The 247,862-nt window shown below is 40.9% G+C and overlaps 14 protein-coding genes across 31 annotated transcripts; 7 read left to right on the top strand and 7 right to left on the bottom strand.

The window, feature by feature from the left end:
• Positions 1 to 3,136: 3,136 nt before the first annotated feature.
• Positions 3,137 to 74,132, bottom strand: LOC115048340 (homeobox protein orthopedia B-like). Of its 6 annotated transcripts, none has more exons than XM_029509726.1 (8): positions 52,841 to 52,868; positions 9,300 to 9,415; positions 9,070 to 9,157; positions 8,423 to 8,580; positions 7,324 to 7,534; positions 6,069 to 6,223; positions 4,418 to 4,538; positions 3,137 to 3,852 (listed from the first exon to the last, which is right to left on the bottom strand). In XM_029509726.1, exons 2-8 carry the CDS (start codon positions 9,378 to 9,380, stop codon positions 3,698 to 3,700), a joined length of 969 nt encoding a protein of 322 aa, XP_029365586.1. In that variant the 5' UTR covers positions 9,381 to 9,415; positions 52,841 to 52,868; the 3' UTR covers positions 3,137 to 3,697. The 6 variants fall into 6 exon arrangements, with proteins under 6 accessions (XP_029365586.1, XP_029365585.1, XP_029365591.1 ...); XM_029509725.1 differs by lacking the exon at positions 52,841 to 52,868 and adding an exon at positions 23,362 to 23,378; XM_029509731.1 differs by lacking the exons at positions 3,137 to 3,852; positions 4,418 to 4,538; positions 6,069 to 6,223 and adding exons at positions 23,362 to 23,762; positions 73,065 to 73,209; positions 74,088 to 74,132 and having other exon boundaries at positions 7,377 to 7,534; positions 52,841 to 52,973.
• On the top strand, positions 73,154 to 80,092 carry LOC115048338 (secretory carrier-associated membrane protein 1-like). Of its 4 annotated transcripts, XM_029509721.1 has the most exons (10): positions 73,154 to 73,369; positions 74,535 to 74,615; positions 74,843 to 74,953; positions 75,140 to 75,151; positions 75,476 to 75,587; positions 76,358 to 76,486; positions 76,773 to 76,932; positions 77,256 to 77,357; positions 77,441 to 77,558; positions 77,724 to 80,092. In XM_029509721.1, the coding sequence occupies exons 1-10, from the start codon at positions 73,313 to 73,315 to the stop codon at positions 77,883 to 77,885; spliced, it is 1,044 nt and encodes a 347-aa protein (XP_029365581.1). In that variant the 5' UTR covers positions 73,154 to 73,312; the 3' UTR covers positions 77,886 to 80,092. The 4 variants fall into 4 exon arrangements, with proteins under 4 accessions (XP_029365581.1, XP_029365582.1, XP_029365583.1 ...); XM_029509722.1 differs by lacking the exon at positions 75,140 to 75,151; XM_029509723.1 differs by lacking the exon at positions 74,535 to 74,615.
• A 1,021-nt stretch (positions 80,093 to 81,113) lies between these two features.
• On the bottom strand, positions 81,114 to 91,664 carry LOC115048341 (LHFPL tetraspan subfamily member 2a protein-like). Its single transcript, XM_029509732.1, has 3 exons — positions 91,529 to 91,664; positions 82,830 to 83,535; positions 81,114 to 82,343 (listed from the first exon to the last, which is right to left on the bottom strand). Exons 2-3 carry the CDS (start codon positions 83,233 to 83,235, stop codon positions 82,087 to 82,089), a joined length of 663 nt encoding a protein of 220 aa, XP_029365592.1. The 5' UTR covers positions 83,236 to 83,535; positions 91,529 to 91,664; the 3' UTR covers positions 81,114 to 82,086.
• Positions 91,665 to 101,291: 9,627 nt separating this feature from the next.
• Positions 101,292 to 103,677, top strand: LOC115048423 (betaine--homocysteine S-methyltransferase 1-like). Its single transcript, XM_029509871.1, has 8 exons — positions 101,292 to 101,309; positions 101,641 to 101,773; positions 101,888 to 102,000; positions 102,095 to 102,286; positions 102,655 to 102,802; positions 102,899 to 103,081; positions 103,165 to 103,393; positions 103,488 to 103,677. The coding sequence occupies exons 1-8, from the start codon at positions 101,292 to 101,294 to the stop codon at positions 103,675 to 103,677; spliced, it is 1,206 nt and encodes a 401-aa protein (XP_029365731.1).
• A 510-nt stretch (positions 103,678 to 104,187) lies between these two features.
• Positions 104,188 to 107,950, top strand: LOC115048422 (betaine--homocysteine S-methyltransferase 1-like). The gene is made up of 8 exons (XM_029509870.1): positions 104,188 to 104,259; positions 105,222 to 105,354; positions 105,481 to 105,593; positions 105,837 to 106,028; positions 106,119 to 106,266; positions 106,754 to 106,936; positions 107,115 to 107,343; positions 107,469 to 107,950. Exons 1-8 carry the CDS (start codon positions 104,242 to 104,244, stop codon positions 107,644 to 107,646), a joined length of 1,194 nt encoding a protein of 397 aa, XP_029365730.1. The 5' UTR covers positions 104,188 to 104,241; the 3' UTR covers positions 107,647 to 107,950.
• Positions 107,951 to 108,813: 863 nt separating this feature from the next.
• Positions 108,814 to 112,338, top strand: kgd4 (alpha-ketoglutarate dehydrogenase subunit 4). Of its 2 annotated transcripts, XM_029511532.1 has the most exons (6): positions 108,814 to 109,830; positions 109,991 to 110,079; positions 110,161 to 110,358; positions 111,073 to 111,136; positions 111,385 to 111,578; positions 111,722 to 112,338. In XM_029511532.1, exons 3-6 carry the CDS (start codon positions 110,305 to 110,307, stop codon positions 111,737 to 111,739), a joined length of 330 nt encoding a protein of 109 aa, XP_029367392.1. In that variant the 5' UTR covers positions 108,814 to 109,830; positions 109,991 to 110,079; positions 110,161 to 110,304; the 3' UTR covers positions 111,740 to 112,338. The 2 variants fall into 2 exon arrangements, with proteins under 2 accessions (XP_029367392.1, XP_029367391.1); XM_029511531.1 differs by having other exon boundaries at positions 108,814 to 110,079.
• A 61-nt stretch (positions 112,339 to 112,399) lies between these two features.
• Positions 112,400 to 115,241, bottom strand: pdxp (pyridoxal (pyridoxine, vitamin B6) phosphatase). Its single transcript, XM_029511530.1, has 2 exons — positions 114,519 to 115,241; positions 112,400 to 113,578 (listed from the first exon to the last, which is right to left on the bottom strand). Exons 1-2 carry the CDS (start codon positions 115,114 to 115,116, stop codon positions 113,232 to 113,234), a joined length of 945 nt encoding a protein of 314 aa, XP_029367390.1. The 5' UTR covers positions 115,117 to 115,241; the 3' UTR covers positions 112,400 to 113,231.
• A 278-nt stretch (positions 115,242 to 115,519) lies between these two features.
• Positions 115,520 to 121,391, bottom strand: LOC115049011 (UDP-glucuronosyltransferase 3A1-like). Its single transcript, XM_029510929.1, has 10 exons — positions 120,761 to 121,391; positions 120,486 to 120,587; positions 120,246 to 120,366; positions 119,876 to 120,039; positions 119,589 to 119,753; positions 119,053 to 119,261; positions 118,787 to 118,932; positions 118,544 to 118,629; positions 118,164 to 118,383; positions 115,520 to 118,057 (listed from the first exon to the last, which is right to left on the bottom strand). The coding sequence occupies exons 1-10, from the start codon at positions 120,840 to 120,842 to the stop codon at positions 117,790 to 117,792; spliced, it is 1,563 nt and encodes a 520-aa protein (XP_029366789.1). The 5' UTR covers positions 120,843 to 121,391; the 3' UTR covers positions 115,520 to 117,789.
• A 670-nt stretch (positions 121,392 to 122,061) lies between these two features.
• spef2 (sperm flagellar 2) lies at positions 122,062 to 136,121 on the bottom strand. Of its 3 annotated transcripts, none has more exons than XM_029510638.1 (39): positions 135,955 to 136,121; positions 135,505 to 135,607; positions 135,158 to 135,410; positions 134,806 to 134,976; positions 134,377 to 134,514; positions 133,789 to 133,865; positions 133,440 to 133,653; positions 133,050 to 133,238; positions 132,155 to 132,342; positions 131,254 to 131,425; positions 130,836 to 131,055; positions 130,607 to 130,680; positions 130,381 to 130,447; positions 130,180 to 130,214; positions 129,923 to 130,026; positions 129,630 to 129,850; positions 129,414 to 129,486; positions 129,164 to 129,318; positions 128,767 to 128,970; positions 128,410 to 128,525; positions 128,110 to 128,237; positions 127,701 to 127,839; positions 127,462 to 127,599; positions 127,017 to 127,162; positions 126,823 to 126,891; positions 126,597 to 126,678; positions 126,345 to 126,404; positions 126,129 to 126,258; positions 125,906 to 126,031; positions 125,551 to 125,689; positions 125,188 to 125,260; positions 124,871 to 125,027; positions 124,664 to 124,770; positions 124,175 to 124,357; positions 123,810 to 123,902; positions 123,350 to 123,520; positions 122,872 to 123,090; positions 122,476 to 122,598; positions 122,062 to 122,236 (listed from the first exon to the last, which is right to left on the bottom strand). In XM_029510638.1, the coding sequence occupies exons 1-39, from the start codon at positions 136,010 to 136,012 to the stop codon at positions 122,171 to 122,173; spliced, it is 5,181 nt and encodes a 1,726-aa protein (XP_029366498.1). In that variant the 5' UTR covers positions 136,013 to 136,121; the 3' UTR covers positions 122,062 to 122,170. The 3 variants fall into 3 exon arrangements, with proteins under 3 accessions (XP_029366498.1, XP_029366499.1, XP_029366497.1); XM_029510639.1 differs by having other exon boundaries at positions 129,414 to 129,480; positions 134,377 to 134,517; XM_029510637.1 differs by having other exon boundaries at positions 134,377 to 134,517.
• A 355-nt stretch (positions 136,122 to 136,476) lies between these two features.
• Positions 136,477 to 155,277, bottom strand: lifra (LIF receptor subunit alpha a). Its single transcript, XM_029511348.1, has 18 exons — positions 154,864 to 155,277; positions 146,883 to 147,094; positions 146,472 to 146,608; positions 146,028 to 146,181; positions 145,530 to 145,805; positions 145,185 to 145,311; positions 144,184 to 144,320; positions 143,831 to 143,973; positions 143,499 to 143,652; positions 143,257 to 143,321; positions 142,343 to 142,580; positions 141,916 to 142,101; positions 141,642 to 141,743; positions 141,371 to 141,517; positions 141,019 to 141,156; positions 140,705 to 140,798; positions 140,419 to 140,485; positions 136,477 to 140,269 (listed from the first exon to the last, which is right to left on the bottom strand). The coding sequence occupies exons 2-18, from the start codon at positions 146,986 to 146,988 to the stop codon at positions 139,598 to 139,600; spliced, it is 2,943 nt and encodes a 980-aa protein (XP_029367208.1). The 5' UTR covers positions 146,989 to 147,094; positions 154,864 to 155,277; the 3' UTR covers positions 136,477 to 139,597.
• A 94-nt stretch (positions 155,278 to 155,371) lies between these two features.
• On the top strand, positions 155,372 to 164,881 carry cep78 (centrosomal protein 78). The gene is made up of 17 exons (XM_029510334.1): positions 155,372 to 155,464; positions 155,965 to 156,175; positions 156,804 to 157,072; positions 157,182 to 157,357; positions 157,551 to 157,623; positions 157,707 to 157,810; positions 157,964 to 158,138; positions 158,269 to 158,382; positions 158,676 to 158,740; positions 158,858 to 158,960; positions 159,796 to 159,913; positions 160,177 to 160,219; positions 160,343 to 160,492; positions 160,627 to 160,704; positions 161,370 to 161,551; positions 162,651 to 162,810; positions 163,323 to 164,881. Exons 3-17 carry the CDS (start codon positions 156,811 to 156,813, stop codon positions 163,884 to 163,886), a joined length of 2,367 nt encoding a protein of 788 aa, XP_029366194.1. The 5' UTR covers positions 155,372 to 155,464; positions 155,965 to 156,175; positions 156,804 to 156,810; the 3' UTR covers positions 163,887 to 164,881.
• Positions 164,882 to 167,293: 2,412 nt separating this feature from the next.
• cdo1 (cysteine dioxygenase, type I) lies at positions 167,294 to 171,851 on the bottom strand. Its single transcript, XM_029510708.1, has 5 exons — positions 171,606 to 171,851; positions 170,528 to 170,605; positions 169,787 to 169,944; positions 169,103 to 169,272; positions 167,294 to 168,262 (listed from the first exon to the last, which is right to left on the bottom strand). Exons 1-5 carry the CDS (start codon positions 171,773 to 171,775, stop codon positions 168,233 to 168,235), a joined length of 606 nt encoding a protein of 201 aa, XP_029366568.1. The 5' UTR covers positions 171,776 to 171,851; the 3' UTR covers positions 167,294 to 168,232.
• Positions 171,852 to 174,230: 2,379 nt separating this feature from the next.
• ap3s1 (adaptor related protein complex 3 subunit sigma 1) lies at positions 174,231 to 182,984 on the top strand. Of its 7 annotated transcripts, none has more exons than XM_029510401.1 (6): positions 174,231 to 174,514; positions 177,144 to 177,235; positions 177,947 to 178,058; positions 178,178 to 178,249; positions 178,376 to 178,483; positions 182,001 to 182,984. In XM_029510401.1, exons 1-6 carry the CDS (start codon positions 174,446 to 174,448, stop codon positions 182,127 to 182,129), a joined length of 582 nt encoding a protein of 193 aa, XP_029366261.1. In that variant the 5' UTR covers positions 174,231 to 174,445; the 3' UTR covers positions 182,130 to 182,984. The 7 variants fall into 7 exon arrangements, with proteins under 7 accessions (XP_029366261.1, XP_029366263.1, XP_029366264.1 ...); XM_029510403.1 differs by lacking the exon at positions 182,001 to 182,984 and adding an exon at positions 179,866 to 181,292; XM_029510404.1 differs by lacking the exon at positions 178,376 to 178,483.
• A 1,091-nt stretch (positions 182,985 to 184,075) lies between these two features.
• On the top strand, positions 184,076 to 234,830 carry commd10 (COMM domain containing 10). The gene is made up of 7 exons (XM_029510719.1): positions 184,076 to 184,198; positions 185,213 to 185,303; positions 186,343 to 186,453; positions 187,226 to 187,381; positions 189,121 to 189,231; positions 233,948 to 234,007; positions 234,240 to 234,830. Exons 1-7 carry the CDS (start codon positions 184,170 to 184,172, stop codon positions 234,276 to 234,278), a joined length of 597 nt encoding a protein of 198 aa, XP_029366579.1. The 5' UTR covers positions 184,076 to 184,169; the 3' UTR covers positions 234,279 to 234,830.
• The last annotated feature ends 13,032 nt before the right edge of the window (positions 234,831 to 247,862 follow it).

The following is a 247,862-nucleotide window of genomic DNA, read 5'->3' on the forward strand; positions in this document are numbered from 1 at the left end:
TCTGAATGCATTTCCTCGAACACTACTGCTTGTGAACGTTTGACGTCTTCTTGTGCTTCTTTCTAGCATCACTTTATATGTTGCACATTTTATGACAATATTCAACTTTTTCATCAATTATGTGATAACTTTTTTCTTGGTACTTGCCAAACTATTGGTCAGATCTGGGATAAATTACTTCACTTTTTAGCCATTAGTTTGCTTTAATGCCTTTGTGACTGTTTTGATGAGTTGTGATGAACTGTCTCAACTTTTAGCTTGGCTACGTGCGATAAAGATTAAACAAAGGAGTTGGATGCTGGGTATGTTGAGCTGGGCTCAGGATGTTGAGCTACAGCTTGCAAAGAATGATAAAAATGTTAACTACGTTAATCTTTCTGATATTTCTGGTTTTGGTGGACAACTCGTCCTTGTATGGGTCTGTCGGAGGCTCAAAGGTGTAGCTGATAGAGTTTTTCCAAAGTTTCCTCTGCTAACAGTCTGGCCATGGACGCTGTGTCAGCCACTTCTGGTTGCAAGCTAATAAACCACATTAAACATTAACTAACTATGCTGCTTACCTTTCTAATGTGCCATGTTATTGCAAATTTTGGCATAAAACAAACTCCTCAAAAATTTTGCTTCTGGCTGAAGCTAAAACATGCTTTCATTTTTCAATGAGAAAGTAAGTGCTGATATTCCTCCTGCCAGGTTTCCATTTTCACTTTTCATGTGGTAGAACATTTCAAACATTTATAATGTTGACATTTTACTTATGTTAGGGGTCTAAAAGCTAAAGTAAGAGTAAATAATGCATTCAAACTATTCTAAATATGCGACCTCTTTTTATTTTCATGTTTGATTTATGCAAACATAAAAGGCAAATCAATCATGAAACCAAAACTCCGATGCAACAACAATATAACATAATTGCAAGTTGAGGCTCACTTTGATATTAAAAATGGTTTATAATAAGACCGAAAGAAAAAAGTTTTTACATCTTCAGATGCAGCGCACATCTGTCCTGGTAGAACAGGTACATAATTAATCAGGTGCCATTTTGAATAGTCTTGTACAAACAATCATGGAAAACTGTTGGGCAACTCTTCGGGAAGGGAAAGAATTATTTATGAAGTACAATAGAGCAGTTTTTTTCTTTCAGGAAAAATCACTGAGCAGTCCAGTGTGAATAATGTTTTAAATAAAGATCATTTCTTCTTTCTGTGACTAAAGTGTTACTAATAACGTAACCATGCCTCTTTCAGCACAAGGTCACATTTCATCCATAGTGACTTGTGACCCCTCTTGGCCGAACAAGTGACAAACTCATTTCCAGCACACCATCACAGACCTCTATAAATACATTACTGACTATTCAAGACTCTTGTGCACAGTGCTAGAAACAAATGATGAGACTTTCTTCCTTTCGATGGTATCCAAAGTGCATTTCATTGTCTAATGAAGACTGAAAATTGCAACACATCGAGCGAAAAAAGACATCCGCTGGTTAATTGAATCATCACGGTTGAGCAGGTTTGAGATTAATTCCACATAAGGAGAAGATCAAAAGCGAGCCAGTGAGAAGGATGTCGAGGGGAATAAGAGCACTGAGGCTTGTGGGATAATCCCATTAAGAGCTGCATATTCATTCAGACTGAGAATCCACAACTGTACAGTAGCCTACTTACGACACTGGGCCCAAACAGTGATGGAGAGGCTGCTGCTCTCCGTTTTCCAACATTGGGGTGAATTATCTTGGTAAAAAGCCTCTCTGATTAGAGTTTTCAGCAATGATCTTTGACTATGGAAGCTATTTCAGAGTTTGTCTCTGGAACAGATCGGATTACAAAAACAAAAATAAGAGAAATGCATGCGTCATTGCTTAATACTGATTGCCAAGCACATATTTTGAAAACATTGGAATACACAATTTGCATGCACACACATGTACTGCTGATGTCCTCTGTGACGACACTGCTTTATCATTCTGAAGTACTGTGTGTGTGAGTTTTAACGTTTCCAAACCAGCAAAGTCAAATCTCACAGCTGGTGCCTCAACCTCTGGACCGGGACAGCTGCACGTTGGGCTGAGTGGACCAATGCCGATGATATGACAATATTAACGTTCAGGTCATGTGGTTCATCGTTGTTTTTGTAAGCATACTAATTTTTGATAATTGGCATAACCCTCAGAACTGGGCCTACACAGTTTGGCCTTGTTGATGCTGGTGGATGTAAAGGACCACACCTGTCCTCAATGGCTCATGAGTGTCTCTCCTAAATCTCTTGTCACTCCACGAAGCGTAATATTAGAAATGTACACATAGCTGGCCTACAGTAGTCATGTGTTTATAATTTTGTCATTTGTTTAATAAGAGACCATTTTACATTCCAGTACTTCCATTTCGTCGTGATTATTGCAACATCCAAAAATCTGACATCAGATTGAGTCCAGAACCAACAGGCACGTCCATCACTCCTGTTTTGACTTCTTTAAACTGGCTTCACATGTTTAGAATTGATTTTAAGAGCTTTTTGATTGCCTTTAAGGCTTTTTATGGCCTTTCTCTGGGATATTTTTATGTCTTTACAATAATGTAGGAATTGAAGTTTGAGGGTTGTTTTTTTTTTTCATATAAATATTCAAAACAGTATATTCTCACTTCATTTTGGTTTTTACGTATTTCACAATCTTTCAGCACACATCTCTGAGTTGGTTTTGTTGATTCATTTTCATATTGCTCCTTTGTTGTAGAGTACTGTTACTTTGCAACTACAAAAAGAGTTTTTATTTTTGTCATCATTTTACAATCATTATTGTGGTTGATTCATTGTGATGCACGCTTTCCTGCTCTGGGGACCATGAATCTTTAGTATCCAGTAATCCAGATTCAGAGAAGTTTCAGATTGGTGTTATTAACCTGGCTAAAAAGTCAAGATTTAAATCTTATGACCAACTCTAAAATCTCTGCTCCCTCATCACTTGCCCTGATTGGAGCCAACAGTGAAAGGCAGTGCTGTTCCAGGTGAAGGAATGTAAATGTTTAAAAAACCCTACAAAATGAATGCAAGTGACTAGCTAAATAAATAAATGGTTCCGCTTCACAAGGGGACATCATTTATTATATTTAGTGCTAGACTAGAACGACCCTCAGAACTGAACAATGGAACAGTATTGTGGTTTTGAGTCAAACAAATAAAGCAAACACCAAGTGAAAGTCTGTAATTAAATCTGAGTAAACTCATAAACTCAAAACAAAAGCAGTACATAAAAAAATATTGCTTTATCATGCAAGTCATATTTATTTTTAAATTGTCAAGGTCATATAAACGAGAGACAGCGGAGACATTAAACTTTCCACAGAATACTGAATTAATTAAGAGCAGAAGGAGCGTTTGCTAAGAAATGTAACGGATCACAGATTTCAGGACGGACAAAGGAAAATACTTAAGTCCACTAAAGTCCATAAATTTCAGATGAATAAAATAATTCCTTAAATAAATATGCTACAGTCAAAGCTAACACAATAAATGGATTGAATAAAATATCTGGCAAAGACAATACAAAATATCTATTGACACGGTTGGTCAAGTTGGATAAAATTGGATGTTTGCATTAAACTGGCATTTTTACAGAGAAGTAGGTGGCTGTGCGATCTTGTGTGCTTGTTCACTTGCCTGTGTGTGAGTCTGAGTTTATCTGTGTGTGGGTGTGATCTTATTCCACAGTGCAGAAACTATCCAGACTGTTCTCTCTGCTCTTTGGGAGCTCATTTTGTTCCAGCAGTCGGTATTTGAAGGAAACCCGGTTGATATAGTTCCCACTGGAGACCAGCCTCACCACCGAGTTATCACAACCAATCTTCATCTGGGCTGAAGAGCCAAAGAGGAAAAGAAACGTGTTATACTGAAGCACACAACTTTGGTCTGTTTAAAACAAGTCACACATCTTTGCATATTTTTTTCTCTTTAAATCATGTTAAATAAATAAATTAAAACAAAGTAACTCTGACATTGTATAAAAGAAAAATGTAAATATATTGCGCATTCAAATGGTAATAAAAGACGTTTTGATGAAACACTTTTATGTATTGGTTGGTTTGTTTTTGTAAAATTATTGTCATGATTGGAAACCTTATACTGTCCTCGCTATGAAAGGCTTCTGCTGCTGTAGCATTCCAGATTCCAAATGAAATGTTGTCATCAGTTTTAAAATCTTCAACAGTAAAAATTATGAAACGTGCAAAACTATTTCAACATTTCAACATTCAGGATAATGTAGCTTAGCGAATCGCAGAAGAGTATAGTAAGCTTTTTGGACGTAGAATATATATGACAGTCAGTCAGAGTCATTAATGGGGACTACTCTGCTGGAAATCTGCTGTGAGAGTCACAGGAAAATCCACTCTGGAGGTAAACTGGTGGAGCTCAGGCTCACCAAACCCGCTGAGGGAGAAGCAGAGGTCAGCCACAGGGAACATCTGTGAGGTATCCACCCCATTCCCCCCGAGAAGTTCCACATAGTCCCCGAACCCCGAACAGCCCGTCCATGCCTGCTTCTGTAAGACACGAACAGCGAAGTAAGGTGTTGAAAAGAAGTGAAAGGTGGAGCTTCTCATGACTAACACATGCCAAGGATGGTTGTGTGATAAAGAACACTTGAGGTTGGCACTCCACATGTGCCACACAAAAGTTGTGGCAACGTATGATGTCCCTGGTTTTACAAATTTCTGCTGCTTGATTTTTTACCGCCAATTATGCAAGACTTTGGCAAAAAAAAATTTTAAAAAAGGAAAAAGAAGGACTGCAACTTTATGGGAAACGGTAAAACTGTCTGTCTGAAATTGTTATTTGACTTTGGAACACTTACAGCCTTCCTCAACATTAGCACAGAAATGTCAGGTTGTTGTATTTGGCCCAGGAGATACGATACTCAGTCAGCAGTCTGGCGTCACTGATGTCACTCCAGCTGCCAACATCTTCAGGAGCCATGGCTATGTAGCAATACTTAAAATGCTTCCATTAAACTTTTATATTGTTCTGTTCATGTTGCATTGCCATTTCTTATTTTTTGGTTTATATCGCACCAGATTTAAAAGTTTCCATTCTATGAGTTAAACTTAACAGCAACATACTTAATATTTGGATATAAATTATGGCGGCTGTAGTCAACAATGTAAACAGGTTTAATTTTAAAATTGGATTCTTCTAATTTATTTGACTTCTTTGTTTTGAATGTTAATTTTTCTTTAATCTGTGAACGGCTTCTGGTCAGTTTGGAAACAAGGGAGTTCAAAAACAAAGACCATTTGATGTAGATATGGTGAATTTTTCAACCAAGCACACGCACACACAGATCCAGCTGTTTCAGAACACCATTATCATCCATTGGGAGTCGTGTTTCTTGGCAGGTGACTGTAAAATTCATTCTTTGTTTCTGGCTTCTACTAGTTCTTGAGGGAAGACAGTATCTGGCTCTTTTTCTGTCAAATGTTTCACTGTGTTCTGTCTTCCTGTTGTTGCGCAGCAGGTAGGGAACAGACTCCTCAGGACATGTTTTAGGATGAGACAGCTGCTCGCTGAGCACTAAAATGATGCTGTGAGAGCGTGATTAAAGGTTAGTTTGCCAAGTGATGAGCTGAAAGTCATTAAAAAGCTCTATAAAACCAAAAACAGCGGCAGAAGCAGGAATAATCCTCGTTACTGCAAGTCATCTTTTTTTTTTTTTTTTTTACATTGTTTTCACTATCATCATCATCATCATTCATAAATTACAGGATTTATGTTATAGCTCCTTTACATTTTGCTCTGATTTAAGTTTCTTTATGATTTCAGAATGATGTAATGATGGTGATACTGGAACAATAATGTAGAGTTAGGTAGTTTCATGACTTCCTACTTCTTGTGGATTGTCCAGCAGATGTGTGTTGTGTGCAGTGAATCAGACGTCTGGTGTGTCCCCTCAGGTTTACTGCTGTTGGATTTATTCATGCTTTGGTGACCTAAATTCATTTTGGCCTGAAGCTGACGGAACTCGATGGTAAACGTAAACTACTGAATGAAAATAAAATCATGTCTGTGTGTCTTACCTGTGGCCTGAGCTCGTTGCTTTTGGCCTGGCCAAGACTGAGCTCTGTCAGTCGGATCTCCACGGGGTAGATGATGGAGAAGCTGCAGTTCCTGCGCTGGTGTGGTATCACCATGGTGAAGCTGCCCTCAGGACTCTGAGACATGATGTTACAGGCTTTACACACACACACACACACACACACACACACACACACACGAGGGGAGAAGCAGAGGTTTCAAATTAACAGTTCCCCATCATCTGAGAAACTCATTATTGACACCTTATGCTACAAATTGGATATAATCAAGGCTGACTGCGAGGAGGGGACTCAATTAGGGCTGAGCATGAAAATCCAATTCCACTTCTGATGACAAAGATAAGAAAATAATGAAATTTGCATTGATTGTATGGCAGACTATACAGACGCAGGCAAGAGTCGGAACACTTAACTCCTGCAGGCATGTTCATTTTCATGGAAAAGGAGTCTTGCCAATCAAAGCTGAGGTGAGACACTTAGCATAAATATTATGTGGCGTTATTTGTTCTGCAAGTGAAAGATCTGAGTGACTTTTGACTGTTTGTGTGTTTGGTTACTGTTTGGTTTCTTTACGAAGGAACAGAATGAATATAAATAAAGTCTGCTTTCCTCCAATGGAACATTATACTTTTAAAGACTTGAACTGGCCAAGAGAGGTCCACAGGTGTTGACAGAGGGACAGAATTCATTTGCTTAAACATTGTAAGCACATCACATCTTTGCATGCGTGTACATATTAATCCTGTGGGGGGTTTTTTTTTGGTCAGTGTAAACCGCTTGAGTTGAAATCAGAAAGAACAAAAAAGACAACACTATGGACAACATTTGAATAAAACCTTACATCCAGGCTTGAGAAAATCCAAGTGATAATCCTGTGATTGTTACATTATGTTGCCTGACACAGTGTTAACACCGGGTTTGTCAAGCAGCTGGAAAACAGGTGCATCCCTCTTATTCAATCTCTTCCTGTCGCTCTCGGCCTTGATTAATACTCAGCCAAGCGCAAATGTCCAGGACGTACACACATGCATGCACACAAGCAAGTACAACCAGACTATCTCTCATTTCAAAACATAAACAAAAGCGGTTTAGATGCAAGGCCTTGGTTCATGTTTATGACGTCTTTTTTCTTTTCTTAGAATTTAACTTCCTCTTTTTATGGACTTGATTTCTGTTTATTCTCTTTTCAAACATTTAAACCATAAATTGACCTGAAAAGACGTGCTTCAGGACTCACGGAAGGGGTTGTGCAGCTTCTTGACAGCGAGGGTGAAGCTGCTGTCGGGGCTGTGGATGCGGAAGAAGATCATGGCGACATTCTGGGAGGAGCGGCTGGTGGAACCCGGCCCTGGAGAGGAGCAGTAGTCTGTGTAGCGCTCGTGCGGAAGGAGCTTGTGGTCCTGATTGCTGGGGAACTTCTCCCCTTTCAGAACCCACCCGTCAAACATCTGCAGGGGGAAGGCAAAACTTTACTTATATAACACTATTAGATGACATTTTTCTGTACAGCCTGAACGTGACACGCCGCTGGGAGCCTGCGCTGATTAAATGTGTAAATTTTAAGGTGGATTAATATGTGGTTGGTGAGCAAACAGACTCGAAATTGATGACAGTAAGTGTGTTGAATTATTGGTTCAGTTGACTCACATGCCAATCTCAAAAGCTCATGGAGCTTTTCTTTTAAAATTGATTTGAGCATTTGCTCATACACTCACATATTTTACCTTCAAAGGGCAATTAGGGCAGCTTCTTTACGGCTGTCATTTTAAAAAGATTTAGAGAACCATCCACAATGCTGAGTCGTGAATCTTATTTGCTCACCACCATTATCCAGGGAGAATTTGACTCTATAAATATTCAGTTAATCGGGTTTAAACACACAAGCGTGTTAAAAATGACACAGACACATAGTGCTGCGGTTTCGGCTTGATGAGCATCATTCTCCGGATGTGGATGCGTGCAGGTTACACATAGCTGTTCATTTCCAAATACAGAAACATTTAAAACCGCGTGAACATTAAAAAGTCTCTGACTTTCTTCCCTCCATGCCCTTTTACCATCTCAGCCCACTGAAACTGACACCGCAGTGGAAATGACAGGCAGGACTCTTCTTCCCACACTTGCTTTGGGTAATCTGACCAATGCAGACTGCAGCGTTTGGCCTTTAGGCACTTCCTTAACCCTGCTGGGCAACATTTATAAATCAAACTGGAAAAAATGAAATTGTATTCATGGCAAAGGCAAAGCACTGAACTTCCGGCCTTTCTTGCTGTGAGAAGGCTGGCAATGGTATTTTTAGAATGTGTTTTTGTGAGGGAAGGAGGGAGGGGGTCAACCTTGATGAAATCTCCAGCGCCGCAGTCGATGTTGACGTCAGACAGTTCCAGATTGATGACCTCACTGGGCTCAGCGATGATGAAGGCAGCACAGGCCAGCTGTGGCCCAGACGCAACAAAGGTGAAGTAGCCATCGGCTGCCAGCATGTCCAAGCATCCTACAGGGCACAAATACACAGATTCATCATCGCTGTGAAGAGTTTGACAATCACACTCTCAGCCACGTTTTCTTTTCACTACAGCAAAACCTCATTGCTTCAGATGAATCATAAAAACTGAGTCAAGAGCTTTATGATCAAACAAATCTTCCACATTTGTTGAGAAGAGAGCTCATAAAATGGAGCTGGTGAGGAGATTTAAGTCATCAATGGATAAAAATAGAGCTATATACTTTCCTGTCGTCTATATAGATAATATTCACAGTTCTGGTCCCTCAATGGAAAAAAAACAGAGAAATGTAGGCTGTGACCTGTAAAATGTGGGCATGGATTGATTGACTGACTGATTGATTGATTGATTGATTCTGCCTGAACAGAGGAGCTGTACTAAACACACTTTTAATTGTGTAAAGGCTTTACTTGTGGTTTGCCAACAGTGTTGAGCATAATCACATTCTGAGCAAAGCCTTTATTTACTGCAGCACTTACTGAGAGGTCGGCGGGAAATAAAATCCTCTGAGTCTCTTTTCTGGTCCAAACTGAGCAGAGAGTAAAATCCATCTGAAGCGTCGATGTCCTGAATGGAAACATGACAGAAATGAAGACGTCAGGTTCCAGGTTACATCTGGGCAGTTTAACCCGCCTGCCGGAATCAATAACCACCAACAACGCTGTTTTGGTTTTTATTCTGACTGTATCAAAATAAATCGGGGTCTCACCTCGATGTACCGGCTGAGCCCCCTCCTGGAGGACAGAGAGATGAGGAAGAGGAGCAGCTGAGCGCGCAGAGACACCGACATGCTGAAGGCTCGGTGCCGGCTGGAGCGTCCTGAAGCTGAGGGGGGAAATAAGCTCCGAGTCTGAGCTGGCAGCTTTTATAGCAGCCCGGACAGACAGACAGACAGACAGGCAGGCAGGCAGGCAGGCAGGCCAACATCACAGGGTCACTGACAGCCACCGACTCACACAGCGTGTGAAAAGATGCCAGTCAAAGTGCATTTCACCGCCCGTGTGGAAGCCAAAAATAACGAATCCACTTAAAAGTTGCGATGGCAAATTTCACAATACTACTCATGCAGGCTATTTCACTGTGGGATGGTCTACACAATGGTGGGACAACAAGAATGGTGTATAGATAACATTACAAATATTAACACGCTTAATGCCTAAATGAGCATTTGACCAGTTTAGAAAGAAATCAAGGGCCAGTGGTGGCCCTCAGGTTCTCCTTAATCCGCCTCAGAATAACATCTGACTACTGATTCAAATGGATTTGCCAGCTTTGCCTTCTTCAGCCTCTTATCTCATCCTCCTCTCAGCTCTGGGGAAAGTTACATGTATGTGGCATTCATGTACTGCAGACTTGATCAGTTTATTTGCCAACTTAACATTCTGGGGAAAATTTTATTCAATGTCTTTTTAAGAGCCTTCTCAATGTCCCTGTCGTAGAAGTCACACAACTATTTTCCATTTTTCAGATAGCTCGATAACGTGGTGCCAAAACGTATCACCACATTCCATCAGCAACTTCAGCATTCATTTAGAATGGAAAATATATTGCTTAACTATAAAACCCCCCCACCAAGACTGATGTCGAAGGACAAACACTCGACTTAAGCGTTCAGGGTAAATGGCCTGGATCTCCATGCTACAGTCACTATGTCTTACACTGTTGGTGCAGGTGAGCACCACTGGACTGCTCCAGAGAACGGTCGTTAAAATATTGTTGTTCTGCTGTGGAGAGATATTCACAACATGGTCCCTTACTTTAAGTTAATATGTGGAGACCCAACCAGGAACACGGTGGTGTTTAAAAGTAAAGAGCGAAACTTAAGAGGACAGGAGAAAGTGGCAACGAGGAGACAGTGCGACAGAAGAGGGAGGCCTTATATAACTTGGTTTGGAGTGACAGAGCAGATTCATTTGGATGGGACTGATCGGGAGCGTTCATGCTGCCACTGTGAAAGGTCAAGCCCAGACGTGGCTGCGTCCGAGATGATCACACTTCTGATGGAACAGCCCGCATGCTCTCCCATTCATCTGAAATGAGACTCTCTGTGGGAAACTTCAGCTAGCAATTATCTTGAGCTAATGATCGCTGACATTTTCTCATCGTGATGAAGGTCTGTGACGTCATACTCAGAAGTGCAAAAAAAAAACAAAAACAACAACAACAAACAGCAACAAAAATGATGAACACACTGAATAACATTTGGTATAACAAGCCCCTTGGTCTCTTGTCCACGATGCTGATGACCTATTCAAGGTGTATTACTTTCATTTAGAAGCCAGTGGTCAGTGATAATAATTACTTGACTCACAAAGCCCTTTTGATAATGGGATGTCTGAACCTATTTGCTGAATCTCGCTGCTAAAGTGCGTTTTGCTAATGTGAGTGACAGCAGAGGAAAAGGAAAATGTTAGCAAAATCCTAAATCTATATAGTGTGTGTACTGAATGTGTACTTAATGTGTCAGCATGTGTTCCAAGTGCTCGTCCCCTGGCAATTACTCACAAACGCCATGATGTGATACAGAGGATCCTGTAATACTTCAAATCCAATTTATTAAACCAATCGATATATTTTAATGAACAAGTAGCCAAGTTGTCTCATTCTACTGCTCACATGATGAGCAGATATGTCAATTCATTTTCAGACATTATGCCATTTTGCATCTTGTAATGGAATCTAATCCCATCTAAGCCCTCTTCCCCTGTCCCATAAATCCTTGAGCGTTCACTGAAAACGCTGAAGGAGAGAATTAACGTCTTTTCCTGATGAACTTCTGGTGCAAATAATGTCATATGAATCAAGATTCAAAAGAAATCCAACAGTGGCAAGATAAATTCAACCATTTCATAAAGACAACAAGTGTATATAATTAAGGCATATTCAGTAAACTGCTAGAGTTACTGTGTGTCAATGTAACGTGTGATAGTCCTCATGACTAAAATACAGCATGTGCTCCTGAAAGCTGCCTCAGTTTTAACTAGACGAGACTACAACACCATCTGGTGGCAAATGTAGGAAGAGCTGAAAATCTTTTTGGAGTCCATGATGTGTAACCCTCAGTCAGAGGTAAGAGCCATACATGTGATATTCTCAAAAACACAAACAATTCTTTTCATCGAAATGTTCTTAAATATGAATTGAAGGGAGCGTTATTTTGGACAGATTGCCTCAGCTGGTCAGACACGACGGACACCGCTCTATGTGGTCAAAGTTAAATCACAGTGATTGTTGACTGCACACATTAGTGTCCTGACCCTGCCTTATATCCCAGCATGCAGCCTGCCTCTGTGCACCTGCTCCTGGTAAAAGATAGCACATGGAGCTAAGTGTTTTTACTTTGTTGTTCATTGCGTGCTCGCTCCCTTGCACACACACCTTTGTGTGGATCTGTCTGTCAACGCAGCGGGCCAGCCCAGCTCTCCTTACTGCCTGACTGACCCATTCATCTCCTGTGGGGGCTGTAATGAGCCGATCCTCCCCGTTTGGACCGACCTGACAGAGAGAGATTACTTTAAAGCCTGCATGGATTTTCTTGCTTGTCCCCTCCTCCCCATTCTTCTCCCCTGAAAGTGGTTAATTCAAAGTGCATTAATGAGGAGCGATGGATAACACACTCATCTTTTAATTACCTTCCAACCGAGTTCTTTGGGGGAGGTCTGGTGACTCCCATCTGATGCCGGCCGGTTTGTTTGATTTGCTTTTATTGGTTGAAGACTTTCATCGAATGCAGTTTATGGTCAGGACAGATTCTAATGAATAATTTATGGGTCAGTCAGGGATGCCATACATTAAGGTGAGATAGAGCAAGATGCTCAATATAAACTTTTATATAAATCACGATCACACGCATACCTGGGTTAACAAATTATTGACAATGCTACAGGAAAAACCTCGATTGTATTGAAGAATATACATTCAAAATGCATGTTGATTGTGCTGAGCTATAGTACACACCCGAAGAGCCTCTACAGTAAGTTGTGATTGGCCTTTTAAAGCGATAAACACATTTACAGATTGTGCAGGGATGATTGATGATGCCTGCAGATGAAGAGAACAATTCAACGTAATAGTATAATTACAGAGCGCACTGTGGAATAATTGTTCTGAAGCACCAAGAGGCCTCTTTACCTGATGAGACCCAGTCAGACGGACTGACGATCAGACTGAAGGGGCCTGAAATCGAAAAGAGGGCAGTTACTGCAAGGTTAAACATCATCAGGCTACTAATGTGACCTTTCATTGGGAACAAACCTGCTCTGGTATGGCCAATAACAAGCTAATGCTCATCTCTTACATTATCAGGCCCCTTCTGTTTGTCGCTTTTTATCTATATGTCTGTCTGGATCTGTCGTCTGTGACTTTTTGAAGCGCCCGCTGGTCAGTGTTGCTAATCCCGCTGCAATCAGATTTTTATGATTTCACTCAGGCCTCAAGCGTCACTGCAGTGGCGAGCTGCTGGTGTGGACAAGCACTGTGATCCTCTTCATTTGTTGGACCTCTGTAACGTGTAATCTTTTGGTACAAATTCATTTCTAATGAAATTAATCTTGGTTATTTGCACATCTAATGAGGGCAAAGTGAGTCGGTGAGGACAGTTTCTAAAGGAGCTGGGATTACCCCCTGTGTAAATTTGTTAGATTTCCGTGAATGACAGAAATAAGTGAGTTTCCTTTCACTGAGTTCTGTCTGTTCCTATATCTGGTTTAGATTGATAATCTGTATATTGTCCCCTTAACATACTGTCCCCTTAAGTTTACTGTCTGAAGTTCCCTCCAACTCTGATACACGTGCTCGGAGCAGGTGGGTGGGCCTTTGACACTCAGTAAATGTGTTCCTTCATCATTCAGCCACCATGTGGTCTGGTCAGTCTTTTCCAGGCTAATAAACATTGATTAGTTCACATAATCAATGCACTCAATGACAATGATTCAGTGCACTGCATAAATGTATCGACTGCAATCAGCTATAAACAGCAGCCCTCTTTTTCATGCATTTTCAGTGTTGTATTAGCAATATTTTGATAGAACAATAATTGTGCAACTCTCTGTGGTATCAACAGACATATTTCATTAGGTGGTACCGAGATGAGATAAAATCTATTGACCATCTGTCTAATTTCTTAAGATATAAATAAATAAAATAAAAACTAATTTTGCACTGTGATCGTCTGCACAAACACCAGAAGGTGGCAATGGTTAGCTGCTGTTGGCCTTAAATTCTGACAGCTCTGGGTTGCTGCTGCCTTCTCACAGGAGTTGCATTTTCTGCATTTTAGCAAAGATGAATTGAATAAACAAGAAAGTCCAGCGCTTAAAATGCAGTTAAAATCATCCAGATTCAGATCAGGAAATGAAGACCAAAAAAAAAAAACAAAAAAAAACTGTTGGATATAATAACCACAGATACGTGTATACCAGAAAAACAAGCCTGGCCACCTGGTTACTCGTGTCAACCGACATCTAACCTACAAGAGACGGATAGGAAAGTTTTTGGGGAATACCATAACACATATACCTGTTCATAGAGTTTCAACGGTGCTATCTAAGGTCCAAATGAGAGCCGAATGAAAGATCATCTTTCACTGAACACAAGAATTCAAAGAAAAGGTGCAGAAGGAAAATCCCAACATGAAGCATGTAACTTTTCAATCCCTGGTTTCCGAGGCCATGCATGACCAGGTCATGTAATGAATGGTGATAAAGTAGAAAAGCCGGTTTAATCAGGACGGATCACTGTGCAGAGGTGGAGAATGTCAGAGAGAGCAGGCACAGCTGCTTAGTGAGAAATCCAATATTGACTGTCGGGATAAATGTCCTGCATATTCTCTCATCTGTCCCAGGGGCTGTGGTATTATGCCTCTCACGTTAGCACTCCTAATTGAATTAAAAATGGCTTGTTATTGGGAGAAAAATGACTGAGAAAACTATCATGATTATTGCCTCTCAACATTGTTGGCTCCCAGAGCTGAAGAGGTGAAGTAATTGTTGTGGTTTTGAAAAATGTCAAAATCTGCCGATGCAGTCTCTTTTGAAACAGCTTTGATGGATTGTGTTTTGGATCCAACCAATTGAAGACATTGCAGACACATTCGGTGCCTCATTTATCGTGCTATTCTGGCGCTACAAAGCAAGAAATATCACACTGAAGTCAAACAGTCTTGGTATTTATTAAAACTTTCTTGTTTTGTGGTTTTGAAATTGCATGATCTTCTGTGCTTTTGTGTGTATAGTGTATATGTGTATGCGATTGTAGGTAGATGTGCTGTATGCATGCACACATGGCTGTGAATGCATGCGTGAACAGAAATGAAACTGAGAAATCCATCAGACGTCCAATGGGTTTTGGTTTGCATACCACCAGGAGCACCCATTAACAGAAAATAAATGCTTGATGCCATAAAGCTGACAGTGTCTCATTCATACTGACACTCTGGCTGAATTACACATAAAAGCACTGATAACATCATCATTAAATATTGATTTTAAGGATGGTTGAAACGAAAACCCATCCACAAATAGTCACACAGAGGAGGAAATTTGGATGGAAGTCAAAGCAAACTGAAAAAAAAAAAAAGAGAGGGAAAAGATTGCTACAGTGGCCTCTGATGAGGAAAAAAGATGGACAGAGTAGAAGAAAAGAAGAGAGTAAGGGAGGGAGAGGGGGTGAAGTAGAGAGAGGAAAGGGTTGGTGGTTGTGGCGGGGGGTGGGGGGGTTAGAAAGAGATTTAAGGCTGAGGCTCAGAGCAGATGTTAGTGTTGATGATGATGGATGCAGGTTGTTGAGATGCAGAGTTGTTATCATGAGAGGCACTCGCAGCCTCCTCACAGCACACTTTCCCCCCCAGATGTCACTGTTTGTGTGTGTGTGTGTGTGTGTGTGTGTGTGTGTGTGTGCGCGCGCACGTGTGTTACACAGCAGTGAGGGTTAGACACTGAAATGAGCAAGCCGCAGGCCAGAATTAGGTAAACACTAAAAAAATTCCTTCATTGATGTTTGTTTTTTCTAAAGTTGAGGATGCAAATTCTTATAGATCTACCAAACGCAATTAGCACAATAAAGAGAAGCAATGGAACACAAAAGAAGAGTTTAGCAACTAATTGGCCCAGATGAGCTGAATGAACAACTGCCTTTTACACCCTAAAGCAAAGCACGTAGTCAAAAGCATTTTCTTCTAATTGGATTAATCTGGAGATTTTTCACATTTATCTGACACGAAAGAGAGGCCTCTGGAGTGAGCTGTGTGTCACTGGGCTACCATATAGATCCCTGCAATAATCCAAATTCAGCGAACAAAAACACCACACACATTGTCTACACAAGCACACATACATAGGCGGCAGGTGGTGTGTGACTGTGTGTCTGTGTGTATGTTGAGTGGTAACCTGCTCGACACTCTAACCAGATAAAAGGTGCAGGACAGAAACATGTCAGTAATTGATTGCTAATTAGTTCTTTTGTTGTCTTCCATTGTGTCCTGACAGAGCTTTGCCCTGGGCTGTCTATTCATACACACACACAGACACACACTGGCCTTACAGCAAGGAAATAAAGGATGGCCAGTCCACAAGGAGACAGACAGATGTAACCTCCGCAGGCCTCTGTTATTGAAGTCGCTGTAAAAGGCAGATAAAAAAAAACAAGAAAACAAAAACACCTCATGGATATTCTCAGACAGGAAACATTCAAGTCTCGCCACATTTCAAATCAAGACTTTCCTGTAACATTATCCAGCTGCAGCCACCCCTAAACCGCCCCCCCGAGCTGCATTCTGTTTTACAGTATAAGCTGCGGGAGACTACCTATGTGCCATTTCCACTGAGTTGCCATGCCCACATCTCTCTCCCTCTCTCATCAGTGCATGAGAAATTACCTAATGAGGAATGGGTCGCACATTTCCACAAACTCATTAACCCGCGAGCGAGTGAGACTAATTGCAGCGTTTGGGTAATGTGATTTCACATCTGTTACTGCAGCCCAGGACACAGTATAGTCAGCACAGGGCTGGATCTGGTGGGCTGAGCCACGTATAGAGCTAGATTTACTAGAACAACACACTCTGAGGCTGACGCTGCCGCAGCTCCAGCCTGGATGGGTGGAGCAGGCAGTCGGTTTCAGCTATGGTTGGAACATTTGATCAACTGTTGTCATGAAATTACATCGCTTCTGCAGGTTGGGTGGGCCTCTTGCAACCTGATAAACATCGACTTCTGCTTGGCCAGAGCTGGGGTGTGTGATCAGAGGTAAACATACAAGACAAACAATTAAGGCCCTTGAATATTAATTCAAAGTGTTATATATTTTGCAAGAAAAATTGCATTATTATGCTTTTTCTTATTTGTTTCCCACAAATAACCTTTATTTACATCCATAATTTACACTTATTTGGGTTTATACAGTTTTATCGTCATTTTCAAGCTGATAAGAACATATCTAAGTATTTTTCTCCCCATTCAGTGTGTATGGGCTGTAAATATAAACAAGAAAAAAAGTATATTTTCAATTATCTTGAGTTTTACACCGCCTGGTGAGTTATGCTTTCTTCCACTCTGTAAAATAGTGCTTTGGCCTGGTGGCTTTATCAGCCTGTAAATGTAATCACAGTGCGATCCCGTGTTACGCTGCTGTATGGCACACTCCTAAACAGCTTGAAAAATTATGTAAACAATTTTTTCTTTCTGTATGTTAGAAAACTTCAGGCTAGTTCATTCAGGCTAATTAAGTAGAACAGAAACACGGGGTTTGACACACACACAAAATTGTGAAAGTACATAGAGGAATAAATGAATTTTTCAGGGTCTTGACTTGGGTTGGTATTTTCAATAATTCAGTAAATTACTGCAAACAAATTTGTGTTAATAGAAAAGGTGGGAACCAACTGTTTAATACGGAAAAAGTAATATACTTTTGTTAATTATGATTAATCCTTTGTTTAACCCCCCTGCATTGTTACCGAAACTCCAATTATAAGTTTACAGGCAGTGGGACTGCTTATGGTAATGCCATATCTCATCAATTACCATCCCGTGACCGTAAATTGGCCTCAGCGCTGACAACGAGATGAGGTTAACACGCTGATTAATTTGAGCTGCTGTGATTTCAGGCTCAAGTTGACACTTATAATCTTTGACACAGACAGAGAGGTCCGCTCACTTTCATAATGGAAAAATTTTATTTACTTCTTTCGGAGCTGCGTCTGAGTTTATGAGCATTAGCTTCCATTTCACATCAGGATAATTTGAAATTGAAGTAATGCAAACAAGGTGAGTTTTTTTTTTTCATATATATTCTTTTTCCTTTTTTTTATTACAAAGCTGATGGGCGAGTAATGATGAATTTTAAATAAATGTCAAATGATCAAAAGGTGTAAAAGCTAAACTGCTTAATGCTGTTTACCTGCATTTCCTATCTGTTCTGACATGCATGTAATGTTGTAAACACTATACAAGCTGGACCCAAAAATAAATCTGAAGAAAGAAAAAAAAAAAAAAAAAACACACCAGTTTCCCAGAGGATTGTGTTGTACATGGCTATAAAAACACACAACTGAAATTGTACCACATCACCTGATTTGGATGCTGCAGCCTGTTCGTTTCCCAAAACTACAGAATAAACCCACACAGGTGTATGTGGATATTTTTGAAAGGTTGTGTTGTTTTGCAAAGTATATTGCGCGTTTTTAGCCTGAACCTGTGACTCCAGGTCACCACGGAAACGCCACTGCCAACATGTTTGATTATGATTGATTGATTGTTTACTTTTTTTTTTTTTATTTTATTTTATGCTTTGCCCACCATCTCACCTTTTTTTTAAGACTAACTGATAGCTGCCAGACATCTGGCACCAACAGCGGCATTTTTAAAAGTGTAAAACAAAAGAACATTTTATCGATAAGTCATTATGGGTCTGACTGTAGTGGCCTACATGACAGCTCTACAGTAGGTGTAAATGTCAAGCTTCTTAAAAATCACTCCAAACAAGGTCAGTCAGCGTTTGGGTCGTAAGGAAAGAAAAATACAAGCACTGCTCTGCCATGGGCTCACGTATGACACTGTGGTGTTGTATGAGAGACACGTTATTTATTTCCAAAATTAGAACTGAATAATCACGTGGACGCTAAGCACTGAGTCAGCTCTGGATCTCAAACCTGGAGATTATTACTGTAAAGCCAGTTTAATGAAACCACAGTTTGGCTATTTGTGCTATATATATGTACAAATTGCTATTTGGCAACCACCCAGGAGCAAATGGTACTGTGTCTGCTTCTAATGCAGTGTGGGCCTGTGACCCAGATACAGGCTGATAGGAATCTATGTAATTATTGGATTATTGACCTGGTGGCTAAATTCTGGTGGAATTCCACTTGCTTTAATATTTCTGTAACATATATGTGGGATCTTGGCAGCGTTTTCATCTTAGCTGGCATTTCTATCACAACCCCAATTAACTGTTTTATTAAACTTTAGTTTTGCTAAAAATTATCTATGATGTAATTTCTATGACACTATACCAGGGTGACAGCAGCCAACGTTAGCCTAATGCCAGCTATAGAAGCTATAGCCTGGTATATACTGTTGACATAGACTCACACAGACACACACACACACACTGCCCTGTTTAGTTACAGTCCATCCAGTCTGCTCAGTGGGTTGACCGTCATGGTTAAAAGCAATGACCGTCACATCACAGCACTGACATCTTTACCGCTGCTGTCTGCCACCATGGGACCAGTCACCCTTCATAAACCCTTAACCCTGTCACCTCAAACACTGTAGAAATAAATTCAATAGGTCACTGAGCAAAGACCACAAACAAAAGAAGTTTGCGCAGCAAAAATTATAACTGAGAATACAACTGCCAAGCACAGATCTGTAGAACGGACTGGTCAAATGGATAGTCATAATGATCCATGGTGATCCAGATGGCCTGAAATAAAGCCATAGACAGAATTTTTTACACCATGGCTGCTCCAGACACAGCGAAGGATAACAATATATCTGTTAACACAATGAGAATATGAATCACATGAATCGCTCTTGTTTTGACATTCTTGAAAATTACTTTTATTTGTCATTTTTCATTAAATTGGTACAAACCCGTCAATGTGGTGCATTTTGATGTAAGATCAAACATTTAAGAAATGTGTTTAAGTAATAGCACATACAATAAGTTAAAACATGTCACAAAAAATACCAGCGGGTACATAGCAAGAATGTTTTATCTACACAAAACATCCTAAAACATAGAAGGCCTACTGAAAAGATCATTGTATATATATAGATATATTTTGTCCTCTTAGAGTTATGTTCCCGTCTCATGCAGACGAGACTGACTTCGCCTCATATACCAGTTCAATCTGAGTGGGAACCATTTTCTCCTGAAATTATCCAAGCGCTTAAATCCACATGCACAGTGCAAGCCTGAGACGCAGTGCAATAGGCCCACTTACAGTACGGTGTGTGTGTGTGTGTGTGTTTGTGTGTCTGTGTGCTGGTGGGTGCGTGCGTGGTAGGCTGTTACCCAAATGTATACCCAATCTTATAAATAACCGTTTGACATAACACAACTTCACCTGAACACAATAACATGTGTGCGCAAAGACACACGCAATGAAAACGTAAATACGACGATTGTTTGGCTCTGAGTAATTAGGGACTATAATCTAGAGATCATTACAATAGTATTCGTCATCAGCAGTTGATAAAATCCTTTTGAATTAACAAGATAAATAACCCCAAACCCGAGTAAATTTTTTTTTCCTCCGTTTGTCCATCAGTGTTGTCCTTTTGTTTTTGTCATAATGACTAGACGAAGTCACACACAGCCTCCACATTTCAGACATGTCAGGCCTGATTAGCTCGCTCATTCTCTCGTGTTGCTCTAAGTAGCGGGGGAAACAGAAAAAGAGCCGCGGGGTGGGGCTGGGAGAGGGGCTGGGGGGGGGACGGGGCTGCGGTGAAGAGTCACTAAGTGAAACTCATGGACACTGTGTGCTCCAGCGCTTTGCGCCGCAGTGACGCGATGCTTGTCCCTCTCCACATGTCACTGTCCGGGGAGCTACACAGCTGCGGGGAGCCCGATACGTTCGTTGGGCCGGAGAGAGAGGCCGACATTCCCGGGAAAGGTGTCTGGTAGAGGTGGGACTGCAGACCGGAGCCGTTGGATGACAGGCCGTTGGAGAGACCCATGGAGTTTGGTGGCGGGCCCGGGCCCAGGCTGCACTGTGACAGAGACTGCGCCATGCCCGGCTGACGACCCAGGGCCGGCGGCAGCTGCAGCTGGGACACCCCCGGCATCCCCGTGGCCCAGCGAGAGTCGTTGGCGTGGAAGGAGCACAAACTGTTCTCCATGGCGGCCGCGGCAGAGAACTGTGGCAGGCCCGGCGTTGGGAGCAGCGTCCCCGGGGCGCGGAAAACATTGGTGGTCTTCTTCCTCTTCTTCCACTTGGCGCGTCTGTTCTGGAACCAAACCTGCCATCAGAGGGACACGTGTCTGAGCCTGGGCCAGTTTACATTACAGCATCATATGGACTGTGAGGTGGATGCTGGAAACAGGTTCTTACAGCAGCATACAGCCGTGGGAGAACGGACATGGACATCCCAAAATTACGCACATACCTACATATGTACAACAAAATCACTGCATGCAATAGTTAGTACCAGAGCAGCAGAGAAAGCCCATTGCTCTCCAGGCTGTGTGGCCTGATGTGAGTCTGATCACTGATCAACTGAAGTGAATAAATAAAAACAATAGCTACTTCAGCGTCCTGAATGTCAACACATTCTCTGCACCAACTACACAAACGCACATTTGGTCCATTTCTGGTCCCTTTAGTATCAAGCCTTCACTCACTCACACTCAAATAATAATAACAATAATAATTATAATAATAATTATTAATATTATTATTAATAAAATATATTTTTTAGAAAGGCTTAAAAGGAGTTTTGGAAATAAAAATCATTCAGCTACTGTCTACATATTTTTTTTTATGTATTTTGTAAAACGCATGTATAGACATATTTTATATATTTCACTTTAATAAGACACAGTGTGCACATGGAGCTGAACATCACAGGCTTTTATTAGCTGGTGGTGTCAGGCTGCAACGAGCCCAACATCTACAAACACATTGACTGGAAATAGCCCTAAATATTGTGTGGGCTTAATTACAAATAGCCAACATTAGTTACTGTACGGTAACTTCTTGAAAATAAAACATACCCCCGTACCTTCCCCGCACGCGAGAAGCACAAATACAACCCAACACACACATACACACAAACGCACGCGCGTCTCCATTGGGCTTTATAAAGATTTCATCATCCTCGAGCGTGATTAATGCGCGCGCGAGGCCTCGAGTCGATGCCTTCGTATTAAAAGTGAAATCTCGCTCTCATTCCGCTCAGCCATCCGTGAAACGTCGCCCAAACCCATTACACCCGCGAGGAAAGAAAATGCAATTTCTCATTCCATTAAAAAAAGTACAATATATTCTCGGGTCCTATTAAGACGTCGCTGATAGAGCATTTTAAAGGAGAGGCCGCGTGGCGCAGCGCACGCGGACCAACACGCCCACAGAGAGGCTGCACCTGCACGACCCGCAAGAGGCGACCCGCACCGAGCGGCGTGGATCCCGCACCGGATGGGCTAAAGAATCGATTGTTAAGGTGACTAATGATTATTCTGCTTTTATCGCTTTCAGGGGGATAATTTGCATGAAATTCACATCACTGGTTAATAACCCATTCACTGTTATAAATAAGACTGAAACTGGTTGATAATGCGTTTGGTGTATTCCAGCCTGGCTCTGCGTTAGCCGGCAGGAATAAGCTTAGAAATTATTCGGTTGGTACATAAACCAAAATGCAAATCACCAAACGAAATTACCAAATGTCGCCAGTATAGCACGAGATATTCCCATCGCAATAAATTAAAAATGACCAAAGAAGCGTTTTTTTCCTCTCCACAAAAACTAATAATAATAATAATAACAACCACACACACACACACAAATGTAGCACCCGTCAAAAAAGAAACTTTCCACTCTCTCTGATTTTAGCATTTCCGGTGTCACCACAGAAGTATTGTTAGAATAAAAAAAAGGCACCTTCATATTTTGGACTTTAACGAAAACCAGATTCCTGCTCGTCATCAGCAGATTAGACACCTTTGACAGAGACTTTTTAGATTGGCAGTAACTTTAAAAATAAATGATAAACTATCAGGTTCGATCGGATCCAATGATGTCATTTCTACAATTCACTACAAATATGACTGTGCTGAGAAATTGTCTGAAACAGCTGTCATGTGAATGTCAGAACACGACCACATCTGTCCTGTTTTTATGTACACGGTTCACACACGAGTATGAAATATGATCAATCCTAAAAATATATTTTTAATGGATTGGTCTGAGGTAATTTAGACCGCAGCGGTGACGAAAGAAAAAATATATCAGCATTTGCGCTCAAAACTAAATACGGAATCACTAGAACTGATATATTAAAATAAAATTTAACGGTAAATAAAAAAAAATAAATATTACAGCTGACCAAACCAGGCATTACAAACGCGAAGAGGTATTATTAATTCCAAAACCTGCTGTAAATGTGACCTATTGTTTTCTGGCTGCCCTTCAGATGTAGTTCGAGGCTTTTGGACATTTAAATGTCTGAAAACATTAAAAGACCAAATGTGGACAAATCACCACACTCTGCCTCATCAGTCCACCTTTTCACCACCCCAACAACAACAACAACAACATTTACCTGAACTCTGGACTCGGTGAGGCCGATCCTCAGCGCCAGTTCCTCCCTCATGAAGATGTCAGGGTAGTGGGTTTTGGCAAAGCTTCGCTCCAGCTCGTTGAGCTGCGCCGGGGTGAACCGCGTCCGGTGCCGCTTCTGTTTCTGCTGGCTGGCGGGCTGACCGGAGCTCTGCTGCGGTTGCTGCTGCTGCTGCTGCTTCTCCTGCTCCTTCCCGTTCACCGGCATACCGGCAGAGTTGGATCCCACAGTGGCGATGTCTTCTCCCGGCAGAAGAGTGGCTCCCTCTACTGAGTCTGAACCAGGGGCCATGTCTCCCGGATGCCCCTGGTCAGGCACCCCGCCTCCCAGCCGGCACTTGAGAGCCTCTCGGTGTCCGAGTAACTCTGCTGCATCCTTCATCCCTGAGAGGATGATGAGGAGGAGGAGGAGAGAAGCTTGGAGTAAATACACGGCAAATCTTGAGGCGCTGCATTTTTAAAATGTGAGTTGCACGAAATAGCTCGCTAACTTTAAGAGACAAGCAGTGGATTCATAAAAATAAAACACAAAATAAAAACACAACAGTAAAGTCAGTAGCCTGCAGCTCGAGTCATCATTTTACACCGTAATTTACCGTCAGATCATTCTTGATAAATTACAGTAAAGAACTGCTTCCAACAACGATAAACCACTTAGCTGTTAACACAATTAACTACACAGTCTATTTATCACTTCAAAAGGTTAAACAAGAAGTTGAAATCTTACACTGGAGTTTAGGGCCGGAGTTTAGTGATGATAACTCACCGAGCCGAGCATCCAGGAGGTCGGCGTGAGAGAGCATCGCGTACCGCTCCAGGGCGAAAAGCGCTCCAAAAAAATCCTACAACTTTGGGTCAATTTAAAAAGTATATATCGTCTAAATGAACGAAAATTCGCTTTGTGGTTAAAAAAGGAGGTCCCTTGCATTATAATGTCCTTTAGAGCGACGGGGAGGCGCTTATTAGTTGAAAGAACCCGTGAGCTTCCTCAAATAAGAGCCAATCAGAGCGAGAGCTTGAAAATGTCAGCGACGTGACTCCCCCCACCTTTTTTTTTTTTTTTTTTTTTTTACTACACACACACACACACACACACACGCACAGGCTCAAACGTGCACGAAACACTACAATTCAATCCAATCCTCTGCCATTCCGTCCTCTGATTTATTAGCTTTTCATGCTTAAATTATTCCACGTTAAACATCTTAATGTGTTTGTTTAATCTCATATAGACTGTGCCATGACAAGACTCCTTTTTGTAGACAGACATATATGTAAAATACTGGAGAGCAGCTCCTGCAAAGGTTGGTTTTACTTTGGGAGATGAGCTTTCAGTTATTTCAGCCAGAAAATGTAATTCTATTAAATAATTATCCAAATCCAAACCCCCAATTTTCAAATCGCTGGACTGTGTCCAATAGCCTGTTTACAAACATGGCCCGGGCTTCAGAAAGGGAGGATTGATTTCTCAAATCAACCGAAAAAACTATAAATTAAAAACACATTTCAAGCTGATAACTCCTCCTTTTTTTTAATTTTTGAGAATGGCAGAGAGTTTGTGTGTTTTTGTAGCAGACCACAGTGGTGGACTTTAATCATAAAAGAAAAACACAACACACACACACAACAGGAGATGAGGAGCCTAACAACGCTCGGCCTCCTTTCAGCCCCACTTCCCTCCCCGTCCTTGGATCACAAACAAAACGAATATCGCTCCCATTCCCCCATGGCAGGTGATTTGTGGAAACAAATGGAGGAAATAAATAAATAAACGAGTACAGATGGATTTAAGCCCCGTTAGTGATCGGCCGCTTTACTTGCCATCGACTTTTCATCAGCGCAGGGACAATTAAAGGTATTTAGGCCTGTTTGGTTCAAACAAAATCAGACGTGGTGGACCCTAAACGATTCTGCCCCTTTAGCAGCGGTCCATAAGTAGGTCTATTATACAATTAACAGGACAGCCATTGATCTGCGTGCTACTTCTACTTCTCCAGACAGTGCTGGTTAGACGGCTTTTGGCAGATGTCAGGGTGAACCTGCTGAATAGACCTCCGCCTGGGACTCAATAGGTTTCTTTGCAGCCGCACAAAGGAGGCGTCCGAGCGAGGACTCCCCTCTCTCTCTCTCTCTCTCTCTCTCCCTCTCTCCCTCCTCCTGCACCACATGGAGGCAAGCTCATCTTTTATGCTCCTCAAACGCAATCTGCCGGGACGCCAGGGAAGTAGCCTATATGTGGCACAGCGTGAAAACTTAAGGAAATGGTCTGGTTGCATGGTCCACTGAGATGAGGAAAGCTGTGGCCAGCCCCCGAAGTTCGGGATAAGCAATCAGCGGCACCAGCAGCAGAGCCTGGATTCGTTTGATTCAGAGGTGTAGACAAGGAGAGAGGACAGGGGCTGGTCTGTGCTGGGAGCTGTAAGGCCAACCTTGCGTGTGTGAAGGGCTTAAGCCAGGAGAGACGGTTTGTACGCTCTGGAAGCTGTTTGAGTGTCAATTAGTGGAAACATGAATACAATTGGTGTAACATTAATACGAAAATTCAAATGAACTCAGCCCATGAAGGTCATAGATGATTTTCAAAATGTTATTTCAGTAAACGTATGAATAATTTATGATAGCATTACGAATTACAAACTGAGAAAATGTAACAGTGAAATACATTATACTATTGATGGAATATTCTTAAAGAAAAACTACTTAAGTTATTTCCTGGGAACAATTGGATTTTTACGTTTTAAAAAACGTGCAGACTACAATCAAGAAACTCAATAATAGTAATATCACTTCTACTGCTAATAATAATAATAATAATAATATTAATACATGCTATTATTATTATTATTATTATTATTATTATTGCTTAATTCTATTTAATTTTATTTGTTTGGCAACAATATTGTGCAAGTAGTTTTTTTCTTTGTTTGTAGATAAAAAAATATGGACTAAAATGAATAAATAATGACAAGGCAGTGCTTAAACAACAGCAACGATAACAATACATGTAATAATAGTAATAATAATAATTATGATGATAATAAGACTAATTCTTTAAGTGTTGTCCTATTATACCTTGCATACCTTTAGTGCAAAGCTTGATTGAGAAAATATTACAATTGACCTCCTTATTCAGAAACAAAGGGTTGCAGTTATTTTTGCAGTGGTACCGGGGGGCAGATATCCCCTCAGCTGTCCGATCCTCAGGCTCTAACTTATTGCTGTAATAAGAGGAACCCTCATGAAATGGGTCTATGTCTCACTCAGCCTCCCTAACTGGACCACATCAATCTTCCCCAGTAAAAACACACTCACATACAATCCTCCCGGGTTAATGCGGCGCATCTGAGTGCGGAACGGCTGTTTACACGCGAGGAGACACTTTTAATGGAAGCGCACCAAAAACAAATGCAATTTTGTAGAGCAATTTCAAAGATCAAGAATTCCGTGTCCACCCTCTCCGCGCTTTTTTAGCAATCAAACTGCGTTAAATCCATTGCTCATATGGGCCCTTGCAGAATAGGTTAGAATAATACAAGTAACAAAAGGCAGATGCAGGGATGAGATCCTTTACACCACAGCCAAATTGTAACATGGACCAGTAGGCGAACTAGTTGTTTCTTGTGTTCAGGACTATTGCTTCGCCTCGTAGGCATCTGCATTCACACTGTTATAGAAATCTAAAAGGGAAAATCGATTTTTTTTTTCCATCTGCGGGAACGGCTCTCTAACAAATCACACTGTAGTTTTGTGCAGGTGATGTGATGACTGTCGGATAAGGAGCGAGGAGCCGACCAATAAGTGCGTCCCATCCGATGCAGAGAGCCCGCAGACAGGCAAACCCATTAGAAGTTTCCCTCTTCGGCCACCCAGCCCCGCTGCACCACCCGGCGCATCTCATGCCCCAATTAGGCCCGCTGCCCTCTGCCTGGTCCCCGCTACTGCGTGATCTGGTCCACGGGGCGGTAATCACGGCTTCAAATAAAATAATCAGCAAAGAAGAGCGATTTCCTTAATGGAGAAGAAGAGGCGTGTGTCACGGAGAGGGTGATGTGGTGGTGGCCAAGTGTGTGTGTGTGTGTGTGTGTGTGTGGGGTTGGTGGTATTTGTTGGGGTTATTAAAACAGCAATGAAAGTCACAAAGGTGTCATTAACACAACGGCGTTCTGTCTCAACAGCTTTAAAAGTGTCTCGTTACTTGTGCTGTTAAAAGTTGACCCCAGAAACGGCCACCTCATGCCAGTCAAAATGAAGCTAAAAGGCAGGAGTCCTTCAACATGTTTATCGGCTCACCATCCTCCAGGAAAAAAAAAATACATCTATGACTACACATTATCTCTTTGCAGAGCTTGTTATATTGGTTGGACTTGTGTAAATCTTGGATATTTACTGTGACATCAGAGTTTGTTGTTTGTTTCCTTCCACCCAAAAGGCTGAAGTTCACAGAAAACTGAAACACACTTATCCACACTCAACCCCTAAAATTAACCAAACTAATCCTGTTTCTGGTTCATCCTGAGATCAGTAAACTAAAAAAAATGTAGTCTAACTGAAAAACCTGTCACGTTGTATCTGATGTTTCACTGCCCCTCTGTAGGTGATGTAAAAAAAAAAAAAAAGTGTGTGTGTTTGCTCTCCACCAAGAGACCAGAAATATTGACAATTCAGCTGAAAGACTCTTGCTTGACTAAGAGACTTTTACATGTGATTAGTTGCCTAATAGGTCCAATAGGTGACAGCAAACATCACGCAATATTGTTGAAAGTCCAAACATCCAATAGCCAGCAGACCAGCTTGGATGACAAGGGATATAATTCTAAATACACCAGGTTATCTGAAAACAACTGGACGTGCCAGTGTATTTAACCAAAACTACACATTTTGCAGATTCCTCAATATTTAAGTAATTCCTGGTTTTTCTCTTACTATCAACACAACACTGTGGAAAAATATGGGTTTTGGGGGGGTGGGGGGGTGAAATTTCAAACACACGGCGATCTATTTGAAATCAAAGCTGTTTTCCTCCATTTCTAAAAAAATCTGACATTTTGGAAACATAGGAGTTTAAGGCCACCAGCAAAACAAATCTTCTCTGAAATTTGTGTTGACAGTTTATTGGCTGAGAGTATCTACTGAGGTTTGCAGCACAACTCTGGTAAAAGCTTGATTCCACCGGCTCATGAGCCCTCTATGTTTTCATTATTCTTACTACTGGCAGCTGTGTTAAAGCAGCGTTTGTCGGAATGTGCTCTTGCCTCTGTTAATTTAATATCAGGGCATAAATACTCTCAATTTTTTTAATTAATCCTATTTTAACTTAATCAGACTTAAAACGGGAGCTAAATATTTAACTCTCGGGGGTTAGAGTATTAGACATAGGCTGTAATCTATTGTATTTACAGCCTGACCTCAGTCAATTAGGCTTCTCCAGCTGTCTGCAGATCTAATTCCTTCTCCTCCCAGACACCTTGACTTTCCCTCCAGTTCTGCTCCAGCTATTAGAATATGTTCTTTCTTAAGTCCGGTCATTAGTTAGGTCCATTACTGTGGTTCCATCATTAGGAAGCTGTAATGCATCATTGAAGGTAATGAGCGCCTTACATTACAGGTGCCAGAGATCCTTAGACACACTGAGTGAGACCCTTTTCTACACTGCCGTGTGCGAACCACGACACGTTTTCTAGCATACAAATCTGTCAGAGTGGCATTCAAAGTGTTGCGGAAGCTTTTATTTTCTTCAAAACACCATGGATGCTTTATGGGAAGGAAGATGATTTGATGAAAACGTCACATGATTTAATAGCTGGAGATGGCGAGAATAACTTGTAAGCAAGCACATGTAGAATATAACCTCACACTAGCATGCACACACACACACACACACACACACACACACACACACACACACACACACACACACACACACACACACACACACACACACACACACACCTCCTACACACACTTGTGCTCCTAAAATACCAGATAAAGGGGAGGACTTGGGTCAGTAGTGTCTCTGAGTAGCTTGAAATTAGAAACATGTGCTGGTAATTATCAGCCTGCAGCAAAGCCACATCATGCAATTTAATGCCTCAGCAAATTAAAGAATAAATGGGATCAGTCTCTTTGACCTTGCTCACTCTGACTTGCTGAACTTGATCTACCTGATACTTGAGTGAGTGAATGAGTGAGGCTCACTCACTCCGAGGACACTTATGTAGGCACATGCATGCGCACATGCATGCGCACACGCACCCGGGAGGGCTAACATATATGTATATATTTATAGAGAAAGAGATGCCAACATAAACATCTTGAAAATGAGCTATGGCTCATTGTGTGATGATAGGAGCTATGTGAGAACAATGCAGTAAAACCTATGAAATAAAACGAGAACGTGCAACACACACAGACACACAACACACAGCCTCTCTCTTTCTCAGACACACACACACACTTGTTGTATTTCTCTGTTGTCGCCGCCCATCACAACCTCGCAGCTTCCTTGTGTTTGCAGTGCGTTACTCACCCAGCCAGTTCAGCTCGTCTCTCACTTCACAAATCCCACACTTTCCCATCCATCCATCCTCTTTATCATCCTCTCCTCGTCCACCCCCCACCTCACCCCCTCCCTCCTTTCAACCCACCCCCGCCACATTTCTGCTGCTTCTCTGCTAAACACTGCGCACTACCCCTCCCAAGATTAATTGATCATCAATTTAGCTCTAATTTGGACCAAGTCAGCTGGTAAATGGGGCAGTTTTCCCTGATTGTTAGTGAAATGTGTGCAAGTACATTGATAAATTTTGATTATTTATCAATTACAACCAAATGAACTAAATCTATTGAATAAATTCTAGCCTGATTGCCATAATAGAGTTTGAAAATGTGGCTATTGATAATGATTCCGGCTAATAGTCTTTTCCGGCCGTGGTTGCCGGCTTGTCGGAATGACAACACAAAACTCATTTTTCACAGAATCAGCTGAGTGAGTGCGAGGCCGATCTTTCATTAATCAGTCACATTACGGAGCTGATACGCCGTAATACGCGACGCTTTCCTCAGAAAGACTCAAACACTTTGTCATATTTTATGTCAATTACCAGTCATTTCGTTGTGTTCCATCAAGACATCTTGTAATAGTTAACATATGCTAAGGTAAAGCTCCCCCGTCCCGCCCTCCGGGAGCTCTGGCGGATGATGCCATGTCTGTGTTTGGTGGAGACAGGGGGGCTGATGATGAAATGGGCCCTTGCTCTTAATTTCTTATTTTCCTGCGCTCAGGCGCTTATGGGAAGGGTGGAGCAGGGACTTTTTAAATGGACCTGCCACCGTGTTTTCCCAAAGTTAATGGAAAAGCAGCTTGCTGGAAAATAGGAGAGGGAAAAATTGGAATTAGGTTCAGAGGCTTTCACACACACAATAACAAGGGATAACCATGAGCTACGGGCTTGTTTCCACGCTGACATACAAATTATTGCCGTCATTTTCTCTCAGCCTGGCTCTGTCAACTAAAGGTGATCTTTTAGTTTTTTTTTTGTTTTTTTTTATATAAGTGTTGGAACACAGCTGCGTGGTCTTAAAATAAACCAAATGCTCGGTGTAACTGCTCAGTGAGTCAAATTGATTCAGTCTTAAACGTGTCTTCCATTCGCCCTCTGCAGGCTGACCGCCGGGGGGGCTGAAATAACTGCGATATCAGCCTTCCTTTTTAATCAACGATATGAGCCCCTCTGCAACAATCATGGCTGCTGGAAGCAACTTAATGATCAGCATTTAGACCGGGCAGGTAAACCGCCGCGCTATGGAGCCAACACAGGGGCCAACTGCAGGTGAATTAACCCAGTCCAGATCTAATATGCTGGTGTCAGCTCTGGTTAGTGCGTGGCTAAGTGTGGCCTGTATTGGCAGTGGCATAGCATCCACCGTTGTCTCCCTCATATGCCAGCAGGCAGCTATCTATAATCGATGGCCACTTTTAATTGGACAGGCTGTCTGTTAGTGGACAGCGAAGGTTGGGGGGGGGGCAGCCCTGTATTTACCACATGGTTACTGTGGATAAATAGGCTGGAGACATCGGAGCTTTTCTCAATAAAAAGCCAATCAAGGTTTCTGTTGTTGCATGACAGTCAATTATATTTTTGGAAAATCACACAGTGACCTTCAACAATCGATTAGTATTCCAGTTATGAAATCTGTAATATGTGTGTGTGTGTAGATTTGAACTGAATGACCATTTGCCAGTATGTTCACAACACATGAAAAAAAGTATTAAAATGCTGAAAATTAATGAGAATAATTGTTTCCAGTTGTTTCGAGGGCGATAGAAACAAAGACGCTTTTCGTGTCATTTGAGCCTAATTGAAGATTTAAGTGAATGGGCCTATGGTATCCAATAAAAACAAGTCCTCTAAAAATACAGATTTATTATTATTATTTTATTTTATTTTTTTTTTTTTTTGGGGGGGGGGGGGCATTTAAGATATGTAATCAATGTAAGGTTAGACAGAAATATCTCTACTAATATAGTCGGTAAATGAAATCAGCCGCTATTAGCCTCATTCCTATCCAGGCAAGGAGGTCAGGGAAGAGGAGAAATGTGAATTAATTCTCTTTAAGCCGGAACGACCTACTGATGCTGGGTTGAAAGGTTTTTCTTTCAATCCCCACATACTATTCATTATTTCCAAAATGAACTGGCAGAGGTAGGCCGCACTGCCTTGACTAATAGGCCTAATTGACTTTTCCTGTATTTCGCCACTTGAGCTGGGAAAGACTGAGTACGATTAAAAAAAGAAAAAAGAAAAAGAAAATACCAACCTGTGGCTGCAGAAGTTTAAAACCGGGCAGCATGTTACCTGGAGGATCTAAAGGCACCATATGATCAACACAGCCTTAACTTTCCTTTCTTATTTCGCTCTCACGATTGTGGATTGCTACCCCTCCCGAAATACCTAGCCTCTATTACTATTATCATTAATCATTATCATTATGGTTGGACTACTATCCCTTAAAGCAGCGGATTGCCAGCGCTGTGATCAGGCTGGAAGCAGGAGACACAGGGCCACCGGTGGACATGCTGCTTTTGGCGCAGCCTCTAATTGATATTGAGCGAGCTGCTGGTGAGGAGCGCACAGGGCCACTGCTGGCTAATCTATGCTTTAATCAGTGAGTGTAATGAGAGTGGCGGCACGCTCAGAGAGAAAAGAGACTTACAAGCAACGTCTGTCGGGGTCCAGAGGAAAATATTGGGTCTAATTGTCGCGATTAAAGAAAACTAGAAGACACTGAGCCTGCGTGTTTTTTAAAGCGGGAGAAAAGAGGCGGAGGGATTCAGCACCGCATGGCTGCTGTCCGGGGTGCTGAAGTCCGCACAGGTGACTCGAACATGGGCCTAAAACATACCAACTGTGGCTCACCGGTGGAAGTGTGTAATCTTTGCATCTTTTTTTTTCCCAAATCTACAGATCTAAATTATCACAATCGCCTCCAAACCTCACCAGAACCTGATCACGATTCTGGTGAGGTAAGCTCATTAGTGAACAAAGCCGCGGTCGTAACGGAACAATTCGTACCGAGGGGAGAAGGGAGGATGGGAGACAGGAGGAAGGCAGGCCGCAGTCTGAATAGCAAGCGGAACATTAGTAGAGGTGTGTGTGGGAACACTGTCAGGCAATTAACAGGGCATTAGAGATGACGCACACTCGTGCACACATGTAAGCCATGCACACACACACACACACACACAAACACAGACACACAAACACACACATACAAGGCATAGCTCGGCGCGTTACGTGACCCAACACCGAAAGACACTGTTTCAGCTCTTGCAAGCACACGCAAATGAACGGCCAGAATAAATGGAAAATCCAAAATGTAAAAACAGCAGTTGTGCAATGAATCCAACACCGGAAAATCTGAATTATTAACTGTTTGAGGAAGACGTTGTGTCACCACAAGGGTCGATTAAACTGCTAGTGAGTGATATATGTAATGATATATGCCCAACCATTTACGTGGCTAGATCAGAGTAGAAAGTATATTTGAAGCACTGCTTTCACTGGTTCCTTTTTTTTTTTTTAATCAACAGTCAGTGCTGCTTTCGGGTCCCTATTTTTCTGGTCACTAAGCGTTGAGAGAGAAATAGGACACACAGGGAGTGATAGAGGGAGTTAAACAAAACAGCGCAGGGCAGCCAAGCGCCATTTTACACTCATAGTCTGAGCAAAGCTGTCTGACAGTCTGTCTGCCGCTGAGATTAGCCTCATCTATCCAGTGTCAGTAACGGTGGTGTCCAGAAAATCACAATATAAACGGGTCTGACTGAGGTGTGAGCCTCAGAGTGTGAAGGGGGGAGAGTGAGAGAGCGAGAGAGCGAAAGAGAGAGGTCAACTGAATCCATACAAACAGGATGAAATTGACATTTGACTGCAGTGCTGTGGGAATGTGCAAGGAGAGGGATGGAGGGATGAGCCGGGTCTCCATGTGACAGAAACAGAGCACACCTTAGACGAGGTCCACTTCCTGTCCCTGGTGCTAACACTTTCCTTTCCATCAATCACACCTGCATGGATTTATAAAATTTGTAAACAACGCAGACTCTCATAGAGACAGTCCTTCCTCCATATTGTAAAAAAAAAAAATAATAGTCGAGCGTCTCATAACCTTCAACTTCAATGAGATTATTATCACATAACTGAAGTGTGACCTCCCCAAAAACAAAATGAGATATCCACCACTGACAACTTCTAACAAAATGATTGATAGCACAAACGGGAAAGAAACCGTGGCACTTTTAAAAGGTGAGGAGACATCTGGAGTCACTAGCTGACAAAGTGATTACACCTACAACAAAGTGGATCCTGTAAACAGAAGAGATGGTTGCTGTTATTAGAAATAATATTGCGTTTTGAAACTCCTTGGTCTTCTTGTTTAACTGCAATCATTTCCAAAATGAAGTGACTACACTGAAATTTAAAGTGAGGCTACATGCTGTAATTTTTTTTATCTAATAAATACTTAGCAGCCAATTCTTGGTTAAAATCAATGTTTTAACGTGTTATTATAAATCAGAATTCCAAACTTGCTAAATTATGCATATTCTAAATATGTTGTAGCCCATTTACCTGTTGTTGTTATTATTATTTTTTTTTTTTTGTGAGTGTGTTGCTTTTTTGTTTTGTCTTTTTGCATTCTGCCTAAATAAATTGAAAAGCAAACACCGGAGCGTTTTCTCTCCGTGCCTGTGCTCCCCATTTGGAAAATATCCGGCGGGACATGGAGATGGAGATATCAGGAGCAATCATATTTATGAGACTTTCTGACAAATAGACGCAGTTACGCTCCGCCGGCGCACTGCCTGTTTACATAGAGCAGCTCCATCTGAGCGCCGGGCGTTTATGGAGCGTGTACGCGCGCGTATATGGACGGGCATGAGCGTGGTTGTGTGTGTTTTGGGGGGGGGGGGGGGGGGTCGTGGGCGCGCACGCGTGTGTGCATGTTGTCCAAATACGGCCTTGGTGACCTTGGAGAGGGTGACCTCGGATGAAGTGGGACATCCCGGAGGGCCAAAGCGGAGCTCTGTGGAGGGAGACACATCCGGTGAACCTTCCAGCCTGAAGCTGCTGCTTCTGCTGCTGAAGTTTTGAAGGTGACTGCCTGACTCCCCCCCCCATGCATCTGGAAATGCCAACGTCCTGTATGCACTCTGCCTCTCCTGGGCTCCCCCGCGCTCTAACTGCCTGTTATGGCTCATTGAACGACCCGGAGTTATTTCCTATACAAATAAAGTGCCTTTGAAAGAGATTAGAGAAATATGTATGAATTTCAGTTTAATTTATTTGATCATTCCACATTACAAAGCAGCGTAGTGCTCAAATGTGATAACAAGTTTTCAGTTCCTTTCATTATGTAAGAGAAATTAGACCTCGATAGGGTTTCACTGGGGCGCGGTGGGTCCTCGGATGAAATGTAATTTGTGGGGAGAATTTGTTGTATCTGTCACAAATATTCCCAATTAGCTGCGTAATTATTTGAGGGTTTCTGCAATTACGGCTTAAAGCGGTAAATTTGAAGCTGTGGCTGTCCCTAATTGGTGTAGATTTGATATTTTGCATATTTGCATAATGAGGAAATTGGGAGGAAATTGTGTTCATCCATTTGTGAAAAATTCTATGAATTTTATGAATCTGAAAGCCATCCCCTTGCGGTCGGTGACTTTGCCTTGGCTCCCAGAGGAAAGGGGGGGGGGCGCGCGCAGGGCACGGTCACGTCTCCACCAGCGCCCCAGACGCACTCAGGGTGAACGTACAGGGCTGTACAGTATATACTCTGCAAGAGGTGTTGCAGGAAGCTTTCCTCTATGAATTCAATGAAAACATAATCGGATATTTATTGATGATTGATTAAAAAAAACACAACAGTGCAGTGAAATGTATATTAGAATATTCAATTTAGGATGAAAGTGTAATGGCGTTTGTGTTATGCCTCTTTATTTATTTGACATTAACACAAGGCCCACGGCCATCTTTTTCATCAGTTAACAAACAATACAACTGTATGGTTTTATTAAGGAGCCTTTGATTTTGTCATTAGGTTTATACTAGATCCAGATTGGTCTGTGAGACTTAATTATGCATTATCACAGTGTGCTGATTGATATTGAGAAAGCTAAGTGTTCTATGTAATTGGTAATAAAGAAGGTAATTTTAGAAATTTGTCCAATCAGTAATGATTATGAGGCTGCGAGTAGGTAATGATGTTAACCCTAGTTGCCTCTTACACAGTCCACCTCTAGCATATCAAATATTAAATATAATATGCTCTACAGAAAGAGGAAATACCCTGTTCACACACATTAATGCTGAGGGGAAATTCACGGAAATGACAACTTAAAAAATGCCTTGAAGAGGTGAAACCTCAGGTACACCTTTGTGGTGTGACTTAGATACAATATTACATGGAGTACCCACTGGTAATAGTGGTGGTAGAGTGTGTGTCCTCTTCATGTGTAAGGGCTTCAGCCCGCTGAGAGCCGTATATCAGAAAGCTGTAAAAGAGGGACGCTAAGAGCACTGATGAATGTCTGAGAGATAGATGTGTTAAGTGACCTTGGTACATTACACTATCCTTCAAAGCCAGAGCAATGAAGATTAGGACAGTCTTATCTTGCCATGCTAAGTGTGTGTGTGTGTGTGTGTGTGTGTTTTGAATCACATGTTCCGGATTTTGTTACAGGAATGGCATCACATTAATGCGACTTTGTCCAATTTTGTGCACATATTTTACAAATATGCGCAGACATGTTTAAACAATATTTTACGAATTATTTTTCTTTTTTAAAAGGACTGAAAGTCAAGACTATCATTATTTTATATATTTTTTAAACGCACAGTTGAAAATCATCTATAGAATGTGAAAATTAAAAAAGGGAAAAAAAAAAAAAAACCTCGGAGGTCAAGACAACGTGTTGCTTTGCCAACCAACAATCCAAATATATCCGACCTACAGCGATACAAACTTGAGAAAAACATTGAATGTCACTTTTCTAAAGTTGGACTGGTGAAACACATGTTTTGTTTTAGTAATGAGTGAGAAAATTAATTAGCAAAGCTAGCTGCAGATTAATTTTCTTCCCAGTCCACTGAAGCCAATTTATTTTAATGTTCAAGTTTTGCTTTTTCATCTGAATTTCACGATTTAAAACAATGGTTGATTATTGTTGTTGGTGAAAAGTTGACGAGCTACTTCGCCAGCGGTTGCCACCGGAACATCCGAACATTGCTCTCCCAATTAGTTTGTCAACCAAGACCCTGATATTCCAGCAACTGTGGTTTTATTAAGAGAGCAGAAAGGCAACCAAAAACAAACAATCACATTGATTTATAGGAGGGGGATCACACAAAATATTCTTCTTTAATATTCACAGGCAGCTCATAAAATAGGCTGCATAATAATTTCACCATTTCATGGGATATTAGGCCATAATGACCACAGTCCACCCCTCTACACCCTGCAGCCCTACAGGCTACACACACATACAGATATACACCTCAACCCCTGGGCAGACCAGTGTCGGGCTAATTTATAGGTGAAAATGAAAGGCAAGCGTAATGTAATGGCTCCTTACAGCCATGACATATTATGCGCACCATCACTCCATGGGTTCAGAAAGAGGAAGATTTTGAAACAAGAAGGAATTTGGATTAAAGTAGGGAGCGGGCCAAGTGAGAGTGAGAAGCAGAGATAGAGACTAAACACATAGATACAGGGATCGGAGGGCTCACAGCACACATTCTGGTTTTTTTGTTTTGTTTTGTTTTTTTTTTTCCCAGGGAAAAAACAACACCAGCCATGAATGTGTTCCCAATGAATCTACAACTACAAGCCTGAACAAATAGAATCACACGCACACACTGACACACACACACACACACACACACAGCAGCAGCAACAACAGCAGCAGCAGCTGAAACTGGCGTATTCTACTCTTTGAGTTAATGGGAATAAAATACCTCAGTGGATGAGTGCAGATGTGTTTGATACAAATAGTCATTTTCCTATTTGCTGCCTCATTGGGCATGATGAATGATGGAAGTCAGGGAGGCGGTGTGATAAATGGCAGCACCTTGGCTCTACTGCATGGCCTATTGATTCTCCTTCTTTATTACCCCTCCAACCCAGCTGGCTGCTCTGCCCCCCCCTACACACACATAGGCAAGCACACACAGACACAGACACACGCCTGGCTCACAGAGAAACAAATACACAAGTGCAGGTAGCCATGTGCTAAGTTAACACGTGCGCACACGCGCACACACACACACACACACACACACCAAGCATGCAACACATGCACATTTAGAGATACACAGAGCAAAGGAGGTGATGAGAGGCAAAGTCAGGGGAAAAAAAAGGTAAAGTGAAAGTAATAAGAGGCTGGAAGGAGGGTGAAGACACCACGGTAGAAGTGTGTTTCCATATTTATGGTTTAAAGAAAGACATTAGCTGGTCAGCACAGGTGGAAAATTTACATCCAGAGGTTGAAAAAAAAAAAAAAACTAAGGCAAGATAAAATCATAACATATGACGACTCAATTTAAGTGTTCTGTGATGATGATTCCATTATTCTGAAAATGTTTGGTCCATTTATAAACTCCAAGCTGTCAAAGACTGAATCATCTGATGAGGGATTGGCCTGTGTGTGCAACGCCATCAGTCACAAAGACAAAGCGGGGAGGATAAATCAGTTATATGACCATCTACTGAGGTCTTCATTGAGAGGTAATGAGGGTGGTATCCTCCTCTGCACAGCAACATCCACGCAGATTTCATGTACACAATCAGACAAGTCTAGACTACTGTGACTGTCACACACACTGACGTGAAAAGGTCAACAGTTAGAAGAGACATGGGTCAGAGGGAGCAAGGTTTGACATAGCTGAGAGAGACAAAGCCTGTCAAATAGGAATAAAGGCAATGTCTCTATCATCTCGGTTATGAGAAGAGCAGGCTTAGTCTTCCTTTATCTCTCTGAACGAGTGTGAGGGAACAGAGAGATCAAATCCCACTGACCTCTCAGATTTCAATTTACCTGCTGCATCTCCTTGACCTTGAACCACAGAGATAATAATTCACGGTCTTAGGCTGGTGATGAATGGTTTGTGTTCATGTGTGCACGTGTGTGTGTGTGTGTGTGTGTGTGTGTGTGTGTGTGTCCACATCCAATTCACAAAACCAAGAATAAAAAAAATGGAGGTAAAGTCCACACATACAAAGGTGCACACCTGCAACTTAGATATGTGCTGTGTGATCAATGCATTACTGAGGCCTTTATTCAAAAGTTACTTTACACTGATTCTTAATTTTTCTGATCAAACTGAGCAGGCCTCTGGTTAGATATGGTGGTTTATAATGTGTGTGACTTTCCAATGAGCAGCTCATTCAGGCTCATTAGAAGTAACTGTCTTTATTAATGGTTAATGAATCATTTACCTTACAGACCAGTTATGTCACTGATAAGAACAACACATGAAAGCCTTTCTCTGGTGATTATCCTTACTGTTTGGTAATATCATTTAAAATGTCACTTAATTGTGTAGATCAAATAGTGATGAGAAAATGGGTCCTGGGAGTATTTTACTATTGTGTATTAAATAGAATAATTATTATCACGAGTGTTATGCGAGTCACATTTTACGGTTTCGTTTGTTGATGTGGAGCCATTTGGGAATTTATGCACTGTTCGTATACAAACAATTATCTATAAAGGTGCCTCATAACTTTTTCAGTTGTACAAGAGAATCTGGAAAGTCATTATATAACGTTGAAATTAATGCAGCGAAGTAAAAAGTACTGAGTATTTACTTCTATTACTAATTATGGTCAAGTAATAATAAATACAAGGCACCATATAAAAGGATATACTAAAAAAAAAAAATACTAAAGGAAATGAATTTGTTTCACCACTGAATTTAGGAGCTGAACGAAAACCAATTTTTTTTCTTTATTTCTACAAATTTGCTTTCTCTAATTCTTTCTCATAAAAAATCTACAAAATATTATTGAAACGTTATTAACTACTAAGAAGGCCTCTAAACCGTCTGTATTTGATGCCTCATCCATTCTTCATTCTTCATTCTTTTGGCATTTATAAGCATTATATAAACATTTAATAACTGCTTCATAAGTCACTATAATGTGGATGGAAGTAGATAATCGGCTCTATTGATTTACTTCTCACCGATAAATATAAGAGAGTCGTAACAGTATAAGACATGGCTTTTTTTTTTTTTTTTTTTTAAACATACAAAAAACATGACAGAGAAATTCACAGAGCTTAGTGAAGTCAGTCCACTAGAGTTTTATGTTATGCTAATAGTTTGTTTATTTCTCTTGCACAAATGTGTGTATGAGTCGTGGCTGTGTGTGTGTGTGTGTGTGTGTGTGTGTGTGTGCGTATGGGCAGCATGAGCATGCGCGTGTGCAGGCATGATGGCTTCCCCCTCACGCTCCCCGCTTTAAAAGTCCATTTGGACTCCTGCCTACAATCACCTTCTCGTCATCGCTGTGGTAACGGAGCCAGGCCTAATTAGTATGCATTATCAATTAACAAACTTAATAGCCGGCAGATTGATTAGATCCTCAGTTATAGGGGCAGAACTCAGGCGAAACATGGAATGAAAAATAATCATACACACAGGCTTTCATGCTCACTCTCTTTCTTTCACCCACACACACTCACATATACACACACATGGCGGCAGCAGCAGCTCACTAACCTTCTCCTCCTCCTCCTCCTCCTCACTTGTGTAATTACTGTATGCATATGGCGGTGAGTGGATTGGGAATGAGGCAGTGTGAGGTTTTAAATAAACCTTCAGCTTATAATGAGTCAGGCCGCCATGGCTAGTTTAGCTCTGATTGTGCTCCAATTTAATGAATGACAAACCCTCTCCACCGCACGTGTATGCACATATATACACACAAACACACACAAAATATGGAGACTGCTTAAATTGCGTCTGATAATAAAAACATGAGGAGTGTGTGCGCCTTGAGAAATGTATAGGTTGCATCTTTCACTCCCACATATTCACCACGCACACAGCGTATATATACACACAGACGCATAAACTCACACACAGAATGTAATCAGGCGTTAGGCTTACCCTCCTATCAGTCTAATGGAGGTTAATGAATGATTAGGCCTAATAATTTTAGAGTGGCGCTCATAGCCACAGGATGCATCAAACACTAAACGGAGTGAGATCAGCAAGAGAGTGAGAGCATCAGCAACAAGAAACAATCATCACTGTTGTGATGTGACACAAATGCAAAAGGAGAAAATGTGTCAAAGTGAAAGAAAACCATCGCCAATAAATTTAGATTTTGACAATTTCACTTCTAAGTGAACTTCACTTCTAACCTGTCATTGGTGCTGAAATGCTAAAGCTCAGAAATGACACAGGAATATTTTATCTCATCAAACTATGTCCATAAACTCTCTCAGAGAAACTATTCAAAAAGGGGCTGTCAAGAGGAAAAAGTCCACAGCTGATTGAAAGTGTTAGACATTTTTAACTTCTATTTATAGAAATAAAAATACAGTGATGTTTGACTTTGACTACATGTAAAATCAGAGCAAAATAGATTAAATGGCCATACAAAATGTAGGAAATTAATTAAAAAGTATTGATTTAAAATCAAATCTGCTTCTCCCAAATTATCTAAACTGGATCTGGATCAAACCTCCAATTGTCATATATTGGAATCATTTCTGAAAAAACAAACAACAGATCTGAAACCATACTGAGTGAACCTCTACAATACAAGCCATGTTGTAATTGGGGCGTTTTTAAAGAGACCAACAACTCAATTTGTTTGGGGATATGGACGGGTTGCTGAAGTGCGTACTCTTAGCACTCACAAGAAAGATATTGAGGCAACAATCAGTCAGTCAGCACTGATTGATACCTTCCTTTCTCAACCCTGGCTAGTAAATGCAGGGCCATAGCACATAGGCCCAGTATAGCACCAGTGACCTACCACATCAGTGAAAGGCCAATTCATGGGCATTAAAATGCAAACGTGTGCATATTTCACAGTGTTAAATTTTATGAAGCATTTAAAGCACCATCCCTCCAGTAGTAAATCCTAATGGTCTTATTTCCTATTCATAATATTCATACTCACCACCTCTAAGCAGTGACATTAAAAATGTTTGCATCTCCACTGACTTAGAGTTTGAAATTAAACCGAGTTTGGCACCAAAGAAGCGTACATGTTTGAAAATAATCACACTCGCAGTGTGACTTTAGTGCAGATGTGCGCCTGGTTTCCTCTACTGCATTGTGGCCCAGTTTGCAGCCATCTCCCCTCTGATGTATAACTCGTTGTCCAAGCCTTAATGTTGATTTATTATCCATCCATAAATTAGAAAAATATGTTTGAGAATTCCATGGCGCAGCCAGGCTCTGCGGACCGTCTGGGGATTGGCTGACGTGTCAGAGGCGCATATTGGCTCACCAGGCAGCCTTTTGTTTCCCTGCACCAGCAGGCATTTAATGAGTGCTGATGGCTTAAGGTAAATGTGTTAGGACAGACAGCAACAACAGCCACAAAAACAGCCTTCTACATGGGAGAGATGTGGACCTGCTCGACAACAGAATCCTGCTCCTTTTCTTTACATCTGTCTATTCATGGCAAACAACGCTCTTCTCACTGGAAAGCCTTTGACCCTTTTCATGAAGTGTTAAATAAAGTTTCATAAGCAGTTCATGCTTATGAACTTCACAGCAGCATCTAAACAACCTTTAAGACTGTTTTGCTAATTTTACAAAGCGTCAGCCTTCCATTCAGCAGCTCAATAAAATGCCTCTCTAGAGCCAACTCATCATATTAGCTCCAGTTTCAGCAGTATGCAAGCCAATTTTTTTCTTATCCTGCTATTATCAAATAAGGCTGATTATTACTGGTGATGATTCTCCAGCCGTTCCTGGCTGACTTGTGCACCGACATACATACTAATTCCTAATAAAGCCTCAGACATCTCTGGGGGCAACATGTTGCAGTGCAACCAAGACTGTGCCACGGTTCTATCAGAAATGTTTTTGTGCGGTTCCTATTAATCACAGAAGTAATCGCAGGTCAAGGTTTAATTTTGTGACATAAAGAGCTGCCATGATGTATGCTGGAGCTTCATTCCCCATGTATCCAGAACAGCTTCTTGCTGTAAGAGACACACTGTACAGTGCATAATCAACACACTGAGACAGAAACATCATTGTCATCTTGTCTTGAGCTGACACTGTCACTTCATTGTCATGGCTGTTAGGTCTGCTGTGCTGATGTCCTGCTCTACTGTTTATGTTACAGATGTTGCAGTAATCAGAGCAGCAGCGTGTGAAGGACTCAGACTGCAACCCCGACCAGCATCACGCCTCTAAAGGTCATTGTGGAAATGCTGGGTGATGGTGATGGCTGGGATGGAAAGAGACAAGGTTCCACCGAGATAACCCATTTTTCGCACATCAATACTTTCACCATCAGCAGGTCTCTTAACTCCTTCTCCCTGACAGCCTTTAAGAGTTAAAAACGGAAGTAAGCGAATAAATAGAAACAGGCGATTTCACTTAAAATATGTAAAATAACTAAACAAAAAGGCCATTTTGAAAACTTGAATAGCTACCTCAGTGTTAAGTATCTTGTCTTGGTGGCTCAGTGCGATATCAGCAATTAAGCTAATTGGACAATAATAGGGACAGTAAGGCACTCATGTGCTGAATGTTTGTTCATCATCTATTATTAATCTATATTTTCATCATCTTGTTTGAATTTTGAACCAATTACAGGGCTTGTCACAACATTAGCTGGCCAGTTTACTCTCAGAATGACTGGACCCATTAGCTGGGATTTTGACTGCCTTTTCTCATCTAGAAAACAATGAATCTTTCTCACAGAAATCCACATCAGTCAAGGTACAATTGCTGTTTTGATGCCAGCCAGTGTTGAGGAAACAACTGGTGTACTTTAGCGGGAGGGGGGCTGATGCCTCCGAGACACACTTATTGTCCGTCAGCTGGGTTAGCTATATCTCAGTCTGAGCATTTATCCTGGGCCATAATGGGGGTGCTGAGTTGCTAGTGGCGGCCATTGTTTAATGATCTCCTTCGGCTCTGGGAGTAAACTACTGCGGTAATCAGAAGGGTAAACTCAGCTATATTTCAATTTGGAGAGCCGCTCTTCCGTTCAGAGAGGCCGCTCTGAGACGATAAATAATAGGACTATTTAGCCTATCCCACAGGCTGCCTCTCTGACACCTACCCAAACACACACACACACACACACACACACACACACACACATATAAGTCAGCCTATAACAATTCATGTCCCTTCCATAAATCAGCCCCACTAAAAGCTGGTGATTAGCGACATCATTTAGCCCCTAAAACCCAAACAGCGACAACTGTTTCCTTCCCTGTTTTAGGGAGAAGATGGAGAGATGCACAGATGGTAAATTGGTTGCAGGGGAATGAACTGTAGCTGGATGACTGGACTTGGGAATGTAGAATAAATTCAATGCGGCTTTCAGTTCAGAAAATGGGACTATTTGTGCTGTTTATTGTGGTCAGTGGCGTTTCTGACCTTAGAGATCGAACCATGGTCACTGGAGCAATGACGGGGCGCTTCACAAAGATTTTTGTTGTTCTTTAAGTTGACAAAAACTGCAACGTGTGTGCGTGATGGTAAAGGCAGTAAATGAAGAATCTCAGCTGTATCAAATATTCCTTATCAACTGATTTGATTTGCAGTTCATTTTGTTTACTCAATCCATGAAATGTTTACATGGTACAGTGTGATGTGATGCTTTAAATCGGGACGCAAAGACGCTGCTTCCTTATTTTTAGAGCAAAACAGCAGTAAACAGCAAAATTTAACTCAAAATGTACTATTGTAAAAACCCATTTAGTGGGTAATTTCAGTACTTTTAACTTTTGCACATATTTCATTATCTTCGTCCCCTGTTCACCGAAGCACAAACCTAACAGAACCATGAGTGGCAAACAAGCAGTTGATATGAATTATTGTTTTGTTATGCGCTCCTGTTCCTTCCCAATCCAAGGCCCTCATATCATTTAGAGCCCGCTGTGCGTTTAAATTTAAGTTTTTACAAGGATATATGGACAATTGCATTGTAATATTCCTCTACTTATTTTTTGATCAAGAGCTCAGTAAGCTCTAAAGGTTTTTTTTTTTTGGTTTTTTTTTATCATTTCAACATCAGCAGTGGAAGCAATTTTCAAATTATGTTGCAAAGAAAAATGCTCCTACTGATTATTTGCTTGCTTGGATGTCATGTTGAGAAGGAGAAAACTCAAGGCCACAGTAGAAGCTCACATTCAAAATAGAATAAAAGCCACTGATGGCACAGCACTGTACTGTATAAATGTAATCGAGTGAATGTTTAGAGTGAAGACTATGAAATAAGTCGCAAATGTTGATACCTCGACCTACTACTGATATACAAGGGACTATTACATCGCCGCTTTCTTTCTCTTTGAAAATATACATTACAGTGGAAAAACAAACTGCTTTTATGCTATTTGCATACGCAATAGGCATATATACTGCACGTTCATTAATTAAAAAAAAAATTAAAAAAACTGAAAAATACCTCGATAGATTTTCAACACCTATAAGATCTATCGGCTTGTATGTTGTATTTGCATAATAAATTTTTCTTTATTAGAGACATGTTTTTTTGACCCACTGATTTACAAGCAGCAATAAAATCAAACACATTAAGCTTCCTAACCCAACAATTTCCTCATCTTCCCTGCTGCACTCCTGTTCTGCTAGTCTCAGTGGAGAAGGATCAGACGTGTGTCTGATGATGGCTTCCTAAAGAGCGTCAATTAATGGCCTGTCACTTATCATTAGAACTGCTGAAAGGCGGGACGCCGGGGAGCATGATGCAAACAAAGGCCCGTTTTAGAACGTCAATTCTAAAAGCATCCATTGACTCACCGTTCTAGCAACCGGCCTCTGAGGCCCTTGTCCCTGTTGGCCCCGAGCCCTGCTGTCTCTCAGGGGGGATTAGGGGGGGATTTGCAGAAATTAGCTGTTTGGATGACAAGTAGAGGCCAAAGGACGAGCGGGTGTTAATGTCCCCTTTTACAGGAACAAAAGCAGTGGGGATTTTAAATAACACGTCTCCATTGCCGCCTGCGGCCACTCTAGTCGCAGTGTGTGTGTGTGTGGTAGGTTGCAGCAGTGTTAATTGATTGAAGTTGTGTGCCAGCAGAAGGAATTGGTGTGTCTGATAGCCAACATCTCCCTGCATCTGTGGCTCAGACACCCAGCTTGTTTTTAAAAAGGAAATTTTGAGAAGTAAAGGCTGAAGTGCTGACTTCAATTGGGAGTTAAAATGGAGGCACCAAACTGTGTAAAATTTAAATTTACATTAATGGTAGCAATTTAAAAACCAATATTGCTACAATGAGTATCATTTCCCAAAAAAATTCTGTCAATTAGATTTATTTATTTTTTTTTCTATTAGAGGCTAAAGGTGCATGATGTCATTCAACTAGAAGTCATACGATTCCTAATGCAGCACAACTATCTTTGGTCTGGCAGTTGCAAGGTTGTTTACTCTTCATTACAGTTTCAGACAGAGGCAGGGAGATCCTCAAAGAGAACAACCACAACAACATCCTCTTGACTGGGGCTCTGCAGTACTGCTTTTGTCCATTACGCTTGGCCTCCTCATTGACAGCCAATAAATCATTCATTTAGAGGCAAAGCAGGGAGAGAATCAAACAGCCATTTCAGAGCCTGAGGCCTTTCACTGTAGTGGCTGCTGCAGGCCACAGATCTAATGTAGAGTGGCTAGGCTGCAGGCGGGTGGAAGGGCTCTTAAGAGACAGGAGCGCATTGTTTGGAGAGACGGGAAACGCTGCTCTTATTAGACCTGGAGCCGAAAACCAACCTGAAAGGCCTGCTTCAATTTACCTGCCCTGTGCTTGGAATAAATCACCTCTGTGTGTGTGCGTGTGTGTGAGAGAGAGAAACATGGCCACATACAAACACATGTAGATCTGCTAACAACCACATGTACACTCATAAGCAGACGCTCACAAAGAGCATTACACATGCCTTTCAGAGCACACCTCTTTAGGTTCAGAGTTGTTTTAGTGCAGCGCTTGTTAAAGGTAAAACCTTTTACCTCTCTACCTCCGATAGTCCTTTTATTAAGGTGCTTTCTCATTCAAATCAGAATCACAATTAAGCCTGTCCAATCTTGTTTTTTTTTTTTCCTCCCTTTTTTCTTTTTCTTCTCCGTTCTCCTGGAGATTTGAGTACTTCTATGGACAAAGTGATTCGCTGCTGCAAAGAGTGGCTTATGTATGAACAAAACCACTGTCAGGAGCGTTTGGCTGCTGCTAACAAGGGCTGCTCCGAGGGCTTATGAGTTCAAGCGCACAAAGATGTAGCCGTTTTTTTTCCGTGGTATTTTGTGGGGGAAAGAAAAAAGATTTGGGATAATTTCAAACTCAGATTTAGCCTTTGGCTTGTTGCCATGCTGAATTTTTCAAGAGCCAAAAACTCACTCAGTGTAACCAAAGTAAAGAGAATCTAATACTTTACACCAGGTAGTCAGGCACAGCAGGTAACACTGTGTGACAAGTCCCAACGCACACGGAGACAAACAAAGAAAAGAGAGGGAATATATTTCACAGTCTGTTATAAAGAGCAGAAAACGGGTTGACAGAGCATGAGAGCTGCCTGGTAGTGGAAGAGGAAGGATGGATAGAAGCTAAGTGGAAGGACAGAGGGATAAAAGGGCAAATTGAAGACAAGCTGGAGAAGGAGGAGACGAGAGCAGGAAACCCCGGCAGAAATGTGGTGGCAGAGGTGTCAGTCTATTTAAATACTGATGAGGCCCTCTGTCTGTCCTCGTCCCTGCTAATGACATGCTCGTCAAAGCCAAACAAAGGAACCTGCAGCCTGTCCCACCATGCCTGCCACCACACACGCACACGCACACACACACAGTCCACACATCACGGTACATCTGAGTTTACGTGTGTGCGCCAGGGGCGTTCTCAAACGCACCGCTCAGTCAAGGTGTAAGGCACCACTGAGAGGTGATAAATCTCTTCTTCCTTGTCAGGGAGTGTTGGCATGCGTCCTTAGACACACAACTCCCACAAACAAAGCAACAAAATCTCTAGTTGGGCGTCTTAAAGCACCTTTCACTTCACTCTTCCCTCACTCTCATCCTTTTCAGTTCTTCAGGCCTGCTGAGTCTCTGCCAGCATTCAAAATTAAGGTGTCACACTAGAGTAGATGGATTACACACATACACGGAGACACACGTACAACTCAGAAATGAGGTGAAATGGAAACAGACTGTTATTGAAAACCTGTTTGAAAAACTGCGAGGCGTCCAACAAGCACCACAATCGGCTCCAAACCCTCATCGATCCCTGCATGTTGTTTGATTTGAAGAGAATAGTACGTATATGTACGGACTAACTACCAAGTGTTTGATCTCACAGACTGCTGACAGGAAACAGCAGGTGATAGAGCAACATCATGAGGTGGAATGGCCTGCTATAAAACAGGCGATAAGCACCAGGAAAATGGGTGCCTCACAAAACACATAAGTCTGCTTGATACATGAACACAGAGTCATGTCAGACAATAAAGTGACCACGCAGCACACACTCAAACGGACAGGGGAAATATATTTGTTTGGGTTTCACAGCATGACTACGTTCCCAATTGTTATTGCAGCTGGAAACAAAACTTTTGCTCTAAATTGGCTTTAAAAAAGACATCATAAAACTGTCCCTCCATCTTTCATCGCCTCTCCTCGTCTTCGTCTTTCGTCCCCTCTTTGTGACTTTAGCTCTAAAGCAGAGGAGAGTGTCAGCGAGCGTTGGGTTTGATTCAGTGCTATCTAACCTTGCTTTATGAAAGCATTAAATTGATGGTTCCAGACCAGCCCAGAGAAAATGCACATAAAACTGAGACTAACTGAGAGATAATAGTCCTCGTAAACTGGTCTAAGAGCTCTATAACTCACAACGTCCTCAACTTGTTCTGTCTTACACAGCACAAGCTGTCGCATCCAAAATACTGATGGCCCAGGGGCACAAACTGATATAAAAAGAAAACAGAAGAGGAACCACTTTACAGAAAAATCTATTTTCTTTTAATGCACGACTGAAACCTCCTAAATTTACCAACTGGATTGGCAGACTGAATTTGAGAAAAACTAAAATGTTTGCCATTCAAGGTTTCACAAAATGAATCAAATAAATAAATAATAAGAATAATAATAATCCATTGGACATCTTGAAGACTACACTTATCTTCTTTACGGTGGAAGGTCGGATAAGAAGATAAATACAATTCATTTCATTAAATCTAGCACAAGAGATGATAGCCAGTTAGCCTCTTTTGCCGCTAGAACCAGGGAAGCAAGCCAAGCGATAACCTGGCACCTAAAAAAAAAAAGTCACTTCCTGAGCTTCACAGAGAGAGTTTGTCACTTTTTAACACAGCCAGCTTAGATGTTTCCCGTCATATTCAGTCTGAACTGCGCTAAGCTAGCTCCAATTGGATATTTGGCAACATGACAGTATGTTCTGGATCCTCTCAGCTAATTATTGGGCAGAAAATGAATAGCACATTCCTTAAAATACAGACTGGGCCTTTAAGATAAAGAAGTAGAAGTAGCTTTTTATCTCCCTGAATTGTGGGTATAGATCATTGCTATTATTAACCAAAGACATCCAGATGCGGTTGTATTTATATCTGTATACACACACACACGCGCAATATGATCTATGTTCTTTACTGCTGATTAACCTGATCACCTGAAAAATGTGTGTGTGTGTGTGTGTGTGCAGTATTAGTAGCAGCTGCTGTCAACTAGATGAGTGATGAGCCATGTGAGGGCTGCGTTAACTCTGTGCAAGTGTAGTAGGAGAGAGAAAGAAGATAAAGACGTTTTCCCTGAAACACTCAGCACCCTCAAGGTCTGCTCAGCTCCCATAAACCAACTCTGCCTCTGGGTGCTGGGCCTCCTGTGTCTTAAATCTATCCATCCGCTTTATCCGCTGTCTCAGTCAACCTTTGCCAGACAGCACAAATCATACACGTTGGAAGAGGATACAGGATTTTTATAGGTGAATCAAAATTATCAGAAAAGTCCCTCCCCCCCAAAAAAAAAGAAAAGAAAAGAGGCAGGACAATGAGTGCTATTGTATATGCAGACTGTACGGTGCGCAGTGAGTCCAATGTATATTGTATTGTATTTGCAGGTTGAACTGGGTGGTAATGGATGGCTAGTGGGTGCCCGCTGACGTGTTATTCTTTTATAAAACATTGCCTCTGCGTACCGGAGCGCAGGGGAGACCGTGTCAGTGTTGTGATGAATGACCAGAGAGTAACATCTTCACTCCTGACCCCTAAACACAGGCGAGCATGCTCACACACAGACACAAACACATAAACACAAGCACGCACACACTTACATGAAATCAAGCATGCACTAATGTACATTCAAGTTGGTAAACAAAATTTTTTATGTTTTTAAAGAGAAAGCACACCAAAGCGTCTGATGGAGAGATTCTACTCAGCAGATGGTGACCCCAATGCAGGTTTGTGACCTCTCTGTTTGCTTTGCTTCTGATTCTATGGCAAATGCAAAAAGAGGCTCAATCTTTGTATTCTTTTCAAGCTTCTGCTTCTGCTGCTGTTTCATTGCTTAATTATTTTTTTTATTCAAGTGCAGATTGGTCATTAAAAAAAAAAAAAAAAAAAAACTCTTCTGTGGGTTTAACACATTGCCTGATTGATAGGCCTGCCGTCATCAAAGGTATCTTCAGATATGTCTCCAAACAAAGCATGAAAGACCTACATCAAAAGCAGCTCCTATTAAAACTGGCAGAGCTGCTGGACAAAGCTGAGGAGCTGGAGAGGTGAGTAATAAGCAGCGACTTTCTGCTTTAAAATGCACACAAGCCACGATATAATAAACAGCAAAGAAAGCCAAAGAGGGCTGAGCTGAGCACAGATACACCTTTGAAGGAGGGCTGCAGCAGGGAGAGAAAAAAGAAAGAGACAGAAAGAGATGGGAAGGGAAGGAGGTATGATAGGGAGGAAAGAGGGACAGAGGGGACGAGGGGGGAGACAATGAGACAAGGAGACAGAGACAGAGTGGATGAAGGTGGTGGCCGGAGGTCTGGTGCGGCGGGTGGGGAAGGGGAACAGGCAGCCAGTCTATTATCAGGGGTCTATAGAGAAGCATTTAGGGACAAATAGGACACCACCCCCCTGTCACCCCAAACCATTCAGCCCCTGTCAGCCCAGCCCATTCAGCCAAACCCCAGGGGGGAAGTCGCAGAGGGGGGACAGAGGGAAGGAAGCAGAATCGGGATGGTGTGGGGGTGTGGAGGGTGGTGGGGGGGCAGAAGATGGAGTACCCCAGTACCACCCCTCCATGATGCTTCAGATGCTGTATCCTAGCAACGGCACTCAGGGTGTGACCCGAAGTCATATGGCTCCATTCAGTTTTGCACATCTTGAGAGAGCGAGCGCACACACACACACACGCGCACACACACACACACACACACACACACACACACACACGCACGCACACACACACACACGCACGCGCGCACACACACGCGCACACACACACACACACACACACACACACACACACACACACAGAAGCAAGTACACAGATACAGGGGGCCCCACGGCGCTTATCAGGAGCCAAAACAGGCTCTCATGTACCATAATTAGCACAGATCATGGCCCCCACCTCGCCCTACCCGCTGCCCCAACTTGGCCAGACCAGCAAACCCACAGGGAGCAAGCTTAATTACCATCAACAGACAGAGGGGAGTTTATCTTTACACACTTAAGATGATTCACTTTGCGCATGCACACGCGTGCACACACACACACACACACACACACAGTGTCATCTCAAACAAAAACTCCCAATTTCAGCAAGCTGTCAATCACATGCTAATTAACACAGCATATTGATGGCATTCTTCTCCCCTCGATTTTCATATGGAATTAGTATCTAATGAATTGTATGCAGATTAATTACAACGTAATGATATTTAATTGTTTACAACTAATTGTTGTGGCGCTCTTTGTTTTGCAGTTGCTTTGAACTTTGTTTAGTTTTAGTTCAGAGAGGAACAGTTGGCTGGAGAACACTTCACTGAGCACCGTTTCAACTTGAAACATTTCAGGAAAAGAGTCTTTTAATCACAATCACGTTTCAATGTCTCTGTGAAAAATTAGCGCATGATAGTTAAAGATAAGTGAAATTAAAGAGAGATGGTTGCAAGGCCTGTTGTGGTGGAGAGGGATAAAAATACTCCTGATCAGGGTTTAAGCTAACTTTTAAAATTGTTCTGTTTGTGGTTTATCTTTTCTGTCACCTTTGAGAGACAGACAAAGGCATTCAGAACGCAATAAGAAAACACACACATACACACACACACACACACACGCACACACACAGGATCGCCCTTAGGTAATCCCTTTTATAATAAATGTCTTGTTCTGCCTAATAGATTTGTATACTCCATCTATTATTTATCCAAGGATTAGCTCTGTTGCCTAAAGCTAGTCATGTACCATGTTTATTATGACCTTGGGCCACACATGCACACACTGACAGCACATTCAATTTCACTGAGAGTTGGTGAGTGATAATAAACAGACATGCAGTAATTGTCCCAAAGTCACTTCGTTCTTTTGCAACCCTGAGGAACCTTGCGAGCCAATTCTGAGGCCTATTGAATAAGATTGTCGACTGAGTCTTTATGACTACTCATTAAAACGCACTTTTATCATTTGTTATAATATAGTACACTCCTCTCCAAATGACATCATTAAACATAATTCAATCTTTACCTCTTCTTCATGTGTGCTGGTTTTCCTGATTTATCCCCACTTTTATTTCATTTTCTCTGGAGTCCACAACAGCTGCAAACTGCTGCACTGCCCCTCTGTGGATGATCATGGACCTGCAGGCCTGACAACAGAACTGTAAATGACAAAAAAAAAAAGAAAAAGGCAAAAATCATTAAGGACATCCAAACTGCCCACTCAACTCAAATTGATCTACAGTATTACTAAAACAGAAAAATGGGAGTTTTCACAAATGTTGCAGAGCAGGAGACATTACGCACAAAATGCAAAAGCACACCCGCACAAACATGTTCCTTTCTCTGTGTAATATATGTTATACACACATAAGCATACATAGACACACGTGCACAGGACAATTTAGTAAATGTCATCGGGTCTGCAGAAAGAGAGGGAAATCGGCCTGCCTCCCATCTTTGTATCGGGAACACAGGTGAGATTGATGAGTAGCGTCTGTTTATGATATCGGTTATTCAAGATGAAAGATGAGGGTTTGTAGAGGGGTTCCTCCCATTCACTGGCATTGATTTACACACACAAACACACACATACACACGGAAGAACATACCCACAGTGAGTGTCCTTGCTTTGTCAATAGTCAAGGTTATTTCATATGCAGTAGGAGATTTGACTAACATTGCTGGGATTTAAACACGGCACATAAATAATTCCTTTTGGTATTGAGGAAGGTAAAAACTACTAACTCTTTAAGAGACATGTTCTCACCAGACAAGCAAGTAAGAAATGAGAGTGAATATCCATCAGTTGAAAGATGGGTGTTAACTGGTTTAAAAGCAATAAATAATGGCAGGGAAATTTGTGAAGAGCAGTCAGGGAAGAAAAAGAAACCCTCAAGTTGGAGCCAGTTCTTTTTGTATGAACATCCACAGAGAGACAAGCGCTGCAGTAAATTAATGCGTTGTTCGTGTTTGTGTCAAAAGCCTGTTTTTCTTCCTTGGCCAATTAGAGCAACTATGGCACAAAGGCAGCTAATTTCGTTAAGCTCCTGCAAATGGCATGATGGATGCTGACGTTTTGGTGAAGAGGGGTGGCGGCAGCGGTGTACGCTTCATGGTTACCCAGCAAGGCCTCCTTCATTAAAGCTTCTTCCATAGAAAAAAACACAAACACACACACACACGGTATGAGCGTGAGATGCACAAACACTCTGCATTCAGGATGAATTAAAAACCTACAACACACTACTTTTCACAAGAGAGGATTCATTATGTAGCTCTAATGTAATGGCATAAAGCACAGGAGCAACAGCCTATCAAGTGCAGCGATTCGGCTTTTTTCACTTGTGCTGTTTCGTTGCTATAGGGTAATTTGTAGCACTCAGCAGGGCAGGGTAAAGTGAATCAAGATTAATTTACATGCAGGCAAACACTTAGGCAAGGCAGAGCTGGTAAGCAAATGCACCGTCTGTGTGGCTATGCGGGAAGAAGGCAGCAAGGCAGAAGGGGGGAAAAGTGTTGGGTAATTAAGGAGCATCAAATGTGATTGCTGAAGGCAGTTAAAAGGCCACAACATGCCGACTGCGGTTGCTTTCAGAATGCAGCCTTCGCGGTTTTTAGCTGAGCTGTATTGATGGAAGTATGGATTCTAATGGGAACAACATCCTCACAGCCAGCAAGCCACTTCAAACTCAGCCTTCAATAATTGTTCTTTAGTGTCTCTCCACTATGCATATTATGCCAATATGTGTTTGTTTTCATTGAGGAACAACGGCGGCACACTCAGCGCTGCACCAAACAAGACTGTGCGCTGCTGTAGTCTTTCGTAGAGTCGAGGAAGCTCTGTTTGAAACAGAAGTGGAGCTTATTCAATTGAATCACTTGATTTAAATAACATATTGCAGCACATCACAGTGACACAAAGACAAGGCAAAGAGTCCCTGAGGATGTAGGGCTGAAGTGACAAGGCTAACTTGGCCAAACAACTGCAAAAATTCAGATACAAATGCAACTACAAGTGCACCACAGAGAGGGGAATGAAAACGCTAAATAAGCTGTTTGAGCTGGACACACATCTCTGACCAGCAATGGAGGCTAAATCCTTGCCCCACTGAACAGACTTAACACATCAGAGAAAGAGATCACTGGGATGCGATAAAAAGAGAATAGCTGGTACACTATCTCCCCTCTATCGCTCAGTGGTAATGGACCCTGGACCAAAACTGTGGCAGGGGAATCTGATCAAGCATGCCATCCTGAAGACACATGTACACACTGCACATGCACGCACACACACACACAATCATTCTGTCAAATTTGAATAAACACAAACACACAACAGTTGTGCAGCTTGGGGATTTGAGGCGAGCGTCTGGCATATTTGGCCATCTCAGATCTCCTGTCAGGGCTTGAATGTGGGATGACAGCAAGAGAGAGCCCACAGCGTCTGGAGACCTGTCTCCATCTATGCATCTCTCACATAAACAAATTCTCCCATCGCTGTATTCAGACTAGCCTCTCTGCTCTATTACACACAACACACAGCTGCCACAAGCACTCAGACACCCAATCAACAACCACAGAGAGAGAGAGAGAAAGCAAGGGAAGGGGAAAGGAAGAGCAGAAGGAGAAGAAAGAGAAAAAGCAAAAAAAAAAAAAAAAAAAAAAAAAAAAAGGAGGGGGATTGTGGAGAAGGGCAGCGGAGGGAGATGGAGGAGAGGAGAAAGCGAGACAGGAGCAGCGTCGGGGGAGATGCTGAGATGTGAATGTTGAGAAAAGGGCCAGCACTCTGGAACTGTGCTCAGCGTTCTGTCTGGCCAAGCAGGAACCTCCTAAAAGCAGGACGGTGACCACCCTGGATGAAAGAGAAATGGGCTCCAGCAGGATAAGGAGTAAGGGCAAGGGCAGGAGTGGAAGCTGGGGATGGGGTGGGAGAGATAAGGGTTGCATATTGCACGCATGAAATCATGGGACCACCTGCTTCTCCCATGAAATAGGCTAAGCAATAGACTGAGCAGGAGAATGCAACAGCTGAGGCCAGATGTGGGCAGCGTGATCCAGGTACTCTGTGTAATCTGAAGGATCAGTTTTCATTGATGTCACCTCTTGGTATTCAAAGAGCCGGGGCTGATTACAGGCGCCAGCAATTTCTGTGTGTTTAATGTGCATGTCTACATGTTTGCTGGTCAGGTCTATCTGAGCGCCTTAGTTTCTTTAATGACAACCCACATCCAGTGGAATGAACAATACGAAGTTATAAGAGGGCTCCCATTTGATCTCAACTCTCTCGATTAGTTTCTTGATTTGCATTGCATGACGGTGGAGAAAATAACTCGGCAGCAAAGTTAAAATGGACCTGACAGTGAATGGGATAAGTGGACTAAAACATCTACAGAAACTACACTGTTCGACAAGATTTATCTGGCACATTACAAAGCATCCCTCCTCCTTCCTCCACATCCCTATTTTCTGCTCCCACCTCTTCTGATCAGAGTATTGATCCCTCGACCAGTCAATCGTTTGCTACTCTGTGATCTGGGCCGGGCCAATTACTTCAGTGAGTAATAGTGATTAGTTTGTGTCGAGACCAATCCATACTGATAAAGGCAGAGAGGATGTGGACGGGGCTGGGGGAACCACTGACTATACACATCAGCTGCACGTTGGTGATGCAACAACAATGTCGATGTAGGATGCTGCACTTAGCCGATTATTCATCTTCTACCGCCTATCCGTTTCCGGGTTGCGGGGGGTGCTGGAGCCAATCCCAGCTCACACTGGGCGAGGGCAGGGTCACCAGCCCATCACAGGGCTAAGATACACACACAGACAGAGCCCAACAAACACTCACACTCAGACCTACAGGCAATTTAGAGTCACAATGGGAAGTAGCAGGAGGCACGGGAGAGAACATGTCAACTCCACACAGGCCAGAGGCCCGGGAACCGAACCCGCGAACCTTCTTGTTGTGAGGCAACAGCGCAAACCACTATTCTGCCGTGCTGCCCCACTTAGCCAATTGCAAAACTAAAAAAAAACAAACAAAAAAAACAACAGATTTTACTCAAAAAGAAACAAAGAAAGAGCTCAACCCATCATCTCATTCATTAATACACAATCACAAATCCACCACATCTTCCTGGTTCTAAAGGCCTCTGGCGTTGGTTTGACATTGCACAGGTCATCAAAGGAAAACTAGTACTAATGCTGAAGGCAAATCTATTTATGTTGATAGTATTCATGGGCAATCTTTCCATAACATTGATCAACACAGTTTGTCTAATAGGAAAATAATAAACAATTACTCCTGCAGACGAGAAGGGTAATTGATTTTCTTCTGTAAATTACTACTACCATCAGCCCTGCATACACAGAAAGGTGATCATCTGCATAAAATCAATGGGATATGATCCTATCTGTATGATAATCATGGACTGTAACCAAGGAGCCTTCATTAGCCTCAGAGAGAGGAATGAACGTGGAGGGTAAAACAAAGAGACAGCGAGTGAGCAGCGAGACTTCAAACAGATGTAAGTACAGCTGTCTTCTTTTTCCATCGCTGGCAGGGAAATCATCAACAATTAGAAGTTGGTTATTTGACATTTATGAAGCTGTTAAGAGCCTTGGACCTAATCAAATCACTCCGACGCTCTCATCCGATGGGTTGCGCTTAAAAACTACAGTCACACCAGAGCCAAACTATATGACGATATGAATAATGTGAGAACTGCACATACTCCTGGAAGAGAGGAGGCGAGGGCTGCATTAAATCTCCCTGATTAATTTCTGATGGGTACCCACACCACCCCTGGTGTTCCCAGGCAGACACTGACTTATGGTGATTGGTAAGCCCACCACTGGACGGCTGCATGTATGACTGTGTGCAGGCCTCCAAATCAATATTGCCACCAATATTAATATCACCACCACCTGTGTCAATGGGCAAGGACCTGCCTGCAACAAGGACAAAGAATGAATGGAACGGATATGACTTACTGAAACTATTAGTTTCTTGATTCACTACAAAACCGAGAGAAAATGATATGTTGCGTTTCTCCCTTTCTCGTATGGTCTCTGAAAATGACAACACCTGTTAAAACACAGCAGTTTATACCTTTGTTTTGCTGACAATCCACTCGTTTGTGTGAATAATGAATATTCTCTCTCAGAAGTGACGAGTTTTAGGACAAGATGTAGTGTCAGCATTTCCTCGCGATGTGATGGAGGCACTGAAGTCATATTTAGGTCTTCAGCGACACATACAAAAATAATAATAATAATAAAAATACGTAGGATGATAGCATATTTGAATGAGTAGTAAAAAAAAATAATAATTTTACTATGAAAATTAGTTACCGTCTATTTGATTTATAAGAGAAAAAAATGTAAATAAAAATCGAGGTGTTCTAGCAAGTTTGACGCTTTCTTTGAAGTACTTTATGCTGCAGTTAAATTTAAGCATATCGTAAATGGAAGGAAGGGACAGTTGTCATTTATGAAAGAGGGTGTTTTGGACAGTCTAGGACACATACGCTGTATACATTGCTGGGTTGGCCCAGCTTGAGGTCCTGGGGGCTTCTCACTGTCTTTTTCTCCTTCTGCCTGCATCAAGCAACTCTGAACATTCACTGAGTCCAAACTGATATCATTACATTCGACCAAGAGCCTCAGTTAACCTTTATGTAACTCATGAGCAGGAATAGAACAACGCTGACGAGACTTATCATGAGACCTCTGGTTTTAGGAATTTACTGGAGTACTACAAATTGGAACAAAGTAAACCTGAGGTGGGGCATGTGGGGCGGTCGCAGGTTTCCTGGGGTCCTGAGCTACTGACAGTTTGAAGAGTGTCCAGAAGGTCTGAAATGATACTGTATTTGTAGCAAGAAGTGGTGCTGACAGTGGAGCACAGCCAACAGTGAGCTTTTAGTGTGACTTTTTTACTGTAACCCCATATCTCTATGTCTTTCAGGTGTATTTAAAAGTCATTCACAGACCTACTGTATAATGAATCTATTTCAGGCACCAACAGCACTCAAACCCTTTTCATTCTGTGCTCAATGAGGAAAATGTGGTCGACAATTTTGTTAGACCCTAAAACCAAATGGAGGCCTTTTCAATAATAAAGGCTTTGGGCTTTTAAAGCTGAGAGAATGAGTAGCTGGAGACAAACAGCAAGAGGAGGCTTTCAGTATATTAGCTTCTCAAATCAAATCACCATGAAGGGAAGACAGAACCAGCATTTACCATAGTAAGGAGCCCTGGACACAGATGAATAAAGCGAATGCTCTGTTTGAATTTGGCCTCCCTTCATAGATTTTAATGGCCTATGGTAAAGTGAAGTGCGTTAACACTTGATAACTACACTAGCCTGGGAGTAGTTTTTTAAAGTGCAAGACAGGTCTTAGCACATTTACCATTTCCATTTCCATTACAGCTGTAAATTGCAAAGAATGAAATCAAAACCTCTGGCACACTCAGTTCGTAGCCTGTTATCAAATTATATTGATTTATTAAAGCTAGTTAATTTGAGGCAGTAAGTGTAATTAAAGACACAGACTGGTAATGCAGTGGCTGCTATGCATAGCCAGCACGTCACCAAAAAAATGAAGTCAAGTTTTCAGGTTTGGATATAGTGAATGCACGGCTGAATTATAGTTATTGAAGAAGTAGCTTTGTCCAGATTGATGTCCTGCTTCCGTCATGACTGGCTGGAAGGCTGAGATCACTCAATACTAATCAACAGGCTGGACACGAGCTGGTCTTTATCACTTTGTCCCCTTTATATGACTCCCAACCTTGGCTGCGCAACCAGTTGCCTGATTTCTCATTTTGTTGCACTGCGACTGACAGTGAGCGGCACTGATTGAGGGGATCCATTAGGGATCAGCCTGAGGAAAGCCTGTTTGATGGATGAGACCAGCAGTCACCTTCAGAGCTTGCTAACAACACCTGTATCCTTTCTGTCACACACACATATACACACCGACACACACACACACCATGCACACTTCTGCTGACATATAACAATTCGCACATATTGTGCAGTGTAAGTGACAGACAGAGAGAGATTTGAAAAGGTGAAAATCTATATGGTTTTATCAGCGTAAAACCAAAACCCAAAAACTGATAAAAGTACATTTGTAAAATAAAAAGCACCCACTTTGGAACAATGCCTCTATAGCAAAAGCTTAATGGACAAATCAAGCCTCAAAAATAATATTTCAGAGAAATTAAGCTTCAAAAAAACAATGGAAAGTAAAGCATTTTTTTAAAACAAGGGATTTCAACAAAGTATTAAACAAAACGTAGATTTTTTTGTGGTGGTTTTAAGTTTGAGATGGGTATATTAAAATGTCCATGTGACAAAAATAATTGCACGTGAAAGGCATTTCTGCAGGGCCAACTGAGACAGACTACTCTTATCATCTTATCCAGAATAGCAACAAACAAATTTAATACCTCAGTCATTTTATAAAACACACAACTGCAGCATCAAGCAAAACATATCTGTTAAACCCGTTAAATCTAAATATTTATAAATAAATACATCCTCTTTAAATTAAAACTTTTATGATGAAAATTTCACGCCGCTATCACAAATACAGTACACTGCAGCTGTCTTCTGTCATGGGCTTTTATAATTTGATGAATCAAGATTTTTTTGCACTCAAAATTGGCAAAAGGGTAAACCTCGACAGTTTAGCTGTAGTTTCGGTGATGGTGAAAGAATCATTGCAGCCTCTTAAAGCAGCAAGTAACACGTGAGAGAGCACTGAAAAAGGTCAGCTTAACTGTTAAGTGCCAGACTAAATTTGTACAACACAACAATTTGCCTGTGGTTGGCTTTGAAATCGGTCCTCAAGTAATTCATGAAGTCTTATTTAAACAGCAATTCTCTCCCTTCAATTGTCAATCGTCTCCACTATGTACAGTATGCATACAAGAGTTTGTATACACCTGCTGTTTGTGTTCGAGGCGCTGTGTGTTTATGAGAATACTCTTCTTGGTGCCTTGCAGGCTAATTGCTCTCAGCAGCATTATCTCATTAGGGCCGATCAGCATTTGACATTTAAATACAAAGCTGCTAAAAGCCTCTCTGCTTATTCAACATTAACATTACCATCCATCACATCCTCCACAGGGGCAGGGCAAGCAGGGGCCTTGGTCTTGTTAGCTCCTCTTTTTTCCCCCCCGACTCCCAGCTCTTGAAGCCTCTGGGTGATTTAATTTTTTTCTTAAATCACCAATTGATGCATTTAATGAGAATAATGTCCCTAATAGCTACAGAGTGAGTGTGACTAAAGGTAGAGCACAATGATATCACATGTGCAATCAATGAACATAGTGTAAAAAAAATAAAAATAAATAAATAAAAAAGGAGAAGGAGGAAATGCCGTGGTGAGTGAGGGTAAGCAGAAAGGTGAAATGGAAGATTAGAGATGGAGGAGAGAGGAGGAATGAGAGAGGGTGAAACAGAGGGAGGGAGGTCAGTAGAGCGGTGTTAGAGAGGGAAGGTAGAGCCTGATGGGCACCAAATGAACAAATTATGACGGGCTCCATTTTGTAGGATGGGGTCACCCCCCCCCCCAACCCTCTCCTCTCCCCTCTCCTCCACTCCTCCTCTCTCCTCTTCTCTCTCTGACAGTTCAATTTCCCCCTCTCGCCTCCCTGCTCCTGCCTGCTAATTGTGAGTGAAGCCTTATCATTGGGCCCCCCATCCACCCTCGGTCCAAGGTATCGCAACGTCTGAGAGAGGAGACTGGAATGTCAAAATGTTATCCGAGACAGCAAACAGCCAGAGAGACGGAGGTCACACACAATAAGACCGGACGTTCATCTGAATGCGCATCAGGCAAGCCACCTCTGACAGGATGCATAGACAAAAAAAAGATCAGGAGGTGTTGCATTAAAATAATAATAATCTGAAAAAAATCTGAGTTTAAACCTATTTTTTACGCAACTTCTGTCAGTGGATGAAAGAAATGTTCTCCACGTACTTTAGCCAGAGTTTAGCTTCTTGTCAGTGATCTGAAAGACTGATTGTAGCCTAATGTCAATAAAGTATAATCATTAGAAAACAGAAGATGGAAAAGAACGTGATCCACTAGATTTTGGCAGGAGTGAATTCTTAAGCTTCGGCTGATTCATGTGGTTTATTAAAAAAAGGCGGGGGGGGTGTCTCTCTTAGCTGAGAGCCCTGACGCTTGTGTGCAAAGTGGAGCCGAGGCATGCTATTTACAGACTGAACGAGACCAAGTTTAAACGACACCTGAGGATAAAGCTCATCTCACACCAGCGCTCAGCTCACTGTCTCTACTTTGTCATTCAAAAATGAAGCATTGTCAAAGAGCAATCGCTCATGGTTTCCTTTTTAGTCACGCTGTTCCTGCTGCCCATACGAGACAGAGACTGACAGACAAACAAACTGAAAGATATGAGGCAATATTTGCTTTGAGGGGAGCAGCTGACATTTGGATGGGTTGGGGTTTAAAGTGCTTTAGTGGTCAGCTGATAGGGCTGATCTAAGGTCAGAATAATCTGAATGCTGGAGGAACTATCAGGGGCAACACAGGACAGAATCACTGACCCCAGACGTCCCCATCACAGAAAGCTAGATGGAGGCTAAGAACGAGATTGAGGGTGGGGAGGGACTCGGAGCAAGAGGGGGAGAAGGAGCACTCATCTATATTCCAACATTGGTAATGAGGGTTAATTCATTGGTTAAGGATTAACAAGGTGCAAGAGTATGATAGGCAAGCAGTTGCCTTCTTGAATATAAGTTTAAATCAACCCCATTATTCGTGATGTAATTTCAGCTCCAGAGCCCCGCCTAGTGGGAAAGTAATTACACCATGACTTCAGGGACTCCTCTTAAAGTGAAACTCCAAACCTATGGTGCACTGACACAAATGGGAGATGGTCCATTCATAAAGAAGCCCTCGTCATTGCCTCCTTCCTTAAGATAATTGCAATAAGACGTTACACAGTCAGGGTCAAAGCTATTTAATCTTAAAACCTTTTCTAAGTGAGTTCTGTCCGTCGGGGGATTGCATGCACGAATTCTCACATTTTAGTTAGACACAATTAAATGCTGTTAAGGTGTTTTTTAGATGCCGATGTTAAGTTTAAACATCTGAATTAATGGTCTGTATGAGTTGCTGGCATTAATGGCAATCATACATGTGTTAAGGTGAACACAAATGTTAAAAACAGCCCATTTCAAGAATCAAGGCTGAATTTAAAACTTATTCACACTTTAACGGCAAGTGAATCTTTTTAGTTGAGTTAAAAATACACACACCAAAAAGGAAAAAAGAATCATCACTCAAAATCTATGACAAAATTAGAAATCTAGAAACTAAATTATATCATTGTCAGTCCAAAGTGTATTTAGGATCTTTCAATGTAGGTAAAATTTTTTCACTGAACAAAGAAGTGGCAGACTTAGAGTTGTACATTATGCTTATTACCTGTGTCAGCACTGTCACATTTACATCATACCCTGTTAGTTCTGGTACGCGTCCGTGTACACAGCTGAGCAGAAGTGTTTTCTTTCAATGTCATTGTCAGCCATCAAATAAAGACAAGACTAAATATAAATAATCGTGGGGACCATCTGAGCAGGTAAAGGAAGGGAAAAAGAAATTGCTCCTTCTAGAAAGCAAAGTAAGCAAATAATATCAAAAGCAGCCGATTTTATCCGCAGTCATCTTTAGGTTTTTTTTTTTTTTTTTTTACAGAGGAATTGTATGAGAAATTAATGCGCACATTTAGTTAATAACAGGGTTTGATTTCCGTGTGCTAGAAATAAGAGAGCGCTGACCTCCAAGGAAAGCCCAGACTAACTAATGACAGCCTGAGCTAAGCTAATATTTCATCATCAGCTCGCCTGTGTTGGAATGATCCTGGTGCTATTAGCAGACTAATGGCTAAATACTTTGGCACTGCTAAATAGGCGCACACCACTGACACACTTAAGCATCCATTGGCTCGTTTAGCATGGCCATAAATGAGGATGTGATATGAAGACATGAGAGGGATGGGCATACCGGTGACCCCTGCATATATAAATGCACATATATAGACATATCCTCCACCACCACCACTAACACACACACACACACACACACAAACACACACACAAGTACGGACATTGTGACCCCTACACGGTTGATGAGACGGGAGCTGATATGCGAGTCAGACAGAGCCACATTTGTAAAAAGCGATAGCCAATTACGGCAGCTCGGGCTCGGGGATAATAGCCTGCCTGTCAGGGTCTGTGTGCAGTATATGCGAGTGCATGCATGTGTGCGTGTCTGTGCCTCAGCACGTAGTACCCAAGAGTGAATATTGGGTTCCTATTCTCATCTATTTGCCCTATATCTCCATTCCTTAGATATTAATTTCAGAGCAGTGCAGCAGCACAGGGCCCAGGTCGTTAGTGTGATTCATCTGGGCTTCATCCAAAACGGGCATGAAAAAGACAGAAAGAGCAAACCATGTCTAGCAAAATGGGAGGCATATTTCTCTAAGATTTCAGCACCATGGAATAATGGGGAGGTTTTTTATCCATAATATTCTTTGTTCTTGCTTTATATTACAAATGATGTGCAATACTGAGTGAACCAGAACATAAAGACGGAGGATAAAAAGATTTGTGAAATATAAAGAACACGTGCAACAGAAAGACGAGGGAGAACTCCACGCAATATGATACAAAAGACACGGTATATCATACCCTGTAACTCTTCAACAATGCAAAATCCTGTCCTGCCGTATGCACCGAGCTATGAACCTCCTTCGTCATAGAGACACTTGAGAGTGAAACGCCGCAGATACGGAGCGAAAGGGGCAACAGCAGAGACATGAGTTTGAAAGCTCAAACATCAGGGCTTGTCCTGTTCTTTGCACAGACACATGATCTCCCCTCAAGGACTCGGCCCTGTCAGCCACAGTGGTCAGCCACCTGAAACAGAGGGATGATAGACTATCAGAGGAAGGGAAACTGTTCAAGGGAATTGTGTGGATTTAGTGGTCTAGTGCTGACACATGGCTTTGAGCATGGTAGAAAAGCACTTTAACTCTTCAGTGCTTTTATTGCACGCACACACCCCATAAAACATGGAGTCTGTGTCGAAGCCCGGCTTGCACATACAGTAACACACACATAATGCGTGCATAACTCCCTCAAAAGTGGAAAGGTTGTCAAAAGAAACTGAGATCCTGTCCTTTTTTCTTTTTAAACCGCAGCTGTGTTTCTATAAATGTCCCCTGACGTGGCCTCATCTCTGCAGCGTGAGTCAACAAAATATTGACAACATGCTTGGAAAAACTGCCAAAAAAAAAAAAAAAAACCCACTTAGGAGTAAAACAGCTTCAAATTCAAATCCCTGTCACATGTACATTTACACCCCTAACAATGTCTGGAAACAGGTTCAAGCATTCCCTTTGCTCCCAGTGTGTGTTTTTTCTTTCCCTTTCAGCAGAGTGGGCTTTATCTGTATTTGTAGTATCCAGCCATCAACAAATTGTCAAGTTAGACACACACATACACATTCTATACACTCACTTTTGTATTTATAAATGTATTGTCTCTGCAGTTGCAATCTGATCAATTCCATAGAAATCAAATGACAGCGAAGATTAAAAAGAAAAGGAAAATAAAAAAAACTCAGAATTGAAACACAGCACAAAAAGCAGCTCTGGCGCTGTTTTTCATAGAATTATTTGATTGAATTCAGAATAGTTCTCTATAAAAAAAAAAAATGATTAACTGGAAACAAATTGATTTTCAAGGGCTGACAGCATACAAGTGCATATGAATTTACTCTGAATCTATTCTGAAGCTGTAAATAGTTTGCCCTTGTTCATATTTATTTGTATGGTGACACTGGAGAAAAATGTAACTGCGGTGACGATACAGTGGATTATAAAAGTTTTGTCAATATTTTTCATCAGCAAGCTTCTCCTTCTAGAATTATATACATAATTCATATGTACTTAAAGAAATCCCAGATTGGGCCGTTAATACAGAAAACAAACAGTGAAGTTGGAGCGTATCCTATGCGATATTCCCCTCTCTCCTATTCATCTCCATAATAGAGATGCAAGCTCCGTAATGCTCGCTGGGAGCCAAGCATGAGATTGAGGATTTCTCACACACCATGCATTATTCATAGTCCAGAGCAACAGAGTGTGTAAGATGAGAATTACACAGCATGAAGAGAACAGGGGAGAGGGGACTGAGCGAAGAAGAGGGAGTAGAGGGGAGCAAAGGTGAGAGACAGTGTGGAAGAGAAAGAGATAAAGGAAAGTAAAAGAGAGAAAGATAGTGGACACTGTCTGAGCTCCATTTCCTAGCCCTTTTGGGTTAACCCCTGGATTGTTTTTGGAGTTTGCTAACAGCGGGGTGGAGGAAATGAATATGGAACCGGGAGCCCAGATAGCTCGACCATATTGGCTCACAATTTGCATTTGTTAAATGTGTGTCTTGCGAGTCGGTTTGCATTCTGAGCACAAAATGAATAGTGAGCAGGAAATTTCAGGGTTCTGTTACGATTCGTGTCCGGCCTTTGTTCTTCATAATGAAAACCAGTGGGAAGTGAGTCAGGGTTGGAATTGATTTGTTTAACAATGGAAATGAAACAAAGTAGGAGGCATGGATGAAATAGAAGGCATGCTATCTTAAATGAAAGCTCGAGGCCAAGAAAGATTGTGCCTGATGCAATTTGACAAATGACTTTTACAGAATGACACAGAACATTTTTCTTCAGAATAATTGGTAGATGGATAAAAAAATGATTTCATGCCCATTATAGTGCAAAGATATTCCCGTGCTCACATAGAGGCCTGGCCGATAGACTCTTAATGCACTTAATTTAGAGCTTGAATTGTACAACATAAAAGTAATTTTCTCTTGGCAATTATTAAATCAAAGCAGGATATGTAATATGAAATACTAGCAATAAAAATTTTGTTATTCCTCTGATGATGCCATTTACTTGGTGTGAAAGCCTTTCTCAGCTGAAGACTAATGTTATTAGTTTGTGTGGTTAATGGAATATTACATTATATATTTTTCTTCTCAAACTTAAATACGCATGTAAGCGCCTGTGTGTGTGTGTGCATGTTCGTGTCTCCTCAGATGCAACGCAACCTTAATGACAAGAATGTGATGGTTACTGGCTTTTTAACTTCCCAGTGATGAAAAGCCAGTATTAATTTAGGCTACAGATTTCATTTGTTCCGAACAGGAAAAACAATATAAATCACTTTTAGAGTGATTAGAGAGAGGGTTGGATTAATCCAGGCCTGATTAGGGCATTATGCTGGCTTGTTATGGACACACAGGGTGACTGACGGTAATTACTGTCTGTAATAGGAGAGAGCACACACACACACACACACACACACAGTCAAGGCATGAGCCACAACATAATGTGTGTGAATTTGTGTGTGTGTGTACGTGCAGTTTAATACTTTATGTGTGTACACGGTTTGATAGAAACTCGGGCTGATAATGTTTGCTTTTTAACCATTACACACTGAAATATGTAGACTGTGTGCAGTCACGGGATGAGCAGGGAGCAGCCTTGGATGAGAAGGAGACAGAGGGATGGAGAGCAGTGTGCAGAAAGAGAGGTGAAAGAGTCATGGCTTTGTTTATGATTATTGATATCCTTAGACAAACATATTCACCCGGATAATAAAAACAGATGGCAGCAAGTAAGGCAAATATTACCCTGTGAAAAATTAGAGAGGTGCTAAATCAGCAAATCGAACCTCAATGTGCACAACAGACAAACACATGCACACACAAATTCACAGGCACCTGAATGTGATCCACACAATATAGACAACATCTGAGTGGGATTTCTGGCTCTACAAAAAGTGGCTGCTCTAAAATGAAAGGCTACTTATATATTAATCTTAATTTCACATCATTTGAAATTTAAAGACAAGTGAAATGTAAAGTTGAAGATAACCAGTTTTTCCCTTTACAAGCTGCATTAAAGACACAGTTGTCACAGCAGCATTAGAAAGCACACAGCGGATTCAGGAAAGACTCCAAATATGAACACGGTCCTTATTACGGGGAAATTCCTGCAGGCGTAAAGCTAAATATCTTTTACAGTTTGGAAGCAGACATAAGGCACCCAATGAGATGTGTCCCATTAAAGGCATGGAAAATACAATATGCATATGTAGCAGAACGCTGCTTATCTCTCCTGCAACTGCACTCTCCCCATCCTCCATTTTCCTTTACCTTGTCTCTCTCCTTTCTTTTCTTTATGGCAGCAATTGTTCCCTTTCATCACATCATTGGTTGGGAGAGAACTTTAACATGCTGTTGGATCAGCAAGAGCTCTGTGATTTGACTGGGTGGGAGTCCCCTGACACCCCCCCACCCCCCCCACCCCCCCGCCAGCCCAAGCATCGGTCCCTTTGGGCTGTAAAACAACAGTCTGGAAGCTTATTTTATGAGTGCACGCCTCTGCTCTTTGCATGTTTATGTCAAACATTTGGAACAAATGGCATCCATTGGCTGGAACAACACAGATAAATCTAGTCAATTCACAAGCAAGCAGAACAGCACAGGCCACTGAGGAAGTGGCCCACTTGATGGCTGACAAGAGGAGTGCTTGCATTATTCAATTAATGCCTGAAAGTGGCACATTTTATGCAGCATTTACTAAAGCATTCACCAGTCAATACACATGGCACACACAAATACGCAAACACACACATGCCCCCACACAAACACAGGGACTTGTGTTTGCATCCTGGGAAAAGACTGGACTCCCCTTCCATTTTGCCAAATCAAATATACAGTGAGAGCAAGCTAAAAGGCACTTTCAATCAGCCGCTCTGGGTCTGTCTGTCAATCCAGGAACAACAACAATCTAGCCTACTTGGAGTGGTCTAGTCAACATCCATTCCCCAATAAATTCAATCAGTGATGCTGTGTGTGTATGTGTGGGAGTTGTGTGTTGTGTGTGTCCAAGTGCATGTGCAGTCCACCAGCGAGGCAGAGCAAAAGACAGACTCCTTCTGACAGCGTTGTTTGAGAACAGCAAAAGATCATTTTAGAGTGACACCTACATGTATAGAGGATGCTGAATATTCAAGGGAAAAGATATAGACACACCTAGTTTTGGTAAACACAGGGAACACAGACGGGAATACGTTTTACTTTGTGCACAATGTTATTCTTCCTTCAGAGTGGTAATAGGAATCTCTAGTTCACCAAATAATCTTAGAAAGCCAAGTAGCAGAGTTAACAGGGCTGAGCTAATGACATTGATGTGGAGGGTTGCACGCTGGAGTGATTGTCTGACTGTTTGAGACCCGAAAGCAGCACAAGCGGGCTCATCATGTACCTGCACTCTCATTATTTGACCACAAATGGAAATGCAAATCGCTCGCTTTGCTGCGGACGCCTCAAATTTATTAAACTAAAAGGTTTAATTTCCATTTTTCTCTGCATCAGCTTTATTTATAAATGTCGTGCCCTATGAAGACCCTGTTATTTTCTCCCTCTCCTGCAGGCTTTTAACAAATCTGCTCATTAATATGGAAATGGAGAATCAATCGCTTTTCCGGCGACAGAGGGCTGTTTCCCTCAGCGGCGTGTAATATGCTTTGACTGGTCATCAGCACAAACAAATTCACATGCATACACATCATATATGAAGCAATATCTAAGCCACCATATATAGAAGGTATGTAATACCACATACCTCTGCAGCATCTATATTTACCTCCATCTGCATAGTGATATATATATATATACACACACACACACACACACATATATATATATATGTATATGTATGTGTGTGTGTGTGTGTGTGTGTGTAAAAAAAAAAAAAAAAAAAAATCTACATTGTTTTTTACTACATGGTTGCAATGATTGTCAGAAAAGTGCCAGAATAGCACCAGATGCTGCAGTGCTAATAACCCATAATATCAAGTCCTGCTTATCCAACCTTTCAGAGCCCTAAAATAACACTCATAGACCTTAATGAGATCTAATTATGCACAGAGTTTTTATTCAGGGCAATATGATGATAATTGCATCTGCAGCTTTTAACACTTGGTTGTCATGTTGGCCACTAAATTGCTTCTCTCTCCCTCTCCTGATGTCCGTCTGTCTCTCTGTCTGTCTGTCTGCCTGCCTCTGTCTTTCTCTCTCTCTCTCCCTATTCTCTGTCTGTTTTTCTGTCCGTTTACAGTCAACAGTGGGAAGTGAAGTATCACACCTATCCACTCTGCTCTGCAGTCTAATGAACATTTCTAAATGGCCATGACCAGCTGGTTAAGAGACTAATGCAGCAGCTATTAGCCAAAGCGGTTGTTTCCACACAGAGTCATCTGAGGAGAGCAACATTAGAGAGTCGGGAGGGAGTGGACAAGGGCAAGACAGGTCCTAGTTTTCACACTGTTCTTCTCCACATACACACACACACACACAGATACAGTACGTACATACGCACAAATGGCAAAGACTGGAACAGCATGTTTATCTTTCAAATTCTGCAGCAAACAAACCATGTGACGTATTCTCAACCCACTGTGCATTAGTGCTTATTAGGGCCTCAAGGTGTGTGTGTGTGTTTGTGTGTATCTTATTAGGAAAATTCAGTTTCACTCAAGGTCTCAGCACTGTGGTTGCAGACCACTGGCCATTGATTATTCATAGAGTCTGTGATTGGGTCCATTAATACAAGATTATGGAGGGAACTGATGCTCATTTTGCCTGTGTGGGTCCATGTGTGTGTCTGTGGGCCTGTTTGCATGTGTTTGTGGGCAGGAACTGAATTATAATGAATCTGTAGTTTGTGTTTACTCTGCCAGTGTGACTTAGCATATAGGTACAGTACATAAAACAGACAGAGTATAATAGCTGTTTAGGTGCACAAATATTTATTAACAAAGGCAAATGGAATTAAGTTTAAGGTGTTGGGTGTTCAGGCACCTCTAGATATGAGCAATAGGATTCAAACAATAAAAGTCAATATCTTAAGCTCCATCATTTGCCACATACTGTAAGATTTCCACCTAATAGCATTTGTTCTTCAATTGAAACTTAATCCGAGTAAATGGTGCCTAAATGTTTAAATCACATTTACAGGCTGTCAACTGATCTGATGTTCTTCACATGGTCACCCTTCGTTTGAATGAGAATAAATTGATGGCAAATGAGAAAGGATTCTGCAAAACTGTTTGAGGAAAAATATTGGATCATAGCTCCCCCAAGTGGGCATTTTGGGAAACTAACAGATTCTTGAAGCCAATGTGGAAAAACTGCACAGACCCACACACACCACCAGAGCCCAAAAGGGGCTTTGGTATGTCTTGTAGGAACAAGTGAGATAAAATGATTTCCAGTAAATTGTCTGAGATTGCTGCTGAGAGAGGGGGTCACTGGTACATATCATGAATTAGGCAGCCTGACTTTACCTCTACAGCTCTTCCTCACAGGCATCCGCAACTAACTGAGCAGCAGACACTGACATATATCATCATCCTCATCATCATTATCATCAGTAACATAATCACCCTAATCATCAAGCAGAGGAGATTACTATGGTATTTGACCTACAGGAGCACAAACACAGTGTGGTGTACGTATAAGAATAAACAAGGATCACATAAAAATCAGAACTGCAAATTCGAGAATCAATTCAGATTTCTTCAAAGCTCAGGTGGGTGATTTGTGTCTTTTCAGTTTCCATAATGTTCTCAGGTGGCAAGATGTTTAAGTCATTGCTATATTCACCTGAGGACATGGTGAATTAACATTTTTCCATGACTTTTCTTGAGTCGTCTTAGGAGCCAAGACGGTGATGGTAAAAGTAAATTAGTGTAGATAGAGGTAGTTACAGGTAACCCAACAGTGAAATAAGTATTGGGATTGTAACGATATCCTAATAATAGATACTAATAGTAAATTTCAAGTGTTTCAACTTATTACTCATTACAAATAAAATTCTATATTGTAGTGAAAGGTATTCAAAATATAGACATACAAAATATATAAGTACAATATAGAAAAAAATTCCTCTAATGTTTGACATTTTTATATAAATCAATGCTGCATATTTTCTAAGCTTTTTCATTTAAGGTCTCCATCATAGAAGTAACTGTAGCTGTCAAATAAATGCAATGGAGTAAAAAGAGTTCCTGAAACGTACAGGAGAATATCCAAAATTTGCCTTAACAATACTGTCACTGTGCAGTACTTGAGTAGCTGTACATCACACTCTGCTGCTGGTTGTAAAAAACCTGCCATAATTCTTTCATCAAGGCTGGTATACCAACGGGTCAAAGTAGTCACTGTGGTTGATTGATTGATTGATTGATTGTTGGTTTCTACCTAGCAGCACATGTGTTAAGCCATTCAGCTCACTGAAAACATAAGGTCTGGAGGCCACGTTCCGGCGTAAGAGCTTGATTGTGTGTTGTATCTATGGCTAAATGAAACTGCAATATACTCCTGCAACTAACTTAATGGAAACTAAAAAGGCATGAGGCATAAAAATGAGGAATGGTGGTCTTTAGGGGCCATCTCTTGGCCATTATTATAAAAAAAGAGTAAGGGCAATGTCTGATAAATAAAACAATTTACAGTCAGCTTAAGTATTAGGCCTATATAAACTAGAATACATATCAGGAAAATGATAATTAGTTGCATGCTAATAGACAGTGGAAACACGTGTTTGTTACAGCACTACAAATATCAGAAAGACAAAGACAGGGGGAGTCCCACTTCCCTTGTTGGAGAGCGCTTCAGATGAAATTAAACAGAGCAAATCCCTCAGGGCAGTGGTCAAATAATATGGCAATAGTCACAATAATGCCAATGATAAATAATATTTTTCGTTTGGAGTATGTGATTTATTAATTATGTGTATTTTAGACCGTTATAACTGAAAAGCTTTGTTTTAGTAGTTGATACACTGAAGTCTATATTTTAGCAAATTGGCTGTTCCAGTGTAAAAGGTTTTTGATTTCCTGGAAAAAGAAAAAAAAAAAACTACAGAGGGTCTCAATCGTCCCTGGTCTCCCTTTTTTGACGTAGCTCAAAGGAAAATGGTAGATGGATGGACGAATGAATGAATTAGTGGTTTAGGTCTATTACTGCAACGCAACCATCGATGTCCAAGTCTCAAGAATGGAAACACGCTGCTCATATCTGCACAGTCAAACTTCCTCTGTGATGGAGGGAACTCATCAGTGTGGCGTACCTGTCCTGACGTCACGCTGTCCGCGGTGCTGAAGCTGTGACGTAGCCGCTGCCGTTCATCGCGCAGCCTCTCCTCTCCGGCCATTTTTCCGCTCCGGGCTAGCTTGCTAACAGCAAAAGTGTCCATCAGCAGGAGGTGGGGAAGACTGCGGGCGGCAGAGAGAGGCGGTCAGATCGAGGGAGAAAACCTTCCCTGGAGACTCGGGGAGCTCATTCAGATAGTCAGCTGTTATTTAGAAAGGCTACGCGATGTCCGACTTTGACAGCAACCCGTTCGCAGACCCGGACTTCAGCAATCCCTTTCAGGTAGCTAACTTAGCCGGCTAACGTTAGCTCAGAGGCCAGTATAGCGTTAGCATCCCTGCTAGCTGTCTTTGCTACTAGCTTGACAGCTAGCCAGAGGTCCCCCGCCCCCCCCCCCCCGGCTAGGCAGCATACCGAGCTAAACAACATCCACATTATTTGTCGACCACACATGACGTGGTTATTCGTTTTTGCAAAGCTAAGAGTGATTATCTAACAAGTTATAACCGAAGCAGTTTGTTTTCAACGCTGCAATAACGAGAACAAAGACACATGATGTTAGCTAGATAGCTCCTAGCTACAGTTAAGTTAGCTGTATTGCTTTACTCTTCGTATTGTTTTTTTATTTCCCACGCACTGTGTGGCCTTTTATTTTATCTCCAAAATCCACAGGAACGCTGACTTCGGGCATTTAAATGTCTAGTCGAAGTCGCATACTGTCACATAGATACACAACACATTCAGCTACCTTTGCATTAATTGAATACACTGCTCGCACGAACGTCGTTGGAAACTGACACCAATTCTGATATACCGCCTTCCTGTTGACTAATGGCTTCCACTTAATTCGTTAAGTAACGACAGTGATTGCTTCTTTGACTTCTGTTTAGCGTCTTATTCAGCGCAGGCCAGATACAGACAGCGGGCTCTTTGTGTGTGTGCAGGAGCAGTCAGTGTTATTAGATGGTAAAATGTGTTCTGCTTGTAAATCGTCCCTCACCTTCCATCAAGCTTCAGAGCTTGCCGGCAGTCTGCCCGCTTCACCTCAGCAGGTGATTTAGCTGCTAAGCCCCTCCCCTCTACACCTCCTGGGTTCGTCAGTGGGCGGAGTTGAGCTGCAGGCTGTTGGGCTCCTCGTTGGAAATAACAGCACCTCAGACCATGAGTGGTTGTTCTGTCAGAAAACATGCCACTAACGGCCTTTTCAAGTCACAAACAGCTACAATATCAAGAAAGGCAAATTGAATAGTAAAATGAATTGTTTTATTGTTCTTCATGTACAACTTGCCCTCTATTTACACCCTACCTAATGTCAACACAATAATAACTGGCCTCAATATGAGAGTTAATAGACTTAATTCATGCAGACCAGGTTGAACAGCCTGTTAAGCTTTTCGTTTTGTGGTTGCAGTTTTTTTTTCCCTCTGAAACCCTCTCTGTCCTGTAGGATCCTTCAGTGACCCAGGTGACCCGGTCTGCCCCTCCTGGTGGTCTGGAGGAGTATAACCCCTTTACAGACGCCAGAACGGTCAGCTTCAGTAGCATCGCCATAGTTGAGAGTGTGTCTGCATGTGTTTGTGCGCTTCTGAGTCAGTGACCTCATTTTATACACTACCCTCTTTCTCTTTTCCTCCACCTCTCAGTCACAGAGGATTTCACAGACAAATTATGACTGTGGCCTAATTACAATGTTGATTCAGGTTCTGTCTTTTGATTGCACAAATATTAACATAGTGGGTCTATGCTGGTTTACAGGCAACTCCTGGAAATCCCCCCAAAGCCACTCCTACCCCTTCCCAGAACACACAACCAGCCATCATGAAGCCAACAGAAGAGCCACCATCTTATTCACAGCTACAAACTCAGGTATTACTCATAGAGACAAGCTCCTATACACAAACTCAACTGCTTTTATTTTTTCAGGCTAGGTTAACAACAGCTGTCAGCATTTAGACTCATAAAACTATAACACCATATAGACTCTGTTTTCACTTATGATTCACGTTTCCTCTTGTCCTTCATATACTCATCTGTTCTCTGATGGCCCAACAGCGGCGTAATGAGGTATTGTCATTCATCTAATGTCTCCTGCACCCCTTCATGTCACTCTCTTGGATAGTTTGAATTAATTAAATGCATTTCCACACCTGCAGCTTCTCCTTTGCAGTACAGTTTTAGAGGTAGTTTAGTACCTATTGAAGAAAACAAGGAGTTGGTCAACAGGCGCTGATTGCTTTTCCAACCTTAACCTCTTGTCCCCTTTCTAAACTAACACACCCAAGCTTACCTGAGTGGAAAAATATGTTTTACTACTTACCTTACCGGATATCATAGCCCCTGTCAAATGCTGGGTAGTGAATTTTGAGAGCATTTGTGTGTCTGTGTTAGGACCAAGCACGCGCTCAGGCTGAGTTGTTGAGAAGGCAGGAGGAGTTGGAGAAAAAAGCAGCAGAGCTTGATCGTCGGGAGAGAGAGTTACAGTCTCACGGAGCCGCGGGAGGTCAGTCAGTTCATCCGTCATCCACTTTATATGCTCACTTTTCTCACATTAATCTTGAGAGTCAGAGTGGTCAGCCGATCAATGCTAGACTCGTGGCAGTGTGGCAGAGAATCAGAAAATTGACATGCTTTTTTAGTTTTTGGTTGTTGTTTTTTTTGGTTTGGTTTGTGATGAACATTATTACTGAGTTGCTTACACTGGTGGTATTGTGTGTAGAGCACATGCCCAAAAACACAAGGCTACAAAGTCTTTGTCAGCAGCGCTGGTTCAATTCCAGGCAATATCATTTGCCACATGTCAGTCCCCACTCCCTCTCTCCCTATTTCCTGTCACTCTTCTAGTTATCTTAACTAATAAAGGCCAGAGTGAGTGATCAGAGCAGTGTCATCAATGCAGCAAAGTTGCATTTTTGTATTTTGCACAATAACTCTTTCAAAGGCACTTTATTTTATACTACACAAATTTCAGGAAATGTTTGTATAACTCTTTACAGTATTTGTAAACTGGTTATTCATTAAAAGGAATAGTTCAATCAAAATTTTAATTTGTAAGTGACTGACCATGCTCTCCTGTTCAACTAGCTTGTATTTCATATAAAAAAAGAGAGAAAGAAATTTTTGTTTTGTGATATTATCATTATCGTGAAAATTCTTAGAAATATTGTGATATCAGTTACGAGCCATATTACCCACTCCTATCATCTCAGGGTCAAACCTCTCAATGTTATAGATAGTTAATCATCCAAACACCTATTGCTTTCATCCACACAGGGCGTAAGAACAACTGGCCTCCCCTGCCAGGGAACTTCCCTGTCGGCCCATGTTTCTACCATGACATTGCAGTGGACATTCCTGTTGAGTTCCAGAAGACAGTCAAGATCATGTACAACCTTTGGATGTGTAAGTGGATTACCTGTCACATCCCACAGTGGGTCGTATTGCAACTCTAACATTCCCCAGGAACCAATAGATTTATAACACGAACCTATAAACTGCATTGTGACAAAAGCCAAACACTTTCCAGCACATCTCACCTCAAAACCTTCAAATAACACTCAGAGAAAGTCTGTTATCAAGTAGACACATGAAAAACATGGATATTTGTTTTTATTCATAAATCACACTCTCATTTTGTTCTGGTATTCAGGGGATGCTAAAGATTTTCACTATGGTATTTTGATTTTAGTTCATGCAGGCACACTCTTTGTGAACATGTTTGGCTGCCTGGCCTGGTTCTGTGTGGATCCATTTCGCGGTGTCGATTTTGGCCTGGCCATGCTGTGGTTTCTGCTGTTCACCCCCTGCTCTTTTGTCTGCTGGTACAGACCGCTCTATGGGGCTTTCAGGTAAGCAGATACATGTAGAATAACGACTGCTCCAAGTATGAAATGAAAAAAAAAAAAAGTGAGCAGTTTTTTTTGAAAATGTTAGTTCCATTCCATTTTCCACTCATTCTCCAACCCTGAATTTACTCATTTTCAAGGATATTACCTGGGAGTGCTATGTAAGGATATGGATAAAGTTAGACTTTCACAGACTGACAGAAGTAGAGAGGAATTAATGTTTAATGGAGGACAAAATTTGAGACAGAACTGGAGAAATGTCTTTCAGTTATTTTATTACCTCCATACTGCCATGCCTCACTACCTTGCACTCTGTCTCCAAACAGGAGTGACAGTTCATTCCGCTTCTTTGTCTTCTTCTTCGTCTATATCTGTCAGTTTGGAGTCCATGTTCTACAAACAATTGGCATCGCTGGCTGGGGAACATGGTAAGTATTTTGTGCTTTTACTCGTTTCTGTACAACTGTGCGCTGAAGTTCCTTCACATTTTGTAATCCTTTGATTCTGTCAGTGGCTGGATCGCAGCTCTAACTGGCCTGAATACCAGTATCCCAGTGGGCATCATCATGCTACTGATCGCCGCCCTGTTCACTGCGCTGTCTGTGGGCTCACTCATTATGTTTAAAAAGGTAACATCATCACTAAATATTCCATACTATGAGAAACTAAATGGAAGATGTTAAAAACAGATAAAAATTTTTTAACTCTATGAATAAATTTAATAACAAGTGAAATCCTGTCATGTGTGATCGCTGAACTTGGCCCCAGCTGATTTCTTCACCCTTTCTCTCCAGGTGCACGCACTCTATCGTACTACTGGTGCTAGTTTTGAGAAGGCTCAGCAGGAGTTTGCAACTGGAGTCATGTCCAACAAGACCGTTCAGACTGCAGCTGCCAACGCTGCAGCTAATGCTGCATCCAACGCTGCTCGTGGGGCCTTCAAACCTCATCCATAAACTGGCGCACGCACATAGGGTACATGCATACATACAAGCATACACACACACACACACACACACATGCACTGAAAAGATGGAGATGCACAGCTCTGGTCCTGCAGGTTCTCTAATCAAATTGATTTAATTTATGAATGTTGCAATGGTAAGATTGCCCTGAAATGTAAGTAACAGACAAGGGACCAGAGCTGTCCACCGTCACTTCACTACAACATTATATATCAGTAAACACTCTCCACCCTGTCTGCTTTTTCAGTCAGGTGACTGCCTGCTCACGTCCCTTGAAACGTCTAACTAAGTGAATCAAGGTGTTGCTCAGAGAGTGTGTGATTTCATCTCTACACTCTTACTCCCTTCTTTTGCTTTCCCTGTTCTTCCGTCCCCCTCGAGGTGACCCTAGGTCAGGCAGGGATGGCAGTTTAAGCATACCTTATTCCAGTCATGGTGATGACCTCCAAACAGCTTTCTGCCTGGTTGATACAGTATAAAATCATGAAAAGTGATAATCTGATCATGGCGTTTTGCACATAGTTCTGTTTTCCTCATCACATTCAGAAAGTACAGTATACACCTTGCTGAAATGGCTGGGCCTGCGTGTGAATGTTTACTACAACCTCAGAAAATTGTCGTTCTGCTTTTTTTTTTTTTTTTTTTTCCACCCAGTATTCTATCATTTAGATCTGAAAGGCAAATTTTACCTTGTACTATATCTGTGCTTCTATTCTCAGACCACTGTCATTATAGTAAAGCTTAACCCACATAAATAGGAATATATTTTATGTTCTTATTTAAGGACCTGCCCACAGCTCCCAACAGAGCTCCAGCAACAGTTCTCAGTTGAATTGTTACCTCTCTGTGTGCTACTTTGATGGACAAAGTGGGATGGGTCGGCATCTCTGTGGCTGACTAAGATCTGAGGCTGTTCTGTCCAATATCAGTGTTTCCTCAGGCTACGGGGTTAACTGGTCCAGGAGAACATCTCCATTTGTCCCTCAGTTTCTTCGAGAAGCAAGCTGTAACGTAACCTGCCGTTGCATTTGGATCTATTTTCAAAGATGCACTGAACACCATGGCCAGTAGGTCGCTGGCTCTCAGCACAAACCGTAAAGAGTTTCAGTAAGAGGGGGAAGTCTCTTCTTCTTTTCTGTATGTGTGAAATTAACAGACTACTACATGGCTCTTACTTGTTTCTGTAGCCCTTCACCCCTGGTTGAAAACTAACGCTGCTATGATTCTTAGAGCTGCTCGGACGCAGGCTCCTGCTGTCCCGTTTCCTATTGAAAAGGAGATACCATTCATAGACTAAACTCTGAGAGAAGTGATCTGCCTTTTCTCAATGAAGAAGACCTGGACAGCGATAAAGCTCAGATTCCTCTCAAGACTATCCTGTGCAGACAAAATAGTTAAAACACTGATACCGTGTGTGTGTGTGCGCCATAGCCACTAACAGTCCATTTACGTTTTTACTGAAAAAGAGTGAATCCACTGATTTCTCAGTGTTGGATTACTGACGTCAGACATTTCATAGCCAAAATAAGCATTCCGCTAACCAACAAGAGAGGATTGTCCTTGATACATTTTCAATGATATCACTAAGATACGCTCATTTATACACAACATTAACAGTGTTATTCACTAAGTTGTACAGACATCTGTCACTAAAGTGAAATTTGGAATATGGACATATTGACGATGAGTGTCTGCAGATGTGCATGATAGATGACTGATGACTGCTGTTACTACGAACACGTGAACTCAACACAATAGTTGATGAAACACTCCTGTGAATGCTACCAAGGTGAAACTCACTAGTTAGTCATGACATAGTACACTTACTTTGCGGCAGTATTGTTTTTTGTTTGTTTTTTTGTTTTTTAATCCATTGCACATTTTTTCATTTTGCGTTAAAGTTAGTGCAAAAGACAGACATGTTTTTATTTATGGTATAATTTATGTTGTTTGGTTTGATTTTTAATAATGTATTATGTTTGTGTGGTTTTGTAATGACATGATCATAGCATCAGCTAGATTTAAAAAAAAAAAAAAAAAAAAAGAAGCATTCAAAGACTTTGCAACTTGATCCTGCAAGAAGTGTGCTTGTGTGGAAGAGGATGCTGTATGATCGGTATGGAAGGAAAAAAAAAAACCCTCAAGTGTTATTTCAAGTCCTGAAAAGCTGTGAGAGATCAACCAAATGTCCATACAGATTTGTTTTTAAATCTCGCTCTGTGATGTGCTCCCTTGCCATGTTTCGTTTAAACATTCTACACTTTCCTTTGCGACATAACACCCACGACACCACAGTTTGAAGCAGTTGTGTACTGAAGCCATGTGACAGTGGGGATTTGTGCGATGTATTTGGGGAGCGTGTCTGCAGTACAGAAGGACGTGTTAAATGGTTGCTGACACAATACTGTGTTGTACTGACCTGTAACCATGTTATCTCACTGAATCAGAGAAGAATCTCATTCAAAGGGACACTTGTATATTTTGTAAAGTTTAAAAATTCGTCCCCATTATCAATCATGTGTAAAAAGAAAACGTAATGCACTCTTGTCTGGCCTTTGTCGCATGTGAAATAGTTTGAGTTTTGTATATTTATGGTATTAACATGAAATAAAATTTGAAAGAAATGTTTGTGTACTTACATTCAGAAAACCATTAATTTAATTTTACGATCAAAGAGTTGATGTCCTGATTTAACAGTTTTGAGGGGAAACATGAAGAAAAACTTAAAAGTGTGCAGCAAAACTTAGGGTAAAACTCTGGTTGTTAAATGCTGGAGCGACTTGTCGTGTTGTTGACCTTCCACCTCTAGATGTCAGTGTTTCCTAAGGAAGTTTAAATTTACCAGGAAAAATAGGAGGTACAGGAACAGTCGTGGAAGTGTGTTGCACATTTAGCACATATTCATTTATAAATCAGGGCCTAGTTTATTTGAGTACAAAAACAGATTGTATTTCTACTCACGCAAATCACCCTCCCACACACGCCGTTACTCTTTTGTTAATGTAACAAAAAACTGCGGACTACGTATTCATTTCCTGCACTGACAGACTAGAAATGCTTTTTAATACAAATCAATGTAATCATCTCACTTTTCAGTCTAATCCTCTCAGTCAATTTCACTCTCACATCAAACACACTATGGTTGAATTATTGCACATCTCATCTACAACAAATAAAAGCACAGCATCACATGAATTATTTCAGATTTACAGCGACCTATCAGATGACATAAAAACTCTGTAGAAGATTCAACAGGTTTGTTTGTTTTGTTTTTTTTTTGTTGTTTTTTTTAATTTTCACATGTATTTTTCCTCCATTTTCTGAATTGGTCTGCTTTGAAAAGCCAGACCTTGTTTGTGTTTGGTTCTCTTGTCATCATAAGGAAGTTCATGATAAAGTATGGCACCATCTGCTTTATCTCCCTGTGAGCACACACACACACACACACACACACACACACACACAAACACCCATGAAAGCTCCGCACACTGAAACGTATTTGCAAGTCTGTTCTTTTTCTCCACACACTCTGTTGGTTATTAGGCTGCAAAAGACCCACAAACAAACCGTTTAACAAGAGGAACTCCCTTTGAAGTGAACAATCCCATTAGTGGGACATCTAAAGTTAACCAGGGTGTCTTCGCTCTCCTGCTTTGCCACAGAATCACAGCATATGGACGTTTAATCCAATCCTAACAGTTAGCCTTTCCCTCTCACTCACACACACACACACACACACACACACACACACACACACACACACACACACACACAGAGCATTGTTAGGCATTTTGAGAGCACATCTGCAAGTATTTAGTGGTTTGTTGAGGTTTGCAGGTGGAGCGTGTGAACAAACATTATGATGACATTACAAATCTATGCACTGTTTTACTGGCACTGTTTAACCTGTCCACAATAACACTAATCTCCTGCTATTCCAACACAGTGGCATGTTTAAGGCAAGAATTATTACAAAAATAAACTATTTTGATAAGAAGAAACTCAGCGAATAAGTGTGAATGTTCCTTTGACTCAGGTCGCCATACCTAATGACTTTTAAAAAATGGTGTCGTCTAATGTTTCAACAATCATCTGGTTTGATCCAAGATAGCATTAAGAAAATCAAAGAGGTACAGGTGCCTGTCCGAGATGAAAGAACACCAAGGATGATTTCCCAAAGGTTTCTAAAGGCTCAGAGCAGGCATATCAGATTCTTCCCCTCCTCGATCTCCTCCTGAACCTTATCACTGGAGGTGGCGATCTCAGCCTGCGCAGAGAGAACGGCACACAGGAAGGTGGCCAGCGTCCCTCCTATTGCAGTGTAGAAGGCCCAGCCAAGTGAACACTGAGACGGCCTAAAGGGCGAGGCCTCTGGTCCGCAGTAGGCGATCACCTTCTCTGAACCCCAACCAGCAGGGTACAGCATGAGGCCCACCATCAGCAGCAGGCCTAGAGGGACAGCAGATGACGAGACGAGGGTTTTAGTCACGTACATGTAAACATCGGGGCTGAAAGTACTAACAGATCACAGCACAGCTGGGAACATGGTGACTCAGCTCTGGTGAAGACTAAGCCCATTTTTCAAGCTGACAAGAATTACATTTGTGTTGAGAGGAGAGGTCCTATTTGAACCTTCCCCCGACAGTGATGTCACGTAATGATAGATCTGTTCCTCGACAGCCCTGACCAGCCAAACACCCGGGGGGGGGGGGGGGGGGGGGTCATGAGGGCTCTTCATCTTGTCTGTGATGTCATGTTAACAAGCATATGTGTTGTTTACTTTGGTTTAGTCACATTTAAATGTCTGAGAAAATAAAAACTAAGCAGATGAGGACCTTGTCTTACTCTCTCACTCTTTTCCCATATTTTCTCGTTTGCTCTCAAGTTGTGTGGATGATCTGGGAACCCCCCCACAGACAGAGAGAGGTGTCTCACCTGCGATAGCCTGGAGCAGTCCGCAGATGTTGAATATGCTTTTCTTCAGGATGCTCTGGAAACACAGGCTGAAGATGGAGATACAGGCCACGCACCCAAGCACTAATGTCCCTGCTGCTAGAAACAACATGGCAGCCTTCCAGAAACCACTGGCCACCTCCTCAAACGTCCCAGCGTAGGGCCCACAGCTGACCCCTACTCCCCGAGTCCCGACACGAAGGCAGCGACTATAGAGGCCAAGAGACGGACGGTACAGCCCAGAGTCCACGCCTGTCCCACCGGAGGCTGTCCGGGGGAATCCGAGCAACCAATCAGGGCTCATGAAGGCAATGAGCTCAGCGAAGGCCACGATAATACTGAGCAGTGTCCAGAGCATGGAGCGGCACGTTACAATGACATGGCACATGGTGTTAACTCTTTCTGGGACTGTTAAAGCCAATGAATTAAAAAAAAACAAAAAACAAAACTAAGTCTTGAAGTCGGTTGAAATTCCTTCAGTGTCAGAGCTTTGATGATGGGGAGTTTAAATTCCTTTCCTTACGAAGACAGCGGTCCAGTTGGCTCCCTGTTCAGATCCAGATGGGCAGCTGATCTTGTCAGGATGTTTCCCTCCTCCCCTTTTCGTCTTCAAGGCAAGGTTTATCCCAAACAGCTACAACGCACCGAAGCAGCTTCCCTCAGCCATTATACCATCTGAAAAGCGCACCTATGAACGAAGAGACACATGAGGGTCAAACAGAAATCTGTGTACATAAGTTGTGGGAGTAACTGACGTGTAAGAGGGGGGTAAGGGTTAGAAAGAAGGCTGATTGCACTAATTTCCCATCCACTATGACTCATCGAGCTCCCTTGTGTTTTCTGGACCCCCAGCAGGATGTCCAATATGTACCACTGTCACCGTGCTCGCACATCCTCAGGCATTATATTCCCACACTGAGCTATATTTTAGCGAGTGCAGCATTAGAAATGCCTCCAGATGTTTGGTGAAGTCATGGTGAATCATGCCCACACGTAATTACGAAGATGACAGAGTTAATACCGTTGTCATTTACTCATTGTTAGGTCTTTGTGCGTTTGATTTTTATGTCCAAATGACGGCAGCCTTGTGAGTTTTGCTGCTGAGAAGCTGTCAACACAGGTCAGAGCAGAGCTCTGTTACAGCATGCCACATTTCACAGTAATGCCAGATCCTGACTGATTTGGCAAACACAGCTGTATCTCCATACTCCAGATCATCATTTAGACTGCAGTCTTTTAAATAAATAAACTGGAGGGAGCTGTTATTGGCTTTACTGTGACATTCCTTTATTTTCGAGGCGGCAGCGAAAAAAAAAAAAAAAAAAATCTAATTTCCTTGTTCTTTATTCAACAGCAATCAAAATTTGATTCACAGTCAGAGGAGTGTCTATGAGATGTGTTTTTGAGTGCTTGTGTTTTGGTTCCAATCAAAGTGATTCAGACACTGTTGCTATGTTTTGGTTTGTTTGCCATGTCCACATTGGTGTTGGCAGAGCCGTGGTCACGTGGGAGCATGCAACTGTGTCACAGACCCTCTGATGTCATGATCCGGCATGATGACACACACAAGAAACTATGTGGGATCTGGTTTAAATACAGCACAGTTGTCTCTGCTGTGTTGGTGTGTCCCGCTCTGAATGGAGCCATTTCCAGGTCTGTGCACAAAGAAAGAGGCTGGGGAAAAGCTAAAGGGTCTATCCACCTAAAGAACAAACGTGTCTGATTTTATCTATCCATATAGAGTGTTGATTTTATCTGTCCATGTTTTATGACGCCAGAAATTCAGCGGCAAGTCGCATATTGGTCGCAAAGACAACCGTTTTTAGTCCACGAAGAACTCTGTTCAGTTTTGCAGCAGAGGCCTGGCAGTTCAATTTGTGAGCTAACCACAAAGAAGCAATATAGTTTAAATTATTTTTCCACTATTTCTCTGGCTTTGGCATAGGAAGAAGATGTCCTCATCTGCAGCTACGCCTACAAGGCTCTACGATTGTTTCTCCAATTCATTACTGTCAATTAGCACAATACAAGACCTAAAGACATTTCAGCTGCTGTACAAGAAATAGTCCTTTCAATCTGTTGACAGTGAGATTTGCGAGTGGCGATTAAAGCCCGATCCAAGGTGCTGTTGAATTCTTCGGTTCTGTGAGCAACACAAACTTAATTTAATTTACTTCAAGTATATGAGGGTGGTGCAGAAGTCTCACTTAAAAATGTGACAGTTATGAGAAAAATAAATCAGTCTAATAGATTCATAACTTTCACACAAATGGATTTGGAGGCTTGTTAAACTGATGATAGTGGACTGTGTCATCAAATTATCTGTAATTCTTGCTGGATGTGTCACTCTGCTGGTGATGAAAAGTTCAGCACAAAAACACTCATTAAGTAACTCTTGGTGCCCCGAGGGGAGTGAGTGTGGTATTTGGTTTCACAAAACATCCCCACCAGCTTCCACTCACAATGTAAATCACCCCTCCACATCTGTAAGGAATGAACACTGATGTTGAACATTATATTGTCTGATATGATCTGAGTCAGTTCAAGGCAAAACACTTCAGAAATTTCCCATGCTCCAAAATAAGTACTATCTCATGCAGCTAAAAAGGCTTAGCCCGTTGATTCATCTGATGTTGAGGTCAACTAGAAACAAGCAGAAGTAGGTCGTGATAAGAAAGTCGCAGGCATGACAACATCTGAGGAGCAGGTATGAGATCTGAAACAGCTAAGGTGCAGGGGGTGGGTCAGTTCAGCCGGATTTCTAAATGTGCCGACTTCACGGTTTTTGTTCTCAAGTGGCTCTGCCGCGATTTGCCCAATTTTTATTTCTTTTTTTTTTTATGGGAAGATTTATTACGCTCGTAATTGTGCGCAGGTTTGTTTTGTCTTGAGTCTGACAGTGATGCCTATCTGAAGTCTTCTGTTTCATCATATTCCATCTACTGCAGGATTTCAAGTTTGCTTTTACGCCCTACTCCCTCAGCCAAAATACATGGTGCACATACAGCTGATCCATTTCGAAGGTAAACTAGATTCCAGTTACTACAGTAGAATTACAAAGCAACGTTTGTATTCATTATCAGCTAAAAAGGAAACGTCAGAAATAAACAGGAAGCAAACAGGAAGCATGAGTGTCTGTCCGTCAGCCTGTGAGGCTCAGTCATACATTTAGAGGAAGATCTGTCAAGATATCATCCTACATACTAAACTGTCCTCCTTCACTCGGGTTTATGCAAAATGCATGTAAGATTTCTCTGAAGAAACATTTTTATATTTGTAGTAAAAAAAAAAAAAAAGAAAAGCCAGGATACAATTCAATTCGATCCGGTGCCCAGTTCTGTATCACCAACACTTAGAACAACCTAAGAATACAGAAATGTAGGGTTTAAAATAGATGTTCATCTTGAATAAGCATATGTAAGTTAATTGTGGACCATTTAAGATCACACAAAGCATGTGGACCATTGATTTAGTTTTTAGCCCCCCAGGCCACAGCTTCATTTTGACTTTTCTGTTTGCAGCTGATTAAAGTTCATCCAGCCGCAGGCCCGAGGCTGTCTGTTAAGACTAAAATGCCCACAAATTAGCAGCTCTGTCTCTTTAAACTACAGAGATTGAACCTAAACATACCTCGTCAAGGCGGTCTGCAGGCACCTCGTGTCCCGTGTGATCTCCCAAAAGCACTTACAGGAAATCTCTACTCTCATACATCATCATGATGTTCTGTTGGTTCCCTAAAGATTTCTCTCAGAGGTAGGTTTTTCTATTTAGGCAAAGAGTAGAGAAGCTACGCTCAGACATTGATTTTGATTTGCAGCTATTTAAAAAAAAAATGGAGAAATCTGAGATTCCAATTGACACATTTAGTGGTTGTATGTGAGTGTGGTTGCATGTTTGAATATCCTGTCTATATGCAGATCCGTGTTTGTGGTGTGTTTCTCTGTGTGTGTGTGTGCTACGGAGTCATTAAGCATGCAGAAAGGTCACTACATCCTGCAAATGATGAATACTTTCCGCTTGTTTGCTGCTTGTTGAATAGATTTCTGGGAAAGTGCTTGAACAGCACGACCTTTACAAGGTCAAGATTTTCTTTGTGTTCCTATGAGTACTGACGGAGGGGTATTTTACACGGCACATCACAGACCCTCAGAATTATGACTTATTCATACATTGAGGCTCAGGCGCTGTGGGTGAGAGGTCTCTGCCTCCCAGTTTGCTTTAGATAGATGTGTATCTTCAAACTGTCAGATCTTTGTTTCTGCAGCTCTGTGTGTGCCTGTGGAGCCACCGTCATAGATATGTATCATCCCCAGAGCTGACAGATGAGAGAGTCATATGTTTCTTTCAGGACTCCTCTGTGACGCTCAGTTTGACTGATGACACGGCGGATATGCTTCAAGATGAAAGCTCAGGACTGATGTGGCTCTACGTCGACTCTGGAGCTGCTCATTCCCACACCGCTCTCCTGTCCTGACTGAAACAGAGCTTGCCGTATGAGATTATACACATGTAATGAAGGCCTGAAGCCAACTTACACACAGTTTTCAAATCCTTCGTTCAGCGGGCCAACATGAACAGTCTCCCTGCTGCTATGAGACAAGTTTTGTCTCACTGGAATATACAAAAAATAAATAAATAAAAATACAGCGCATGAGCCAAAAGCCACCCATGTGGACTAGAACTTTGGCTGTGAAAAGCTGTTGGCCAAGCAGCCCGTATGCTCAATAAAATTTCAACTAATGAAGCATAACATTAGTTTGAGTCGGAGACTTTTCTAAGCCCAAGACAAAAGAGGTGGATATGAGGCAGACAGTATGTGGGTCAGTCCGTTGGCTGTTAGTTAGAGGAGGCTGCCGATGTAAATCTGGAGTAATTGGTCTGAGCTATCAGCAACAGCGCTGGTAGCATGCCAAGGTGCTGAGGTAATGAGTGCTGGCCACCGTAGTCATGCAGGGAGAGTGATGCTGAATGAGGACTGACGGTGGGTGGCTGAGCGCAACTGACCCAGATCGTACTGCTAAGAGAGAATTAGACTCAAGATGTCACAATAAACAGTTCCATTCATGGACACAAATTCAAAAAATTGTGGGAGATGATGAAAATGCTTTAGTTTGTTTGTGATGGGTGTGAGCTGGTCCCAGTTTAGAAAAGGGTGTTTAAGCTGGTGGATCACCCACCCAGATCAGATGACCCCCCCCCCCCCCCCAGCTGATTTGGGTTGGGAGGACTCCATTAGCTCATTTTTCTTGACTCACAGATCCTGAACCAGAAACCTCAAACCAAGGCAATCTGTTCCTTAAGCAGCTTTGCCCAGTCTGGTCTGGTCCGGCTGTGCATCTGGACCAGCCAAGAGGAAGGCCCTCAAACCAAAACCACATAAAAGGCTGTTTCCCCAAATTCAGGGCAACACAGCGACTCAAACAAGATGTGGACAGTGGGCAAAACGCAGGCCACTGATGAGAGTATAATTCCCCTTGGTATCCCAAAGACATGGAAAAGAAAACCCCCATGAGATATGAAACTAGAATGATACCAGTCAGAGTTGGGCAGGACCAAACAGATCCCTCCATCATAGAAGAATGCAAGCAGCTGGGCTCGATGTGGAGTGACAGAGAATGAAGCACTGTGGCTTGAGACTGAACGTACACCACCCACACACACACACACACACACACACGAGAAACCATTACAGCCTCAATTTCCCAATCAGTTTCCTATTAATCGTAGTAGAAAGGGTTCATTGGTTCCTCAAGCCATGAGCAGAGCAAATGACGTACGAGGAGCAAGCCGTAACATCAGCCGGTACAGAGACACCCTCGCCTGCAGCGCTGGGTCGTATATTTTCATCTCAGCTCATTTGTTTGCCTTCGGCAGTTTGAAGAAGAGCAGACTCGGGAATTTGGGTAACCCAAACCACATCTTCTGTCAGAGTTTGTGCAACAACAAAAAGCAGATCAGAGAATTTACACTACACTAATGAGTTCTGCATCATGGCCCACTGAGATGGTCACACCCACAGCTGTAGCCTCAGGGAGGCAAACATCGACCTGCTTTCACAGTCAATGTGGCAGTAAGTACGGAAACACACAAATCTGTGTGAGAAAAGCGAAAGATGGACCAAGCACAAAGAGTTCTCGTGGATCTTTGTCAGAGCTCACAGATGTTGTGAAACAATCCAAGCCGCTCTATTCATCTTCTCCTTGTTAACCATAACCATGTGAGTCACTGCTTCTGTCACCCTCCATAAACAGCGAATGACAGAGATGCAATGGGACAAAATGTTTCCCATGGATCAGCATTTACCACAACATGGGTCTCATCACATCAGCCAGCGAGCAATAGCAACTACCAAATGTATGTTTAGTGCTGCAGCAACTTTAGATTTATTTTACAGACCTAGATTAAACACTATAAAACAATTCAAGCCATTAAAAGTAATTCCCCGACCGTGCTTTAAGGGCGAAGCAAAGGCAGCAGTCCTCGGGGGGAGGCTGCAGGTTTTGGTGAAAATACCAGGGCCCCAAAATGTAAACAAGTCAACAGTGAAAAGCCATTCAACAGCATGCTCCGCAAATCCAGCCCACTTTACTGACACAAGAACACAAAAACAAATACACACTGATAAACTGTGAAAGGTGCCAGCCTGTGCTCACTCATCCAGGCTTTAATTGCATGAAAACGCATGACTTCCCCCCAGAGAAAAGTATCAGCTAGGCTCATTTGTGCGTGTGTGTGTGGGTGTGTGACAAAAAAACGGCTGAATAAAATCAACCCTCTTCATCTGACGCGGCTCAGCTCAACAAAAGCTGCACAAAGAAGTGCCGACAGTGGCCCCCTCACTCACTCTTGAGCTCTGAGACATGTCACCGGTGGCCCAGAATGCACTCCTTCATGCTCAAAGACGGGGCCACTGTGGGCCCCAGCCCATTCAGTCTGTGCAGCACCCCCGGCCCCTCGCTCCCCACCCTGACTTTGTAGCGGCCCCACAGTTTCTGATGCACAAAGCCCCACAATGAACCTCACATTTCACCTACACAAAGACAGACATGACATGGCCTCACTCCTTTCTCTTCAGCTTCTAAAAAGATGTTGGATTCACACGAAAACTCTTTCCTTACTTTCTTAAGAAGCCCAAACTTTCTCTTTGATAAGGATTTTTCACGTGAACTAATGTTGCTTAAGCTGCATAATACATGAGGTTTGGATGTGCCATCATCCCCCCCTGTGATCTATCGCAGCAACTCCTCTGCCGCTCTGTGACCACAAACGTTCATCTCTCCATCCCTGACTTCAAAGTCCTTCAAAAGAAAAGACCCACGTAAAACAGTGGCAGCAAGAAAAACATTCATTAGTGACACTTTACACATGATTTCACTCATGAAGATGAAACCTTTAGTCACAGAGCGCACTGCTCAGCCTCTGCACAGTTCTCTGATTTAAAAAAATAGCCCGGTTGGTGTCAAGATTAATCCAAACTTAAGACAGAAAACCTGCATTAAACCTGAGAGCATGAACGTGGAAAGACTCTGCTATTTACTAAACATGAAAGAGCAAGGACACTAAAGAAATGCTTCAGGATTCAAATAATTAACAGTGATTTCCCCGAGTGCGGAGTGCCCACCAAAACATCTCTGGAGAGCAAGAATGCAGACAGCACGCACAAGTGGTACTTCATATAATGGCTTCATCAAAAGAAACGCACAACCATCTCAGTGGTTCTTTAGCATATTCTGAGATTCTGCTATTTCACGTTTTCTACCACCGAACTTCCCCCCAAAGACCTCTCACCCTCCACTGCTGTTCAAAACGTACCCCCTCCTCTGCTGTCTGTTCATCAAAATGAAAACAAAACTGTTTAAGGTTTAACTCAGCAGCTAAACTTGTTTTTCTCACCATTTTAAAAATACTCAGTATCACATTGCTCCATCACTGACATGTGACAAGTTTGCACTTGTCAAAACTCACTCAAGGAAAAGTAGGCAGAGTGGGCCAATCATAAAAATCCCTGCATGGCAACATGGCAAAATGCCTCCTCGAATTTGTTTGTTGCATTGGTAAGTTTGCTTGGAAGTGTGTGAGTGTTTTTGTGGGCAGATTACAAATGTGTTAAACGCCAGAATAGCGATTCCCTCATTGTGCTTTTGGCTTGCCCTTGAACCCGGCTCGAATAAACACTGAAGATTTTCCTGGTTTTGTTTAGTTTGTGCTGTAGTACCACTTCCCCTCTCAGTGCAGTGTGTATCAGGGCGCTCCATGGGTGGCTCTCACACACAGGGACCTCCTCCCTGCACGTTCAAGGACGCTGGGATGTGGTGGAAAAAGAAGTGGAGAGCAAAGGCTGCTGTGTGGACATGTGAGGGACACACTAAGATCCAAAAACACAGCGGTGTGTGATGGCCCTGAGGTCCAACTGCTACCAGATGTTGCACCAGCAGCAAATGTGGATATGACACTTTTTCTGAGAAGAAATAGCCTAAATGTGACTGTTCGGATGGGCTGCAGGTGAATTAACTTTACTTTAACTTTAACTTTACAGCCAAAGCTGAGAAAAGAGCCCAGCTGATCAGGAAGTCCATCCAAGAGCTACACTTTCATTCATGAAAGGTCCAAATGTGCCAGTCAGTCATGGAGCAGATGAGTGACAGCCGTGCAGCAGCTCCCTCATGGCTCCTGGTACTTACGGGGACTGGAGGTCTCTGCAGCCGCGGCAGGAGGACTCGTCCTCGGGTTTGAATCGCTGATCGCTTCCCGGGGTCAGTCCGGCTCTCCGGTTCTCTCCGTGACTCTTCAGGACGCTCCTCTCTCTCGGCTTCCCCCTCTCACAACACAAAGACGGGCACACCTACAGCCTGACGTCGGCCTCCCCCCCTCCTCCCACTTTCCCCTCCCCCACCCGGTGTCAGACAGCCAGTGAGAAGTAAAGTTGCAGAGGAGATGAGAAACATGATGATGATGATGATGATGACTTTTAGGATTTCAGGATTTTTCCCATACACTCCTTCGGCTTTATTCACACTTTCCTTTTCCAGCTGTGTGAAAATAAAACGTCCCTGTTTTCCAGATAAGATAATGACTCATTGAAACAAGATCGACGCAAATTTCTCCTAATCAGAGAAATAACTTCCTGCATAAAAGTATTTCAGATAGATAGGCAGTCTCATTGTGTTTGTTTATGGATTAATTAAAGTGTTAGTTTTAATTAATCAAACTTTTTTTAAAAGTTGAAAACTACTTTTGACTTTTAACTGAGTTAGACTCAACACATGGAATAATTCAGACTTGACTTTGCTCTGAGTCTCTATTTTATTTTTCTTTGAACATCAAGTTTGATCAAGTTTGATCTCTTAACAGTGATAAAACAGTCCCTCAACAATGAATAAACAAATACAATTACACACAGCCATGAAAGTAAAATGTGTTTTTGTGATGTCTGGCTCTCTGAAGAACACACTTGACTTGTGAATTGTGGCTTTAGTTTGACATTTTCAGAAATACAGTCATTCCTTTTCCTGCCAGTAGTTAACCCAAGTGAAAAACGAAAAATTGCTTTTCTAGCTGAATATTAAAAATGAAGCTAATGCCACCAGACAGTTGGTTTAGCTTCGCAGAAACACAGCCAAGGGTAAAAAGGTCGCCCGTCCCATTGAAGAGTTTTGTTTTTCACTGTGCGCTGCTGCAACACTGTGGGACAGATAAAGAAATTTGAATTTAAAGAACTTAGCTTTTAAGATTAACCAAACAAGATATCACATGGTCATTAGTGAGCTTTAGAGCTGCTGGTAGGTGCATTTTCTGACTGCTTCCTGTCATTGTGCTAAGCTGAGATGACAGCTTCACATTCACTTCATCACAAAGAAGAGGAATTTGATGTAAAACTGCTGTGTTAATGCCCAGATTCTACTTTGACCTGACAGATCTGCTCACTGAAATCACCAGACAACATCGTCTCCACTGTACGCAGGAAATTAGAAAAACCACCTTCTGTGTTTTCTTCATTAAAGGCTCCAGAAAAGATTTTCAAACTTAAGCTCATGTTGAATCTCCTTCTGCGGACAAGAGACTGTTTTCTCTCCTCACTAAGGAGGAAGAGCCAGAGACATGAACCATACTTATTACATTGTGGTTTGTGGAACGGGGGACAACTCAGGAAAGACTGTCACACTGGAACCATATGAAATTCTTAGGGAGAGAAAGCGACTACAGCAGGAAGCAATGAATGACGCTGGGGCCCAGCTCCATGTTTTGAAGGGCTGTGCAGCTTGTAAGAAATGTTCAACGGTGATGGTGATGGTGATGGATTATTGGAGGAAGTACACATGAATCATTGTAGGACTTGCACAACTCTGCACAGAGTCACTTGCGTCTCAAAGAAACTCTGAGGGATCACTTATCGACAGGTTCGGAAAAATACGTACATTTTTTTGATTAAATGCAGAACTGACACAATAGTTTCTGCTCTGACATCCTGTTTTTCTTGATTACATTTTCACATCAGCTCCAGCTCATCAGGCAATACGAGGACGCAAATCTTAAAAACCTGTGAACTCTCTTTACATCGAAATCTGCTGGATGCCCATTCAATATTTAATGTTTTTTTAAAACAGTGTGAAACTTGCTGCACAACGTGTTTTGTTAAGTCTTGCGTTCATATCATTCATTGCATGACTACAGATATACAAAAGTCATCCCCAGTCTTACATGCGAGATCAGTGTGTTAGGTTTTTTGTTTATGGGATGCATCTTTTTCTAATATTTACAAGAGAAACAAATCTGATGGAGGCTTTGTCCTAACCAGGATATGTGAATAAATCATATATTTGATCTCTTTGTTTCGACATTTAGAAAGAGAATCTTCCTCCAAATCTAATAATCCTGAAACATTGTCCTGTGAGTAAAGGCAACATGTGTGCTGCCCAGAAATGGACACGAATTTCCCCACTGTTTGAATTTCTTGCAGAAATAAAAGCTAAAACATCATCAGTTCACGTCGCATGTTTCGTGATCATTTGGACATTTTCCTCCTTTACATGGGAATGTTCTGGACATAACTACAAACTCCAACATCCTGCAGTGAAGATCAGTTTCTCAAAACTTCATCCAGTACAGTTTTTGGTTCTTCTTGATATCTTTTGTGTGACAGTCACTACAAAGTTGCAGCTTAATAAAGCATGCAAATGGACAAAGCACAAGGAAATTCAGAAAACATTTTATATAATCTGACATCAAATGTGTTGTGAAAACACAAATATGCTGCAAATGAACTCTCAGGGCCGCCGTCATTTTGCCAAGTTTGTGAAGATGCTATTCAGCCTTCACCACATCGGTATTTACTGGATTACCGCTGCATGCTGTTTCTCTCATTTTCCACAAGTTATTTAAATTGCTAAAAAAGAATAAAATAAATAGCTTCTCTTCCCAGCTCGTTAACACCAGCTCTCATTTCCTCCCTGGGATGCTGGGAGTTTGATAAGTGGAGCCCTTCACACTCCCCTCCTGACATTCCTCACACTGTCGCACTTAATGCTCCACAGTTTGTCTGCTCGCTCACACACAACCTAACTTTGTCATTTGGCCAGCCCTGCCTTCCCACACCGGATCTGTCTGTGTGTGTTCTCCTGGTGAGAACACAGTGGAAGGCAGAGAAGTCCGTAAATAGGAAAGTGTGATCTGAATGACACTCTGGTCTGAGAGGAAGGGAGATGTTCTTCGCTGCAGGGCAACTCCATGGGAAGTGCAGACTAAAGAGACACTGGGAGAGATGATTGGGTTGGACCGTTTGTGGTTTGGGGTTGGAGGTTACAATCTGTGCAGAAATTATGCCATGATGCCTTTCCTGATGCATGTGTGTACAAGCACGTGAGTGCGTGAAAGCTAAAAGCTGGTGCAATTGCGTTAATTGCAGTTATACCATAAATACACAGCTGCAGTCGACGTATAGCTACAAATAGACAAACCATCTTAGAATTTCGAAACAAAGATTTGAATTATGGCGTTAAAGTTCAAATAGATATCATTAAGTTCTAAGATTTAAGGAAGATTACTCAACAACAAGCCATACTCAGAAAATACTTTACAAATATACAACAGGGGTACCTGCAGTGGGTCACAAGTTAAAATGGGAATAAAGGTAGAATGCTGCCTGAAACAAATGAGTTTGAGTGAATGTGTGTGTCACAGACAGATGGTCAGCTTCATGCATTTCTGGTTCTCATTCGGCTTTTTACGACCCACAACTTTTATTGTTTGGTTCATTCTCACTCGGTTTTGCTTCTAGGCAAACCAAGCTTGTGTTTTTAGCAAAAAAGCTAAAAAAAAACCCAAACAAACAAACAAACAAAAAAAAAAAACAACTTCATGACAAACTCTAATTTTTAGAAGCAAATGGCTGCTGCATACTGATGACAGATATATTAAAGTAACTGCTGTAATATTTCCTGTTTTATCTAATGTAGGGAGTACAGATGCATTACAGCTTTTTACAGAATGACAGTGCTCAAATGTTTTTCTCTTTGGCTGTTTTGTGTTTAGTAGCTGATTTAGTTCCTTCATGACTAAATGGATTTTTACAGCCAATGAAATTGTGCCTTTATAACATGAATGAGAATAACAAATTAACAAAATTGCACAAAGTAAAATACATCGATTGTTTCAGGGCAGCCAGTCCTAATGACAAAGAATCTGGTTATTTACTGCCTAAAATGCCTCCTTGCAGGGGGGCAAACATAAAACATAAAGCAGGTCATTTTGGTCAGAGACTTGGCGTTTATTGAAAAAGAAGAATGATCTCCATCATTTCCATTTATGGTTTTGGGGGATTTTCCACAAAGCTCCAATTTAACATTGGAAACTGCGTCACACCAGGACAGGCGCAGGACAGAAATACGGTGTGACAAAGAGATGACGACTTTAACGGGACCACAAAAACATAGCGGAGGAGCGCCTCAGCACATGAGTTATGTCAGCCTAAAGAGAGCAAACAGATTGTCCATGACGTCATGGTTTTATGAGAGAGAAATTGCTCTGCTGTCTTTGCTTTGGCCAGAGGCACCTTTTCACCATCAGGGATTGAGAAGCTTTGCATTTCATCTAAAAACAACAACATGAGGACGACTCAATCTCTCTCCTCATGACTCATGACTTGAGCACACCGGAGGTGATCTTATATGGTAAAATAAGGCTTTGGCTCACCATTGGCTCTACAAATATTTGGACTCTTTGCATATCCAATTTTTATTTATCTGGAAAACCCTTTAGAATTAATCTCAATACTTGAATCGGCCTGCTGACACGAGGAATAAACAGAAACCCTGTTGCATCCACTGAGTCATTCTCAGGTCACATTAACCAGCGACCCGCGCGAACATCAACAGTGTAACTCGGCTCTTTGTTTTGCCAAAATAAAGACAAGTCTTGGATGCAGGTGAACTGTTGGACGACACGTCTTTGGTTGCTAGCAAACAAAAGAGGAACAACACACAGCAATGAATTCATTCTGATATCTGAACAGGGTCAGTCCTCGGGGTCAGGTATCCTGCTCGTATGATTTATGTATTTTTGTTTTATGTTATAAAGGGCCAAAAGTGGGCAGGAGGACTTAAAGAGACTGTGGTTATGTGAGTCAGGATCTGCTGCTCACAGTCACTGCATTGGCATGGCAGAGCGGGTGGTCACGTGGGCAGCGGCACGGGTTCGAATTGAGGAGAGGGACCTAAGCTGCAGGTCCCTTTTTCCCATGAGTCTCTCTGTTTATTACAGCGTGGAATAAGGTACAGGATTTTATCAGGTGCCTCTGGCTCTGAATCAAACTTTTTTAGATGCACTTCGGAGGAGTGGGAGGCTGTAGCTGTTCCTTTTTCTGCAGACTCATTCTGAGACTTTACGGTGAGATTAAAAGGAGCAGTTAGAAGAAGATAAGTGACAGTAAACCTCCAATACAGTACAAGAGGAATGTAACGAGAAGCTGTGCAGCTGCTTTATTACAGTGAACTACAAGTTGGCCTGTTCCAGCCTCTTCTCTCTTTACTGCAAGAGTCTCTCAATACTTCATGTTGTTGTGAAGCAGCAGCAGCTACATACACCGTCTGAGAGCATATAACATTTAATGTAGTTTTTTCACAGTTGACATTTTAATGCTTTTAATTTCCTTTTAATACACTATAGATGTACGGAGGCAACGAGAAGCCCTTAAATACGCTTTCACCTCTCCTGCTGTCTGATATTGTCTGGCACATTGGAGAGACTGACTCAGGAATCACCACAAATTAAACGCATCAAGTGTTAAAAGGTGTTTGGCCGCTGCAAACCTGCAGAACAGCTTTGCTTCTGAAATTGAAGGAACGCTTTCTGTGTCATTGGTGGATAAAATGTTCCACAGGAATTTCAACTGGATTCAGGGATGGAGACTTTGTCATCTTTGTCACGCTAGTGTAACATTTCACTGTCCTGTTGTCCTGTTTTGGGAATGTTTGTCTTTCTTCCTTCTCGCTGTTCAGGGGACAGACATCACCTTTAAGAAAACGTACTCTTGTGCCCTCTTGTGTCGTACAAGTAGTAGTACATGATTTCATTCATTTGCACACCTATTTGTTAAGTAAAATTTAAAAATAACATTTCACAGATTTATTAATTAAATTGCATCATGATCAGTATGTTGTAGCTCGGTGGTATTTCTTACAACCACAGCTTTAATGTAACATAAGAGAGATCAGACAGAAGCTCTTTAAAGACTCTGTTGAGTTTATTAGTTCATGTCTCTCTCTCTCACCTACTGACCTCTGCTCTCTCCATCTATATTTCTTTGGCCTACAAATCCACAAAACATGGACAGTTCAGCTGAATGTCTTCTTCAGCTTGAACTGTGATTGGACCAGAGGAAGGGGTGGAGGTAAATAGGGGGTCTGCAGTGGCAAACAGGGAGTTCCTCTACAAGCGGGGAAGGAAAAGAGTGAAGCAGCACAGACTGCAGAACATGTGCGAAAAGACATGGAGAGGTGGGCTCAAATGCATATCGTTCATTTTCTGGCTTGTGTTGGTCACTGCTACTTTTCTAAGATTGTTGATAATTGTCATTTAACAGCAGCATATACTTGGAACACAAACACATATGAAAGGCAGCCGTGTCTTTCTGCTGCCACCCGGCCTAAAGAACATGTGACAATTGTGGCCCTTTATCAGTTTTTTAGGTGTCAATAGTTAACCACAACTTTATCAGTTCAGCTCAGGTTATTCACATTACAAATGTGTTTTCCCACAGCAAGAACTGGACTGCTTCTTCTTCCAGCCTCATGCCTCAAATCTGGCCTTTTTCCCAGCCAGTCACTCCCTCAACGCGTCAACAACTACTGCTCCAGCGCGCGCACACACACACACACACACACACACCACCGCCACCCAAACACCCACCATTACCTTCTCAGTTCCAGCCTCAGCCTGCAAGAACTAGTTATGGCTGCAAAGATGTCACTCAGTACAGCTACTGGTCAACGCCCGATACACCAACTGGAATAGCTGGAATAACTCTGAAGAAACGGGAGATGGTGGATACGTAAAGACCATGTAAATAGATTTCATAGAACTGTAACTGCGGCATAACCTCACAAGGCCTCACATGTTACAACTCCGGACTCGGCTTCTCAGAAGAAGAGAAAAGGATCTCCAAAACAAAGAAGCAAAGCAAAGATCATGGTCACTGGAAGAAGAACTGCCCTTCATTAAAAAAAGATGAATAATTTCATGCTCCTTCAGTCCCTTTGTGTGTTACATAAGGCATGAGGCCAGTCGGCATGGTGAATCTGGGCAGTGACCACAATGAGCAGGGCCTTTGTTGGCGCACTTGTAGCTCTTTTCAGAACTGGGTCGGGGATCAATGTGCTCTTGGAATTCAGGGTCTCCACTGCAGAGGCCTGCCGTCTGACACAGCACTACAGTGACACTCGACACATTGGAGCTATTTTGATTTTACGCATGAACACACAGAGACACACTCACAAACATGAAGAAAAGCTCACTAAAAACCCTCTGTGTTAAACCACTCATGTCTGAGCCGGTGCATACAAGCAGGGAAAAAGAACACTCATTAACTGTAGGTTTCCCAATAGTTTAGGGTCAAACTTTTTTGGACTGCTCTTTTTCATCAGATCATTTTTTAGATAATTTAAAAATTTTTTCGTCATTATATATCTAATATCTAAATTGGCAGAAGTTAATTCGTAGCTGGACAGTTGAGGAAACATTGAATGCTTGTTGACTTGGTCAGCTTAGTTTAGCACAAAGCCTGGAAGGAGAGGTAACAGCTTTGTTTGCTGAAAAATACACGCACACAAAAAAAAGCTACCGTTTTGATTTTATAATTGATTACATTACAGTTTACATTAATAATTTATGATGAATGTTACAGTATTTTTTCTCTTTGTGCACTGACTTCTTGGACTGTAGTTACATTGAGGAATTGAACATTTCAGCACGTGAAAAATGTCTTTATTAATAAGCTTTACCGAGGCTGGAAGGCAACATTAGTTTTCTTTAGACACAACCATGCTAGCTGTCTCCTCTTGGTTTGTGCAAAGCAACGCTAACTGTCTCGGCCTCTGGCCTCATATTTAACATGTATGTGTAAAGTTGCAATATATAGAAGTCTTGCTAATAATTGTGCAAACATTTATCTATAGGTTGAATTTTTTTTGTCTGTAGGTTTTGAATAAAACTTTCGCACAAAGCTTCACTTTTAATACTAAGTACAGGTTAAACTGGACATGGTATTTGCAAGCCAGAATCAATTTAGGTGACATGCAAGGCTCTTATGTAATATAGCAAACATTTTGCTCTGCGGAACAAAGAGGTCTCCTTAATGCAAGCTGGTGAAATCCTATAGTGAACTATAGATTGGAGGCGTTTCGCCGAACTTTGACTCTGTTGATAAACACTTTAGGGAAGTGTATGTGCAGCATTCCCCCTGAAACTGGATAGACCCAGAGCTGACGAAACTACACCACACCAGTTCAATATCCCCTGCTCGCTCTGTGTGTGTGTGTGTGTGTGTGTGTGTGTGCTTTGGAGACTTTGGGCACCAAAGACGGTGTTACTGGTTAACCTTGATAAAAGCAATGACCTGCATGCAGTGCTTTTTAAACCCAGTTCTATGTCATGTGATGTAAAATAGTTCAGCAGTATTTGGTTTAGCAAATTATTGATTCATTCTGCTACTTGGTTTCTTAAGTAATTGCAGTGTCCTTTACCTCAAAATTTACATTTACATGTGTTGGAGGTTACTTTTAAATGTTCGAACAACAAGAAGCTAAAATCATCCAATATTGGGAATTTTACAAAGAAATACTTAAAAATGGACCATTTATCAAAATTGTTGCTGATTAATCTCATGTCCACCAACCAGTCATCATCTATGCAGCTAATTTGTGCAGGACCTAAAGCGCCATTAGGATGTGGGAGCAGTCCATCGCACGGCCAGGACAAACAATCACTCACACTCCTGCCGACAGTCACCATTTAATCTAAACATGCATGTCTGGACTGTGTGAGGAACCCACGCAAGCATAAAGAGGGCATGAAAGCTCCTCACAGAAAGTGTCCTTGATCCAGAACCTTCTTGTTTGCAGTGCGAACTACTGTCCATCAACCAGTCTTCTAATCGGCTGATTTAATTACTAATTCTTGCAGCCCTATATCGGTTTTAGCATTTTATACACATGCACGGCCATTTTACACAACAGCTAGATGAATGCAGAGTCTTTGTGTTCAATTATGCAAGCTTCAGAACTAGAATCAGGGTTACAACAAGCTGAAGTCGATGGCCAGACATCGCTCTGGGTCTGGAGATGGGTGTTATCAGTTTTATCAGTTTTGTGTCTCAAGACCAGCAGCAATGTTTACAGTTGGAGAGAGGTGAAAAATACAAGCTTATCTTTTCAGGCCTTCGCATAAGGCCCCAACTGTGAACACACTGCAACTAATTGCATCAGACATTTTAGGATTTCTGGGTCATATGAAAAAGATAAATAAAAAAAAAAAAAACCTACAAAAAAACAAATGAATTTTGGGACCTTCTTTTCAAACAGTAGTTTACTAAAAAGCAAAAATAGTTTGAGTTTCAAGTTAATACCAAACTCAAGATATTACTGGCCTAGTGTGTAACATAATCATTAAACATCCAGATCTTTCCTTACGTAACAAAGCGGATGCCAACTCTCTCTTGCCCAAACCGACTGCCACAACCCATACCTTCTTCATTGATCTGTGAGCCAGCCCATGTTGCACAATGTACAAACAAATGTGTGGAAATTAGACATGGATTTGGCACCGAAATGAAATCCTCCCATTTTGATACAGCAGTATAAAACTGGAGAGGAGCAACTCTGGCTACTCATCAGTTGTGGAAGGGGGTCACTGTTGCCAAGTGCTTTGTGCTGCAGCTGAAACTGGGAAGAGGAGATGGCACCTGTCAAGAAGGTAAACTAACCTCTTTTTCACTTTCAAATCTGACTCAGCGTGGTTTAGCCCAGGAGTTCACTTTTGTACCTGAACTGCAGCTTCTATCGCACAAACACCATCAGAATCATAACATTTTCACATTACACATTTGTCTATTTCTGTGTGTGCATGCATTCTTGCATGTGTTTGTATAACATCATCAGCTTCTGTGCTCTCATGTTGTCTTCACCTCTCATTAATTTTGTCTGGTGTCTTACTATTTGAAACAATATTGCATACTACAAAATATAAATATTGTTGGAGTCCATTCGAATGCCGGTTAGGTCTGATTGTGGTCCTGCTCCTGCAGGGTATCCTTGAAAGGCTGAATGCTGGTGAGGTGGTGATTGGTGATGGGGGTTTTGTGTTTGCCCTGGAGAAGAGGGGGTACGTAAAGGCTGGGCCATGGACTCCTGAGGCTGCCGTCACACATCCTGAGGCTGGTACGACAGGCAGCACACACACATATTGTACCTAAATACCCAGTTCAGAGAGAAGATATGTGATCTGACAAGAAATGGTTTTTAAAGTGGCATATCTGTATTTTTTTTTGTTAGTGCGACAGCTGCATAGGGAGTTTCTGAGGGCAGGATCTAATGTCATGCAGGCTTTTACATTCTACGCTAGCGATGACAAACTGGAGAACAGGGGCCAGGAACTGAATATCACCGTGAGTATGCAATGATAGCACATCACGGCCTTCATGAGCGACACAGTAAAGTGCATGATCACCCATCAACTCATCATCCACCTCATTGTTTCAGGGAGCAAAAATCAACGAGGCAGCCTGTGACTTGGCGAGGGAAGTGGCCAGTGAGGGAGATGCTCTGGTAGCCGGCGGAGTGTCTCAGACTCCATCTTACCTGAGCTGCAAGAGTGAGACAGAGGTGAAGGCCATCTTCAAGAAGCAGCTGGAAGTGTTCATGAAGAAGAACGTGGACTTCCTGATTGCTGAGGTAGATTCATTTTGTCAATTGCAAAAGTAGTTTCAGAATGAGTCCAATCTGAAATATATTTAGTGAATCCAAGCCAAGCCAATCTATTCTATTTATAGAGCACATTTAAAAACAAAAAAGATGAGCATTAAGAAAAATATGAGAACACGCTGAATAAAAGCAAATAGAGAAGTAAACAATTAGAACCCAAAAGCTGAAATTTTGGGTCTCAAACTGTTTAAAGTCACAGAATGTTTTAAAAAGAGCTAGGCTGGAGGCTTGCTTCACATGAAGGGGCAGGGAGTTCCAGAGTTTGGGGCCAGCAATGGAAACAGCACGGTGGAGAGAGTAAAACCTCAGAGGTGACTTTGTTGTTTCTGTCGTTGCAGTACTTTGAGCATGTCGAGGAGGCAGAGTGGGCAGTGCAAGTGCTGAAGACCAGCGGAAAACCTGTAGCTGCTTCCCTGTGCATTGGACCAGAGGGAGACATGCATGGCGTCTCACCCCAAGAATGTGCTGTGAGGCTGGTGAAGGCAGGTGTGTGTTTAATCTCCCCTGTGTGATTACATACTTTTGTTCATTTACTTGTTTGACATAAACAGAAATACCTGTTTACCTGTTTCTATTCTCCAGGTGCCAAGATTGTTGGCGTCAACTGCCACTTTGACCCCATGACCTGTGTGAAGGCTGTGAAGATGATGAAGGAGGGAGTGGAGAAGGCTGGGCTGAAGGCTCACTACATGGTGCAGCCACTTGCCTTCCACACCCCCGACTGCAACTGCCAGGGATTCATCGATCTGCCAGAATTCCCCTTCGGTAATATATTCGGATATTTGAACATAATCATCTAACAGGTTTCACATTTCCTCTTATTCATCACATCTTCCCTCTGCACTCAGGCCTGGAGCCCAGGATCCTGACCCGCTGGGACATGCACCACTACGCCAGAGAGGCCTACAAGGCTGGCATCAGATTCATCGGTGGCTGCTGTGGCTTTGAGCCTTATCACATCAGGGCTGTGGCAGAGGAGCTGGCAACTGAGAGAGGCGTAATGCCTTCTGCCTCAGAAAAGCATGGAATGTGGGGTGCTGGTCTGGAGATGCACACCAAACCCTGGGTTAGAGCCAGGTAGACCACCCAAAGCAGCATTTACTACACAGCTTCCTGATTATTATTTGGTTCAATGGATCTTTGGTTTGTAAATTGTCTTTATCTCCTGTAGGGCGCGTCGTGACTACTGGGAGCAACTCCTCCCTGCATCCGGTCGTCCTAAATGCCCGTCCCTCTCCACGCCGGAGGGTTGGGGGGTGACCAAGGGCCACGCTGACCTGCTGCAGCACAAAGAGGCTACCAGCACCCAGGAGATGAAGCACGTGCTGGAGGTTCAGAAGAAGGTCAAGACATCAGCATAAGCGAGGCATCTGTCAACATCAGAGGGACAAAGGAGAAGGAGTGACGTCTTCCCTAGTTCAGTTTGGAGATAAAAAGCACTTGTAACAGGCAATGTTCCAGCTGTGGAGCATTACCTTGAGACCCCCAAAACAATAAACCTGACTTTGTTACTTAATTTAATGCCTGTGTTTTGTCACAATGCTTACAAAGAACGTTAGTTGAAACTGGCTATAAACACGTCACACATTACTCATATGCACAAATTTAGATGTGAGTCTTATCAAATCATCTATTCAGGGCCAAAAAAACAGACGCCCCACTAACCAACATGAAGTCAAACACACAAACATCCATAATTCATCTGGACTAAACTAGTAGCACACATTTACAATACTCTCATTCAGCCAAAGAGGGGAGGGGAACGAGCAAACATTGCTGTTGTGTAACTTGTCTTTGCCAATCAGAGCAGCCCTTACTTAGACCACTCCCTTGCTTCAGAGAGATTTATAGAGACCCTCTGCTCAACTGGCGCACTTCAGCCTCTCAAAGTCTGAGCAGTCAGGGGTCCACACACCTCTAGGATTATGGCACCCGCAAAGAAGGTATGTATGGAGTTTTGTCGAAAGTGTGCTCTCAGGTCTATCCTACAGAATGTCCATTGAAAAATGTCTTAATCCCAGCAGTAATATGTGTGATGGGTACTTGACTCTTAAACTCCAAAGTAAGTGTTGGGGAGGGGGAGGGCAGCTGAGGTGCATATTTATGGATGTGCATTTGTGCAGTATGTATTCTGGGCAGAGGGCCACAGTCCTTTCTTATGTATCTTCTGCACATCAGATCACATTTCTCTGGCCAATGAAGCATGCCATGATGCATTTACTTTTAATTCTGGAATGAGCTAAACTGCCCAGTTTTCCTGCTGATATAGCCTTCTCACTACATCAGGAAATAGTTTGAAAAAAAAAATCTATTTAACTGCTATTACTGTAGGAGAATTTTTTCACTTTCAAATCTGACTCTTAATGTGGTTTAGCCCAGGAGAATCTGGAGAGGGTTCATGACATGAGTGCACACCAGGAGCTTTCCTCTTCAATTCAAATATAAGAATTAATGCAAATATGTTCCCACAAAGAAAATTCCAACTCATTACATTCTTTTCTACTTAATCAGAAATTTACACTAACACTACATGGCTGAATTTGACAGAAAGCTGATTTTAAAGCACAGGGCCTAAAATATCATTTAAAAAAAGCTCTCCTGGGTAAAGAGACCTGAATGGGAACTAAAGGCAGAATTTTTCCTTTGACAGTAAAGCATACTCAAAGGAAACGGTGCAGGTCTATCAGTCAGTAGGAGCAGTGCAGCTGTTCTGAGACATGTGTTGTCTTCTTGATGACTCAGATTCATGGGCGGGGGGGTGGGGGGGTAATGCATAGATAGAAATCTATATGAGTGTTCTTGGAATGAAAACCTTTGGCTTCATTAGCTCATATCCAACCCGAGTTATTTAATCAGTCTTATTTAGTCCACATCACTCTGAGCTTACACTGACCCATCATCCCAGGGAATCTTGGAGCGTCTTGACGCTGGGGAGATCGTGATCGGCGATGGAGGGTTTGTGTTTGCCCTGGAGAAGAGAGGCTACGTAAAGGCCGGACCCTGGACCCCCGAGGCTGCTGCAGAGCACCCTGAAGCAGGTGACAAGCTAATTTAACACCTTTAGTACTCTGTGGCCTCTGTGACCTTTCCTGTAAATTACTCTTCTATATGCATTAGATTTAATAATTCCTATTTCTTAACATGTTGTGCTTCGTTATTCTCAGTGCGACAGCTGCACAGGGAGTTCCTGAGGGCTGGAGCCAACGTTATGCAGACCTTCACCTTCTACGCCAGTGACGACAAACTGGAGAACAGAGGCAACAAGCTCACCTTCACTGTAAGTTAAATGGGACATCAGACAACTTTCTTTGGAATAAGCAGAGAAAATATCTAAAATAAAAATTTATCAAAATAGGATTTCTGCTATAAATATACTTACAAAGTAAACAATTCAGAGCCAATATCAATTAGCAGCATCTAGATATGATAAACTCACTTGTGAAATTATTTGAATGTATCATGGTCATCTGTTTCGTTCTGATCTTTATCTGACCATAAATTGGTCTCTCTTTCTCTGCAGGGAGCTCAGATTAATGAGGCCGCCTGCGATCTGGCCCGTGAGGTTGCCAATGAGGGTGACGCTCTGGTTGCCGGAGGAGTGTCTCAGACTCCATCTTACCTGAGCTGCAAGAGTGAGACAGATGTGAAGGCCATCTTCAAGAAACAGCTTGATGTGTTCATCAAGAAAAACGTAGACTTCCTGATTGCTGAGGTAAAGTCAGGCCATAGAAGAGACTCAATTTATTCCTTTCTCATATTTTGCCCAGAGAAATGTGGTTTGACTGGTATCTCTGACCTGCAGTACTTTGAGCATGTTGAAGAGGCTGTGTGGGCCGTGGAGGTGCTGAAGGAGACCGGGAAGCCTGTGGCTGCCTCTCTGTGTATCGGACCAGAGGGCGACATGCACGGTGTCTCACCTGGAGAGTGTGCTGTCAGGCTGGTCAAAGCTGGTGCGTATAGTTCTCTTCTGTATACTCATGACCAGAACTTGTTATTGGTTTATTTCAAATGATGGCACCACATTTTTCTGAACAGACTATCCAGATAGTTGTAAGAATTGCTGTTTTTGATTGCTGGAAGTCAATCTAAGCAAAGATCAACAAAAGTCATGTTGTCCTCTAACAGCCTCTCTGGGTGTGGCTCTGCAGTCTTCATTAAGATGACAGGGGAGACATTTTCTGATTAGTAAACATGAGCTATGACTCAGGTTCTCAATGTATTGCTATCTGGATTAAGAACCCATAATGCCGACTGGCTGGAGTAAGTTTAATGTCTAGTCAAAACTCCGGAAACACTGACTGTCTAAAGGAGTTCATTAAATTCAAAAAGTCCTATATTCAACACAAATCCTGCAACCACAGCTGCCAGCCACAGTTAATGTGGTAGTGTTGTCTTATCTGCCAGGGTCAGTTCACACCAATGTATGTTCCTCTGTAGGTGCCCAGATTGTTGGAATCAACTGCCACTTTGACCCCATGACCTGTGTGAAGGCTGTTAAGATGATGAAAGAGGGAGTGGAGAAGGCTGGGCTGAAGGCTCACTACATGGTGCAGCCACTTGCCTACCACACCCCCGACTGCAGCTGCCAGGGATTCATCGATCTGCCAGAATTCCCCTTCGGTAAGATTACACCGTTTTCCATTTTAATTTTCAGCAAATGTAACTCTGTAGAAAACACACCATTAAAATAAAACTTTCTCTGTGTGTATTTCATTGTCCTGCATTACACTGTGGCATCTCACCCGCCAAACAACCAACCTGCAATCATATGAATATAACTGTATATATCTTCTGTCAGGTCTGGAGCCAAGGATTCTCACCCGCTGGGATATGCACCACTACGCCAGAGAGGCCTACAACGCTGGCATTCGCTTCATTGGTGGCTGCTGTGGGTTTGAGCCCTATCACATCAGGGCTGTGGCAGAGGAGCTGGCAACTGAGAGAGGCGTCCTCCCAGCTGCATCAGAGAAACACGGCAGCTGGGGTGCTGGTCTGGAGATGCACACCAAACCCTGGGTCAGAGCCAGGTCAGTTTAACTGTCATCAAGTAACAAAAATGTGCACAGATGCTCAGTCAAATGGTTAAAACTGGGCCCTCAGTATCAGAGAGCGCCTATAGGTATGAGGTTTCATGTCTTTTTGTTTCTTTTAGAGCCCGTCGTGACTACTGGGAGAACCTGAAGCCAGCCTCCGGTCGTCCCCAGTGTCCCTCCATGTCTGCCCCTGATGGCTGGGGTGTTACTAAGGGCCATGCTGATCTCATGCAGCAGACAGAGGCCACCTCTCAGGACCAACTGAAAAAGCTGTTTGACAGGTCAAAGACCCACTGAGTCAGCCAGTCTCCTCCTGACATGGTAGCTGAGCTGTGCCATGGGGCTGCTGACGCTGCACAGTGGTTTGCACTGTGAACATCTGTAAACAATGCTCCACCTAACAAACACAATGTAAGGAGCAAAATCCTGACTTGAGACTGGCACTGTTCTGTGCATCTGGTTTTAAAACTGTACTTTATGAGAAGCCACAGTGGTATTTCAAGTAAGGAGTCGGCGCATGTTAAGATCGGGACCTATATATTTACCATGACTCTGGACCAGTTTGTGTAATAAAAAAAGATCTAATAAAATGTGAATTGGTTTATTGCCTGTTGAAATGTACTTTCTTGCTGTGTGAAAGTGTGAGCAGGAATATTATCTATTATCAGCTCTATCACCTGCTGCAGGAGACACAGCATGCACATAAACAAACATGTTCAATTAATGCCGACAAATATGCTGAGGACCTAAACTGACCTTTCAAGGCTGTAGAGAACCATGCAATGAATTAGAGCTCCAGGAGATGGAGATATTACAGAATAATGGTCCAGTTATTTGTTTGCATTTACAGAGAGCCTTGTAGATAAAATGCTCTAAATGCTAAGGGCACAACACTTTGGGACAGTGAATTCTCTAAACGTGTGTTTTTACGCAGTGTTGTTACAGTCTGAATAAATATATATATAGTGTCGATTTAAAGATAAAGACTCATAGTTTGTGTTAAAGGAGTACTATAATGGTTTTACAAGATCAGTTCACTCTTCATTGATCAGTATTACTCAACTTTTGCTTTGTTTGTGTGAACAATTATATTGTGTGAACAATTATATATCTGCAGTATTTACTGTTCATTTGAGCTATGGCTGGATAACCAAAAGAAAAACAATAGTAAACCTATAATTCCCTGGTTTACTCTACCCGGTTTCTATCCAGTATTTTGTGAGATCCTGGTCCATAAAAAAAATGTCTCTACATATTCAGTAATAACGCTAATGCTCAGAATAACTTAATGTCAGAGTCGTCTAAGTGAGCGTTTTAGTGGCAGTGACACATCTTCTTAAATAGAAGATCTCTGCTGCTGTTCTCGTCTGTGATTGGACAATCTGGGACCACCTGACCAAGTGTTTTTTTGTTTTTTTTTAAGGCGGAGTGAAAATAAAAATAGAGAATAATATTTGTCTTTGCGCAGCGCAGAAATATCGTAATTGATACTTTCATTTTCACTCGGGCTGATTTGTTTTTTCATTTATTGGCTTGGAGGGGAATAAAACACATCTGAATCCCTCCCGGATCTCCACTACACGTTCTTTGTAACGGATTAGGGTGTTTTATTTGTCCTTTTGGAAGGTGTCCCCGTCTGGGACAGGAGACAGGAAGCTAACCCTGACTGGGACAGGAGGCTAACCTGCACTGGGACAGGAGGCTAACCTGCACTGGGACAGGAGACAGGAGGCTAACCTGCACTGGGACAGGAGGCTAACCCTGCACTGGGACAGGAGACAGGAGGCTAACCCTGACTGGGACAGGAGACAGGAGACTAACCCTGACTGGGACAGGAGGCTAACCCTGCACTGGGACAGGAGACAGGAGGCTAACCCTGACTGGGACAGGAGGCTAACACTGCACTGGGACAGAAGACAGGAGGCTAACCCTGACTGGGACAGGAGACAGGAGGCTAACCCTGACTGGGACAGGAGACAGGAGACTAACCCTGCACTGGGACAGGAGGCTAACCCTGCACTGGGACAGGAGACAGGAGGCTAACCCTGACTGGGACAGGAGGCTAACCTGCACTGGGACAGGAGGCTAACCCTGACTGGGACAGGAGACAGGAGGCTAACCCTGACTGGGACAGGAGGCTAACCTGCACTAGGACAGGAGGTTGACCCTGACTGGGACAGGAGACAGGAGGCTAACCCTGCACTGGGACAGGAGGCTAACCTGCACTGGGACAGGAGACAGGAGGCTAACCCTGACTGGGACAGGAGGTTGACCTGCACTGGGACAGGAGACAGGAGGCTAACCCTGCACTGGGACAGGAGACAGGAGGCTAACCCTGACTGGGACAGGAGGTTGACCCTGCACTGGGACAGGAGACAGGAGGCTAACCTGCACTGGGACAGGAGGCTAACCCTGACTGGGACAGGAGACAGGAGGCTAACCCTGACTGGGACAGGAGGCTAACCTGCACTGGGACAGGAGGTTGACCCTGACTGGGACAGGAGACAGGAGGCTAACCCTGCACTGGGACAGGAGGCTAACCTGCACTGGGACAGGAGACAGGAGGCTAACCCTGACTGGGACAGGAGGTTGACCTGCACTGGGACAGGAGACAGGAGGCTAACCCTGACTGGGACAGGAGGCTAACCTGCACTGAGTTTGGGTTTAGCTTTCATTATGGCCTGAGGTTTGACCTACAGGGACAACACCGGCCGCTATCCCCCCGGAGAGGTAAGCTTCTGGTCTGAAGTATGTGATGTGATAAAAACATGTGAATAACCGCAGTGTTGTGTTGTTACCTCTCATCTTCAGGCTGTAGCAGACACATACCTCGGTCGTAGACTGCTGTTTTAGGTGGACGCCTAAAGGGTTTGCTTGGCGGCGGCGCCATCTTGTGGTGCGTTTGTGCGCCTCGCGGAGCTTTGTGCGCACCGGAAGTGAAAGATTGAGGTCGCCATGGGGAGCAAAGTCAGCTCCAAAATGGCAGCTCCCGCAGCCCGAGTTATTCAGGTAACGTTGTCTCTGATTTTCTTTTTAAATACCCGCGACATTTCTGAAGATAGCTCGGATCAGACAGGAAAAGGCCGTTTTTGTCTTTCTCGTCTTCCGCCCGTTTGGGCTGACGGACTGCTGTCCGGGCCTCTCGGGTCCTCGTACCCTTGTTGATGTCCTTGTTTATCCGCAAAACACTCAGTCACTGTCAAGACGCCCAGCCACCTTTAGACAGCTGCAGAAATAACTTGTAATGGCTAAATCTAAGTTAAAGTGAAGCCACATGTTCACGGTTTTGGCTGCGGTGCGGTCCGGTCCTGTCCTGGTCGCTCCGGACACATCTGCAGGACAGAAAGGGACAGAAAACACTGTCTTCATTACTGATTCACCTTTTGTCTGTTTCCATCAGTTGGCTTATCATTTACACACGTCTAACTGACAGTGATGCAAATGAGTTGAATGCAGCACTTGATTGCATTAGAGGAAATGGACTCGTTCACCATTTGTCATTATTGAATGGTAACTGATCAATTCATTAACTAATATCCTCAATTTTCTAGCTTTCCTCTGAGTTCCTTTATAGGTGACAATGGCTGTGATTTTGCTACATGTTCATTCTCCATCAGACGCTGGAGGGACGTGTGAGGAAACTGGGTGTGTTTTTAAGAACTGGCCTTCTGATTTACTTGAAAGTGATTGATGACACAGCTGCCTGATTTTGTGTTTTCTCAGGCTGTACGGCCTCACGCTCCTCTGATCAAGTTTCCCAACAGACAAGGGATCCCCAAGCCCAACGGTGAGTCTGGAAACAAGGGACAAGGGTCATACAACAAACCTGCTCTATATGCTGTTTGTGTGTCCTCAGCCACTATATTTTTTGTGCTAACTAGTTGTAGTAATATTTATTTATTTATTTATTTATTTATGAATTAAATCTTTGGTTTGTCAAAAGATCAAAAAAAAAAAAATAAAAATAAATTTTTAAGTGAAATATTTATTTTCCTGAATGGTTTTTTTCTGAGTTATTTCTTTTTTTTCTTCTAGCCCAAGAAGCATCAAAAATATTAGCAGTTAATTTTCCACAAGACAAAACATCACCTTTAGCTGCTGCACCACCTCTATCATCAAAGCCTATTACCCCAATCCCTGGCACGCCAGACACGCTGGCCTCTATTCAGCTCCTCCCTGCAAGGTACCGCAGGAGACCGATGACAGTGGATGAAATGGACTACATCCAGGTAAGGGGTGGAACTGATCACCTACAGTCTCGCCCCCTAAAAAAAAGTAGTCTAGCAATAAGCATAGGGGATTATGTAGAAATAGTCGTTGGTTGGTTTGGGTTTGTTTTTTCCATAATACCAATATTCTCTCTTTGCCACAGCGCGGTGGACCAGAGTGACATGAAGAGACTCAATCAATGCAGCCAAAGTCCTTATCTGCTGGAGATCAGCGTGTCTTAAAGTCTGTTCCTCAGCACAAGAGAATTTAATGCCACATGAGACATGATCTAGAATAAAGTAATTCATAAATCCTGTTAAAATGTACATATGTTTATTTTCTAGATGTTTAATCTTGATTGTTCTAGTAGGTTCAAAAGAACAGACATTAATTGTATTCCACACAGTAAAGCCAGATTAATAGCTTCTAGATTTTCCTTATTCACTGTACTCGCACCCCAAATACACTTCACAGACTTGTTTTTGTTAGACTGTGTTTTAACAATATACCAACTCAAGTCAAAACTTTCTTTTTTTTTGTCTCATAATTTGTCCCAGCTTTACTTACGATTCCTTCTTTTCCACAACCCATCCACCAACAATGAGGCTTTGGTATATTAAAAAAATACTGGAAGGTTCCTTTTGCTTTCCACTGTAATAACACCCCAGATTTTTTGTGGAAGTAAACAATTTTTAAGAGATGCTGGATATCACAGGGGAATAGTACTGAATGAAATGGTGTGAACAACTGGATTTAAATTAAAACAATATTGTATTTTGAGTGTGGTGTGCTGATCATGCTTCATGTAGATAAGTAGAGACTAAAGCAGAAGGATGTTTGTAACGACAGGACATCATTGTCTGGAACAGAATTGATTTTAAGGGTTTATTAATAGTCGTTACCGTTGCTGGCATGCTCTATATGGTAAACATGAACAACATTGAAATTTCACAACAGTGCAGTATAATCGGCCATCGTTTGTGTGCTTCTGCTTTTCTAATTATGAGGTTCCAGTAAGCTATTTATTACTCAGATGAATGTTGGCACAAGTAGTTCAGACATGATGAAAGAAAGGCCAAAAGTGAAAATACACTCCACTGGTCTGATTGGCAGATTGTCACCTCAGCCTCTAACAGTGCTGAGAAAAGTTTATATTTTCTCCTCTTGTCATAAATTAGTCAGAGAGAAGTCACACCGAGGCAAATATGCATGAGGGAATAGTTCTTTGTGAACAAGTGCACATCTGCCTATTTAGCAGGGGGAAAAAAAAATTATAAATATCGACTCCTAAACACATGAATCTCATACAGAACAATTCATGGCTTTACAAAAATACCTTTTGATGTTCAAAACGCCAATATCAAACACAACCTATGAACTTTTTGAACAAGAAAGTGCAGTACATCCATACATAAGCACTTACAGTAACAAGGAACTGTCAAATCACAAATGGGTACATCACTATAAGAAACACTGGGGTATGCACTGGATTACTGGGATTATTTTGAGGAGAATATTCTGGCCTAAGCATGTCTTGCACCTTGGTACTGAGGAACATTTATGGTTTTTGATACTTGTGGATTGGAATATTTTTTTGCAAACGCCAGACTAAACATTGCACTTGAAACGTAGTAGAAGCGATCTGTGCTCCATACGAGAGGTGAAGAGAATCATCAGTTGCTCTGTTCATTCAGTTCCTCAAATGCAGGTAAGAAATCAGCAATGGTGTCCACCACGTAGTCGGGCACCAGGCTGTGGTTGGCGGTCAGCTCACTATTCCTGTACTCCTGGGCCTCCTCGATCTGAGACACACCAGTGAGGGTGAGCATGGTGTCAAGGCCGCAGTTGGACCCAAACAGCATGTCTGTCTCCAGGCGGTCCCCGACCATCAGGCACTGGGCAGGGTCAACCCCGCTGAACTGAGTGGAGATGCACTCGAACATGAAGCGGCTGGGCTTGCCGATTACAGTGGCCTTGCGACCTGATGCCACCTCCAGGGCTGCAGTGAGGGACCCAGAACCTACCGGGGGGGGTTGAGATGAGATAAAGGTTTATCACAGTAGAGACCTGCATGTTTGGAGCAGGTTGAGATCCTGCCTGTTATGCATCGCTATCTGCTGCGGCTGAGGGCAGTGTTGCTTTTTTATTTTCATTAAATTCATTACAACATTAACTAAGAACAGACAAAACATTAAATTTGCACACTAGACCATAGTGATTTTAGTCACCTGTTGAGAAATACACACTGCCAAAGTTATTCAGGGAGGTCCAGCATTACTACTTCATCCTTTCAGTAATTCTGTGCAGATTTTATCTTTGAGGGGGAAGACACGCCGAGGCCGACATGTAAGGGTCCCCAACTAGACTTGAATCAGGGTTGTTAAAGTAAAATGGTTGGCAGGACACTTCTTTTCTCATCTTACTGCCCCGGCAAAATCGTTTTAATTCCTGTACCGCTTTTCCGTAATGCATATTCATTTCTGAACACAAACACATGTCAACAGAAACCTGTGGCACAGGAGTACTGCTGATTACCTCAGACCTCATCACAACGCTGTCATGTGTTTTGTATATTTGATAATGGGGAACAACAAACTATGCACAAAGAATGAATGAGAAGAATGATGACCCCCCAAATCACCACGTCTGTTTCTACTGGTTGCAAAAGAAATGTTCAATGCAGCAGCGACGCAGCTCGAATTTGCAGGTGAAGCTTTGTTCTGAGGTTGTGTTGTTGGTTTGTGTTGAACATTGAATGCCTGAACCCAGCAGATACACACCAGCATTGACAACACACACAACAACAACAACAACAACAACAGAACAAAGGAAACCTGTGATGAAGATAACCTACTAAATAACAAACAATATGTATATTCAGCGCAGTGATGCTCAGGGTCCATCGGGCCTGTCCCTGCAGCTCCCTGGTCTCCGTGGACCGGGACGGTCCTGAGCCCTACCTGGTAGTATCCTCCCCCCGGACAGCGGGTGCCAGGGGTCGTTGTCGGTGGTCAGGAACAGACACTCCGGGTCCTTCAGGTAGCACGACGCCTTGGCCAGCTTGAGAAAAGTCAGTTTGTTGTCGTGCCCCACCAGGACGGCCTTGACGCCCGGGGCCAGGACGCAGTCGTAGATGGTGGCCTCCGGGTCGTCCGCCTCCTCCACGAAGGCGACGCCGGCCTGCTGCAGCTCCCGCCGCAGCCCGTCGCAGCCGACGACGAACACCTGGCCGCGGACCTTCACCACGTCGCGCAGGTACAGAGCCGAGCAGTAGGACGAGCTGAAGATCTGCTCCAGCGTCACGTCGGTGAAGCCCAGCCGGTAGAACTTGTGCAGGTAGTTGTCCCTCGGCCTGGTGCAGTTGTTGGTGACGAACACCACGTTCTTGCCCCTCCGGATCAGGGCGCTCACCACCTTGGCGGCGCCGCAGATCGCCTTCTCCCCGTTCCAGATGACGCCGTCGCAGTCGAAGAGGAAGAAATCCTTCGCGTCCAGCAGACTCCGGATCTGCGGGCCTCGAATCTTCTGGCAGCCTTTGAAGCCAAAGGCGCCCGCCATCCCGGCGTTTCCCTCCGTGTCCTGCGTGTTTCACCTGCTAGTGCCCCCCCACCATGATGGAGGCCGGAGGAATCACATTGCGGAGTCCTTGGAGCAGTGACACACACACCGCCACATAAACAATGACGTCCGGCCACGCCCACACCGCCAGCACTGACCAATCAGGTTATTGCGTGTCAGAAAAACATCCCCTAAAAATTAAAAAGCGTAAAAAGCGTAAAAAGCGGCCTCGTGGTCGAGGACGATTAAATAATATTTCATTGTTGTTTTGTTTGATTCCTCTAATACTGAGGTTGTGTTGTTGGTTCAAACACACACAGATTTCTTCTCTGCCTGTTTGAACTTCTAAAAAACTTCTAAATAACAGCATGATGTAATGAAACAAATAAACGAATCCTTTAATAGCAATAACAGTAGCACAGTCCATTCCATTACAAGTTCTCAAAACAAAATGACAACAAAATAATAGTATTATCGGAAATGTATGAAAATACAAAAATGATAGTTACACTTGCAATCTTGAGTGTGTGTGTATGTGTATATATATATATATATATATATATATAGAGAGAGAGAGATTGTCCACCCCTCTCTTTCTATATATATATCCATATATTTGTATTCAAGGCAGTATTTAAATTCATAAACTTCATACATTGGTATTGCTTGAGACTGAACTGCCTTTTTCTCAGATCACCAGATGGAGCTGTAACCTACGAACAGAGCATTTTTCAGCCTCAAAACTCAGATTTGGTTCAAATCTGTTAGAGATATCACATTCATGTAGTGATACCACCTCTTCACAGCCCTACCGTCTCCTTATCTGACAGACAGGAGTCTATCAGATTTACTTCTTATTCTGCCACAAAGCTCTGTTGTCAGCTGCAAAAGAAGCAGCTCCCACCTTCCTTCTGTTATTCATTCAGTGATTCTTGAGAGCTGGGACAAAACATGTCTGTGACATATATCACAGTTTTTTCATCTTAAAATGTGCATAATTAATTTCAAAAACCAAACTAAAATTGTGTGTTTTGATGTTGATGTGATATGTGACCAGTGCCTACAAAAACCCATGTGGGGAAGCAGGTCTGTTCAACTCCAGTGCTTTAAAAAGTCCAAAAAGTAATATGAAATTGAACTTAAACAATATTGTGTTTAAAATAAGTGGTATTTATTTCACAAACATTAAAAAAATAAAAACTTTGAAATATCTTTAATGCACTTTCTGGTCAGCTGAAAATGTGTCACGTCAACACTGCCAGACTTTTTAAATCTGGAATAATTCAGAGCTATTGCAGTTTCTCGTGTCCAATTAAAACTAGTGGTGATATACAGTAGTGTACTTGAATATGTTCAGCCTGATATGCAATGAAGTGTTGCATGCTTATCCATATTCCTTCTTCCCTGCTAAATTGAGCGAATCTACCACACAATACTTAACATTCATTTTTGATCATAAAGATATGATATTGGGTGGGTTGTTGTGGGTGGTTTGGATTATTGGGTGGGTTACAACCCCCCAATACTAATGCTAATACTAATAATAATATCATTGATAATTACAATAATAACTAGAGTAGATGGATATATATTACGAAAACATTATTTTGTGGTCAGTTTGATCCTGTGGTGTCAATCAATCAATTTGTTTTATTCTACTAAATCCATCTGCTTCATTAAACAGGCTTTTTTCCCTGTCATGCTTTGGCAGCTTGGCTCTGGGTGTTTTGGACTGTGTGTGAGACAAAGGAAGACTCACAGACACCTGCACCTGCCAGACAAATAGACAAATGAAACGCTAATTGGTCATTATTTCCTTGATAATCTATATTTTCCTCCCTGCTAACCCTCAACACAGATGTGAGGAGTGGTAGAAGGGGTGGGCTTGAGCGCTGACCGTGAAAGGAGACTCAGTGGAAACCTGAGGAGGAGGGTGTGGGGGTCAGAGTTGAGACTTGCAGGTGGTGAGTGTGTCATGTTGAATTATACTGCCCCAAATACACACACACACACACAAGCACACAATAAGAGAATTCAGGTGTATTGTGTAACACTTGACATACATGCGTGCCTAAGCTGGACATTTCAAGCAGACAAAAAAACAATCTGCCGAGCATACTTTGCTGCGATTTTTAAAACAAAAAAAAACAAAGGCATTACTTTAGGTTTAGGATGTCAGCGTGTCTGTGTGCTTACTGTCAACCACCCTCCTGTAGTGGAACCAGGTCAAAACAGCACAGAGGTGTTGGACAATTTGGCGCTCCAGTACTAATTAGATGTCTGGTAGACATGATGGCACTGAGGGAAAAGGGCAGGAAACTTGGCATTTGGGTTATTTCACTGAGAAGAAACCAGAGAGTCCTCTGTATTCATACTGTACTCAGAAAACATTTTCAATGCAGTTTTTAAACACATTTCTTGTAAACCAAAGATAAATTTAACCAAGCATCTGTATTTGTTTGGCTTGCTTTTACTTTGTGGTTTTTTTCATTTGGTAATTCAGTTTTAAAAATGAATTGTATGAATCTGTTACAACATGTAAAATGGCCTATTTTGGAGCTGTAAGTGCCATCTTGTAGAAGTTCTTATGTACAATATGTTATAATCAGACCAATAAGAACAAGTGACAAAGCTGAGATATAACTCTGAAGTATCTCTGAGGAAGATTTAGTGCTATTGGGTTTTTTTGTGTTTATTCCTGCTCTTCTTGTTCCCACAGACAGACCAGCAGAGGACTAGAGGTCCGAGAAGCCCCAGGGAGAGAAGAAGCACCAGGTCCAGGAGGTACCTCTGGTACCACGGCTGTGTGATTGAAGCTGGCCGCAAGTGAGCACCCCCTCCACTGAGCAAGATGTGCTCCACCCACTGGATAAGTCGAAGGACTGGAGGGACAGGATGGGACTTATGGATCTTGCTGAGGGACAAAGCTGAAGACTTGAACCTAGAAAAGGAGAGATGACAGGGAAAAATGAAGTGATATGAACGATTTGGCGATATGCTGTGGTCAGCTGGCATTACAAATAATACTCAACCAGCCCTTTACACACCTGATGTCCTGGATGAGAGTTTGAATAGTGGAGCTCAGCAGTTCCCTGTTGATGTGTGTGGGGTTGATGGTGAGGCCAAGCCCCTTCGCTTCAGCCCTCACTATATTATCAAACTGGTCTCCAAACAAAGGGATTCCCAGCACTGGAACAGCATGATACACTGCCTGGAGCAGGCTGTTTTGTCCACCGTGGGTCACAAAGAGACGAGCTTGTTTGTGACCTAAGGCAAACAGAAAAATATTTTCTGACAGGAGTCTGTCCAGAAATTTTGGTCTTTCAGATGGTCCACAATGCCCAAAATACAATTCTTCTCTATACTGTATAGGTTCTTCTTGTTTATAACAAAAGGTAAGTGTGGCAGAAAGGCAGAGTGTTCCTACCCAGCAGGTCATTGAGAGGCAGCCAGTCCACCAGCCTGAGATTAGGAGGTTTGTCCAGGTGAGACGGCCATTGCTTGTGATCATACCTGCAAGCAAAAGACTGTGGGACCAAGACACATATCCTGACAAGACCACATTTTGTTGCACTTCAGGTTTATTATCTATTTGTAACTTTGAGTGATTTGTATGGAACAGAGAATATGACATATTTTTCTGACTGTACGAGTCGTCTGTTGTTTTTACCTCCAAATCACCCCCTGAGGGATCCTGGAGAAACCAGCCACCAGCTCAACAAGTAGAGGCTGCACAGAGACTGAAGAGACCATTGATCCGAGGGCCACAATGATGAAACCAGCGTCTCCAAAACTGGAGATCCACAACTCAAGATTCTGAGGAACCAAAAGGATCAGGGTTCAAGTACAGAGGGCAGTGGGAACGAGAACAGTCAAGACAGGAAAAGAAGCCTTGTTACAGTAAAACCCCTAATAATGTGCATCAAATAAAAAGACCTGTTCCAGAGGTTTTGCAGGTTCATTCAGTACACCTCCTGCCAGCACAGTGTAGGGCATGAGAGGCTGGGGGAACTCTAAGGAAAAGTCAGTGTTGAAGGCCCAAAGTTCAGCTCCTATGTGTAACTCCTCCAGACCACCAGGGACTGATCCTGGCTCAAGGTACCGCTCTGCTACGTCCCTAAATTCTGACCATACAAGTTGCTGGCCTTTGATACAAGACAAAATCAAAGTGAACAATTGAAAGCAATATCACTCATATAAATATTTAATTTAGCTGAAAAAGAAATGTGCAAAATGAAAGATTAGTAATTGCACATATGTATTATGTATTTATATTGTAAGCAATGAGAATAACAAAACGAGAATGAGCCAACGACAATGAAACGTGAAGGATTAAAATGTAAAAATTCAGTTTATTATTATTTATAATCATAAGGATCATTGAGAATATTACTATGTTAGGAGGATGCAGTGCAGTGAACAACGAAGTCAGATAATACCCTCAGCACTATGTGATGATACAACATTCTTACCAAGGGGAGCCAGGAGAGAATAAAAGAGGTTCTTTGCACGACCCCAGAGATTCATGTGATCGGTCATGCGGGAATTGAAGACTGGGACGTAAGAGACTGGGCTTGGGAGGGCGATGGACAAAGGGCCGTTCAGAGCAGCAGCATAGAAAGCTATATAGTGGACACCTGGAATAAATCAAGAGTAGGCTGAATGGAACTGTTGACTTATTTGGAGTACAGATTTGGGTTTAAATGTTCATATTGCAATGTGCAAAGAATGAAAGTGGGGATATGAGCAGTGTATATACCGAGTCTGCGTGCCAGGATGAAGGAACAGGGATTAAAAGCATCAAGGATGGCGATGTCAAAACGTTGCCTCTGCAGGAAATGTATGAGTTCTTTGTCACCTAACAGCTTGTCACACTGATAGGCCAGATGCCCCATGAAATTTAAAAAGCTGCTGAACTCATCCCTGAGGGAAGTAGAAAGAACAAGAAATACCAAAGTGATTGAAATGAGAACAGACAAATTGAACATTGGTGCAAGATAAATCCATGAGCCTCAAAATGATGATGAAAAACCAGGATCCACATTAAAACATGATCGCATTGCAGCGTCCAGGAGCTTGTTTCTTTTTCACAACACAATCATCTACATATCCACAAATAAGTGTGATACCTTCCCAGAAAAAACTGCTTTTGTTGCTCCAGGAACCAGCCATTGAACTCGTTAATATATTTCTCTCCTGAGGACCAGGTGCTTGTCTGGTAACTGTTCACGCGGCCTTCATAGGAGAAACCTGGGAGGAAGTCATGGATATGAGAATTTCACAAACTAAACCAGAAAAAAATTAAGACAGCTGAGTAAAAGCTATTTTCATACATGTATGTTTGAATGTGAACTGTATGTGCAGTGTACCTGTAATTATAGGCGTGCCATATTGCAAAAGCATGCGGACCTCGTGGCCATGCTGATGTAAATTATGAGAAATTTTGTCTAATAACATGAAGTGGCTTCCTCCTTGAGATGAAAAGGGAGGAAGGGTGAGAAGAGAGAGGCAAAATATCAATCTGTGTTTACTCTTGAGCCTCGCAATGAGATGCTTATGCTTCTCCTACAGCTGAACAAATATTTACAATGAAAATCTTGATTAAAAAGGGCAGTTTGACGATCACTGCTCCACCACTACTCACCAATTAGAGAGACTGTCAGGATCTTGGCAGGCTGAATTACTGGTAGAGCCAGAAGGAAATGTGTCCAAAATACCATCCCCATATTTTTGCAGCGCACTGTGACTCTCAGCCAAAGTCACAAATAGTCTTCCAGTTCCAAAATAAACTGAAATGAAGACCTTCCTGTGCAAACAGCACTTCCTTGTAGAGTTTTCCCTTTCAAACAGGACAAAGGTCACAAAAGACGGAGCTCAAAACAAACAGAAAACTTTCCCCAAGAAATGAAACCAACAGAAAAGCGAGAAAAGCACAATCTTGGCAAAGTAATCTTTTCAGTGCACTAAGTTAGGTCCTGAAAGTCTTCTTTTTGCCGTCATGTCCTGAGACGAAAGGTTGTTCTCAATTGTTCCCAAATCCTAGTGCTGTATATCTGGGTGTAGCCAGTGTGCTTTTCCTGCTACAGATGGATGAAGTCCAGTGTCAAGACGCTGATTCATTCCATGCTTTTCAGATGGTTTCAGATGTAAATATACAAGTATGACTATGTTGATGCAATATGTGAGTGACTCTTTTCTCTAAAAGTCAGACACTGGGAAGTCGAAGAGCTCTGGATACTAAAAGGGGGGGAAAGAGACATTGCAGAGGGACAAGAGGGTGGGAGGTACCCTGGCTTCTGTTGCATCATGTAAAAAAAAAACCAAAACGGAAATCTTAACAGGAGTTACATTCTCTTCAGGGTGCTGCTGCTGACTCAAAAAAGGAAAAAAGGAAAACTTAAATTGAGGAAAATAATCACATTTGGTGAGGCAGCCTGTGATGATGCAATGATGTGTTGCTTTATCTGTAGTAACAGAAAAGCTAGCTAGCAACACTGTCAAATATCCTTGATTTAAAATCGTTATTGTTTTCCAACCAGCATGCACCATTCATTTAATTGGTAGAGAGACACCAGCGACTGCTAAATTGAGAGGCTACCACAACAAATCCCCGCTGAATGGGCCGAGATCGGGCTATGGGTGGCCTGGCAGGCAGTTGCAGCAAGTCAGGCTTGACATGTAGGTTATCCTGGACAATGCACTCATTGTGGCTGCAACCGATGCTTTTGTGTGTAGGAGAGGTCATTAGAAAAACAAGTGAGTCAGAAAAACTGCTGGAGTGTATCAGGAAAAAAAAAAAAAGAGTCAGAGGGGTCAAACCTGCCACCATTAATGTTATAAATTATGTGGTCCTTCCAACTTCCATCAGTTAGACATTTAATATACTTAAGCAAGTTATGCATGCAAATGCATTTATTAAATACCAAAATAAGCAATAAAGCAGACAGCAAATGTTTCAAAGGTAAAGGTATTGGTAATACTCCAACATTTGTACAATTTCCAAAGTGAAAGAGTTCTTTATGATGCAGAGAGCAGAGATTCTATGTCCCATCCTTTAGGAGACGGTTGAGCTGTTAGCCTCTCCTTCGGCCTGATGGGCCAGTAGCACTCTATGAATGTTCTGAGGCACAAAGTGAGATAGAGAAAAAGAGAGAGGGAGAAATTTGAGTGACAATTAAAGGTTAAGGACACAAATGGTGGAGAGAGGGATAAAAGATGAAGGAGAATGTAAGTTTGTCATCTTATAAAAATACGCAAAGAGAATATGAATCCACAAGAGTTTGGAAGGCCTGCATGCTAAGTAGTCATTGATGATTTGGATTCTCATCTAACAGACACTGTACAGAGTTAGAGACTTACTACAAGCTGGTAGTTTGTTGAGGTCTCCATCAGGCCCTGAATGAAGGGATGCTGAGACAGAATGGAGAAGGGCACACAGTCCTCAGGCTTGTAGCCCAGTTCAGCAAACACATGCACCAGGTGCTGGGGGACAGAAGAGATAAATCAGCAAATTGTGATGGGGCGAAAGTTTAATTCAAAAATTAGTGGTTAATAATTTGGGAAATGTATTTTTTTAACTAAAGCCACTAAGCTTTAAATTAAAGCTATCGTGCAAACCCACTGAACTGCGTGGCTTGGGCTTGGCCTGGGTTATTTTATTTCCTTCAAGCCTATTGTGGCTTTCAAAAACTAATTTATGTACATCCTTAAAAGCGATGTTTGATCTTTCATGGTTTTAGTTCCATAGAGCTCTACCTGAGTGTGCTCCTCTGGACTCAGGCAGCCTGGAGGAAGGGGAGTGCTGTCTTTCATCTTGGTGATTTTGTGGCAGATGACTGTGAGAAGAGCAGAAATGGACACATCCTGCGCTGCCAATAATGAATTGCTTGATGCAAACAGAGTCTCATCTTCTTTGCATTCTCCATCTGGTTCTGAGGAGCTGAGCTCTGTGGCCTCCTCTATACTGGGCATTGACTGGATACACAATACACAGTAAGATTATTCTGTTGGTGGGCAGAAGTTTGTAGCATAGAGAAGCATTAAGATATGTTTCCATTAGAGATAAAATCACAACTAGCAGTAGTATCAACATTGACAGTATCATTGCTTTTCATAATAATTCTCAGCATGGGGACAGAAAATAATTCTGATGATAGAAGGAGATAAAGTGCTCTGTCTATGAATTTCAAGTAAAAATTTACATTTATCTTTCTTTTTACATAAACATACTCACCCTGACAAGGTGGCCCATTGAGGAGTGTTTAAGATGTTGTCCCAGAACTACACTAAGTGCTCTGATGAAGCCCTGTCTGGGGTTAGGGTCTACCGCAAAGTACTGCAGCATGAACACATAGTCTAGCTGAGGGGAAGAGAAGGAGTGGTCCGCAAACAACTCGAAAAAGAACTGAGAAGGAAGAACAGAGATCATTGGTACTGTATTTCACTTATTTTATAATTAGCATAATTCAACTGAAATTACAGCAAACCAAACACTTTAGCATTTGATTCATTTGAGGTCTAGAAAAAAATGAATGGCAATGTTATATGGCTTATATAAATTTGAAAATAGCTTCATGTGTTTTTGTAACAGCTGGAGAAGTCTGGTAATGATATTTTTTGTGTCAATGTTTCATCATAGTTTTGTTTTGAATTTCCCATTTTGTTGGAATGGATTTTCTGTTGCATGTAGTTACCTTGCGTAGGTTACCCAGGCGGTCATAATGAGGAGGCTCAGACGTGTCCTCAGGGACAGTCTGGACACCGTCACTGGAAAACCACAACTCTGTCTGATCGGAAAGAACACAAGAGCAGTAACTTAAACATCCTTTTTATGCTCAGTACTTTTATGTTTATACTGGAGCATTTGTAGAGTATACTTGTGTACAGTATTGCCCAGTGAGCAGAGAGGGGCCATGGATGGTTATGAGTAGATGGACAATTTGTTGATACTTATTTATCCAGAGTAAGAGGATTAAATGTGATTTAGAGTTCCAGTGTTTGACCAGAGATTCAGACTATGTATTTACAACAAATTGAATAAGTGTGTGTAGAGACTTACCTGGAGATATTGTTCCCTGTTTATATAGCCAGTGTTGCCAGTATCTGCTGCCTTGAACTGTCGGAGCACAACCAGTAGCTGTGTTATCGAGGGAATTGGCCAAGGGAGGGCAGCACTGAGCAGAAAATGACGCCAGTCTATGAGCTCATAGTTGTCCATTAGTAGAGACACAATCTCCATCAACTGGGAGAAAGGACAGAAGAGTACACAGTAATACATCTGGAAGCTATCATACATGTCTTTTTATATTTCCATTTAGAAGTCGAGTCTAGTCTAACTGCAAATATGGTGCGGGCATGTATTATGTCTTTCTCTGCACTGGGTAGTATTCAGAGGAGTGCATGTAAATATAATTTGGTTGTTTTTTTTGGTTCGGTTTAGTTTAGAAACATTAGAAACTCTCTATTTCAGTGAGTATTATTTGGCGCCAAGAATAGACATTATTACTCCACTTTGTGTTGTTGGTGTCTGGACCTCTTTGAAGAGTACCTGCGCTTCATTGTTGTTGAACCAGGGCTCAGGCAGGGTGTTTCTGCCCATGTTAACAGAGGTGATATCCCTGAGCAAACTGAAGAAATCAGAACTGGGCATGAGGCCTGGTGGTCAGAAAGGCAGGAAAAATTATTGATGGATAATTAAATAGCTGGATACAAGGTTAGATCTCTTGCATCACAGCTCATTTCTCCTCTTTCCCACCTGATGGAGCAATATTGCGTAGTTGTTTGTGTAGTGACTCCAGCTGAATGATAGTTGGGGTGGTCTGTGTGGGTTTCTCCAGAGGGGGTGCAGGGACAGAGGGAATCTTAGTAGCTACCATCTGACAGTCTCCATTCAGATAGAAGTTGGTACATTCCTGGAAAGGGGAGTATGTAAGAGTGACGTAAGAGACTACAGTCCATTGTCAATGTCACATACCAGAAGAGCAATTCAGATTTCAGCCTTAAGTTCAACCCTGAAAGCATCATACTATACTGAGCTGTGAAAATATTCAGATTTTTTTTCTCACTACTTACCAACACCAGTTGATTCTGCAGCTTATCACCAGCCTCTATGTGGTGGCGAACCACTTCTGATAAACGGTCAATACTAGAGAAAAGGAGACACACGTTTTCCATGTTTAATTAATGACCATGTTTAAATTAAAAATTGAAACATATTACAGCTAGTGGGGATTTGTATAGAAAGAACCTCTGGTCAGAGTAACTTCAAGAGGTTTTCATTAAGTTGAATATGTTTACATACAGAAACTAGCAAAACGGGGCCAGCACTGCTGTGCTGCACTATTGTTACTTTATTTGCATGCATGTCACACTACAGTATACTCGCACATTGCCCACACCGTAATGCACAACACTCACACTCATGCTGTAGCATACCTCTTCATTCCTGCAAGATAGTGAGCTTCTAAACATTTCTCCATGTTGCTAAACGCCTGTTCTGCTCGGCTTTGCAGGCTTTGTACTATCCTCAAACCATTACTTTTCACCAGCGTAATGCGCACCTTTGCTGCATTAGCTGTGAAACAGACACATATATGAAACACAGACATATAACCATATTTATCATGGACAACACATACAAGACATGCAAACACATACAAAGACACACAGGCACAACTGCATGTTTATAGTTATGTTACACAGTTTTTGGAAACCACTTGACGATGAAGGTATGAAAACATTTTGATATTAAGCAATTACTGAATATCTGAGCATGTATGTGTGTGCATACCTTCAAGTTCGAGTGCTGCTGCATATTCTTTATGTATTTTCTTTCTGATTTCTTGTTCATGAGCCTTCTCTGAGTTGTTGTCATTGGCAGGTGCAGGGCTTGGTGGCAGAAGTGGGGATGGCTGAGCTGGAGGAACAACGTGGGTTATAGAACAATGAACACAGATCACATGTTGAAAGACACCGCTTTATTGTTTTCTTTTGTCTTTATTTCTGAGACATACTTTTCTGCTTTTTGGCTGATTGCTTTCCTTTTTTACTTTTGTTTGAACTGGCAGTGGTCTTCTCTCTCTCCTTCTCTTGAGGTCTTTCCTTCTGTTCTTTTGTCTCCCCCTGTTGGGCTTCTGCTGACACCTACAGAAACATATGACCCATATACAAAAACATGATGTAGCATATATAGGAAATGTTCATGTAAATTCTCAATGACAGAACATTACCAATTTACTGATGGCTTTAAGTGCCTCCTCATAGTCAGAGATGAGTTTTTCATGGGGCAGCTAGAATAAACAATGAAAAGTGTAATTATTTCTCACTATATAAATTCCTTTGTTTGTTTGCATCAGTCTTTTTAGTAGAACTTATTTAACCACTTTTAAATTCAAATATTTAAAATAACATTTTCAGTTAAAGACAATAAAGTTTTTAAAATCCAAATGAATAAAAAGTACATAAAGAGACATAGGAATGACCTTCACAGGCTCAGTCTGAGCCTGGTCTTTTGTCTTGTACATCCCCCGTGAGGAGTGAGGACATCTGGGAAGCAGGGGGACACTGGAGAGGAGGAGAATATTGTTTATCTCTGTGTTTTAGCTGGGCAATATTGAGATTGTAAAGAAATGACAACACCCACTTCATCTATCAGACAGTCAGCAGAAAACATGAGGATACACTGAATCAAAAGCGCTTTTTCCTTACAATTTCATTTTCCTCTTTTCCTCTCCATTATCCATCTGATTACGCACACTTGTCTCTGTTGGCTCAGTGCTGGGGACACAAAATATATTTTTTACCTTCTGTAATTTTTATCCTTCAACTATTCACATTTTGTAATTTCAATTTGTAATTTTTCTTTCCAACATTATTCAGTGGTTATTCAGTGTGTTTCTTGCCTCTCGTCCTGATCCAAAATTTCTGATGTATCCAGCAGGGGGATGGAGACAGGGTTGGAGGGTAGCTCAGGCAGCACCTGTGTATACATACTCAAATAGTAGACCCTAAGAATACACAAGGTCTCCTGGAAACGGTCCAACTCCACCTATACCACACAAACAATCCAAAATTAGAGTTTTGAAAAAAACTAAATCACACCAGAAACATAAATAGGCAATACTTGTAACTATACAAGGAAGCAATGGAACACATAAATCACAAGCTTATAAACTCCAACGAGCAAACACATGTGCTAATTCATTTTTATTTTTTTGTCCAGGCAGCCTAAGTCTTTCCCTGATTACCCTGACATTCATTCACATTTGTCCGATCTAGAAAATTTTAATGACTCAGAAAATGTAATTTCTTTTTAGTCCTGTATGTTTTGTTCAACTGAAAATTTACCTGCATGAGTGTGGAGTGGTGATTGATGAGAACTGCAGTGTGATCCTCCAGCCAACCATCACACATGAGAGAAGTCTTTTCCTGCTCATCCTGCTCCTTGCGCTTGTCACTAATGTCCCACAACCGTTCACGTAACTCCTGTGCACATGTCAGAACATCTCCACATACTCTATACTTCCATTGAACAGGTTTTAATTTCAATAACATTTGTATTCGGCTTTATTACATATTCTTCTTACGTCAAGTCTCAGATGTAGCTCTGCTTTGGTATCCTCATCCTCTTTCATATCATCGGGTATGCTGTTGAAGTCCTTTTGCCACTGTGAAAGTAGCTCCTGCTTCAAGTCTGGACGGCCTAGGTAATGTTTGAACTCCTCTCTACAAATACAGAAAAATGAGTAACACTTTGATTAATACACGAATAGAATAATTACTGGAAAAATAACCTGGGATATGTTTTGATTGTCCATATTCCCTATAGAGGTTTACCATATTTTCTATTACCTTTCTTATTGGCTTTATCATTTTTAAAATATTTCTAACAACAACAAAAAAAAAACCAATTAGTTGTATGAACATTCGGGTCACATTGTTTTTACCCAAAAACGAAGGTCAACTAAAAGTTAGATGTAAAAAACCTAATGTTACCTAATGTTGAATAGATGATGGTTGATGACAGTCTTCTGTGAGCGCAGCTGCTGCATCACAGCCTTTATGTTGGTCACATAAGAATCCCACACAGTGTCCCAGTATGTGCACAGGTACTCTGGTATCTCCTAGAGATACAGATGGGACGATAGTATGTCTGTAATGCAGCAGAGATGTCACACGACCTTTTGTCACAAAATATTATCAGAAAGGCAGTTATATCTGAATACCACATTATACTGTATGTCACTGATAAAAACAGATTCATCAGGAAGTAAAGCTGAGAATCATATATCCTACTGGAGGAAGAGGTTCGTCCACATAGACCCAGCTGGAAGAGCCTCTGCAGGGAGAGGCAGATTCAGGTGGCTTCTTGCAGACTCCCTGAGAGTCAACTGATGTTTTCCTAGACTGCCCTGTTGGTTTTCCCAAAGAACATAAACATTACAAAGCCAAGTAACAATTCAGCATTAATTCCTATTAATAATAATTATTTCATCGCATCCAACCAGAACATATTTCAAACACACAATATTAATTGTCAGGAAATCAAATGTTATAAGTCCCCCTTTGTGACCATGTGACCACATGGTAACAAAGTCTCCTCTGTGATCTGAACTGAGTCATGATGAGTAATCGGCAGACTGAAGAAGTCACCTCTGGGGGAGTTTGTGTTGGATTTGGAAAGTGAGGTCACACTTTGGGCATTTTCTTCATTAAGTCTTGAATCAGACTCTGTGGGGCCTGGGCCTTCATCTGTGAGTGCTGGAGGTTGGTCCACCGATGGAGGAGTGACTGCCAAGGAGGAATCTGGCACTTTCCCACTGTCTGACACATCTTCAAAAGGAGGAGTAGCAAGAGCTGATGAGGAGATATATCAAACATTTTAATTAAATACTGGGCTTCTATCAACTATAATTCATATACTGTCAAAAGAGAGTGAATCTGCTTATCAGTACCTGTTACATTGTTTCCTTATCTCATGGAACAATGAAAAAAGTGATTCCATTGAAACTATATATTATGTCATAATATTAAATCAAATACAAATTACCTTCATTTTTTTGCATCAAAACTCCTTGCAAGACAGACTTCACCCTCTTGTAAAGCTCCTCCTCCGCTACATTGGCATCAACACGGCACAAAATGTTTTGCTTTTCACCGTACCATTTCTCAAGTTCTGGCCAGGTGTCCTGAAAATCTGTGATCCTAGGGTGGTCACGGTTGGGGTTAGAAATGCGCAGCGTATTGCAGCAGTAAGCTTTTCTTTTCAGTTAGCTGCCAATTAGTTTCTTCTCTTTTACCTGTGTGGAATCTGTGCCAGATATAAATTTTTGTCTGTGGGATGGAATGCTATATCTGCTGCAGCATCTGCATCTTCACCAGGATGGACAGGAGAACCACATAAAAACACAAACATGCTATTTTAATTAAACTAGTTACTTTTGTATGCATACATTTACACTATATGCAACAGATAAGGTTTGGGATCACGCAGAACAATAGCATCAAACGCTCACCAGTTTGACTGAATGCACGTCTCATCGCAGTCTCATCAGGGACATCCAGCAGCAGAGCCATGTCCAACACTGGATGTGGCCGAGGTTTGAGTGGATCAGGATCAGCAGCAACTTCATTTCCTACATCTCCAGACCCCCCGAGGGCTTTTTCTAGCAGGTAGGCTTGAGTGATGTCCACTGGAAAGCCATCAAGGATCCAACCTGACTGAGCTGGAACCTTCCTAGTTAGAACAGAACAATTATTTCATTATTATTATTTAATAATAATATATTACAGTAAAACAGACTAATACCTGATTGCCTCTACTATAATCTCTACTAAGAGCTCATTAGGGATGATGTTGCCTCTTCTCAGCTCTGTTTCTGCAGCTTCTCCCAGGATTGCCAAAGTAAACAACTGGATAAGGAACAGATACACCAGGAAAAAAGTTTTATCAGAAAGGAAAGAAAATGATGGGTTGTTTATCAAGTTGGTTAGTCAGAGAAATAAAAACAATAATAATAATAAAAATCCAGGATGCAACATGCATTATATAAAGCTTATGCTTACACCACTCTCTCCAATGTCATCTTGAGTGTTCAGGTCTAAAAAAAAAAAAACATGAAATAATTAGTTATCTGTGTCAAATCAAACAAAAAACTGTATTGAATACTTTGTATTCAATTTTTGTGAATTTTTATTGGAAGCTAGTGAAAAAAAAAATATTTTGAAACAGCATAGAATAAAAGCAAGTGGGCTTCAGACACCCACCAGATTTCAGTGATGTGGCAGTTGTGAGCAGCTGTTCATTTTCTTTATCTCCCTGCTGCTCTTTGGCCTGTAAATTTTATGAGAAAAATGTTACAGATTCACAGCCCTTGGCACATACAGGCAATGCTTTACAAGACTTTATGTGCCTGAAAAACATTTGAGTATGAAATGATCTGGACAGATTCAATGTAAAAAGGATACTAGCTTTCTACCGTATCAGCCTTACCTTCTCTCTATTGTGGTAAGCATTCAGTGCCTCTTCAATCAGCATGTCAGCTGATAGAATACAGGTTCCAAGGGCTAAAGCAACAAAAAACATACATACTCAGCAAAAAAAATAAGTAATACAATCTCATACCACAATCATTTTTGATATATTGTTTCTGTAAACACTGTAGTAAGTGGTGGGATATTGTATTTGTGAGTATGCTTGCATCTTTGTTTGGACTACACACCTTCAGCAATCTTGGTCAGGCAGTTGGTCTTGCCAGAACAAAATTTGCCAAGGACACAGGCTTTGAGGACAAAACAAGGCAATGAAGACGCAAAGGGTTCCATGATGGGTGGATTAACAATGTTCCTCAGTCGCAGGATAACGTGTCCAAGAATGTTGTTGGCAGGGGGTAATTTGGTCTCCCCTGCTTCTTCCAGCCTCGTCCACTCACCCTCCATATTCTAACAAACATAACATATTGAGCCAAGACAAAGGTGATCCATTGAGGTACAATTCAAACTCTAATTACTACTAATACTAGTAGTGAACTTAGAATTGGACTGAACATTTGAGCTACATGGAAGTGTGTGGGCAAACTCACACATTACAAATTCATTAAATTACATGAAAGACACATTGTACTGAAGTTTTCAACTCACAGTATATTCATCAAAGTCCTGGTTGTTGAGTATCTCCTGCTTCTTAAGCTCTACAGGATTTACTGGGGCATAGATCTCAAACCCAGGCTGCTGACCCTTTACTGGCCCATAGAGAGGCAGACCCCTAAACAGCAGTTCCTTCCACTCTCTCATCAGTTTCTCTGGAATCAGACTGGACATGACAGCAGACAAAAATGACATGAGGCAAAGCTAGTAGAACTGTGATTAAAATAAACCTCCAACTACAAATTAGAAAAAGGTTTTCACTCAAATTACCAACATAACTGCATACAAGGCAAATCACCACACTATTAAGTCCTTTTTAATGTGAAAATACATTTTTTTTGGACAAGAGTGGAGATGATTAACATTAGCCATGGTTCAGGAGATGGTTAGTCTGATGGGGAAGAAGATGGAGTATATATCTAAAACTGAGGGTGGGAGAACACTTATAGACAAAATAAATATTGTATATGGTGGTTCGGAAAGTGCATATCTGTGGAAATCAAATGTATGATCATGAGAAGAAGCAGACAGGATGTTAACTTCTTTTGATTTTATTTTCATCAGCGGTTGCACAAAATCTTCTTTGAAATTTTTTTGCGTTTTTTGATATTTCAGAGAAAGAAATAGACTAATACTTAAAAGACACCTCTGTTTCCTTTTTCTTCTGCTCCTGTATCTGCCACAGTACATTGAACTATCAAAAAATATATATATATTTCTTGATCATCTCCTCACAAATGTAACACCTGGTAAACTGTCAATGAAGAAAATTTCTGTAAGATAATTTTGAATTCACACATATTTAATTCGCTGACCAAGGGTTCAGATCGTGGGCTTTAAGCCCAATTATAAAGAGTATATTTCTAATGGATAATTATAAATTTGTGTTACATACTTTGCAGTGACCAGTCGATATTCTCCAATCTTGGTGGCCAAGTCCACAATTTGCTCCATAATGTCCTTGCAGCTGTTAAAGTGCTTCTTGTATCTGCTCTGAGCTCGCTCAGCAGCAATCTTGTTAATGAACTCAAGCTCCTGTTTGATCTCTTCAGCACGATCCAACTTAGTCTGCCGAGCCAAAGCCTAAACCAGGCCCCAGTCAGAAAGATGGAATGAGTGGAGAAGGCAAAACACAAAAGTTCCTGCAAATCACCTTGAATGTAAATAATTAAGAAATATGAAACATGTTACATCAGATATTAGTCCCATTTATTTTTTGTAATAGGCAGATTACTGATGTTGTGGGTCAGAGAAAAAAATAAATATTTTAATCATCACTACCTACTGTATAGCTGATGTTAAACAGTAGGTAACAGTTCATCCAGGTTTCTAGTTTGCAAAAACACACACCAATAATAAATAACCCAATTAAAGCTTTAATACATGGGTACATTTAAACACAGGAATTTCTCCCTAAATCATCTCCTATAAAGATTATTTTTGTTTTATCCTACGAAAAAAAATGGTTTCAGGAGCTGAGACTTAAATTCTGTCAATAACAATGCCACTGCATCCTGACCACAAAATACTACAACATATTATACATTTAACACTGAAACCATGCTGGACCATGGCTGTCATCCATTGGTAGTGTGATCAGTGGGTGCTTTAACAGACAAACAGCCTTTATCTGATTACTTAAACTCTCTTTCTTTCTTCATAATACCAACACCCCTCTGTTCTACACAGGAGAAGATACTCTTTCCTCTCTCTCCCTTGGATACTCATACTACCACAGAAAAAGTGCCAATAGAGAGGGTTATCCTTCTTCTTTATTTATCCTATCTCACCGCCTCCCTCTCCAGAGCCTCCCTGAAGTCCCTCTCCCTGCGCTGCTGGTACTGCTTCTCTCTGAACAGGCGGTTCTCCCGGATCACATCCTTCTGCATGCGTATCTGGACGAGCTGAGATGCCAAACGCTGCTCCTGCTGAGTCTGACGTGTCAGGCGCTTCACCAGCTGCTCCTCTCGCCTTGCCTCCTGCAAATGGAGGGAGCGATGACAGATCAGTTGACTGACAAAGGTATGTAAGGTTTATTTGAAATCTATTTTCCATTATAAATAAATAAGTACATGAATAACTAGACCAGGAAAACAAACAGTGCTTAATCATTTCTCACATCTTCACGGTAGATCTCAGTAACTAGCAACATTAGCCTCATAAACATTTCTCAGTATCACCTCTTGAGCTTCATGGGCCTTGAGCTGCTCAACCAGAAATCTGTCTCGTCTTTTTTCTCTCTGCTCACGGGCAACAGCATTCTCCTCCAGTCTCTGTCGGATCTTCTGTATATACTTGCTACTTGATTGTAATGTCACCTTTGTTGGACTTCTAGAGACCTCATGGCCTTGGGTGCTGCGACCAAGGGAAAACTCGTCAGGATTGGGCTGACCACTGAAATTACAGACAGACCAAATCATTTAAGAAATCATTGTCAAGCTGTATGAGGGACACTATCTTTATCATATTAAGATTATTACTGCAAACATTTAAAATAACAAATAAAGCTTAAATGAACTGTTAGTCTACCATGGAAAAGAAGCAAAACCAGAGGTAACCAATTTCCTCCTGTTTGCCTCGAAATGGGCTATTTCAGTCTGGACCGCCTGCGTGGACAAAGGAGACACAAATGCAGTCATACTGGAAAGACAACTGAAAAAATTCCTCTCTATGTATTTTATTTGTTTCACATGTGACGTTTTTAATCTGAAAAATACCAAGGCAAACCTAATCAGATAAGAAAATTGGAAACACTCTCCCCTCTTTAAACAATGAAAGCTGTTAAACATTAACAAGCTTTGGTGAAATTTCCTACAAACACAATGTGCCTGGATTTCTAAAACTGTTTGAAGGATTTTTTTTATTGTTTGTTCAACGGATTTAGAAAGCCAATGTGGGTTTTTTGCGCAACTTTTTCCTAGACTTCAGAATGACATTTGATGTCATTGTGCTGTAAACGGCACAATGAAATTTGCTTGTGCAGCCTTTAAAATCTCGTCAGCAAGAATTACCCTCTACAAACTCCATCATTCTACACATGACGCTTTGCCAACAAGCTAAAAGTTAAATTAATTCAGTGGGTTAGTAAGTTATCATTTTATTTCATCTGGATCACACCTGTACTTGTCTTTTTTTGCGTTGCTGTTGCTGTTGTCTCCTCCTTAGTTTGAGGTGTGCAGTGGAGGGTGGTGGCTTGGGTATCTGGACACTAGCTTGCAACGGCATGATGCCATTGTACTTCTGATAGGACATCTGCTGCTGCAAAATACACACTTCGCCATGTTCACCACTGACAACATGAGTTTTTATGTTTTTCATCATGAAATGCTGATGGTACAATAGTTATATAATCATTATTATTTATATTATGGTAGAACACTGCAAACATTTGTAAACATGTTACAAGACAATGAAGGAAAATATGGCTTATAAATTAAAATTCAGTCTGCTTTATAGTCTACTAATATCCTTTTATCATAAATGTATCTTTACTGACTACAGAATACTGTATTTATACAATGCCACACTTTAAATGATTTACATTACCTTCTCAATGTTCTTCGTTCTCTTCTCTTCTTGGAATTTTAGTTGTGTCTTTTGCTGGATAGGATAGGTCATGACAAACCTGTCATTCAGTTGGCGGCATTTCTCCTCATAGTGCTGAGAAATTTTCTGCAGCTTCAGTTCTGCATCCCGTTTCACCACCTGGTGCAGTCGCTATACAAAAACAAATACAAAAACATACAAACATACAAAACAAAAACATTTTTGGTCACACAAAAGACTCAAGACCATAAGGTTTTTTTATAATTCACCATGCATTTAGAACTGTTTATCACATTACGTCCACAGACATTGTCTCATAAGACATATAGTACATCTATGCTGCTCGTCTTACGTCAGTGTAGATCTCCTGCTCCTTTTTGTGCAGGCCTGCGCTGGCCGCTGGTTGCATGATTTCCATCATTGTCCCACTAATCTCTGCTCTTTTCTTCTTTTGAAGTGAGATGTAGAGCTGATAAAGGATGTGTGTGGCAACACCCTGCTTCTCCTTCATCAGGTCCTGGACTGTGTTTATGTCAAAGGAGATACCCAATAACTGCAGCGTGGGCTCAAGGCGGGTAAAATTGTTCAGTTTGGAGATGGAAGTGCTGCAAGAAAAAAAGTGTGATTGGGTTTAACAACTATGCAAATAAATTTGTTTCAGTTTAGAGTTAAGCAGCACTTTTTTTCCCCCCAACTTACTCTTTCCTCATAAACATGTTGAAATCACTTTGTAACTGATATTTATACAAAACTTCCCCGAGTAGGTAACCAGTGGAGAAGTCCTTGGCAAAGGTTTTTGGCTCTGTGAAGACAAAACATGCGATCATTTAGGCAAATACTACAACATGTTACATTTCATAACATTCATCAATACTATATAAATTAGACGGGAGTACATGTCTCGACAATTTTCTATTGCTAACTACACGCAAAACAACGGAGCTACTTCTTTTTGCCCCAAAACACCGAACTCTCTTTACTTAAAAGTAACGTTGGTGATAACATCTAGCTCACTCAATCGATGTGCTTTGTTTTTGTACAGGAAAAGTGCCGCTGAGTTCACATGCTCTTGCCTTTTAAAGCCCCCCCCTCCCGACATTACCGCCACCGTTAGCCGCAGCCAGTGTTGCTAACTTCTGTCAGACTTACCGACGGCTCTGGACAGCCGGAGCTCCTGGTTCAGCCACCGGCACAAAATGTCCGACATCTCCTCTCATTGAAGTTCAGCTCAGGCAGCTTTCCACCAAACAATAACAAGTCGGCTGACCGTGTGGCGCTTTGGCTCGCTAATAAACTGAGAGACAACACAAACAGCCCTGGAGGTTTCTGTTGTGCGCGGTTGCCGTGGCAACGACGACTCGTTGCCAGGGCCCCCTCGCGGGATCGGGCGGACTCGGCTGATCTCGGATCGGTTTTTTCTCCAGATGAAAAATCATCGATGCACCAGCGACAGACTGATCAAGGACCTGTGCGATTTCACACCCGAAGAAGGTCTGCAGGGGCAAGTGGTATTTTTAGCAGCACTTGATTGCAGCCATCTTTCACTAATAGGGGGAATTAGAGAAAATAACTTGTGTTCATTGGGCTGGGAAACTTTGTCAAAAACATTGAGCAGATGAATTGTGGCAAAAAGACTGATCTTTACATTTCTGTAGAGATGAAAGACAGGCGTTGAAGTGATCAGACATATAACTTTATTGCCTTTAAACGAGTATCATTTCAGTTTATTAGTGTCAACATTTATGTATTCATCCAAGAGCATTTTTTTCCACTTCTAATTCAATCACTAGTAAAATATCTTGCAAAATATAAAGGACTTTAAAGCATTTTCAGAAACGAAAGCCCCACCCCATCCCATGCATAATATTTAAGTCATGTTGCCATGCACAACATTAGTCAATGTTAGTATTTTAAAGCCATGGGGTAGATGGAGGTGAAAGATTTTATGAGTTTTGTAGTAATAGTTTATACAGCATGCATTGATGTTGCAAAACATCTAGGGCAATGAAATGTACAAAGCAGCATGTGTACCTGGCTGTACTAAAGTCCATGAGATCATAATGCTCTATAGTCTAAGCAGTCTTCTGGATCAACAATAGAAAATGGAAAATTGCATGTTAGCAGTCGCTATTAATAAGGCTGCATGATGAGGACACTGGCCCAACTCAAGATGTGTTGGGTGAACATTCTTCTGATAAGATAGGAATGCAAAACAGGCTCAGCTATCACAAGAAGGCAGGATCACAATTCTAGTCTATGGAAATTTCCACACTCTTTAAAAAGGCATGATGTGTTTAAGTTTAAATGTGTTGAAGCACACAAGATGCTTTGAATTTAATAGGACTATAGCGATAGATAGATTGGTTGGTTAGTAGATAGATAGATAGTTATCTGTCATGAACACAGACTTTTGTGTCCATCCTCTTGGGAGAGCTAGTTAGTCTACATTTACTCCGCATGTTGTGATATAAGGAATATCATTTCCATTGCAAAGCTACTACAGAATTTGTACTGTGAGAAGGAAGCAAATGAAAGAAAAATACAATTATGTACATTTAGTTATAAAAACAATACTTAGAAAAAATAAAAAGGTGCCATTTTGTTGATCTAAATCAACATAAAAGCATGTAACACATAGCGTTCATAGGTTAGTCTCCAAAGCTCTGCTGGTTTGAGAAGGCAGGCTTCAAAGGAAAGCAATCTGCAGCCAATTTTAAATACTCAAAACTATATCCACCCTTTACTTTACTCACACAACAAAACTCTTCACTTCCTTTTACTGGGAAAAGGTTTAGCTTTTGAAAAGTTCTTTTCACTGTATTTTCCCATTCATCAAGTTAAAATTCAGATCAGTGTTGTAAGATAAAGAGGGGATACATTTTTCTCAGTAGTCAAAGAGGACTGCCTATTATGAGTTCATCAGTGAAGCCACCCATTATAATTATTCCAAGTCATCATTCACATCACAGTAGTTTCACTTACAGCTTGTTGGCTGGAGGCACTGAGGAACAACAGACCACAAGCTGCCAAACAGGCAAGCAAGGGCCCAACTGAAATATACCATAAATAAACTTTCTGGTTACCACTTAATTAGATGGTCAAAGGATAATATTTGTATAATGATGCTTTTGGGAAGCGTGGCCAATGGTGAATCCTTAACGGTCAAACTGCATACATGAGTGGAGAGCTAATGGAGTATGTGGAGTGTGCTTGGGAAATTAGTGCCCTGTGTTTGACACCATTATAGAGATGGCAAAGTGCAGTCAAATGAACTGATATTCACAAGGTAATTTCTCCTAACTTTTGTCTACAGAGCCAAATGATAGCATTTCTCAATATATGCTTTCCCTTGGTCCCAGTTTCCCATCACAAAATTTACATTGGTGTTTCAGGTAAAACAAATACAACTTTAAATTTAGTGTATACTTAAAAGTCCCTAAGAATTTACCAAGCACTGCAAATGAGCTACCTGTTGGGTTTCAAAACTAAACCAAGACAAAAGAAGTTCACCACATACACACAAATACAATAAAAGGGCCGACACTAACACCATGATAATGATAATTCAACCAAAGTTCAGGGTTTTCAGCACTGATGAGAACTGATTAAAGACAGCCATCTTAGCACTCAGTGCCAGTAGAATCTGTATTCCCAGTAAAGTGAAGAGTCCTGAACTGCAGACCTACAGTAGAAATGATTTTTCATTATGCATTAAGTTTTGGAGTAAGGCAGTGTATGAAAATTATTTGGACATTAATAACCCATTCAATTCTTGTAATTTGTTCAAGATAATGACTTAAGATTACTAACTTGAGGATAGTTCTAAACACATAACATAGAAAAGGACACTGGCCAAACACTAAAATGCATCTCAGTAAAAAAAAAAAAAAGGAAAAATAATGACAAAACATCATCAATGAAACTCAAAAGTAATATAATAGTGAGTTTGTTCATTAAATTACATCAGTTTAATGATCTAGCTTATATCAGTGTATATTCTCTAGGCTCATTGCCCACATAATTTCAGACCTTAATAGTAAGCACCACCTCGGTATCTGTGTCACATAATGTTCTCAATCATAAGTGCGTCTGTCAATTAACAGACTGGCTGTTTACAGCCATACCTTCTTTTCTTTCAGTAGCTCATCAGCTGTCACAAAGCATGCAATTTTATCCCAAACGGCAGACCAGCAGTAAGGACAGTGAGGTCTCTTCTTCTGTAATATTCTTGTCCTTCTTTGTACACCGCGTGTTAGTTCAAAACCTTGTTTTCAGTTAACTTCTCTGGTGAAGTTCCCATTACACACACACAAAAGTAGAAACATCTAAAATTCAAACTAAAAACTGGATATACTCAACTGAAACACAAGATGTGTCAATGCTAAATGCCCAGTAACAAAAAAAGGCAGTGAGACAATTAATGGTAATGGGCACCAGTTTGCCTGGGGACCCAATAAATACTGCGGACAAGCATTCTGAAAAAATATTTTTGATAATTTGTTGATGGACAAAAATGTTTTGAAGTAAAAATATATGCATTTACATTTATGATATTTGCATGAAAGTAACTATATGTGCATTTCTGTAGTTTTAGAATTCACACAATAAATAGCATTATTAACCTGCTGTAAAAGTGTGAATGTATGGAGGTACTGCTACATGAGATGAGATATTTACCTAGACCATATTGGCTAAGCTGGTTTGATGCATGAAACAGGTAACAGTAACGAATCTGAAAGTTTTAGTCAACCACACTGGCCTGGCTACTAGTAGTGAGAGAGAGAGAGAGAGATCATGGTTTTGTGGATGACAGCAGATTGGTAAACCATGTTGCTGCTGATGATGACGACTGCCGTTTATCCTCTGTGTGTTCCTCGTCATCTGGTAGGAGGAACTGAGTGGAAGCTACTGAAGTTGGGGATCCAAGAGAAGGTGCTAGGCCGCCACTTTCCCTGGTCTCCACAGGGGAGTCCAAATGCCAAGAGTTCTGGGGTTTGTAACCCCCAGTAGTGGCAGCCGGGGGCTCTAAGAAAGGCTCAGGTAAAGCTTCCCTTGGGACCTTAGGTTGCATCTGTGGCTTATAACCCCCTCCACCACAGCTGAAAGCAAGATCAGTGTGGGGTGGGTGGCCTTCAGAAGAGTTCTGTGGATCCAGCTGGAAGACCAAAGAAGACCCTGAGGTCTGTATCCCTGTGTATGTTACCTCAGTGCGCCCTGAATCCAAAGAAGATGCAGAAGAAGCAGAGGAGTCTGGGAAGCGTGGTCTTATGGGCCTATCATCGACTACTTGGTTGTAGTAGCGCAATGATGTTGGCTCATCTGTGTCAACTGGTTCTTCTCCCATTCCTTCCTCTTCCTCATCTTCTTCAGGAATGACAACGAGTGCCTCTTTACTAGAATCCCACTCAGGCTTTTCTACGATATGAATGACACTATGGGAAGACGGCTTCACATCCAATGGCCCCTGTAACACACACAGACTTTATTAATTCCTTTAAGTGGAGAAGAATCACTTCAGTCTTATTACCATGATGATCAAAAAAAAAAAAAAAAGAAATAGTCAATTCTCTGAGCATAGTTATGGTATCAGATTGAATTAGGCTGATATTGTACCCGTGTCCTTGACCAATCACCAGGCAACTTAGGCTCAGGTATGTCTGGATAGAACGCCTTTTTCACCCTGGAAACAAATCAAAATGTAATATACATTATCATCAAAGCTAAGACCAATTAAAAAAAAACTTCTTCTAGTAGCTCATCTATAACACAATCCAGAAAATAAGCTAAATTGTTTTGTTTGTTTTTATATTTCCTGTATGGTATAAAAGTGAAGCCAAATGTTGTTACATATGCACACACAGAGCACATACAGAGACACAGGAAAGAAGCAAAGTCTCACCATTCTCTTTTCTTGTAGCAAACGAAAGTGACAATGACAAGGAACAAGGCCATGACTCCCAGAGAAATCAAGATTTCCATGATCAGCCAATCAGCTGTCAAGACAGAACATTAAAAATATTTGAGATATCACAGTTGAAGCAACATAATTATTTTTCCTATTATGGAAACTGAACCCAAGTGTGGTTACCTTTAACTTGTATGTTTAAGGAACCCTCTTTTGGAGATTCAAAAATAATAGCAGAAATAAGTGTGGAATGAAGTGCACAGGTGTGGCAATTCTGTAGTTATATACATTACTATACATTGACGTACTGTATTTGTGTAGCGTTATCGAGACAGTTGCACCCGTGTCCTCGCCAACTGAGTTGTAAGCTTTCACTGTGAACTTATGGGAGCCCTCAACGAGGCCCTTTACTGTGTAGCTCTGGCTCCCTTGCTCTGGAAGATTGGCTGTTCAGAGGACAGAGTAGAAAAACAGAGCAATACAAGCAACGGGAGGAAAAGAAAGGAAGAGAAATAGAGAAAACAGCAGAAGAGATAATGAGCGGGAAAGTGGATGAGTTTAACAGGATACAAATGCACTTTCTAAAATATATTTAGATTTTTATTATACTAGAATAGGTGTAATGTTGACAGAGGTGGCACTTAGCATTACAACAGTTACCTATAAGTGTCAGCTCGGACCCGGTACTGTTGTAAATGTTGTAGCCTTTTATGAAGCCTCTTCTATCGAGCAGTGGGATCTCTTCCCAGGTGAGAAGAATGTCAGAGCCCTGCTGACTGATTGACAGGCCCACAGAAGTGGAGGGGACTGTGGAGGCCGCCAGGTAAAAAGAAGATAGAAACGTGTAAGGCAAGGAGTGAGAAAATAAAATGCATGGATTCGATTGCTTATTCTAAGAAGGTAGGTTTTCCACACGCAGGGTTGTTCTTACCCAGCTCCTGTGTGTATCCCTGCCAGCGCTGCAGCAGTACTGGGGGTTCTGAAGAGCAGCTGTACAAAGAGAGGTTGTACCGCACCCCTGGCTGGAATTCAGCTAATGGCAAAGAAACAGGTCATGATGTATGATATAAGCAAATTTTAACCCTAACCCTAACCCAAGTTAAGAGTTATTAGTCAAGTTTTAAGCCTGTGCTGACTATAGAAATACATAATTCAAATTTTAAATATGATTAAAACAAAGCTGTAATGTAATGGACTTATCTTACCTGACTCAACAGAGACATTAACATATCCTTTGGCCACCTTTAACCATTCCACATGGCAGTTCAGATCGCAGGAAGCATTATTCCATTCCACAATATAACCACAGGTGACATCGACATTGTTCTGCCACAAGAGAAAGAAACCACTGTCCATGTAGACTGCTCTGGACACGGCAAGAGGTTCCACATCTGAAGAGAGAAAAAACAAAAAAGGAAACGTGTATTTAGCATGTGGAAGCTCTATTCCTATTCTCCTTTTATAATCACTTGATTTAGTCTTTCAACCAAGAATTTTTTATAAAACCAACAAAAAAGGTATGGGGTACCACTGGTGCCCCATACATAAAAACTAAAAAGAATTAACTTTTTGCCATCTTATTTTTAAGGTAGGGAAATACCCAAAAGACATTCTCACACCATTTCCACATACCTGTCCAAAGTCGAGGTAAAACTACCTTTGCAGGTTGTGACAACCCATCAGCGTTCTTAGCATTGACAGTTGCTATAACCTTGCTGTCTCTGCTGTAGGCAGCCATCTGTGTGAGGTTGACTGGTGCAGATGTAGTATCTGGTGAAAAGATTTTTTTGCGCTGTATAACGTCTTCATTACTCCAGAAAGTGACTTCATAACCAGTGAGCTGACCGTGGCTCTGCCATCGTGTTAGAGGCTTCAGTAAACCAAATTAAAAGGGAAGGGAAAAAAGGGGAAAGACAAAAGACAATTTTTAATGAACTTTTACTTACAATTTCAGATATTAATACCAGATATTTATGACAGGCCATGTCAAAACAGAAAGCAAGAGTAAAATGAGAAAGCAGGTAGATAGCCAGATACAAAGGATAAAGACTGAAATAGAAGATCCCTGACATACTGCCCAATTCCAAAAAAGTTGGGATGCTGTGTAAAATATAAATAAAAACAGGATGCAGTGATTTGCAAATCTCCTAAAGAGGAGCAAGACCATCATATACCTTCATATTATATCATATAGAATGGGCCTGCATTAGTGCCTGTGGCATGGGCAGCTTACACATGTGGAAAAGTACCATCGATGGTAAAAAGCACAGTTTTAGAGTAACATATGCTCTCCTAGATAATGTATGTACATACCGCATCCATCCATTATGAAATGAAAAATTGATTTGCAAATCAATGCATTATTTTTATTTACATTTTACACAGTGTCCTAACTTATTTGGAATTGGGGTTGTACTTTTATAATATCATTCTGGCTTATTTGAATGTAAATCCGTACTTATTTTCATAACAAACTTATTTTGTCATTTATTAGAATTTTGGGATGGTAAAACATTCTAAAACAAATAAAAATAATAAAAAAAAACCTTCCAAAGGATGTTCGCAGTGTTGTCTCTGTTTAGCCACATCCATACATCAGGAGCATCTGGCACTGGGGAAAAAAAATTTCAATTAAAGCTGGAGAAAATTGAATTACTATTTTGGTGCATCATTCATCAAAATGCACAGCAACAAAAAAAAAAAAAAAAAAAAAAAAATCACTACCAAAATGTTTGCTGATCTTGCAAAATCCATTTAGAGAAATCACACCAAAAATAATTCTCCTTACTGTATCTTTTAGTTTTGAAGGCAAATGGGTCACTCCAGTTTCCCCACTTCCAGAAATTCTTCTGAGCACCACAGCGGATCCGAACACTGTAATCTTCATCAGGATGAAGATCCAACACCTTCACTGACTGAAGACCCACACCAGAGACTGTATACTGGACACACACATCAGACTTCATTACTGTTTGGTACATTGATTGTCAGTCAAGTGGAGGAGACACAGTGATGCAAGCTTGCATTTAGTTAGTAATGTGGTGGGTCAATAGTATGTTGTAATGGAGATGTTTAAAAGAAGGCAAGTAATATTGCCTCACACAAACAGAGAGAACTCACATTTCTTTTTGATCCATGGCTGGTAAGCTCTATATGGCAGAGAAGCGCCAAGGAGGAGTAGCTTTCGTACTTCCACTGCCATTGCACAGTTGCATTCCAGGCATGGGCGACAGATGTCAGGTTGGCAGGTGCTACAGGACGCACTAGGGAGAAATGGTGAGACAATATTCAGAGAACTTGAGAGGAAAATACCCCTATAATAATAATAATAATAATAATAATAATAATAATAATAATAACCCTAACCCTAACTATGAATTAATAAAAATAATAATAATTAACATGAAAAAATTCTTAAAAGATTTTCTTTTCCCAATGAATTTGGTGATGCAAAGGTAGAGTAATACACTTACCTCTGTGACTGAGTTCAGCAGAGTCAGTCAGACTGTACTGGCCAAGAGGATTTACAGCTACCAGTGTCCAGTTACCCTCCCACTGGGGCAAACTGCACTGTCTCTGCTTCTGATTAGAGCTCCCCAGTGCACAATCCCTAAAAGAAAAAAAGAATGAACCGCCAATTCACAGACAAAGTGAAAGCCAAAACAACCAAACCAAATTTACAATATAATCTCACACAACAATCTTCTAACCTACAGATAAAGACACAGGCCTCAACACATTCATAATGTAACAGCTTCTATGGTCAGCTTTCTGGCAATTCCTGTAAAAGGTTTGGCTACTAGCCAGTCCACTATCAATCCACACACAGAATCAGCAAGCAGTTACTCAGACTAAGTGTTTTTTGTCCCCCACTCTCTCTTGCTACTTTTTTCCCTTCAGGATATTTTTAATCAAAGCAAGGGGAACCATCATTAATAAGTCAAAGATAATATCTCAGAATGAAGTGACACTGTATCATATCCTGGAATGTCCACAAATAACTCTGGCCAAAACAGACAAAAACAATATACATCACTTTTTTGTTGCCACCTCCATCACAGACCATTATGATTCTCCACGGAGAGCTTTCAAAATACCGTGTCTGTGCTTTTTCCTGCTTTATAGCAGGATATGGAACATGAGTCAGCTATAGATACCGCTGTATGATTAAGTGGACTTTTTATTCAGTCTATCCACAGTTAGTTAATACTGAGATAACTGGTGTGGACTGCATAACTGTAAAACAGCCTAACCTACGGGTTCTATGATAAAGAAATGTGAGTCTATCAGTAAGATTAGAAACACTAAAATTAAGACCTTGGAGAAAAAAAAAAAAAAAAAGTCTCCAAATTACAGTACTCAAGCCCAAGTCATATGGGTTTCACCACTGTATAGGTTTCAGTTATGTTGTATACAAGTGCGACCTTTTAATTTTATATGTTGTGTGCATTGTGTTCAACTGTGCCTGTCCTACCTCTTGTTCAGCGTGTAGTGTGTTCGCCGTTTGCCATAGAGGTAAGTGTTTCGTCCTTCATTCCACTGGCATACAGCTGAAGTTAAGTCATGAGTCTCACATGCAAGATCAACAGGCAGTGGTGGATCTGAAGATGGACAAAGAAACTTACTCATACACTAATATACATGATGACTTGTGTAAATGTAAAATAACTGACAAGACAAACTCCTATCTTTGATTGAAAAAAAACAAATAAATATGACAAGTTACTTCTTTCATTGAACTGCCATATGATGTTAGCTTTATGATAACTCTTCAAACACATTTATCCATCATTCTTATTCATCCAGCAATTCAGCTTACATCCAACAAAAACCACTGATCCGATGAGTTCATTCAGGCTGTCGGTACAGATGACATTGGTTCCTGAGGTGCCAGATGGACTCTGATTTATGACTGTAGTGGCGAAAGTTCGCCTACTCAGTTGTGTTGCGTTCATGACCATGTCACTGTAGCGGATGATATCAAAGACCCTTCCCTCTTCCGCAATGCAACAGAAGGTCGTGTTGGCCCCGACAGGTAGAACTATACCATCCCTAGGATACATCTGCATTTTACCATTGCTGGGGAGATCATTCCCTGAAATTAAGAAATGATAGAGAAAAATAACAGCAAAAGTTTAAAAACAAGCTGTTTGTTTGGGTTTGAGTGAACAAGAATTTGATGTATAAAAAGGTCTCAACTCTTCCTAAATGGATAAATGCACTTTGTTAATCCTTTATACAGGCCAGGCAAAGCAGTAATTACAATTCTCTAATGATACCATATCATATATAAGGATTTAATGATGGTCCCTCTGACCTTGAAGTATCTGAGTGTTGCTCCATTCACTTGTCATATGTTTGTCTCTTGAGCGGATTTTGATTGATAGCGACGTACATTCCAGAGGTTCGACTGAGGTCCAATTCCACTGGTGCAAACCACTCGCCTGATCTACTGCCACAGACACTGTTTCCTAATAATAATATTGATAATATTAACTACACACAGTGTAAATAGTGAGGGTATGAACCATAACAGCATGAATCTGCAAAATCTCAACCAGGACTATTAACAAATGCTTCTGCATCAGTTTATATCTGTAAAACCTATATGATGCAAAATGTAGGCACAAAAGTTGCTACAGAGACAAATAAATTATTAATTATAATGTTTGAATTAATATGACCAGCTTGTAGCATAGCCGAACAAAGAGAAAAGCTAAAGAACCCATTCCACAAAAAAAAAAAAATAAAAAATTCTTACACTGAAGGCAGTTTCACTGAATTCAGTTCTGAGAATTACGATGTCAAACGTTGTAGCTGCTCCTCCTCGCCAAGAGATGGTCAGTTGCTGTGTGTACTTGTTGGCTGACAGGCTCACCTGCTCTGGGACACTGAGGACTGTATTAAAAAAAAAAAAGGGGGGGGGGGGCAGAGCAAGGTTAAGCGATTTAAATAACAAAGCACACTTAGTCAATTCAATATTAATTCAGCAAAGATGGATTTAGCATCTTCCTCAAAAAAAACAAAGTCAAAACCTTTCCACATGTACCTACAAGATTGAATCAATAGTCCCCACTTTGGACATCATGCACATTGCGTATTGAAGATTATCGATATATTGATAATTGAAGTCTAGGCTGGATCTTTCCCTTTGAAGCAGTTGTTTTCTTACCGTCTTTGGCATGAGTTTGTCCGGTTAAGAAGCCCAGGAGCACAGGGATGAGCCAGAGAGGGCTAGAGTTAGGCTTGGAGTTGGGATTGACATCTAGGCGAGGCATGGTGATCGACACGCCAAGCCACTATCTGCAGTTACAAGGGTGGTGGTCCTCTTCACTACAGTACAACGATGCAAGACATGCTGAGAGGGAAGATACAGAGGGCGTCCTGTGGGTGAGGACAGCAGAGGAGGAGGGTGGGAGTTATAAAAATTGTGCAATGAATACAACAAGAACCTGCAAATACAAAGACAGATTGATCAGATAATCTGGAATTTTTTTTTTTAAAAACAGAACTCTGAATATCAACACGCTGAAGTGGGTGTTGGGCTGAGGGAAGGTGTTATGAAACTGTGAGGTTTGAGTCATGCAACCATAACGCCCTTATTCAATGAATGTTCTGGTATGCAAAGTAATTTCGTAAGATGTCCATAGACACTAATGTTTTGCTCTTGTTTTTACTCGTTTCAATACAGATTATTTACAGCATCTGTTGATGACAGAGTTTGTACTTCTTTAATCTCTAACACATAATACAGTTTCATTGGAGGAGGTTTCATAGACTTAGCAAACTTATCTTTTAAAGGTTTGTGGGTACAGACATCCATTGAAGCATTCTTGGTGGTTTTTATTGCTTAAGTTACAAAAATAAAAACGTAAAAAAATAAATAAATAGTGCAGTTAAACATGGGTTGCCAAAGTGCTTAATCCTCATTTTGCAAATTTTGCACACTTCTAAGCTCATGTCAAGCTCAGTCTTCCTGGGCATTTGGTAAATAGGGTCCTATAAAATCTGTGATCACGAAAAAACAGAATTCATATATAAACATGGAATAACACAGAACTGGCCAACATTTTACATGTTTTTTTTTCCCGGAAAAAAAGGAACGTATCTGTTGGGAAAATGCTCCGAGGGGGGGTCACTAATAATGCACACACCCCTGCCCATGAATGAATGGATGAATGAATGAATGTAGTGACTTGAGTGTTTGGGCACGGTTCCATACCTAGTGGGGGCACCTGAACATGTCTAGGTTAATTGGTGACAAGTAATGGACTGGGCTACGGCAAGGTACGGCGGTACCCCAGACCAGACCAGAGACCGGACCCCTCCAGAGACCAGAGTCTAGACCAGACCAGACCAGAGACTGGACCCCTGCAGAGACCAGAGTCTAGACCAGAGCAGACCAGACCAGAGACCGGACTCCTCCAGAGACCAGAGTCTAGACCAGAACAGACCAGACCAGACCAGAGACTGGACCCCTCCAGAGACCAGAGTCTAGACCAGACCAGACCAGAGACCGGACCCCTGCAGAGACCAAAGTCTAGACCAGACCAGACCAGACCAGACCCATCCAGAGACAAGAGACTAGACCATACCTGACCAGAAACAGGACCTCCCCAGAGACTAAACCAGACCTGACCAGAAAAATAGGGAAAATTTTAACAGCATTTGGGAAAGATTTAAACAGATTTTATAGGGCTCTAGGTAAAAACCAAAATAAGTCCAAATCTTTGCCTTCAATGCAGACGGGGCCAGTTGAATCTCTCTTTCCTTCATTATTGTAGTTTCCTCCTTGTTTTGGTGCTGACTGCACATGCATATGATCCAGAACCGACTTTGTGGTGATGTCAGAATGTACCGCACACAAAATGGAGGCAGACAGCCTGCCGATTTGTTTCATTTTATTTAATCGATTTTGGGACATTTTAAATTTATTCGGAATCGTAGTAAATGAGAATTGTGATTATATATGAATCAAATTTTTGGCACACCCCCAAAAAAAAAAATATCAGATTGACTGAAATTAAGAAATATATCATTATAAAAATTTTGGCCACATAGTCCAGCCGTGTTTCTACACTCTGGGGATATGTTCCAATCTGATGTGCCTTTTTAAGTTTCTACAATGAAAGCCAGAGGTGATACTACCAGGAAAAAGCTCAATTTTAACTCACTAGCTGGAAAAACACAAGTCAGAGAATTTTGTTTGTATGTGGTGGAGCTCACCCCTGTTTATCCACAGCATCTGTCCTCTTCTTAGCTAGTGTAGTTTTTGAAAGCCAAGTGATTAGTTTTACTGCTAAACTGTTATGCATTGAATGCTGCTCTCTACAACAGTTGTGAGTAACCAGATGGAGAAAGCAACAGTAAATCTAAAGATAAAGACAGCTGAGAGCTGAAGGAAAAATCCACACATCATGCCGAATATACGGCACTATGAAATGGCTGTTCTCTGTTCAGTAGGTGCCTTGCATCTATTTTCTTTTACTTTCAGTATTATTACAAATTAAATACCATTTCAAATGTAAAACTTCAAAGCAAGAGACATGTTTCTAAAAGCTGTTCTGAGAAAACAATGAATAGATTCATTTCACTGGATACACCAGAATGTGTATTTGGTCTGTATGCTTGACAGACACTTAGACAAAAACACCAAGAAAAGGCAGCTGGGAGAACGAGAATACACTTGACAAAATATGCACAAGATATGAAAATATTTTTTCCAGAGGGGTTTATTTATCTAACTTGTTAGTAGAAAAAGAAAAGTCACAGTCTATTTACTTTCACTGTTAAAACACCACCTTCCCAGGAATAGATAGAGTTGCCCTGCCTGTGGCTGCCTGCATCACAACCATTTACATGTTCCATCACATTTGCTGCTCCTTCTACCATGCAAAGGCATTGAACGTAACATTACTACTCCCTGGAGTTTTTACAGCAGCTTAAAAGTCTAAGTTAACAAAAGACAACCACACACAATGAAAGAAAAGTAAACAATTGTGATAAATAACATTAATTGGCTCCATTATCTCAATTTTGCCTCATCTTGTCTTCTTCATTTTTTTGTCTTTGTTTAAGGGATCATAATCTGAATAAGTTTTCTGTTGTTTGTATAGAATTTACAGACATCACTTTGGGTTTCAGGAGGATTTGGCATCTTTTACTTTTTCCAAGCATTAACTGTAAACATCTAGGTGGGGTGAGTGAGTCAGCTCAGCCGTTGAATTTTGTTATTGTAGTTCTTTGTAGACACACAGAGACAAACTGAGCACATTGATTTAAACAGAGACGTTGCAATAATTCAGTTAGGAGCTTAAGCATTGATGACCTTCGTGGGCTTTTGAGTCTATCGAGCTGCCGCTATGGCACTGCAAGTGCAGTTTGTCAGGTTTGATGCGAGTCATGTTGGGACAGGCCTCAAACGGCTTGCTACCTTGATGTAACAACGCTCACAGGTACTGCCCACCTCAATATTCCAACCACAGAAGCAAAACACCAAATACAAAGGCATAACCAAACACACAGGTCAAGCCTGTTTTAGATGACTGAATAAAGGACTTCAACCCCAAGTCAATACAAAAGACAACAATGAAGCATGCATTGCTGACAGTTAAATGTATCCTAATTTAAACTCAGCAGGTTATTGCATTTGGTTTATAATGTGACCACTGTGAACCCCCAGTATACGCTAGTAGAAGAAAACGGTCAGAATTATTAAATAGGAATAACACGAACAACTTGAACAGATACCCATCTTTGCAGCTGTCTCATCCAACTGAAAGTAGGAACAAACTGGAAAATGCACTCAGTAGATACACATAAAAGCAGAACCCATCCCTATACCAAGTTTGGTGGAAATCAGCTTACTACTTTTTGCTAAATCTAGCTAAAATAAACAGACATGGGTGAAAACATAAAGTAAGGTAATAACAATGCTGCGATTAAACACCAGCCTGTTCCTAAAATTCTGACAAAGATCTAGTCCAAGAAAATGGTAGGTGACATACTGTTATTTTCATTTCACCAACCAGCTGCTACAGATACCAAAGACGATTCAACACAAATACAGGCAGAAACCTTTCGCTGCTGGAAATGAGGGAAGCAGAACATTGTTTGACTGTTTACTGGAGTGTTTCAGTAAAGTCTGCTTTTAAATTCTTAGTTAAATTTATTTATGTTTGAAAAAATACAATGTAAATAATTCAAAGAAAGCAAGGTAGTATCTTAATAAAAACTAATGATACCGTGATCTGTGGGATAAACAAAAATTGGGGCCAAAGTATTTAAAAGACAGGAAAACACAGCTTGTTTGGTGTTACAAAGTCTAAAGGAATCTGTACTGATACTCAATGTTCACTTTTTCTTTGCTCTGGGTATTTCTGCAGCAGCAGGGGTGACGGAGGAATTTCAAATCTTGGATGTGATTTTATTTTTGGCTCCCGAAGTGGTTTCACATATGGTTTTAAAAAGAGACACTTAGCCGGCATGGGTGAACTTAGAGCTCACACCCACCCACTTGTTCTTCTGTGAATTGTTTGTGGTGGAGTTCTTGGGTATTAAATTAATGTACAATAGCTTTTTCTGCAGCCCAAAAACACTCCCTACTCGAAACTTGATTGCTGAGGTTTCTTAGTTTTCATGCGACTAACAAGATAATATGACTACTTGTGCACGTTTACCTAAATGTTTGCTTCTGAGTCAGTTTTTAGGTTCGCTAGTGTGATCATGGCAAAAACCCTCACCTGCAGGTGAAATTTAGAGGCATGGCTTAACATAAATACAGCTGCGCAGTGTCAATGTTTCAGACATTGCCTGGACCTAAAATGCTTTCTGAGTCCGCAGCAGGTATTGTGGGTCCCAAACATGAAAAAGGTTTTTATGTGTTTTAGTAGTTCTGTACCTCAAATACAGAACTCAAATATACCCTATGACCTTCGAGCCCAGAAAAAAAAAAAAAAAAAAGAAAAATAAACAAATGCACTGATGGGAAGCTGAAGAACAGCAGCTGATTCTGGGAAATCTCACTAAGAAACTGATAGCTTCAAATGCACACAAACACACAAATCAATACCTCTTAGATGGACTCTGGTCCTTGTCCTAGCAGCAGTTATAAATATGACCACAAACTACGAAAAACACAAGAATCTACATGTTACTTAAAAACAAGGTCTAAATCCCATCTGTATGCTGACAGGCATTTTATTTAAAAGGGACAAAAAAAACTGACTCTCTCAAAGAGGGGGGGGGGGGGGGGAACAACAACAACAACCGCTCATGAGTTTGCCTCCTTTTGCCACACTGGACTTTGCCACCGTTTAGTTTGACTTTTTGGTTCTTTAACACAGCCTTTTTGGTGCAAGCCATGGAAAATATTCAGATGTATTTAAACACATAACGTGCAGGAATGAGCACCATGTGAGGGAGTCAATTTTCAGAAAATACACTCACTCTTAAAGACCTCCTTTGTCCCTGGTTTACTAAAGATAAGCAAATATTAATTTAGGCTAAAAACCTAAAACTCAGTCAATAAATACCATGTCCCTATTTTCAGTATGGTAATTGGCAGAAAAATAAAGTTATTGGCATATGCAAAACTATGTGCATTTTCTTTGAATGAGTTTGTATTTTGTGTCTCCGCTGATGTTACCTACAAATTAATGATTGTTAAAACAAATACATGTCTAAAATAATATTTGAAAAGTGCCCATAAGAAAGAGTTTTTTAATTGAATTTACTTTGGCTGACATCCTCCATTGAATGCTGGATATCTAGAGTTGATCATATTTTTTCAATGGTAATACAAACAATAGATTCATATTTAGTAATTTCCAATTGGCCTATCAAGCTTTCAACACAAATTTCAATTGAAATGTGAAGTGCTAGAACTATGAGGAGAAATATAGAAAGGAACTGGAGTCAAAATAACATCAAACCACCAATGCTTGGAGAGTAAAACTTGCTCATGGAGAGTTCCAAAAATGGCCTTGAAATACTTAAATCGCTGTCTAAATGCACATGAAGAGATCATTTAGATGAAGTTAGCCATGGTGTCGCTGCAATCTAATCGCTTTCTATCATTACCCATCAACATAAACCACCACCACTCCAGAAGTACCTTACTATTCCAACGACAATTTGAATGAATATGAATGAAACCTATTTTTATTTTTTTTATTATTTCCTGAACAAAAAGTGAGTGGGGTGGCAGCTGTGGACAAGTCCAGGGAAAACTTGTTTGGCTGTCCTCTGCAACACTGTCATTAAGCTGTCAGGGATGACCACTATGGCCAAAAACTAAGCACACAGTGGCTCTAGTGTACTATAAAAGTGAGGTGACATTTTGAAACATGAGCTTAAGTTGCTGCTAATTTATTTTTGACCTTTGAAAGGGACTAAAGGAACACCGGATGCTAGAGAAAGATTTTTTTCTCTCTAAAGAGAGAGCAGCTTACAGATGAGTGTGTCTGTGTGAAATGTCGGTACGCTGACCTCAGTGGAGAAGGGACATTCAGTCCTCTGTGTGTAGCTTTTGGACCTTAACCAGGCTGCATTTCCTTCCTTCCCTTGTCAGCCTTTATGGATGTAAATATAAAGCTTAGACGCAACAGCAAGCAAATCGAAAAACTCTTGAAAAATATACAATTTTCTTTTAAATTAATGGCTTAAAAAAATTAAAGACAAAAAGAGCATATAAAATACAAACTAATGGTCATCTTTTTTGTTGGGGGGGGGGGAGGTGGGCACACATAACTGATAACAAGGAAGTCAAAAACAATTGAGATTGTGGTACCAGGTACAAATGCAGGGGAGAAAAAAAAAAAAAAAGAAAAAGCAGGTATGTCAGAGCATGATCATGGAAGAAGTCTCACATAATATCCCCATCCTGTTTTCTGAGAGAAAAAAAACTATGATGCTTCATGAAAGGCTGTGAACTCTGAAATACATTACCAGCTAAAATCTAATTAACTGGTAGTGGCAAAAAGCACACAATACAACATCATATTGTTGTATTGTTTGTCTATTCGCTTGTTTTCTGTTGCCATGTCTTTGGCACATCTGTACATTTTAAGTAATGTATATGTTGCATTACTTGAAATATACTTTCTTTTGGTTTGCCGTTTTCTTTTGACAACGTACTATACATATTACATACATACCCATAATACACTGATACCTAAAGTACAAAAAAAAAAATGCATACCCGTGTTAATATGTAATATCTAAATAAAACACAAACCAGAAAGAGGACAAGATCCGAATTGTTTCATCATTAGTGTCTCTCTCACTTGAAATTTGACTTTGCAAGCTATAGTCTGAGAAACACTTGTGCCAACACTAATATCTACCCAGTTTTTCAGATTGAAAATCAAAATTCAAATATCCTGGGCTTTGGGAACAAAAATCAAATCAAATCTGAATATCTGTGTCATAAAAAAAACCTTTCATTTTCGAAAGAGAGCAAACAGCCAGCCTGGGTAGCCATTGTGAGGCAGGAAAATCAAAACAATAATAAACAACGATTGACAGTAACAGGCGTTCAATGATTAAATTAATGATTGTAAAAATTTCCAGTGTTTTTGTCAGTGGTCACACTTTAAAGAATGACAATTTGCACTATTTTAGACTCTTCTTTCTGCATTTAGCTCAGCTTTAGTGTGACCCTGTTCGGTCTGTGGACGTACCAACGATGATGAAACAAACCGGACACACTATGCACGATCCCACAACTTATCAGCAACACCGAGGTGTAAAATTCAAGACTTACAACCAAGTACACCTTTTTGAAATTATTCTCCTCTTTCATAATAAAAAACGAGGCTAACACAGCAGACGCCCCAAACCGTCCTCCATCATCACAGGACGGTGTCCATCATTAGCATTAGCAGCTGGACACCATGATGGACACCCACACAAATGTCCCCTTAAACACCCAAATGTAAAAAAAAAAAATGTCTTACTGAGTGTGGATATTACAGACAAATTAGGATAAATTCACTTAAAGGTCAACAACCTACCAAACACACAGCGCTCCGCTCCGGCTGCTGGTGTTTTGAGGGGGGGGGGGGGGGGAGAGGCAGCTAGCTTCAGAAGCTATCCACGCACTGTCACAGAAAAGGTTATTATGAGCTCACAAACAGAGCCAGAACATTTACCTGTGGTGGGAAAACGAGTCCTCCTCGCTGCTGTTTCGGTTCTTTACAAATAAAACAAAAAACAAAACAAAACAAAACAAAAAAAAAACAAACGTGACGGTAATATCTATTTCTTCGGCGTCGACACCTCCGAGGAGCGGATCCAGGCTGTTTTCCACTGAAGCCTGCGGAGATGTGGATTACTGGAAAACTCCGAGCAGGCCTGTGACTGACGGCCGGACCCGCCAATGGCCGGGCCGCTCCTGAGCTGCACACCTTGGAAGCAAAGGCCCACGGCGCCCGTCCTTCTCACACTCTTTCTCGATTCGATCGCCAAAGTGTTTGGTTTTTCGTCCGCTTCTTTCAGCGTGTCGGATTTTTATTTCTGATATAACGTTAAAGCAAACCCCTGTAACCATTTACTGTGTGATGTTGGTTAACGCCCCCCTCCCTCCGTCAGCCACCATATCATATTACGCAATTTGTAAGACTTTGGGTGGGACAAAGAGGCAGCTCTTATAGCAGGCTTTAAGAAACACGCTGCCTGCGTTGTTTTGAAATGCTGCTGCAAAGGTTGTTTCCAACTACCCATTAATTAGATCATCTTAATAAAGACACTGAGGTAAGCTGTAACTTATGTAGTGTGGTCAAATGATCAAGCAAAGCTGTATTTAGTTATATATTTATATGCCCGAAATACATGTACTACCTAAAATGGTAATGGTCTTAAAAATACTTCTTCAAAACGACGCAGTAATAATGTAATAAATTACCTGGGTCCTCAATCCAGCCAAAGCCCCCTCAAAACTCCTTGATTCACTGTCATTTTGCTTATAAGTGCAATGCTTGATAAATTGATAGGGATGCTGATTTCTAATAATTTGGCAATTGATCAGTTTAGTCTTAATGATGGAGCTGTCTGGGGATTTGGACACAGCCTTGCATGTACTTCTTCGAAAGTGTTAGAGGAATGAAAAAGCTCAAGTCCTCCATACTATAGAGGACAACAATGAGCTGATGATAAGGAGGCCGCCCCCTTCTACCCTACATTTACTGATAGTAGCACATATGATTACGATTGACAAAATATTTGTTTTGTTATTTTATTTTTATTTTTTTTAGGGTGGGGGTGCATTACCTCTCCGCGGCGGTAGGTGGCAGCAGGACAGCAGGACTCCGGATGGAGAGCAGCGGAAGGACCGGAAGCTCTTCAGTCACAACAGCGCCACTTCAAACTGCTCGCTGCTTCATGCCGTCCAAAACAACAAGAACAGCGGTCTGAAGCTGGAGATCACAGTGCCGCCACGGTAGAGCCTTCGATTAAATGAGAGAGGTATAATAGACTCTTTATGTTTGATTAATGTCGCTTTTTGATGCGAAAAAACAAAAAGCGATTAAAATGTTCTGCCTGCAGCGCGAGAGCCTGCTGTCTTCCTTCCTTGCCAACGGTTGCTATGCGTTTAGCTTAGCTTAGCTTAGCTTAGCTAATGGATGCTAACACCTTACTACTAGTATAATTAATATTATTATTAGAGCGACTAGAAATGTTACAGCATGTTTCAGGTTAGTGCTCAGTTAGAAACCAGGAAAACATACGTCCGGATTGTGACTTGCAGTTTGTATTTAGTTTTGACTTCCAAAGCGCTAAAAGCCGATACTGGGCATTTTTAACAGTTGTTCTCTTATTGAAAGGTTAAGTAGCTATTTTTAATATTGGCATTTAATGTAAGCGCCGTTTAATGCAGCCGTAACCAGCCTCTGAGTAAGTTATGTTATTATAGGATTTTATTTTATTTTTTTAATCTATAAACTCATAACATACAGTGTCACAACAGAGGAAAACAATTCTTCGGTGCATGCAGACCACGTTTCAACAACAACACCACATTCGTTCATAGTATAACATGACATTGAACATTGTCCTGTCTTTTTTTTTTTTTCTTTGTTTTCTTTGTTCCTAGATCGAAGATGGTTCATGACAGTGCTCAGATTCGGCGACAGGGCGCCCAGGACTTCATGGTGTATTATGACTTTGCCTGTGCCAGACAGGAATCAGTACCTCTCCCTGCTGTCAAGATGAACCTTGACAAAGGGATGCTGGACTTCAATGGAGACCGGGTTAAACTGGCAGACTGGCCACCCATTATTAATTCCATCTCCATCAACAAAAACCTGCAACATATTGCAATAAGCAGTACATACCAAACAACTCTGGGTTCAGGAAACACAGGTAAGGCACATTTACCTGTGTTTACTATTTGTGTTTATTATGTGTTTATTAAACATGTCAATGGACCACATCTGTAATCACGCTATTTACGCACCTTAACCAATTTCAGATAGAAGATACTGTAAGTCTGGCTTCAGGAGGAAGATACCGGCTATTCGCTCTAAGGACATGACATTTAAGTTGTGTCAGGCCTTAAGAGAGTGTCTGGCTGTCTCCTCTAATATTAAGACTCTGCAACTCAATGGACTTCCACTGAGAGAGAGGGACCTCATTGCCTTAACAAAGGTAAAATATTAAAATATTTTTTTAGGGTAAACAAATAAGTTGTAACCTTTTTTGCTCTCATTTCGAAAGGTTGGCCCAGAAATATTGGCTCATTTGAAGATAACCATGTTTTCTCTGGACCACAGAAAATATTGTCATCTTGGAGATGTTCTGAAAGTCATTAAAAACTAAAAAATAATGGGTTCTTTTCCAGGGTTTAGGAAAAAATGTTTCTTTGGAAAACCTATCTCTGGCTAACTGCCCAATCAGTGATGAGGGCTTGGAAGGTATGCTTGTTCAGAGTATTTTTTCCTTCTGAAAGCCAAGACCATACTGTCTGTGAACATGTTGCTATTTTCATATCTTACAGTGATTTGCCAAAGTGTGAAATATTCTTCAAACATCAGAACAGTAGACTTTACTGGATGCAATCTCACCTGGAGAGGGGCAGAGCATATGGCCACCATCATAAAGGTGTACTGTGATGTCAAAGTTTTTATCTGGCATGAACTTTTCGTCTATGTCTACTTTTTTGACATGTCATAAATTATTAACGGCAATGAATTGATCCAATATCAAACACGTAAAAATATCAACATGTATAATAATGCTAAGTGTTTTCCACAGCATCAGGCCATGCAGAGGCATGGTACTGCATGGGCAGAGTCTCTGAGGTATCGGCTGCCACAGTTTGAGAGAATGGGAGGTCTGCGACGTATCACCCTTAACTCTAATACTTTGATTGGGGACCGGGGTGTTGCTGCTCTTGCAAATGAACTGGCTGAAGACCTCTGGGTTAAAGGTTAGTGGACATATCTGACTTGGAGTTAGCACAAAAATAAGGTAATTTTTTGTGTTGTTTTCATTTTCATAGGAACTTCTCTTTGGAATTCTTTTTGGTGACTTTTATTTATTCATTTATTTTCTAACAGCTGTGGACTTACAGAGATGTGGTCTGTCCAAGGAAGGAGCTCGCTGTTTACTGGAAGCCTTGAAAACGAATTCTGCTCTTTGTGTACTGGATATTCGTAGTAACCCTTTAGTTGGTAAGAAGCTACCTTAACCAAGTCAAGATTTTTTTTCACACAAGGTAAAGCTTTACAAAATGATACATGATTAGTGGGTTGTATCTTTTACACAGTACTTTTTTTGTGGGTGAGCATTTTTAGATTTTTGTTTAAATATGTCCTAGTTGTAACTAATTTTAAGATTTTACAATTTTTGGCTCATATCAGAATATTTTTCTGTAATACCTTTACTTCATCAATAATGTACCAGCGTAATAAAAAACATTTCCTGCTGGAGAATTGTTTTTTTATGTTGTTTTCTTTTTTCACAGAGAAGGTCTTAATTAAAACCATAATTGAAAAGGTGCTAATGAACGCTAATGGACAGTCACTAGAGGTCAGGGCTGCAGCACATTTTCAAAAATTGCTGAAGTGTATCCATATTTGTTTGCTATTTGCCACAAAGGTTTGCGTGAGATTTAATGACATCTATCTCTATAATGTTGTTCTGTAGCTCCACTGGATCAAGCCTGCAGCAGCTGAGCCACAGAGAGTTCCTGGTCCAAATAAGCGATTATCATCCAGTTCATTCAAAGGAAAAGCTACACTTAGGATGGGTATGTTCATCTTTCTTTTTGCCAAAGCACAGTGTTGTGTATATAATTTCAGATCATTTGGGTTTGTGTTGTTTTAGTTAAAATAAAAATAAACCACACATTTTTATGACAAGAGATCAGTAGTTAACAAGGCTTACAAAAAGCTAGCAGATAATATTATGGTAATAGCTGACTAAAAATATACATTTTGTGTTTCAGAACTGTGTAATTGGTGAAGTTATAAGTGTTAAATTTTCCCTAAATGTCTGGCGCCTCAAATCTCCCCAGTCTTCTTCAGCCGTCTCCTGGACTGCAGATTAGGCATTAGGGCATAGTTGAAATGCACAGCAAGTCTTCACTCTGCACAAGAGGGAGTACAACACACACTGTTGGATCTCTTAAAATCTCCTTAAGATGGAATGTATTACCTGTAGGCTAATTTTTGTGCTTTCTGACATTTGGCTTTGCGTTTAATATTTAATTGATGATATATCTTTCAGTACTTTTGATTGAAATTCCCTGTGGTAAACAATAACTGATGAAGAAACAAAATTGATTGTATTTGTTTTACATCTGTGATGTATAGAACTTTTCCTAACTATAAAGCACTGTACCTGTAATTCATGCATTCATTAAGCTTTGGTCTGCTGTCCTGGTGATCATTATGTAGAATGACTAAACATGAAAGCACCAGACTCATTCACTCACTATGGACATTACATTAGAAATAAGAAAATTTGAGGGGCGATAGTCATTGTTAACTTGTAATGGCTTCTTGCCATTAAGAAATCCCGGCATCGTTAACAATTGCGTTGTTTTAATGTTCTGCTATGCAAACACATCTGTTTCTGTGCAGCCCTTCCTAAAGGAAAATCTAATGGAGGACGGAGTTCAGCTGTTATTCAGACACAGAAGCCCTACTCCCGTTCTCGTAACATTCCATGGCGTGCCGCTGCACGAGCTGGCCGCCAGAGGTGAAATGTTGACCCACCAATTCACTTTCAATTCCAAAAAACAAACAAAAAATAAAAATACAAACATTTAATTTTTAAAAAGTTAGATGGAGTAAAACACATATCACATAAAAGAATGTAGTCACAAATTAAGGCTATAGTTGCAAAACATATCGACCAACCTTAATAAAGTTTTCTGTAACATATTTAGAAATCATTAAATAACATTGTCACTGTTATTTATGTCCATCAAAGACAAATATTCTGTGGTGTTTTTATTGTAGAGGTCTGCCGCCTGGAGTAACTGTTGCAGACCGGAGTTTTCAGGTAAGTTTTCTTGTATTTGTAGACAGCATAACCCTTACCAAAAAAAAAAAAAAAAACACAAGTGATCAATGAAACCGTTTTCAAATTGTTCTGACATCTGTCTAAATACCTGGTTTTAACTAGGGTGCAGCTACTGTGAAGGTTACTGTAGATTCACATTCAGAGGGGGAGGATGATGACGAAGAGGCAGAAGTGGTAGTGGAAGTAAAGCCGCCGCCATCTTCTTTCCATCTCCAGGACAGGATCACTGGGCGTCAGCTTGAACGTATGCAGGTCAGTTACCACAGGCTACATCGCAAACTGTTTTGTAAGCACAAAGAAAAAGCTTTGGATCTTAACTGTTCGACCATGACACATTTGAGGCATCCTGTATGTTTAAATAGTGCATTCTTATTTATGTCCTGTAGATGGAGCTGAAAGAATGTCGCCTGAGGCTGGCAGAGGAACGCAGAGCCAGACTCAAAGCAGAGTCAAGGCTCATGGAGGTGATGGTAGTCTTTAAAAAATTCAAGTATAAAGCTTAGGCATAGACTTAGTTTTAGAGTTCTTATTAGTATCAATGTTTATATTCAGAGTCTAGGAGAGTGGGGCAACGTTTAGGAAGTTATAGTTTAGAAAAAAAACATCAACACTTTGCTCTAATCAGTCATGGCAGCTTTAATCCATAGAAATAGAAAAGGTTTGTGCCTGCTCTTACACCCTCAGAAATTATTTGAGAAGACAAGTTGATATTCATATGCAGCACCATCTGTAGGCCATGTTTGTATTGTGTCTCTTATGTCTGCCAAATCAAGAAAACTTTGTTTTTTTTCTATGGTACCTGTGGTAAGTTCATTTAGTTATAATTGATCTTTTGATGTTGAGATGATTGTTGAGACATGATTTGAGAGATGATTTACATGGACAGTTCATGCCAGGCTGCAATGGACTGGAAACTTGTCCAGGGTGTACCCCACCCTTGCCCAATGTGAGCTGGGATTGGCTCCAGCTCATGCCAGGTTATCCCTATTCCCGTACGTCATAGTTTAGGAAACCAAGTCAACCGTAACCAACTTATTTAATGTCTACATCTTTAGTGTTACCATTGGGTCATTTGTAAGAAAAACAATGAATATTGATGCCATTGTGTCCTATCTTAATTTTTATGCAGTATGAGTTGGAGAATGCCCGTCTTCGTGATGCCAACCATTCCTTGTCAGAAGCACTTGCAGCCGCTGGCTCTGGATCAGCCCCAGCAGCTGTCGCTGCTCTTGAAGATGAGGCTGTACTTGAGAGCATTGAAAGCTCATTTACTAAGTTTCATGCTTTCATGGATCTCCTCAAGGATGCTGGGTGTGTATTCTGAGAACTTCCCAGTACAGTGCTTTATTTTTGATTGAAGTTTCAGTTTCATTATTTGTACCTGGTCATCCGGTGCCTTTCATCAGCTGCCCCAGAACAGACCTCAGGTCAAGCAATGGTTTCATTCTGACTTATTTTATATTGCTGTACAGCTTCACATAAACTGTTGTTCTTGTTCACAGCAGATGCATTTGCCTCCTGTCCCACACAAAAAGAGACAAACCAAAAGTTTTTTTCAAGATGGAACAATAGATATATTTTATAAGACTCATTCCCAAGTAACGTTGCGTGATAAAGAAAAGTTTTATAAATGTAAAGAATATAGAGAAATATAGAGAACACATATCAGTGCATCATCACTCAGAAGTTATAGTGGAACACTTATGTAATCTTAATGTGTGATTTGAACGAAAGAATGACCTCTCATGGGAAGAGCACAAACAAGTGTTCTTCCTAAAATGCTGGGCTATTCTTTCTAAATAGCTAACATCACCAGGTTGGTTTTCTGTTTCATTTTGAGAACCCTCTTCATATATTCTATTGCAGGTGTTTCCAGTAAGCTGTGTTATTTCTACTATGTTATCACAGAGCCTTCAGTTTCACTCTAAACAAGAGTTTATTTCTGTTTTACCCAATGTGCTTAAAGCTACTTTGCAGCCAGCCAAGTAACTTTGTATGAACAATGCGTGCTCCGTATCCTGCATATCCTGTTCAGCTTTCTGCAACAATGGAGAATTAATTTATGTGAACTGTGCTCTAGACTTTATATAAACAAGTTACAAGTTAAATTATATAAATATTGCTTTTTAATTCTGGAATATTATAATATATTTCACAGGATGAGTAATTGATATGTGCCCTCGTGTGTCCACACCACCTGAATCTAGATGTATATTGCTTGGCGGTCCAATTCTATTTACTTTCCGGTGGGGAAAAAGGCAACCTGCTTGGAAGAAAGCAATTATTAATGTTTACCAATTTCTATAAGACTATTTGACAGGCTCTGAAATGCATGATCCAACTGGTGAGCTTTAGTTGAAATCTGAAATGTTTTTTCTCTTTTTTCTTTTTTTTTTGTGGCGGGGGGTAGTCTAGGTCAGCTGTCTGCAATGGCTGGGATTGACAAGTCAGACTTCCAACCTTTCGGAAGACCCCAGCTCTCCTCTACCATAGAAATACATAATGGTGCAGCATCACTGCTTGGAGGAAAGTATCAAGATGTCCGGTCTAAGCATGATGCTTTCACATTGGTAAGGACTTGAATTGCAATATATGTTTGCCAATGGCAGGTGACTGTCACACAATGTTATATTTTCATGTTTGCATGTACTTTGAACATCCATGCTTACATACTCACATTCATCCCTATTGGCAATTTAAGGTCATAAATTAACCTGAAAGAGCACTTGGAGGGAAACTGCATAGACATGGGGAGAACAGACAAACTCCACAGTGAAGGGCTCCTGGCCTGAATATTGAACCCAGAAATTGTGCAGGCACCAGGGCTAATCTCGAATCAATTGTGTTGTTTGGGGATAAAATATTTGATCTCAACTTTATCTTTGAAATGGGAGTGTTTCGACATGTTATCAAGAGAACTAGGAAGAGGAACTTGCAAAATAATGCCACTTTCTGAGTATTTCCAATTTGATCATGTTTTTTGTTAATTTGTTCTGTCCTCGTCTTTGGTAGTAGTATGAAATTCCCAGGTATGCCCAAGATAACTTCAAACAGTGAATGAACACTGAATTTTTATCTTTAGGAAGGCGATGGCCAACCTGCTCTCTTTGGGGATCCAGTTCACACCGCTTCCCCCCAATCTTCATTCTTTAAAAGGGAGTGTTCACATAAACACAAGCCTCTGGATGCGACCTTCTGTAAAGCCTCTGGACTTGCAGTAGACCCTGATTTGGGAGGAGACAGGGAACCAGATCGATATTTTAAGTCTAATATCCAGCATGACTCAGGTTCTGAACACAGTTTCCATAGTCAAACATCCTCTGATAAAGGTTCCTTTGGAAAAACCTTTGAGAATTCACCAAGGAAACAGAAGAGCACCAGCAACTCTCAGCAGAGCAGTATTCATTACAGTAATGGTTCCCATGGATATGAAAACCGTCATGCTCAAAGACATGTTTTCCATAGCAATGGGTCTCATGATGTGCTCTCTGTGGGATCTGAACAGTCCAGGACCAGGGGAAAGGGACCTCTGGTTCCAGCAGATCACTCAGGGTCAGAAAGGCTTGTGGGGGAAGTCTATCATGGGAGGGCCACTCTGCAGCAGACCATATCTCTGAGGGGGCAGTCAGATGACGAATCCTTCTGACCAGATAACTGGAGGAATATGAAAAGCTTTTTCAGCTTTATGTCCATTTTAAGAATGTGTATAAGTTAGATTTTATAAATCTTTAAGTATAGATTTATTTTAAAATCTTTAGAAAGCCCATGACCACGGTTCAATTAAAATTCAAGCCAAAGCAGGAGTAAATGTCCCTGCAAAATTTATATCAGACTTAAAGGGGAATGGTGCACAGAAATGTAATCTATGTTTGTATTAATATTTTACCCCCCTTTTTTTTTTTTTTTTAAATAAAGTCTCTTTATTAAGTTTATATATATTCAGTTTACTTTTAATTTGTCCATTTAAAAAAAATCATTTATGAAATGGAACTGAATCATTAATTGTTCTTAGGAGAATATTCTGCTGATCTTTCAAAGTTGTATTTTATAATATACATGTAAGCAGTTCTAAATTGTGCACCTACTGTTTTGGTGGACCAATTTGTGTTTGCTTCCACTTTAAGTGTAAAATGTGTGTTTGTATGTATGCATGTACTAGAAACAGTATGAAAACTAAGAAATGCAGTGTGCATCACAATCCTGTCTGACATTTTGGCCACACGTAGCATTGAACTGTTATTTGTTGAGATGTGGCAAAGTGGAAAAAAAACTGTCATGGCAAAGTGTACGAAGTTATGATCTGGCCCTACCTTCACATTTTGAGGGAACTTCTTCTTTTGGAAACTTTCCTAATTTAGGGACTTGGCCCAAATTATAGTATTGACTTTTGGGCCACTTGTGGTATACAACTGTGTTTCAAAACCAAACACATAAAATAGGTAAAGTTAAAAATAGCTTGATAACATCTCCACATTTATTGAATTTAAAGCAAAAAAAGAAATTTTGCATTCATTGCTCAGATCGCTACAGTTCTTTGTGTTCTCACTGTTCAGCAGAAGTTGTTTCTAAAAGTAATTAATGTTTGGATTTTTCTAATCTAGTTCCAATGATTTAAAAAATAAAAAACATGAGGTAAGGGCATTGCATAGTCAGTGTGAAAGTGAAATTAACTCTAGGAGATGTCCTCATCCACCATATGTAGAAGTTGAGCTGCTGGAAAAACAGCAGGCCTGTGCCAGTAAAGGAAACGAAGCTGAGCACACTGATTGCTGGTTTGAAAACCCGGGGTGTGGTGTGCTTTTGTGTTCTTAAAGTGGCACTTCTGGTATATGAAACAACACTTTCTCAACCTCTGTGACTAATCACACACTGGCAGTATAGGCTCAGTTTATGTTATGGAATGCAAACTATCATTTCCTCTATCACACAACTGAAATACTTAATAGGCCTTGGAGATGAAGAAGCAGGACTTTATCACCCTCATGGCATGAAATAAAGGGCTGATAAGTCATTTGGTGTTGATAGTGCAACAAATGTGCAATTTGCTGTTAGAATGAGTGTTTCACAACCAATGTACAGTACTATCAATGAGTCCACTTTGATAAGTAAATTATCAAGGCTCTTGCCCGTCTTTCAGTGCCATAACTTTCTACAACACAGGCTAATTGTTATCATCGCGGGACACAGCACCAGACTCTACTTTGCACCTTCAGTCAGCTCCGGCAGAACAAAATAACAGAACAGTGTGAAAACATCTGCAGTGTTTAATGATTGTCACTATAACTGGTCCAGAGATAATGGAGACCGCTGCTGCAGCTGTGAGAACAGTGATTCAGGCATCAAAGTTAGAGTCCAACGCTGATACTTCCGCTAACAACAAACCACGTGAAAACTGACACGTTTCCAGGAAAGCAGAAATTACTGGGCTGTTGGTGAGGCTAAATTCCTATAACCTCCTCCTCTCCTGGCCAGCAAGACGTGTCGCCCAAAGTCAACATCCACCGTCATTTACCTCCATCTCACATTGTTTGAATTCAAAGTGACTCACAGCAAGTGCTAAATAAAGAGAACCACCACAAGAAAAATCTCACAAAGAAGTCTAATAAGAAGTCTGATTACATTTGTTTGGCACACTGACTGGATTTAATTGCATGGATGTGGTGTTCAGCGGTCCTGTTGTTGCTTCTGTTGGTTTATATTCTTGCTCTTTCTCCGTAGCAGGATCCTCTTATGGGATGTTTAAGACCTGAGCTGCAGTGAAAGCCGCAGATCACAGATTGGTAACTGACTACTAACCACAGCAGTGTTGTTCCAACGCAGTTTAAGAAAAAGTTTCAAGCTGAGTCTGATTATGTGACATGACGTTTTGTTTGACAGCTGTGTGAAGCAAACCCACAGACAGAGTCATTAAACGTAGTAACGCACATCATCACCTAATCTAGGCTTGACCTCACGTGTATGACTCTTCAGTAATGTGTTAGTTCTAATCCTGTGACTGCTTTGAATGATTAAAGCTCAATGAAAATCAGAAATCCTCCTGCCCTTCACACAGTGACCGTGGCCTGCTTCACATGATCTGTCGTTATTGCTCAACACTGGCCGCTGGCATTACACAGAGAAAACCAGAGGGTATTTATCGACCAGGCCGAGGTGCTGTGCCCTGAGCGAAGGCAAATAGTGATAAATGGTTGCAAGTGACGTGTGTTTTTTATTTGATGTCTTTTTGTGCTGCCAATTTTATTTAGGAAAACCTTTGAATTTAGCAATTTGTCACGTAGCACTGCAAAAAGATGGTTTACTTTACTGCAATCACGCATTCAATTCAATTCATTTTGGAAGATGGATTTTACTGCTGTCTGATTGCTCGGCTCGCTGTCGCCGCAGACCTTATTTTATGTTGACCGTACTGAGCTCTGATGACTCTCAGACAATACGTTTCCCTTATGGAAGCCGATTTTAAAAAATGTTCACTGCTGTTTGAGACAGTTGTCTTTGTGTGAGGAGCGGTGATGGCTGGCATTAGGGGGTGACTCTGGGACGCCAGTGATCACCGTCTGGCTTTCTGGAGGTGTTGTGGGCCTAACTGGACGAAACACCAGCGAAAGGAGGTTCCCCCCTGATGACCCCAAAGACATGTTAGCTATCACCGCTCACTGGCCTAGTTGGATGTTATCTGTAGGGGACATAGAGCAGGGTGAAAGTTTGTTGCCATCACTGAGTCTGGTCCATTTTTCGTCGCACAAGTTTCTTGTGTTTTTTCTAAACTTTAGTTATACATACATTAACACAATGAGATGGCTGCGCTACACCAATAAAATCTGGTTACATTTACAGTTTTATCCATGCACCATTAACCATGAATATAAATGACGGAGCTAGCCACCAATTAATCAAAGTACAGATGGCAATCCCTGCGCACTTGCTTCAATATTGAAGCTTGCGGGTCTGTTGGAAAGAGCAATGCATTTTCTGTGCTTGTTGCATCGAGTGTGGGACACGAAATGAGTTGTGAATGTGGCTCAGTAAATACTAAAAACAAAGACAAGCTTCTGTGGCAGGGTAATCATGTTTAATGGTCTACATGAATGGCCAGATGTGTCACAAAAAAAGCATGCATGGCTTGACAGTGCTATAAGAGGCGATATGCTGTGAACCTACAAACTATATATTTACAGCTACAATGAAAATATGCCAGAATCCTGAGAAAAAAGTTTGAGTTCTATCTAAACACATTGTCTGCTGATAATAGGAAATAGTCCGTCCTTTAAAATCCCTTCAAATCTGAATACATTTAGGACTAACATGGCATCGTGCTATGAACAGAATACTGTAAATACTGTAAATAAATTACAAGCATCGCACTTTTAGAAACAACACAACTCTAAAGCTTTACATTTCTTCCTCCAAATGAACAACTCTTCTTTTTTCTTTTTTCTTTTTTTAATAGACTGTACAAACAACATTTCATCACAACTTCCAACAGGTGTTAAGAATATTTTGAGTGGTAAAAACTGCAGTTAAGACATCTATGAAAATGCTCCGCTGAGAACAAAACCGTTGATTGCAGATATATATAATATTTAAGAAAAGCACTTTAACAGTGATATATTCCAATTAAAAAAAAAAAAAAAAGGATTAGCTCAGCTTTTTTGGCTGGTGGCTATAAAAAAATGTGGTTGCACAGCTCATAGACAGGAACGTTGTTTTTGGAAAAGGGTCTCCAGCAAACAAAAGGCATATTCAATCCATGTCCAAGCCTATTCATGCATTCATCTTGTGCTCATCAGTATTTGCAAAGCTCACACTGGGCAGCGATAAAGCCATTCTAATTACTGGGTTGTCCTTTTGAACTGGCCAGGTCCTGATTTTATAAATGCTTTGTTTAGTCATAGCAAGTCCATATTTTGCTTCTCCAGCACTGGAATCAATTTCAAAACATTGTCATTTGTAAATGCAATCATCTTCGTCATTAGGAGCTTCTTTTGGTGACCCTTAGTTGTTCTCTTGTGAGACTGTGGTTTCCTAAAAAAAAAAAAAAAAAAAAAGTAAAATCAGAAATTAGGTTAGATGGTCAGGTCAGTGCATAACATATATCTAGTCTCTCAAGGAAATAAATTCTTCCAAGGTTAAATCAGAAACCAAATGAATTCTCCAACAAGATATAGCTGCCAGTTGATCATTTGTCAAAACAAACAACCTCAGACCACAACTGAGAAGACCTCAGGTGTGTGTTGGGTTAAGATCATTGTGTACTCACACTCCCACCTCTCTGCTATCTTATCTCATTCATTTTTGTGTTGCAATCAAATGCACTGAATTGTTAGTGTTATGGTCAAGGTATGCTTATACAACTTGTAATTTTCAGATAAGGCCACTTTTGTTGGCAGGGTGGTCGAGGCAGGCAGGGATCCTCGAGTTGCAGTTTCAGAGGAAAACTTATATTTAAAAGGTTAATCAAAGAATGAAAAACAAGCAGCATTTCTGTTGAAACAGCAGCAAATGGAAACTTTTTATTCGAGTCTTGAAGGAGTGCTACTTTAATGCTTATATGCAACACTTAATGGGAAAAACACGACACCGTAAAAACTTCCCACTTCCTGCTTATGGGGCTCAACAGTTTGGAGGCTGAGCTGTGTTTTCTGTTAACTGTTTACATTGATCCTGTGCATGGTAGTATCTAATGCACTGAGAGTTTAAAAGATTATTGTTTTTCCTTTCTTTAGATTGTGTGTTTTTGTTTTTTTTTTTTACCTGACTTTACAAAAATCTGTTACAGTTTGTTCTTAACTCATAAAACAGATGGACATTTCTGTGGGATGTAAATTCACTGAACATGTATTAAGGTTGAAAAAAGCCCCTTACAAATGGAGTGCGCTCTCCGAATTTGCTCCAGAATGTCATCTGGACGGTGTTCTTGTGCCCTGTCCGCTGGTCAAAGGCCTGGCACAACTGGAAAGGAGGACTGTACAGGTGCAAACTGACTGCACCTTCTGTGTGGCTGCCATTTTCCACACGATGCAGGCCGATGGAGTCTGCACAGACACACACACAGGAGCGGACAACATACATTTAGACGGTGTATGCTGCTGGAATGCCATGGAACTGGGCTCAGAGGTGGTTACTGGGGGCTCTGTACAGGGCTGTGTGATCACCAGTTGAACCCAAACATCACACCAGCACACCTCAAATTTCTGCTGACTGCATGTTCTCACAGAGCCAGCAGGGATTCGAGGACAGATCTGAATATCAGGCGTTGTAAAGCTAAACCTGCCTGGTAACTCCTGTGAGGCCAATTTGACGTTATATAACTGCAGGGCTGGAAACTTTGGCATTGCTGCGGACGGTAACAAAGTGACGCATATTGCAGGTCAAACATGTCACATCAGCTTATCTTGCGTGGAACAGAACATGCGCTGGATTTTTGCTCTCTTGTACTGAACATGTTTGTGCCGCTCTGAAACGTTTAACCCATTTAAAAAAAATCGGCCCCATGCACAAATAGACAAATATTACGAGTTCTAACAGCCCTAAGTGCAGTTTTCTTACCATTTATGTAGGCAACCTTGTTTTCCTGGAGGATTCTCTGTGACTTCTGAACCATTTCTCCGTGGGATTTACCCTCTGGCCACTCGAACAGCGTCTCCTTCAGCTGACCCTGCAGCAGCTTCATGAAGCAGTGGGAGTTTGTGTGGTCGTGGATGCTACTGCAAAGCGTTCAAGAAACAGGAGATTACAGAGTCAGAATGGTTTATGATTCCGGCCTCCTCTGGATTTCTGGATGTGAAGCTGAAAACTCAGTTGGGATAATCATTCGTGTCACTTCTCTGTCACTAAGTTTATTGGCCCAAATTGAGGGCCAACAGACGGACGAAGAATGTTAAGGAAAGATATTTTTGCAGGAGTAGAGGTCATAAATATTTTTCAGAGAGTTTTCATTCCACTTTGAATGCATTTCTTACATTTCCACCTGCCATTATCAGTTGTCTGGGTGCCGTTTGTTGACAAAGTGGGTCATGTGACAGATATGATCAAATAGTATCTATTTACATGAGCTTTAGGTCAGTCTGGAGATCGCTGGACTCTCTCACCTTCATTAGCTAATATCATTAGAGAAAAATCCCTTGAATATGTGACCTAGAGTGTCTAAAAGGCTGTTAATCTGACTGATGAACCAATGACCCGAGGGAACAATGTTATTAGTCCAAAAAGTGCATCAGTTCTCATAGTTACATAATACAGCAGGTGTTTTTCTTGTTAATTGTTCTCTTGGATGTGGAGGCATCTCACCTGCCGTGGCCTTCTCCCCAGCACAGAATTATGAGATTGAATTTCCCGTTCCCCTCGTCCACCAGGTTCCTGGTGTATCTGCAAGTGAGTTCAGTGTGTTAAATGAGCAGACAGACTGCGTAATAATGCATCACAGGTTGTTTGCCACACGACTGGAGCACGACCACGGAGGCTTTTGGTAAACATGAGACATGAATCAAACCAAAAGTAACACGTTTCCTTCTAATACCAAAATACTTTTAGGCATTTGCCAAAGAAAATAAGCATGAACTTCCAGACAGATATCTAAAGTGGTGGGGGTGACATTTAACCCCTGAAGGTTTGTTTCATTTCACTTTCACATCCACATCCTCTCCCCCCTCCGTCCCGGTTTTTGTCTACACTCGGCACGTTTTTCTCATTCCGGGCAGACTGCCCCAGACTCTGCCCCGGCACTCACACCCATCCCTGCATACATTAGCGGGTGTGGGTCGGTTCCCGGTGCTGATTGGGTGATCCGGCTCCCTCCCTCCTCTCAGCCCCTCAGCCAGCACAACACCCGGGCCGGAGCTTGAATAGAGGAGGCTGCAGCCTGTTCTATAGCGAGGAGCCTAAAACTGGGATCAACCTTTAAAAAAAGAAATGTGTTATACTGTCTAACTTACTTTCTTGTATTTTTTTATTATTATTATTATTATTATTGTTTTCCTTTTTGTCCTGTTTGGAAACAAGTAGTTTCCACGGTTTAAACATTAGACCGACGCAAAATGTTTTAGTAACTTGTTGCCTGTTTAGTATGCAGTTGAGTTTTTTTTTTTTTTTTTTTGTAGTTTATACAATTAATAAATATAATAAATAACATGAGCACCCTTCAGATGTTGTTTTTTTTTACAGTAAAAAAAAAATAAATCAGAGAAAAGTAATCAAAAGTTCAATGCATAAAAATCACATTGTGCAGTCGTAAAGACTGCAACAGCTGAGACAACAGAGGGTTACAGAGCAAAAGTGCGAAGTGCAGCAGCATAATATTAACTGAGTGATATCTGATTTGTTCACAGTGGGACTATAAAACAAACTTAAAAAAACAATAATAATTTACCTGTACTTGTCAAACTTGGCATACGCGGCCCATTCGTGTGGTTTGCTCTCATATGACTCCATCACAGCCTGGACCTCCTCAACATTGATGCTGTCACTCTCGAAGAGCTTGTGCAGGATTTGGATCAGCTCATCCAGGCTTTCTGGCTTCATCACCTCGGTGTGCTCCATCTCTTCGTGTCGTGCCGGAGTCTGCTTTCTTTTCAGGTTGTTTGTTTCAGAAAATTCAACCGGTTTCTCTCTCCAACTTGCACACTCAGTACTTATAGGTTTGAGCGTATAAATTCAGGGGGGAGCTGGTGATGGACTGTACCATTATGGCAGAAGGTAAACGCCCGAAGCAAGTACTTATTTCAAATGAGCTTGGTAATTATACCTTAATTAAGCCACGTGGATAAATAAATGTCTGCAGTTTGTCCACACTTATTCTATAAAGGGTATGTCATAGAAACTTTTTGCATGTTTTAACATGAATTCATTATTCGGATCACACAGTAAGAACTTGGACTAATCCTCTTTGGGTCCAATTCCACCACGTTGTCACAACACAACCTCCCCTTTTCCCCCCCTCTTCCATTCTGGCTGTGGCATTTGACCAACAATAGATGACCAACCTCTTTTTTGTTGTCCCGCTCCTCAGAAACACGGTCATCAACACACTGCACTAGGAGTGTGTCATAAACAAGAGGAGAGGATGAAAATGAAATAGAAATAGAAAAAATGGGTGGCTTTGGGGTGGTGGGGGGGCTTGGATGGCCTCAACAGTGTTTTGGGGAAACACAACATCTTGCATAGTTCTCTTATTTGATGTGGTTCATTTTCAGACCTATAATCACCCATATTTTGGTTGCATCAAGAGATTACCGCTTGCAATGATATGCATGAAAGAAAAGATGTACTAATAGTAGGGTTAGCCTGCTGTATGAGAACTATAACAAGTTTATGAAGCCATATATTCAAAGAAACAATGATCCCTAAAGCATATAAGAGGAGAGCGGAACGAAAGGGAGAGACTTTAGAGGGCAAATACATAATGGTTTACTTAATTACCCACAATATAATGTTGGATTGTGCAATAAAAACATGCAATAAAAGCATGAATAAGCATTGGTGGAAAAGTACTCAAGTAATTTATCTCATGATAAGAAAATATTGAATGAAATTAAGAAGTCCTGTATTTCAAATGCATAAAGAATTATTAATTATTAAAATCAAAGTAGGAAGCCCTCAATGAATAAAATATCATATTCTTCTTATGCGGGTAGATTCACATCTGAAGGTGCGACCTTTACATCTGCAATGTGAAGTTTCCAAAACTGTGGTAGACTGGTAGTGGTTTCATATGCCAGATCTGTCGGAGGAAATCTAAGTAAAAACAAAACAAACAAATAAAAGCTGTGAGACAGATACAGAGTGCATGTAAAAAATCGTACACATAAGGACGGGTCAGCCACAAGCAGAGATATGTTTCTCTGTCCTCTCAATATCACATCCAACACTCAGTTAACGGGACGTTCCATTAGCCCGTTTGGCAGCTCCACAAACCTGCAGCGTATCATAAATCATTCTTACGGACACATTCCTTCATGGATATATGCAGGCCATTTACCCTTACTGCTCCACCCATTGCCCCTGATGAAGAAAAACAACCTCAACACAAACCTTTTTGAGGGTGCTTCACCTCCAATGCGGTGCAGATAACACACAAAACCTTTTTGTAGCTCAGAAGAAAACAAAAAACAAAACCCTAACACCAGGGTAGATTTCAGGGTACCAAGTTGCCACAGTGCCATGCTCATGGGCTCTATGCCAGCTTTGATTTAGGAATCAAAAGGGGAATTGTTTGCACAGGAACAGCTCACTTTCTATTTTCTAAGATACCAGGACATGGATATGGGGGGGATTGTCTCTTTGTTGCTTGTTAGACAGGCCCAGCTGTGCTGCGATACTATAGGAGGAAAACTGCAACATGTGTCAGTCAGTCTGGGGAAAATCCTCTCCATCCAAAGAGGACATTCAAGCTTTTGTGTTTGCTGGCAGGATAAAGGGAAGAGAATGTTCTTTGCATCTGATGTGGTGCCAAGTTTTCCTCTGACCTGCCACATCATCAATACCAGCTGGACTTGTGCTCCACCTGCTGGCTGTGACTTGGACCTAAAATAAATACAAAGTCTTGGTATCAGATGGTGACGACTTCAATTCACCACAACAGCTATAATATTGAGCTGTATAAGAAGGCCAAAGGATGAATTTGATATATAATAAACTGGCTCTGCTGATAAATTAAAAACCCAAACATTTAAAATACATTTAGATTTTTGGCAAAACAAGCAAATCAAAGATATGCATACATACATACATACATACATACATACATACATACATACATACATATATATATACATATATATATATATATATACATATATTAAGAACCTCAGTAACACTCAGTAACACTTTAAAATTAGACACGTACGCCTCTGTGTGGATATTTGGGGCATTGCAGGAAGGGACAGAGCTGAATAATAAATAAATAACGTGTCTCTCGGCGCCCTTCGCTGTCGTATGCCGTCGCGAAGGTTTGATCCGTCGCGGCCGCCGTAGCAGCAGGAGGAGCGGAGCATGACTGGTCCTTTGACGTGGAATATTTCCGTAAAGAGACGATGAAGGAGTAGCAGCAGCTGCGGCGGCGTGCAGCTCGGACAGATCCCGTAATTAAGCTTAAATCGAGCCGGGACTGAGCCCTGAATCCGCCACCGGATCCGGGTTCACGGGACTTGGCAGACAAGTCTCCCCAAAGACCGATCCCTTCTCCCCCCCCCCACCAGCTCAGCTACAATCATGATAAAAGCCATTTTAATATTCAACAACCACGGGAAACCAAGGCTCTCGAAATTCTACGAGCACTATGTGAGTAACATGACATTTTATTTTGTATTTTTTTTTATTGTTATTATTCCAGATTTGGCACATAACGGTGTTTGTCTGATGGATGGGCCTGAAAAAACGGAGAAAAAAGTGAATCTAGTGTCATTTTGCATGGAGATTGTTTATAATATATATATATATATATATGTGTATGTATGTGTGTGTGTGTGTGTGTGTGTGTTGTATAAAAAGAGCCCAATCTGTTACAGTTGCAGAGAGTTTGAATGGGAGGGTGTGTGTGTGTGTGTGTGTGGGTGGGTGTGTGATGCTGTTGTTTCTGATCCCGCTGTATTGGATGTCAGTGTCCTTTTAGAAAATATGAATAATTGAAGGTGTGGGAGCCGAAGTGGGCCGGTCCGGATCAGACCCTTCATGCTGAGTCCAGCTGTGCTGATGGAGACTCACTGTGTTTGTGTCACATGACCTCAGGGACGCCCTTGTGATTGACTCGTGCTTTCTGACCTTAAGACTGTTTTCAGTTCAAAAAAACTTTATTGCCATCAACTAAGATTTTAATTTAAAAAAACAAACAAACAAAAAGAACAACTGCAACAAGAAGTTGCAGGTTGCTGATGACAGCTTATGTAATATCCTGCACTGGCTTCTCCTCTTAGTTGGATTAATGCCTGCAGGTTGGCTGCCTGCCTCTCCTTTAACACAGGTACTACAATAGTAAGGTGGCGTCAGTAGTGTCCCACTCCGGCAGCTACAGTCTGTGAATTCTCTGCCAGGGCTGAATTAGATTAGCCGATTAACTGATTAGTCGATGGCCAGGAAATTAATTGGCAACTGTTTGGATAATCTGTTGATACATGAGTCTTTTTAAGGATAAATACCGTTTTTTTTTCTGTAAGAAAATGTAATTAAAAAAAGACTAATGATGGATTAATTTTGCTTTATAGTTATGTTGTTCGTGGCAGCTGTGTTACTTATTTAGGACAAGATAAAACACAACACAAACATAAATCCCACATTTGTACGTGAGAAGCTGGAGCTGGCACATTCTTGGTACACTCAGCTAATTGAATAATCAATTAATCTGCTCAGTTTAAGTTTCTCGCTAATAAACAGTTGTTGGCTGAAATCTCTCCCTTAAATATACTAGCATAAACAGAAGTGCTTAATAACTGATGAAGTTATACATCAAGAAACAAATGTTTTGGTCAGATTAGTAATTTATGAAATGTAAAAGTAAAAAGACGCTTGCAGCTTCTTGGACCTGTTGATCATATGGTTCTCTCTGTTTTGTATCACGGTACATTGATCATTTTTAGGTGGTTGGAAAAACACATCGTGTCATTAAAAGGGATTTAAAAAAAAACAAAACTATTTTCTGATATTTCATAGTGCAATATTCATTAATCAGTGAAAATGTCTGCAGATTAATAGTGAAAATAAGCCTTAATTGGCGCTTCGGTAAAGAGATGTATAGCACCTCCTTCTATGTTGTCTAATCTTGACATGCGGTGAGTATGGATGTATTTATAATTCAGAGGGATAGATTGAAATTGATTGGATTATTCGGAGACACCATCTGTCATATTAAATCCTGAGGTGTTGGTTCACTGGCTGGCTCGATGTAATATTTCAGAGACCGTCCCTGCTATGAAAACTGTTTCTGGCATTTAGTTTATTTAAGATTTAACGTCTGGGCTGCAGTTTGGTGCTGCCGCTGTGTGTGGTTGTGAGTCCTGTACAGTCTGGTGTGTTGAGAGTGGCAGAGCTGAGACATAAAACCGAATCGTATGTCTAATCTAGGTGTGACATGCCAGGGAGAGGAGAGTGAAATATTGACACACACACCCCCCTCTTAAATTTGTGGACAATCAATTGGCCAGGATATGTGAGAAACATTGGAGGAACAGCTGTGTGCTGATATTATTACAGCAAGCCCTGCGCTGTTGTGTTACTTGTTCTGCAGCTTTACACACACAGTGGTTCATTGTATGAAGGATCTTACATTTTAAACTGCGTTAAAGCTGCAAATCTCTGCACTATGTAATCCCATAACTGTAAGCTTTGAACGTCTGGTAACACTTAATGTGACGCCCCAAAATACTTAAAGCAGTAAGCGCTGTTCTTTCGTCTAATTCCAGCTACATCATTGCATGTTATAACATTTACAGAATATTCATCTTCTTTGGGCGACAACAGAGGGGTTGGTGTGTGGAGAAGGCACTCAAACTCAAACTAGGAAAGTTTGAAGGAAAGTTCTTTGCTGTTCTTCAGAGTCCTTTGTGCTTATTTACGACTGTATGATAAAACTGAAGTACCATAATTCAGATAGTCTCGTGGTACAAGTCACATGGCATGATTTAGCCTCCAGCCAGCTGCACACCGGCGGCCTTCTTCTCTCTTATACTCACTGACCTGTACTGGGCCCGAGAGGACATTAGCACTCTGTGGTGAGGTAGCCACAATGTCAGAGCAAACCATGACATATTTCCCATGATGTTGATTTTTTTTTTCAGCTTAGATTGGGTGGTTAGAGTTTGGCCACATATTAGTTCAAGAAATTTTCAAATGTGACGCCCCTCTTAAAGCTTTTTATGTACCATCTCCTGCATCTCCTGTTGGTTTAACAGCCTCTGTTTCCTCGTTCATCCTGCAGAGTGAAGACACAGAACAACAGATCATCAGGGAAACTTTCCACTTGGTCTCAAAAAGAGATGAGAATGTCTGCAATTTCCTGGAGGGTGGAATGTAAGTTAAGATGTCTGGGTGCATTAACAAGTGTCTCCTTAAGAACCGGATTTCATTTCTTCAGCCAGCGGAAGTTAATAATTTACAGATGCAACATCTCAGGAATTCATTTGACACTGTAAAAGAAAACTCAAGGGCTTCGTGAATGTCAGTCAATAGTAACAATGTTTGTGTGAGGTTCATTTATCATTAATGAATCAGGAACTAGGTGTCGTGTTCCTGAACTCAGATGTTTCTGTTACGTTCATTTGTGCAACACCAATGTCAAATGATTAGAGAAGGAATACGCAGCATCGCAACCACCAATGTTTAAAAGCTATGATAGTCCCTTTCGGCTTGTCGGACATGATTAGCAGTGTTCCAGCGCCTGCTGTGGTTCAAGCTACATGTGTTTGTTTTCACACACTCATCGTGCTTTTATTGAACCCAATTGGTGGACCATCTGGTCACAGGATTGGATTTCTACCACTGTATTTTTTTTTTTTTTTTTTTTACATATCCTGTCAACACACATGTTGACTGACGTGACTGAAAGCATCCTGTCCTTTCTCTCTCTGTTCTTTGTGTGATTGTAAACTGCTAATGAACAGGAAGACCTTATTTATTTCCATATTCCAAAGTGGAGCAGACTCTTGGTCGTATGGAAATGTTATTGAGCGATGTGGTGCTTAATGTGGTGACCCTGCTCTCCTTGTTTCTTTTCGGTGTCAGGTTGATTGGAGGATCAGACTACAAGCTGATCTACAGACACTACGCCACACTGTACTTTGTGTTTTGTGTGGACTCCTCAGAGAGTGAACTAGGAATTTTAGACTTAATCCAGGTAACAGTTTATGAAATCACAGTGTGTTTATTGCCATGGTAATACTTAGCCCTCCATAGCATCATGATTGTCAGTGTGTGTCAACCTTTTTTTATAAATTTGTGTGCTCGTGTTCTCAGGTATTTGTGGAAACACTGGACAAATGCTTCGAGAATGTCTGTGAGCTTGACTTAATTTTCCATGTGGACAAGGTAGGAAATACCTTTGAGTGTCCCTGCCTCCCTGCGAGTCTGATCCTGCTTGAAGTTTTGATTTCAAAATCCCCTTTATTTTTGGATATGTGTATATAAGCACGACTCAGTGTCATCTTTCCTCAGGTCCACAACATTCTGGCTGAGATGGTGATGGGTGGGATGGTCCTGGAGACCAACATGAATGAAATCATCACGCAGGTGGACGCTCAGAATAAGATGGAGAAGTCTGAGGTAAGCCTGACCCTCTTCGTCCATTGACTGTATGACTTGAGCGTACCTCCATGAGGTATTGTATACAGTATGCAGGCATGTGTGTATGCTGCACCCTGCATGCCACTCCTCCAGCGACCTTGTGGATGCTCCCGACCTACTCTTGAGTGTTTGTGCTCTTCCTTTCGGCCTCCCCTCTTGCCGCTGCACTGCTCTCAGCGCAGATTAGGACTCGACATATAAAATACAGGATCATAGTCATCACTTTGCCATTACAATGCAGACTTTACTGTACCATTGTCCGATGCATCTCCACAATCTGTGGTCATTGAATCCCTCATATCCACTAAATTTGACATACAGTAATAATAATAAAAAAAAAAAGTCCAGTTTAAGGTTGTGGTTTTACATGCTTCTTATTTTAAAGGAGAATGTGAATTTTACGCGCTGTCCATGTTTAAGTAACTGCTTTCCAAATGTGTTTTGTAGCATCGTTAAGCCCATGTCCTCGCTTGGATATTTGTTCTATGCAAGGACATTGCTTTGCTTTCCATATAGCTTCTGCTAGTAGATAAACATTCATTTCCTCGTTGGAAATCTTCAATCAGACAGACAGCCAGAGGCAATTTCATGAAATCATTTCTATTCACTTTTTAGCTTCTTAGTTCTAAAGCTCAATTGTGCTAATGGTTTTTTTCCTTTACAATGCACAGCAGTGATTTCTAAACACTGAAGCGATGTTTTTCAGGGAGTCCCTTTTCCATTTTGAAATGTGAAACACTAACAGAGAATTCCATGGTTGTTCAAATCTGTTGTGTTTTGCTGCTTACACAATGAAGTGCTAATTTTTTAACTATCTGACATCAGTTGTGTGGTCTAATATTTGATACGCGTTTCAGCATTAACAAAGTACAGTCTTTAAAGATGCAATTTGTGCTTTCACAGAACCTTCTTTTCAAATGATATCCTGTAAGCAGTTTTTACTGTTCTACAATCACCAGAGCTGCTCTGTCTCTTCTCTCTTGGACCCACCCTAGACCACTGTGTGTGTGTGTGTGTTTTCACACTGATGCTAATTCAACAGGACACTGTCCATTTATAAGGCAGTGTCTGGAAAACAAAGAGCAAACTGTTCTTCGTCCAATTAGACTAATTAGGTGATATTAGTATTTTTTAATGAACCTGATTCTTATTAAGGCATAATTTAGATGAAAAAAAAAACAAAACTTAAATTATAGTTGAAGCTCAATATTGCTTTTTGGTTCACATATGTGGTCTATGATAGGTCCTATCATTTCTTTTCTGTGGAGATAAACTGTAATTATTTTAATCTGCTTTAACATTCCTCATTCCTCTTTTTCCTGACCCTGTCGAGTTCTTTCCATTCTTCTCTCTCTTTACAGACGTTTATCTTTCAGTCTACCAGGCAGGACAGGTAGACACAGGTACTGCTAAATTTACAACCAAGTACTGTAACCTTAACTGAAGTCTACTCCCCCCAGTCTCTTCATATGGCCCTCCATGTAATAGTAAACTGACGTCACTAACAAGGAATCTTTTCATGGCAGACCCAAAAGTGTTTCTCCTTAACTGGTTGCACAATGCTGCCACTTTGATAACTGTGCATGAGGTGGACAAAATAATAGCTAGATATGTCACTGGAGCTAGCAGCCTAATAAGAAGGCTGGAAATAGTGGGAAACTAAACTTGCTCTGTCAAACGGTAACAAAATGGACCAACCAGTAGCCCCAGAGCTCAGTAATAAGCACTTTGTCTTGTTCGAAAGCTGTAGCGCAATTATGTCTTTATGGCAAGCTAAGCTAACTGGCTGCATTATATTTTCCACAGACATGAATACAGTAACATACAATGCACTATTTTTATGTAATTCTCCACAACAAAGATAGGCAACGTATTTCACAAAATTCCAGACTTTTGCCTTTTTATACATTTCTCGAAACCACATAATCCGGTGATAGCATTTTCATTTATTTCTGTGCTGACAAGAGTCTAACTCACACGGACCATCAAATCAAACCACCATTGTGTGTTCCCCAGCTGGTGTTACTATTTCTGTAGATATTCACTCAGCATTTCATTAGAAACCCTGCCATAATGGACTTGCACAGTAAGTCCCCAGGCGACTGGCTGTGAGGCAAAAAATATCTTTCATCTTTAGGCTGTAGACTGATCCCATGTGCTGGTTCAGCAGTCAGCTCTGTTTCAACGATGGTTATCTTTCCATCCAACACAAGTCTGCTTGATTTTTGGCAGAAGGAGCGATGCCCTTGTGATAAACGATTCATTGAAATAACCTAGTGGAATGGAGTGGCATATGAGCTGAGTCATATCACGAGGGTGTTAAACTGAATGGGTTCCTTAGACAGAGAGCGAACATTATAGTTCCTGCATTTTAATCCTTTTGGTCATTTTTGGGTCTGTCTGCTAAAGATTCAGTTGTGGGGGGGGGGGTCTCTAACCACAGTGATTCTCAAATGTCTGCTCACACCTGAGGCAAAAACATTGAGTCATTCACACTTTGTAAATATATATTATTTTAGACAAAATTACCTTGTTGCCTTCCTTTAAAAACACCAAATTTCTCTTATACAGCTTTACATTGAGATTCATTGTGTTAGAGTGACGTGCCCCCTCTATCCCTGAGAATAGGTCTCCCATTGTAGTTTAGCACTCCAAGGTTAACAACCTTCTCATGTCATTAGTAGGCATCACTCTAAAAATGTAAATGGCACAGTATTCTTGTTCCTCTATTCATTAATATATATTTAGAAAGATAAATGCTAGCTACTGTCCTCTTTAGTCTTTCCAGAAGTAATCCCACCTGCTAGAGGTACAGTATATGATGTTGACATGTTTTTCTTTTTCTATTCTTTTTTTTTTTTTTTTTTTTTTTTTTTAAGGCACACATCTATACCTACCTATCTACTCAAACTTCATTTCCGCCTTCATATCCAAATTCATTTTTTCCGCTTTACCAAATCTCTCCTTGCATTTTTACCCTTATCGGTCCTCAAGAGTCCGGTGGGTTCACTTTCTAAGCAATGCAGCCTTTTTTGCCCATCTGATGAATGTTCAGTACTGCTCAGTACATCAAAGATAGTGAATGGTCAAGTACAGTATGTCCTCACAGTTGATTCATAATTGGCTCTGGTTGTGATGTAAGTCAATATAGAACCAAATAATGCATGTGCGTGTGAAGCTATGAAGGCATCTGAATGTACATTTGCACACGATGTCTGTCTGAGTAGCTGTCAGTGCTTTTGCATTTTGTTAGCAGGTGACTGTTGTTTGTCTTGTACTTTGTATAGCATTGTGTTTTTGTGTCCAGTGTTCACTGTTCAATGTGTCGTAATGTACAGCATGTTTTTTGATTTACTGATTTGTATCTTATCAACCCTCCTTGTGTGTTTTGTATGTGTGTATGTGTGTGTGTGTGTGTGTGTGTGTGTGTGCGTGTGTGTGTGTGTGTGTGTGTGTGTGTGTGTGTGTGTGTGTGTGTGTGTGTGTGTGTGTATAGGCCGGTATTGCAGGAGCGCCTGCTCGTGCCGTATCAGCTGTAAAGAACATGAACCTCCCGGAAATGCCCAGAAACATCAACATTGGTGACATCAGCATAAAAGTGCCAAATTTACCCTCCTTCAAATAGTGGCAGTGAGATCCTGAGCCTGCAGGTGTCAGCCAATGTTTACTACAATGCAATCTGTTTACCAAAACCTCAAATTACTAACTTTTATCAAAACTATAGATCTCGAAGGTACTACATGGTTTGACGCTCCTTGTTCTAGTGTTATCACTTTGTTTTTCCAAAAAAACACAAGAATGTTTTATGAGTTTGTTTTTTTGATTGTTTGTTTTTTGTTTTTTTTTTTCTTTTGGAAGGAAAACTTTTATATTTATTTATCAGTGGTACATTCCTTCTGCCTTGCTTGAGGTTGGCCCTTCATGGTCAGCTGCTACAGTGCAGATCTGTGTCAGATTGCAATGGAAATAATTTCACTTCCTGAAGTGTGTACTTAAGAGACATGGCGGCATGGCGGCATGTGAAGGTGTTTTGGGGCAGTATTACTGGCTTGGTTCGTCCACATTTGAGAAATCTGTCAATGGAAGACATTAAATAAAACCATTTCAAATACCAAACTGGACAGGTCTGCTATAGTATTGAAAATTGTGTGCGATGGCTTGTTTGTAAAATCAGTGCAAACAATAAGGATAATTATATTGTTGTGTGACAGAAATATGCTGATATATGTGCTGAAAGTGATTTTTTTTTTCCTTTTTCTTATTTGTATCCAAAATATTTTTAAATGATTTATCCTGTCTTATCTAATAATTCTCTTGATTTTAATCTGTGCATGATTTTGCTCTTCTTTTTCAACATAATAAACTGTTAAAAATCACAGTGTTTTTGTCATAATTAGCTTTTGATAATATCTTATATTTTCATTTACAACATATCTCAAGGTCTAGCATATCATTTAAAATTGGTTGGTCATATAGTGTTGTATAGTTACTTAGACTCAGCTGCTCCTACATCTTCCTAAATATGGTTAAGGTTAGGGGGTTGATATTGTAAGGCAAGCTTTAGCTACTCACTTTTGGTCACACTATAGAGCGGTCGCTTTTAAATTCTTTTTATTAATTTACTTAATATCAATGAAACAGATAAAGTGAAAACATCCATTGCATCACTCACATTAATCAGACAGAGTCAGCATTAGCTTCTAAAGTTAGAGACAGAAAACAAAAAACAAAAAAACAGGAATAAGATTTTTTGATGATTGAATATATAGTAAAAAAAAATCAATTACAGAACAAAATGTTGGGGAAAAAGTAGATTTGTAAAAAATTGATAACATTGTTGCAGACTTTCTCAGTATGGATGCAAGATGAGAGCAGATTCGCCGCTGCTGATCCATGTTGTCATTATCCTTTCTGTATTACAAATATAAGCATTATAATATTGTATGGGTATAATAATAAAAAAAAATTCTTAAAGATAAGGAATATTACATTTTTTCATGTCATCACGCTTTCTCCTGAATCGTCTGTTGCAGCAATATTATAATTGTTCACCAGTGCTCCAATAAACTCTGCGTTCATGAAGGTTAATGTTCAGGTTTTTCATGAAGATGTATTTCACTGCACAGTGAGGCGTTTGCACATACTGAGCCCTCCCTCACTCATGAAAATTGTGTGTACACTTAGAGCACCACACACTTAAGTAACGCTTATGTTAATTAGTGGAACATGATAACTTAAATGCAGCTCAGATTTTGTTGGACAGCATGAAATATTTATTTTTACGTGTGCGCTAAAAACTGCCAAAGCTTCACAACAGCATGGAGCTTTTACGCGTATATTGTAAAGTTTGTCCTGCGCTCTTTCCGTAGAGATCGTTATGCTTGGCGATTTTATTTATTTTTATTTTTTTTGTCATTTTGCATAGTTTTTACACAAACCTAATTTAATACTATAGTAATACTAATAAATAAATTACACCTAATTTTCTTTTATTGGTGTTTTATTTTTTATTGTACTAACACGCGCAGCTTTAACACGTCCGTCATGTGAATCGTCACGAGACAACAGGAAGCAGGAACAACAACAGTGTGAGGATGCTGCTGCTGCTGCTGCTTTGACACTTTTCTACTCTTCGTTTTTCATTTGCACAAGCCAACAGATAACTATGAGCTCTATTATAAAGGAAACACAAAGGTGAGTATCTTTTTTATATATCTTTTTTTTTTTTTTGTTAGTGAGATAGACACGTTTTCCAGCGTACATGTAGCCCAAACCAGAGACACGAAGGCTCTTTGAAAGTTGTCCATAACGTGATTTTGGTCGTAAATGGACTCTTTAAAAATTAGCTTCTTCTTACTATTTTCATGATCAAACTTATCTTTTTTTTTAAAAAACTGCTTTGCTCTTTTAAGGGTAAAACACGTCGCTTTGTGCCAATTTGCTTTCCACACACCACCCAGTAGGAGAGACCTGACCCTCCCCCTGTGGTAGCAACAATTATAGTGCAAAAATATCGGAGCGAAAGCAATCTTCAATAACTGTGTAACCTCTAACTGTAATCAGACTGAGATACTGGGAGTCCACTTGAGGATCATTTAAGGGGGCTTATGTGTAATACTTCTATAACTGTAAATGATAAGTTCACAACTTACTTTGCCAAAAGGGAATTCTCTAAATGTTGACGGGTTGAGCAAACAAAGCACTTGTGATTGTGTGTAATTTCAAATCACACACAGGAATCACATATGACAAATCCTCTGATTTTTGATTGAAGTGAATAAGTGGCCTAAGTACTTTAGGATTTCAGTTAATGAATATTCAGATTTTTGATTAATGTCCTGATTGTTATTTTTGATTAACTGATGAATAATTTTTTTCTTTTTGCTGGCAGAAAATTGTGAAAATACTTTTTCCCATCATTCAAGATGCCTTTAGATTACAAAACAAATGCTTATTAATTTTCAGTTCATTGGCTGATTGATCAACTGATTGCTGCAGAGCCAAATTGTATATTATGCTGTGTATTATATAATATATTACCTTTACCTTAATTTTTAGGCACATATAGATAGCTCAAGATGTCGTCATGAAATTGTACTGTATAAATTACATTTACTTTGCAGAAGCCTCTATGGCTGTCTGCCCAGTATTCTTAATATTCAGATATCTAAAATATCTAATATATTCCATTCTTTTCTCACCAAACAGCATTAAAGAAGCAGTAACTCTCATCAACGCCATTGATGGGAACAAGTTCTCCAGGCTGATCTCTCGTATTATACAAAAGCTTCATTTGAAGGTACTGTGACTGTACGGTGTGATGCGTACCAAAGACAAGAGGCTTTTGAGGCTTGTGCAGTACAAGCGTAATGACTTACTGGAGCGTCAATCAGACTTGGCTCTAATGAATGCACATACAAGGCTGACCCTGTTAATCAATCTGCTTTTTCCATATATTTATAATTAAAATGTTTTTGTGCAATTATCCATGAGGGCATTTGCATCAGTCGATTGAAGTTTCTCAAAAAAGGATGCCTCAACAGTAGAGAAAAGTCTTACATTTTATTTTTAAAACGAGGCAAAAAATTTTTTCTTGCTTGCACTACGCAGTTATGTAACTAAGATTGCTGCTGTGACTTTTGGCTGTTGGGGGATATTTGACTATCAACTGAAAATGTTGCCTCAATAATGTCTTGTGCTGCTGGAGGTTGGTTATCCCTCTTTGTGGAGTTTCCATCAGAATCATTAGACTTGAAATAACTCTCACTACTGTTGGCTACAGTTTGATAGAAAGTTCATCACTTTCATAATTGGCATGTTCTCCAGATTGGCACAAAATTAAATGAGCTTTAATGAATGATCACTTTCATTATGCACAACCATCCCAGGTCCAGGTCCGGATTGAACTAATATAATTAGTTTAATTGTTAGCACAAAAAAAATAAAAATGAATAATGTTGGGCATGTGCCCCTGCTGCTTTTAATTCATACTTTGTTCTATTTGACCATATTTAGATGTTGCATTTATTTAAAACAGAGACATTCTTAATGTTATAAGTTTGACCTAAACCTTTGCTGCTTTGCGAAGCCAAAATATATCTTCTGTGAAAGAGGTCTACTCATGTTGCAAAAATACTATGTAAAATGAACTCATGTGATGTCATTTAATTTAATCTTACAATACCTTCATCATTGCTGTGATAGTTATTGGTTGCAGTGTGAAGGCCATTTGCTTTTTGGTATATTATGTATAATATATGAAAGCATACTTTGAAAACAGTGATTTTTTTTTCAATGCTCTTTTCCCATCAACACAGTAAATTCTCTATTGTTCACAGGGAGAGCGGACATTCAGTGAAGAAGAGGAGCAGAAACTTCAGGCTGCTCTTTCATTAGATAAACAAGCTCTTAATCTTGTCCTGGAAACAGTTGCCTTCATACTAGAGCAGGTGAGGTTATGTAATTTGTCAGCAAGATTAAGCAAAAAGAGATGAACTGATAAGCAGCAAACATGGTAAAGAGAAGGGGCCAGGGAAGGAGCCATTCAAGTTTTAGGCAGATCTCGATGAATTACAATTTTTATTCACTCTGAAGTCTGTCGTATATTTTTTGGCAATGACCTTGGCAGAGATCTGTGGTCTCTCAGTGCCCTTCTAGTTATAATGTCACTGAAATACAAATTTTCAGCTTCTGTTAAAATTATTTTTAAGGAAATATGATGGAGGAGCCCAAGTAAGACATCTTCCATTGCTTTAGATGTAGAAGATGTCTAAAAGTTATACAGTGCCCTCAAGTTTAACTTTAGTAGTGCAAGATGTAATTTTTACATTGACTTGCTTGCACGCATATAAAAAAAAAGCCACAAATGAGATCCAAGAAAAAGATAATCATGACTGAATGTCACAAAACATTAGTGAAAGTTTAAAAAAATCTGTTGTTGAAATTGTATATTTATATACATAAGAGCTTCTCTCTGAAGAAAACAGGGATGAGAAATTGTGAAGTTTTTGTGTAATGTATGTAGGTGGGGAGCCTCTTAATGTGGGTCACACTGTGGTCCTGTTTCTCCAGCAGGGGACACTGTTGTACTGGGTATTGTTGGATTTTTGCAATGTGTTTTGTTGCTCAGAAAAAGGACCTGAAATTGCACCTGCAAAGCATGCTTCTATTAGCGTCTATTTTTCGGTAACTGCTCTAACTCAAACCCTGCCTCCTTTGCAGGCGGTGTATCATAATGTGAAGCCTGCCTCTCTGCAGCAGCAGCTGGAGATGGTTCATCTAAACCCAGACAAGGCTGAAGTTTTCTGTCAGACTTGGGCCACAGCTGGACCTGAACTGGTGGAGAAGCTGAAGCAAAATATCTTTTCCCCAAATAAGGTACTAAAGACCATCTACACTGACAAAAACTTAATCCAAAGATGACCATATTTCTAAACCAGTGTAGAATTGATCCACCCCCGTACAGTAGTAGTATTACTAGCTACCTTTCTCTCACAGTTTTATCCATTATTCATTTCAGACATGATACTAAATTTAGAATCAGTGTCAGACTATCCACATGAAGAGTGCTTTTCTGTGAATTAATTCAAGCTGTTTGGTTGACAAAGAATTCACTCCCAGCTCACACAAAGTTGTCACATTGATTTTAAAACGTGTTCCTTTCCGTAACTTATTATTATGTGGTGACAGTTCAAACAGCTTTCATTTCAAAGCCAAGGGAATTAAGATCTCACAGATTAACTAACCAGCAGGTACACATCAGTGTCATTGTGCTGGATTTGTTGCTGCTGTCATACTTTCAGACATCTCACCAGCGTGTGTTTCACAAATTATCTTTCTCTCCCATGTGTTTGCTGCTTCCATCTTCTCAATTGAGAGCATTAGATGCTTTTCTTAGTCGTATGTGATCAAACTGTATATCCAGCTCTAATCTCAATACTGGTAACGAATGCATGTTTCAAGTTGATAAAGTATTAAACCAATTTTGAACTAATTTAAAAGAATTTATACAGCCTAACTGCTTGTACCTCATATTTTTAACTAAAATTAATTTTATCTAATAGCATTTCATTTTGAAATTCTTCTTGCACATATATACAGAAATGTATATGTATATATTTTTGCACCCAGCTATGGATTTCTATATATGTGTACATGAATCATCTGAAGTGGATTAGGATAAATTAGGGCGTGCTGTTTGAGACTTTTTTCATGGCCTCAGAAGTAAAAATTCAAATTCAACTTCCAGGCTTCAAAGTATAGTGATCATTGTTGGCTCCAATGCTCATTTGGATTTTTTTCCTCTGCTGGGATTGATAGGATGTCTAGTTTACATTTTTTTCTAATGGTTAACATTGTTGTAAACACATTCATTTATTAAGTCTTTTATCCATTAGATAATATTGAAATGCAATATATACATTTGCTTCAATTAATTGATTTCATTGAACAATTTCCAAGATGCAATTGTTTGCATATGCTGAAAATGAAAGTAACACTTTGGCATAGAGTTGTGATGTTTATTCATGCTAATGCTGATGTTGTTCCAATTATGAATAATGTGGCCCAGCCCTTCCCCACCTCACACCTGTCGTCTGATGCTGTGGAAGCATCCAGACCCAATAAGTCACACATGGTTTATTATTATTGCCTCTCTCTGCATCATAAAACACTTAACTGCTCAGCCTTGACTCAGTGCAGCTAATCTATCACAGTGCTACAGTTGACTTATGAGTTATCTCTCAGTAAATCAGCCAAGCAGGTGGAGAGTTGGGAAAAATGGACACCACAAGGCTTTTGCCTGATTTTAGCATAAATGGGGACTTTTTCACATTTGTAAATGTTACAGTGAGTAAATAAGTTGGATATAGATGTAAAAATATCCCACTTATCAAAGAATGAAAGTTTAATGAGGAAAAAGGACTAATTAAATATCAATGTATGTACATATATGCACAAACTAATATATTTTTCTTCCCAAACTTTACTTACATTGTTATTTTGTGGGAAATGTGTAACTTTTGAGTTTTTGTAAGTGTACATTTTTAAGTGTTAAAAGTGGGGCTTCCTTACAATTCCAGTATTATTAAAGAAAATCTGCATCATCTGTGTTTCAGCTGGAATATGTCGGTTGGCAGTTCAACCTGCAAATGGCCCAGTCAGCCCAAGCCAAACTGAAATCTCCCAGTGCTGTACTCCAGCTGGGACTCCATAATGAAGGGACTGAGGTATGAACACACACTGACTGTATGCATACTCAGGGAAATGATTGTTTTTATTGTTCTGCCTCTCTTATACTGTCACTTACCTATTAAACACATTCACTGCAGAAAACGTCAGTGATATCCACGGTAACCTGAGACCTTTTCTGTCTTTATGCCAAATGAGAAGCCTCTTCAGTCTGTCGTTCTGCCTTTGCTAATACATGGTAATCCCACTGGTGTAACTCTTGACCCAGAGGTAGATGTACATCTGGCTCCAGAGTAACTGTAGTGTAAAGACTGGCAACCATGGAGCTTGTTATCTGAAACCTCCAGAGTTTCTTTGTTCTCTTGAGAGACTTACTTTGTAGCTAGAATTGGACAGCATGTGCATTCATCGGATGAGCTTGTTGAACCTAGTATTAAATTGTCAATTGATGTGCAATGTCCAGACTTGTGTACAGCATGTTTCAGATTTGGTCTGCATGTTGCCTAATTGAAAAAGTTGCTGACGATTAGTTATGGATTCCTTCTTTATATTCTGATATGCTCAATATTTCCATTTAGATATTAGTGTCAATTTAAAGCAAAGCATCCCATAAAGGATTTTGAAGCAGCATCTTCATGAGGGTAGACTTAAATACGTATAGTTTTGACATTAAATTGCCTCGTAAAGCATTTCCCTGCTTCAACTCATTTGTATTCAGGAGTCTTTGTTTGGATCTCAATTAGCTAATGCTATGTAGTTACTGTAATAGCCAAGACCTCATGCACCTCCCTCACTCCCCAGTGGGACAGGGATTGCTTGGCAGCTGTAGCAAGAGGAGTGAGAACTCACAAACATAATTTTTGATTGATTGATGTTTGAAATGTCTTATCTTGACCTAATGTTTTGAGTCTTCTCACGTCAACATGAGTCCGTACCTGATGAGATAAGATTAAGTTCTGTTGGTGTTTGGACAAATATTTAAAATGTGTTCCACAGATTTTAAATACACCAAAGGACTGCTGAATGTTGGTCTGGAAATTTTTTAGTTCTTCCATTCAGGCATTTGTCTGGTTTCTTTTGAAGCAGTTTTTTTCCCCACAAAATGGTGGGACTGATTATCCCTCCAGCCTGGATAGTGTTGTTCCAGCTGACTAGTCAAGTGTCTTTTTTGCACACTGCTTTGCATTCAGTCCCTGGAGAATGCCTAAATGTGGAATTAGGTGTGACATATTCAAATTGCCGCCATCTCAAATTTGAGCCTATAGGTGTAAGCTGGAAAAATATATGTTTTTCTTTATCTTGGCGAATGCAACAGAAGAATATTCTTTTTTTGTTTTCGTCTATTTTCTGCTGGGTTTTCCCTAGGCTAGCAAAAGGGGGCATTAATTTATTTAAATCCACTTACACAATTCCTCTTGTGGGAGGAGATAGCTGGTGGGCAAAAACAAGGCTGGTTAAAAGTGTGGGGGTTCAACTTCAATGAATGTTGCTGGGTGTGCCTGTTGTCTGGTAAACTGCAGGGGGCACTGTTGTCCCAGGTTGGAAAACATCCCTCGGGCGCAGTGAAGTAGCTCTTAGATGGATAGGATAGCTTGTTTAACTTTGTATAAAGGCAGTTTGAGTGAGGTTTTTTTTTTTATTTCCACCCATCATTGTTTCCTTATTATGGTGACTATGTTTTCTTCCAAACTCACTGAGAATCCTGCAACCTCTGAAACGTCAAATCACTGTGATGACTGAGAAGTAAATTAGTAGTAAATAGAAATGAAATTCAGCTGCAAGTGTCATACTAATTACAGAGCAGATTTATAACACCCTCACCACAAAGTGTCTAAAAGAGAGGAGGAGGCAAAACTGCAAATATGAGAAATTAAAGGATTAAAGTTAACAGAGGACAAGAAGGGTGGAGGGATATAATGAAGATGAGCTGAAAACAAATGAAAAAATACATAGGGAATAACATAATGAAGATGAAGAGGACAACGAAAGAAAATGAAAGAGAAGGAGAAGAGGCAAGGGTGGCCGTCTGTATATTATTGATTGCTTGGAGCCCAAATGGAGAGTTAGAGACTCTCCCATCTGACCAGCCTCCTGCTTCATTAGCACTCTCCCTGAGGAGGAAGAAGAGGAGGAGAAGGAGGAGGAGGACTGCCAGAGAGCCTCACATTTTCCTTCAGTGAGCAATATGTGACATACAGTATATCAAAAGTACAGTGAAGGAGATGTTTGAAAACAAATTTAGAAAAATCCCTGAACTACAGTTTAAGATAATCCATACTATTTGAATGTAATTGTTTATTATTGGAGATTTTTTTTTTCTTCAAAACAGTTTCCCCTTCTGTCTTCAAAACATGTGGTCTAACAACATGTATTGAAAATATAGAAATAGTTGTGTCCGCTTTCATGTGGGAGTCACCCATCACAGGGAAGCAGCCATTTCCTTAAAATGAATTTTTATCTGGCTCAGTGTAAAGTTGATGTACTGCAGAGAGCATGGCAGTCCCTCTGCACACAGGTAAATGTCCTCACATCTGCCCCTTAGCTTTTTAAGACCGACATCTCTGCTTTATCCCCAGAAGGATGAGTTGAAATGGCCTCATTCAGTGTAGGTACAACACGAGACCTGTTGCAATAGCTTGTTTGCTATCCCAGAGGAGAAGCAGCTGAGACAGAAAAAGACTTAAGTGATCCGTTGTCAGTGGGGGAAAAAATAGAAAAGAAACAGGATCAGAGCGCAGGATAAAACGGAGAAGATTGGGATGCAGAAGAAGGTGATGGGAAGGACAGAGAACGGAGATGAGGAAAACGGGAGAATGACAACAGAAAGATGACATTGGGAGAGGATAAAGATGTGGAGGAGGGGGAGGTGGCAGCAAAGATGAAACATTCTGAGGAAAGTAGGGAGATTTGTTTTTTTTTTTTTTGCAATTCACTGTGGCACATACGAAGTGTGGAATAATGGTGGTATTGATTTCAGCACATGTAGTGGCGCCGGTAATAAAAGTTTGAATTGGATGTTTCATTACCTCGGACAGTTACAGTCACAGTTATTAATTGTTTTCCAAGTTTTCCATTCATCAGCACACAAAAAGCACCAGGAATCTGTGTTTTTATCTTCTAAGCATGCCGAACGCTCAAATGTAGTTATTTTCAAACTGTACAAACTTTTACATATTTAACTCTCAATCTATCTATTTTAATATGCTGTCTGCGGAGATTTGGTCTTTGTGGGATTAATTTATTAAGAGACAATAAAAAACTGATAAGAGGCTTTCTGCCCTGTACGCGGCGCATGTTTATCCTCGCCTGATTGAGTGTTTGTGTCTACATGTCTACTTTCTCTAAATTTTAAGCTGCTGAGCTTCACCTTCACTTTATTTTCATTCTGCTCAGGATCTTATGCTCAGGAGAACTCAAAAACAGTTTGCTGCATGAGGATTATAGATGAAAGAAAGATTCAGATGTCACAGGCCACAACAAGGTGTAGGCCTGTGTCCCTCTCTATCATTTTGTTCCTCTTTTTTCACAGTATCCATTTGCCCTTTTATTCATAATCATGCAAGTAGATTCTCTGATGTTGCTTTAATAAGTCTGAAAGTTGAATTCCCTTGCCAGTCGTGGTGACTCTGTCTCTCTCTCTCTCTGTGTCTGTCCTGTGGCATTAGAATGAGTCACAGCTCTGCGGGCCAAGGATGGGGTGACATTTATAATACAGAATATCCACTTGCTAGTCAGCCACCTTCGATTTCAATATTTATTGTGGCATGCTAACCCGCAAAGTCATGGGGTAAGAGCAAGGGAGCTAATGTGGCTTCTGCATGCTGGCTCAGACTTCAAAGGCTGGGCTATCTGTAGCTCTGACTTGATGTGAATTGATAAAGAAAAGCTCTTTTGAGTTTAAAGCCACAAAAGGGAAAAATGCTTACAGCAGTTTTAAGACACTTTAAGACAAAATCCCAAACACATTTTTGTAATGTTCCTCCTATGGCCCCTGAACATTTGTCAGCAAGGACAATTTTCTCCCAGAGCAATCATCTCCACTTCACTACATGGGACTTTAAAGTTGCAGAATGACTTCATTGTATTCTTGACTATTTTATCAGCTGATTTATTTATAATCAAATGAGTGTTTCTTTAAAGCATGCATGTGAAATTCCAGATTTTCTTTGCTTTTTCTCCTCAACAGATTTTTTGAGGGCAAAACAAGCACTCTGAAAAAGTAATTTCACTATGTAAAGATTTGCATTTTTCACATTTATGATATAATATGGGTTAATCAATGGAATGGTTTTTCAGAAATTGTAGTGAGGGACGAGGGAGTAATTAGTATGTATAATAATAATAAGCTGCAGCCCGTCTCCCTCCTGCCACAGGGAGATCAGAGGTTAGAGATCGGGGTCTCCACCTCAGAGATGGTGGAGATACAATGTTTGGCTGCAGGCATTTTCACCTAACTTGAGTGAGAGGCTTAATTTTTTCACTATCTATTCCTCAGTAATTGTGCATTTTCTATCGAGTTCAAAACTGAAAAGAGCAGCTAACACAAGTCTCTGTTGATTGTCACAACTAGTCAAATCAATATATTGACGTACAAAACTGAAGATTGTCATCTGACCATTTATTGGTGCTCCTGAAAAGAGAACATAACTTTATTTTTCTTCAGCTCTCGTTGTTATATGATGCAAAAGTATTTTTCAGTACATCATAAAATCATTCACTTATTCATTCATTCATTTTCTATTGCTTATCCGTTTTCGGGTCATGGGTCACTCGCAGGTCACACTGGGTGAGGGTGGGGTACACTCTGGACAGATCATCAGTCCATCACAGGGCCAACACAACCACTCACACTCAGACCTACGGACAGTTTAGAGTCACCGGTTAACCAAAACATGCATGTTTTTGGACGGTGGGACGAAACCCATGCAAGCACGGAGAGAACATGCAAACTCCTCACAGAAAGGTCCCAGGCCAGGAATCGAACTCGCAACTTTTTTTTGTGGGGCAACCACAATAACCACTATACCGCTGTGCTGCCCATTTTCAGTACAGGTTGGACTTTAAGAAAAGCTCGTTTCAAATTTTAGTAGGGATGACTGGATGCGTCATTGTACTCCTGCTGTTATAAATGGATTAAAGCACAGGTGCACCTGAATTGTCAGACCATTGTGTAAAGAATTTTTGACAAATTTACATTAATCCGCCTAAGCAGACGTTCTTCTCCATGTTCTGGCAAATTATTTTTTTTTTAATTAATGCCAAAAATAAATGTCATAAGGCAAATCTTTCTTCTCACTTTCTCCTATTTGGGACTTATTCATGAGTGAATCTTCCATTTGTTATTTGAAATTTTTGTGTCAAGTAGTCCCTAGCTAGCTCTGAGTTATAAGCCAACTTATTCTAGTTTGTGAAAAACCTGCTTGTTTTTTGTTATCAAAGCATCAAACATGAAAGACTTTTCTTCTTGTGATTCTAATTTATATTCTCTGTTCTGGCTTTCAGTTCGAGTGGTGTAATCACAGAGGAATGGAAGCTCTTTGTTTAAAACCACACAATTCACGCTTGCATGAAAACCCTCTTACACTCATACAGACATACTGTGCTGGCCCAATACAGGCTATAAAACTTAATTTATTAATACCGTGTGATGGGGAATGCAATTAAACATCCCATTTTAACTTCTGCGAAGAGGTGCTGTGATCAGAGGCTCCCTGAACATGCCTCCCTTCCTCACGTGTCCCCATCAACCTGTCGTCACGAGCAACAGGCCAAACTTTGAACACAACTCAAAGCTCACCCAATGAGATCCTGCCTCCCAATTTACAACGAACTTGGGAGTAGATCCAACCTTTTCATTTATCATTTGAGGGATTACATGGCCTGATCAATATATTGGAGGGCTCTGATGTAAATGCTACCATGCTCAAATCCTTCACACTAAGCCACCCACCAGCCAGGAAGGACAAAGCCAGCTTTGTCTCAATCTCTACTTGCCTTGCTCTACATGTCCCAAGATGCTTTGTTGCTTTGTGTGCACATCTTTTTAAGGGTCTCCCTTTCTCTCTCCATCTTTCTGTCTTGTTCTCCATCTCTCCCCCGCCCTTCCCACTGGTGATTTGTTTTTCTTCTCTGGGATTTGGGATCCCATTCATTCAGAGCACATTGTTAGGCTCTTATCCATTCCAGAGGATGGGCCCCGAGAGGCAGAATGGGCAACTGTGGGTGCCTCCCCCCCCCTCCACCCCACCACCTCCTCACCACCCCACTCCTTGCTCCTTGCCATACAATGATGTCATGGCTTTTATTAGCTCCGGGGGTACCCATTGATTCTTTCTCCCTATTACACACACTCTATATCTACCTCTTCCACCCACCCCACCTCCCCCCTAACCTCCACTTCTGTTTTCCTCTGCTAGTCCTTTTCCTAGATTCTTTTGCCACTTAAAAGGCGCCATGGGGATTTGGGGATGTTTGGATGTTGTTTAGCACACCCACAGAACATGCTTGACACCCAGATAGGGAAGCCATCAACCCCACAAATCCAACTGCAACTCCCATTTAAATCTCATTGATTTAACATCCTTCTTTTACTATCACATCTCCCACTCCTGTGATCAGCTTTTATTTCTCTAATTATTCATTTTGTTTTGTCTCACATCCAGTTTGTGAAATAATCATTAATCCCTTGATAATGTGGTGCCACTTTACCATTGCCAGATGTGCATTTGCCTCATTTTTTTCTTTCTTCTTTTCAGTTTTTTGTTGCAGTTTATTTTCGAGATGCTGCTCAGCCTCTTGGCTGAACTGTGCCAGGGTGAGAAATCTATTTCACTTTAAACAAGACACACTGATTGCAGAAGCACAGAGCCAAATCACATCCATTCATTCCAGTGAAAGTTGGCTGATAGGCATACACCGGGTAAAAAGGCTGGGCTCCTTCATGAAAATGCCAAATATCAGTAATAATTCAGACATTATCGGATCATGAACAGGTTCAGGTATGTATTCATGTGGTTTCTGGGGCTTTAATTGTTGTAGCATTCTTTTCTCTTATGAATTGTGTTGCGCCTCACGCTGACAACTGTTGTCTTCGTCAGCTTGTATCCCGTTTTGACAGGATATAATGACAATGAAAGGATATGAGCCATAGGCCTCTTCCCTTCCTTGAAATAATGATTTTAATGAGAGGGTTGGAGCTTGGCACTGTTGTCATCCGACATGCAGTGATAGGGCACAGAGTGCTTCCTTCGCCTGTATCAACGAATTCACCAGTGTCTTACAAAACACCCAACCTCTTTGATGTTACAGTGGGATCTGACTTTTTTGTTGAAAGGTAAATTATTGCTTTAGAGAACAGGTTCACAGTGGCTTTCACAGTAGCCAGTATTTGGTAAAGGGGTGGATATTACTTAAGATGTTGCATTTTTATGCGTTCAATACGTTTCGTTGCTTTCAACACTTTGGACCACAAAATTGTAAAAGGACCAGCCATGCAGAGCAATAGCAGCAGCTTCGATCCTCAGTCTCCACACAGGATTTGTTCAGGCACAGTAGTGAGTCTGGGTCTCTGGAGTTTTGGCACTGCTCAGAGCAGAATACACAGTCACTGTGGTTACAGACATAAAACTGAAGAAAATGGTCGTAAAGTGTAAAAATACAATTCGGCAAAGAGAGTGAAGCATGAGAGAAGCACCAGATATTATTCCTGAGTTCATTAAAATGCATCTGCTCCATCAGATGCACAAGAGACGGACAAAAGATAGTGAAAACCTGTGTAGGCAAGACATAAGGGCAAGTAATAAAAACATGACTCATGTTTTAATTTCACAGATGGAATCACATTTTTATTAAAATTTTTCAAACACAAGCGGCCTACAAGATTTTTTTTTTTTTTTTCAGAATTAAATCCCAGGCAAAACGATCAAAATTATACTTGTAATTGGTAAAAATGTAATTAAAGCACAAGTAATTAGGACAAATCCGACGCAAATTTTATGCCAACTTTTGGTACTTCATTCTAATTCCAACAGTGCACTGCTGTCTTATTTTGACATGGACTGAAGAGAACTGCCAAGGAAGGGAAAGTCTAAAATTGTCTTCTGTCATAAATGATATTTATTTGTTAATGACAGTAAATTCATGTGTGGATTTGAGTTGTTGGTTGGTGATGAAACGTTACTGCTTTATTAGAGAGGCTGCTGATGTCGTCTCCTGCAGGCTGTACCGTAAACTTTCCCTGACTCTCCTTTTATCTCTCTCTCACACACTTAGACGCACACATGCATGCACATTTTTGCCAACTCCCCCTTTCCTTGTGTATGAGAACGACAGTGTCTACATACCATGGGTGCATAGGCTCGGTGCCTTGGCAATCTTCAGGCTCTGCCACATAGGGGAAAAACAGGCCTTACAGTTGTGAATAGCAGCCATTGCTCGTCTTATGCGCTCTCTCTCTCTTTGACACACACACACACACAGCTCAGTTGCCCAGGATCCCCACTCAAAGTTTTTGCCAACCTAATACATTAACATGCATACTGTTTCAAAATGAGGGTCTTGGCTGAAGGGGTTGAGTGCCACTTATCCCAGAACCTGGCACCCCGTAAGTTAAGGCTCCCGCTACAAGATGTTGCCTAGCTTCGGCTTTTATTCAAGCCACCCCACACACATTTACAAGATTAAGGTTTGACACAGCTTTTTCAAACCATGTTGTAGTAAGCAGATTCAGAGTTGAAGTTTGATCAAAAAAGTTTGACTTTTGACTTGGCTTTTTTTTTTTTTTTTTTAAGCAGCGATATATGTTCTGGAGTAATACAATACCAAAACAGCCAGAAGCTAGAGTGGATGTGTCTAATATTACTTCACATCATGCATGCATTCCATATCTAGCCAGTGAAGCTCTCGCATAGTGGCTTCTTCAGTCAGAACAACTTTTCCCGACCCTGAGTTTATGAGCTTGGCAGCAGAAGCTGGTACATGACAAGGCATCTTTCCTCTTCCTCCATATCAGGCAGCGGTAACTAGCTGCCACCACCATAATCATCTTGTTATGGCTCACACACGGCTCGTGTTCCTTGGCTTCTTTATCTTGGCACTCGAGCTGTTGAGTGTCTCCATTCTCCTTGGCTCTGATTTAGATGCTCTTAAACATGGAGATTTATTTTGGGTTGCTGTGGCAGAAAGAGGTGGATCAAAAGAGGAATCAGATGGTCGAGACACAGGTGTCAGATGGGGAAACTCTTTACTCACAGTGGCCCTACTAACAATGTAGTCAGAGACAAAGAACCCACATTACAGAACATGGCATGACTTTTTATACTAAAGACAGGCCCTGTGTGTGTATTGGGTGGGTAGGCTTCATCCTGTTTACCAGACGTTTTGGTCATCACAACTTGTGTGGTGTTCGTCACTCTTTCCCAACGCTCCAGATGTTTTCTACGGGTTGTTCTGACCTGTTTGGCGCCACTACAGGTAATGGTGATCTGGCTCTCACATTGACGCCTGAACAGGGTCAAGGCCCCTGGGTCCTGTCACTCCCCTACAGGGTTTAAAAACCACGCAGGTATGAATTTTAGGAACTGTTTGAAAATTGTAAAATAGTAGAAATGAAAGTATAATATGTTTTCCACTATACCGAATTTTGCATTGCAGTTGATAGAAAGCAAAACTGTTGAATTGTAGATTGAAATTGAGTGAAACTTTACTCTGCTTAAACATCGGAGGAGATACAGCTGTGTGCTAGAAGTTGAAATAATCTTTTATTTTAAAGCTGTAACCCTTGAGATTTAAACACTGGTTGGATTACAACTGCTACGGCAGTAAGTACTCCTCAAGGTTACTTTGTCAGGAGATAAAACTGAGGAGCATCTGGTGTATTAGTTTACAGAGCAGGCAAACAAGCTCATGTTATTTAAATAACCAAGTTTGACAGTGATCAGTCATGAGTGACTATTATTGGGTCTTCTGGTGCATTCTGCTCGTCCTAGCTACACATACAGCAGAGCATGGTACCAGAAGCTCTTTACCTTGCTGAAAAGTTGGAGTCGTGCAGCTCTCCATGTAGCAACTAACTGGGGCTGCACCTTTTCCATTACTCTACGAAATTTCAAACTTATTTTGGATGAATGATCACAATGCCAACCTCAGTGACAATAAATATGCTTTACATGTTGGCTATGCCATGTTTCAGTAGTTAAATGCTGAATGAACACTAACTACTGGAGCTGTAATTATTCCACACTAATAAATTGGATGGAATTGCTGAAAAAAGTATGTATATGTATATAAATTACAGCTGTAACTTAAATCGAGTCCTTACCAGTTGTTGATAATGCACCGTTTTTGTCGTCACAGTTATTCATCTATCAGAGAGAGGAGGACATTGAAATATATTTTGCCATTGTTTTGACGAATTATGTCAGCATACATGTCAGATGAATCCTTATTGGTGTGGGCATGGCCTAAATTCAAAAGTTGAAAGGCTCGAGGGTTGAGCTTAAAGTCTTGTAAACATTAAGCCTTGGATAAATAGTCTGCAGAGGCAGAGCTCCTTCTGCCCACGGATAAACTGCCAGGCCTAGTCATTCCAATTTAGGTTCTGCCAGTTTTTAGGTGCTTAATGGGATTTGTTTCCTTTTAATGTTTGCACTATTCATTTAGGAGGTATGGGAGGTGTGAACAAACAATGTGAGCACTGTGGTGTTTCCAAACATTTCTTCTTTCTTAGTTAAATGCCATTCAAAGTAGAATATACTGTAGTGAACATCTTTCTTTTGACCTTCAAATCAGTAGAAACCTCTTGTCTCCCCCTGCCTGTGATTCAGTCTCTGTATGTTTTTATTTCTTTACTGATCACTTTCCTTACTGGCTTGTGCCTCTCATCATTCTCTGTATATTGACTAATGACCTTGTTTCTGATTTTCTTTAATGCTCCTCACAGTTTAAATAAGTCTCTGTAGTGAGACATACTTATGGTACATATACCTATGGTATGTAAGACAACAGTGGCTTCTGTGGCAGTTCATATTGACTCTGGACTGGAGTTTCTTTGTATATGAGGAGCAGCACCCTTTTTGCCATATGGGGGTGTTGGAGAGGAGGGCTTTGGTCTATGAGACTATATTGCAGGTCATGGCAATCAATACTACACAAATCCTGCCTTCCCTGGGCCTGTAGCTACAGTTTCAGATTAGTGCATGTAAGCTGCAGTACTGTTCACACCCAGGCCTCTATTGTGAGCATGGCAATGTTTTGATGCTGCAACCTTTATTAGACTTATTTCTCCTTTCCGTCGAGCACATTTACATTTTCCTACCAGTGTGCTCGAACACTCAGAAGTTTTCCTCTATTCCTCTGCTTTCTGTTGCGAAACCCACTTATTGTTGCTCGCTGTTTGAGTTGAAGAGAATGAATGAGAGGAGAAACAGACTGTGTTGCAGTTGGAGAGAAAACTATTTTTGGCTCTAAAGAATGAGTCACAGTGACATACGAGTAGATAAGGAACGATCCTTCCATCACTTACGAAAAGTCACTTCTCCCTCCCCATCATTGCCACCTCCACACCATTTCCCATTTCTCACCATCATTAAGTGGTAAGTTGCCATCTTTACAGTCACTCATCTGTCTTTTTTCAATATGTGACGTCGCTCTTTTTAACCCCTGCCCCCCTCCCCTTTAAGCCCTCCATCTCTAATTTTCTTTGGTTCTCAATGAACATACCCCCATCCATCTGAACCTTTTGTGTCTGTGATAATTGGAGCATCACACTGATAGCTAGAACCCCTGGCAGTTTGTGTGTTTAGAGAATCACGTATGTCTACTGCTGTTAACTATTTGAATTAGCGTAGTAAGTACATGTCTTGCGATGATGTAGATGGCTGAAACAGAGGCTCACGGCAGCAGGTGTATGGAAGGCCCTATGGAACTGTCATAATATCTCAATGCACTGAATAAATATATGCAGTTGTAATGGCCTGTCAAATTCTGGTAGAGACTGACACGTGGTATCAACATTAAGAGCAAAAGCTGTATCCTCGGGAAAATGTAGGGATTAGATTTGTTTGTTAATACTATTCAAATATTCCTTGCATTTAGTACAAATTAGAAATTATTTACACTTTAAATTAATTTAATTATTACGTATTGAATGAATCCTTAATGGTAGTCAGTTTGCATCAAATAGAGTGCTTATGGGATTATCAGCCTCTGAAACACCCTTCTTTGTTCCCATCCAACAAGTTTTGCACCTTTCCAAAACAATCAATCCTCAAGTTCTGTCATGAGCACCTTCGAGCAGGGGCTGCCTAACAGCATGTGAAGATTTCCCTGCATCAACCAAGTCATCTTATACCTGTCATCTGGATCATCAAACGGTTACTTTTTCTTGAGAGGTAAGGCAGCGTGTCCGTGTCCCGACAATTACTGATGACTAACCTCGCTACTTCACTTTAGTGCTACTTTATGCATTGAATAAATCTTTGTGTTATTATCAGCGTTTGAACTTTAGCAGACTGGTTGCTCATTTCTATTAAAGGGATTACCTGCCAGCCTTTTTTTTTTTTTTTTTTAAATGGAAGATGCTTTATTTAGCAACGATGAGTATTGGGTATGACTAATGCGACAACCTTCTTCCTGTGTAGCACTGAGACAAACCTCAGCAGACAACAGGTATGAATCTTGCATTTTTCCTCTGGGAGTAACCGACGCTCGAGTGTCTAAATATTACATGATTGTCCTCCAAGTAAGTACGGGATGATTCCAGGTGTCTATCATAGCAAAAAAATATCGGGTAGTGTTGAAAGGCCCTTTGTTTCAGTATAGATGGCGCAGTGAATCACATTCGAACCTGTTCCCTGTCTGCCTGTCTATTTCCTGATAATTTGTGCCGGGGAAAATCCATCAAGACAAAAAGATAGAGAGAAAATAGTATCCCTTATTCCACTTGTAGCAGTTATCTGCCAGTCAGCCAATCTGTCTGCTATTTTATACAATCGAAATCAGTAATACCGCTTATTAGCTCCTTGTCGTAGCTAGCCAGCTATATTTTGTCTGCAGCTTTAGCAACTGTGTAAGTTCCTCTGTAGCTTTTCTGATGGGAGCTAAACACTGTTCTTTGTTTAGAGCTTTTGATATGAATAATGGATACAGGATGTTTCTCCGATATGTTCCATTCTTGCGCTTGGTATAACATCCACACACGTGCACCCAAATGAGAATGCTAGACACAATGCCAGCCCACGCAAATACAGAAAATAGTGCATTTTGACGTTAATGCATATAATTTCAGAGAAAATGTTTTTACATATAAGCAGGCAAATGAACAATGAACACGCACATTAGGTGGCATCTCGGGAAATTGTTCTGTTTTGTACTGAAGGCTTTTCAGAGTCGTTCACAATGCTCCAAATATACACAGCCCTGGAAATCTCTCGTTTTAGTTGCGTTTTTACTGCTGTCTTCAGATTCATACTTTTTACAATAACACACACACACACACACACACGCACATGTCCTTGTGAATTTGTTTCCCCAACCCTCATTAACATTAAATGAGTCCCAACATTACCCCAAACCAAACCAAAAACACTGTCTTAACACTCAATAGCTGCTTAAACTACAAATACAGTGAAACAGGCTCATACACTCTAACCCACATACACACACGTAGGTTGTAAGCAAGTGCTATATTGTTTTCTACTTTTTTTTTTTTTCCTCTTTTCTAACACAATGGAAAACTCAAACACATTCTCAGTTGCAGATTTTCACATTTCTTTTTGAACAGGGATATGGCCCATAGCAGATAGTGGGCCATAAATAAATAAATCTGGAGATTGGTCGCTGTTCATTTTGTTTCTCCTCTGCCATGCTGTGCCATTGTGTTACTTTGTCTGGTATGTGGGTGTCTACATGTGCATGTGTGTCGTTACTGTCAGTTACGACGTTCATGTTGATCCTAAAATGGACATTCTGGTTTCACATAACACAGCATGGATGATAGCATTAATTATGACAGCGAGGAATGTGGAAACTGATGGGTGGGGTGGGAAGCAGAAGAATCAGACAACCGTGTAAACTCAACATATTTGTAGGAGCAAACAAAAGTGAGTGATGACAAAACTTTCTCAACTGTCTGTTAGATATTACAGAAACACATCCCAGATGACCATCTGATTTTACAGTCTTTGTCTTTCTGTGAGCACATTAATATTGAAATTGTCCAACACTACAAAAATAAAACTCAAGTTGGAATGAAGAGGAATTTTCCTTTAAGAAGAGTTTCCACTCAGTTTATTTTTGCACGTTAAAGCTATGTTCAAACATAGTCCAGTCTATTTTTGGGTAACCAAGCGACAACTCCCAACTTGCCCAAAAACTTGTGCTGAACTCCATGATGTCATCAGGTGTCAAATCTGGAGGTTTTGTAAAGATAATAGTTTGTGATGGGTGATAAATGTGTCTGGATAAGCACCTCGGGTCATTTTCTGGGCGTAGAGACACATTTTGTGTTTGAGAACTGCTAAAACTACTGGGTAAGAAATCTCAAACAAAGCAAGTCCATAATAGGAAGCTCAATCCTGAGAGCGAATCCAGGCCTCCAAAGCTCTGACAATCTCTTAATTTCTCTTGATTTGGCATCGGGCTGTTATACATGATCACAAATATTTATTGGAGAATGGAAGCAGCGTGGAATAACAGATAAAATTGTAAATTTAACAATGTTCTTTTCAATGTCTGTACAAATTGACTAATGATAAATGTTGCTTACTGTGGCAGGAGTTATATTCTAAGGACATTAGTTGGCCATGATCTGCTGCTGCACTGCGACTGTTTTCTAAATGATATAGGAGGAGCACAGGGGGAACAGAGGAGTAAGCACTTTTGTTATCATCTTCTTGTCAGATCCTCACAACCACAGCCCTCTATTACACTGCTAATAATAGAGGCAAGCTTTATCACTTGGATCACTATCACGGTAGGAAAGAGAGTGAGAATGAAAGAGACGAGACGCTGCTGTGCAATATTGACAAAACTCACATTGTGATCCATTTTTTTCCAGAATACTGTAAAGAAGAAAGGAAGAGGACAGACAGGGAGCTCGAGATGCTATTACAGAAGGTCCAAAATGAATTCTTTTTTTGCTGAATTTTTGATTGGCACCCCAAAGAGGAACCATAGCAAAAGAATCTTCGTGCATGCAATCTCTGAACTGCGTAGCTTAAGATATGAGGGTGGAAAAAGGTGAAGCCAAGTTTTTTTTCTGAGTTTGAGTATTATCTACCAGTGCCAGTCTGGTAGAGATAGTGTCCCATCAAATGAGAAAAAAACAAGAACAGATTGGACTCGATAGCTTCGCTTCATCAAAACCGCTCCCACCCCTGAATCAAAGCCACACTTGTTTCCATGTGTTATCTGGTGTCGCCTCGGTGGTAACGCCAGGCTGATCGGTCTAGCTCGGTCTGATTGTAGAAGCATATTTGGTCAAAACAAAGCTCAGCGGATCCACGCATGCAGGCTTCTTTGTTTGTTGTGGTTTCAGTTGTTGCTTCAGATGTGCGCTGACATCTTGAAAGAGGCTGTTTATTTAACATTGTGAAGAGTTCTTTGGTTTATTTGTGGAACTGGGAAAAGTCATTTTGAGGCAACTGAAATCTCAGTAACATATTGTTTTGTTTTGGGTATTTTTTTTTTTTTTGGGTTTTGTTTTGTTTTTTGTTTGTTTTGTTTTAGGCTGCGTTTCAAACACTTAACACGGGTTAACATTTGAGCCTCCAAGTCCATTATGCGTTTGACATTTATTTTTGTACACAACAAAGTTTGACAAGAATTTATGAGCCTATTTTTAATGACTAGGATTATGCAGTTTCCTAGGGTTATTCTACAACTTTGATCACTAGTACAAGCCTTTTCCATATTGTTTGGAGCAAAAGAACTCCCACAGAACTTGGTTAGTGTTTGTACTTCTGCACTGTCAGAGTAGTTCTGCAGAGACTGTGCAGAGCTAAGATATGAAGGCTTTGAGCACACACACACACAAAATCTCTTTTTGAAACACACACATGCAAACACACAGTGTCCATCTCCTGTTTCCACAAACATATCCACAAATATTCATGAGTGCAGACACACAGATGCAGCTCCTTTGGTCATATGTTGTCTTTGCTGTGTCGAGGTGTGCTGACGGACTAGTCTCTCTTTGAATGCACTTAGACTCACACCCCATTAGTGCATGTGTGTGGAGGAAGCACAATTCTGCCTACATGCCCAGCCAAGAATACATTCTGTTCAGAATGAGTGCGTGTATGCAGTGGGGTCCAAAATCTCAGGCCACTTTCCCATTCACTTGAATGGGGAAGTACATTTTTAGAAATTTGTCTGTATATTTGAGTTTATTTCTGAAAGTTTTCTTGTCTGTTATGGATAATAGAGAGAGTTGAATGTAAAAGTGAAAGCAGGGAAACTGACAGCCACCTCTTTGATGATTTGGTCTTTTAAACATTGAAAACCAATTAGATGGGTCAGGGGCCTGGGGAGCATGACAGATAAGAACCCAGTGCCACTGTGCTGTCATCAGCAGCTTCAATCAACCCTTGGGGGATAGCTAACACACTCTTTATTTCTCAATCATACACAGACACACACCCACATGAAAGGGGTTTGTGCAGACATTCAGGAGCTACAACTGTGTTGAACAGTTTAGTTATCTGGGTGGCTCTTTAGCTATGTTTCTGTTTAGCTGTCAAGTGAATTGCAAGAAAGCTTTTGAACTGTAACAAAAAGCAAAATGCAAATTAGATCAATCAGTTCGGTTTAGACAATAAGTAAATGTGTCAATGGCAGTCTGTGTGGCCGTGAAAATATCTGATAGTAGAAAAAACAACACATTCATGAATGATTTGATTCGGTGCAGGTTTTGTTTTATCTATAGTCGCCATTTGTAATGCACAATTGATTGGCTGTGCTTTTAAGATGATCTCCCAACACACTCTAGCTGACATTTTCTTCAGGTCAGATATTGTTTTTAAGGCTTCACCTCGCAGAAATATCTCAGAATATCAAAAGCCATATTCTGCTTTTGTACCAAAGAGTTATGTTTCCGCATCTGCAGCCTGTATGGGTAAAGTCAACTGTATATTTGTGTATATTCACTGCTATTCATTCAGAGTACATCAAAAGTTGACCAAGAATCTTCAACAAAAGATAGCTGCAGACTCAGAGGACTAATTTTCATATCTACAGTGATGTGCCATCCAGTTTTTCTTCTGCTCTGTTACTTTGTTGTTCAAAATCAATTATATTGTAGAAATGGTAAGGTCACTCCTGTGATCGTGTTCCAGTGGGCCCTTGTTGGACTAGTATAGTGGAAAATGTCTTGTATTGCATTATTATGTTAACATTAGCTACAAGCCCAACATGATAATATAAAACGATATCTTTTCAGCTGAGTTATCAGAGACCTTTTCACTTTCTTCTTTAGCTATTTCACTTTTCTAATTTACTTACATATTGGAGAGAGCAAATGCTACTGACATCCACAGAAGACATTTACCTCCCTGAAGCATTTCCGACACAAGACACTGAACTAATCACTCCTGGGAGCTATGTGGTCTCACATTTTCTAATTCAGGATATCGCAATACCTTAATCTGTCATGTCTGTACCAGAAAAATAACTACCACGGCAACACCAGTAAGAATATTGATCTTAACTCGGACTGTGTTAACTTCTGTCACGTAGGTCATCTTGGGGGGGGGGCTGTGCAGTAGGTTGTGTGATAAAGACCCGCTTTCAGACAAAGCAGTTGAGCCATTTACGCTCTGAGCTGCTGAGATAGCAGTGGCCTTTTTCCCTATTTCCTCAAGCTGTGTCACTTCGACCATTCAGCCCAGCCAAATGTGCCAACCTCATCTAGGTGCTCAGCTTTGCCCTTTTCAATAATTCATCCCCAAATTTGCAGGGAGGAGCTGGGGTTTGTCTAACAGTTTGCCATACAGTGGAGTGTTTCACCTAATTGGACTGACATGCAGTCCCTATTGGTCAGTGCTAAATGTCATTAGAGCTGCAGCCAAATATCATGTGCTGTTTGAGGCTAAGTCAGAGCCGTGAGATTGGAAGTGGCAGTGTAAACTGTCACTGACCTGACAGGGTCGAATGTAATTATAGTCTAATGCTCGTGTACACTGTCTACCAGGTGCACTTTATAAACATGAGCCATTCACTTGTGCTCATTCAGAAAACAGGATAAGCCTGTGAGCATGCATATATCTAAATATTGTCTCACTTCCTCTTTCCTCTTTTTCTCTCATGTTAATTTTGTGAGTTTCTTCATTTTCACACAAACACATACACATGCACACTTACACTCACAAAACCACACAAATTCTAATCAACTGAGGCATTTTGAGCCCTGTGCTGCTTTTTTCATCCCCAGCTCTAACTAATGCAACACTCTAATAGCCACCGCTATTCTCTTGGAGCTAATTAGAGATTATACAAATGCACGCACACAGACATGCATGCACAAAATCCGCGTACATACATACATGCAAAGTGTGCCCATAGTGCTGTGGAGAGGTATAATTACAAAGTCTAATTCCTGTATCGTTTTACATTATTTATGAAGTAGTGTTGCAAGTGTCACACTGACCTTCCTCTAATGATGCTACACGCACGCACACACATACATGCACTATCATGTTTTACAAGCATCATTTGCAAGCAGATGTGCAGTGCGCACAAATGCACGTGTGCGTGCCCACACAAACACGCAATCACACACACACACACACACGTAGCTGTAGTGCTGTAATTCCCTTCAGTGATCTGAATATCTCCCTACATTTTAAACTAACTTTCAAAGCCTTCCAAGTTGCTCCCAGTTGTGGCTTGGTGGTAGTTCAACAGCTTGGAGGTTGCATTCATTTTCAGTTTGAATGATAGGTTGTCGAGAGCCAACTAAAGCTGACACTGTAGCATAAGACGGCCAACTTGTTTTAAGAAGGGTGGTAGCTGTTGGCACTCCTTTTGAACATTACCATTAGCTGTAGGATTTGATGTGAATGGTGCAGGACTAAGATTTAAGACATATGACTGCTGATTAGGCAGTCAGCTCTTTATTTAATATAGTACCACCAGTGTAGGTAGATTCAATACAAATGGTCTTAGCTTGTTCGAATGTTCACCAGTGGCGAAGATTATATACTGCAGAATGGCATTTTTTCTTAAATCTGTGCTATTTTCCTACACAAATTGTTTTGCTACTCACATTTGTCACCATGAAAAAGCACAGAAAGAACAATGCTGAAGATGACAGCTTGTCAGATAGGCCAGAACATGCCAGTAGCGGTGGGTGTAGAGAGATAATCCTCATTGTTCTAAGTCTAGTACAAGTGTCAGAACCCACTTGTTTATGTAGGCGTCTTCTGCTTCGGTGTTTCAGAGGCTTTTGCCCCTTCATACGTGTGTGTGTGTGTGTGTGCGCGCGCGCACGTGCATGCGCATGCGCATAGACCAAAGAGCCTTAACACACAAATACAAACACTCACTCTAACTTGAGCACATTACACACATATTTGATATTGATGCTCTTTTACGTCTTTTCACACAAACATCCTAACTGGCTACTGTAAGTTAATGCGTCTTGCAGGTGATTTCCATCCCATCCTGTTGTGTATATCAGGACAGCTGGACTCCAAGCAGCTGGGATTTTACTTTTCCCACAACTGTGAGAGAAAATCCACAGACAAAGAGTTACCAGATATGAATGTTGCATGCGTCGAACTCACTGAGGCAATATTTTTCTAATTTTTAATACAATTGGAATTTTTTCATATTGCCCATTTGAATGTTGTAAAATAACCATGTAGAAAAGACTCAACACTTTGTTGGATGGATCAAAAGAAAAAGGAAAACAAATGGTGAAAAGGAAGTGAGCCAATACATGCAAAAAAATGTCTATGGTCAGCACAGCATTTTGTAAAAGAGATTTTGTTCCCTCTGCAATTGAATGGTTTCTCCAAGTCTGCCATTTTCTCTCCTGCAAAAATGCAAAAAAAGTACTCCTGCTGTTGCCCTTGACCGAAGAAGTAAGGTTGGTCACTTGGTGCTGTGCTGCAAGTGCCTGCTGCTTTTAATTAGCGTGGCTAGGTCAAATGAAGAGGATGAATTTCCCCAAGAGGAAGCAACAGATCTAATATAACTTAAAGTCTCAAGTATAAAGACACGTGGAGTCTCTGATGATTTCACACAGCTTATAAACATTAAAGTTAATTAAAGTCTCCAAACATTAAGAAATGTTGGTGACAAACTCTCTCAACCAGGAACAAGTAATATGGATAAATGATCCTGGCTAATCTTTCTGGCATTTCTCTGCCCAACAGATTTCTTTCAGCAGTGGCTGAAAGCAGCAGGGATCTCTGGGTTTAAGGACTGCAGTGTACATACCAGGCAGCATCAGTGCACATGCACAGATTAGCTGTGGACCATTTTTAAAGGCTATGTCACCGCAGTTCCTGCAGTGCCACGTTTATGTATATCAGTCACCTGACCACACAGTCTCATGTTATGGTGACTTCATGTGTTTCATCAGTAAACAAACCTAAAAATCTTAGTGCAGTGGTGCAGGGACGAGACCAGCTCTGAACCACATGCTGCATGCTCTCATACTCACTTTGAGTGACAGATATCAATGGAGGTCCAGTAGAGAACTTGAGGTCTGATTTGTGTCAGACTTGGAAGGCTCCTCTTGTACTTCTGTGATGCATGTTTCTAGTATGCTGGCAGTAAGAGTAAATTGCAGTGCATATTAAAATCTTAGTGTTAACTAGTTAAATTAACAGCATTTTTCCTTCTGGACTCTTTTTCTCTTGTTTCTTTATAATATCGTTAGCCAGGTGTCACTCTCTTTGCAATTTGTCCATGATTTCAAATTACAAGCAGTCTGCAGAGTCATGTCATTTAGACTTGAAATTGGAGCAGCAGCATCAACAATTGAATAATTATACAACGTACAGGGGAAATGCACTTCCAGATAATGAATGAAGCTCATTTGGATGTATTAATCAAAATTTTCTGAATATTAATGTGCTCCTCTGTCATGCTACAGCACACCCATTTTTTTCCCCTCTTTCCAGCTCCCATGCCCTCTGCAGAAGTGCATACAAAAGTAGGAGTATGCCGTTTTACAAAACATGCAATTTACCAGCACAGGACAAAAGATATTTCATCTTATGCCTGTCAGTTATTTCAGTAAGTTTCAGTGATATTCACATCTGTGCAGCCTGATGGAACAGTGGACAAAACGAACTACAGTCTGCCTGTATTTTGTTCTTTCTATCTCTCTTTGTAACTGTCCTGTAAAAGATCTCATATAAATTTGGTTAACAGGAATATATTTTTGTTTTGTTTTGTTTTGTTTTTCCATCTGATGATCTGATCCATTCCGCATTCAAGGTAAACAAACACTCTCTCAATCTTTCAGTGATCGTTCATGTCTGAGGGTGACAGACATCACGGTTGGCCAAAGAATGACAGCTGACAGTTGAGTTATGGCTCCGAAACAGTTGGTGATATGTAGAAATATTGTTGTTGTGTCTGTAACTGTGAAAATAAAAACACATTTGGGAACATAGCTATGATTTGGTGTAAGAGACAATAACAGAAAACCAACCTCAACGCATCATAATTTATTTAATAAAATTGCTAGGGAAAAATTCACTTATGCATTGCCTTTCATTGCCTGAGTAGGATTTAGATGCGTTCAGTGTCTTATTTGAATAAGCTGTCAGCTTGTTGTAAGCTTCGCACGGTCTATTTATCGGTCTGGTTCTTCCTGACAGCTTTCATAAAGCATTTTTACAATTATGACCAATAAGCACAATTCCTCTTTCTGTTGAAGTCCTGTACGAAAATGACTCCAGTCTAAACTATACTTTTGTTTGGGGTTGATAAGCCTGTGTGTGTGCATGTGAGTGTATTTTCACGTATATCTGGGTGAATGTGCTTGCTTGAGTATGCATGTCAGCGTCATTGTGACTGTGACAGAGCTGATAGCAGAAACTGGGGTTGACAGCAGCTTCTCCTCATCCTCACCCGCAGACCTGAGAAGCCTTGATAAGACACCCTGGCTCTGAAGCCTCTAAAAAGACACATTGGTGTGGAGAGCAGAATGAAGAGATAGGCTGGTGAGGAGGAGGATGAAGAAGAACACAAGAAGAAGAGGAAGATGGGGTAGGGATGTTGGGGGTGTTAAAAAAAAAAAAAAAAAAAAAATCCTCCTCTGCCTTTTGGCAGTTTCCCCCAGCGAGGTAGTTTTCTCTCTCTACCATTACGTCAAAAATCCACACAATCCTTTTAGTCACAGAAGAAACGGGTGAAGCCCTCAAAGAGAGGCACGCACACACAAACACAAGCACCCATGTGCACGCACGCACACACACACACACACACACACACACACACACACACGCACACACACACACATGCACACACACCTGTCTGTGCTTCTGAGCCAAAAACAAAACAGGAACTTTGACGTACTGCATTCCATTCCTCTTTATCCTGATCCTTAACCATCACATCTCAGACACCAACTGTGACACTAATCTGAACCCTGACACCAAGTCTTGACCACATCCTCTTTACCAAGATGTCCCTCCTCCTGAAGTATAAAACTCAACCTGGTTCTTAGTCGCCGATGAAACGTAGTTAATTCTATCTGAAGAAATATTCCAGTCTTGCCAGAGGCTGTTTGGCTCTAACATATAAAACCCGGTGTCTATGACATGATGCTGAGGGCTTGGCTTGCATACCTGTAAAATAGACGTTGCAAGTTGAATAACAACTTACTGCAGTGCCTCCACAGTGACATTCAGCTTGGAATTGCATTTTCAGTGAAGCACTTATATCAATAGAAATCATCCATTTTTGAGAAAGAGAGCGCACAAGCTAGACTTGAAACATTGTAAGAACCTTTCGCAGACCTTTCCAAAGTTTTTGAGATGATGAGCTTCAGCAAAAAGCATATTTGACCCGAGATAGTGAAAGCGTGGCTGAAAAACAACTCTAGCGTTTCGGGCGGCCTGGCAGAGGTTACGCTTCTGCTGTCTCTCACTTCTTGGAGGCTATCACGACTGGAGTGTGCAGACAGCAAGGGTTAAAGGTGGTGTTGATGTCTGCCTGTCTGTGGTTGTGTGTTAGCATGTGTATCTACGGTGTGTCTTGTATTTGTCCTAACTGTGTGTGAATGTGGATGCAGCATGAGATGGATGGGCCAGTAGTGGTGTGTTTATGTATCTATGTATGGGCGTGTGGGTGCTTTCAGGTTAGAAAAACATGGTTTGATGGACAGATGGAAGATGCAGGGCAGGGGAAGAGTCAGTAACGGGTTTGACAATGATGACGACAGATAGTGAGTATGTTTTCATTTGGTCATGAAAGACTTAAAGACAGTTGTGGAATCTCTCTCCTTGCTTGGTTTTGTTTACTTTTTACACTTCAAGGATATTGGGCAATCAAAGCCTTCTTACCTGTATTTTCCCCTCAGTGAGTGGTTGAAAGAAAAAAAGACATCTAGGCTGCTGCGTTGGGATGAGCCTGGTCTGTGATGTTATTTTGCAAGGTTAGAGTTTATTTCAGGGATGCGTTGCATTACAAGCAATGATACTGTGCCTATTGCTATGAGAAAAACTCTCAATGTGAGTTAGTCTCAATGAGGGAAATTGTGTTTACACAGACTGGGTGAAATGGTTGAATTTATTGTCATGGTATTAATAAGAACATTTTCCAAAAATTGCTAAATATATACAATAACGCAACATTCTGAGATGGAGTTTGTTCATCTACTTCATGACAACTGCATAAACTCCACTAACCTCTATGAGACCTGGTGAAAATATTTAGTTTCTTAGAATTATATTTAAATTTCTCCATGCAGCGGCCCTAAAAGCTCATCATACTGCAGCTTAAGGGAACACAGGCACATAGACAAAACAAGAGACATCTTCATCAATTAAAAAAAAAAAATGAATGCGCTGCAAAGATATGACCATACATGCTCATGGTTAATACATGTTTAAACTCAGCATTCAGACACTCACATGAAATGTATGGCACACACACCTTAACTTAACTCCATGGAAGAAATTGACTTATTTCGGAAACGACCTGAAAGAGGGAACAATTAGCTCACCTTAGAATAAACAGTTGATTCTGATGGGAACAAATTGCCTGGATCCAAAAATCTTCTTCCCATTCAAACCACGATACATTTCCAAAAATGTCAAACTATTCCCTTGGAACGAAAAACAAAGTACCAAGTCGGTGTGATTTTTTGGTTTCACTTCAATTTACAGCTCCGAGCCCAACTCTGACACCTCAATATATGACAGACTAATAAGAGGTGATTGTTTCATATGTGACTGAACCTCACAGCACAGGTTGAGCTCATTATCCTGTAATTCAGTATTCTCACTGCCAGCAGACGTCCTGTCTCTATGTTCATTTATAATTTAATCCTATCTGTAGCCATACTGACATGCTGTACCAGTTTTTAGGTAGAAGACTGCACAGCAGCTGTAGTTCACTCACTCATTCATTGATTTGTATGTTGCATCGTATTTTGTGGTCTCTGTGTGTCAGTTTGACATTTTAGTGCATCAAAGATCGAACTGGCTAGATAATGAATTCTCTTTCCAAATCTGCTTAAAATTGTATTTTGAAAAGCCAACAGACTTTGGGGCATGTTAATTCTTTTTTTGACTCAGGGGGACATAAAGTTAATCTGCAGCAGGTTCCAACAGTTTCTTTCATTCTTTGCTCTTTATTTGTATGGCTTTGAAAATACTGGAATGAATTTATAGATTTGTTCCTAAATAATTATTGTAAATATGCTCTCTTTGGGTTGTAACATGGCCCAGTAATGGCGGAAATTGAGAACGATGGTTACTGGAGCATCCAGAAATTCAACGGTTTTCACAACAATATTTTTGTGTGCGCTTCACCTCTAAAGTCAGTCCAGTATAACTTCAATATACCTCTACAACTTATGTCTTCATATGTGTTTGGCCAGTTGTCTCAGTCAGTCAAGAGTAAAACCTGTCATTTCTCTTAGAAAAAAGTCAAATTGTCATTCCAGAGGTTTCGGCTCTCATGTAGGTAAGGCTTCAGTTAGCTTGGGTTCATGAAGCTTTGACACATAATCCTTTTCTTCTGAAACACAGTTCATTAGTCTAGAGCACATTGTTCAGTCTGGGTGCCTCCTGGCCAAAGTCTCCTCTACTGTTTAGGTGATAATAACCCTGCCAACCTTTAGATAATCACCTTCCCTCAGAGAGAAAGATAAGATGCCAGTGGCATACAGTTAGACAGAGAGGAAAAAAGGTGACTTATTGAATGGCTAGGTGGGATTTATATAATTTAAGAGTAGGGGACTAAAAAAGAAAGCAAGTCAATGTATAGAGTTCTGGTGGCTCACACTGGCAAGGCATTTCACTAATTAGACCAAAGTAAAAGTTAAATAATTTGTTAGAGTTTTGATCATTCAAGGTAAAGGTTTAAGCAAAAAAGATGCAGGACAAGTTTAAACCTCTCTAATGGTAATTGGGCGGCATGTCATGGCAGGTCTCTCCCTAATTAAAGATCTTAGAAAGGTTAAAATATTTAGTCCTTTGAGGACCAGAAACATCACGACAGACGTTTGGAGAATTTAAAAGGCAAAACTTGAGGTTAGAAAGTTCATTTCTCCCATTTGCAAACACTCTTAAGCAGGTAGCGCTCCTAATTAAACACTTAAAGTTAAGTTTAGGCGTTTCCATTGAGGGTCAGAATATTTCTGCCTTCATATGACAGGTTGTTTCACTAATTAGGCTCCAAAAATCTGAAGGTTAGAAGCACTTAGTGGGAATTTTTGATTATGACATGACAGGGTGAAGGGCCGGCTAAGAGCACAGGGCTTTGTTGGGCATAATGTCCAAGCACATGTAGAAAATCAGCTTTTAAAATCTTTAATCGCAGTTCTTCCCAGAGGCTTTTTTTTTTTTACTCCCCAAACCCATTAATCACTGGGGAAAAAAAAAAATAAATTTTTTTTTTGCAACACTTCTTGATCTTTTACTTTTGATTCTGAAAGTGCAGAGAGGAACTGCAATTACCTTTTCATAGCCAGCATGTTTCCCAAGTTAAATGAGTATCACATCATCTTGCTTGCATTCTTCGTGTAGTTTAAGGTGCCTGTTATAAACAAAATTTTGGATTTGAGGCTTCAGAATGACCTGCCCTGCCAGCGCTTATTTAAAAGCTGTTTAATTTTTCAGCAATCCGAACTGTTGGGTCTCCTTCATCTCTAAAATCAGGGTAATTAAGGAAGAATTGTTTTGTTAATGCAGCATTATTGTACTTGAAATAAGATCCTGTGCAGGTGAGGGAAACCACTCTCGTTCTCTACTTAACTAATCAAACTAATAATGAAGCGGGTCATGCCTCTTTCTGAGAGAAGTGACAGACATGGTGATAATTGAGAGAGTTAACAGACGGACAGAGAACGACAGAAATATGGCTGCAGCCAGAGAGGTAACTGTTTTGGCCAGAGACATTCAGGGTGCCTTAATCGCAAATTTTATACCGTACATCGATTTTTATCTTCCCCCAAATTGAGTACATCTTTTCCCCACCACTTATCTCAAACTCTGGTCTTTGCCTGCCTTTCAGACTGTGAAATGGAGAGTTGTAATTTCCCCCTGCTTCTCTCTGTATGTTAATGAAGCGCTAATCTGTTCCTGAGCGAGTGCCTTAATGAGGGCGACGTGTCTCTCGCTCAGCCGGCTAGCTCCTATTAAGCTACCATTATGGAAATAGCTTGGTACCACTTGTCATCCCAGGACTGGACTGAAATGTATGCCTTATTTCCACTTTTAAGCTTTCTTCTCCCTCCTTAACAAGGCTGGGTGTTCCTCTGAGGGAGCCAGCAGTAGATAAACAAACATGGTAATGACGAGCGCGGGGAGAGGCTTCACACACTTTGAGGTCTGGTCGTCTTCACTTGCCGGATCTTGGTTGAGCTAAATAGGCCACATAGGACAGATCGGTGGAGACAGAGAGTGGAGTGTGAGCCAAGTATCAAATCTCGATGTTATACAACCAAGCCAGTTGATTTATTTTTAATTAGCATCACTGTGTGAAAAAGTTGTTATATGTCTGCACTGAGAAATCAAATTATTTGACATTTTGTGTTAAATTGGTTTGTTCTGGGGCAGCACAGCAGCACAGTGGTTAGTGCTGCTGCCTCACAACAAAAAGGTAATGAGTTCAGTTCCCGGGCCTTTCTGTGCTTGGGTTTGCTTGTGTGGGTTTCCTCTCAGTACTCCGGTTTCCTCCCACCATCTAAAGACATCGTGATTTTTTGTAATTGTCCGTAGGTCTGACTGTGAGTGTGAGCGGTTGTTGGTCTCTGTCTGTCTCTGTGTGTTGGCCCTGCGATGAACTGGTGACCTGTCCAGGGTGACCCCGCCCTCACCCAGGGTGAGCTGGGATTGGCTGCAGCAGCCCCCGTGACCTAGAAACAGATAAACGGTAGAAGATAAGATGTGACTGAGTGGCTCGTTCTGTTGATTGTGTCACATCCCGAATGCCTGCTGCTGATAATATTTGACTGTATTTACAGAAACACCCTAACCAGATTTAAAGTGGGAACAGATGCCACTTGACGGTTTCAAAGACTTGTATCAAAAGATATTATGGCTTTATTCATTTTGCATGTTTTTAGGCCAGCCTGGCTCCTGCCACTCCCACAGACCACATGTGAAAGATGGTGCGGTGGGTGACTTTGGAATGGATTAACGTCTCTCACTTGCGTCACTCTCAAAATGGAATTGCTTATCTTTGGCTTCTCTCTTTGTCCCCCTTCCTCAACTTGGTCTCACATCTTCCTTCTTTTCCCTTCCTTCCCCTTGCTCTGTCTTTATTTATTTTATATATATTTTTTTAACACTTGTGTTTAAGCTTGTGTACAGACTTCTTATGCCCTAGTTTGTCATTTGTGTGCCACCTGGTTGACTGAAAAAAGAGGGCAGGTTTGGCTCCTTTGTAGTTAGCTTCCTTGCCTTTCACAGACTCTACCTGATGCTGAAAGATTAAGTTACTCATATTAAAATGGACCTATCTCATCTTGAGCAACTTCCCACCAATGCACACCTTCTTTTTGTGAATGCCATCGTGATCGAGCAGTGCAGTAATAAAACAGCATGAACGAATAAAGTACACTGGAAGGAGCTGATAAGTATTTTGGATGAAAAAGTGAGTTTAAAGAGCCAGAAATACAAGTGGGAGTTTGTTTTTGGTTTTTTTGGACTTGGCTTCTCAAATTAAACAATTCACTACAGGGGTTGAAATTTCGGGATTCCTCTTACAATGATGAAAAGATGTCTGAGCTTTGTCTCAGATGTGTCTTTAACAGTATGCTTGGATTGAAAGACCTCTGGAGGCTTTTGTTACAAGTTTTCAAGTTCATACATCAGTGAAATAGTCATGAACTACGGCAGTTTTTCAGATTAAGATTGTTAGGCTTAGGTGGTTGAGGGACTAGTTTGATGTAGGCAAAGCGTAATGGCTTGCACTCCTTCCTTCCTCCACCCCATATGGAGAGGTTTAAGCGAAACCCAAGAAAACGCATGTATGTCTTTCCTCTTATCGTGAGTTATACTATAATTCCTAATGGATCGCTCACTGAGCTTCCAAAGGTGATTTTTTTTTTTTTTTTTTTTTTTAAATACTTGTCTGGCACAAGATGGTGAGAAATATATGTATTATGTATACAGTGGTTTGGGATGTTTTTCATGTGAGACATCAATACATTTCTCAGAGTGTTTTAAAAGAAAGTGCCCCAGATTCAGCTATTAAAAATTCATTAAAGTTGTGTATGTGGCACGGTGTGTGTCAGTCTCTTCCCGTTGGCATCGGCTCAGCTTTTGGTAAATACAGGACATTTGGATTAAGTGTAATCATTCGTCGATAAAATTAATTAGCCCAAAAATGATCCACTTGACTCAGCAGCACTCTATTTTTTTACTAGACAGAAGGCCCATGGCCAAAATATGTGAATGACTCTCGCTTATCCATCAGGGTCACAGGGGGTTACGTGAATTATTGATTTCTATAAAGCTTTATTCTGTACAACAGGAATGTCCATTTATATGAAGCAGGGACACTGTAAGAACTTAATGCTCATATATTGGCTTAGACTTACAGACTGTCAGGCCATGGGGAAACCAGTAACCACAGCATATAGAAGATGACGCATTGCAGACGTGCCGACTAAAGGGCTGATCAGAACCAGGCTCTGTTTCTATTCATCACTGACCACAGGAGGGGGAGAGAAAGATGGAAGGCTTGAAGAGTTGTCATATTTTCCCTCGAGAAGGGAGGGAGAGGTTCCCATGTGGTTGGATAAGAATTTGGCTCTCCTTCAGCAGGGAGAAGTTCAGGAGAGTGGGGTACCGTGTGGGAGGAGAGGAATTGGTCATAGAGCATTTGTCATAGAAGTTCAGTAGTGTCGCTGGCACCACAAAAAAAAAAAAAAAAAACACTCCGGCAGCCATAAAATTTGGCTGTGTGCGCGCGTGTGGTTTTGTGTGCCATACTTGCATAGAAGTGTTTTCGATTAAATATAGAGCTGCTTTGCAGAAAGAGGCTGGGATGGAGGATGGGGCGGTGGGGTAGTAGTCCCAGTCATTGTCAGTTAGCTCGCAAAGGCTGCTGAGAAGCACAGATGGTACCATGCTGCCTCTGAAGCACCATCAGTGCACGCACCCTGCAAGATGTACGCCAGATTTATCCCAAATTATAGCATGACACTCACCATGAATAACAATATATCCAAGAGACTAAGTGTGAAGGAAATTAGATTTTTTTGTTTTGTTTTGTTTTTGATGGTTTGTTGACTAGACCTTTATCTTCCGACCAGTGGAAACCCATAGCCATCGACAGCTGACAAATGCCTCTCTTAGCTTGTATTTGTCTTGAAGTCCCAACCATATTGGCAGTTTGTATGCCCAACGAGCTCATTTCAGAAAACAATGAGCAAAGTCAGCACACAGAAAACTGGAAAACCCAGTGATGCTCTGCCCTAAGTTCTCTAAGGACTCACAGTTTGGTGATTTTATTTATTAATATGAATTGACTGTTTACTCTTAATATTTCATAGCACCAACAGTCTAAAAACTCTTCAGTATTACACTTGTTTGTGGAGTATTGGGGCCTGTAGTAATTAATGTTGGGGCATCGATAGAGAGCATGTATCTTGTTTAGGCTAATCAATGCTGTGATTGGTTACAATATGTTTTTTTCTGTGATAAGTTTTGTGCCAACCCAACCTTTATGCCAGCTTTTTAAGACTAATGCACTGTTAATGTAGCACTCAAAGAAATAGTTGACCCAAATGTTATGCGTTATACTCCTGGCTTTGTATCTGTTATTCTGGTATGTAGAATATTTGTTCTAAGTGTGTTGTATATGTGTAAATGTTTGATTTGCTATCAGTTTAACTTTCAGTAAAAAAACAAACAAACAAACAAACAACGACAAAACGTTAACTGCTGTCTTCAACCTTTATTACAGGTGTGTAGTTGGCTTCATAGTGGCGCACTTACATGCGTAGTGAGAGCAGAACCGAGTATACTTGACAAAGGCTGTGTGCTTTAAGACATAACTGCTTGTGCTGCCTGACTTACTACTTGAAAGAGAAAAGAAGACAGGGAGAGAATTAGAAAGAGGGAGACCTTGGAATGTACTTGGTTTGGGGAAAAAGGAAGCCTGGTCCTACAACAAATCAAATGTGTAAAAAATGTATGAAAACGTAGTGTGGGTATGTATTAAAAACATCCTTTTTACTCCTGGAATAAAACAATCAGAGAGAGAGAGTTTTTATTACAAATATGCTGAATAAAGTAAGAGAAATGTTTATGCAGAGTACAGTAACTGGTGTTCAAACATTTATTTATGTTAGGTCCATGGTGGCCTTGGCTATTATTTATGAATTAACTGCCTTAATTGCTTCAAAAATCAAATATAAAACTGCAGGAGGGCCATCAAAGTGGAAGACAGGAACTTACTTCAAACTGCATTTAATTTAGGAAAAACATGCTTGCAGGTTGATCAAAGTAATTATTATATACTAAAGGTTTTATTTCCAACTGAGTCTGTTAAGCTCTAACAAAATATAGTTTTTGAGTCTGGCTGAGAAGACATTTCATGAAGCTTCAAAGAGTAAGATTGTGAGTTTACTGTAGTGGAGCTATTTAGCCTCTTAGAGCTTGGTGATTTAGTCTCTATAATACGACAGTCAGTGAGGAAGTTAGTTAATCACACAGTGACTTGTCCGTGTGTTTGCTCGAACTGTGCTGCAGTCACTTGCTTCTTGGGAAAAAAGGCTCTGAATGCATTGTGTGTACGTGCGCGTGTGTTCATGCATGTCTGTAGTGAGCCTGTGTATGTATCTGCATCCCTGCCTCAGTGTGTTTCTGTCATTCTAGTTCAGTCAGTGGCCCACTGGGTGCAGACAATCCCAGGCTTTGTGTCTATGTCCTGCTGCCATGCTGTGTACTGTACTGAATGGACTCTGGGGAGCGAGCCGTGTGAAAATCCCACCCTTGCCCACCTAGAAACTGTCAGTTGTGTGTGTGTGTGTGTGTGTGTGTGCATCCAACAGAAAGACAGAGAGAAAAAGAGTGCCTGTGTATGTGTGGGTGTATTTGGTGTGTGTGAAGGGTGGGAAGTGGTGGGTGAAAGAGGGCACTCTGCTCTGAAACAACCACTTTCTGTGTTGGACAGTACAGAGAAATTCTTCATTGTTCTTTAATGTCATTAACTGGAGAACCTACTGACCTGACTAATGACCCCCATCAGAGGCCACTCTGTTTTCCTGTTTGTCATCACCGCTGATGCGGCCTATCTGTGTCCCCTCTCATTGCATTTTATGATCTATTGTAACATTAATGATGGCTGTATCAAATTTAAGTTTCTCAGTTTCACGTCCCTCATGTTGTGCTCCAGTGCAGCCATCATAACATACATATAGCATCTTTTATTTTCTTACTATCACACACCGAATGTCTGAGGTGATGCAGGCCTATTTCAGATACTTGATATCTTTTATGTTTATTTTCATTATCCCTGATTTGCTTTAATTCCTATTTTATGATTTACCTGTGGATGCATCTTATTCCAAGATATTTTGCATGTTGATTTTTGATCATGGCACTATGAATTACTATTGAGTGTCTAATTCAAACCAGTTTTACATACATGTTTGCAGGAACAGTTTCATGACATTATTTCCATACCATTTTAACTACCTTGATTAAGTGCTGAGTGACAAGCATTGCTCTTTTTAGTGTTTAAGGCCCTGGAGAGATATAAAGGTGTTTTAAATCGCTGTGGTTGAATAGAGCTCTTCTCAGGCTGAAGTGAACTAACACTAATGAGAGCTGTGTAAATTATCCCACCCCAACTACCAGGAGCCCAAGGAAGCAGTAAGGCTAACACATTTTGTAGAAGCAGTCATGAAAAGTGATGTAATAAGGTGAATTAAATGAAAACACCTGCATGAGTAGACTATGGCTACAAAAGGCCTGGTCACAACCACAAATCCAGAATTTCTCTGTTATCTGCAACTGAACATACACAGTCAAAAGTCTTCAGAGACAAGGAAGTAATACTTTCTTCACATGGCAGTGGCAGAATAGCGAAGAGAAAAAATGTTTTATTCAAATGTGGTTGGCTCTAGCGCTAATCTCATAGTCCTGCAAGATTAACAACATCTTTTCTTTACAGCAGTTCATTGTCAAAGCGGAGCAGATACAAACAAAGTTGACATGAATGGTCTTTCCCACTTGATGCATTATGATTATGGTTTAAATATTTTTGATGCATAATGCATGAGCTTCAAGGGAGTCTTCAGCCTGGGACGGTACTTTGTAAAGAAACAACTGGAAATTGCAGAGGTTCTCGTAATACAGAAGCCCTTCCTCGTTGAGGGCGAGGTAACGTGACAGTTGAGTGGTGTGTTTTGGTAAATAGTCTCTCACCTTGTGTCTACTGTAGTCTAGTGTGCCAGAGGCCTCTTACTATACAAACAAAAATGTTTCTGTTTTAATAACAGCTCTGTCTTAAGTCAACTTACAGTTTTCCATAACACAGGCCTATAAACGAAAGGTAAAAATTAATTAGTACAACAGCCAGAAAGATTTCATACCTAATAAGGGCCGCTTTTCTTCCGTGTCTCCCTGGCTTCCCGTCTCCTCTCAGTGATTAATAGGGGAATGGATTTCACACATGTAGACCGTCATCATCACTAAGTGTCGTACCGAGTCTTGCTGCATAGCGTGTGAAGATTCGAGAGGCGGATGTGGGAGCAGTATGTTCTGGTGGAAGCATATTCATATTCCCACTGTTTCTAACCACAACACAGGATGTGGTTAATTCTGATCAGGAAGGGTGGATGGACAACACACACACACACATGCAAACAAATAATGAACAAAGTGCATAGACAGGACATTGGTGACCTCATCCATGTGAGACAAAACCAATAAGCAAAATAGCTGTCGTCCTTTTCAGCCCACCATCGAGGATGTTATTTGTTTAGCCCCAGTAGCTGCCTCCTGCTGCTTATAAATGTCAAGCCCCATCATTGCTGAACAAGAGTTTGCTGTAGAATTTGTGCAGGGTGTCTTGGTGTGTTTGATGCCCTGGATAGAGGTGTTCTGTGTTTATTTAGGAAGTTTTTTTTTTTTTTTTTTTACGTGACTTTTAGTCACAAAGACCCTTATTGACTTCTTCTATTGCTATAGCGCCAATTAAGCACAGTAGGTTGTTCCAATTTTAACAAAAGTTTTTTGTTGACACTGTGCTTCCCAGTGGAGATTCTATTAGCTGACTGCTAGTGAGATACATTTATAATCTCCATGCTTTTCTCTTTCTGTCTCCTGCTCTTCCATCATCCATCCCACCGTCCGTCTGCCGTCTGTTTGTGTGGTTGTTTGTGTTTGTGTCCTAACGTCTCCAAGCATGTAGACATATGCCCTGTTCCTCTTTTAATTGGTTCGCTGTATTCATATGGGGATGCAGAGAGAAGCAGGGAGACTGGAGGCAAAGCTGACTCTTAATAAATGTCAGTCCGCAGCCAGCTACGGATGGACAGCTCGCTGATGGGCTGTTTATAACAAGGAGTCACTTGCAAGAGGAGACTGGAGCTGAGGCAGAGATAGAGTGAGATGAAGAAAAGGAATACATCAGTTGATGGTGATGCATCTTGCCAGTGAGACAAAGAGAGCGAGACAGAGTCACCTAAAAAGGCAGAAGGAGATTCAGGAAGACTTCCCTTTATGCTGCTACAGCTTCAGGGATAACGAAGATATAACAAAGTGCGTGTGTGTGTGTGTGTGTGTGTGTGTGTGTGACAGGAGGAAGGTCAGACACGAGCTGTTTTTTTTTTTATGTCTATATATGTGCCTGGAAAACTCCAGTAATTAACTAGTAAATTTACAATAACCACTGGGCTGCCCTTAAACCTGAATTAGTTATAGCATATTGACATGTTGAGGTTGAGAGTGCATGAAAACTTTTTTTGTTTTCTTTGTTATAAATTTTATTTATAGGTTTTCTTCAGGAAAACTTTTCTACTTCCCATGAGCAAGTGCTGCGGTTCAACTAAGTAATTACTAAACAAGCCATAATACTTTAGAGAAATTGATGAGTGAAATATGTAGCTCAAAATAGGCTGATAAACACTCAATCAATCTCTTAAATTAGTTGAGAAATAAAATCAGTAATGTTACTGTTGCTAAATAGTAAAAGATAATTCATACTTGAATTCAACAAAACCAGATACACATTTACAAGTTAGTTTAATTTTATATATGCAGCAACCGCTTTCAATATATTAATAGTGTTCAATAACATCCTCTCGTTTTCATTGAAAACAATGTGTTGGTGTGTAACCATACACAATAGCAAATTCTTGAGTATTATTATGCCTCTGTGTGTGTCACTTAGGCTGAAGTGTGTGGGCTTATCAGTTGTGCTGCACAGGCCTTTGTACACGTATACTGTATGTGTGTATATTTGTTTATGATGCGCTTTGTCGTACATGTCCCTATTGTGTGTTAGATAGTTTTTTCAAGAGTGCACCAAGTCAGGCTTGGAAGCTTATACCACCTCCCATCTCCTGTCTCAACAAAAAACAGCAAAATCCCTGGTTTGTTTATTGTTTTGCCTTCCTTGTTTTTCTTTTGATTGTTGTCAAAGTTCCCATTGTCTCCCCTGGTGTAGCAGCATACACTCCACTCTTCTATGCTATTATTTACTGCAGTTCTAAGAGCTGAGATGGAATGAGAGCATTATCAAAAGGCCTGTTGAGAAATGGGAAGAAAAAGTTAAGAAGGGATAATATATTCAGACTGATTGAATGTTCTAGGCCAGTTCATTCCCATGTGTGTTTTTTTTTTTCCCCAAATCATTGAAATTAGAAAGACTGAATGGCATGTTGGTGCCTTTACATGTTCTTGGGAGGCCCTTGACTGTACATGAGGAGTCTTGTATGTCATAAGTCTGACAGACAGAGGTTTGGAAAATAACTTCATCTTCTCTTCTTTTCTCCTCTCTTTATTTGGGAGAATAAGACTAGGGGATAGTGTCAGGGTGTGTTTGGAGGGACCTGCATGTGCACATCTATCTGCCCGTGTTGATTTCTGTTATAAATACCAGTGGTGACTGACAGTTTCTAGTGTTGGGCTTTGACAGCTCTTATTTGTTGCAGTCGACAGGCTTTTAGTGAACGGCTGACATTTTGAGGTTCCTCGTCTGTCACTGTGTGGTGGCTACAGGGCACTGTTGTGGATGCGGATACCGGTTGACGGTGCCCCCCTTTCAGAATCAATGCACAGTGCATATGTGGCTCCTTCAGGCATCTGAACAACGCCGGGCTCAAAGGGTCATGGGAAGATTAAACATGCTTGCTTTTTGAACGCTTGATATCTGTTTGTTGTTGTTGACTGGCACATTGTAGTTCTGTGCAAAGCCATTGGCAGCCTGTTTACTGAATGATTCCCAGAGCTGAATCCTGGGGACTGTTATAGTTAATTAAAAGAAAATTTGAAAGCTTTTAAAAATGTTTAAGATTGAATTTCTATACTCATTGTTAAATGCTCAGTTTCATTTTCAATGTGGATACCGCACCAAACATACTGTACTGCTGGGCTAATGAGCTGCTGCACGTTAGATTTCCGGTTACAGAACAATAGGCAGAGGTTCCTGACTGTCATTATGATATTCCTATAGAAACCCCCCACGTGGAAGAGGCAGGAAAAATAAAGTTTCTCTGCAGCCTGAAGCCTCCACAGACAACAAAAGGTCACTTTCTCTAGTTTAGAAAACTCCTACACTTATACAGTTACATGCAGGAAGGTCCTTCCTGTTCTCTCTGAGGTTGCAAACCGTTCTAGAGATTGTCAAAATAATCTCACCTCATGCCCTGTTTGAGTGAGTGACTGATAGAACCTTCAGGGAGGTTTAGGTTCAGGGAAAGTAAGTAAAAGTCTAATAACTGCTGGAGCACACGGTAAAGCAAATTGGGATTTTAAAGAAAGTTTATTCATTTATGCTTTTTTAAATGTATTTTTTATTATTTTATTTTATTTATTTATTATTTATGCTCTCTCTTTTTTCCGGCTTTTCCCTTCCTTGCTACAGAAAGCCAGCTCTCTGACTTTGCATGATTTATTTGGCTACAGTTTTACGCCGGAAGCCCTTCCAGTCACAGCTCTCCCCTTGGGACCAGCACATGCCTACCACTGGTTTGCCTTGTGGCTGGGGTATGAACCCAGGGCCTCTGCATGCAAAGCATGTGCGCTGCCATTGAGCTACGTCCCTGAGCCACTTCAGTATGTACCAATATTCTTTAATAACTATGAAAGTGAGCTCAACTTTGTGAGATATACATTCTCAGCAGTAGAAGTTTAGAGTCAGGTACTTTGAGGATGTCTCATTACGGCCACTACCAGCACTTATTTTTAAATTAGCTGGGATTTACCCTGCAGTCCAAAAGCTGATAGTCTCAGTCTGTAATGTATAAACACACACTAATAACGTGTCAGCTAACTGGCTAAGCAGTATACCTGAGTTTAACAAATGGTGCCTCTAATAGGTCAGGGCATTTTCAATGTTTTGGAGGTTACTGGAGTCCCCATACTCTAATTACTCTATTAAGCTGCCACCTTAGTATTTGTTAAACAAAGTTAGAGAACATATTAGATGCTGAATATATTATATTTAGTTTGATTAGAGAGCCATAATGAGTAGGAAGTGGTAACTGAACTCAGCGTGACACTAAGGCCAATGAGATGGACCCTTTTCCCCTCAGACGAACCTTCGACCTGACTCCACTTCCAGGTGGCTACAAACAAAGCTCGGCTCTGCAGTGTTGATGAGCTACAGACAGATGGACCAAAACACTCAAAACATAAAAAGGGAGGCAGCACACCTGTAGCTCTGACACAAACAACAAAAATCTTTATTGAAACATTAAAAGCAGGTGTTTTGACAGCACAGCTCCCTTCGTCATAGTCTGTTTTTAGCGACAGACAGCTGAACAAACATATGCATCTCCTAAGCACACTAAAAACACTATTATATACGGCAAAATGTTTTGTTTTGTTTTTTTTTTTTTTACCAAGCTACAGATGTTTGGTTCTTCATAGTTAGCTTGACGTCAGTTATCAAAAAAGATTTTCATCTCCCTTCATTATCAATTAAAAAACGACTGTCAGCTATATTGAGATGGCACTTATTCCACATAATTACCTGTCTGTGAAAAATATAGCAGCATCTTCATGCTACTGTTTCATGTGTGTTGTCACCTACATTCAAGCCTGGCTGCTTCTCGTGTCCTGATAAAATAACCACCACTGATCATCTTTCAGTAAGATGGCAGAAAAAGCTCAGACTGCAAGCTTGTGAACGTAGGCTGGCACAAAGACGTATGAAGACAGGCAGACAAGTTGGCAGATATGCATGTATTGCTGACAGATAGGAATGACACATAAACTGCTGTAACCTGACCGGCAGTAAGCAGCTAAGAGTGCAGACGAGTTGAAATACCAGAACAAAAGATTGACCCGCAGTCACTGAGTCATCGGGTGTTTGTAAAGATCTGTTAGTCCATGGCAACATAACAGTTAATGGTGGTCAGGATGTGCATGCACAATGGGCCGAGGTATGTGTGCTTGTGTGCATGTAAAGATTACACTAAAGCACTAAAGAGTGTGTGTGTGTGTGTGTGTCACGAGTAGGAGGGATGAAGTGTTGCCAAAATCCTCCAGCTCAGCCTCTGTTTCTATCTCTTTGTCTTTCATTGTCAAGATTTTTCTCTGTCTGGCAAAAGTCAACGACCAGGCAACGGCAGAAATCTCTAATCGGAGGAACTGTCAAAGAGGTCATTTTCACTGGAAGACATCCAACGTAGTAAAGGTCACACAGGGCCTATAATGTACCATTTTCTCTTTCAGCACTGAGCTGGCCATGCTATTTTAATGCACGTCGGTGTCATATTGACGAAGGATGAGCGTCAATTTTCCAATTTTCAAATAAATTATTAAAAATCGAGAGGCTTAAATGACTTGCTTTAAAAAACATATATATTCCCTTGTTTTAACTGGCGCCCTCTGCATGGGGGCAGTATAGCATTTACTACAACTTGTCCACAGAGTCATATCACCGGCTAACTTTGTCAATCAGTAAATAATGACCCTAGTCTCAAAGATGATAGTTAAAGCCATGTTTCCCATCTGCTTCGTCGAAGATGAGGGTTTTCGTTTCGAGTTTTAATGGGATTTGTTGAGCCTAAGTTTACAGTTCAATAAAGAAAATCCATCCCCTCAAACTTCATATATATATGGTGCTAATCGTGTGAGCTGTGCACTCTGTTAATGTGTGGAAAAACTGGCCACAGATTCATGGACATCACTTAAAACTGAATCTTACGTAATGATCACCTTTAATTACACACTCAGTGTTGTGAGTAGTTGAAAAATGGTCCAATACTTCTCGGTGATTATCAGGTAGATTTTTGCTGAAATGCCCATCCCTAACATTGACAGGTAGGCAGAAAAGCTGTATGATACCTTTTTATTCCACACCCTTCACAACCACACTTGTGTATATGAATTCATTTTATTCAAGGAGGGATGAATTGCAGCATATTTTACGCACATCTTGGCATTTAATAATAATGCCATTTGATTTAAAATATTTTGTACTCCCAAATCTGTTGATTATATGCATGTGCTACATCATTTATGGTATGAGTGATGCCAAGTGAAATATATCAAGGCCTGAAAGATTAAATGCTCCTTACACTTTGTGTAGTTACTAATAAGAATATTGATGAAACTTGTTTTTGGAAAGATGAGAATTCATTGAGGGTGAAAGTGGTCCACTTAAAAGTAGCAAATCCTAGGTTAAATTAGCTCAACATGTCAGCCTAGATAAAAGAAGCCCCCTCTCTGAGTGGATTTAGTTTCATCTCCCACCTGTAATAGTTTTGTGGCTCTCACCAACACAATCAAAATTTTTGCCAGCCAGGACAGTGATGAAGGAAAGCACATTGCAGTCAGTGTTCCAGTTTAGTTGTACTGAAACTCCCCATGCCTGAGGGTTAGTCTGTGTTCAGACGGATGGTGTGGTGCATTCAATTTGCACTGCTCCTCATGTATTGCATTAGTACAATGTGTGAAGAAAGACAAAAAAAACTATACAGCTTCCAGTGTCAACCAAGTGCATTAAAGAGCACACAGGTCCAAAATTACTTTGTAAAGTAGGGATGATGAATTTACCCAAGAAATCTGCTTTTTAGGTTACAAAGTAATAAAATGATTTTTATCATATTATAAATCATTGCTGCATGTTTTGGTGTTTGCCGCTCCAGAGTTATTGATGTATCACAATCAGGACCTTGTTTGTTTTATGCCATACTGATGTACCAAAAGAAGCACAGCCAAATCAATATAAGTTATTTTCTTTCTTTTTTTTAATACGGTTCCACTAACAGTGTGACTGCCCATTTCTTCCCGACTAGAGAAACATACAGATTGCATAAAGATCAAATGCTGATCAACACAAGGGTGTCTATGAAAAATATATAAAAGTACATTTCATTTAACCACATGAAAAAAAAGATTGGCAATTGTTGTAAAATCCTGATTTATTTGATTCTCTGTTTGTCTGATATGGACTTTCATGCATATTTTAAGATCGCTTCACCCACAGCAGACAGTTTCACAAAGAGGCTTCAAATGTGTTGTCCCATCTCTTTCACTGTGTGTGTGAAGTTATAGACAGCTTTGTTGTTATATGAAGTTTGAATTTAAATTTCTAGATGCAAGAAACATTCTTTATTCCAAGGGATTCTTTTTAGTTCGATGTCTAAGATGTCTTTGGTTGACTTTTCCTTTACAATGAAAGGGTTATCACAGTGTTTCATTCTCTGCCACGTTCTCCTCTTCTCTGGTTTCCAAGTTGACTCTCATTTCTTGTGTGTTTTTCTCTTTCCCCCATCCTCTTTGTTTTTGTCAATATGTCTCCTATGTCATCTCTTATTACCTATCCCCACCCTGCATTTCTCAGCTTTTATCAGTGAGAATTAAGAAATACTTTCTGTGAAGCACTCAGCCCAAAAAAAAAAAAAAAAAAAAGCCTCACAACTCGCTTTGACAAGTGCTTCAAATCTACACTATCCTTTACTCCACCCAAGCAAATGATTGATGAAGAGCCCCTTTCTGCATCCATAGAGCTCCATTCACACAGATTCCTTTTGGTACGCCAGCGCTCTCATGCCGTACTTCTCTGTTTCATGTAAACTGACATTACCGACACCAGTAAGCACTTGATGAGATAAAAGCATCATTTCCCAAATGTGTCACTTTGTTATCAATGGGAAGACAGTGATTGGTTCTCTAAAGAAGAGAAAATGCCTGAAAGCTTAAAATCATGAAAATGGCCTCTGAACATCACTGTAGCTGTTAGATTGTTAATTGACGACAGCAGATGACTTTTGAACCAGTTTCTCTAACGAATAAGTCAGGTTCATTATACTGAAAATTAGATGTTGTCTTTGAAACCTTCGATGTTTTTTTTTTTTTTTTTCTTACTAGCGTCAATGTGTTCATTAAAGTAATTTGTAGAAACATTGTGATGATACTACCACAAAAACCAGCAGGACAAAACTTGTGAGTCAATCAGACAGGAAGTAAAAGCTTGGTGATGGTCACATTGTAAAAAGTTAGACAGACTTGGATAAACCAAGGTATTTGAAAATTTTTGACTTGAGGGTGCAGCTAAATGAAAAGCAAGGGAACTGACAAAGTTTACCAAAATCATGAATACCCGTATCAAACAGTTTTCCAGATATTTCACTTTGAACCATAGATATCAAACTGGCAGCAGTACATAAAAAAGTCAAATAAAAATCCTGTATATATGCAGTCACTTTGTAGAAGGGATGCTGCTACTTCCAGATAAAATGGTTATTTATTAGTCTGGGCTTGATAGATATTTTGCATCTAATGTCATGGCCATCCAGTCAACAATTGCTGAAACATTTCACTTAAAAACAGAATTTATAGAAAATTCTTTATGTGTTTCAGTCTTTACTGACCACACTTTAGAGACATAAACTAAAGTAAAAACATTTGGAATAACTCAAAATGAACACATCTAAAATGGGGATAATATTACATGCATGATGTCCGTCATGATGTACATTTAGGTGAATGTTTTCAGCAGATAGCTCCCACTTAGATGTCTTTCTAGCTTTGTTGTCGTGTTCTGACAAAATACAAAGGAACTTGATGAGCACGCTGTGTTATTATTACTGACAACTGATGGACACTGTTATCAAGTATCAGGTATCAATATGAGTTATGACGTGATCCCCAAAGGGCTTCTCTCTCAGTTGTTTCTGGTTGACTTTGCTGGCTGTGTAAGTATGTGTGTCGAAAGCTATTATGCTTTTACCAAGAGCTGTAACTCAATATTTAGTCCCTTATTTCTAGTTGAAAAATTGTTGAAAGAATTTTTTTTTTTTTACCTTAGTACGAGGAGGCCCTTCATTAGTCTGTAACCTATACTGTAGTAGTATCCTGTGGTGTATACGGAAAGCCTGATCCAAGTGAATTCATGATTATCTTCATGGATTAATCCTGTTTGCTCTATCCTGGCACACAGGATTTTGGCCCTGAGACAGATAAGAAGTGTATGTATATGTGTGTGTGTGTGTGTGTGTGTGTGTGTGTGTGTGTGTGTGTGTGTGTGTGTGTGTGTGCTGGTCGTATAGAGGGCTGTGATGATGAGGATGATGCATCCTATCCCCATTAGTGTTAGCCTAGATCTGTCAGAGGCTTGTTGGGTTACTGCCTGGCAAAATCTCAACCCTGAGGAACAATGGGATGGGTCAAACACACACATATACAGTACACACACACACACACACCCTTGTGCATATGTTCCTAAGCCAAAACATTGTTTCTCTGACAGACACAACCAACAGTTCCTGGAAATTCATAGACGCTGTCAAACTGTCTTACCGCAAATCACAAATACACTTTCATCCTTGACCCAGGTGGAAAATAAACTCTGATTTGTTGTCTTCACTTTATTGCTGCTTTGTTTTGATTGACATATTTCACACATTGAAACTGCATTTTTCAGTTGCCCCTCACCTTGCCTCTGGCAGACAGTAGCAGAGTTTGCTCAGGTACATAACAAGTGCTTGTTTCTTTTGATGAATGTGCCTGGGATGTAACTGTGACCCCAGCACACCAAAGACCATTAACGCAAATGACAAATTATGCAGTGTTTGCCATAGTGAAGATAAATAGAAAGCAGAGTGCTGTGAACTGTGTATCAGATTGGTGGTGTTGGAGACTTAACCTATTGAGTACCTCCTTTTTTTTTTCTTTTTTTTTTTACTGCATGAACTATTTGCATCTTAATTAAAAATTTTTAATAATTCCCTAACAACACCCTGTTTTACTCTCAGAAACAACGTGTCACCTTGTAGAAGTGCTTTGATGTGCCTCTTCTTTTTGTTTTTAATTGCTTGGTAAAAGCACTTAAATAAGTTGTTTTATTACCTGTCGGGCAGAAACTGCCTCTCCAGCACTACCTCTGCCTCCGCCAAATTCAAGGCTGCCCTACATTCTCCTCGTACTGTGGCGCTGCTGTGGAGCCACGGCTTTGACGCGAGATAGCATTTTCCCTCTGTGCCTTCTTTGATGGCCTTTTAACGTTGCTTCTGATATCTAATATCTTTGTAATTAATTGGCCATGACACATGACCTCGTTCCACCCTCCCACCCTCCCACCAAACCACCAAACCAGCTCGCCAGTCAGCCAGCCAGCCAGCCAATGAACCAGCCGGTTAGTTTCAAGCCCTGAAGCTGCATTTACTCTCTAAGCACTAAACTGCAGGGAGGAGAGCTGCAGACAGGAGAGTGCAATCGGACAGCTCGAATGTGGTCTCAGTCTTTTTCTCTTTTTTTTTTGGCCTGTTTCTTCATGTTTGTCACACATTCACATTTTCTATCCTTCCTTCTGCCCTCTTCTGCCCTCTTTGTTGGTGCAAGGAGTTCAGTGCTATTATGAACAGTCAGCATGACAGCTCTGAGTGTACTTTGGTTTGCTACAAGACTGCCCTCCTCTTTCGCAGCTATCCTGAAAGCATGTCAAATATTACAGCTATTTTCTCAATCATGGGTTCTGATAAAGTGGCTCACAGTTACGCCCGTTAATGGTGGTGGGTTGTTGTTCTGTTTTCATTTCTGCTGGGAGGAAGATGGTGATGATGACAATGACGAAAATGATGAAGATGATGGCAACTGTTTTCTGTGCAACCGTTTGTCCCCCAATAGTTAGTCAAGTCTGCAGCTTTTTCAGAAAAGAGAATTTTTATTTTATTTTTTTATTTTTCTTAAAGCCTCCCAGGGGAGCCTAGGAATAAGAACATAATGAACAGAGTGATACACTATCCAATGTTTGACAATAACTTCTTTATTCATTAACTTCCACAGACTTTCTTTTGACCTGTCTCTTATTAAACCTTTACTCAATGCTTGTTGATTTGCCTATCTCCTTGTACGTAAAAACTTTTGCTCTGTCAGCTGGACTAGACAGTGTGTGCTGAAAACAGCGGGTTTGGAAAAGTAAACCTTCAATATCACAAAACTTGAATATACTGTATGAAGCAGGAAAGGGGTTTACACAGATACCAGAGAGATGTAATCTTTGACACTCGTACACTTGCTGTGATTTCAATGTAAAAAAACCTACTGTTCAACTCATTGATGAGCTTTTAGTACTTATTTAGCTACATGATGTAGCCTGACTGTGACTAAGCCAAATCAAATAGAGAAACAGTGATGATTCACCGTGAGTTGTGAGACAGTGACTTTGACTTGAGTGTATTTTTAAACACTGTGATGGATTACACTTAGAGGATAGTGCCTACTGGTCAGAGAGCAGAAATAATTCATAAAGGTTTTTATAGAAAGCACAAGAAGCCGAGAGGAGAAATCTTGGTCATAACTCCGAGGTGTATGCTCTTACTGTTGCATTTGTATCAGCTGCGTTGCTCTCTGATTTGTTTGGGAGCTCGTTCCCTTCACTCATATAACTTTATGACCGTTTGTAACTTTCCTTCTCTCTCTGTCTCTTCAGGTGCAGAAAAATGTCTTTGTTGAGTTTAATCACCAGGAACTGCTTGAGTTCTACAACAAGGTTTGTCTATAATTCTTTTACTGACACATTGCATCTTTATCTTTACGTTTCACCACCAATCTTACCTGACAGACACTGTCCCTCTCCTTTTTCCAGTGTCATGATTTTTATTTTTTATTTTTTTTTAATAAAAAAAAAAAAATTATGTTAGTGTATGTGCTTGGGCGCCTCTTTTTTTTTTTTTTTTTTTTTTTACTAAATCAAAACTCAACCTTATCTTTCTTTTTTCCAGCTTGAAGTCATACAAGGCCAGTTGGATTCCTTGACTTGATGCCGGCTGCCCTCTGTACAGCCACACACACACACACACACAAATGCAGACAGATACACACGTTTGTGTTTTCGCTGACAGCTCTGCCAGCTGTTACAGGCCTAGCAATTACATTCTTGCTCTGATTTATTACAGAAAAATTTTTACATTTGTAGGCAGCAGTTTCTTTCCCTTATGAGCTCCATTTAATCCAGGTTCTGTGCTCAGAATTTGGACAGGTCGGTGTGATAATTCTCATTGTACTTTGAAGTTTTATGCCTTCATCAAGGACATTGTGGGAAATTACTTTTTTCAACCTGAAAGAGATTCATAGTGACATTTTCTATACCCTATTGTGAGCAACTTAAAGTTTGATTACTCTAAAAATTAGTTGTAATAAGATGTTCAAATGTGCCAATTATCAGTCATTTTTAGAAGTTTCTGCATATCCACAGAAAAAGGAAGTAAAAAGAAATCAAAACCCAGAATTTCATTTTGACTTGAAACAAATGACTTTTGTAACTTGGAGAGTGAATTCCATTCTAATAAAATCTGATCCTGAGGTGAAATCCATCCAAGCTGTTGTTATTTAGTGAAGGCTCATTATTTCTCATTAAGACCAACCTGGACTGCTGGTTCAACAGATGGGAGTTCTCGGAGGCTCAGTGGACCTCCAGAGTGTATGTGTGTCTGTGGGTGTGTTGTTGCACGGGTCGCTGTGTAGATGCATCACGTGTGCGAATATTTCCTCTCTGTTCTACTTTAAGTGAAAGCTTGGGAAGTTCTCAGATTTCCAGCTGTTATCATCCTACATCCAAGATGTTTTGGACATCAGAAAAGCATATTTGCTTTTTAGAAATGAGCCTCAGCATCTCTGACTCCATGTGGATATGCCCATTTGTTTCAGGGGCAGGTGCTTTTTCCAACTTGTCGCTGTGTCACTTGTCTCTTGACATACATTTCAAAATACATCTGTGGACATAGAGAATCCAAGTGAGAGATCCTGGGCAAAGTGGCCTGAAGGGAGTTTTCTTCACTGTCTGAGCTTATCATCAGGCAAAATATGCAGACCAAATATTTGGGATGAGATGTTTGTTCCTTTTTATCCTGGGAACAGCCCAGAATGCCAGAAAAAAAAAAACAACTTGAGGTCATGGAGGACATTTAAGCTGATTGTCTAACGCCAGAACACACTGCCTTCATCGTGTGTTAATTACTGCAACTGCCAACTCTTTCTACAGGATTTACAGTACAGGTATGGGAATGTAGGAAAACTGCATTCATATTCATTCACATCTGTATAATTCAGATTCATCTCAGAAAGCTACAGAAGAAAGTATTGCTTTTCTGTAATATCACTTTTTTTTCCTGTCTATTGTAGCTGGGAGAATGTGTCACGCCTGAAAAATGAGGCAGATGCCAAATGGCCATTTGTCCAGTGTAACCTGTTCACAAGGCCGCCAAAATGAAAATGAAGACATTCTGCAGCTGCCACGCACGCAGTGTGTTCCCGGCCCAACAGATTCAGGGACCCAGGTTAGTGGTGGAGAATGAAGTAAATATGATAATGGAAGTATTTCCTTTATCCTTGATTTACAAACCCAGAAAATTGTACACAGACTATGTTTTCATTTCAGAATATTGTCCCCAGTCGGCAGGGTGATTAACATTCTCATGTGTCTAACCTTTGTCGATTTCAAGCTGTGTTAATGGTATAATCAGCATGTAGAGAAGACATAAAACACAATGCACAATAAACCAATAGACTAAATCACTCTCACTTCCAATTATTAATTAGATGAAATTCCACACTTACGTTACCATGGGAACCCTACATACAGCTGCTGTGTAATCCAAAGGGACAAGCAAAGGGACGTAGCAGCACTCTTTTCCTCATATAAAGTGGTAAACATCGCGTAAAATGTAATTATACACATAGGTGCAGACAGATACATACACAAAGCTGTAAAATTGCTCATTGAGTGACTACGCCATCCCTAAAAACAGTTTAAGCCACATTTTGAACTACTTTTGTTGTGAATGCTTTTATAAAGAAAAAAAAAAAAAAAAAAGAAAAGAAAACCCAATTGACAATTTTTGCCACCATGTGAAAATGCCTGCAGCCAGAGGGAGCGCCGTGTTCCACAGCATGGTGAACAGATGGCAAGGCAGAACAGAGATGGTCGCCGGAGAAAAAAAAAAAAAAAAAAGAAAAGATACACACACACACACACACTGAGGCTCACACTGAGATCCGGCAGAACATGGCACACTGAGTCCCAATGAGAGCGATAGGGGGAGTGTGTGTCTGAGTTTGTGTATTAACGTCTACCGAGTTGTGTATCTGCATGCTCTTGTCTTGTTTATATGCTCTGGTGTGTGTGATGAGGCAAACTAAGTTTGGCCAGACACCACACAAACACACACATCCGACCAAAGCACAGCGGTTTTTGCAATGCATCTGGTTTGGGTGGGGGCTGTCGTTTACCAGCTTTGATAAGTGTCTAATGGCTTTGCCTCATTATGTGGCTGCAGTCATACAGGGCTGACTGAGATGGGCCACATATGACACATACTGAAGCTGACTTTAGGATACACAAAGCCGAGCTAGCTCACAATTCAGCTCACACAGCCCACAATAATTTGAATAAATCTGAAAAAACTTCTTCAAATGGAAGTACAATACATCATTAGGCACTGCAGGATCATTCTGGGACTCCACAGGGTCCCTGCCCTCATGATGTGTTGTGGATGATGAACTTTTCAAAAGTAAGATGTATCTATGATGACGCCTACTGTTGAGCCAAAAAGAAAATAGAGAAAGTCAATGGCAGCACAACACAGCCTTAACTTTTAGGTTCTTGGTTTACACCAGAGAAAGAGCACAGTGAAATGTATGTGAAGCTTAGCTATGAATTGTGCAGGGACCACCACTGGGTGTGACCAGCTTTGTTTAAGCCAAAATGCATATGAATGAGGGATCTCTAATGCTTCCCCGGGTCAAATAAATATCTTCGGTCTCTGTAGTCCACTTAAAGCGAGAGCAGTGTCAAGACTGTGAAAGCTGGCATCACTGCAAAATTGCATGTCTGAGTTTACCCAAGTTGAACTCCATGTGAAAGCACTTCACAATTTTGATTGAGCTCCATAAGCAAAGACACCAGCTGTGCGATGCTATTGAACTAAACAGATTTCAGAAACTCTGTTCGTAAACGCTGGTGTGACCAAAACCGAAGACCAAGAAGTGTAACTAAGCATGTTAAACGTTGGTGCATGTTAAAAAGGTCTTTCTGTGCAATTAGATTCCCTCCTCACCATGACGGGAAAATTACAAAAATAGACGGACTTTTTTTGTTTGCTAACTAAAAGCAAAGGCAGTCGAGATGCAATTAGAGATGGAACTAATGAATTACTTTCATGCGTCAAACTATTTCACTTTGTTCAATTTACAGTTTCATAATGGTCGTCTTTGAAAAGCCCAATTAAACCAGATCAGCACTCTGTGTCTGATCTGGTTTAATACAAACATATAAAAGTACTGTAAATAATGTTAATAGCTCAGAAGCCTATTGTTTATGACATAGTCATCTGACTGTGATTGTTTCTGTGCCTTTCACGGTCTTCTAATAGGCTTTTAATGAGGGAGTAACATGTAGCTTGGTCGACAGCAGCTCGCTCTCGCTCATCAGTGCTCTGCTGCTAAAAGCCACGGCACTGTAAAGTGACCATTGTGATTCATTACAGTTCCGTTTGGAGAGTCACCATTAGAGAGTTGTTTGTATGTGTTCTGAACACCGCTCGATGGAACTTTTGGGGTGAACAGTGATCTCATGGTACGAACAGCTTTTTTTTTTTCAACACGCTCATGTTTCAACACGCGAGGTCTCTTGGTAGTGAAAAAACACTGAAGTGTGCAATTGTGAGGACATTTGTGAGTCCTTGAAGTGATTCAGTGTGTCTGTGGTCACCAGACAAAGACTGCTTGTGTGGATGTCCACTCTCAGTCCATGCAATGATGCTTGTATTGTGCCTGTTTGACAATCACTATTTTAGAAAGTCAATGGAGACATGATCATGAGTGTCTTTTGTGTAACACTAAGAACAGCTAAGAGTCACAACAATAGCATTAAGCTGCACAGATAGCACCACTCTGCTTTTATGAGGAACAAACCAAAGCAAGCTATGAGCAGCTAATAGCAAGGGAACAATAACGGCGAGACAGTCACGACAAATTGTGCGTTGTGTCAAGAACAATAAGTTTTGCGTGCCATTGGCTCTTATGTGCGACTGGTCATTAAAATATTTAATACTGTGGTCTCCAGCAGAAAGTGGTGCTATCATAGGACATTAGCTGAATACAAATTTGACCAAACCTTAGTCAGTACTTCTGAAACAGTCCCCAGTGTTTAGTTTACTGTTGTGTATTGTGAAGGATTAGAAGTTGTTCATATTATTGCCATTATCTACAGATAATATGATCGTTGATGATTAATTCTCTGTTTGCCCGCATGTGTTCCCTCGATGTAGTCCAGCTTCCTCCCACAATCAAGACATTTGCTTTAGTTGACTCTAAATTAGCTGTAGGCCTGAGTGTGAGCATTAATGGTTGTTCACCTCATTATTTCTGTATGTCGTCAGGTCTGTGATGAACTAATGATCTGTCCAGGATGAAGTCCTGCCCCCGCCCAAAGTCAACTGGGATTGGTTGGGGGATATTTATTAGCTTTGGAAGTGAAAAGTATTAAATCATGTCCATGGCCGCCTGCCAGAGCCAGACTTGGTGCAGTTCTTGCTATTTAGTCTGCACATTATGTTTCTCAATACCAATAAAAATAGATGATACAAGAACTTTTCAAAGAGTACAAATATATGAATAACTCGCCTTTGACAAAAACAAACTGAATGAACACAACTTCACTTCTCTGCTGGGTAATCGAGCTCTTAGTGAGTAAAGAAATGAATTCTGATGCTGAACTCTCAGCTTTTTCTTGCAGACTTGTAAGTAAACAACCGTTAAAGCCAATACTGGCTTTGAATAAATGGCAAAACTTACAAAGTTAATGCTTGATATTCTAAAATGTGAAACATTTTGAAAGGCTGATGATCAAAATAAAATTGAATTCAATTTTCTTCTCATTTTTTCCTTCTGTAACTTTAGAGAAAAGTGGTTTTCACCACCCTCAGCTATCTGTTTTTTAAGCTCTTAAGGCATAAACAACCTTATTTTAACATCTACAGATGCTTCATTCATATTGTCATCACTGTGTGTCTCTCTGTAATAAATCTCTTCAGCTGCCTGTAGCATCTTCTAACAAAAACTAAGAGCGCTGCCAACCAAAACAAGGAGCAATGGATGAGAGGCATATTTCTTGCTTTGTCTGGGATGATCTTAGTGAAAAGTGCAGCCTTTCCAATTAAACAGCATCAGTGCTCTCTCAGAGCTCTGCAAAAGGGCACTTTTATTTTGGCATCATTTAATTGATCTTTAAGAGAAGAAGAAAAATAGAGTGAAGAGTGTTATCCTGTGATGCAGAATCCCACTGGAGTGATTTTTAGTGTGGATGACAACATTTTTGAACCTTTAAATTGCTTTGGACAAACAGTCCAGCCTTTTTTTTAGGGAGTGAGGCGGGGGGGGGGGCATATTCCACCTAAATAGGTATGGAAATGAGTCTGCAGAGCAATCAATGAACTATGAAATGGGTATACCAACCTTGAAATAAATTAGCAGTAACATAGGCTCTTTTGGTCCAATCAACCTGAAGGCATACCAGCCTGCTCCCGTAGCTGATTCATTATATATCTAAGGAATTGTGTGGATATAACTCAAGAGCATGATCTCATAATCTCAACCCAAAAGACATCGGCCAAATTTTAAACTACAGAAAAGATTTGAATCAGTATCTTTACATAAAAGTATGAAATCCTGTCGTATATAATTTATAATCACGTACCAATTAAACCACCAGGGTGCTTTAGTTGCCCTGCTATTTCAAGTCTTGTCTGTTATTATTATTATTTTTTTCATGTGCCTATTGATATAAAAGAAAAACTATCAATGTTTCCCTCTAACTTTGCATTATAGTTGCTTGTGTTGCTTTTTTTAATCTGCTGTTGTCCTCTGAGGCTTGCTTGTCATACGCACTGTCTCCTGAGCTACAGCTCTACAATTGGCTCGGTGTACAACTGCAAACTTTGGTTGTTTATTCTGAAGCCATCATTTATTTTCTGCTCTTGGACACACGTTCCTCTGGCTTTCATCTCTCTGCAGCAATGTTAATTTCCAGCAGAGAAACACCATCAAATATTCAGTATTGCTCTCTATTTGTTTTCCTGCCAAAATAGCCATGCCACTTTCAACCCCAATAACCCACCTGTGGTCAGTCCCCACACAAACAAACGTTTTGCAAATTGTCAGTTTTCCATCCTATTCTAATACCGTATTTTGTATATATTTCCTCATTTTTACAAACTCTGTTATTATCCTTGTAGACTTCGCATCCTGCTGCCGGGAACAGACAAAAAAGAAAAAAAAAGTTATAACCCCAGTGTCTTCCGTGCATGTTTATATGAAGGTTTCTCACTTGAATGGAAATTTGTTTCATTCCATTGAAACGAACTGGGACACCCAGCTTCTCTCAGCGACGTGTCGTCTTTTCTCACAGCTTTATAGCTCTGCTAACACTCTCCAACAACTTTCCAACCTCGCTATCTACTCCACCCAGCCACGAGTCTCACTTGACCCAGCAGCCTCTGGTTCCTGTACAGATAAAGACACTTTGCTCCCAGCACCTCAAAGCTTCTTTTCTCTTCTGTATCTTCAGGACCAAGGTGTTCCTCTGGACAAGAGGTTATTATAACTCTCTCCTCTGTCCTCTACAGCAACACTATAGTGGCCCTAAATTTTTAAGACAGCTTTCCTTAAAAATCAGTGGAGACACCAGACTCTGTCGTGTTAAGTTCAGTTTTCGGATTTTCAATTACTTTACTTTAGTTGCCACAGTTGTGAATACATGAAACATCTGCCAGTTTTTTTTAATCTATCTCACTGAATTGCAAAACATGTCACCAGCATCATTCATCATCTCATTAAGCTTGTAATGTTCTGTGGGGTTTTGGTTTGTGCTGCAGCGTGTCTAAAATTAGCCCATGTCTTTGTTTTTTCTGCCCCAGGAGCTGCTCGTCCATCTACATATCAGCTGCAATCATTTCTGAGTTCACACATGCACAATGAGCATGATGAAAAAATGGCAAAAAATGACGACAAAGAACAGAAGCTGACACACTGGTGTTTCTGTAACGGTAGAATGTAGAATGTTGTTTCACTTCATGATGTTAAAGCAGTTTTTTCTTTGTTAAAGGTCTTCTACCGCTTATCTGTTTCTGAGTCATGGGGGTTGCTGGAGCCAATCCCAGCTCACATTAGGCGAGGGCGGGGTCACCCTGGACAGGTCGCCAGTCCAAAGCAGGGCCAACATACAGAGACAAACAACCACTCACACTCACACTCACACCTGCACCTGAACACCTGGAGGAAACCCAGGCAAGTAGTGGGAGAAGATGTAAACTCAGAACAGAAAGGCCCCAGGAACCGAACCCGTGACCTTCTTGTTGTGGGGCAAGAGTGCTAACCACTATTCCGCCTTGCTGCCCTGTGTTTTAGCCCATTAAGTATAAATCATATATACTTGATGTTACTGCCATCCATCATCAAAAAGGAATTTGCTGATTTGTTTCTTACCTTGCAGGTAGCCATCAATTTCACCCATGGCAGAACAAAGGCAAAATAAACTCTGCTGGAAACACGAGGCGCCTCCAGCCATTGTTTCCTGGTCGATGATACATTTATGTGGTAATGCACATGATAGTAGGGACAGCTCTGCAAACTCCTTCGTGGTGTTGTTATTTTAACAGGAAGTGCTGGCTTTATAGATTTGAAAGACTAGATTCAGTAACTTTTAGATTTATTAGGAAGTGCAACACAGGAGACAAAGACGGGCATCGTAAATAAAGTGCAATTTGTTTTTGAGGGGTTAATTAAAACTCCATAAATTTAACAGAATCTTGAGTTTTCAAAACAGTTTCTGCTCAACTAAAATGGCAACTTCAGCACCATCAGTCACCTTTAATTGGAGTTACAGTTCAACAGACATTTTTTCACATTTAAACATCTTTTATCTATTCCACAGATCCCCATTTTCAACTGTTATCTGTGGGAAATCATCATCTAAATGCAATTATGTTTCCAATAACCCATTTGCTGTTTTAACTTCAACTGTTTTCACAGTTTCATATCACATAAAAGCGCAACTGGGGGCAGTGTGTCAAGCTTGTGGCGACGTAGTCTGGCTGCGCACCTTCCTCCGCCACAGGCAGAATAATATGCTTTAAGTTAATGTTTCAAGTGTGCAGAATCACCTCTGTAGTCCTTTAAATTTCGAATTATTATTTTTTTTTTTTTACAAAAGGGCATAGCACGTGTACCCGCACCGCTCAGGCTTTTTCATTCAAAGGTCATACCACTGCTACTTCTCTACGGTCCCCGTTGTTCCGGGCAGATACAACATTATTGCTTTCAAGCCAACTTCCTGTCCTCCTCTCCACCCCTCTGTTCAATTTTTAGAGTCTCTTCGCATCCAAAACTCTTCCAGCCATGACCGTGATGTCTTCCTAAAACTCTCATCTTTCACTGTCTCATCTCTGTTTCTGCTTCCATGCTCTGGCTCCCTGGCTTCACATTTGGCAAAATGAATAGGCAAAGTCATTCAAGTAGCGCCTCTCTGTTGGTCTCTTGCCCTAGGTAGCAGCGCTGGGCACCCAGCCTAGTCTGGCTCGGTGTAGTCTGGTTTCCACTACAGAGCCAATCGGGACCTGCCAGGCCTTACTCATGATTCATATCGTTTGCGTTCCCCTCATTCCCCAACATTATTTTCCGTGAGTCATCTTTTCATCTTGCTGCCAGACAAGATGCTTAGCCAGATGGGCAGATTTTCCAATAAACAGGTTGCGGTTTTGATCTTGCGTTATGATATTATGGAGTCGACCTTGGCATAGACAAAGTGCACCTGGCCTAAAAGGAGCAAGTTTGCCACTGCGACATAAGGAGTGTTTATTTTCTGACGTATTGCATATACTGTCAGGGGCAGGTCACCCTGGCGCTGGAAACCTTGATAGTGCTGCATGTAAGATTAACGAAACAGAAAAAGATGTGACCCCCCCCCCATCGGCCAGCCAATGTTGGGCAGTTGTAGAGCGATGTCTGCTCAGCTGAACTTCCCTCGGGTGTGAATACGGATGGCATAGACTCTAAGTCTACAGAACAACTACAGTTACCTAATCATATGCTTCTTTACCTCTTTCTTTTGTTATTCTGTTAGCAAGAAGCTGGTTAGCCCAGATTAGCTAGTTTGGGTTTGAATAAAAGAAACACAGTCTCCAGGTTCTTTAAATAACATAAGCCCCCAAATGTTTTATACACAGTATTCCTCTTGACCCAGCAGCATGTCCAGCACTTGACGACGTGAAGAAATCCAAATCCAGGCCCGACTAGTTCCGGTTATTTAGCTATGATGCACAACCACTGAGCATTAGGTCAGTAGATTACAATTTTTGTGTGTCAAAAATCCTTTTGGGGAAACTCTTGGCTTTATCTTACGCCACCACAGTCCCCCCACCCCTCTCCGTGGACGTTTGGTCTGTTCTGGTTCCACACAAAGCGATGACGTTCTTAACAGCCAGTGTCTGCCGAATGCATCTCTTGAGTCTGGCTGGCACGGCCAAGACAAGACAGCACTGTCAACACGCATTACGCTCTCTCCGTTTCCCTGGTCATTCCTCCATGGCCTTCTTTTACCCCACTTGCTCTGCCTCTTTCTCTCCCTCTTTTTATGCTCCTTCCCCGCAAAACGCGCCGTGCCTCGCCTCGTCTGTCAATACGTGTGACATCACCTCTGTTATTTGTTCTTTCTGTCTTGTCCTTTCTTTATCACTCTCTTTGTTCTCAGCCCGTAGCTGTGGCGGCTCTGCTGTGGCTCATTGTTTGCAGTTCTGATCAATTCAAATTCATCATGATTAGTGTTTGCTTGTGATTCTGGGCCTGATGACAGAGAACAGTCAACGGCTGTCGGTGCTGTTTAGGGTCATGTTGTGTTGCACAGTAACAAGCAGTGGCACTAACCTACTACCATGTTTCTGTCTTTTTTTTTTTTTTTTATTCCTGTAATCTGCCCAGTTGGTTTCGCTGGTGTTGCTGTTGGAACTAAAACCCAGTGTATATATTATTCCTGCTGTTATTTTTGTTTCTGTTGTCCTTGCTGTGCGAAGTGAGGCATGCCACCGCCCTGCCCTGTGATGTCCTAGGCGAGGTGGTGTGGGGTGTCTGCAGCAGCGGTGTGTTGCGTAAACAGTCCCATCACAGATGGTGCGGCATGCCTCTACACATGGCAGGTTCACAGCCAGGCTGAGCTCACCATCCTCCTCCCTTCTTCACTCCCTTCCCTCTCTTTTCTTCTCTGTCTTAACTGTCAGTCATTGCTGTCACTTTCTCTGTTTCTTTCAGTCTTCAGCACCGGCTGCCCTTGTCTCTATTGGTCTGCCTTCCTGTCTGTCTGCCTGCTTCAGTCTCTCTCTGGCTGTCTTTTTCTAAGTGTGTGCTTGCACGCTGTCCTGAAGCTGCCCACGGGTCTTGAAGACAAAGTGGCGCTGTAGCCAAAGCATAATTTCATCTTATTGCATCTTGGATCTTACTTTCATAGTGTTTGCCAACATTTTGTAACCGTTACGAGGAGGCTGTACTAACCAGAGTGATTGCTTATATCAGGAAACATGCTCAGGATATCAGGAAATGATGCTCAGGTTGCGATGTCCAATTTGGTCTAGTTGGATACTGCTGTACAGAACAAAATAATATCACTACAACATACCACAGTTTCTTTTTGTCAAAGTGATAGCCATAAACAAGGTTTTAGTTGTAGGGAGCCAGAAATATCACTTTTAAATTCGCCTACGCTATCTGAGAGTAAAGAGTCTTATTTTAGAAGGACTGGATTGAATTGGAGTAAAGCACGAACAAGTTATTAATGTAGTATTACAGTACGTGTAGTCACTGGTTTTATCCTCCGCAGGCCTGTGCGTTGCGTTGGCAGCCTTTATTGGCTTTCCTGCTCTGCATGTTGACAGTGACGGAGAAATGAGATGAGAATATGGAGGAAAAAAAGTGGAGCTTGTTTGCTTTTCAGCATGTTCAACCAGAGATCTATCAGTTTAAGGGGAGGCTGTTTCATCGTCTCTGTGGTTATCCTTCGCACATGTTTACATTTCATCCTATTTTGCATCTTCAAATACGGCACATGGCAAAAGAAATTGCCTCGCCTATCAAAGATGAACCAAAATTTGTGATATCAAATGATCCAGACCAGCTAGAACAGCCTTCAATCTTCTACTGATTCCTCGCAGATACATCCAGAAAGTGGTGTTTTTATTTTTATCGATGACACTTTAAAGCAATCAGACCAGCGCTGCTATTTCCTCTCTGCAATGGAGGAGGGAAATGGAGGGAAGGAGCAAATGGGTGGGAAGATATGAGAGGAGGAGGAGGATGAAAAGAGGGAAAGTAGGACAGAGTGATGACTGACTGTTGCAGCCTTCTGGGTAGTTTGTAGCCTTAGCTGGTCTTCTCTTGAACCTGATGGGGAAGTTCTGCTCCCCAGTTCACCGAACACAGTTTGTTACAAACCAATTCAACCAATTCAGCACAGGTGTCCTGGAGTTATGGGTAGGGAATTAAATTTGCTGTCATGTGATGACTTCTCTTCCAGCAGAGCTTGCCAAGGCCGATTAGACGCTGTCAAGACAGATTTTTTTTTTAAAGTAGTATTTACTCTGCGGTTAAATGGAAAGAATATTTTTACAGACTTCTTTCAAACATTTGGAAGAAAACAAAATCCAGAAATGTAAATGCAAAGCAAAAAGTGTTGTACTACATGTGATCGCACATATTTTTTAGTAACACTTCCAGAAATCCTCTGTGCGGCACAGAAAACGTACACATCAAAGACGTACCTGACCTTGTTCTCACCTCCACAGAGAAAGTAAACAGAAGCATATTTTGCTGGTTATTTATATACTGAAAATACATCAGCTCAACAATTTAAGTAAAGAGTGGTTTTTTGTGCTGTAATTAATATATGTTTGTTGTTGTTTTTCTTCAAACAAAGCAGTTTTTAGAGTTTAGACATTTGTTTAGATTGCGTCCCGATTGCGAGCATCGTCAGGTTTATGTATTTATGCCTCCGGGCTGTCAACAGCCAAAGCTAGCGCCATAAAATACTTTCCTTGTGGACAATACTTTAGGAACGTCTCAAAGTTTCATTACATCTGCACTGATTATTTTCTGGAGGTCCCAGGTCACGGTCACTGTGACCTCACTAAACATGTTTGTTGTCATAACTTAAGAAGTCATACCCTTAAAAGTTAGCGTAAAGACATTAATATTGATGAAGCTAAAGTTTTGTTTATTAACAGTTATGTCATGTTTCTTGTTTAAATCAAGGCTGAATACAAATAAAATCTGAACATTGATTTTCTTGCTCTGTAAATAACATTGAAAATAGTTTTCATAGACTTGCCAAACTAATTTTTACGAATTTTGTAGGTAGAGACATCCATTGTGGGAATATTAACTGTTTTTCTGGGACCTCTATGGTGTTCATATCACCAACATTTATATAAAAATTTATACCAAAATTTTGAGTTACAAAGCTGGATGTTGATCTTGATGTTTTTGAGAAAATCATTAGTAACAGCTCAGCGTGCCCTTCCTTAAGATACCCAAGATCAGAAAAATCAAATGCAAGTATAATTAAAATGCAGTGAAACTGAGTAAATGATGAATTCTTCTGGACATTATTGGGAAAATTGGAGCATAGTAGTAAAAGTCTTTCTTGGCAGCAACGGTGAACTATTCACTTCATAACCTGTCATTCCAGATCTGTGTTCAGCGGGGTGGTGCTGCAGTCCCCAAAGTCTACCGTCTGAAAAAAGAAAAATGCTCACTGCTTGGTGTTTTTTGTTTGTTTTTTTTAGCAGTGCTATTAAATGAAGCGCAGCTGAGGACAGAGGTAGAGCGGATTCAGGGACAACCGTGTTTCTGTTCTACAGACAGCAGTGATCCAGGCTGACATGACTTTATTTGCCCCCCCCCCCACCCCGACTAAATTCATCTACTTTCATTTTCCCTGGTTCTGGTTATGTTCATCTGCTGGTATCTTGAGGTGGAAATACAGTAATATCAAATTCCATCGACAACACTGCTTGTTTTAATATATCGGATTCAGAGGCAGTAGTAAACAGGATAAGAGATATTTTTTTATATTAATATTTTTTTTTATTTAAGATATTGCAGTTCTCTTAAGTTGTTTGCCGTGGAGAAAGATGGGAAAATGTGCGGAAGTACCAATCCTGTCTCATCCTTTTGATTTGTCTCTGCAAGTCAAAGCTCACACAGTTGTTTGGTTCTTTGTATTCTGGAGTAATACGGACAGGAAGCAGCCCTCCTTTTTGATGATATTTCACACTTCACAGTGGGTAATGTGTCAATGTCAATTT

Source organism: Echeneis naucrates, chromosome 9 (genome assembly GCF_900963305.1).
Source record: "Echeneis naucrates chromosome 9, fEcheNa1.1, whole genome shotgun sequence".
Taxonomy (NCBI): Eukaryota; Metazoa; Chordata; class Actinopteri; order Carangiformes; family Echeneidae; genus Echeneis; species Echeneis naucrates.

Excerpts from the sequence above, each read along its gene's own strand:
- LOC115048340 (XM_029509726.1), bottom strand. The coding sequence starts at position 9,380 with ATGTCGGTGTCTCTGCGCGCTCAGCTGCTCCTCTTCCTCATCTCTCTG. Across the intron at positions 8,581-9,069 it reads TATTTCCCGCCGACCTCTCA|GATGCTTGGACATGCTGGCA; the intron begins GTAAGTGCTGCA and ends TGTGCCCTGTAG. Across the intron at positions 3,853-4,417 it reads CTTCTCCCTCAGCGGGTTTG|CCCAGATGAAGATTGGTTGT; the intron begins GTGAGCCTGAGC and ends TTGGCTCTTCAG.
- LOC115048338 (XM_029509721.1), top strand. The coding sequence starts at position 73,313 with ATGTCCGACTTTGACAGCAACCCGTTCGCAGACCCGGACTTCAGCAAT. Across the intron at positions 75,588-76,357 it reads GTCTCACGGAGCCGCGGGAG|GGCGTAAGAACAACTGGCCT; the intron begins GTCAGTCAGTTC and ends TCATCCACACAG. Across the intron at positions 76,487-76,772 it reads CATGTACAACCTTTGGATGT|TTCATGCAGGCACACTCTTT; the intron begins GTAAGTGGATTA and ends TTTTGATTTTAG.
- LOC115048341 (XM_029509732.1), bottom strand. The coding sequence starts at position 83,235 with ATGTGCCATGTCATTGTAACGTGCCGCTCCATGCTCTGGACACTGCTC. Across the intron at positions 82,344-82,829 it reads ACTGCTCCAGGCTATCGCAG|GCCTGCTGCTGATGGTGGGC; the intron begins GTGAGACACCTC and ends CTGTCCCTCTAG.
- LOC115048423 (XM_029509871.1), top strand. Across the intron at positions 102,001-102,094 it reads GCCAGGAACTGAATATCACC|GGAGCAAAAATCAACGAGGC; the intron begins GTGAGTATGCAA and ends TCATTGTTTCAG. Across the intron at positions 103,082-103,164 it reads TCTGCCAGAATTCCCCTTCG|GCCTGGAGCCCAGGATCCTG; the intron begins GTAATATATTCG and ends CTCTGCACTCAG.
- LOC115048422 (XM_029509870.1), top strand. Across the intron at positions 105,355-105,480 it reads TGCAGAGCACCCTGAAGCAG|TGCGACAGCTGCACAGGGAG; the intron begins GTGACAAGCTAA and ends CGTTATTCTCAG. Across the intron at positions 107,344-107,468 it reads AAACCCTGGGTCAGAGCCAG|AGCCCGTCGTGACTACTGGG; the intron begins GTCAGTTTAACT and ends TGTTTCTTTTAG.
- kgd4 (XM_029511531.1), top strand. The coding sequence starts at position 110,305 with ATGGGGAGCAAAGTCAGCTCCAAAATGGCAGCTCCCGCAGCCCGAGTT. Across the intron at positions 110,359-111,072 it reads CCGCAGCCCGAGTTATTCAG|GCTGTACGGCCTCACGCTCC; the intron begins GTAACGTTGTCT and ends GTGTTTTCTCAG. Across the intron at positions 111,137-111,384 it reads AGGGATCCCCAAGCCCAACG|CCCAAGAAGCATCAAAAATA; the intron begins GTGAGTCTGGAA and ends TTTTTCTTCTAG.
- pdxp (XM_029511530.1), bottom strand. The coding sequence starts at position 115,116 with ATGGCGGGCGCCTTTGGCTTCAAAGGCTGCCAGAAGATTCGAGGCCCG. Across the intron at positions 113,579-114,518 it reads CGGGGGGAGGATACTACCAG|GTTCTGGGTCCCTCACTGCA; the intron begins GTAGGGCTCAGG and ends CCCCCCCGGTAG.
- LOC115049011 (XM_029510929.1), bottom strand. The coding sequence starts at position 120,842 with ATGGGGATGGTATTTTGGACACATTTCCTTCTGGCTCTACCAGTAATT. Across the intron at positions 120,367-120,485 it reads TGGCACGCCTATAATTACAG|GTTTCTCCTATGAAGGCCGC; the intron begins GTACACTGCACA and ends ACTTCCTCCCAG. Across the intron at positions 120,040-120,245 it reads AAGCAGTTTTTTCTGGGAAG|GGATGAGTTCAGCAGCTTTT; the intron begins GTATCACACTTA and ends TACTTCCCTCAG.
- spef2 (XM_029510637.1), bottom strand. The coding sequence starts at position 136,012 with ATGTCGGACATTTTGTGCCGGTGGCTGAACCAGGAGCTCCGGCTGTCC. Across the intron at positions 133,654-133,788 it reads GGTTTTGCTTCTTTTCCATG|TGGTCAGCCCAATCCTGACG; the intron begins GTAGACTAACAG and ends CTGTAATTTCAG. Across the intron at positions 126,032-126,128 it reads ATCAGCCAAAAAGCAGAAAA|CTCAGCCATCCCCACTTCTG; the intron begins GTATGTCTCAGA and ends TTGTTCCTCCAG.
- lifra (XM_029511348.1), bottom strand. The coding sequence starts at position 146,988 with ATGCCTCGCCTAGATGTCAATCCCAACTCCAAGCCTAACTCTAGCCCT. Across the intron at positions 141,518-141,641 it reads GGGATACACACAGGAGCTGG|TCCCCTCCACTTCTGTGGGC; the intron begins GTAAGAACAACC and ends CGGCCTCCACAG. Across the intron at positions 140,486-140,704 it reads TGCTACAAGAAAAGAGAATG|GGTGAAAAAGGCGTTCTATC; the intron begins GTGAGACTTTGC and ends ATTTGTTTCCAG.
- cep78 (XM_029510334.1), top strand. The coding sequence starts at position 156,811 with ATGGTTCATGACAGTGCTCAGATTCGGCGACAGGGCGCCCAGGACTTC. Across the intron at positions 157,811-157,963 it reads ATATGGCCACCATCATAAAG|CATCAGGCCATGCAGAGGCA; the intron begins GTGTACTGTGAT and ends TGTTTTCCACAG. Across the intron at positions 158,961-159,795 it reads AAAAGCTACACTTAGGATGG|CCCTTCCTAAAGGAAAATCT; the intron begins GTATGTTCATCT and ends GTTTCTGTGCAG.
- cdo1 (XM_029510708.1), bottom strand. The coding sequence starts at position 171,775 with ATGGAGCACACCGAGGTGATGAAGCCAGAAAGCCTGGATGAGCTGATC. Across the intron at positions 170,606-171,605 it reads GCCAAGTTTGACAAGTACAG|ATACACCAGGAACCTGGTGG; the intron begins GTAAATTATTAT and ends ACTCACTTGCAG. Across the intron at positions 169,945-170,527 it reads TGGGGAGAAGGCCACGGCAG|TAGCATCCACGACCACACAA; the intron begins GTGAGATGCCTC and ends AACGCTTTGCAG.
- ap3s1 (XM_029510401.1), top strand. The coding sequence starts at position 174,446 with ATGATAAAAGCCATTTTAATATTCAACAACCACGGGAAACCAAGGCTC. Across the intron at positions 174,515-177,143 it reads CGAAATTCTACGAGCACTAT|AGTGAAGACACAGAACAACA; the intron begins GTGAGTAACATG and ends TTCATCCTGCAG. Across the intron at positions 177,236-177,946 it reads AATTTCCTGGAGGGTGGAAT|GTTGATTGGAGGATCAGACT; the intron begins GTAAGTTAAGAT and ends TTTCGGTGTCAG.
- commd10 (XM_029510719.1), top strand. The coding sequence starts at position 184,170 with ATGAGCTCTATTATAAAGGAAACACAAAG. Across the intron at positions 185,304-186,342 it reads TACAAAAGCTTCATTTGAAG|GGAGAGCGGACATTCAGTGA; the intron begins GTACTGTGACTG and ends TATTGTTCACAG. Across the intron at positions 186,454-187,225 it reads TTGCCTTCATACTAGAGCAG|GCGGTGTATCATAATGTGAA; the intron begins GTGAGGTTATGT and ends CCTCCTTTGCAG.